Below are 288,358 nucleotides of genomic sequence, written 5' to 3' on the forward strand. Positions count from 1 at the left end.
CGAAGGTCTAAGGATATCCTTCGACGTTGAGCCTCGACGTCGTTTCGTCTCCGACGACGGGGAACAGACCGCAGTCATTCCTCTCGACGCCGTAGTGGGCGCAATGGACCCAGGCGGAGAATGGTGACGCTTGCTGATTTTCCTGCCCCTGGGGAGCCCCCCAGGGGCCTCAGCATGGGCAGAAGAAGCCCCCTCAGACCCACCTTGAGCGTTCAGTCTTCTTTCTTCGAGACCCTGAAGTCTGATCTTCTTCCTTTGCCTCAGGGTCCTTCCAGAGAAGCCTTGGCAGATAACACACTCCTCTGGAACATGAGAAGCTGGAAGGCAGAGGATACACACCTCATGGTGGTCCGACCTGGCCTTTTTCCTGGAGCACTCCGGGCATTTGTCGAATAATGCAGGCATATTCGACAAAAAAACAGAGTGAGAAACCAAGAAGAAAAGCCCCACAGCACAATAAAGTACTAAAACTTCGAGAATTAGTGAAAAAACACCAAATAAGTCCCAAAAAGGGAGAGCTCAATGCTCCAGGGTCCTGCTAGCAGGAGCCGGAAAAAAAAACTGAAAGTAAGAGTGACCTGCAGGGCATTCTGGGATACTGTGAAGTTCTGGAAAGTTCTCTTAAAGGCACAGTATCCTGTTCTGAGCCACATAATGGCAGCCTATGGGGCTTGTCTGTCCATGTCTTCCTCTCTATCATTCCAGAGGGATTTTTGCTGAAGGCAAGGGAAATCTGGACAGGCTTTGCTGTTTTGTGGATTTTTGGTGGAAATTCTAGTTGAAATACTGGACAGTGTAGCCTGTTTATAGGCTGCATTATATGTCTTTAAATTCTCTCTTCAGTGTCTGTGCAGTTCTGCATTTTTTCGACACTTTAAGAGATTATTTTTGATTGCTCCGGGGTCCACGCACATGGGCGGGACTATTCACTAGATTATGACTATAACAGAGATCCCCTACTACAGAATCAAAAATTTTCTAGCATTTGTGAACACAAATTTTCAGTTCTATTAAGGACACAGAGGCAAAGATTATTTCACCCTGTGCTTTATTTTGCGAATATCGTTGCGATTCGCATTCTGCATTGCAGGTTTGATTACGCGTTTAATTTCCACACGTTTTTTAAATGGGACAATAGGACATTTCAGTAATTTGTACTCTTTTTAGCCACAGTTCAGAAGCAATAATGAAAATCTTGCAGGATACAGCATGATGACTTTGCAGCATGTAACAGGAGGTGCTACAGTTGTCAAGAAAGACTATATACTACACTGGACTATGATTGGTAGATAAGCGCACACCTAGGGAGCAGTAGTATTTTCCTGTAAAAAGTAGTTCGCGTTTGCTGTATTTAATGTTCCAATATGGCTGCTGTTTAAACAAATCAAGGAGGGAAATACGTAATCCTCGCCTTTGTATCCTTAATAAAATTTTAATTTCTTGATCATGAATGCTAGAAAATGTTTGATTCCTCATCAGCTTAGATACGTTTTGGGAGAAATTAGCATTATTTCCTTGAGCATATTTACGTGAAAATTCAGAAAAATTCTACTAGATTAAGTTAAAGGCAATCTGGCATTCTACGGTATATTTTAGTGCAGAGTGCATCCTCGAGCACATGTTGGTACTAAAAATGTTTTTGGTTTTTTTTAAACACAAGTACTGCGAACAAGAGCTGCATGTGTTCTACCATGCATTTCTGTGGAATTTTGCACGAAAAAAAAAAACACACCACCACGAAATTCAGGAGAAGATGCGAATTATGCTGGTGTCATTGAAATTTCATATGGACCTAGTCTCCTTGACCACTTTTTCAATGCTCAATGGTTTTGCCGCCGCCTTTCTACATTTAGTTTCTGCTGGCTTCTATAATTGGTCCTCCCATGCTTTGTCCTGTCTCTGGCCATTTGCTTCTCTTGCCCCAGCAGGTATCTCTTCAAAATCCACTGGAGCTTTGTCAGGTAGAATCTCCTAAAATGTTCTGCCCTTGCTACTACCCTCCACTTCCACATTAAAAAAATGTTCTTCCTCCAAGTAGAGGATGGCCTTGGATTTGAGCCGAATTACGTTAAAATAAATTTGCATCTACGATCAGAAAATAGGGTTCTAACAAATAAACTGTACTTGTTTAAATGTTCTCAGATCTTCCTTAACATTGTGATTGTTGGATACAAGGTTAGCGAAATAAAATCTAAAGTCCTATTCCACTGAATCCGTAAAATGTACTAAAGTAGTAGCATCAGGAAAATGTCATGAAATTGTTGGTGTGTTATATAATATACAACGCGTCTGTTTCTTCTACTGTAAGGGAGAGAGGGCTTTCGGGGGCTGGCAGAAACCCCCATGGCTGGTTGGTCACAATAAATCTGATTGCAACTTTATCAAACTGCAGAAAGACCATCTCGTACAGGATTTGCAGCACCGGAGGGTACAGTGTGGTAGCCAACTAAAATCAGAGTATAGAAATCAGAGTAAGATGGAATGATGGGGAGGGGATGAAGGGACGTACTGGGATACAGCCAAATCACCCCCTCCCTGTTTTTACTTCACATATGAATATATTTCTTTTTTACAGTACACAATTTTATGCAACCTAAGACACATTTACAAATTGAAGCACATGCAAGCAAAGCAATTTGACAATCACACATATTCTCTCTGTTATGACTTTCTTAAATTTAAACATTAACTTACTTCCCCTGGTATACTATACCTAATGTGACTGATTATTAACGATACCCATCAATGTAGATGGTTATATTTTTCCTTATTGTTCCAGCAACGCTCACACTGAAAAACATTTAATTCCTCATCTCATTAATTGGATTAATAATGTTGAGCCTGTTGGCAGCCAATACTTTTTTCGTTCAGTTGGAATCTGGTCAGGCCTTTACAAATAAGCTGATTTGTGGCTCTCCCTGGGGCCCTGCAATAAGGTCTTACCGCTAAGGGCTGAGAAATGGTCAATTCATTGGAGTGGCCTGAACTAGAGTTACAGCCCCCCAAATACTAGAAGAACAAATTTACCATATGCCCCTCCACAAAACCTTCACTGCACAGAAGGGGTTCCTCTAGCGGCTATATCTTTCCGCAGGTGACTTACGACCTGCCCTCTCTAATACATTATCCCAGTCACTGACGACCTGCCCGCTCTAATACACCACCCCCAGTCACTGACAACCTGGCCGCTGTAATACACCACCCCAGTCACTGACAACCTGCCCGCTCTAATACACCACTCCCAGTCACTGACGACCTGCCCGCTCTAATACACCACCCCCAGTCACTGACAACCTGGCCGCTGTAATACACCACCCTAGTCACTGACAACCTGCCCGCTCTAATACACCGCCCCCAGTCACCCACTGGCATTTCATACGGGAATTAATGCTCACCCAGAGGCACAATGCAAGCTCCTTCAAGGGCTCTCAACTGTTCAACAAGACCCCATTTTGCCAAAAGGACATTGAACATCTGTGAGACATGGGAGACTCCGGGGTCCCACAACATTCTGCAGGAAGACACCCCTCATTTTACGTTACGCCACTGGGATCACCTGCCCCGCCATTTAAGCAACCGCCATTTTGTTTCTCATGTTAACTGCCGATATACACTCCTGTCATGCTGTACAAATTATAATTTCCATATTTAATGTACGCCTCCCCTTTTTGATGTTGTTTACGCCTTGCAACTAGCTCCTGGTCCAAGTCACAGTAGCCTCGGCCTATCACACATAATTCTGCACCTCTGAACGATTCAAACTATATGTTTAAAATATGCCAACTTTGTGCCATAACTGTTTTTGCCTGTAAACTAGTCTACTATATGTTGACATGTAGTCCGATTCAGTGCCTTCGCACATAGAATGAAAAACTCCCCTCTAATGCCTTGATACTGGAGAAGAAATCCACTACAACCTTTATCAACTCACTTCGAAATACCTTGCTAGACCGGTCCTTTCCTCCAACAAGAAACATTGCCTTGGCACCCTCACTTAAGTAAATCCTTCCAACCTTGTCTTTTGTGGTCCCCTCTGGCAGGCTGCCAGTGCAGGGATGAGCCTGGCCTGCAAAGCACAGCAGACCTCCCTGCATATGCTTTCCGAAATGGGAAACATGTTTTAAAGCAGCCTGTATCCATTAAAACCACAGGTGCTGCTCTAAAAAAATAATAAAAAAATAATTAAAAAAAAGGTTTCCGTTTGGGGAAGGAGTGACTGCTCCCCCGAGGCTGCAGACATGATTCACAAAGAAGGTGTCCTGAGAAGAACCCTTCCACGTTTGAAATCAGTTACCACCGCCACTCGGGGGCGAGAACTCATCAACCGTTTGCAACCACCATTGCATTAACTAAACATTGATACATTCCTGTCAAAATTATTAACAGGAAAGGAACGCCCCTTTCAGATCCCCACATGTTTGCAATTCGAAAATTACTGCGGACACCATTTTACGATTTGGAAATAATTTTCCAACTTGTACGAGGGATTTTGTACAATAAAAAAATCAATTTTGATGTCACAAGCTGTGATTTTGCGACTACAAAAAGGCTTTATAAATCTGGGCTAAAAATTTACAAAAAGGGGTGGTGAGGGACAGAGTCTCTGAATTAAGCAGAAAGCTCTCACCCAGTCAAAAGATCAGGGCTAGATCCAACACCGTTTTTTAGCTCACTGCACCATCCCAGTTTCAGAACCTGGCTGTATGCAAATTAGTCTGTTCCTGTCCCAGTGCATGATGGGAACAGGACAAACCAAACTACAGAAGCCAATTCTTACACTGGGAAGGAAACAAGCTCCCGGGGACCGGTTTCTGGCATTACAGCCGTCTTCGGCCCGGTTTGCTTGAATCCTGATGGTGCAATGAGCAAGGGTCTCACATCTGAGAATACCCTTCCACGCTTAGGGTGGTCCCCGGTAGCTTGTCTCCTTTCTGGTAAAGAATTGGCTTGGTAGTTTAGTGTGCCCTGTTCCCATGATGCACTGGGCCAGGGACAGACTGATTTGCATATAGCCAGGTTCTGAGCTGGGATGGGGCAGTGAGATAAATAACGGTGATGGATCAAGCCCTGATCTTTGGACTGGGTAAGAGTGGTCTGCTCAATTCAGACACTCTGTTCATCACCACCCCCTTTTGTAAATCGATTTTGGCCACTATAGGTGTGGCAGGGTATACTCAGACATGAGTCCCTTTCTCACTGCTCCATCAGGATTCAAGCAAGCCGGGCCGAAGAGGCTGAAATGCCAGAAACCGGTCCCCGGTAGCTTGTCTCCTTTCTGGTAAAGAATTGGCTTGGTAGTTTAGTCTGCCCTGTTCCCATGATGCACTGGGCCAGGGACAGACTGATTTGCATATAGCCAGGTTCTGAGCTGGGATGGGGCAGTGAGATAAATAACGGTGATGATCAAGCCCTGATCTTTGGACTGGGTAAGAGTGGTCTGCTCAATTCAGACACTCTGTTCATCACCACCCCCTTTTGTAAATTTATAAATCTGGGGCCAGGTGTAGAATAAGGATTTCCTAATTGCAATTAACTCAGAATAGCAATTAGGAATTTGCTATTGCTAATGTATGAAACAGTTCATTTTAAAATAGGAGATCCTTGTGGCTCACAAATTGACCTATCATGAAAATTAATGAGGTAGGTCGCAATTTGCAACCCACTAGGAATCGCAGTAATCACAGAGATAGTGGACTGATGGGGTCAACAGACCACTAGGTCTGTGATTGCTTTTTACTAAAGCAACCCCCCACCACCTTCCCAATGGAGCCCATTTTTCTTAAAGAAAAAGGGATGTGTTAAAAAAAAAAATTACGTTTCATTTATTAAGAGTAGGCAATCTGCTTTTCAGAAATATTTAGATTAACATTCTCAAATGGGAAGGGGTCCCAAGAGGGCCCCTTCCTATTTACAAATGAGTTACCTCTACAAGTTTGTAATCAGTAAAAGATTAATGTTTTGCAACCAGAGTTCACTCGCAAAACATTAATACATTCGGTATGCCCCTTCTAAACACCAAATCATCGAGATTTTGTAAAAAACGCAAATTGCAATTTGGTAACAAGTTAACAAATCACAATTTACCTTTTGTACACTGGCAAAAAAGTTTTTTAGTCACAAAACAGCCAGGTTCTGCAAAACGGGCTTTTTGCAACCTCAAAACGCTTTGTACATCTGGCCTCTGGGTTAGTTTCTAAATCACATGAGAACTCAACCTAGAACAAGCATTGGCAAAGCCAATAGGTCTCGCCTGTGCAAGAGCTATTGTCTTTGGCAAGGTGTTTTAGTCATGTTGTTCACCAGTGTAGCTGCTGTTCAGCATGGCTGAAAGTTACTGATGTGTTGTACGACAGTATAGTGACGTCGACTAAAATAGAGGGAAGAAGAGTTCAGTAGCTCAGTGGCAGAGACTGGATTGCACTGAGGTACTGGGATGGATTTGATTGGAGTAGAGTGGGGTGAATTGCACTGGGGTAGAGTGGGATGGTATTGGAGAGGGGTGCTGTTGGATGGACTGGAGTGGGGTGGATTGGAGTAGAGTGGGGTGGATTGGAGTAGTGGCGATTGAACTGGGGTGGGGTAAATTAGATTGGGGTGAATTAGATTGGATTGGGGTGAGTGGATTGGATTATTGTGGGTGGATTGGACTGGAGTGATTGACTGGGGTGGGGTGGATTAGATTGAATTGGTGTGGGTGGATAGGATTGTAGTGGGCGGACTGGATTGGAGTGATTGAGTTGGGTGGGGTGGTTTGGAGCGGGTGGGGTGGGTTGGTTTTGAGTGGATTGTAGTGTGGAGAATTGTGGTAGATATATTGGAATATAGTGAGATGGCTTGGAGTGGAGTGAGGTGGATTGGAGTGAGGTGGATTGGACTGAATTGGGTGGAGAGGGGTGGATTAGATTGGAGCAGACTGGTTTTGAGTGGAGTAGATTGAAGTGGGGCAGATTGGGATGGGCTGACCTGACCTGGGGTGGGGAGGATTGGACTGGGGTGGATTGTAATGGAGTTGGGCGGACTGCAGTAGGGTGGATTGGAGTGGGGTGGATGTATTGTGGTTGGGTGGATTGGGGTGGACTGGACTGGTTTGGAGTGATGTGAATTAGAGTGGGGTGGATTGGACCGCAGTGTATTGTATTGGGGTGGACTTGATTAGAGTGGGGTGGGATGGACTGGATTACAGTGGGTGGTGTGTATTGGATTAGAGTGGGTTGAGGTGGATGGACTCGAGTGGGGTGTACTGGACTGGAGTTGATCGATTGGGGTGCATTGGATTGAAGTGGTGTGGACTGGGTGGAGTGCGTTGGACTTGGGTTGAGTGGGGTTGAATCGATTGGGGATTGGATAGAGGTGGATTGTTTGAAAAGGGTAAACGGGACAGGAGTGTGTTGGAGTGGGGTGGGTGGATTACATTAGTTGGGTGGATTGGACTGGATGGACTGGATTGGGGTGGATTAAGGTGGATTGGGGTGAATTAAGCTGAATTAGAGTGGGGTGGAGAGGGTGGATTGGAGTGGCTTGGGTTGCGTGGACTGGATTGAAGTGGATTGAATTGTATAGGAGTGGGGTGGATTGTATTGGAATGCTGTGGAATGGATTGGAGGTGATGGATTGGAGTGGATTGAGTGAGTTAAAGTGGGATGGGTTGGAATGGGGAGGATTGGAGTGGATTAGATTGGAGTGTGGTGGATTGGATTGAGTTGGATTGGGGTGAGGTTGAATAAATTGGATAGGCGGATCTAAGTAGTTCAAATTGGAGCGGGGTGGATTGGTGTGAGGTGGGTGGATTGGGAAGAATAGTGCAGGGAGTATTAGGGTGAGGTGGACTGGATTGGATTGGGGTGAGTCGTTTGGATTGAACCTTAGTGGGATGGAATGGAGTGCAGCGGATTGGAGTGGGATGGACTGAAGTGCGGTGGATTGGGTGGGGTGGATTGGATTGGGGTGAATTGGAGAGGGACCGATTGAAGTGGGGCGGATTGGACTACAGTGGACTGGAGTGGGGAGTTTGTGCAGGCAGGTTGGGGAGGGATGGACTGGGATGAGTAGTTTAAATTGACCTAGAGTGGAATGGGTTGGATTGCATTGGATTAGTCTGGGGTGGATTGCATTGGTCCTGGGTGGATTGGTCTGGGATGGGTGGAATGGAGTGAGTGTGGTAGACTGGATTGGAGTGGGGCAGATTGTGACATCATTACTTCGAAAATTACACATAAGAATGAAACAATGTAGTTTTGCAATATTTAGAACAAGATAATCCTCATCTTTAATCCAGCACTCATGAGCAAAAACAACAAAAACACATGAGTCCATGCTTCTTTAATTTACATTTTTAACTGGCAGAGTCAAAACATTTTAGAGGCCAGTCAGGTACAAATTAAACGTTCAGGTGTCAACACTATGTGTGAAATCACCAAAGTCTTACAAATTTTCAATGGAATTGTTCTCACACTGGCACGTTTGCACCAGTTCTCCCAAATACATTATGGTATATGCAGTCCATAAAGTTGATTCTACTCAAATTTGCCGTCCAATGCATAATAGTGCACAAACAATGTACACTCCCCATAAAGATCGGGTGTCAAACTGAAAATATCTCCTTGTATTATGCAACAAAACATCTCCTGCAGGCCGCCTCGACCAGATTGATGCATACTTTGCTTAGAATCACACAGCATGCTGCTTTTGGGCTTTTCACAAGGGAGAGGGTTGAGCTAGTCTCCATAAATCAGTAATTTCAGCGCTTTTCTTTCTAACTTTATTAGTTGGAAATACGAGCAAGCAACAAGAAACAAAAAAAGGAGCTCAATCTGTGGGAGAGTAGTGGAAGGAGACTAACAGAACAATAAACTAGACTTGGACCATGCTCCATCCAAAGGAAAAGGCACAGTGAAGAGGAGAGTAGAACTGAGGGACTGACCAATGACAAGCAAGGAAATGAGAGTGACCATTGAGTCAACCACAGGTAATTAGAACATTGGAATGTGAAGTAACAAGGACAGGCAGAACAACCTGTGATGTAAGTTTACTCACCAACAGCCCCCAGCAGCGAAGCAGCATTTAATGAGACAACAGAAGATCAAGAAGATAGAGCCGGAATCAGGCAGAATTACCTCTGCAAAAACGTAGGAGTCTTGATCGATCTGTACAGACCTCAACTGATGAGCAGTGACAGCCTGAGCAAGAGTAGATGCCCAAGCAAAAGCAAGCATTCAAAAGGATATTAATACAGAATGCTGAGTGCTCCACTGAAGACAACTGAGCAGCAGCGGCCTATAGGAACTAGTACAGGCCCGCTGCTCCCAGCATTTCAGTGTCCTAATACACAGTCTCTGGCCTTTCTCTTTTTCCTGCCTCTCGAAAATATACTAATTACGCAGAGGAAAAAGAAAGGCAGAGGCCATGCAGGACACAAAGAGCCTTCACCCTTCCCTCCTCCTGTAGCTCATTCGTACTGGGGCTTCATATGGAGGGAGGGGTGGATGCTGCTCAGCTCCTGGGTCTCCCTCGCTCGGCTAAACTACAAAAAACAGTTCAGCCAAGCCGGGGAGAACCAGGGGCTGACTTCAGCCCCTTTTCACAGCTCTTGCTGTGAATGTTGGGAAGCTAACAGCCGTGACCCTGCACGTGGCTGTTAGATGTAGAACATTCACTACAACAGCTGTGAACGAATGCTTCGGAACGGATGGATTTGAACCCCCCTTGGGCTCAAGTGAGCTCTTTGTTTTACAAATGAGAACATTCTGCCCTGATGCAACAGAATGTTCTAAAAGCTTTATAGCCCACCATAGCTGGGCTATACCGGCCATTAAAGGCCCGCCGAACCCTGGAGAGGGCCTTTAATGGGTAGTATAGCCTGCTACAGCGGGCTATAAATCTATAGTAACAGAAGGACTAAAAGCCTGTTTACAGAGGTTTTTCTTTTTTTTTAAAGAAACAGTAGCGTTGCAGCGACAGTGCATGCAATGTCTCAGGCGAGACCTAAAAAGATTAGCAAAAGGATTCAACATCCGTTAAACTCCCGTATAAGTTTAAAAAGTCACTGCCTCTACCTAATCAAGAATCTCCGGGGTACTTTTTAACAGCTGGACTGACTCCTCCCACCTTTTTAGGTGGTTAATGCAGAATATCTGCTCCTTTTTGATTTTCTCTGACAACTTGAGCGTGTACATAATTATTCATTCTTTCCAAAATCAAATACGATCTCGCCCACCTCGCTAACATTTTATGTTCACTTCTAGACAATCAAAGCAATACAATCTCCAGGTTGGAAATCACAAAACTGACTTATTCTGTCATAATAAGCTTGCTCTATTTCCTGTACTTTTTCTAGATTTTGCCTAATTCTCGACATTTCCCATGTCACGCCTTATTTGTGTTATATTCTTTAGTAGTGGTTATGCTCCATTAGGATGGGTCTCCCAGACTTCTAGTCATTTCCAAAAGCGTTTTTGGATTCCTGCCAGACTACAGCTCAAGTGGAGAAAACCTAAGTCTTGCCTGAACATGGCATCAGGTGGGAAAAACATCCAAAGGTAGCATTTTATCCCAATTATGCTACCAAATGATCCAAGCTTCTTCAGGGGTAGTTTCGGGGCGGTATGATGTTTCACTAGCCCATCAATCTGCAAATGGTATGCAAAAGTATGCATCTGGTTGACCTTCTCGGCTATGCTCAACATCTCTGACGATATTTACCAGGTTTTAGATGAAGGTGATGCCTGCCCACACATCCTTATTGACCTATCTGCGGCATTCGACAAAGTAAACCATCCAGCTCTTCTGGAGACCTTGTTGAAGCGCTCCAGCATTAATGGCACAGTACCAAAATGGTTCTCCTCCTTCCTTCAAGACCGCTTGCAACAAAGACTCAGTTAAGTCTCTAGGCATCACTATTGACAAGAACTTATCAATGGAGGCCCACATCAAAAACTCTGCAAAAAGTGCTCTTTTCTCACTAAAACACCTCAAGAAATGTAAACCTTTTCTTCCCCATGATGACCTCAAGACAGTAGTTCAATCCCTAGTTCTCTCTAAAATGTACTATGGGAACGCCATCCTAACAGGAACTCCAAAAGCTCACCTAGCCCCACTAAGGGCAGTGCTGAACATGGCTGCTCGACTCATATCTGGAGTAAAAAAAATGAACACATCACTCCAGCTCTCAACTCCCTCAACTGGCTTACCATGGAAGGGAGGTGTATTTACAAGCTGGCCTGCATCACACACAAAACCCTTCGCTCTCCGACCCAAACTACCTGAACAACAAACTGGTAAGAGCAGGTCAATCCAGAACTCTGAGAAGCTCCAACTCACTCCTTCTGCTCCCTCCGAAACTGAAAAAGAAAACCACCCAGTGTCTATCGTTTTCTGGCAATGCTCCCAGGATGTGGAACGCTCTCCCTAGAGTCCTCAGATGCAACCCCTCCTTCTCCTGTTTCAAAAGGGGCCTGAAACTCCATCTCCTTAATAAATACTTTCCTGACCAACGTCAACTAACATAGACTTCAATATCCGAGTTGACTTCTCTCTCTCTTGACATTCAAGGATAGTTGGTGAACGGACTGTGTTAGCCACCTTCGTTTGTTTTCTCTCCCTCCCCTGCACTGTTAACCTATTTTTCATGTTGTATTTTTTTATCTCTGTTTTGCTTCCTTACTGCCTTCCCACTATGTAATGCAATTTTCTGTTTTTTACAGTGTGTATGTAAACCGCTCTGATACCTATGGGTCAAGCTAGCGCTATATAAAAATTTTGAAAATAAATAAATTCTCAAGGGTATAGCCAGAAAATTAAAATACCTTCCACTTTGAAATAAAAGCTCTGATGGCTCAAACCAAGCAAAATGAGCCGGCCCCACCCTAGAAGATTTTTTCTGTCTTTTTCATACAGATATCTATCCATTCATGCTTTCACTCTTCCATCAGCCACTGATATCCACGAATTAACCTTTACATTCTTACATCCATTTGTTTTTTGATGCAATCTTTCCTCACTCCATCAATCCATTCACCCTGCCATCCAGCGATTCATCCATTCACTCATTCGCTCTGTCCCCATCCATCCTGTCATTCACTCTGCCATCTATTTACCCAATCAATATGCTTTTATCCACTCTGCCATCTATCCATCCACTGTGTCATCCTTTTACTCATTCGTATCATATCTATTCGCTCACCCTTTCATCCATCCATCCATCCCTTTTCTCTACCATACTTTCACCTATGCATCCACCTGTCCATCTACTGGGACATTATTTTGCATGTCTTTCCACCTCTCTATTCACTCATTCCTTCACCCATCTACCGAAGCATTCATCCACCAGGTCATTCATCCACCTGCTCATCCAGCCACTCTTCTCTTCACCCTTCCTTCCAATCAATGGTCCTTCCTTATTTCCCTTTTCTATTTACCCATCTCTTGCGTTTCATTGCTCCTGCTTGCTCTTCTGTTGACGCTGCATTCCTTCATGGTGTTATTTATGAGATTTTGTCAGCCGAGTTATGGAGAGAAAAGAGCCCCACCCCCGCTGTTGGGGCCCAAGATGGGGGTTCCAGACCCCCTGGACCATCCTGAACCTTTTGCAGACCCAAGCAATCATCTTAGAAACAAAGTGCATTCCCCGATCAGTGTGGATTATTTTTGGAAACCTAATAAGGGAAAAAACTTTAATCATGGTTGTAGCTATTTGAGGGGTTCCAATCTGCTACAGGGGTGTGGCATTTGGGTAAGGAGTAGTGTAATCTACGTAGCGAAACCTACACCGACATTGATCTGTTTTGGACATTTATTAGAAGGCACAAGGGGTCCTATCAGATCCCTACCAATAAGTTGAAAGTGAACCCGCTGTGATAGGCTTGTTCTGCGCCAGGGCATTTGGAGTCGTATATGGACTAGTAAGAGGCTGGTGGGACATTACATACATTATTTACTATTTAGTCCATACATTTGAAATCTGAATAAATATATTCAAATAAGAGAAGCCCATTCAGAAAAAATGAAATATGGGCCTACCTCTAAATTGTCCTCAGTAGGCTGGGTTAATTAGCGGAGATGTTGGAGGATTAAATTCTCCTTTCGAGGGGGAGGAGCTTCGCGCGCGACCAAGATGGCCGCATGAGCACAGGGCTCCCGAGACCCTCGTAGCCTCCCACATCTATCCTGTCGTTTATCCTGTCCTTCATTGACATATCCGTGAAGATGAACCACGGGTGAGGCGAGATCTGCTTTCAGATTCCGAATCGGACCCAGGAGACCAGAGTTGTGGTGCTCTGAAGATTGCAGCCTACGCCTCCGTGATGCCCGGCTGTTGAGTTGGCACGGTGCCCGAGCTGCAGTTGAACAACATCGGCCAGAGGTGGTGAAGTCGACCGGTCTGGTTGACTTTCACTTTCGATTTGGTCTTTCCCCGAGGGAGATTCGACGGCAAGCGGCCCCTTAGTGCCGAGATCGGCTATTCTATGCTACATCCGAGTGTACCTCCTCACCGCTTTGAGAATCTTGATTGGATACCTGCCGTGTGCCCCCCTGAGTGAAGCTGAGCCGCGGCCCTGAGGTCCTGGAACCGCCATCTTCCTACCTAGTCTATCTGCTTCACGTCGGTCTGTACTCCGCAATAGCGGGGAAATCAGAGGGTGAAAAGCAGAAGCTCAAGACAACCCAGCAGGGTGGCTATACCCAGACTAACCATATGGACCGTTATGCCCAAACTAGGGGATCTCCTAGCGGACCGGGCAGATCGCTGGAGGACACTAGAGATGTTCCGACTTCGGCAACCGAACCGACCTTACAAGACGTTATGGCCGCCATAGATGGGATCAAGTCCTACCTTGGGCAACAAATGGAGACCCTTGCCCATAAACTTGACACTGTGGCGATCGATGTTAATCTGATCCGTACGGACCTGACAAAAACTAACGAGAAAGTCAAGTCGTTGGACATTAAGACCTCCAGTTTGACGAGCGACGTTGCTAACCTGCAGACGGAGGTCCGCAATTTGAGGGCCTCCAATGATCTCTTCGTTCGTCGTTTGGAGGATTTTAAAGGGAGGGCTCGGAGGAACAACGTTCACATTATCGGTGTCCCGGAGAAGGCGGAAGATGCTACAGCTGACCTCTTCGTCGAAAACTTGGTTGTTAACCATCTTGCACCCAAGGGACTAAGTAAATTTTTCATAGTCGAGCGGGCCCATAGAGTTCCCGGTGGTAAGCCAAAGGTGGGGCCCCACCGCGGCCTATGATCACAAAGGATTTTCAATTTTCGTGACAGAGACGCTATCCTGCAGGCTTCGCGGATGAGTGGACCTATGAAGTTCGAGAACACTACTATCAACATCTACCCGGACTTTACCCAATCTGTTCAAAGGCAGAGACTTGGTTTCCTGGGGGTAAAGAGGAGACTGCGTGATATGGGCCTCAAGTACGCTATGCGTTTTGGACCTATTTGAGAATCGAACACGCTGAGTGCACTTATTTTTTTGATCGCCTACTGGCTTGACACTCTACCGAACCATCCTGCGCCAGAGGAACAATCCGGAGGGGCAGAAGGCGGACCGATGGAACAGGAATAGACACCTTTGTCTGGTTTCTGGGGTCCCCAGTTGGCTCGAAATGTGGTTCGCTAATCCTGTAATGTGAATGTTTGTGAAAGGCCGATTTCTCTTTTGAACGCCGAACCTAAGATCCTTGTAAAATTGCTGGCTAACTGCTTGATCACCGTTATCAGTGATTCGGCAGAGTATTGTGCCCGAGGGGTGTCCGACCACTCGCCGTTGATATTAGAGGTGGGCAGGAGGAGACGAGACGGACCCAGAATTCTTAGGCTTTCGGCTTGGGACTTACAGAACCCGGAGATCCTGAAGGGACTGAGAGCCGATGTTGAGGTATACTTGGCAGAAAACGTGGAGTCTGTGGACTCCAAGGTTGTCCTATGGGAAGCGCTTAAAGTAGTGCTTAGAGACAGGGCACACTGTAGATTGGCAGACGCTAGGAGATCCAAGCCTTGGAGGCACGGATTTTACGGTTGGAGGCCGAACACCGCTGAACTAAAGACCCGGGGACACTAAGACAACTGGCTGATGTACAAGCCCAGTACAGACAATTAGTGTCGGGGTAGGCCAAGACACAGGCACTGGCGACCTTACACCGCATCTATGATGTAGGTGACAAGTCCGGAAAACTTCTGGCGTGGTTAAGCAAGAAAGAGATGGATGAGAGATGGGTGGAAAGAATAAGGGTTGGTCCTGGTGAGTGGGCCTGCACTGACGTTAGGATAGCGGACACATTTGCTGACTACTATGGGACCTTCTCTGAGGCCCGTGATCTGGGGTCCAAAGAGGAAGCACTGAAATACATAGCAACCATTGAAATCCCGAAGCTCGAGGAGGCAGATCGTGAGGACTTAGAGGCTGACGCTACTGAAGAAGAGGTTAGGGTAGCACTGACCAAACTCCGTGCGGGTAAGGCCCCTGGCCCCAATGGATTCCCTGCGGAGTTCTTCAAAAAGATGGCAGATCTTCTGACCGGTCATCTTTTGGGCCTATTTCGAGATGCTGAGGAGGAGGGTCAATTTCCTTCGGACCTCAGACAGGCCACGATCGTTCCAATATACAAGACAGGAAAGCCAGCGGAGGACTGCGCGTCCTACCGCCCCATATCCCTGTTAAATGTGGAAGCAAAGCTTTATGCAACTGTCCTAGCTCTCCGCTTGAGACGAGTCATATCGAGACTGGTACATATGGACCTGACAGGATTCATCCCGGAAAGGGCGACTAGATGCAATCTCCGCAGGACACATAACTGGCTCCGTGAAGTGGAAGGTAGGACGGAGCCCCATTGGTTCCTGTCTCTGGATGCTGAAAAAGCGTTTGACGCAGTCCACTGGCCCTACTTGGAGGGAGTCTTGGAGCATCTGGGTTTTGGGCCCAAATTTAGACGCAAAATTAGCCTACTCTATTCAGGCCCTAGTGCTCGAGTCAGGGTAAATGGAACGATGTCCAAGGCCTTTCCCATACAGAGGGGAACCCGGCAAGGTTGTCCCCTGTCGCCCCTTCTGTTTGCCTTATCTATCAAGGTCGAGGCGTGCGCGATTAGGCAGAATATAAGGGTGACGGGATTCCAGGTGGGGCAGGCAGGGTTACAGGAGGAGAAACGGTACCTCTATGCAGATGATGTGTTGCTATACGTGACGCAGCCAGAGACTACCATACCGGCGCTCTTCAGTGAACTGGACCAGTACGGTGCCAGATCTGGATATCAGATCAACTGGCACAAGTCGACACTTTACGATCCCCGAGGGCGGACAGAGTGGCCTCAGCTCCCAGAACAACTGCAGACGACCAGTGAGGGATTTCTGTATCTGGGGATATTTATAACAACAGATAGGGATGTCTTGTACGAGCGTAATATTAATCGTATCATTAATAACTTTAAAATGGACGCAGGCAGATGGCAATCGCTCCCCCTGACAATTCTTGGAAGGACGGCTATGTTCAAAATGATCTCGCTACCGAGATTTCTATACGCATTCCAAAATGAATACTTCCCGGTGCAGCCCAAGACCTTCCGAGAAGTTCATGCGGAATTGAGGTCCTATCTGTGGTTAGGGAGGCACCCCAGAGTTGCGCTGGCGACCCTACAGAGACACCAGTATGTTGGAGGGATCTCGCTTCCCGACCTGGAGGCCTATTACTGGGCGGAACACTTGGCTCCCATTAATGAATTGGTGCACGTACCTGCGACCCACCCCACTTATGCACTAGAAAGACATGTTATGGGCACGCACAACTGCCTTTACTACATATACGAGGGGAAGGGACAGGCCAGACTGCTGCCGGCCACTAAACTCACATTGGGAGCATGGAAGAGGGCTTCGGGAGCTACAGGATGGACACATAGACCCACGAGACAGACCCCGATATGGGACTGCTCCTGGCTGAAAGAACTTAGTAAGTTGAGAGGCTTCCGGGATTGGGATGACATAGGTATTTCCTTCCTAGGAGATGTAGTCAAGAACGGGAATTTGAAATCATTTCAATCACTACAGGAAGAATTTGGACTACATTCCTTCCAGTTTTTCAAATATATACAATTCAGGCATGCATGGCGAGCGGAAAGGGCACTGCAGGAGGCACTCCCTGAATATGCTCCACTGGAAGGCCGCTTGCTGCAGGAAAAGATCCCTGAAAAGTCTGTATCCTTGACATATAAGTCGATCATGAATAATAAGCCGAACAGACTGGAGGGCCTCCGGGCCGTTTGGGAGAGAAAAGTAGGGGAGATGGATGATGTAGATTGGGGGTTAGTACTGATGCACCCGAGGGAGGTAGCGATTAAGTCGCGACTCCGCTTAATACAATTTAAGATCCTACACAGGGTGTACTTTGACAGAGTACGGCTCTTTAAGATGGGGAGAGTTCCTGATCCTAGTTGCCTGCGCTGCGGAATTGAAAGTGGGGATTTCTTACATATAGTATTGTCGTGCCCACATATACAGGCCTACTGGGGCGAGGTCACCGCTGAACTGGGTGAGGTGCTAGAGGTAGCAATCCCGCTGGACCGGAAGCTCATTCTTCTGGGGATGTCCAACGATGTGGACCTGGCTCGTCCAATACTGATATTTTTAGTTCTAGCACTGGTGGCAGCCAAAAGGGACATAGCCAGGAAATGAGGGGCGCCAGATACAACCCCGGTTAGGGGAATGGAGGAGGGGCATGGATATGTATATGGCGGCCGAAAGGGTCACGTATAAGGCAAGAGGGTGTCCGAAGAAATTCCATAAAGTGTGGGGCAAATGGAGACACTATCATGGGCTGGATGGAGGACTGTGAGGGATGTCGTATGTCCATAATTATGATGGATCTGCAGGAAAGGGCTGCTCGTGATCAAGGGACTGTACCCCACGGAACCGCTGAACTGCTATCAATGTATGAGTATTTGAATAATATTATGGGGGACTTGAATTTTGATGGAATGAAGGGGGAGGTGGGGTGGGGGCGCGAGGACATGGCTTGACAGTGACATGCTTGTTCTGTACTTTTCTTTGCGGAAAAATAATAAAAATGTTTTTTTTTTAAAAGAAACAATCTTCAGCTAACCATGGGTTTTGCTAGATACTCTCCCTCAACAAGACATCAAAATGAGTGTTGTCCGTGCAGAGGATTAATACCTCCATTCATTCAGGAGCTACCCGACTTGGACGGACAATACTGGGGTCTTTCTCAACCCGTATTTGTGCCAAAGTGCCCACATTAGTGTATCCATAAATGGATTTGAATAACTTCTTGGAAGATCAATGTGATGAGGTTTAACCAACTTAGGCTGTCAACAATCCATTATTCGGCACAAATTGAGAAATGCGTGTACCTGCCACTGATTTACTTTCAAGGGACAACAGTAGGGACATGAAGATGCTCCCATACAACAGTCTTTGTACCGAGCCGAATTTCATGGGCCCTTTTTCGTACCACTAATCCTGGCAAGGTGGCCCAATTCTCACTACTCTACGCACTGCAGACCTTGGTTTATTGAACAGGGTACATTAGAGCTAGCATTAAGGAGCTCAGTTTTGGGACTTGCCGGCCTCTTCCTACTTTTAAACAAGAATATCTACCCTCTAGCTGACCCAGTGTATTCTGGTTTTCAATGATATCCTTTGCGGTAAGTGGTAGCATTTTCTATAGTCTGGGTAAGTGTGAGGTCATTATGGTGCTTTACTCAGAGCGTAATATGGATGGGCAGAGCTTCTCAAAAATGCTTGAGATATATTGTCCATTATTTTAAACTTCACGGCTTACCTATGGGTTCAGGCATTTGTCTGCTTGATTATTCATTTAAAAAATATGGCACAGGGAGGGTGCTTCGAAACTCCCCTCTCTAACCAAATCCAATAGCTCTCAGAATAAACACCCAGATGCACCAAAATGATTTGTTTGATCTCAGAAGAGGAAGTAATCCCCATAGGGTTCACAGCCTGATACGCTCCCTGGACAGTCCCTGTTAAAAACAGGTCTAGATAGCATCTTCAACTATCAGATGGCCCATGAGCTGCTTGAGCAATTCGCTAAAAATTAACAAAAACAAATAAGCGTCCTTGTCCAGGGTACGTCTTTGTAGCACAACCAAGAGAATTTAAGGGCTACCCCTTTGATGGGTTAACGCCTCAGCTAACTCTCCCAGGGTGACATTCTGGGCTGCATTAACTTGATCCAACTGCTCAGTGTAAGCTTTCAGTTTGCTGAAGGGTCGATCCTGCTGATCTGAGCCGAGCCAGTATATCTGAGCAAATATCTGTTTGTTTTGTTGATGATGTAGCTGGGCCTCCATTTTAGGGTGAAATACCACAAAGAGATCCCACTTCTAAAATCCTGTGTTGCAAGGGTGCCACTCGATACTACAAAATGCACTCTAGATTCAAAAGTTAATCAGTACAGGTGTTTACTATAGAACTTTTCTTTTCCTAGTATAGTCTTAAAGTTCACTCAAGGTTTCTCTTAATTCCTCTTAAGGTCCTTTAAGAATGTCCTTTTACTATCACGGTTCAGAATTTCATTGATTTTCTCAAGTTCCTGTATACTCAAGTACTTATCCCTGAAAGAGTATCGGTGATTAAGAAGGGGAGAGAGCTTTTTCAAAGATATAGGATATGGTATTTCCTAACCAAAATCGTCTACACAAAACAGAGTATCCGATAACTTTGGAAAACCAACGGCAGGTAACCCCTAGATAAACATCCTTCTTGTTGAAGATCCTCACCCACTCCATTAGTGGCATGCTTCATCATCGGGCTCACCCTGGTTGCTAAAGACCAGAATGGGCTCGACCATATTCCAAGGAGCACTTATATTATCCTAATGGAGTCTTATCATAAATTAAAAGTATCTAGAGGACGCCCTGGTATCCCTTTAATTGCAGATGACCATAGTATCAATTAAACTAGTGTTAGCAGAATATGATGTCCTTACACACCCTTATCAGTGTTGACATGTTTGATCCTCTTATAAGGCCAGTAAGGATCTCAGGCTTTGATCACCACTAAAAAGTCTGCCCCAGAAAGCGCATATGTAGCTTAACTGTCCTTTCCCAATTAAGTCCAGACTAAGGACATACAACAAATAACGTCGAGGGGGACAACTTTGTCCCAATTATTTTCGCATCTATAACTGTTCCTGTAAAAAAAATTCAAAAAAATAAAAGACAGAGGTACATGGTAATGTTGTTAATTGACAGGAAGTCACACTGCACTGGCAGTGCACTTACACAGCACATCGACAATGCACTGTAATACTCACTAGGGAAACAAATGCATTTCATATGTAACAACATATGTACATACAGTCAACAAATTAATTGAGGGAAACATACATTTAAGCAACCACTGCACTGCAATAGGTACAAGCAGACACATGGTCTCTCACCCAACTGTGGGAATAATCTGCGTGTGTGACCTAGTAAAGAGTGGGACATACCCCTGTAGAACCACAAGGGGGGTTGGGGCAATAATAGTTAAACAATTAGGCGATGACGAGCAATTACCTGGACGGGTTTGATCTCATTACTATGCTATGAGAGGCACACAAAGTTTGTGGAATAGTTAGAGCTCATGCTGAAAGCAAAGATAATCCAGACTGAACATCTATGAATAATCATGTCGTCAAGGGTGCCATGTCACCTTTAACACCTAAATGCGCCCCAATCGCTTCTTGTTCCATAGAAGTTGAGGGCTGGCAGGCGTATTTTCATGGTCCATCATGGCGCATGGCATCTCTTTGGCTGAATACGACATGACATTATCCATTCGCTATGACTACCTTGCCTCATGGAAAATGTAGATCTCAAATCAGAAGACAGCTGGAGGTTCACTAATGAGTAAAGACAGTCCAACTGGGCCTGTGTAGGACTGAAGCCACTGTTTTCTAAGACTGACTCATCAATTATGTTTTAAAAAAATATAAAAGGCCTTGTGCAGAGCATGCTGCACAAGCACATCCACTTGTAGTGGAAACACAAGCTGCTCCTTGACAGTCCATTTATTGTGATTACTTGACTTGCCCCCGGATAGTGGTATCCTAGGAATGCGCAACAATAAGTGTATGTCATGATCAATGTTCCTGCGGCATAAACGCGGCCATAAAGCAAGCTGTGATCTTTTATATTTGTAAATGCACAAGATTGTACTTCTCAATGTGCTTTATCAGGGAAGCAGATCAGATCATTTCAGGACACTAACTTGATTCCATGGAATTTCATCATTTAATCCTCCAATGTGAGTTTCCAGTTTATACACCCAGTGTGGCTCACATTCAAGTAAGGTTTTGCAGATCTGGGCTTGTGACGCTTTTCTCAGAAAAAAAGAAAAGACTTACCAAACTCTTTACGCTGGTAGTATGTTCCTTTCTTCTATACAGGTCTCTCAGCGACACAATTTCTTAATTTCAAGAACTCCTGTTACCTGAATAATGCAAATTAGTTATTAGTAAGTTACCTCCACAAAAAGAAGAAATGGCAGGTTTTATATAGATGACAATATTCACCAGAGAAAGAGGCACATTGCATATGATTGGCAAGGAAGCACTGGGTACAGGAGAGCACTCATTAGGTGAACATTTCCCACTGAAGAATAACAGAATACTACGAAACAGAAACATTAGCGTATAAAAACAAGTAATTATAGCTATGCATCTCTTAGTTGAAATGTTGGTCAGCCTTCATTCGATAATTACAGTGCACTTACAAGTCTCGAAAATAACTGGGGAAGCACTTGCCACTTTAAAATAAGCATTGGCAAAGTCAATAAATCACTTTTTGTTTTAAAGGAACGAAGGCAAATATATCCGGGAGCTTTTTAAAGGCTTGGCACTTTGCCATAGGCCTTTGCTAGCGGTCCACTGAGTCAGGCACAAGTCCTTAGCATACCGAGACTACACAGCCTGATCAATATTCTTACATCTCTGCTGCAACCATGGGTATGCAGCTAAGTGGATGTTAATGAGAAAGAAATCTCTAAAACTCTGAAATGTAGATAAAGAAAAGCTGTTAGCAGTATCACATTGCTCCATGAATGTTTATCAAGGCAAAGCTGTTGTTAATCACAGGGTAGACTCCCTCGATGTCATGAGAATCAGATCTCTACCAGGTCCCCCTCTCCTCGAGCTGCAGATTCCCAGCTTTACAGATACGCCTTCATTTCACAGACACCCCTCCCATCTCATCCACCCCCTTTTACTTTGCTTAAACTAGTGAGCCAACAAAATGACACGAAAGCTAGAGGCTCACTCCAGCTGCCTAACACAACACCCCAACTTAGGTTGCGGTCATCTAAAGTGTTTATTTAGCAAATCATGGGTGACATCAGAAAACATTAGGTTGTTAAAAGAAAAACAGACTGGGGTACATTGCCCTTGGTGACAGGGAGTCATCTGGTAATCTTAAACCTAACACACAGAAATTTGATAGGGAGGGACATAACTAATTTGTGATCATTTCCCCTCTGTTGGCAAGCAGAGCGTGCACGCTTCCCAGATCAATGCAAGAGTAGCGAATCCAGTTTAAGTTTTTTTTTAATGCATTCCGGGAGCTTGCAGTTCTGATTTGATAAAAAACGACGCGCAGTTCTACAACTACCGGAACGCAAAATAAGCCAGGTCTCCATGACCTACTCAAGCTTGGACTTGGAAAGCGTGAGAGTGCTGAACAAGATCCAGCACGAGGTGGAAGAGCAGATCCTGCTAGCACTGTTGGAGGAGGTTGACCTGGAGAGGAGACAAGAACAGCAGCAGCTGTCTGGCCAGGAGAGAGGGTGTAACACAAGGAGGGATGGGGTGGAGCACACACTCCACATTCCGAGAAGAGAACAACTGAAAACTTGCCATAGTAAATATTTCTCTCTCTTTCTAGGTAAAACAAATATTACACAAGAGGAAGCCTGGAAAAAGCAAGCCCCCCCCCCCGCACCCCGCCTTCAACAACACCCACTACATCACAAGAGGCACTGTGAAAAGCCACAAAATACTATGAAAATCAAGGAAGCGAGACTACAGGCCAAATTGGCGAGAGTGCATTAATCTAAATTAGTTGCAATTCGAGGTGGATAAGCAACAGAATTAATGAGAAGAGCATAGATAGAGCCAAGCTAGGGCTTCGGCTTGTCTCTAAGAGCCAAGTCATCAAAAATCGGCATGAGGGTAGTGTCAAGTTTACTCACATTCTGCGGCAACCTTGTTATGTTATGTTATGTTATGGGCATTTATTACGCGCACAGCTGCTCCAGCAAAGGAGCGTCCTGGCGCCTGACAAGGTAACAACATAACACAGCTAAAAGAGGTGGCAGACTAAAAAGTAAAGAAATTTAAGGATATAGGAAGGTCTTAATGGCCCTACGAAATGAGAAAAGATCATCAAGGGCGCGAATCTTTAAAGGAAGGGAGTTCCACAGAGCCGCAGCACGTACTCGAAATGAACGGCCACCAGCACGGCTACGCTTGAACCGGGGGACTACTGCAAGTTCAAGGTCCAACGAACGCAGAGGGCGGGCCGGAACATAAGGAGACAAGAGATTCAAAAGAATCTGGGCAGGGGAGCTCTTAAAGATCTTATGGGAAAGACAGAGCACTTTAAATTGATTCCTCTGCTTAACCGGCAGCCAATGAAGAGAACGCAGAGTGTTGGCAGCGGAACAGAACCTGGGTAGGCCCACCACTGCTCTAGTAGCCGCGTTTTGCACACGTTGTAGACGAGTGATTTCGGCCTGGTTTATCCCTACCAAGAGGGAGCTGGCATAGTCAAGCCGAGAAATCACTGTCGCCTGCACCACAAGCTGCCTGGTCGAGGCGTCAAAGAATTTTAACACAGGTCTTAAGCCACGCAGGATACTGAAACAGCATGCAGCAGTTCTCTTTGTGTGGCAGACAAAGCTAAGGGCAGGATCTAACCACACCCCGAGGTTTTTTATCTCCGAAACCGGAGTCGGGGTGGGACCAAGCTCTGGAGGCCACCACATATCGCCCCAGAGTTCCACTTGCTTGCCAATAATCATGATCTCTGTTTTTTTTGCGTTCAACTGGAGACAGTTGGAGTTCATCCAGCTGGCAACCGCCCGAAGTCCATTCTGGAACCTTGGGGCATCCAAACACGAATCCCCGCTGAGCGTGACCGCCAGCTGAGTGTCGTCAGCGTATGACACCATAGTCATACCCCACTGCTTGACGACATCAGCCAGCGGCCTCACGTAGAGATTGAACAACGTGGGGCTCAGCGAAGATCCCTGAGGGACCCCAAGATCCAGAGGGTAAGATTTAGACTGGTGGGGCGGAATGGCCACGCAAAAAGATCGATCGGCAAGAAAAGAGCGGAACCACTGAAGAGCAGGACCAACGACGCCAGCTTCCTCCAGGCGCTGCAGAAGAATCCTGTGCGAGACGGTGTCAAAGGCGGCGCTAAGATCTAATAAAACAAGCGCCGCCGTTTGACCCGAATCTAGCACAGTGCGCAGGTGTTTCACCATGAAGAGGAGGGCTGTCTCCGTGCTGTGCCCAGCTCGGAATCCTATCTGCTATTTAATTTCTTTCAATCTCTTCCAATCACCCTCTCTCTTCCCTGTGTTTCTACTGGTTTCTTTTTCTTTTTTACGGTTTGGACGGGAAGTGTGGCTCAATGGTTAGAGCGGCAGACCCTGATGCAGTAGTCTGGCCGGGACCAGGGTTCAATTCCCGCCTACGCGGGTCTCGGGCTCAATTTCCTCGGACCTGATAATTCTCGCCTCTGTGCCTATTCTGATCATGAGCCCCACTCTGCACAATAGCTTGCTTAATCTCTACAACGGCTCCAACAACGTTGAGGATGCCTGACTTCACCATGGGGGTGCCCAGGAGTGGGCTCCTCACAGGGAAAGGCCAGGAAGGGTTCCTCGGCGGTATTCGTACAAGCGCCGAGATGCCTACGGGTAGTCGTGCGCTATATAAGTGCGTAATTATCCTTTATGTCTCTAAAGAGAGTGCTTCTTCTGCCTTATGCTAATGTCCAGGCAAGTCACTCATAAGCTACTGCATGGTTTTTAGAGCCCTACCTCAGTGAGCATGACAGTCATACATGTCCACTGAGGGTCTCTCTGTTTATATGGATTGAACCCCTAGAGCTTGGCTCCCTTCTTTAGCCAGGCTGTGGTAGACTGAAAGTGGTGGCAAAAAAAATCTAAAGTCATGAGGGGTGAGTCACTAGCCACCCTCCTGATCAAGTCTGTGCAGTCTATGCCTTGCCTGGGGTCCTGGTGCCTTTGTCTACCTAACGTGTGTTTGAGAACCAGTGGGTGTACTGGGGAGGGATGGTGAGTTGAGTCATTGTGGGGAATGCACAATAGCTCAACTCACCATCCCTCCCCAGTACACCCACTGGTACCTGGTTCCTTGGAGAGGCTTGGTGGGCTGAGGTAGCTCTTATCTGGGTTTAGCTGCACTAACTCTGCTAGGAGCATCCCCCCTAGCCCCCCCCTCCAGGTCAGTCCTCCTGGTCTGGAGTCAATAAAAAGTCCTCTTTAGGGAATAGCACAGGCTGGTACCAGCAATGTCAGTAGGTCATTCTGTGCATGCTTTGGTTACACATTGAACGTGCTATGAATGGTTTGTTATTAGAGGTGTAATCAGGATGCAAAAGTAGCAGACCTTCTGATTGGATAAGCCTATCAATCAGAGGTGATAAAAGTCTGGCCTGAGTGGTAAGCTGAGGTTCAAGACTGGCCTATGACTGAAGAGGCGGCCACACCAGGTCCGTCCAAAGGAAGCCAGACGCGACCTGCAGTGTGAAGGCAAGATAAGACACATGCTTACTGCGTCTGGACCTTGAGAACGTTTTCTCTATGACTGATGGATTCTGCTGCCAAGAGTTTGATGAGGAGCCAGGGCATCAGCAGCATGGGATAAGACCACTGTTTCTGTGAGACTTGTTTAGTGGAATAAATTGCAGCAGACAGCTGTGCAAGGAGAAAATGAAGCTTGCAGCACTTCAAGGGAGCCAGAGAAGGGGAAGCTTGATCCCAGTCCTTGAAGGTGAGATTGCTTTCCATAACCGCATCCTCTGCACTGTGGGAGCCTGTACAAGCAGTAGCTGTGTAATAGAGGCCAGTGAAACAGGCCCCCACCTTTCTTTTTCTGTTGCTTTGGGTGGGGGTTATGGGGCTGATCAAGAACCTTTGACTTCACACCATATGGTGAAACTATATTCTTTCAAACTAAAGATTGGCATTGAAGCTCTAGTGAATGAGAGCAACACTGTGCAACATGGTCTATAAGATGCAATGCTTATTGTGTGTCTTCATGCTAACTGTGTTTTTATAGTGCTTGGCGTCTAGGCACTAAAATACTGCTTGGGGTCAGAACTCTGGCCAGGAGGGTTGTAGAGATATCTGGTTTTTACTGTTTATCCTAGCTTTATGTGTAATATCATTCTCTTGTATGTATTAAAATACTTTTCTTTTATAAAAAAAAGTAAAGCCCTGACTGGACATTGATTTTATCAGCTGGTAGTACGTGTGCACTGTATTCTGAATGTCTAACCCCACCGTAGCTCCTTGAGTAAGCCTTAGACTGCTCTGTCTCGCTACCCCGAGAGAGTCAAGTGCTAGAGAGGAGTACTTGGTTATCCAGTTTTGGGCAACTAATACTGAGGCCCAGGACACCAGTGGGGAACACTCCAGTTGATGCGATTGGAGGGCAGTAACCCCTGAGTGCCATGGTGCCTAGGAAGCTGGGTATAATATTTACTCACTCTCGTTTCTGCCTGCCACTGATTTTCCCATTCACCATCTCTCCCTTTAGCTCTTTCTTTTCCACCATGACATTTTCTTTCACCATTGCTCGCTGTAGTCCACTACCTCTCTATTTCTCATTCTGTATTCTTGCTCTTTACTTTCTACCAACCCGGTTATAACTCACCTTGCTCCAAGTCCTTTCACCCTGCCTCTATCCTTTTGCTCACTATCGCATCCTTCACCAAGCCCCTGGGTACAGCAAAGGCCTGGCCAATCTTAAGGACTTTTTACATTTTAATTGTGGAAATGCAAACAGCCAGCTGCACTGACCTGCTTCTCCTCTGGTGCCTCCAGGCAGGCCTGTGAATTAAGTGATACTGTACACATGTGTGCAGAGGAAACAGGTATGGCTCCTCGGCTCGCATTTGGCTCGAGACGCCAATCAAACCTCGGGCTGAGGCCGAGCTGGGCACCTGCCTAGAGCCTTCAATCACCATGCCACCTCCAGCAGCAGTTCAACAAGATTGTCCATGCTACTGAAGGCATCCTCATATGATGGGGTACCTTGGCACCATACCTGGTTAGGAAGGACTCACAGCATGCGCCTTCCACCGCTCTCTGCCCCATTTCATGACCATCACCCCGCACAGCTCCAGGCCAACTGCGGAAGCAGGAGCTTTTCCTCTCGCACCCAGTGAGTGCATTAGACTGTCTGAAAGAGTTAAAGTGGCTCATTCACCAGTGTGATTTTCTGCCCCAGGAGAGATGTGCAGGATGAGACCGGAGAGCGGGAGCAGCAAGGAGATACTGGATGAAGAGTGTGCACTGAAAGGGCGAACTGATCAGTGAGGTGAATGAGCACACAGAGTGAAAGAGGTGAAAGAGGAGGAGATTGGACGGAGGGATTGAGCTTGGGGGTGTTAGAGAGGCAGGGAGAATGATGTTACCGCCATGAGACGTGGTCGAGTAACAGAGCGAGCAGTCAAATGGTAAGCTTTATGTATGTATTGAGGGTAAACGAGGAAAGTGTGGAACAGAAAAAAACAGAGTACGGAAGGAAGTAACAGTGGCGGCTGGGTGGAGCGGGCATCAAGAGAAGGTAGAGAGCAGGGGCGGGTGATTGGATATTAAATGGATGTGGACATAACAGTGAGAGAGAACCTGAGCACCTGCAAGGGATTAAAAACAATGGCTGGATATTACAGGGCTGAGTTATTTGGGGGTGCACGGTTATTCCCAGGGTGCTGAACAGTGGTGGGGATACATGGATCAAGGAACCCTACAAGGCCATTCACACAATTGGGATTAACTGGAGCTACTCGTATGAAAGGGACCACCACAATTACTTTACGAGTATGGTCCCTTGACTAGTAGTCCAACATGGAAGCACGGCCCGCACAGGAAGCCTCCCGCCTGACGTTAAATTATTCTTTGAGTAGATTCCATGCTGTGGGGGTCACGCTGGCAACTCACACCTCAGAGGAGGGGTCACTGTGCTTGCAGCAGCCACTGAAAAGCCGGGCCTTGGCATGTGGTCGGAGACTGGAATGCTGCAGTGGGGCCTTGTCAAACGTAACAAACACGTTTAAATGGTAGTAGTCAGGGCCTAAACATGTATAAGAAAAAGAATATAAAATGAACTGTAAAAGGATGAAACTGAAGCAGGATTTGACAGCACTGTGGCGTTTACAGTGGCTGAGATTCGCCAGTATCTACTGCCACCGTCTGGCAAAGGGTGGAATATCACCCCTTGCTTTTGCTGCAGTCTGAAACTAAATGCTCACATAGCTTTTCTGAATGTTTAACTGGGAGCACAAACTCAAAATAATTATGCAGTAACAAACCTCTTACAAAAGTTGGGACGGGGAATACACCTTGTATGCGAAACGGATGGAGCATGTGGGAGAACGTTTCCTCTTTCTACTGAGACCACCGGCAGAGTTTAAAGCAGATGCTTGTGACCGACCTTGCCCCAAGGTACCTTTGCAAACGCTATAGTGGCTATGAGTTGAACACGCCCATGAAGTAATCACGCAACTACACGTGTGGACATGCACGAAGAAAGAAATTAAAATTCGGAATATTTCACTCTTCATCCAGCCCCACTCAGATGGTGAACATGTTTAGTGTCAAAAATGTTTTGAAAACAGTACCCCTAAAATTATGACGGCCTGGTCCAAAAACATTTTTAGACCCAAGAATAGCCAAGGATTTTCCAATTATAAGCTCTTAAATTGGATATTCGACTTGAAATTGACAGCTGGATTAGACGGCTGTATGGACCTGACATTTCGAGGCACCAGAGAACAATCTGGAAGAACTGAGGTCCACAGACATCAGAACACACATGGCCAAAATTGTGAAGAAATAATTTTGATATAGTCAACGTACCTATCCCATCACAACAGAGAAGGTAAAAAGACGTTGTAGAAAAGGCAATGTACAAAGTAGGCGATATGACCACCTGTAGGAGATTGACAGGAGAGTGAGATTGTCCCAAAGGTGTCAACCTGACCCGGCCATAAGAGGAAGCGCAGGATTCCATCCCATGACACTGGAGCAAGGAGAATGGATCTGTGCAGGCTGTTTAGGAGCGAAGGTGGATTACCCGAGAAAGAAAAGGAGAGTAAACTTGAGAGCGAGTACACTGCCAGTAAGAGGCTCTCTTTGATCTTAACCTAACATCAGTCATTCAAGCTGAGTTTCTCAACAAAATGTTTGGCAGTGTTCTGGCGGACTGCATGGATAGCCACCTGTGATCTATTTGGACTGGGGAGATGTGATTATAATTGTGGGTACCAGAGATGAGGCAAGCTGACACAGAGTGTGGCTTTAAGGGGAAAACTCTAGACTGTGTGTAAGGTAATTAGGAGGCCCCGAGAGTAGTCAATTAGTGAACTTACAAGTGCTAGTAAAGCAAGTTTGAAATCTTCTTCATTGACTTAGGACTTGATGCTACAAAGGAGTCTGCGCTAGTGTTGGGTTCTCTTCCTAATGCGATTACTGTTCAAGTCGAGGCTCAGCCGGTCATCCCAGGGAAATAAAAGGAACTTGGTGTTAGTGACCAGTTGTGTCGGAAAATCCCCAGAGCCCTCAGATGTTATGCTCAGGAGAACTTCAGACAGCTTGAGAAGATCATCCACAAACTTCCATGCGACTTGGAGTCACCCTTGGTTGGGAGATACAGACCCGATACCAACCCCAACATATGATGGGAAGAGAGCAGGGAAGTCAAACCCAGGAGGAGTACTGGGGCTTCACAGCGAGGAGGGCACCCTTAAGGCGTGGGTACACTATCAGAACTGTACATGGAGAAGAATAAAAGGATACCACGCCGGAGCACAAGACAGCCAAAGTACATAAGGCTACCAACAGTGTTAGCAGGTTCACTTACCGGTTTCACTAGCGGGAGGAACTGAAGAAAGAGCCTAATAGTAAAACGGGACTTCAGAAAGAAGGGCGCCTGTAAGGAAGCAGCCTGAAGGAGGAGGACACCAGAGTCCTCCCAAGGAAACTAAAGAGGAAGAAAAATATCAACAAGCATTTACAATGCAACGGTTTCGCCTTTGCAAAAGTTAGAGCGATTGGCATTGTAAATGACATAATTGTTATTTATGTGTTGGTTTTGAAAACAGATAAATAAATGGCATTGTCATTTACAATGCCAATAGCTTAATCTCTCGCAAATGCCACACACAAAGACACAGCACTACACACACACAGAGCCCCCCCCCCACACACAGAGGCCCACACACTCACACAGAGCCCCCCACACACAGAGCCCCACCACACACAGAGCCCAACACACACACACACACACACACAGAGCCCAACACACACACACACACACACACACACACACACAGCCCAACACACACACACACACAGCCCAACACACACACACACACAGAGCCCAACACACACACACACACAGAGCCCAACACACACACACACACACAGAGCCCAACACACACACACACACACAGAGCCCAACACACACACACACACACAGAGCCAAACACACACACACACACACACACACACACACACAGAGCCAAACACACACACACACACACACACGCCCAACACACACACACACACACACAGAGGTCAACACACACACAGAGGCCCACACACACAGAGGCCCACACACACAGAGGCCAACACACACAGAGGCCAACACACACACACACACACACACACACACACACACAGCCCAACACACACACACACACACACACAGAGCCAAACACACACACACACACACACAGAGCCCAACACACACACACACACACACACACAGAGGTCAACACACACACACAGAGGCCCACACACACAGAGGCCAACACACACAGAGGCCAACACACACAGAGGCCAACACACACACACACACACACACACAAACACACACAGAGCCCAACACACACACACACACACACACACACACACACACACACAGAGCCCAACACACACACACACAGAGCCCAACACACACACACACACACACAGAGCCCAACACACACAGAGCCCAGGCAGAGATCTTTGTGCACACAGCCAGTCACTGGACTGCACAGTCATATGCAAAAAACATAATTTACCTCAAAGATGCAAGTTCTCAAAAGTGCAGGCAGTATTTACATATATATGGTCACTCCAGGTGTGAAAATCACAAGGCCAAGAGAGTAACCCTTGGGCTTAACCAAATATTTTATGGAAAACACGAAGTGCATCTCAAGTGCAAGTCACGATGAAGTTATAAATAGAAAATATTCCTTTCTAGATTGCACCTTTGCCAGATCCAATAGAACTCCAGTGATTACATCTGACCTTGGCAAGCTGGTGCTATGGTTATTTTTTAAATCTTATTTTTTTACTGCCATGATGGTCCAGAAAAATAAAAAGATGGAAAAAAAGAAAATATACCACAAGCTAAACATGGTGACCGTACACTTGCAATTAAAAAATTATATTAAACAAATGTACCCTTGCATATAATTCTGATAGAACAGTGTCGTCCAAGTGCTCTCTAGCAGGCAAAGGTACTCTGAATAGGTAGAGAATTTTATTTTTAGTTTTAATGCAGATCACAGAAAATATGATTCTTATTTGCGCAAAAGAGGGCACTATCTACTTTGAATCTTTAGACAGGTTTAAACAACAAGGAGGAAATGCCGCAACTCATAGTGCCGACCTGTCCCCTACACCATGCTTTATGATGTAGTGTGAAGACGCACAACCTGAATGGTAGGGCTACAGCCCAATAAAAGAAGAGGGGAAACACAAGGCATATATGTATAAATGTATGTATTTTTTAAGATGTTCTTTTATTACATTAGGCTTGTGTTGTGAACAATTTAAGCTGCCTCTATGCACTACCTAAAAAAGAAAATCTTTGTCAGGCACACACAAAGCGGACTACAACAGGCGCACACAACAGACAGCAGCTGAACTAAGACACTGGGCTGAGTCCCAAAATACCCGGGGCTGCAGTATAGTGGGTAAGGGAGAGAATGGGCAGATGAAGGGCGCGGGTGTTCCCAATACTGGTTAAGTGACCTGAGGCAGCCCCAGCCTTGAGAGAGGAGGATGGCTCCTTCCTTCAGCAGCAGAGGTTCCCTCAGCATGGACCGTGCAGCGGTGGACCCCCAGCTGCTGACTCACCCCCAAGCTCTCGGGGGGGGGGATGGCTCTCCCGACCCAAGAGCTGCACCCCTCAGCCCTTTACCCCAAATGAGCCGTTTACTGCAAACTCACCCCAGCTGCTTTCTTCACCCCCAATGCTGCCCCTCACCCCTGGTGTCTGCACCAGTCTCCAGACCCAGGGGAGAAGCCCCCTTCCCACGGGCGTCCCTGTCCTCCCTCCTGAGCTGCCCCTACCCCCCTCCGAACCCACCATCTGCGTGGGTATGGTGCTCAGGAGGCTTCTCATGGTCGCGTCTCCTCCGCACTCTCCTCGCTGCTTTACCGGCGGCTGCTCTAGTTCACCCCCAATGCTGCCCCTCACCCCTGGTGTCTGCACCAGTCTCCAGACCCAGGGGAGAAGCCCCCCCTTCCCACGGGCGCCCCTGTCCTCCCTCCTGAGCTGCCCCACCCCTCTCCGCACCCACCATCTTAGATACTAGATACTTAGATATTAGTGCTTATGTGCGAGAAGATGGAGACCTTGTAGCACTTAAAAAAAAAAAAGACACTCTTCCCCACTGCACTAACCTGAATTCAATTCCGTGTCTCTCTGTTCACACACAGACACCTTCAGTAATAACATTAACAAATAGAAGTTTTATGGTCACACACAAACACCTGCAGTAATAAAAGAAGTTTTATGACTGAAAAGAGTGCATCTTTCTTAGATTAGTTTAACTTGCATTTATTGCGTTATTTTATATGCCATTACCTGGAAGTAAAGGACCAACAAAATAGTTTCTGAATATTTTGGTAGTTCTAGCCACACCTCTGACCCCTCACCCTTTGCAGCAGTCTCACAGTCCCCATACATTTTTAAATGCACTTCGACCGCTGGTTCTAGCTCATACATGTAGCAGCCTTAAGACTCACTCCCCGATGATCTGTGCTAAAAGGGACAGCAAGCATCCCTTTTTTCTGCTTTAATTTCGTCCAAGCACATATGCAGGGGGATTCTATATCGCTTAATAGGAGATTACAAAACAAGAATGAGGGAGGGCGGTAGAGAGCCAGTATGGTATACATTGAGAGCTCTCACTTTTGCCAGGTCCAAGCTTAAATGGTTCCTCCAAGCCAGGTTTATTCTATGCATTTTAGATTTACAACACTAATGTTATAATTGGATACAAGGGACACCAAATCACAGAATGCAAACAAAAAAAAAATCCTGTATGTGCTTTCCACAAATGGACATGGAAAACTTAAGAACTGAGGGGCATATGAACCAGCCCCTATCGCCACCACACGTCACCTACAGTGACGTTGTGGTGGCGATAGGTACTGTGCCTTATGTAGAAGGCAATGTTAAGCCACTTAACGTAGCTTAATGCTGCCTCGTACATAAGGCACCCTTTCAAGCTATGGTTAGCGTGAAAGGGGTGGGCAGTTGGTGCTGCGGTGGGCGTTCCACCGCAACACACATTCATTTTGACGCTGCCCTCTTTGTTCAAGGGTGGCGTACATAGGAGGCAGTGCCAAAATTAAGACCAGGTAAAAACTGGTCTTAAGATGGCGAAACGTGGAGAAATGCATTGTGCTGCCTTGTGCAGCACACATGGAAAAAGCGTTGTTTGTTTATGTGTAGGAAGGTGTCCCTTCCTGTACATAAACAAACTTTTTAAAAAATGTCATTTATTCACTTTCATGTGCTGATGAGGCAGCACACATGAAAGTGACAGAAGGGACACCTTCCTACACATAAACAATCCTCCCTGCACGCAGACACCCTTGCACAGGTGATTGGTTGGCCTAGGCAGCTGCAATTAGCGCCAGCACAGGGGGAACGCAAGGCTGCACCGTATTCTTGTAAATATGGTGCAGCCTTGCGTTTCAGAAGTGGCGGAGAGCGGCGTTAAGCCAAGGAGGCTAACGACACGTACTCCGCCACTTCCTAGTACACATCCCCCTGAGTAACTTCATCGTGAGGTCCATGGCAGGACGCCTATTTATTTCTGAGTGAGGGATGCAGCTATGCCTTGTCCCAATGTATGCGGGTTGTGTGTGGATGAATGTATGGAGAGTACCTGAGATTCTTTTGCAACCCATCATTGTCCACCCTCGTGTGCTTGCACAGTGCGAAAAGGAATACGTTAATGTTACTCACAGGGAGTAGTGAGTCACTACCTCAGCTTTCGGACTTGTGTTCTACTGTGCAGTATTACATAACGGGATTTTCTTTTAGTCAAGCTATTTACAGAGTCAAAGCCCCTTTCAACACCCTCACAACATATGGCCATAGTTTTTGCCGAAGATTCCCTGATCTGAAGAGTCATCTGTTCCGAGTCAGGCCGCTCTGAGCACGGAGCAGCGCCAGGTCAAAGCCCAAGCATCCATTCGCAGCCCGTGCGCTGCAGAGCGGAGGGAGCGCGGCCGGGTTCACGGCCAGTCTAAGGAGACGGCTGCACTCAGACCTCGGATCACGTGACTCGGTCCCTGCTTATAAGACACCGAGAGCTGCGCCGGGTGTTGGAATAAAGGCATAAAAGAGACGCTTGGAATTATTAAACTATAGAACTGATGGGGACGTCTGTATAGCATGCCATGCAAATAATGGTTTTTCTTCAGTTTTAAACAGCGCGATCATGGCCCTATGGAATCAGAGTGCTTTACATGAGCACAAGATTATTATATTACACAAGGATAGATTTTATTTTGTTAGGCACGGCCGATTAAGTCATTTGCTAGAATCATAGGTGGGAGAGATGACGCTGGAACTCAAACCCGGTACCCAACTTCCGAAGTCGGCTGCTCAGGCAGATAGAACTACTCTACAGTCCGTTTACCTTAAACATGCCCGAAACTCTTCCTTCGCCTATTCATCAATTTTTTGGTCACCAATAATCATTCTATAATGTTTATGGGACCTGTAGTTTCGTTTTTTCGAGTCTTTATAAACGCCTACAATTCCCAGCATGCAAAGTACTGTTGGCGATAAAGTCAATACTGACTGAAGGTATCACACATAACCTGTGGAACTTGGCAAAAATGTAATTTTCTTTACAAAAAAGTTAAGGAGGGATCTATCGATCGAACACACTAGATTAGTCTAGACAGAGAAAATAATGTGGACACACATCCCTCGTTTGTTTTAAGTTAATTGCTATGAGGGTTGCTGCTGCTCCGCAGGGTGACTTCAAATAGCACAATTAGACATGTTCACACAAGTTTTGTGGTGGCAGGGCACATTTTCAGTTTCTCAGACCAGGCCAGGCAGCAGCGTTGTGTCCGACCTGCTCATTCCTAACTCGTAACCCAACTGACGGTTCTTGCAGTACCAAACTCGTGCAGGTTTAGAACATTCAAATACAGACGTGCTCTGCATCGAGGACAGTATTCCTGAAAACGCTAGGCTTTTTTACAAGCCCCTTGCGCCGCCACTTTTAACTTGGGCAAAAGTGGCGCACCCGCGGCCGAAGAGGCGTGTAAATAATTCCCTCTGTTTTCTAACGTCAATCATGTTAACGTACTGCTATGTCTCTTTAAACAGAACCAGGAAACCTCTATTGCCACACCTGCGGTGCTCACATGAAAGATAGGGGCCACGGGCTGAAACACAGTTTAATGTAGAATAAGTGATAACATCAAATAAAAAGTGTCCCAAAACACCGTGAATGGTGTAGAAAAGAAGTTCGAAAACTTTGTATCATCTTGTCTCGTCATTGAGATGACCGACAGTATGCCTTCGATTACAGAAAACTGTAATCACGTTAGCGCTGCGAGGCCACCCTAATAAGAGAATGCGTGATACATCTACCTTTAATTATCATATCAGAAATCTCTGATGTCACGAGAACAATGAAACTCCAATCATGAGTACTGTTATGGATCAAGATTAACGAGAGCATAACCGGGGGTCCCTCAGAAGCAGCTGGGAGCTGGGTGGGCGCAGCCGGGGCTCAGCAGGCGGCCGGCAGGAGGGAGCGCCGCCGGAGGGTCTGCACAGCAGCAGTACTGAGAGCAGCAGCTGGGAGAGACTCACTCTGCTTAACTCTGATCTCCGCCAGATCCCCGACTCAAGTGCTGTTCTGTTTCAGAGGATGCGATTAGCAGCTCCCAATGTTTGCTTTGCCGAGCAGAATTCAAAGGGTTTGGTGAAATAACAGAGCAGAGCGGGGGCACAGGACAGTCTCCAAGACAGCCAGAAAAGATGCGGGCTGCATGGGCTGAGCTAACAGACTCGAAATGAATCCGCCACATTCCCTGCCAAAGTCTATAAGTTACCACAGTGGTGGGGGGCACGAGGAAAGCCCCAGTCTTAAGTCCGCGGCAGACACTGCAAACATACGTTTGTGCTGATGTGCAGGTGGCGAGGCAGCGTCCGTAACGCGCACGGAGGCCAAGTGCAGACTCTGCACAGTGACTTAATGAGTCCACCACTTTAAGACAAGCCCGCCCTTAAATGTATGTCACTGAGAAACAAGCGGCACTTCAAACGATCGGGAAAGCGATCATATTGTAAAACGAGACGAGAGCGCGACGGAGGAGAGCTCGGGGGCGTGTTTTTCGTGGTCTCCCCTTCCCATTGGCTGGAAGGTAAAATTCCAGCCAATGGGAAGAGGAGAGGGCGGGACTTAAAAAAGACACGGAAACGCCCCCGAATCGCGTCGGGAAAGGGAAAAGAGTAACGGACACCCATCTCTTCCTATGGCTAGCCTCCATTTATAGAGCTAGCCAATGGAAGAGAAGGCGGGACCAAAGCCCCAACTGTAGGATCATAAGATTTCGCCCTGCGCGAGCACTGCTGCGCAGTGCTACGGCCAGGGCGAAACCTAAAAATGGAAGACGGGGGAGGTCATGTGAACGAATTGAGCAGCAGCTGGAAAATCCACACAAAACTATAGATGTTGCCAGGCAAGTGGTTACTGTAGATGGCCTCCTAAATGCACCACCTGTTTGCCCGGAAGTAGAACTGCCTTCAAGGCAAATGTTCGTCGCCCAGCTGTGAGACTGGTATGCCAAAAAGCCTTGTGTAGTGCACATCTAAAAAGGGATCACCACATTGGAGCTGCTACTCTACATCTCAAATATGTGGTATAACTTATTACGTCATTCGGAGAGTAGGTAAGTGGGATATGTCCTTGTGTGTGTACCCCTACACGGTCTCCTTATACTGAACCAACTCAGCATTGTCAACATCTGAGGTTTAAAGCTGAACTTATATCTTGTCCAAATTCAAAGTGAAGTGACACAGCGTCACCTACGAATTGATCTAGAGGAAGCCTTTAGGCAAGTTTGTCAATGAGAAGACATCTAGGGAAAGCGGCGTGTCATTTCCATAGTGGTAATATGAGGAGCCGAGTCCACCAAGGGGACCTACTAAAGCATCCATGTTAGAGCGGACAGTGATGGGACTTAAGGAATGCCTGAAGGGCAGGTCTAGGAAAAGAAAACAGAATTGCTGATTCTCTCTTGTTGAAAATAGTCGAGAGATACAAAAAGTCACATTTGAGAACTGGACCACCTACACTGGAATGGATGGTATCAAGGAAGGTGTCTTAGAGGGTGAAAAGAATTAACAGACGTGGCAGTCTTATTTATTTATTTATTTATTATAGAGTTTTGTATAGCGCGAACAAGACCCGTGGGTATCAGAGCGCTTAACATAAGAGAGGAAAGAGTGATAACATATATATAAACAGTTAGCGAGCAACCGCTGTGAGGTAGATGATATATATAGTCGTAACACCTGTGAACGTTGGCGTACATAACTAAGCTATGACAAAATTACTAACAGAAGCATGTGTATATAACAGATATGACAAAAATTACTAACAAGAGCATGTATATATAACAGATATGAGGTAGCTCGGTATATGTTCATGAGAGAAGCTGTTCTCCTGTTCACTCAAAGTAACCATTACTAATGGCCTTTCAGTTGTTCTCATATCATATCATAGGATACGTATTCCATTATAGAATTGCCTATGTCTCCCTTCCTAATGACGTACATGATCAATACTAGGCAGTAGTAAATCCGAACCAAGAACAGTGTTCTAGGTAATGTATCTCTTCATCAGCAGGCTCTTCACTTCCCGCTTGAATGTTACCAGATTCTGGATCTTCCTGATGTTTGGAGGGAGTGAGTTCCAAATTCTGGGGGCAGCTCCAGAGAACGCTCTGTCATAGGTTTTTTTCTTTCGGAAGAAGGCTGGCCGTAGAAGCAACTCCTTGGCACTCCTAGCTGGTCTGTTGCCCCCGGACAACTGAATTTTCTTGGCTAGATATCTTGGGGTGTTCTTATGTAGTGCTTTGTGTGTGATGCAAGCTATCTTCATTTGGATTCTTGCTTCATACGGTAGCCAGTTTAATACTTTCAGGTGCGGGGATATATGATCATATTTCCTGGTTCCGGTGATAAGTCTTGCCGCAGCGTTAAGGCAGGCTTACAGTGGTGCAGTGGACGCTTTAGGTAATCCCGCCAAGGTAGTGCAACCATATTCAATCCTTGAGATAACTAAGGATTGGATTGCCACTTTGAGGTCAGACTCTGTGATGTATGGTTTCAATTTTCTTAAGTAGTTCAAGTGAAAGCGGGCACTTTTCGCCATTGAGTTAATGTGGGCTTTCATCACTAGATTCTCGTCTAGGGTGATTCCTAGAGATTTAGCTGAGTTGACAAGGGTTGGGGTGCAGTTTAGTGCAGTCACGACTTTCGTCCAATCCTTTATTTCTGTATGGCTCTTTGGTGGAGAAATTAGTAAGAACTCTGTTTTATGTGCATTCAGCTTCAGGTGGTTTGTGGTTAGCCATTGAAGTGCCATTTTTAGTGTCTCATTCATTAATTCCAAATCTTTTAGGGATGCGATCTTTAAGTATATTTGCGTGTCGTCAGCATACATGTGATAGGATATTTGAGATTTTTGGAGAATTTCTGTGAGTGGTTCGACGTATAGGTTAAACAGATCAGGGGATAGTGTCGAACCTTGAGGGACTCCAATTGAGATAGGGCACGGAGGTGAAGTAGATTGGTTAACCAGGAAGCGCTGCGTTCTGTTCTGTAAAAAGGACTCGAACCAATTCAGCACAATTCCCGATAGTCCCATCCTATCCCGTAGTCTGGCCAGTAATGCCTCATGATTTACCGTATCAAATGCCGATGACAGGTCTAGGAGAATCAGTAAGCATGCTTGATTTTGGTCAAGGGCCTGCAGCGCGTCATCAATGATATGGAGAATCGCTGTTTCCGTGCTGTGCCCTGCTCTGAATCCCGATTGACATTCGTCTAGCAAGGAGAATTTGGAGATGTGTTGGCTCAGTTGGTTCTGCACACATTTCTCAGTCAGCTTGGCCAGTAAAGGGATGTTGGTCACAGGGCGAAAGTTATTTGGATCTGATGCATCCGCTGTGGGTTTTTTGATTATGGGAACGACTTGACCAGTTTTTAGGCAGTCGGGAAGGATCCCTTGTGAAAGGGACGCATTTATTATTTCGGTCCATATTGGAATCAGGATGTGATTAATTTCTTTTACGCATTTTGCAGGCAGAGGGTCTTGGTAGTGGTTGTTAGGTTTGATTCCTGCGAGCGTCTTAGCAATCGTATGTTGGTCATATAGTTCGAATGATTCCCAGCTCGCCCTGTTTTTTGCGATGGTGCAGTCCGTTGCGCAATCCGTTGTAGAGTCAGCATCGTTAGTAAACGGAGGTTCGTTGGGAAGGTTCGACGCCGAGTTTCTAAGCTCTACTTCGAGCGTTTTGGCCTTTTCCGTGAAGAATGTGGAAAATTCATCACAGCTTAGAGGTGATTTTGAATTTTCTAGCACTGATTTGGCTAGTTTGTTTGATTGCTCCTTTAGGATTTCAAATAGTTTTCGTGGTCTGTTTTTGGCATTATCCAGTTCTGCTCTTATAAATTCCTTTTTTGAGTTGATGATCTTTTTATTATATTGGTTCCTTATTTTTCTGAGGGCTTCCAGTTCAGGAGATGATGGGTGTTGCCTCCATTTTCTTTCGGCCATTCTCAGTTTGCGTCTATCTTCGTTTAGTGCTTCGTTGAACCATGGGTTTTTTGTCTTCTCTGAGATTCTTTTCAATTTTAATGGCATGGTGTTATTAACGATATTTTCAACAGCTGCTATGTAGTGATCCGTCAGCTCGTTAACTTTTTCCAGGTTGTTGGGTGGCTTTAGGTCTCTTTCGCAGCTTTCGACCAGTAGTTCCATATTTGCTTCTTTTGTGTCCCGGGTCCATTTTTTGGCTTTGAAAGGTTGCCTGGTCCTACCTTTTCTCAATGTGGGTATCGTGAAAGTTATGGCATGATGATCCGACCAGTCACATGGTGTTATGGAAAGGATTGTTGCAGCATTGTTTCTTGCGATTATCCAGTCTAACGTCGCGCCTTTAGAGTGTGTGGGTAGTGTGCACGCTTGGGTGAGGTTTAGTTCAGTGAGGAAGCCTTTCAGCATGTTGACCTGTTTGTCATTGCAATTCTCCCAGTGAAGGTTGAAGTCGCCTAGAAATATGTTATTGGCCGCGTTGTTAGAGTTGGCTGTTATGATCTCCATTAACTCTACTATAAACTTTTCATTATCTCCTGGTGGGTGGTAAAATGTATGCAAGTTGTATTGTTGAATGTTGGTTGATCTTATGTTAAGACCAAGATACTCACAGGATTCTAGCGGGTCGGCCTGAATTTGTTTAACCTCTATGTCAGATCGATGAATACAGGCTATCCCTCCCCCTAGCTTTATGGGTCTATCAAGTCTCAAAATGTTGAATTGCGGTGGTACTAACAGATCCATGGTTGGGGATGAAGATTCCGTAAGCCAAGTTTCTGTAAGGATTGCCAGGTCAATGTCCTTGTTGAGGATGAGGTCCGCTATGTCCGATGCATGTTTGGTTGCTGATCGACAGTTGAGTAGTAGACAGGTCAGATGTTTTCCTTTTGTACTAGTGTTCACATTTTCGGCTTCGTTTGGAGTTAGCTGTATATGCTGTAGGTTGTGGGGGTTGGATGTTCTATTGCTTTTTCTCGATGTTCTGTTAGCGTCAGGTGGTACTGTTTTGATTCTCTCCCCTTCGACGTGGTTCGATCGATCATATGTTCGGATTAAGGCCAGCGTTTCCTCTTTCGATAGTGGTTTAGTCCTGTCTGGTCTGTTATCTCTCTGTTTTAAACGCATGTTCGCCTCGTTACGCTCTCTATGTGAGGAATGAGCAAGGTTTTGGATATCCGTGATTTTAGAATGAATGTTCACCGTCATCTCTCCAATTTTTTCAATCGTCTGTACGGTATTAATAGTGGCTTTTGCTAGCTTGCTCACTAGTTTCTGAAGCTTATTAAAGTCCTTCTTGTTCTGATGAGATTTCTTAAGGGCGGGCGATCTGTACCTCCCTTCTACTCTTCTCCTTTTTGGCTCTGTTCTTGGTTGCGCTGTCCTTTCCTTTATCTTCTCTTTTTGATTGTCGATTCCAATTCTATTAGGTGTGTCGTTGGTGCTGGATATGTTCCGAGTTACTAGGAGCATGTTTGTGGGTGAAGGTCTGCATGTCGCTGGTGTAATAGCGAGCGGTATCGGGAGGTTGATGGAGTTAGATAAATCCTGTGTAGTTGGTAGTTCGTTTGATGGTGGAGGTGTGAACAACGTTGGAATTGTGCTGGAGAGGGAGTGGGATGTGGGAAGGCTGGTGACTTCTGTCTCGCCCAGTGTAAGCTCTACGTGAGGGGCCTCGTGGTTCAGGAGTAGGGGCGACTCTACTCTTTGGCATTGGTAGTATTCTTTGTTTGTCTGATAGGTAGACTTCTCAGTTCTTACAGTCGTGATCTCCGTTACTGGCATTACTAGACCAGTAGTCTCTACCTGGTTAGGGTTTTGAGCATGATCGTTCCTGGTTCTATTTGCGCCTCTGATGGTGACATCGTGAATATCTAGAGTGTCTACTGGTGGGGTTAGGAGACGTAGATTACTCAGGTCGTCCATTGAGTCTTTTACCGATTGGAAGGTCTTGGCAAATCTCTCTAGATCTCGATTTGCTGCTTGTATCAGCACCATTCCCGATTTATATATCGTGATGCTGAGTTCGGCTCTACATCTTTCTGACGGTGAGGTTGACATTTTTAAGCCATGAGGGATGTTTTTCGTAGTTTTTATGGTAAGCATCCTGGTGAAGGCAGTGCGCCATTTAGCTGTTCTGTATGTGTAGAATATGAGGTCATTCATTTTCGTACCATTAGTTATATTGAAGTATAGGTCTGCGAATAATATGTCTGGGTTTTTTCTCAGGGAGTCATGTTTAAACTTCTTAGCTGCATTTTTAGATAAATTATGAGGGTATTTTATACTCTGGACACTTAGGCCAGCAGACTCAAGGTATCTTTCAGTCATTTTTGCTTCGATCTGCACGTATTGAGGTGATTCTTGCTCCGTTTTATTCCAGGTAGTTCCACTGCTGGTGTTATTTGTTGCTGGATTTATTCCCCGAATCTAGGAGTGTGTGGTTATAGCTTTGCAGTGCACAGCATGATGGGCCACCATTAATGTAGCAGTTTTCAAGCTATGCCCGGTTCTGAAACCGGCTTGAAAGCCTCCCTGTAGGATTTTGTCAAAGATTACATTTATTAGCTGTAAAGCAACATTTTCCAGACTCTTGGGGAGAAAAGGGAGGGAGTAATAGGAGGATTTTAATCAGTTAATAGGTTGCCGAAAAAGAGACAGTGAGTGCCTAAACTATTTGATTAACGGCAAAAGTGTTAGTCTATTGCTGATTATCTCAACATCGTACCCTGCCACCGAGTTTGGTTGTGAAATGTCAATTTCTTTCCTCATCATTCTAGCTTTGTCAACAAGACGTCTACATTTTTTTTTTTTTACGAGTGCCCACTGGAGAAGTGAAGTAGAAGGAGAGGTAGAGAACAGACTTCGTTGCTAAAAACACTCCCTGGATGAGTTTGTCGCAACACTGATTTAGACGAAGAAGATGGCCGCTTTATGCTGGTGTACGCTTCACAAGGAACAGAGCTGCGACCTAATGAATTCAGTAGGGTGAAGAGCACCAATTCTACAAAGAGGAGGGATGGACGCATTGGAATCATCACATCAATGTGTACAAGTAGGGGGTGCAGGACCTTGACCATCGATGTGGAAGAAGGACCAATGACCACATCACAACACTCTGCTCAGAGAGCGTGGTGCAGACGATCTTACAATGTGGAGAGCGAGGGCTCTGCTGGATGTAGAAGCAGAGATGCTACATGCACTTTAGAGCATTACAAACACCAGCAGCCCGCAAAAGCGTGGGAAAGCTTGGCGATAAGTACAGACTACATGGACAATCAGGGCGCTTAATAAGATTGCCTGACAAATTAAGACGAAGCCTCCATTCTCTAATTTTTTAACAGTGGAGTTTGTGGTAAGACTAACTTACTTTTATCTGGTTTGGATTTTCTATATTATCCGTTTTCTGGCAAGCAAGTTAAAAAATAAAAACACAGAGCATGTTGATAAATAAGACAGAGAACCCTAAATGGCTCGATTAGTCCTGGAATATTGATACTGTGAACCTAACCTTTATTTTCCAGTACAAAGTGGGTTATTTATGAAAAATTTAGCAATGCATTCGAATACATGCCTACAGTACAATGCTTCCACAGATGTGCTACAGGAATGTATTTGAATTCATTAATACAAAATTTGAGATTTTTATGTGAACAAATTTGAGGAACCATTATTGATAAGGATCACAGCATAAAAACATTACCAAACAGACAAATAATTTAGATGAGGCTGGGGCTACCTGTAAAAGCAGATTTCACAATAAAAGAAAATCGTCTAGAGATGCGGGCACCAAACAAGGTGGCCAAAGACTTAAGGCGCTCCACCTGATCCCATACTGTGGCATGGCTCTGTGGCCCACAGCCTGCAACAAAACTCTACCCATCAAAATGTGCCGGGCTGATGATGGATCATGCCAGGGACCATCGGCACAAAGAGTGCTGCTGATGATGAGTGGCACCAAGCAGCCCAACTCCTTGGCGAGACGGATCTTGGGGTCCGGGAGTGGTTGGGACAGCAACAGATTTTTAGGTTGAGCCTGGGCAGTGCTTGCGCTGCTCTGCAAGGCATGCTGCATTAGAGTATGATTCAGAAAAGAGGGTGGTGATGGACAGAGTATCTGAATTAAACAGAACACTCGTACCCAGTCAACAGATCAGGGCTTGATGCATCACCGTTTTTTAGCTCACTGCACCATCCCAGCTCAGAACCTGGCTACATGCAAATTAGTCTGTCCCTGGCCCAGTGCATCATGGGAACAGGGCAGACCAAACTACCAAGCCAATTCTTATACTGGGAAGGAAACAAGCTTCCGGGGACCGGTTTCTGGCATTACAGCTGTCTTCGGCCCGGCTTGCTTGAAACCTGATGGTGCAATGAGCAAGGGACTCACATCTGAGTATACCCTTCCACGCTTATGGTGGACAAAACGATTCAGAAAAGGGGGTGGTGATGGACAGAGTATCTGAATTAAACAGAACACTCTTACCCAGTCTGGGAAGGAAACAAGCTTCCGGGGACCGGTTTCTGGCATTACAGCGGTCTTCGGCCCGGCTTGCTTGAATCCTGATGGTGCAATGAGCAAGGGATGGTGTAGTGAGCTAAAAAACGGTGATGGATCAAGCCCTGATCTTTGGACTGGGTAAGAGTGGTCTGCTTAATTCAGACACTCTGTTCATCACCACCCCCTTTTCTGAATCGTTTTTGGCCACTATAGGTGTGGCAGGGTATACTCAGACATGAGTCCCTTGCTCACTGCACCATCAGGATTCAAGCAAGCCGGGCCGACGACGGCTGAAATGCCAGAAACCGGTCCCCGGAAGCTTGTCTCCTTTCCGGTGAAGAATTGGCTTGGTAGTTTGGTCTGCCCTGTTCCCATGATGCACTGGGCCAGGGACAGACTAATTTGCATATAGCCAGGTTCTGAGCTGGGATGGTGCAGTGAGCTAAAAAACGGTGATGGATCAAGCCCTGATCTTTGGACTGGGTAAGAGTGGTCTGCTTAATTCAGAAACTCTGTTCATCACCACCCCCTTTTCTGAATCGCATTAGAGTATGGCCATGAAGCTCTGCCCATGTGTGTCATTGGCTTGTGTCATTGTCCTTTGTAAACGCTGGCATCTTATTCCTTAATAGGCTTGTTAGTCCCGCCTTTGTACCACCTTGTCTTCATTTGTGACCTCCCATGAGAACACTCACTTTTACATGTGTTGTTGCTTGGTAGGCTTTAATTACAGCCTCCGAGCACTATTTCATTTAATGGTTTTCACATGCATGCTGTTGCAGGCAGGACACGCTCTCTCGTAAGGCTTTAATATTTTTTATTACATAGCACGGCACCCTGATAGTGTCCGCTGTGCCTTTGCTTTACTTGCTGCGCCAAACGCTGCCGTAAGTTTTTTTTTTCACGAATTCTTTTTTTTATTGCCCCATGCCGCACTTACACTATAATGCCGGCCGCACCCCTTTCCTTAAATAAGCTGAGACTAGGAAAAGGGTCGCAGATTCCAGAAAAGTGAAGTGGAATCGAGGTCTAGCTAGGGTGCTATTACAAAAAAACACTATGTCAACTTAACAAACAAATGCTTATTTTTGTAAAAGCGCTCCATGCCGCGGTTTTACTTTAATGAGGCCATGCCCCTTAGTCACATCAGGGCCACAAGAACCCCCCCGCCCCACAATGCCCAAACCCGCAAATAACACACAGACACAAGTGTTAAGTTTGGGAAAAAATGCTGCAGGTTTATTACATACAACATATATAATGATGGTGGGTTATCTTACGGGCGATCCAAGGGCAGGCCGCATTCAGCGCAACGTCCGGAGCGGCAAAGAGGCCTCCACAATGGTGCAATGAGAGTAATGTACCCCCTGAGGCTCCTCCCAGCCGCCCCGGACGTGCGTCAGCGACCCACCTACCTCCTACCGGGCGATGCCTGCCGTGGTGAGGAGTGGCTGGCCACAAGGTGGGCGGGGGCAGCCCTCTGCGACTAGGGGCCCGCCCTCCTTATGGCCACTGCGTGGCCTTGGGCAAGCACATTCTTTAGACACGGCTCGTCTAAAGAAAGGGGCGCGGCCAATGTTAAAGCGCTGCACGGGAGTGCATACTAACTAGCATTTATAATGCAATAGGTATCCCATTTAAGACACTCTGACAAATGCGAACCCTATTGCATTCCAAATGCTTGTTTAGATATAGCCTCGCCACTGCAGACCGGGGGCTCAGGACCTGTAACATCATCTGTGAACGCACCTAGTGGCCCAATGCTACAGACTGTGATAGGCAACTCTATACCTAAAGGCTTCAATTTAGAGCTAAAATTGTGCACCTTCAGCCTAGTTAGACAGGTTCTCCTCTCAGACTCGCCCACTATTTTTATAACAAGTCTTTCCAAAATAATATGGGCAGCAGTCTGCACACTGCGAAAATAGTTTTTGGCGCCTAAGCATCGCTGTGCTTCTATTTATGCAGCAGCCCACTTACTTTTTAAATTATTTTTGGCGTCCAACAATCACTGCACTGTCAAATACTAACTTGATCTGCATTGGCTGCACTAAAAGTTATAAACACGTTTCCTTCCATTGAATGTAACCTTACAGCCAATGTGTATACTTGACCATCCATATATGTTAATGTGTATATAGATTGCTGGCATGTCACAAAATAAAATATCGTAATGCCAAGGAGATATGCTTTGGTTTCTACTAAACATTATTCGCTGTAGATTATAGAATAAATAATAGAGTGGAAGTGCCAACTGGCGCACCCGCTGACGCCCTTTAGACAATATAAACTCGAAATGGGATTAAGGATACATTCACATATTTTTGGCATTTGTCTTTGTGTGCAGAACTCTCCAAGTGTGTGTGTTTTCAGAGTAGTAGTAGTGAGAGGCAACGTCTGAGGGCAGTAAGATCTAAAGTCTGGAGGAACTCTAGAAATGTGACAATATTACACCAAACAGAACCAAGGTAAACATTTCGTTTTTCATTGAAATATCAGCCTTTATTTAGAAAGAGAGAGTCGCGAGTGCTCTGCCCAGAGCTGCAATCAGCAGCCTTACTGTATGAACAAACCAGATCATGGCATACTGGCATTACTATTTCATCAATCAATCAATAAGGATTTTATGTAGCGCGGCTACTCACCCCTGAGGGTCTCAAGGCGCTGTGAGGATTTCATAGGATGGAAACAAAATATCTACCCTATTTACAAGGTATATACCCATGTATACACTCTAAACAGGGCAATCATGTCATGTCCTGCATCCTGCAAAACCGAGAGTACTTCATACACCTTTCTCTTAAATTATTACTGGCAACTCCACAAATAATTTGAAAAGCACATGCGTGGTCCCTAAACAAGAAGCGTGGAAAGGACAGGCATGTTTAACAAGAGAGGGCTACCTAAAGCTTCAATGATGGCAATCTCTGAAGCACAAGGAACCACATTCAGTGCATTTGATCACGAGTACCTGGAAAAAGCAGATTAAATGAACAGCTAAAGACGAGAAAACGTGAAAGGGACCAGTCTCCTGGCGCAAATTCACGATTTTTAGGTATTCTTTACAAGACTTCACGAGATGTAAGTGATCTTGCGTACACTGCTGCCTTCGTGGTAGCAGCATCATATTAAATTAAACCTCAAAGAAACCATCATATTATTTACTAAGCACTACTTCGATTCGAGCCAAGTGAAGAGTACCAACCGCTACAGAAAGTACTCACTTTATTTACTCTGTTAATGGTGAAATTCAAAAGCATGGAGGCGGATTCTGCCCGGGGTGACTCATTAGATACCCACATCCTCTAGAGTTTTTTGTTCTGATTAAAATAGTGAAATAATCAATCTGGAAAGTTCATCAATGTCCACTTTGCCATGCAACTTCGCCACTGGTGCAACAGAAACACCTTAGCCTTTAGGTATTTTTGTAATAATTGAATTAACATTACATAATAACAGAACTGAATTCGTGAATTTTACCAGAATAAAGGAAATAGAGGGTCTGAGATTACCCAAGCATGTACTTTGATATTCACAACTTCCACTGATGATCAGTTTACATTTTCACTGCAGAGTCCTCAAACTAAGATTATTTGGGTTTCCCCAGTCCACGAAATGTGTTTAAACACTTCTCAGCATAGGTTCAAAAGTAAGATATGGTATATTCCAAAATAAGTTTCGGTGGGGTTTATTTTGTTACTGCGGAGTTCAGAGTTGCTCACGAGCAGACAATGTTTCCAGGCTAGTTTTACACAATACGCTTTGGCAGCATTAAGCCTCTGGAAACAGTTGTCAGTCACCACTTGAGCGCATTTTTGGTTGATTTTGGCATTTACTCGTGTGTATTATTTATATCCACTCTCATTACTGGTTTCTGTAATCACGCACAGCGTTTCTTATCCTTTTCACATGCATTTGTCTCTTATCAGTTCAGATTTCTTTTTAACTGAATATTGGATGGTGACTTTGCTGCCGAACGTTACTTTATCTAAGGTTGCTCTCTAAATCTTGTGAAAATGCATTGTGCTTAACCCAGCTGCCAAAAAGAAAGTACCTTTGCGACTTTCAAAATGTACAGTGTGGCCAACTAGGTTTAATAGAAAATTATATGGATTTTGATCTTGGCAGAAAGAGACTCAATGCTTCCGAGGTTGGCCTGTCACAAGATTTTATTGGACCTGGATGAGCAATTTCAAGTGGGGCACCGACCCAGAGTCTCATCCAACTAACATTTGGGAAAATAAATGGAAAATTATGAATTTAGTAATCTGAACAGGATATAAAACTAAATTTAGTGCAGGTTCAGCAGTTACACAACTAGGTTTTTCTGAAATAAGTAGAGGTTAATGGTAACATCTGACTCAAGTGGACAGATATTAAAGACCACTTTACAAGATACTTTCCAGCTTCTAACTGAAAGGTTTAGTGCTGTGGATCATAATCTAGGATTCACGGCGGACCACCATCAGGATGTCCGTGAATCTTTAGACAATGTAACATTTACTAATTTTTTTTATATAACTTTTTATTAAACAGTAGCTCAGATCACTTTTGCATTTAGCATACAAGGGATAAACATATGTCAACACTTTATACCCTACCCTTTCCAGAGTACCCTCATCTCTGATGGTTCGCAGTACACAATGGCCCTTATACTTACATGCATATACTGTCCCTTCCCTATATCCCCCTCCCCTCCCTTTTAGTGACCTCTATACTCCACTTACCTCAAACTTTTTTCCATTTCTGTGGACATCCTCTACCTTTACAGATTACTTTTTCTGCCCCGAAAAACCAATCCAAGTCGGCCTCCCATCCCCTTAGGTCCGGTATCTGGCGCACCCCCCATTTTTAGGTCTCGCCTGTCGATGCGCATGCGCATCGAGCTTGCGAGACTATGGGGGCTTAAACACTCTTTAACAAACTTGCAAGGAATCGTGGCGATTCCTTGCAGTGCCCGTGAAATTTAAGCCCAATGCGCATGCGCATTGAGCTTAAAAGCGCGTGCACATGCCCCCAGCCGCCTGCCTTGCCCACTCTCTCTCTCTCACAGCCTCCCCCAGCTCCGCCCCCTCACTTCTTGGTTGCACGGCCGCTAGACCGTGCCTCCCCTACTCTCCTCCCCCCTCCTCCTCCTACTCTCCTCCCCACTCTCTCTCCTATGACTTCACGGGAACTGGGTAATTCCCTTGTGCAGCACCTCCTCCTTTCTTTCCCCCGCACCCTACACATGGGTGAAAGGTCGTGCCGCGCTTCTGCTTCCGGTATGCTTTACTCCAACCGGATCCAGCTTCCTTCTTCCTCCTTCTCAAAACTCATCGCGGCTAAGGTGGAACTCTAGCCTTGCCGCCACCGCTTGAGTCTCCTCGTTCCCCGCCAGCGCCGCCATGGGAGTCCCGGCCTTCTTCCGCTGGATCAGTCGCAAATACGCAATACTCGTTACGCACGCTGTGGAGGAGAAGGTGGGTCTGACCGCCATGGGGAAGCCGCACGCTTTTGTTTTGCAAAAAAGGGAAAACGTGTGCTCATTGTCGACTGGTATTAATATTTCTTCAGTTGTAGGAGTTTTTCATCGTGTTCTTCTCTGAGGCTTGCTTATCTGTGCCTTTCTCCGAATTTTCAATGGTAGACTGCTTTCGCTTGAGTTTGCACAGCTTCATGCCTGTGCTTAGTGCTCTGAGCCTGGTTATGTTTTGAACGCTAACGGGTCGGTTGGTGGACGACCTGGGGGTTTAAAATAAACAGTTTAAGAGATTCCTATCTTCCTAGATTTATTTCTTCAGAGTGCATGTAGGAGATCACAAAACGTGCACCACGAGGGACATTGGTCAGTTCTTGAACTTTGCGATGTTAGTTGTGTCGCACACTCCTGGTCTCGGGATGTTTTTTTGGCACAGCAGTGTTAGTGTAAATGACAAAGACGGCTTTGCCATTTGATTACTGCTATCGGTGAATCGACATTTGGTTAAAATAAAGGGCACGCTAAGTGTATATTTTTACGCATTTAACTGCAAAAGGGTTCAAACCCATTTGGCCATGACCATGCTGACCTACATCGATATACCCACCGCATTTATGGAATTTGATCCGACAGCTGTGCAGCCACACGTGTGCCATGCAGTCACATGCCTGCGTATGAAACAGTTGTATGTGCAAGGCAAGATTCGGGCTACGTTTCATCCCAGAGCTTGAAATAGGCTGTAGAGTCGATCATGATGTAGATGGCTCATACTACTGTTAAGCTTGTCTGCCGCAGTGTCTCTGTGCTTTCCGTACAGGCTAGCTTCTGCCTCTTGCAGTGCTTACCAGCCAGAAGGCTGTGCTGAGCAGCCCCTTGTAGGGACGGGACAGAGATACCAATGCAGGTTCACAGAAGACGGTTTACCTATGTAATCTCACAGATGAGCTAAAAACGACCGAATGTGACAGCGGTGGGCTGACTACCGAGGCCTGACCCCAGACCTCAGTTGTCGATTGCTAACCCCATAGAGTGGCCGTGCAGTCCTATAGTCCAGTTGCGTGATGTACTTTGTGGGATGTCATTCAGGTTCATCTGCCATTGTCTCGGACAGTTCAGCGGGATGCAGACTAGTTATAGCTCAGCGTGTTGTACTCGTTTTGTTATCACCAATATGCAACGTTATGTCACTGTATGTAAGAATACGTACATATGTATGTGGCCCCTCGGCCTGTAAGATGGCTAGAAATGCAATAACATTTGTTTTGAAAAAGAAACGACAGAATGGAATGCTATCTAGAGGAGTTCACAATGGTTGCAGTTCCCTGAGGTTAATTAAGAGTCAAGAGATATTTAGGACAGACTCCTCCTACATTAACCCCTAGTTCCCCAGCCTGCCAAGAGCAGCTCTTCACGCTCAGCCCTCTACCTACTCTCTCTCCCCTCACGACGCTCTTCCCGCCCCGCCCCCCTCCCCACTCCCTCTCCCAGCACACCTCCCCCTCGCTCCGCCCCTTGTTTAAACTTGAAAATACCTCCCGCCTCTCCTCCCCTTCCTTCCCTCCCCCCCGGCTTCTTCCCACCCTCCTCCCTTTGCCCCGAGGACATCACGAGAGCCGCTAACCCTCCTCCAGGAGCCAGCTGCTGGCACACGGACAACGCCACCTTCTTCACTCTTCAGCACACCAGCCATATTTTTGGGGGACTAGCCAGAGTTGTTAAAGTTGAGCTATATGTACTCTGAAGCCAATGCAGACAGCGGCAAAGTGGCAAAGTGGCTTTGAACGAAACTCAAAACAAGTAACTCTCACTAGGGTCCGCAAGGCTTTAATGTCGAGAAAGAGTGCACGCTCTAAGAGCTGAAAAAATGGGACAATGTTTGCGTTTACTCAAATTCTGCGATGCTTCTATCCACAGCTCGAAAAGTTATTTATAAAGAAAGAGACATCTCTCACTTTCCTCTCGTTCCTGCCAGCTGTCACCTCCACATTCCATATCCTCCGTACTTTTAATTTTGAATCATTATGTTGCCCTCCTTCTCCGTAACTCATTCTTTCTCCCGACTTTTCTTCCCTTTACTCCTTTGTTATCTACTCCCAACGTACTTCTCTCTTCTAATTTCATTTAATAGGTCGAGCCTGGTCAGCCCATGCACTGCTATGCAAGGTGTGCTGTATTGGAGTATGGACTTGAAGCCCTGCCCACTCTCTCCCCACCACCACATCCACCACCACATCCACCACATCCACCACCACCACCACATCCACCACATCCACCACCACCACCACATCCACCACCACCACCACATCCACCACCACCACCACATCCCATCCACCACATCCACCACCACCACCACATCCCATCCACCACATCCACCACCACCACCACCACATCCACCACCACCATATCCACCACCACCATATCCACCACCACATCCACATCCACCACCACATCCACATCCACCACCACCACCACCACATCCACCTCCACCACATCCACCACCACCACATCCACCACCACCACATCCACCACCACCACATCCACCACCTCCACATCCACCACCTCCACATCCACCACATCCACCACCTCCACATCCACCACCTCCACATCCACCACCTCCACATCCACCACAACATCCACATCCACCACAACATCCACATCCACCACCACCACCACCACCACCACCACATCCACCACAACATCCACATCCACCACAACATCCACATCCACCACCACCACCACCACCACCACCACCACCACCACCACCACATCCACCACATCCACCACCACCACATCCACCACCACCACCACATTCACCACCACCACATTCACCACCATCTACACATCCACCACCATCTACACATCCACCACCATCACCACCACATCCACAATCACCACCACATCCACATCCACCACCACATCCACCACCACATCCACCATCACCACATCTATATGTGTGGCTCTGTGTGTGTGTAGGTGCAAATGCAATGTTCTTGGATTTTCGTCACAATAAAATACACTGGACATAATCTTCACAAAAGTTATTTACAAACGTTTACGCTATTGCCATTATAAATTACAATAACTTTTAAGTATTAATTATTTACAAAATTAAAAGCCATTGTTATTTGTAATATCAATACATCTAAGTCACGTAAATACAACACACATTGCATTACAAATGCTATAGGTGTCACATTTGCGAAAGTTAAAACTATTGACATTGTAACTGACAAAGCTATTAATTTTGCTATTTTTAAAACCAACACAAATAAAAAAAAGTGTCATTTACAATACCAATCGCTCAAACTTTCCTAATGCGAGACCTATTGCATTTCCAATGCTTGTTTAGCTATGTTGCTCTTTGCCACCATTGCTGCTACTTTCAACCACATTAATGTATACTTTGGCCAGTTTTCTTCTCCTGTGAGACATAGTTTTAGCCATCTTGGGTCTGTTGGGGTAACATTTACAAATTAATCAAGTATACATGTATTAACAAGAAAAATGTTACATTTTAAAACACTCTCTAAATATGAAGGAATTTGAAACTGGAGAGTAAAAATGGAGCTGGAAGCCTTGGCTTGATTCTAGGTTGCAGTGCAAGTACAACAAACAGAATCTAGTATGATAGACTGACTGCTGGCACTGGAACGCGCCAGCAAAAAGAGCATGAAATAGGAGCAAAAAAGGCAGTGATATGCTGGAGTTGAATATTTTGATTTGGCTTTTAGAAATGAAACCAAATGTTAAAAAGCTCCATCCTGCCCATTGCAATTAACATTTACGCATTTGTTTTCTTAAATAAAATATTTCAGAATTTGTACATCTGCTTTTGGTACAATTGTTTTATCCACTTTTGTGTATTTCTACGCATTCAAATTGTGGGAATTGCTTGGGCAGGAAGTGCCGGCTTCAAGCAGTGATTCAGGGAGTCCATAGCAATAAAAAAAATTAAGAACCACTGGCTTTGGGACATCTAAAACAAGCATTTACAATGCAATGGTTTCGCCTTTGGAAAAGTTAGATCTATTGCCATTGTAAATGACAACATTTGTATTTATGTGTTGGTTTTGAAAACAGATAAATAAATGGCATTGTCATTTACATTGCCATTAGCTTAATCTCTCGCAAATGTGAGACCTATTGTACCCTACGGACGAGCTCAGCAGACAGCAATTACTACCACACACACACACCCAGAGCCAGCCACACACACACACCCAGAGCCAGCCACACACACCCAGAGCCAGCCACACACACACACACCCAGAGCCAGCCACACACACACACCCAGAGCCACACACACACACCCAGAGACACACCCACCCAGAGCCACAAACACACTCAGAGCCACCCACACACCCAGAGCCACACACACACACACACACACCCACCCACCCAGAGCCCCCCACACACACACACACACACACACCCAGAGCCACACACACACACACACCCACACACACCCACAGCCACACACACCCACAGCCACACACCCACACCCAGAGCCACACACACACACCCAGAGCCACACACACACACCCAGAGCCACACACACCCAGAGACTGCCATAGTGTACAAGCAATTACACCTGCAGAACGCAATGGGGTCTACCTGTATCTTGCTGCCTATATCTTGTCTGACTTTTTTTAACCTTCACATATTTTGTGTGCTATGAAAATCGAGAATTTAGCTGAGCAATTGGCATTTCGGTCACTTTAAGGTGGCAACAGGGCACCGGTCTCGAGAAATGGGCCCATCTCAACGAGTGAAAATAGGAGCTAATAAAGGAACAGAGAGGAAATGTTGGTTACCAAACACAAGGTCGCCTTCTCTGCTCATGTCACCAAAATACATGTTTTTAGGTCTGGGCTTTTCCGGAAACAAGTGATCAGGTGCTGAAATCTAATAGACTTAGACTATGATGAGCTCAACTTCCACAAGACTGAGGTTGTCAAATTACTTGTAAGGGCTAAGAACGCGGAGTCCAAACCAAATGGACCAATGTGTCCACCCTGTCTGTGCCTCTTTGGGTAGTCCATTCTACCTAAAGTTAAGGGCTGTTACCCTTAACACTCTCGGGCTAAAACAACGCTGCATTGTTTGGTACATAGCTTCCCGAAGTGTCAGCACAACTTCACCCGAGAGCCTCGACCAGCCACCAAATAGTGCACAGGGGCGATTTAAGAATATCTGGAGTCCATGAAAAGATAGGTCCATATGGCAGCGCTTGATTTATTTTGTAAAGCGCTTAAATGCGTAGTTATATGAATATGTTAACCCCTCTGTAGAACTGCATGACTTGCTGAATTCAGGAAATCTTGATATGCAACACTGGCGCTCTGAGACCCAGAGTGGCAGAGAGTCCTCTGCTGAAACATCCGGTGCCAAATTATCGCTTAAGCAGAAATAAAACAGACGCTCACCAGAGAGCGCGCACGGAGTCAGGCATCCCACACATATAAACACAACCTCCCCCATCACACTGCTGGGCCCGAGTGAAGACCAGCCATCTGAACACACCCCTCACGCTTTACCAATGCTTGTTGGTTCTTCTCTCTTACCTTCTCGTGCTCTGCTTGCCCAGGAACCGCCGAAGCCAGCCAGGAAGGCGCTGTCACTTCTTGGAGATAATTCTCTTGACGGCCGAGAATACGTGCGTCTTCAAAGGTTTCTCTTGGAAGACAAGGGCGTCAGCATAAAGGAAAGACACGGCATGATGCCGATACGAGAGGGTGCAGCGGGGAGAGACGGGCCCTGCCCGACCCACTCCTTACACTGCACCGGTCATGGTGAGGTAATGGTACAGAACATTGCTATGCAGCCCTAACGCCTCTATGCCCCCTGTCCATCCCCAGTCACTCTATGCTTACCTCTGTGCCCTGATACCGCGGAGGCCAATGTGATCGCCAAAAAGACCACTAAAAGCGGGAGATACAGCAAGGGAGACGGGAGCGGCGTCCCGGAGAGGTGAGGCTCCCATGGCCGAGGCGGGATCTGGCCCTCAATGAGTGGCAGCCCCACAGAACGAGCGCCTCAGAAATCACGAGTCACTGTGATTACCAAGTGAACAAATTACAAAAGCAGACGTTATGTTACATGAGGCAAAAGTGACAATTGTGAGCAAACAAAATACACGAGGTGCAAAAGGTACATTACATATACGAACTCGAAAGTTTCAAGACTGAGCTTCGCAAGTAAGCTACTGCCCGGCCGCCATCTTCGGCGGAATGACAAAAACACAACTTTGCTGAAAAAAAAAAAGCAACCGCCCACCGCCGCAATGACGTTCGCAAAGGCGCGGAGAGGAAAAAAAAATTGCCGGAACGCCCACGAATCGCCTCGGACAATGACGGACGCCTCTCTCTTCCAATGGCTAGCCTCCATTTATGGAGCTAGCCAATGGAAGAGAGAGGTGGGACAAAGCCAACAACTGTTCTAACATAAGATGTCGCCTGTGCGAACGCTGCTGCGCAGCGGACGCCAGGCGAAACCTAAAAATTATGCAAGCGGTGCCTGTGCCTTTTAAAGCATTCTGGGAAAGTACATAATATTAATAATTAATAATATAGGAAAATGGTGCACTTTAAAGCGTTCCAAGGAGATTACATATCTCAAAACTGGTTAGGAGATAAAGACATCTTAACAAGATAGCTGTTCGATGCCCATTAACATAACTCGTCAAGCCATTTTCACAGAAAATTGTTAAATGGGACATTTTAAATCATGCTACCATATCAACAGTCAAAACAGAGCAGGATTTAAAGATAGCTTAAGGTGGATCATTTTTAAGTACCCATTGTCAGAACCATCAATGTGGTGACCAGCAGTATTATGCTACAACCCTATCAACTTATCAGGTTATCAATGCGATTTACCCAGTGTAAACACAACCGTGATCAAAATAATCTGTGTTGAGCATAATGTTCTGTTCAGATTAAAGTAAATTAGTTCGAAGTGCTATAGACCAACCAGACCTAGACAAAAAGTCAACAAAATTATGGAATGATAGAGAGTAGTCAAACCCTTCTATTTATAGGACATTCAAATTCAAGGTGATGAAGATCTTCAAGGTTGACAGTAATCAAAAAACACACTTATCTAATTCATGGAGATGGAACACTGAGGGGTCAAACCGCCACAATTGGAAGTACATATAATATCATACATTGTACGCAAATACAAGAGATAATGATGATGGGCGGATTGCTGAAACTTTTCAGAGACTCACCCCGTCACTATTCGATCTGGGTTGAATCCATCATCGTTCTTTACCTCTCTTCTCCACCTCAGTTCAGACCCAGTCATATGCAAATCAGTCTTGACCCTATTCCTCATGGGAACAGTCCAGCCCCAACTGCCAAGCCAGGTCTTCACTGGACTGGAAACAAGCATCCTGGGAACGGGAACAGGGTCAAGTATGATTTGCACAAGGCTGGGTCTGAACTGGGGTGGTGAAGTGAGCTAAAGAACTGGATTCAACCCAGATCTGTGACTGGAGGCGGGTGTCTGAAATGTTTCAGCCTTCAGTCCATCATCTCCTTGTGTTTGCTTTGTTTGCCCTTAGTTGGCAGTGTGTGTCCAGATGTGGGTCCCTTGCTCACTTTGCCACTGGATTCAAACTAGCCTGGCTGATCAGGGGTGTTACCTCAAAAGCGGTCCCAGGATGCTTGTTTCCGGTCCAGGGAAGACTTGGCTTGGCAGTTTGGGTTAGACTGTTCCTATGAGGAACAGCATCAAGACTGATTTGCATATAGCTGGGTCTGAACTGGGGTGGAGAAGTGAGCTAAAGAACCATGATGGGTTCAACCCAGATCTGTGACTGGGGGTGAGTGTCTGAAAAGTTTCAGTGCTCCGTCCATCATCTCCTTGTGTATACACTGTACGCAATTAAATTGATGGTACTCCAACCTCAGTTCATTCGCTTTTCTTCAGTGTCCTCTAGGAGGCTACAAGGGTCACACAAAACGAAACATTAAAGACTCATCCCAAGTTGGCACTTAACCCTATAAGCACTTACTATCCGTTAGTTCAGCATATACTTAAATTTTTCCCAAGTCACTAGCGCAATGACGGATCCAATATTAGGACATATATGTCCTATCCAGCACAAAACCATACCACATACTAACCCCAATGAATGAACATATCATTAAATAACTGTCCAATAGTCATAAAAAAGCCAGCAAACCAACACTGAAAGTTTCCACAATGCCCAAGAAACACTTGGCCAATTTCCACAACGCCCACTAAAACATATGTTAGCCACTTACCATAATGTTCTATGGATACACAACACCTGTTTTAACAATGCCATAGTACATCAAGTTTCCTAAAGTAGACATTTGGACTTCACAAAAGGCCTCAATGAGCACAGTGTCATTTGTGAAAATTTGCAGAGATAAACATATAGGCAGGAATGCAGACACACACCTGGCCTTCCATTACAACCACAAAGTAGTACAGACGAACAAAGGCACCCACAACACACACACAAACTTCAGTGCACCAAATAATACACTGTAGTGAGAAACTAAGCAAAGAAACCAATGAGACAATTAAGTGAACTCTTGCAATAGACTCACCAGGAGTTTGAGCACGCTGCAGAAATGTGTGACGTTCAAGAACAACGTTCCTTTTAGGGCTGAATAGTTTGTCTAAAGTTTTGATAAGAGAAGCATAATCGTCAACAATAAGAGAATCTCCACTGTCCCCACCACTCACAAGAGTCCTTACTACTTCCAGAGGTTATGTTTTTAAGATGTTCCTGCCCTCTGAACCAAGTTTGTAGATTAAAAGAGCTTTCTTCTTTTTAGAAGTGAAAGTTTCACCATCAATGGCTTCTAAATACGCCTCAAAAGTATCCTTCCATTCTTCCCATTTCACAGGTGGTGTGCCAGCCGACTGCAGGAAAGGTGGAGGTGCCAAAACACGATCCATTACTGAGCGTGGGTGAGTTGCTGCCCCACTCCAAAATGAATAGCACCATTACAAAATTGAGGGAAGAAATTGGTATAATGCACAATAATAAGGAATGGTGTGCGCATCACCAAATGGGCAATGATGAATACAAGTAATGATGTGCAATACCGGAAAAAAATGCTGTGCACATCAGCGAAGAAAACACTTAAAAAAATATAACACTAACTCAACACATTGAAAATCGCAACTGTGCACATCAGCATGGAACTCAAATTGTTGCAGAATACATGTTGAAACAAAGTTGGTGAGTATAAGCGGTGAATACAACAAGTTGTTTACAATAAGTGTGGAAATTAATGGCTGTGCGCATCAGCGGTGAGTTTGGCAAAATGCGCGTTGAATTTAATGGCTGTGCTCATCAGCGGTGAACTTAACTGAATGCGCAATGAAAATTAATAGCTGTGCGCATCAGTGGTGAATTTAGAAAGGTGTGCATTGAAATTGATGGCTGCGCGCATCAGCGATGAATTTAACAATATGCGCGCTGAGATTAACAGCTGTGCGCATCAGTGATATATATGGGAAACAATAATTACTGCATGCATGAAATTGACAGCTGTGCGCGTCAGTGAAGACTCGGCAATACGTTGCCATGAGGAAGATACAAATATGGGAAATCCAAGATGGCCGCCCGCAACGTTGATACCTTGCGTGGGCGTCGTAAAGGAAGTCAGGCAGAAACGTAGAAGACATGGCACACAGCGCGTGAAGAGGAGAAGATGTCACATGAAGCATGAGTTAATGAAGTCGCGCGCAGGCACCCAAAATCCCCAAAAGTAGCTTAAAATTGCAGGGAAGCTTGCGGAACGCAAGGATGATCAGGAGATTGCGGCAGACTTCCAAACGAATAAATGAAGAAAGGCGGCAACACCCAAACGAAACACCAGAGAAGTAGGATGATGCTGTTGTAACCTAGTTCTGGTTTCCCCCCTGCAACCCTTGGCAAGTGGTGCCTACCAGCTCTCCTGCGCGAGAGCATCCTCTGTCCCCTGCCCTCCTGATTGGTTCCCCTACATTCCGGACTGTCCTGGTTCCGTCCCCTTGCCCTCAACTGTCATAATGATTCTAACTAACTGACCTACGCACCGCCTTAAGGTGTGGGGCTGATCTAATAAACTTCTACTTCTTCATCTTACCTTGACTCTGACTTTGATTGCAACAGTGGCGACGAGGACCCCAGCCCCTCACCGTGAACCCACTGCCTTCCAGTTTGAATGCGGAAGCAACCTCTTCTAAAGGCACGGTGCTGCAGCCGGTTCAAGGAACAACTGGCTTGAGATTAACAGGTCAAGGGCTAAGAACAGCTCCGTGATTTCGGCAAGTCGGCTTTTGAGTGAGTCGAGCGTGAAATGAGCCATCGACTTGTGAGTAAGTCGAATGTGAAATGAACCATGGACGCTTAGCAGAGTGATTCGACCAGTGAATACTATTCAAACTCGAGCGTTCTTGTGAAACTGACGGAGTAAGACTCGAGTTAAGAATAACTGGATCCTGCGCAAGTCAATATGGTGAGCCGTGAAGTACAGTGAGGAAACTGAGCAACCTCCTTGATTCTCGGCGAGTATTTGAAAAGTGATAGTGATAAGTGAACTTTGGACTTTCTAAAGATTGACAGTGACCGGTGAATGCTAATGAAACTTCGAGCGTTTTTATGGTAACAGTGAAAGAAAAGTAAAACGCAAGACCACTGGAATCTGAACGAGTCCATGAGGTGAGCCGGGTAGCCGGGTGGAGGTGAAGTGAGCGGAGCAGGAACCCATACTAAAATAACGCCTGCAGCCGCTTTTAACGATGTTTAAGCGTGTTAGGTAATAACCTCCCCACTTTCAGCGTAAACCCAGGGCCAAACGAGTTAACGCTCTGAGGAAAACAAAGAATCACCTACTAAAAGAACATAGACATTGAAAGGATTTAGCGTGTCAAATTCCTCACATTGTTGAAGTTAAGTGCAGCGCATGACAAATAAGCTGTGTCCTGAGTGAGAGTGAGGTGCATTTAGAGCGGCGCAAACCCTTGATTGTCTAACAATCCGAAAGAAGAAGGGCGACTTTCCTCAGCGCGAGGCGAAGAGGCTCATTTAAATGTTAAAAGTGAATCGGCATCGGCGAGTGTCATCAGTATATTCTATGGAGTGATTAGCTTACCTTGAAGCTGCACGTTTGGGAGCTTGAGGGAGGTTGTGGCTGGCAGACCTTGGCGGCGCTCGGCTATCGTAGAGTTTTCCTCAGCACATTGGCGCGAAGGTGAGAACTACGCACTTCACGCTGCAGCGCCACCTGGTTGTCATAGGCCATAACTGCTTATGCACATCTCTATGACCAAACGAGCACATAAGCATTTAAAGGATCTTAATACATAGAGTTCTCCACAGTGTCAAAGATTAGTGCCACGCATGACTGACAACGCGATGAGTAGCCTACTTTGAAGTCATAGATTCGAGAACCTGAAAGTGTATGCGGCTGACATACCCCAGCGGCGCTCGGCGATCGTGAGTTTTCCTCAACACTTTGGGCGCGAAGGAGAGAACGACACACCTCTCGCAGCAGCGCCACCTTGCCGTTTAAGACCGCAACTGCATACACACACATATCCCGAGAAATAATGAAAGCGAGTGGTACTGCACATAAGTGAATAAGAATAGTACCCCTCAGTGGAACTTTCTAGCAACTTATCAAGGAAAAGTTTTTAGAAATAAAATGTACGTCATGCGCTAAATGGGCAGATAAATGGAAACGTAAGAAAATAAGTAGGCCCAGTTAAGTGACAAAGTCTTAACACACACCCCCCTTAAAATCCATTAAAATATAAACTCAATGAGCTACGGGAGATGAATCCGAACTGAACTTCTAGTGTGAAGAAGACCAACTGAACAAAGCGCATCATCCACAACATATAGGTAGAAACCACGGTACGGTCAACACATAAAAGGGAAATAATACAAGTCGAATTTGTTTGCAGCAGCAATATGGATAAAAACATAATGTGCATCTTACCCCCACCAGGAAAAGAAGCCAAGAAGGAAGCGAACAGTAACGTATTTAAGGAGGTGAAGGATGACTTAAGTGAACTTTACAAACAAAAACTGTTTGCCAACGCACAAAGTGACAAAATTCACCGGGAAAATGGTGATTGCAAAAATGAATTTAACATGAGTGAAACCAAACCTGAGAGTACCGTAGATATAAGTGGAGTTGGGATTGACGTTATCGCTGATTCAGGTTCGAACTGCACATTGATAAACATGGGTATATGGAAAAGCAAATTGGTTGTGACACAAGGGAATGAATTGAAGGAAACTGAAACGTCCCCGATAACATACACAGGAGAAAACATTAACCTAACGGGGTGTAGAGAAGCAAAATTGAGCTATATGAAGAGAAGCACATGGAGTACGGTTTATATTTCAGAAGAAGGACCCTCGGTACTGGGGTGGGAAGAACAGAAGAAATGTAACATAATGATAGATTCCAACCGTACTGAACCTTTGAATAGGCAGGCACAAATCAACAACAAACTCAGTACAAGCTCCAAGATGTTGAGTGAGAAGAAGCCATCGTCCACGACCAAAAGTGGATGGACAAAGGCTGCATGGAGTAAGAAATGGAAAAATGAAGCAGCCATTGACAAATTCAAAACAAAACAAAATGCATTCATGAGTTATGATGTAGAGGACAATATTAGTGAAGAAGTTCTGGCAGATAAAAGTGAACCGGCCTATGGAGGAACATGTATGGTATCTCTGTCCACGGTGCCAGTGGAGCACTTTTGTAAATCTACCTGCCACAAAGACGAGGAAGTGTGGCACTCTACTGCACTGATTAAGTCAAAACCCATCACAAGAAAGAATGATGCTGACGACGGTCACCAAGAAGAAAATGATGGTCAGTGTCTGGTGGAGTCGAAGTGTAACATGCAAGGAGAGTACTATGACTGGTTATATAATGTAGAGCCAGAGAATGAAAGTAAAGATGCACACAAACACGTACTAGATCCTCACCCCAAAGTTCAGTTAAGGAATAACAAGAGGCTGGATGGAGAACAGGTCCTTGCGGATGCAAGTATTGAAGGAATGAGAGTTGTTGGAAAAGAAAGTACAAGTGACACTGGTACAGAGTACTACAAGAGATGTGATGTCAGACCTATCCCCGAGAGTGACAACGTGAGGGATACCTGTTGTATGAGTAAGTGTAGGCGCAGACGCAGTACATTATGGTCCTGGAAACATCCCAAGAAAAAGGATTCCAAAGCCGTGGCCACTCACCAGGGTGGAGAAGTCAGTACAAGTAACAGCAGACAGGAGCACAATACTATAAGGGAGTGCCATGGCGGAGAGAACGATGAGGAATCAGAGAAAGGGAACAAGAAGGCACTCAGACCAGTACCATGCCCACACCATGTGGTAAACATAGGAACTGACTAGATGCATACAGGTCTTGCGGGCCAGCATAAGATCTGCGGACCACAAGACCCAGCGAGCCCTTACGGGAGCTCACCATTCACGTTAGGGATGTAACTGAACTGTGTGCGGGCCTGCACGAAACATCGTCAAGTTTAATGATGTAGTGTCTGATGATGAGGAAATGGTCACACCCAAACACCTACAATGTTCCCACCCTGAAGGTTCCATGCTAAGATATGTGAGTTGAGGATGATAGAACCAAGCTGGACACTGTCCCACATCCAGAAACACAGTTCACACCATCTCCCACCTGCCACTGACTCAGCTGACTGTCAATCACTCAGACCAGTCCCTGGGGGTCACTCCACGCACTCCGATTACCAAACGGAGCTGTACGGTAACTCCCACTCTGTCTCTGAAGCCTAGCTTGGCGGTCACTGCTTCAGCGGTAGGTTTGGCAGAACCTACATGGAATCCCAGCCTGACACACAGAGTGTTCCTCATGCCCTTGTGGCCTAGGGAACATCAGGGAGAGCCGACCACATTCCAAATGTTTTTAAAACTGTGTTTGTGACTAATGTTTACCAGTTCACTTATCACCAAAGTTCTCTTTGCCACACGTTGGGCCTACCTGTCAAAACCCTCTAGAGAGGAAGATGTGTTGTAACCTAGTTCTGGTTTCCCCCCTGCAACCCTTGGCAAGTGGTGCCTACCAGCTCTCCTGCGCGAGAGCATCCTCTGTCCCCTGCCCTCCTGATTGGTTCCCCTACATTCCGGACTGTCCTGGTTCCGTCCCCTTGCCCTCAACTGTCATAATGATTCTAACTAACTGACCTACGCACCGCCTTAAGGTGTGGGGCTGATCTAATAAACTTCTACTTCTTCATCTTACCTTGACTCTGACTTTGATTGCAACAGATGCAAACGTTGGTCTAAGCTGAGAGCAGGACACACGTAGAATGGGGGGACCGGAGACTGGACCCTTTTCGTCAATGAAAAGAAGTAAACACGCCGTCAGGTAGGAGATCTATTTAATTGATCCAGTCGTAGGAGCTCCCCGGCAGCAACTGCCGCAGTTAGAACATTAACATTTAATGTTCCACGCAGGGAACACACAGCACGAGCACCCCACAGTAGATCCAGATCCCAACACATGCTAAGTAGCAGAAGCAGCACTCCTACATAAAAAGGTACAGAAGGCGATAGGAGTTTACGAGTCTCCCTAACACAGTGACTCCTAACCTGTGGTCTGATGAACCCCTGAGAGTCCACAAAGCCTACTCAGGGGCACCCTGACTGATTAGAAAATCAAAATGTAAATGTATTTTACATCATTAACAAGCATTTGCAATGCAATAGGTCTCGCCTTTAGGACCTTATAAGTATTTAGCCATATAGCACAGGCCGGCAGAGCTGCCGTGGAAGAGTCAGTCATATGTCAGGCTTAGCTATGAAAGGCTGACTGAGTTGGGGATGTATCAGTCACACATCAGGCCTCACTGACACTGTGCAGTAATACGTTGTTACCCACGCACGGTACTCACCCCCAACTGAAGTCAGCAGTTACAATGTGCTTTGCCATGTATCTGACAATGGAGTCTTAGAGAATGGGCCGGGAAGGGGGGCGCCCCCCCACACGGCCGCCGGGTTTAAGTGGTGTCTACTGGTGCATCCAGTAGACACCACGCAACAGCCGCAGAATGTAGGCAGTGCCTGTCGAGGTCGGTACCTAAGCATCCTAGTGAAGGTGGTGTCATACCGGTGTGTGGTTTGTGTCAGCTGAAGAGTCCCAAAACTCAATCTGCGAAGCTAGAACGGAATAAGCATACGCCAGTCAGGCTGCAGTCATTTTTTTCGATTTATTTTATGAACCTTTATAACAGGCTCAAGGCTCCCAAGAGCGATAACAAGGGGAGCGACAGAATAAAAATATTCTGAATAATGAGGTTTATCCAATTTTCATTGGGAGAGTGGAAGGAAAGTTAAAAGTGCAGCATGTCCATACACAATATTCTAAATGTACAGATAGCATTTATAAAACAAGCACATGCCCTGGGGTCTGCTCTGGAAGGGTTTGCATGTAAACGTGGAAGATGGACGCATGTTTAGCAACAAAACTAGTACAACTATACTACATATGAGGTGGCAGCGTTTTCACCGTTACAGTTAGGTTGACTAACTGGCATGGGTGAAAATTCAGGAAGGTGAGTGTAAAAATTGAGGATAAAGGGTCAAAGTTCAGGACAAAAATTTAGGACAGGAGGTCAAAATTCAGGATAAAAACTTGGGACAAAAGGTAGGTTTTACGGGCACGTCAGAGAAGGTCGCGCAATAGTATAAAACTAAGTAAATAGACAACCATTTAAGTACAAGTCAAAGTAAGTTTCTATTAGGTTGAGACAATCGTGCACTTCATGGTTTTTCAGTATGCCTGCAGCTTGCTAATTTAGATGATTCAAAACTCTCATCTTGCTCCAGTAGGTATTAGACACCAGACAGCGGTGAACCATACCTGAATACAAGTGGGGCCGCTTTTATTGTTGATTGAAAACTACTGGATATACAAGGAACTTTGCAGTCCCGCCCCCCCCCCCCTCCCCCTTTCCAGCCTCTCAGGGAAACACTCGATGCCTGGTCCAACCAGTCAAGCCTTGTTACCACCCTCCAATGGTGCCCCTCATCTTCACATAGACCATCTCTCATGTGTATTTAATTTCTTTTATAGTGCTACTCATCCCAAGTATGTAGGGCCGGGTGTTGCAGTACATTACAACACACACACATCATATAGAGACAATGACTCATATAAACGTGAAAGTCAATGTATAGGAAAGGTTACTTAAGATAAAGGGTGCTACAAAGTGTACTCTTATCTATCATTCAGTCTTCACCATTCATTCTGTCCTTCCATCTATGTGCCCATCTATATCCAAATATATTCAACCATTTGCAAACCTACCCACCATGTATCCTTCCATCCATCATTTCACTCATCCATCCCTCCATTCACCCTTTCACTTATCCATCTATTATTCATCCATCCACCCTTTCACCCCGGTCATCCATAAACTCATCCTTCCACTCTTCCACCCATCCATCTATTTACTCATCCATCCAGCCATTTACCCTTTCAACCATCCAGCCATCCTTTCACTTACTCATACATCCACTCAGTCACTTATCTTTCCACCCATTCACCATTTCCGTCATTCATCCTCCCTTTCTCTCTCCATCCCCTTTTCACATATCCATCCATCCATCCATCCTTCCACCAACCCACCCATCTACTCATCCATTCATGAATCCATCCATTGAACCTATTACTCATCCATCCTTTCAGTCATCCATCCATCTGAGGAAAATTAAATTCTATGGTCAAGTAATGTTCCCTAACGTGTACCCCACCGTCTCCATGTACCAGCTTAAAGTGCATGTAACTTCCCTCCTGTGCCAGCTATGAAGACGCAAATACATTTGCGTCCAACGTTAATATGTCCTCTTTCAGACCCGCCATGAACGGGTTGAATATTCAGTTTCTAAGTATGCTATGCCAACGTCTTTTTGTGGTGTACTTTACACGTTTTCCAGCCCAGGCGAAGTAGGCCCTGAATTCTGCCATCAAGCCTTTTCTGCCTTCCGACTCTGAGATGCCTCAGCCTGGGCCGGCCTCTGTACCCGTGACCTCTGCCTTACTCCCTGCGCGGCTCACGGCGCTTAGCTCAGCCTGCTGCCTGCCAAGACTGTACTCAACCTTCGAATTATCTGTTCCGCTCCTCGAAAATGCATTCCTGCCTACTAGTTTAAGTAAACATCCCCCCAGCTGCAGAGCAAAGGGCCCGGCCTCACTGTCTCCGTGCAAGTAATTCATAGCCTCTGTTACCATGGAAGGCCCATGCCCCCTCGCTTCTCATGCAGACACTTAGACGCTTATACACGCACTCACAGTCAGTATAGAATAGCTTCTGCCCCAGAGACCTTTTCCGTCTAGATAATATAGTTCCTAAACATCAGATATCAGATATGGTAAAGGCACGAGTTGATCTGACATGCCAGACTTCTGTCTCTTTCCGCCAGTGTAAATGTCAAGTCCCCTGCACCCTCCAGCTTCACGTCAATCACACGTCAAGCAGCTGCGCGCGCATCTAGGCCTCCGATTTCTGCTGACATTACAAGATTCTGCTTTGTTGCCACCCACTTATGACACCTACCTGTGACTTTTCTAGCACACACCTCTATGTTCACGCCTAGTTCACGCCTTCTAATTACGTATCACTACCACGTGTGTGTTTTATCTTGTTTCTCTCAGCTGTTACGCCTACTGTATTGGTTTCTATAATGTGATTTAAGTATATAAGCTATGTATTGTCAATAAAATATGGCTCTATCCCTTCCTACACCCCAGTGGTGGTAGGAACATGATATCCGGTCTGGTACCATTCCTTTTTAAGGAATAAAACCCCTAAGAACTCTAACACCACGGACTCTGCCTCTTTCTTTCCGATTGAGTTATTATTGATTAAGTACTTACCTGCATAGAAATTAGGACGGTAAATCAAATATTTACCACATTATTTTGGCGCCCGAACAGGGACCCCTCCCCCACCCCACGCGCCGGTTGGTGCGTTGCAAGCTCTGTCCCCTGCCATCAGTTAGACGGAACTACGCGTACTGGCAGGATTTCCTGTATCTCCCTCTGGCCCACGGAGGTGACGAAGACTGCGATCAGCACCCAGACGAGGCGGTGAGGAGTGCGGAGGATCCCGACCAGAGCCTAGCCGAAAGAAGCAAGGTCCGAGGTGTCAAGAGGCCCACCAGTTTCCGAAGTATCCACGTGTCGAGTCGAGTCGAGTCCGGTCCAGTCCAGTCGAGTTTTCCGAGGCCTTCTGTTTCCGTGCTTCCCGGTGAGTACCATTGCTGGGACGAATCTAGACGGGTGCATTATTATGTATCCGGTAAAGACGGGTTTGGGTACACAAATTCGGTCTGCACTGTTTTAGACAGTGTATCTGTACTGTTTAGCAATATATCCGTTATTCCAGTTTTTGCACTGTTCTTAGCAGTGTATCTGTGCTGTTTAGCAGTACATCCAGTATAGGGGGGTAGTCATATATGTCTCAAATGTTTTTCATGTGATTAATGTCGTGGTATGAGTGACTGTTTTTAATGTGCATTATTGTGTTCTTGTGTAACTAGCTGTGTTCAGAGTTAAGTAGTAAGGATTGAGCATTCAGTACTAAGTAAACAAGATGCCGTTTTTCAATAAGTTAAAGCAGATAGGAACTAGGAAAGGGATACTAGAGGAAGAAATTCCTATCCCCCCTAGGGACACGCCTGGAAATTTCATGTACCATAAGCATGGATTAGACGCCATATTGTATCTAGATTTATGGGCCGATTATACTAAGCACCTAGAAGAAAGACACAGATGGCCCGTTACAGGAACGTGGGATGCTGAGTGCATCCTGAAAGTAGAAGAAGCTCTATGGAGAAAGAAAGCCAGACAATCTCAGAAAGATGCCATAGAACTGTGGCGTAAAGAATCACATAAACGTGCCGAAAAAGAACTCCGTAGAGAAGACAGACTTAGAGAGGCGCCGGATAAAGTCAGAGAAAATGAATTAGTTATTGAAGGGATTCGAGTAAAAGCAGAACAAGTAGACCGCGCACGAAATAATCTTGTAAATGGCATGTACTTAGTGGCCGAGGGTTCGCCTGAAGCCACTTCAGAAATACCGAAAGATCTGCCGCCACCATTGGTTCCAACTAAAGTAACTCACAGGACCACTAAAGACATATTTCTGAATTCCTATCCAGATGATGTAGCACCCGCTTACACCAATTCACGCGCCCCGCCTACTGACGGTGACGGGGACGGAGGTGGCAACCCGCCTCCAGACCATATCCCGCCATTACCGCAACAAAGTTCCCCCGTCCGACAGCCTGTCGTCCCTCCACCCCCACCACTTCCCACACCTAAGGTTAAGATACCAAATCCGTTTCTGCCTGATCCTACTAAGAGACAAGTTCAAGTACATATACAGACTCCACAGAGGGATAATGCCCAAGCCTCTGCCTCAGGAGGTGCGACCGGGGGTTACCAGACCCCGCCAGCAACACACAGATTACACCTTAGGGACATGCAGAAGCACCCTACACTCCAATCACCCCGTCTCGACATACTCAAAGAACCGCTTCCAGTTTGCAGATACGATCCAGTACCCGGTAAAGAAGATAGGATGTTGATAGCATCACTACGCTTACGACAAGCTACAGATTACCTAGTGTTATTCTCAGGGATGACTGATCACCTAGATAGAATATATCATTTTGTCCAGACTGGGGAAAATCCTGAAAGTATTAAGGAGGCCCTGGCACATCAGAAAGTTGACACTCAAGCATATATACTACGTTTTTTCATAAATTGCTTAATAAGAGACCGAGACAGGCCAGAGACAGACCAGGATGAAATGGAAGCCCTAAACAAGTGGGGCCAAAATATATCCGAAGGAAAACATGATAAAGTGAATTGTATAGCTAGTATGTACAAGAAAATAAGAAAAACAGTAATAGAAATGCACGAAAAAGAAAAAGAAAATGCCTCCTCTGAAGAGGAGGAAGGACCTGAAGAACCAGAAAAGACTACAGATACGATAGCGTATGTAGGTAAGGGAACTTACCTTAGGAAAGGCATTCGCCCAGAAAGCAAGAGAGTTGTTCTCTCTGGCATATCAAAACCGAATTCTCCTGAACATCAGTTTCAAGACACTGATAAAATGCTTCGAGAACGAATGGGGTACCATGTACTCAATTCTATGGATGAACAAGAACTAGCCCGGTCAGCAGTACTATGGGCTGACAATCCTAATATATACAATGATGACACAGTAGCGCAGACATTTCTGAACCTTTCCCTAGACGAGCAGAAATTAGCAGGTGTATACATGATTCAGCACCTCTTCACGTTATACAGAAATCAACATTCTGATCCAGGTCCCTTACACGATACATTAGAAGCACTACTCATGGATAGATGGAGAGGCCTAAGTACCAAGTTAATACAAATAATTCTAGAACAACGGCACAGATATAACACTTTCTTAAGCCCACAATATGTTTCCGCTCCGCCCCCAGAAAGAAAAATGTATCATATGGAGCGTCTTGAAAGACAGAACCCATTACGAGAAGTACATCCAGTTATGGGTACCGATAATACCTTGAAACGTGTGTATGTATACGCACCTCTGACCAAGTTAGAACTATTGGAGATGAAGAAACTATTACCCTGTCACGATAAAGACCCTGCAGGTTTTCATAGAGAACTTAAAGACATGTTACTGATGGGAGATTACACATATACTGATGTTATGAAATTGTTAAAGGTATTGCTGCCCACAGGCATCTACGAGAAACTCAAGGAAAGAGAATGGGAGGTGGGAGACAAAAAGATTATATGGACAGAAATAGAAGACGAGGAAAAACTTCGTACCCCAGGGCTAGGCCTTGGGGAGAAAGCTAAAGCATTACCAGGTTTAATAGTACAGGTCTTGCCAAGATTATTGACAACTAAAAAGTAAGACTGGGACGCAATCTCAGCCTGTAAACAGAAACACGATGAAGATACTAGTGATTTCTATTCCAGATTCGAGAAATGTTTCATTATTAATAGTGGCCTGAAACCAGGTAGCGAGTCTTACCCACATCTTTTTGTAACGAAATTAGTCGAGAATTCCCTGCCATTAGTTAAGAACCGTGTATACAAAGTTGAAAGCACATGGCAAGCAAATACGCCATCCCAGATGTTACAAATGTTACAGTATCACCAGAACAGAATTAGAGAAGAACAGGATCATGAACAGAGACGCATGAAAGACACGAAAATGAAAATGTTAGTGGCCCAGTCGGTTCCAGCCGACGGCCAGAAAAAAGGTACGACCCAGACCCAGAATTCAGCAGCTCCCGTTAAAGGGACATGCAACTATTGCAAGCAGCCAGGTCACTACGTACATGAATGTCCAGTTCTGAAACACAATATATTAACAGGTAAAACTAAAGAAAGACCGCGTCCGCCTAGACAAGATCAGGTCCAGCAACAGACTTCACAGAATATACAGCCCATGCAGAATACACAGCCTATGCATGTTTCACCACATACAGCACAGACAGTAGCGGTACCACAGTCACAGCCACAGCCCATTGCCGCGACTCAGCAAGTTTCACAACAGATGTACCAGTATGCCCAATCTGATTACCCCGATTATCCACGATACACATGAAACAGCCTAGAGAGGGAGGGTGGCTTGCCTCTTATTGAGATTCCTGTAGATCAAGAGGGTCCTTATGTACACAGTCAAGTATTGGGAAAAGACAGAAAGTTTTTAATTGACACAGGGGCAAGTCGCACAACAATCAGCCATGATGAAGTCCCAGGGGCACCCCTCTCAGGCTCACAGAATGTTTCCCTTGGTTTTTCAGGACAACCTATTGTAAATGAGGTATCGAAACCCGCCCCCCTGGCTGTGGGTCCATTATCACGTGTTACAGACCTGTTACTTACGAAATCATGTCCAGAAAACTTGTTAGGAATAAAGACATTGAAGGCTCTAGGAGCTGTGATATGTTGTTCTCCGGAAGGAGTTAGACTTTTCTTGCGAGATTTCAAGGGTCACTATGTATTACGAGAGTTTGATGTCAGATTGAAAAATGTACCAGAACACCTGTGGGCACAAGGCCCAACCGATGTAGGCTGCATGCACATTACACCATACCGTGTTACACTCAAACCAGGTGTTGTTCTACCCCGAATCAGACAATACAAGTTACCACCCGATGCTGTAGTGGCTTTACTGGAAATCATTGAAGAGCTCATTGCCCAAGGAGTGGTCGTAGAGACCGACTCCAATATCTGTAATTCCCCTATCATTCCGATTCTTAAACGTACTGATCCTAATGCACCGCCAGTATATCGGCTGGTGATTGATTTACGAGAACTGAATAAATGCATCGTTCCACAGTACCCTGTGGTTCCCGACATTTCATCCCTATTGACTGCTATTGATTCAGAAGCAACGTTCTTTACTGTAATTGACCTCAAGAACGCTTTCTTTAGTGTGCCTATTGACCCAGAGAGCCAATATCTCTTCGGATTCAGTTTAAATGGACGAAGTTTCAAATTTTCACGCGCACCTCAAGGATTCACAGAAAGCCCCAGCATCTATAGCCAAGCACTGAAAAGACAACTTGATTGTATCATAATGCCAGTTAATACTGCCTTACTGCAATACGTCGATCTGCTGATCACCGCACGAAGTGAACCCGAATGTGAACAAGCATCACTGACAGTTTTACATTTTCTGGCCGACAAGGGACACAAGGTGTCTCCTTCGAAGCTGCAATTCTGTGTTCAGCAAGTTGTGTACTTGGGTCACTTGCTGTCCAAAGTGGGGAGACAGCTCACTCCTGATCACATTCAGTTAATTGTAGATATGCCACAACCCCAGACACAAAAGGAAGTGCGGGCCTTTATAGGCCTCACCTCGTACTGCAGACAATGGATTCCTCAGTATGCATTTCTAGCTAAACCACTCATTCAGTTGACAACACAGGAGGCAGCGACTTCGACTGTCCTTCCTTGGACTCAGGAACATACACAGGCTTTTGAAGAATTAAAGAAAGCTTTATGCCAAGCACCAGTTCTAGCGACACCATGTTACAGCAAACCTTTTACACTTTTTGTTACAGAACGTGATGGTACAGCGTTGTCTGTCCTCACTCAAGACCAAGCAGGTTCACATAAGCCTTGCGCTTATTTTTCAAGTACATTGGATTCAGTAGCCCAGGCACTCCCTGCGTGCTTAAAGTCAGTGGCAGCGACAGCCTTAGCAATCAGACAGAGCGACTCAATTGTTTTAGGACATCCATTAACAGTTCAAGTTCCACATTCTGTAGAGGTTCTTTTAAACAGAACCCAGACTCAGCACTTGACTATAGCACGACTGACAGGTTATGAATTGACGCTATTCCAGCCACACATAGAAATCAGGCGCTGCAGCATTCTAAATCCCGCAACATTGTTACCTTCGAGTATGACAGATCCAGCCTCGCATGATTGTATAGAGATCATTAATGCAGTAACCAAGCCTCGACGAGACTTAACAGATGTCCCACTGACAAATCCAGACCTGACACTTTATGTGGATGGTTCATGCATGAGAACAAGTACAGGAGAATTAGTGGCCGCGTATGCAGTGACCACTGAAACTTAAGTAAAAGAAACATATCGTATTGATATACTGTCTGCTCAAGCAGCAGAGCTCAATGCTCTGACCCGAGCCTGTATACTAGCCAAGAACAGAAATGTTAACATATACACTGATTCCCGTTATGCGTTCGGAGTCGTACACGACTTCGGAATGTTATGGCAAGAACGAGGTTTCTTGACCTCTCATGGTGCCAAGATCCAACACGGTCCCCTCATTCAAGCACTATTAGAAGCAATACATCTGCCCTCGGGCATATCCGTCATGAAGTGTAAAGCACATACTAAAGCTACGGATTCCGTTTCCCAGGGTAACGACCTGGCAGACCAGACAGCAAAACATACAGCATTGACTCACACCCAGACTACTGACGTGACAAAGACAATAGTACCGACACATTGTATGACAGTTAGGGATCCCACACTAGATGTAATCGATATTCAGACACATGCTACTCCAGATGAAATAAAGAAATGGACTGAACTAGGAGGGATCCAGACAGATCAAGGTTGGATGACGAAGGGAAAATCTACATGGTTTCTCCCCGACTCTATGGTTCAAGTCATAATAAATACAGCACATAGTCCAGCACATCTAGGAGAGAAAGCGATGTTAGACAGTTTACAGAATCTCTGGTACAACAAACACTTACGAGCAGCAGCAAAACAGAAAGTGCGTACTTACATGATCTGTTGTCAGTTCAATCCAGGTAAAAGCGTCCCTGTAGAGCAAGGTGGATTTCATCCTCCCGATCACCCTTTTGAAGTCCTCCAGATGGATTATATCCAGATGGACCGTTGTCGAGGATTCAAATATGTCCTCGTAGTTGTTTGTGCACTTTCCCGTTGGACCGAAGCATACCCAGTCTCAGATTACACTGCCCCGACCACTGCCAGGCAGCTGGTTCGAGAATTTTTCCCACGATACGGCTTGCCTTGTGTCGTGTACTCAGATAACGGACAGCCATTCTCATCCGAGCTCATGAAACAGGTTTCCCTGCTGCTAGGATATCAGTGGAGATTCCATTGTGTCCGACATCCCGAAGCCGCTGGCCTTGTAGAAAGGCATAACCAGACACTGAAAACACGCCTTGCTAAAGTTTGTAAAGAGAAAGGGGTCGACTGGATAGTCGCCCTGCCAGTTGCATTGTTCTATATGAGAATGGTCGCCCATTCGAGATCAGGACTATCGCCGTATGAAGTGGTCTTTGGCAGACCACCGAATATGTGGGGGACGCCCATCCCTAAGAAAATAACAGATGTGGATTGTAATATGCTGACAGGTTACCTTGCCTCCTTGATGTCTGCACTCCAATCATGTCGTTCACAGGTTGCCGCAGCCTTCCCTGACAACACTGATGTAAAGCCACATGATGTCCGTCCCGGAGATACAGTGCTAATTAGGAACTTCGACAGGAAAAGTCCGCTGGAGCCCCGCTGGAAAGAGCCGAAGACCGTCCTTCTTACCACGCGGACCGCTATCAAGGTGGAAGGCCGAAAGGGGTGGATCCACACTAGTCATATTAAAAAATGTAATGAACTGTTGCCAGAAACAGACTCGTCCACCCCCTCCAAAGACTGCATCGAACATAGTGACTTTAAAGTTCCCAAACAAGAGAAAACTCCCCAAGAGGAGTATCGAATTAAACTTCGATCTAGCAAGTCAGATAGTTTAATTGTTTAAGTCCTCCCCTAGGTGAATCGGTTAAATAGTTTCTGACATGTATCCCCTAGATCGAGATAGAGAGAGAGAGAGACAACTCAAGAAACGTACATATTGTAAATCACTCCGCAGTCACTGTATAGTGACATTATTGATTATGTTTTTTCTAAGTCTTCTGATTATTGTTGCCAGTATATTGCTTCCCATATATTACCCTATCTTCAAGCGTGAACAATCTGCTTACAATATTTCTGCCGAACATTCTTTTAGTGAATTACCGCCTCACGAACTATCTTACAGACTCGCGCTGCGCAACAACACATTCATTAATATGTTACATCACTCCCATCAGACTAACAACGCTACAAACTGTTGGATATGTGGCCGACTCCCTCCCTATCAGAAATACAAGGGAGTTCTGCCTCTCTTTCCGTACCCGTTCACTCACAATGGCTCCTGTGGTGCATGGATTAGATTGTTAAATTCTTTAGATCCTGATATTGCTGTTTTCGAGGGGGGTTGGATTTGGGGAAACCTGAACCTAGTCCTGCTCGATGCCTGTTACCCTGACAAAAATGGACAACCCGTTAGGACAGGAACTGATCTAGAAAACGAAGTATATGGATTAGGTAATTATACAGTTAACCTCATGATTCTTACTATTGAATCCGAAGCTGCACCAGTTCTCCCCGCTATGTCAGTATTACCAGTCACTGGTCATTTTTGTGTCAGAAAGAAGGGTTCAGTACACTTAGGTCATAGTAAATGTACTACTGTGGTCGAATTCAGTGATGAGGGTAGGTCCTCATTCAGAGCTACACGTCATTCCTACTTTGTTTGTGGTCATACCGCATACATACGCTTACCTCCAGATTGGGATGGTACCTGTTACATTGCCTTCCTTCTGCCCCCTGTTTTCCTAGCTCCTCCTGATTATCATAGAAATACAAATCTAGTAAAGAGTAGATTCCGAAGAGACCTCCCGATTGTCGACTATACTGAAACGGCATGGGAGCAATACACAGATTTCAATAAAGGATTCTTTTTCTTCACAGGTCCCGTCCAAAACAGTAAACTAATACGCCGATTAACTAGAACACTCGAAGCTGTAGTGAATGAAACTGCCTCCGCCCTAGGTAACTTAACAGAGGAGCAGTCTGCCATGCGGATTGTTGTCCTTCAAAATCGTCTTGTTATTGACGTCATCTTGGCAGATAGAGGTGGAGCTTGTAAGGTCATCGGGTCAAGTTGCTGTGTTTTCATTCCAGAAAACGCGCCCACTGTATATAAAGCTATTACACGTCTTCATAAAATTGCAAGTTTGATACATCAGAATCCAGGCACCTGGACTTGGTCCGGTTGGTTCTGGACAACGTTGACCGCTTGGGGATGGAAGATCCTATCCTTCCTGGGCATTGCCCTTGTCATAGTATTCAGTTGCTGCCTGTGCCTACAGTGTGGGCCAGCGATTTGTGGACTGTGTGCCACATCGTGCATTGAACATTCCAGTTTTCTCTCAAAACGTGAAAGGAAGAAAGAAGAGCAAATGATGTTACAAGAACAGACTGATCGATTCATGAGGATTGATATATCATGAAGGGTCCGTAGGGAACAAGGAGGGAATGAGGAAAATTAAATTCTATGGTCAAGTAATGTTCCCTAACGTGTACCCCACCGTCTCCATGTACCAGCTTAAAGTGCATGTAACTTCCCTCCTGTGCCAGCTATGAAGACGCAAATACATTTGCGTCCAACGTTAATATGTCCTCTTTCAGACCCGCCATGAACGGGTTGAATATTCAGTTTCTAAGTATGCTATGCCAACGTCTTTTTGTGGTGTACTTTACACGTTTTCCAGCCCAGGCGAAGTAGGCCCTGAATTCTGCCATCAAGCCTTTTCTGCCTTCCGACTCTGAGATGCCTCAGCCTGGGCCGGCCTCTGTACCCGTGACCTCTGCCTTACTCCCTGCGCGGCTCACGGCGCTTAGCTCAGCCTGCTGCCTGCCAAGACTGTACTCAACCTTCGAATTATCTGTTCCGCTCCTCGAAAATGCATTCCTGCCTACTAGTTTAAGTAAACATCCCCCCAGCTGCAGAGCAAAGGGCCCGGCCTCACTGTCTCCGTGCAAGTAATTCATAGCCTCTGTTACCATGGAAGGCCCATGCCCCCTCGCTTCTCATGCAGACACTTAGACGCTTATACACGCACTCACAGTCAGTGTAGAATAGCTTCTGCCCCAGAGACCTTTTCCGTCTAGATAATCTAGTTCCTAAACATCAGATATCAGATATGGTAAAGGCACGAGTTGATCTGACATGCCAGACTTCTGTCTCTTTCCGCCAGTGTAAATGTCAAGTCCCCTGCACCCTCCAGCTTCACGTCAATCACACGTCATGCAGCTGCGCGCGCATCTAGGCCTCAGATTTCTGCTGACATTACAAGATTCTGCTTTGTTGCCACCCACTTATGACACCTACCTGTGACGTTTCTAGCACACACCTCTATGTTCACGCCTAGTTCACGCCTTCTAATTACGTATCACTACCACATGTGTGTTTTATCTTGTTTCTCTCAGCTGTTACGCCTACTGTATTGGTTTCTATAATGTGATTTAAGTATATAAGCTATGTATTGTCAATAAAATATGGCTCTATCCCTTCCTACACCCCAGTGGTGGTAGGAACATGATATCCGGTCTGGTACCATTCCTTTTTAAGGAATAAAACCCCTAAGAACTCTAACACCACGGACTCTGCCTCTTTCTTTCCGATTGAGTTATTATTGATTAAGTACTTACCTGCATAGAAATTAGGACGGTAAATCAAATATTTACCACACATCCGTTCGCTCATCTATCCACCCTTACACTTTTTCACTCATCTATCCATCCTTTTGCCCATCTACCCTCTTTCACTCACTCATCAATCCTTACATCCACCCTTTCACTCATCCATTCAATCACCCTTTCACTTATCAATTAATTAATCAATCCATCCATCCACCAATTCACTCGCCCATCAGCTACCCTTTCACTCATCCATCCATCCTTTCACTCACCCATCCACCCTTTTACCCATCCATCCTCCCTACCAAACATCCATCTATTTACCTTTCCTCTCATCCATCCTTCCACTCACTCATCCATCCTTTCTTTCATTATCTATCCATTCATCCTTTCATTCTTCCTTTCACTAATCCATCCAGCCAATCCTTCATTTATTTACTCACCCACCTTTTCACATTATGAGCTGAGCCTTTGTCTGCAGAGTCGCAGATAGAGGAGGCCCATGAAGAACTTCATCTTTCTGTACTTCCTAAAGCAAGGGGTGGACAGTGACATGGTGTTGTTTGCAGGGCCTTAAGTGGGTTAAAAAAACTGGGGGGTCTCTTCAAAGGGGGTCTTCAATGTAATTAAGGGTGTGGCTTAAAACACCTAGGCTAAAAATATGTGCTTAGCATAGTGTTCTGTCCGAGTGGCATTATGTTGTTTCTGTCATTGCATCCAGATATATAGTGCATTGCACCTACGACAAGCCAGGACTATTGGCTTTGTCAATGGTTGTTAGTTGCTTAAAATGAAAAAGCAGCAATCATGGTGGTTGAATATAATATTGAAAACAGGTCAGTTCTAAAATGATGCGACACTGAAAGACCTATAACCCGTTATTTTTAACTGGTTTCTCAAGCTTTATATAAACTGTTTTCTCACGTTGCAGCATGGGCGTTTTACCTTTCATCCATCAAACAGAATGCCATGCTGTACAGTGAGGCAGGAGGAGGCCGCCACATAACTCATATTACCGTCCTTAGCAGGATGATAGGCTGAGTCAGCTTTGTTGGGATTCGGATTTGTGACCTTCAGACCATCTCAAGTGCCAGCAGTGAGCATGGGACTCCTTGAGCCATCTTGCATTCTCTAAGGCTGAACAAATAGAGCAGGGCACCATCTGGCCCCCTTTGAAGACGCTAGTGGCTGGCAGCTATCCTCCAGCATCTTGGTATGGTATCAATAAAGTCGCCCGTTTAAGTTGAGAGCACTCGTTGCCATCTAAAATGCACAGTTCTCGTGAACTGGAGTCAGCAATGACGATACTTGAGTGAGTTACAACCGCTCCATACTCAAAAGGGACACGTTTAGATTCAGAAAGAGGAACCAAATCCCACATGGCTGTGCCAAATGTCCATTAAGTGGGGAGTTTTCCACCCCCTCCCACGGGTCGCCCCACTATACTGGTAACATTCTGTGCAGAATAGGAACCATTTCAATGAATTCAGCAATTCTAACTTTGTGCAACAAAATACATGTGTGTACAGGCCGAGCTGAGATTTTATCTGCTTATAGCGCAAAACAAGCAAAAATTCGCCCATTAGAATACATCCCCCACCAATTTGAATATTTCAGAATTTTCTGGAAGTCCTTAGAGGAGCCCAGACTGCCCCATTGTCATTCTGTATGTGGCAATTAGCCGGAATACAGAATGACAACGGGCGGGGTGGGGATGCACTTGAGCTCGGGGAGGAGTGCGAGGCGCTAGCATCAAGGAGCTAAGGCCTCTCACAGGGGAGCAGCGCTGCTCCCTGAAACGGCTAAAATTACGGACAAAGGCGTCCGTAAAAGAGATCCTCACGGACAACTGACGTGAGGTCCCAATTACGGACGGTTGGTCACCCTAGTTACAGTAACTCAGGGACTACACTTTCCAGGCAAGGTTTACTGGAAAGAACTGCATTATACAACTTTGCAGGTCTTACTAATAACATAAAAATAAACCAAGTAAGTTTGGAATTTAAAGTTTAAAGAAGTCAGATCGGATGACTGATGTAGAGAGCGCCAGGCTGTGGCACGCCTGCACCAGAGACACCGGGGCCTCGGTGTCTGTCTTCCGTGTTGGTGTCTGGGGGCGGGGCTAGCTGTTGCATGGCTGTGTGCTTTTCCAAAAGAAGGCCCCCTGCCCCGATTAAGAGCGAGGAAAACACGGAGGTGAGGGGTGCACGTCCTCTCTTACTTGTTTATGATGCTTTTGAAATACATCAAAACAAGCAGCCATGAGGGGCAAATTGGTAACGGGCAAGTAGCGACCTGTGAGTGGTGGTGGGGGTAGGTAGGGGAGATGGGTGAAGGTACCACGCTGGGGCAAGCGCAACGGAGTGGGACTGAAAACACAAATGCCACAAACAAAACAAGCAACATGAATGGTATGGATGGAGAGGAAGCGAAAACAACGGCACGTGGGAGTAAGCCGCGTTGGACATGAAGGGGGTGCTGTGCTGAACCAAGAAGACCATGCGCAGTGAGGAGTTATGAAAACTGAATACAATACAGAAATAAACAAGCATTTACAATGCAATGGTTTCGCCTTTGGAAAAGTTAGAGCTATTGGCATTGCTCATGACATTTCTTTTTTTTTTTACTTATATATAAATGGCATTGTTATTTACATTGCAATAGGTCTCACATTTGTTGGAGTTGGAGCTACTGGCATTGTAAATGGCAATGTTTTTTATTCATGCTATTTTGTTTCCAGTGGAGTGATTTTTTTTTTAAAGTGCACACTATACCATATTATAAGCTTTTATGGCAACTATACAGTAAAGCTATAGCTATTTTAACGTAAAAGGGTGTAAATGGATGAATACAAATACAAAAAAGAATCTGAAACTGTATGGTGGAATGTATAGCAGGTGACAGACTACCGATCACAACATACGTACTTGAAGTGATTGTGGGTACCATATGTAATAAAAAAAAAAAATCGGTAGTATGGGGTGTCAATGACGCTTGTGCAAATGATGCTCAGCTGGTGAAGTGGTCAGCTCTGTTTGCAGATGCAAAGTGGTGAAAGGTGAAGTATTCAGCTCTGTCTGCAGGCACAAAGGGATGAATGGTGAAGTGGTCACTCTCTTCAGCGGTGAACATGCTCTTTACTGTTGCTCATGGGCATCAAGAGAATCTGCCAAGTCTGAGTCATTTCAGACACCTTATGTGAGGGCTGGGGTTTGTAAATGCACCTACATTAAACACCACTAAGAGATGAAGCGATTTCTGTGACATCACGTGATTTTTCTCCAAAATGTTTTTTTCACTTTCACTTTTTGGTTGTGTATGTGTGAGCGTTTGTCGGTGCGTGCAGTGAGTGTACGCCGGTGTTTGTGTGAGACTGTGTGTGTGTGTGTGTGTGTGTGTGTGTGTGTGTGTGTGTGGGTGTGTGTGTGTGTGTATCTATCACGGATGTGTTGGTGGGAGTGTTCCTGTGTTTGTGTATGTGTCGTGCATGTGCTTCATCGCGCTTGAGTTTGTGGGGGCATGAGTTTTTCTGCGTGTCTCTGCGTTCGCAAGTGTGTGTCTTTATATCTCTCTTGTGGTGTCTGTCTGTCAGTGGCTGTGTGTGTGCCTGTATGTGCGTCCCTCGTCCTCGGTGTGGGCTGCAGAGGAGTCTTCCTACAGTGAGGACGCGCCTGCCCCCATCAGCCCCGCAGACAGCCGCATGTGTGCCGCCTCGCAGTGCAAGCCTTCTGCCCCTTTATTGAAACCCAGTCCGGGTGCAGGAACGGACACCATGTTGAAATCGAGGAAACGTGTCCGCGGCTACATGGCGAGCGTTAGTTCAGCAGATTTTCGGCAGCCGATCATTCTTTCCCTGTCGCATCACTATTGACAGTAGCCATCCTGCATTTTGCATGCCCGTCTGCTCCAGTCGCCCCCTCCCTTCGCAGCCCACTACTTTGTCTGAGTAAGGTAGCCATCGATCCCATAGTGATAGATAGGGCCTTTAAAAGTTGCTCCAAAAAACAACAGTAGGGCAAAAAAAATCTGTCATCTGCCAGGGGATCGAATTGCCACTTTGCTCTCCCGCTGCAGACAGCAGCAACTGCTGCTGTGAGCTCGGGGAGTGAATGATGCCTGCGACCTGGGAACTTACTCCGCAGAGCTGGGACGTCTCCTAGGCTGCAGCCCTACAGACAACGTACTCACCTCAGTTTCCTCGCCTGAGAGCCGAGAGAGCCCCACCTCCTGTCCTTACTCACAACTCCTTCTCCCGTATACATCCGACCCCCCCTCACACACACACACAGACGCAGAGTCCTCTACCCGCATTTCACAATGAACACACAAACATGGAGGGTGTCATGCTGCGGTATACAACCCCATTCCGCCCCAACAAAGGCGAATCGCTGCCCTGCATTTTCGTTGCTGCTTGCACCTTCCAGACTCCGACGCCCCTCCCACTTCCACCCACAAACACACCCCGTAATATTAAACAGCACTGAAACACGAGATACAGTATGGCAGACCAAGGAACACTCACCTTTAAAGACTGCAACCGTGAGCTGAAAAAAACCCTACGTTGATACCTTACGTCACGACGCTGCGCCTCACAGGATCCCCAGGCTGGCGGCGGTGATCTTCATGGCGGGAAAAAGAGACGGCAGGGAACAAGATGCGGGAGTGGGGCGGAGCCCAGAAAGACATGATGACAAAAGGGGCAGGACTTAAAAAAGACCGAGAAACGCCCCCGAATCGCGTTTTCACGGGGAAAGCGTGATTGACAGCCAATCTCTTCCAATGGCTAGCCTCCATTTATGGAGCTAGTCAATGGAAGACAGAGGCGGGAAGAAGCCCCATACTGGAGATCATAAGATTTCGCCCTGGGCGGAGCACCTGCGTCGCAGGTGCTACGGCCAGGGCGAAACCTAAAAATAAACAAGCAACACTAAGTGTATGGATGCAGGGGATGAAGTAAGCATCGGCATTGATGAAGGGGGCGCTGCACTGAGCAACGAAAACCTATGCACTCTGTCACAAAACTAAAAGAGTGCGTGAACACAAAGGGAACAAGTGCGGCAGATTGTTATTTCAACACATTACACGAATGGGGGAAAAAGTGCTTAGATGATAATTAAAGGAGTAGGTGTACTGCCACCAGTAAAAGATCCTGGTGGGCGGGGCCAAAAGTAGACAGGGCGGCAACAAGGAGGGACTAAAAAGCCTCCTTAACAATAGAACGCCAGTGCTTAGCTAAGCTATGACGCGAGCCAATGGGAAGAGGGTTCAGAAAAGGGGGTGGTGATGAACAGAGTGTCTGAATTAAGCAGACCACTCTTACCCAGTCCAAAGATCAGGGCTTGATCCATCACCGTTTTTTAGCTCACTGCACCATCCCAGCTCAGAACCTGACTATATGCAAATTAGTCTGTCCCTGGCCCAGTGCATCATGGGAACAGGGCAGACCAAACCAAACTACCAAGCCAATTCTTATACTGGGAAGGAAACAAGCTTCCGGGGACCGGTTTCTGACATTACAGCCGTCTTCGGCCTGGCTTGCTTGAATCCTGATGGTGCAGTGAGCAAGGGACTCCATGTCTGAGTATACCCTTCCACGCTTATGGTGGACAAAACGATTCAGAAAAGGGGTGGTGATGAACAGAGTGTCTGAATTAAGCAGACCACTCTCACCCAATCCAAAGATCAGGGCTTGATCCATCACCGTTTTTTAGCTCACTGCACCATCCCAGCTCAGAACCTGGCTATATGCAAATTAGTCTGTCCCTGGCCCAGTGCATCATGGGAACAGGGCAGACTACTAAGCCAATTCTTATACTGAGAAGGAAACAAGCTTCCGGGGACCGGTTTCTGGCATTACAGCCGTCTTCGGCCCGGCTTGCTTGAATCCTGATGGTGCAGTGAGCAAGGGACTCATGTCTGAGTATACCCTTCCACGCTTATGGTGGACAAAACGATTCAGAAAAGGGGGTCTGGGTAGGAGTGTTCTGCTTAATTCAGATACTCTGTCCATCACCACCCCCTTTTCTTTAAAAAATAGTTATGCTAAAAGTGATTGTAAATATGTTATTACGGAAAAAATGCTACATCCAAAAGTACACAAGGTTAGTTATGTGTCTGTGCATACAAGTCTTGAAATGGTTGATTTATTTTGTGTTGGACAGGACACCCAGTGGTGTACATAGATGTGCATGGGTCTTGGAGATCTCAAAGCATGCAATTTAGTGTTCCTCCATCCTCTACCAGAATCCCTGAAATCACCTAGACCAAAATAAGATAAGAGCCCCTTCAACTTTATGATAAAGGCATTATGTCTGCTCTTGCACTTCGTGCTCATTTGTTATCTTCCTGCAGTCAAGGACAGAAGCGTTCAATTTTAAAATATAATTTTATATGATGTATATTTATAAGATCTTTTAAATAAAATACATTATTATCTTTGCAGCCTTGAGGAAGTCACATGACGTGACGAAACACGTGTCGGCTGTTGTCTTTTGTGGATCAGGAAAAGGAGGACATACAAAATACCAACTGTCCTGCATACTTTGTTTACCATCTTTTCCTGACCAGCTTTTGTATTATCCTTTGTCTGATGTACATATATCTTTTTAATTATGCTCACCAATGTGTGTTAATAAATTCGGATTACTAAAAAGAACCAAAATTGTCACTTGTGGATGAAATACTTAAGATTTATGCATAGAACAAGTCTTAATTCTTAACACATAAGGAACTACAATTGTTACAACTGAGTGCCGGGATATTGGATCATATAATTACCTAGAATCAGCCCATATGGACATTTTTAGGCCTGCCCTATATCCTCCAAGCACTAAGCAGAATTCTGTTCACAATCCAGAACCTTTAATACAAACATCTTACTTCAAGTTCTCATCCTCTCCTGCTAAGAGAAGGGTGGCGATACACTGGGGTAGGAAACGAGTGCCCACGATCAAGGGCTGGCTGGCTGATGTAGCATATGGGCACACACAATTGGGAATATTCTGGGAGCTAATGCTGCCTACTTCCCGACCTCGTGACATTTGGGAACCCTATATACAATTGGCCAACACACAAACGGAAAGTGCCGAAGATGTAGGGACTGAGGCTGTGCTACCTACGGAGTGAACGGGTGGGTAATTAGTTGTCTCGTAATAAGGGATAGGTGATAGTATTCTTATTAGTGTGCTGGGGCAAATAGTTGTATCTATGAAAGATTGTATGTTTTTTGTGGTGAACGGCTTCCATGCATAAGCATGTTCTACTCTTTGTTTGATGCCAGAGATCCCTCGAACTTGTACAGAAATTAAAGATGTCTACATTTTTAATTTGCAGACATACCGTGACCAACTTTTGTATGCTTGTATTATTATATGACATGTGCATATACCATGACTACTGACTGCTGTACCTGCATACTGGCGAGTTTTGGTGGTTTTATTATGTTGTAACTAATGAAAATGCTAATCAAAAAAAATTAAATAAAAAGTTCACATCCTCTCTTTGTTGCAGACTCCTTTCTCAATCAAGTTTTACCGCAATTTAAGCTTGCACACTCTTAAAATGTGTAGTGCAGTATATACAACTTCCTGTAAATTTAAATGACAGATGGACATGACCCATCAGTAGCTACATCGGCTTTTAAAATTTGTATTTTCACTCTTTGCGCCCATGTTTTCAAATTTGATTTCACTTGCCACAAACACTTCCTGTATCCCTTTTGATCTCTCTTCTGTCCCGTCTGAGAGCTCAATAGCCCTTTCCCAAATCAAATTTGCTAAAATGAATTTCGTTTCGACTTTGACGGTTCTCTACTGAAACCTAACCCCTATTACCGGATCATGGAATTCCACGAAACTGCACATGGTAGCAAGGGCTAGCAGAGCTACCACCTGACATCCTACAGAACTCATGGCAATAGCCGCTCTCTAGGGATGTGGTGCCTAGACACCACATCCCTTTGGTTACTACAATCCTCATCTATCATTCACATAGTCATCCGTTACCAGCCTTTTGCTAGGTAGGTTAGTGAAGGTAAATCTCAGACTGTTCCTCTTCTCAGCATCTAAGCAATGTTTAAACATCACCAGATTTATTTTTCTTGCATAAAGTTCCCAACAACCACCTCTAAATATATGAGAATCCTCCTTTCATTGGTCTCACTCCAGTCGTGACTCCCCAGGAACGTATTCAACCTGATGACCAAGCGTCCCCCTATGCATCTTTCACTGACCCAAATTTACTCTTTGTAGTAGTATAGATAGTCTTACACAATTGTTCATAGCACAGGTTGGTCAGACATATCCTCATAGGTATACTAGAAGTGACCTGTTGCTCGGGATGCATGCAGAAACAGTTCAAAGAGACAATGCACGGTCTATAACAACTTACTCCTTTCAATGGCTGTAGCATCCAAAGACTTAAATATATTAAGGCACCACTGGGCGGTCATCCTATTTCATAGTAGAGTACTGTCCAATAAATAAAGAGTTTATTCTGGAAACAAAGAAAGAAGTATGCTGCTTACTATGCTCGTTAAAATACAGATGCCAAGCTAGTATACTGGTTCAACTACCTAATACCAGTATTTCATCTAACAAAATACTGACTGTTCTTACCAGTGGTGAAAACCTAGTCAGCACTGGGAGCTACGACTTCTCGCTGTTTAAAGAAGGAGCTCAGAGATGTTTTATTGGAAGTTTTACTGCCTAGAGTAGATACACTAACATTCTATTTATTATGGTGTTCTACCTGACAGGATCAGGTGGTAGAACACCATAATAAATGAATGTTAGTGTATCTACTCTAGGCAGTTTTAATGTCACTTTACCTTCATTTTTCCACACAGCGCTGCTTCCTCACGACACCCACCATTCTCACATATGGGAATTAGTTCTCATCCTTCCAATAAAACATCTCTGAGCTCCTTCCTTAAACAGCGAGAGGTCGTAGCTCCCAGTGCTGACTAGGTTTTCAACACTGGTAAGGAGGACCCATATGATGAAGCATGTCACCCTTGGGTGAGTGAGGGTTCTAATCCTTAAGGGATAATTCCCCCTATCGATTGTTAATTTGTAGTTTGTTGAGAGGTCACAACCATTCAGTATCAATAGTCACATAAAAGCTCTAGATAGACTTGAGGTGACTCATGTGTTTGTAGTATTCAGAACAGGGGAATTCTCACTTCGTGGTCTTTAAACGTATTCCCTTGACCCCTAATCCACGGTAGTTTTGTATAGAGCCACAATGGATGCCTAAGAAGTTCTACATGTGCACTGCTAATATATACTCAGAGTCAAAACTGCATGCAGAACTGCTGATTCATAACGGTGTGTGGTAGCAAGATACCTGAATGTTATAAAAAGAAAAACATGGAAGGACCCTTACTGGGCTAGGTAAAGGAATGCTGTCAGTAGAAGCAAAGCAAATACAAATTCTATCTTCTAAGCTGGTGCCGAAGTGTCAAAATTCATAAAAATATGTTCACCAACAGAGAGAACCATTATTTCCTCACTAAATCTATACGTCGAATGAGATAGTAGCATTTACAATATAGGATGAAGGATGTCCCTTATAATTAAGGTTCCCCGTTTTCTGTTTTTTACAGATTTTGTTTCTTATAAATACAGACAGAAAACATGTTTGTTCTTGCCAGCATTTATTTTTAAATGTAGATAAAAACGGCTATTGGGTTGGTTTTTGATTGATTCTAAGAGGTTGCAGTCTAATTTACAACATTCTACCAGTGGAGTCTATGCATAATTAGTTTTCTGTTTAAAATACAGTATATTACCCAACTACACAGATGCAGCACATTGCTTTCACACATGATTGTCATAGAGAAACTATATGATCCTAGCCAAGAACTAATAAGCACCAGAAAGAAAACAGTCTATGAATGTAAAACAGTTTCAACATAAACGCCCTCAAATACACATTGCACATCAACCAGCTATACTGATGCCAAATTTCTCATTACCAACATATTCTATGTTCTTTTAACTATGATCTGTGAGAGACTAAGGTAAGAATTGGTCATCCTGTTTGCCCCCAATTTTATGCATTTTTATATATGTATATTTTCATATTCTTTCTTTAACCAGATATTTCAAGAATGAACCACAAGAAGATATTCAAACCCCATCTCCACTGGCTATATGACAGTTTGGCTAATAGATTAAAAATGTATCTATATAGTCTAATTTGCTCCTTCATATTGTGCTCCCAAATATGCATAAAAAGTGAGATTGAGACCCAGATCATGGCTTGATATTGCAGAAAGATGATAGACGTTTCCTACCTACCAGAACTGTGGAAATGTACCCCCGTGAGGGCACACTGGTGCAGGGTCACCCTCTCATCCACAGGTCTGAAGACTAACAAAAGAGAGATTGGCACTGAAGTGAAGTAAAACAAACCAAGTTTATTAAATGCTCATGAGCAGGACTTCATCCGAACAACACCCTCAAGTGTTGTGGGAGGAAGCTCACCTAATGCAAACATCATTGTCCTTATATTCTGTTTGTTAGAATGCAATCTCATGAGAAAGAAAACTGGAGGGAACAGGTTTAAGCACATAAATAGCTATAGGCAAACAAAAACAAAGCCTGGCCAGATGGTCAGGAGATGAGGAGGGAGAGGAAGAAGGAATGTTATGGCGGTAATAAGCTATCAATCGATAACCTCTGAGACCAGGTGCACCGACTGCTGCAACCCACCAGCACATACACCAGATTGACCATGTCGGAGAGGTCAGCTAAAGTTAGAGGACACAGGCTGGGTGAAAAGACGAACAGCAGAGAGTAAAATTAACTCGACAGAAATGAAAGGGACGTGACAGTCAAAATGGCTGCCACTTATGGCAACGTAAAATTTACTCTTTTTCACAGAACAACAACCAGGTTACACTACATCCTTAGTATTTATCTTGATGACCTACTATTGTACACATTTTTCAGTTTTAAAGTTTGATGACATAATCAAGAGTTATGAGGCAAATAAATTTTTCTCAAGCACATAAAAGCAATGGTGAACCTTGCATAAGTGGGGGAGGGCGAGCACTTTAAAATGGCTTTTGACAAATAATAGAATTTGAACGAGATTTGTTTGTGCATTTTAATTAACGTGATTGTGATTATCTACCTGCTGTTGGCTATTTAACATAATAATCTAATGTAAGGGAACTGTAGGAGTGTGGTCCAGGTGATATGAAATACTACCAGATGTTTAGAAAGTAATCTGTAAGCGACAACAAGCTATACATTTTGATATTGAGTATTTATGAAAGCTCAATATTGATTCAGCACTGAAAAAAGTTTAGTTTTGACCTTGAGGAATACATCAGATTAAAGCAGTAAAGTTAAATGATACAGAATGGACTCTATACAATCTTCATCTCTACTTAAGTACCTGTTATGTTCATTCAAGACCACCTTCAGGTCTCAAATGTCATTTATGACTGGCTTAAGTATTCACATTGACAGGAAGCAACACCAGTGCTATTTACCCAATGAAATAATAATATTTAGTTAGTTTAGTCAAATAAAGGAACAGATCATAAAACTTACTTTGACAAAATGGGGTTTAAACCTCAACATCTGTAGCATTAATCTTTACCACCTATGGATGCTACAATTTTCAGTCTGTTTAGCTCGATCCACAGCATGGGAATAATGCAAAAGGCTTCATGACCAGGTTGCTGTGTACCTATATCTGCATTATGGGTCTTCTGACACATGATAGAGGGATCTTACCAAACAATAAGGAGTGTAACTGCAGTAATACTAATCCTACACTCTACAACACTGGACTTTCACTGGTCTGCCTATCGAAGATATTTTCCATCCTCAATTATTTGAGGGGAGTGGGGGGCCTTCTGCTATTAACAGAGATTCTGTTGGAAACTGACATCTGAAACACTGAAAGAGAGGGCCTAGACTGGGGCTAAAGGAGGTGAGGCCAGTGCCAGTAGCTCTTTACATGCCTATGCATTTTTGCAGGAGTGTGATTTATGTCCTGCATAGCTAATGACCTTAGATTCCTTTAGTACCTCAAACCATCTGCCCAACCTAAACTGGATAAGCTTTAGCCTTCATCAGTGTCTTTAGTCCCAAAGGACAAGTCAGTTACCCCTCGGTTTACTTAGGCTATGCCTATCCCTCAGGAAATTCACAGGTTTTATCCAAATCTGAGCAAACTCTAGTTGTTAAGGACAAGCTGTGATTCCCAGTACTAACCAGAGATTACACCTTTAAATTGTCTCGTGTCTTTCTACTAATTAGACGCCTTGGAACAAACATATTTATGATGTTTGATGAACTCCGAGCAAGCGCAAGTACTCTTAGGTCACATCTGTTCTCCAGGGGAGGTCCTGGGAAAGGTTATTAATATCCTGGTGCAAAAGCATTGAGTAGATCCCTGATCAAGGCAGCTGCTTCAAATGCAAACAATCTGTCAAGTCTTTTTCACCTTTGTAGGTTCGTGAAAAGTCCTGAAAATGATATAAAGTGGGGAAAATTAAGACAATCTGCCTCCTTATTAGCCTATGCATTAAGGCCAGCACACAACACACAATTAAGAGTGCATGTAAAGCTGTGGGCTTGAGCAACTTAAGTAACCCATGTGGAGCAGACTGGAGCTTGGTATTAGGCTATCTTGAGTTGCCTGAAGTCAGTAACCTGCAAAATGCTGGAGTGTAAGGAAGTGAAAAAGGAAATGGGTAGACATTGCACCTTTTTTGTACTACGGGGGGAGGCAACACCGAGGGAGGTGGTGGGAGGCACCATGGAGAGATGATGGTTTGCAACATGGAGGGGTGAGAAATACATGAGGGCGACATCAGAAGAACACACACTCTCATAATGTCCTTAAACACAAATAAAACAATAGTTGGTGGGAGTATGCAACAACACGGACAGTGGGTGGGGATAAGTAACATCATGGACAGAGGGTAGGGGCAGGCAACAGAGAACTGGAGGAGGCAAACAACAACATGGACAGCAGATAGAGGGTGGAAGGGGACACAAAATAAGTCCAGTGAGTAGGAGCAATCAACAACACTGACAGCAGGAGGGGCCAAGCAACAACACTGACAGCAGAAGGGAATAATCAACAACACAGGACAGTGGGAGGAGGTGAGAAAGAAGAATACAAGGGAACCACTCGCCCTCCTGCAGATAATGACACCTACTCTAGATCTCAACCTAGATGGAGATGCAAACCCAATCTAGACCAATCCACCCGACCCAACAGACTAGTTAAACACCTTTCAACCAATGATATCGTCTCCCTTCTCACTTTTTATGGTCTCGCCCAAACCCACCATGTCACTCTTTCTAGAAGGATTCAAACCATCGTCACCTAGCCGCCAAGGAAACCTCTTGCCAAGCCTGGGCTCATTAATATATCTAACCTGGTCCCCTTTGTACATTTTCCTACTATTGTTACCAAAAACTACCTAAAATGCTCATTACTGAACTGTCGATCACCAATAAAACAGTTGCAGACATAGCGGACCTCTTACTCAACTTGGACCTGGATGTCCTTATTCTCACTGAAACCTGGCTAAATGACTCCTCTTCTACTAATCTAGACATCCTACTTCCACCCAACTACAATGTCATCTGTCAAGATCGTGCCGAATGTCATGGGGGCAGCATTGCCTTATATATCGATCTAACCTCTCTGTTAAACAATCACATTCTGCACCAACATCTGCCTGCGACTCTATGATGATCAAACAAAGACAATGCTACCTGCACTCTGCAAACGTTCTACCACCCCCAGGTGATAATCGTATTTTCATCCAACAAATCATGTAGTTCATCTTCTCCAACAATGCCCCACACAAAAAACAGAGTTTCCTAGGTAAATTCAAGATTCATTGAAATGACAAAAATGATGATCCACTAGTAAACTCTTTGAAGGACTTTCTCCATGACCTCAAACTGACCCTAGCCTGTGACACCCCATCTCAAATCAAAGGGGTACCAAGAAGGAAAAAAAGAAGGGCCTACAAAACATTCATTAGAAGTGGCAATTCATCGTATTTCCTTCAGCAACTGGACACAGCCATCAAATTCCAAAAAACTTTGAATTGGTTAAACAAACTAATTGGAAAGGCAATTCCTCAACCTTAGTCACTATCACACTACCTAATTGTCAAACGTTTCGCTCCTTTTTTGAGAAAACCAGTTCAATTGACACCGATTTCTGCATTGCTGCGAATCTCTGAGCAACTGAACCCCCACTCCCGCACCCCCATCTCGCAGGAAGTTTGTTCTGCCAACAATCTCCTTAAAACCAAAATGAATGCCTCATGGTCCATCTTCCAGATATTCGATGACTCTGACATGTTAAAACTTCTAACTTGCACAACATTTTCAAACCACTTCAACAACCCTCTCACCTCCAAATACCTCAATGAGACATCACACCTCCTGATACCCTTATGGACCAGACTGGTCAACGCCTCTCTTATGCAAGGCTCTATGTCCGATTGTCTAAAAAGTGGTCAAGTCACCCCCATTTAAAAAAAAGTCTGACGCTGACTTTTCTGATCCCAACAATTTCCGCCTATTTCTAGCTTCCCAACCTTAGCCAAACTCCGGGGAAAAAGTTATTTATCAGCAACTGTGCAATTTCATTGCCCAGCACCAACTCCTCGACTACAGTCAATCTGGTTTCAGACCATGTTACATACAGCATTTAAACTGCATTGGTCCACATTGTCGACGACGCGCTTTGCTTTCATGATTGAGGTTCTTTAATTTCGACTCCATCTTACATTCCATTTTGTGTTGCCTTTACACAGGCTGCTCGATGAATGAAGTGTCTCTGCCCTTTGGACTGAAATGTGTCAAAAACCCCCTCCGTCCTTCTTTTGAAACTAATCTCAGACACCAGCCGGCCTAACTAATCCTTGTCTGGACTACCTAATCCCTGTATCAACTATCTGTTAGCCTTTGGTATTCTTCTCTTGCCGTATCTTATCTTTTGGCCTTCGCTATTCTCTCCCTGTGTTTTCCTATTTCACAACCTTTCTTTTGAAGCATACAGACATGTCCTGCCATTACAGCACTGAACCATGGGTACAGGTATTGATTAACTTTGGGGGCTGGATAACACACAACATGTAAGCAGAGAGCATTCTGGTTGCACAACACCTTGTTTTCAAACTCTTATGATTTGCTAAAACTTAGTGCATTGGGTGTATGTTTGCACAGATGTATTTTGCCTGTAAAAATCTTGTGAGCCACGGAGTAAAGTGGCAGTCTCCTGAGAACCTACTTGGTGTACTTCTTGGACAACTGTGCTTAGCTGCAGCTAATAAACTTGGTTTTCTATGCCAACAGGGTATTCAGTGTCTCTGTGCAACAAGGCAGGTGAAGTCGAAGATTTCAGGCGTACCCTGCGCCACCAGGCCCAAAGGCCCGGTTCTTCATGATCAAAATGAATCCTGTCTTTTAATCCTACTTAACCTATCAGCAGAGTTTGACACGGTCAAACATGAGGCTATCTTGAACCTCTTAGAACATAGGATGGGTTTTTTCTGGTACTGTCTTACAATGGTTCTATTCATTTCTACAAAACAGATCACCAAGAGTCCAAATCAATCACGCTTTATCCCATCAGATGCCTCTCACGATCACCGTACCCTAAGGTTTCTCACTTTTCCCCCACCCTGTTCAATCTTTACATGGGACCCCTAACAGAAATCCTCAAACTCTAACATGTCCTACCATATGTATGCTGATGATAGGCAACTTTACATGAAAATTGCCTCTCTTGATAACACCAGCTCCTACCCTCAATGGATTAAAGAAAATGAAACTACCGCATCTGAGGGCTACCCTCAATGCGGCTGCACGGCTCATCACAGACGCAAAGAAAAATTATCACATCACTCCTGCCCTCCATTCTCTGAACTGGCTACTTTATGATTAGAGGATCCATCTAAAAATAGCCTGCATGACGTACAAAGCCAACCACCACAACACTCCTAACTACCTGGTACAAAAACTGCTTCCATCTGGAGAGAACAGATCTTCTTGTAGCACAAGCTCCCTACTACTGAAACCTCAAACATTTTATAAAAAGAAAACTTACAAGAGAGCTTTCTCTGGAATTGCCCCCAAAATGTGCAAATCTCTTCCTCCAGAGACCAGTACCAACCCCTCATTCACTCTTTAAAAACATATTAAAATGAGATTACTGAATAGTCTCCTTCCACTTTGATTTCATTGTTTGAGTTATTACCCTCGGAGTCTTTGTATCATTTATGCACGCTATATGTTTTCCGCCCTGTATACCGCTTTGGCTTCACACTGGAATTCTATATCTTACTCCTTGTACATTCTATTCTATTGATATATTGTACAGCGCTCCAATACCAATATTTGGCCTTGTTCCAGCTATATAAAACTTCATAAATAAATAAAAAACAGCTCTCAAACACATGCACTCACATGAAGAGCTGAAACTAAAAGAATGGAGCTCCCAGAACATGAGCAGTGAAAGGACACAAGAACAGAGGAGGGCCAAGGGGACATGATGGCTGCATGCATTAACAAATGAGATGGAAGCAAATGAGACAGACAATGAAGCCAATCAATGGTAAACAATGGGTGGGCTCTAAACCCACTGCAAGCTAAAACAATGTCATGCAAGCAACAATATATGCGCTGGCTCACTCGAGACCTGAAAATACCACATGATCACATGCTAAGAAGAAGACAATGAAGGGCATTTTTCCAGCAAAGGAGCATGAGAATCTAGGAGTGTACATAAAAACATGTTTCAAATATTTTATTAGAACAGATTTTACTTTCCAAGTAACAAAAATGTTTCTTTAAGTTTCTGTGGTCATAATGACATAATTCTCAAGAGGGTCACCTGACACTTTCCTCAAAATATTTAACGTGCCATATTTTACCAATATTTTCACCATAAAATGTTTTGCTTGGTTTTTCTCAAAATTTTTACTCAGGTTGGCAATATTTCAAGTCAGTTGGCCCTTGATCTACTTAGGATACCTAACCATCAGGAAAATCACAAGTTCGAGCCACATCTGAACACGCTCTAGTTGGTTCAGGACAAGCTGTGATTCCCATTGCTAGGCAAAGATGAACCCCTGAGTTGTCTTGTGTCTTTCTACTAATTAGAAGCCTAGGAAAAAAACCTGAGTATATTTATGCAGTTTTATGTGAAATTAATATGTTTCTGAGAGGCAGAAGTATGTGGTGTGGCAAATGCATGCTGGTGGGATGGTCGGATAGATTTTCCTGCAGCATGATATGCAAGCACTGGTCTTTCACACATGCCATGTCTCAGCGAGGTCTATTGCCTTTGCTTGTTTTTCTGCCAAGTCAGCATGGTTGGGGGGGGGGGCAAGCAACAATGGGGGAAGTGGGAGGGTGGAAGCAACAATGGGACGGAGGATGGGAGAGGGCAAGCAACACAGCGGGAGGGACAGACAACAACACTGACAGGGAGGTGGGTAGCCTGGGCAAGTAACAACACGGACGAGAAGGGTGGAAGGGACAAGCAACAGCATGGAGAGGGAGGGATTGGAGGAAGCAACTACATGGCGGGAGAAGAGGGTGGAAGTGGGCAAAGGAGTACAAAGGGGTAGAAGAACTGTAGGGAGATGGCAACAGGGTCGAAAGCACGAGCAGCGGAAGGACACTCACTGAACAGGAAAGTAGTACTTGGGACATGCTCTCGGGGAGGAACAAACATAGGAAGCATGCTCCGACCAAAGAGAAGCAAGGAAATGACAGTGACGACTAAGCCACGTAAATGATTTTTGCAGGAAAATTAATCCATGGAAGCAACTGTTCAGCAAAGGATAGCTTCTCAGAAACAAGAGTATTTTGTAACGAGACCTTCAGAGTCTATTAGACAATAAGAAAACTCTCATGTTAGTCAGACACACAATGAACCACAGTGTACGCGCTCCCAATGTCTTTAAAACAATCCCTTTGTAGAAGCCGGAAGAGGTGGACAGCAGCAAACATGTATTTGGTTCAAATTGCATTTCCGCCTATTCCCCCTAACCGATTTCCCCAATGGTGGTGGTCTACGGTGACAGGCATGCAACAAGGGGAGGGAGTGAAGGCGAGGAGGGAAGGCGGCACAGGGGTAGCCTAAAACATTTCTCTTTCTTGCCAAGTTGATCGTCCTCCAACTTCCTTTCCACAATTTTTAATATGAACGTGAAGTAGCCTGGAGCCACGACAAAGAAATACTGAGGATACAAATGGCTAGCAAATTAGAGGCCCCAAACTGCTGAGAAAAGAGGGGGGATTCGCATATTGATACAGTAAAAATGTTAACCGTGAAGATCGTTCATTTCTTTATAAATCTGGAACGGCGAGACCATAACATCAGTTTCCATACCTTCCTAGGTTCCCATAACAACCAGGAGTTTAAGTAATCACAAACAAACGGATGCATCTTGCAAACTCAAACCCAGTCATTCCCCTTTTCGGCATCTTAAACCATAAGTATAAAGCCAACTCTTTTCCCTGTTAATCCACAATCAAACAATTCAGAGACAAGGGAAAAATTCACACGTTCGGATGAACCATAAATGGCAAGCAGCTGCTGTTGAAATCTTCATCTTTTTGCAAAAATTCTCAGTCGCATTTTTTTTCCAAAACAGCAACCATGCCATCTGCTCCTAATTTTGACACCAAAGAGCTGTAAATATCTTCACTTGCTGGGATAAAATGGCTTTGAATCAAAGGCAAGAATCTCTCCGGGACTGGAAAAAAGGTATCATTAGCATCTGTAGGAATTCGCTTTCATGACAGTAAACAGGTTATGTAAAAGCTCCTCCTTGGCATGAGGCCAGAAGACAAAGAGAACCAAGACATGACCTGACTACGCCTTGCAATAAATTACCAAAGAAGTTCTACTAAGCTTGCCAGCGAGACTACAACTATCATGCACTTGACAAGCCAGATAACGAATTCTCTGTAACCTCTGGATTGTGTGCCCTTTACCCCAGCACTCAGTGTCTGTCTGTTTCTCCTCGTGAAACGTTTTCGGGCTGCTGGAGGAATCTTGAAATTGAGAGAAGAAAGGGATTAACCATTCGTATAGCGCTGTTAATACACCTGGCGATGCTAAAGTGCTTTCTGTGTAGTTCAGTAAATAGTTTCTCCGTATGCATCATTTATATAGCGCATATTAGCCCTCACAAGGTCAAGGAAACTGATTTTCATTAGGTTCCTGGGTGCCCTTCGGATGATTGGTTTAAAGAGTGTTGTTATAGTTTGGCCTGTACGGGAAAAGTTGGGTGCAGTGTGTGAGGTTTGTAGGCGCACACAGGGCTTCACAGAGCATAAGCATGGCTGTTGCAGGGCAAGAGACTGGATGCAGTGAAACGTGTACTTACCTGCTATCTTGTTATAATACAGTTAATTGCATATATGCAGTACATAAAGTATATAATCCCATCCTGTGGATGGAGCATGCACTGATCACAGGTCAGAACACTATTGGGTAGTGCACAGCTGTCCAAAAAAATAATAGAATCCTTCTTCAATTTCCAGTACACCCAATAGGGCTGTGAGCTTAATCCACTAACACACGCAGACCTTTCTGGCAGCATTCTGATGTAGAAGGAGTCATGGCCGATTGGAGCAGTAGCCAATTTATATATGGTATGTACAATAAAGGATGGAATCTGAATACACACACCCTGAGTGGATTGGAGGCGAGCTCCCATCCATATGACACTACACTGCTGCTCATTTGGGATCCACCCTACACACTTCCTCCTCCAACACTTCATCTGACACACACTCCTCAAAGAGATCCATATCTCTTCCACCATTCCACTCACGCCACTCCTGCACAACACAATACTACCCAAACATTATCTATAGGAACTTACTGAAACTTTCTTCCATTGTCTTGAACTATATAGATATCTACTTCAGAAGTGGTCACAGCACAAACAGCGGTGTTACTCTTCAGAGTCCGAATATAAACTATGAAAGAGTTATGGTCTACATGCTGCATCAGTATATATGGATATCAGTCCAAATGCTATGTCATTGCAACTAAGGCATGTGGTCCAAGTCAGCAACATTTACCTGCTTTTTCAGAATGTTGACAAATTTGTGAAATAGGATTTTATGGGTGGGGCACGAGGATCCTTGTGCGAAGAGACTTGTTTCTCCGTCACTCTGGCTGAGCTCCACGTTCAGGACAGTAGTTGACAGTCAGGCACTGGAGCCCGGAGACGGTGATCCTAGGCTTTGGACACTGTGGTCACCCAAGGGAAGTATTTCTGTAGACCAGATTGCCTAACCAGCAGTGGAATCAGAGATGACCAAAGTAGCTCATGTCCTCACAGAGAAAGAAAATGGCACCACCAAGGACTGCAGAAGGAATGGTCGCCCTGAGCGAACCCACCAATATCTAGAGGAGTCTGGTGCTTATCTAACCTCACAGTGTTTTTGAGTGTAGGGGGCGATTGAAAGCGCTTAGATCTTCCCCTGACCTTGAGAGAATGTAGGGCAGAGTTGGAAGGTGAATGTGGTGTTGCTGACCTGGTGCATAACTAAACATGTGCCACTAAAAGGGTAGATACGCCAGTTCTTGGGAGGGACTCATTGGCTGTGACCTGCATGCTGCTGCAGGTTTAGTTCCTCCCACCATGGAGGAACCTTGACCCCCAAGGATCTAGTGAACAGACAGCAGCCTCTTTTGCAAGAGTCCAGATTGTCACAAGAGATAAAGAAGTGTACACCAGCAACTGGTAGCTTACTCAGGCCTCGGATTTAATCATGAAATCTTAAGAACCCAGAGTGCTTCAGTGGCCACTGTTGACTAATGGATGGACAAAGTAGAGCCATGTTTGGAAGACCTGTCCTCATAACTCTAGGGGACGGTCAGAGAACTGTAACACAAACAAAACCGGTCTGGACTTGAGAACCACAAACAGGAGTGGGGAGTGATAGAAATGTAACAATTCAGTCTAGAAAAGAGCCAGAGATAGTTTGCCTTGAAAACTGAAAGAGAGCCGGTCACAGTGGAGGACTGGTTATTCCCTCCACTCTCTGAAGAAACAGACATGGTAGCTCCAATATTGTGTTTTCTGAAAAGAAACATACTACAAAGGGCAGCGGAACCTGAGGTACCAATTAAAAGAGGGGAAAGGCTATCTACAAGAGGAACAGGAAAGACTGGCCAGTAGGACAAGGGAGAGAAAAGATGGGTTGGGTTGGGTAGTTCTGCTCAAAGATGCGCAGTCACTGGGGCCACCAAAGCAAACAAATCTTCAATTCCGAAGCAATAAAATATGCATGTTCGTTAACTTGTGGAGGGCAAAAATGCAAAAACAGCTGGATATGAAGGTGCTTAAGAAGGGATCTTAAACAATTTGTTCTGCTGGGTTCTCACTGGTCACCAGCCAAGCCAAAGAATTGTACGAAATATTTATATTGCACTTACAACCCCCAACGAGGTATTGGCGAGCTTTGCGAAGAGTAGAACACAACTTCAGAACCCATGATCTTGAGTTAAGTAGTTAGTAGATTAGCAATATGTGCCTATTTCCTTGTAGATTAATTGTGGTAAGTTGGTTAAATTTGTGCTCACAATTTCTCAAGCGTTTAGCACTCTTGAGTAGGTATACAATAACTGAGGATTATTAAAAAAGGGAAAGTGGGGAGAAAGCTCAGCAAAGACAATAAGTCTCGTCTTTATAAAGAGTGCCAAGCTAAAAGCTTTGCCAAGGCTTGGTTGTAAAGCAATGTTAAAAACGTCAAATAAAGAAAAAATTACATTAATGGAGGGACAAAAACGCATATCTTAAGGTATTCCAAAACTGAACACTGAATTTCAAAATGTTAAATCTTTATAAATTACCTGGTTATTTTCAAATACTTTGACTCAAGAAACTCTGAAATTAATTCAAAAAGAAAAAGGAAGTGTCTGAAATTAAAGGAAAAAGATTGCCAAGAGTCAATTTACTTTGCACAGGACTCCGAACGGAAACGTGATGCTCCAGCCATTTAGTCCTCTGCAGTAGTCGATCTACGGGCCTCCAGGAGAAGGGGCAGCTCCTTCTCAGTCATACTAAGCACATCTTCTACCTCAAATGCCAGCTGAATGAGCACAGTCAGCTAGCTCCCCCCCCCCCCAACCACCAGTACCATAAAAGCCTTCGAATGCCAAAGTCTATGCTTCCATGCAATATGTGGAATACAGGAGATAAAATAAAAACAAACCATTAAGGCTTGTTCTTTAGTCATGCACTGTCAAAAATATACCTTTGACAGTCAAGATCAGGGGTTGGGAAGTAACACTGGAAGCACAGAGAGGGTATTTGGGTGGGTGAAAGCAACACAAAGGACAAACAGAAAACACAAACTCTTATGAAGTGCAGGATAAAAAAAAGTAGTTTCCTAAATGAGAGTGGAAAGATATAACTCATCCATTCAAAGGGAGGGTAAAGAGGATTTTCTCCCTAGGAGTAGCAAACATAAGAAGAAGAAGGAAAGCCATTGAATAAGAAGCAAGAAAAGGACAGGGACAAGAAAGCCAACCAATGGTAAGCAATAGGCAGACTCCAAGCACAGTACGTTTTTAGTATGGTCTGCAAAAGGTCTTTAGCCAACAGATGCTAAAAGCTGTAGACAAGACCTAAAAAGCAACATTTTTGCATGCAACCAAAGTAACGTGCATTTGTGAAAGTTTGTATTTGCAAGTTATGGCTACATATATTAGCTTTACCAATATGTGCTTATTTTGAAACTGTATTGGTAGTTGTACTTGAGTTCATAATAAACCCTTCATGTGCTCTTGCAATCCACACACAAGTCTAAAAGCATGGCACACTCACCTACACACTCCTTTAATCTGTAACTTTATACTTGCATTCCGTGCACAATGCGCTCACAATCTACCCACTCACCAACGTCTGCAGCAATGGGATACTGCTGCCACCCTCAGAAGAAGCAACACAGGGAACTCTCTCAATCACAGGCAAATCTTTGTGGCAAAGTCACCTAGAAGTCACATACACTTGTTAATAACTCTGGCAGCATTACAAAAGGTAGTGTTCTGCAGGTCAAACAATGGCAGGAGACTGGATGTTAGAGTACATGAGTGAGCTTGTTTGCAAGAGAACAAAAGTGTCCATAACTGAGAAACGTGGCAGAAGAAAAGTGCGAGGCAGAGTATGTGAGGGGGAGACTGCAAGAGCGTGCATCAGAGTCTATGTGTAAGTCTGTGCATGAATCGGTCTACAGAAGTGTGTGTGAGAGAAGGTTTTTGTGAGAGTGGGTTCATGTGAAAGTCTGGTTACCATTTATCATGCATGCCTGCGGTTTGGTTTATTTGAATGCATGCAGCAGTATGGTTTAAGAAGCCCTCTAACAGACCGCTTCTAATCCAACATTTATAACGCCACCAATGTTTCTTTGATGTTATGCGATCTCTGAGATACAGATGATCATTGGTGTCTCCTGCTTAGTAGGTGTATTTATGTGAGTATGTATGCTTGCACATTTGTCTGTTTCAGTGGAGGTGGAGAGTTATCACTGAAAAATGTCACTCATTCTGGGCGCTGTTGTCACAGTCTGTACCAAATTATCAAACTCTCATGTAAATTACCCTCTCTAGAGTTTGTCATGTGACAAGCCATTCAGAGAACCTGGCAAATTACAAGGGTCTCCACCCAATTCTGAGAACACAGCTGGTGTTTGCTCCTGGGAAGCATTTCACACCTATTCAAATGATAATCCCTGGCCAGGAGAAGTTTGACAGCAAATGCAAATGATCCTCCAGGAACTATGGGCAGGGAAAAGGCAACTCTCTAAAACGGACTTTTCCTTAATATTTATAAAAAATCAGGCTTCATTATGAAATGGATTTTTAATAACTATGAACATAGTTGTTTAATTATTGTTGTAACTAGTCCCATTCCAGAGACAGTGTTTTAATTTTTAACCTGTACTCTGGTTTTCTACATTAAACAGCAAAGCCTGCCATAGCTTTTGTGTACTAGTCACTGTAAGGATAAGTTATTATTAGATTTCTACACACTTTTAAATTCCATGTACCCTGCCTAGTGGACTACAAGGCCTACACTGGTGTGACTCAATGTTTAGAAAGGAGGTTTTGAGCGGTCAAAAAGGTTTATTTTGACAAGTCAAAGTAATTTTTTTAAAACTGATACAGTCAGGCCACACAGGTAGGTCTAAACCCATGTTTTACACTGCCACTGTGGTGCATGGCACAATAGGTGCTGCAGTCTACCGGTGACATTGAACTTACAGGTCCTGGATACACTTTGTACCATATACTAAGGACCTCTAGGTAAGGTAAATATACCAATTAGAAATATGCCTATTCAACCATGTTTAGAAGTGAGCACCGAAATGTACTACTAGTTAGCAGGGATAAAGTGGATAGAGTTCTAAAACAAGCAAAAATATAGGGTCCAGCAAAAGGCAGTTTTTCATACAAGCACCCATGGATTCCTTCCACTCATTACCTCAAAAGGAGTTTCTCCTGTTTTGCTGTATGGTTTGGTCAGATATGACCACACCAATTAATTCGCAGCAGTTCTTCAATGTGATGCGTTACATAAAGCCAGATGCAATCCTCCTCTGAGGATCCTATTCTATCTTTTAACCAGACCATTTGCTTGGGGATAATACACCAATGAACTGTTATGCTCAATTCCCTTCAAGTCAAGAAATCCTGCATGATACTTGACACAGACTGTTATCCATCACAATAATCTCTGCCATCCCCTTTCTGTTCTACAAATCCTCAAGAATTGAAACCCACTAATGAAAGTCATGCACGTCAGTTAACCATTCCATTCATCTACCTATTGCCTTCCATTGTGCTCCCCCAATACACACATACCAGGTCTCCTCCTCATCTTTGATACCAGAGCCTAGTCACTCCTGTTCGTGTCAACTCATATGATAAACAATTGAAACTAGATTAAATAAATCTGCTTACTAAAATCAATAATAATGTGTTTTAGCAATGCATACCACATTTGTGTCACCTGTAAGCATTGCAACAGACCATGGAATGATGGGACCTGGGTTGAAACTGCCAACCTACCTGCAGCCACCGTAGTTTCATCAGTGCGTGTTTAACTAATGTTCCTTTGCACTGCAACTTCACAGACCATGAACATTATTTGTACAAGGTAGAGGTAGGGCAATTCCAGCTAGGAACTTAATAGGCTATAAAAGGATAAACACATCTGTGCTTCTAGTAAAGAAAATGGGCACCAATTGTCTTAGATGTTTGAATGAGAGATTCTTTAGCAAAACTAATCTGATGTACTGCCAATGGCTTCTTTAGCATAACCAATTATATGCTGATCACTGAAGAAAAATGAAGATGGTTCAGCACTTCCTTTTAGGGCAGTGTTTGAGCATTAGACCCACTGTTTCAAACTTGGTCTTAAGTGGATAAAAACCAGAACGGAAACAGTTAGTAATAATCAGAAGAGTCTAGTGAGAAAGTATAAATACAACAGTTCCAGCATATAAAATAATTAAATGTTCTATTCAAGTGTGCTAGTGCTAATATTATACAGTTCTTTGAGGCCCAAATAATGGAGATAAAAAATGTAAGCTCTGAATCCACTGGTCCCTGTCGGGCAAACCAGGGCACGCCTTTGCTGAAAGTACTAAATCAAGAAATTAACCGTTTATTCCGAAAACAACATTTACAATTTTCCACGGGCAACCAGCAGGAAATTAATTGCCTTAAGCGAGTAAGAAGTTGTTATAAACTCAAAGAAAAGAGAAGGAAGTTAGATGCTAAACGGATTGGGTTGAGGGAAGCCGCGAGAGCTAAAGATTAAAAAAAGTATTGGCATCGGATTGCAGAATATTGGGACTCAAGACAGAGGGCTCTCCCTATTCCGATCCCAGAAAGGAAGTGGGTGGATTATATTTCACTATTATATAAATACAACAGTTCAGTGCTTTTTCTGACGCCTCTAACAGAGGAGTCTTCCTTTATTGAATATGGTCCCCCGTCAAGGGATAAAGTAGTTGGTCACATAAAGAATGCCAGGATCTCCGGCGCACAAGGACCGGATGGTATCCCGATTATGTTAATCAAAAAGGAGTCAGCTACATGGGGAGCCTTTTTGGCACCATTGTTTAATTTTTGCTTTCAATCTATTAATATTCCCACATCTTGGAAGGGGAGTATTACAGTTCCTTTGTTAAAAAAGGGCCAGAAAAGTTTACCTACTAGTTTCAGACAGATTGCGCTGTTGGACGCATCTGGAAAATTATTTGCAAAAAGTATACTTTATCACCTGCAGCAATTTTCCTCTGACCAAAACATATTACCATCTGAACAGGCAGGTTTCAGAAAGAACCATGGATCCCTGGACAATATTGCGGCTGTCCAGACCATTGTAGAGAAATATGTTTTCTCGCTAAGTAGGCCAGTTTATACGGCATTCATTGATTTCTCCACAGCGTTTGATAAAGTGGATCGTCAGGCGCTGTGGAGAAAGCTCTCCCATCTTGGTATGCCTCACCATCTCCTGGGTCTTATAATAGAATTACATACAGACACTTGGTGTCAAGTGATAATGGGAGGCTTGCAGGGGTTATCCTGTAGGATTAAGGCTTTTAACCGGCTTAAGCAGGGTTGCCTGTTGGCCCCTCTTTTGTTTTCTCTCTATATAAATGATCTTCGGGCAAGTAAAACTCAGTGAGGGGAGACGCCCCTAGAAATGGTACAATGTCCATTGGTTCTCTATTATATGCAGTTGACATTGCAATTTCTGATTTAACTCATATCGGCTTGCAACGTCATCTGGACGCCCTAACCAAATATGCAGAGGACCATTTTCTGGAAATCAATATTGCTAAAAGCTAAATTTTAGTCTTCCGCAAGAATGGTCTTAGAATAAAGAAAGGGTATAAGTGGTCATTGGGGCATGAAGAAATGTATTTGGTCGTCTCGTATCTGTATCTGGGGAAGGTTTATTCAAAAACGGGCGAGATTCAGAGCATATTAAACACTGTGTTGTTAAGGCTGCCACCCAGGCTGGAGCTTCAAACAGATTTTACAAAATCTGTGGGAGACGCCATTTTAATCACGTTCTGTCAGTATTTAAGGTTAAAATTCCTCCTTCATTAACATATGCTGCAGAAGTACTGGTTAGGAACTATTGGCTCGCTTTTGATAAGGCTATAGGCCGTTTTTTCCGCCACATTTGTAATTTAAACTCTTTGGCTACGCTTGGAATTTCATCTAGTCTTCTCATACACTTCATCCTTGTCAGCAGTCCGGAGGTGGGGGAATTCCTTCTTTTGGGGGGATTAGGGAACCCTTAGGGAGGCTCTGAGAATGGAAATCTTTGATAAACTAAAGGATAAGTCCGCTTTCTTCAGATCATTTGCTTACGCAAATGATTTATTTGGGCTCAGTTGAAATAGTGATTCACCAATGCCAAAGCCTGCATTAAATTCATTCCTAAAGAAGTCCGCAAGCTCGATTAGCACGGCAAGAGACACAGTTTTAAGTCAATCTAAAGCCCGCAATGAGGTGGTCTGTGGGAGTGCCGTGGGGAACATGGGATTAGAAGGTTGATACTACTTTTGAGAACCAACCTGTTGCCTCTGAGAGAATTGACTGGCATATGGGAAAAAATTCCAAGAGGGGAGAGAATTTGTGAAGTGTGTTTTTTACAACTTCAGGATCTTAATCACATGCTATTTGTGTGCCCGGAACTTCAAAGGGACAAGCGTATGTTTTTAAGATCATCATTTATTAATTTTATTATGCTCAGGAGGCCCGATCTTTTGTCTTGTCCCCAACAAATGAAATGGTCTACCATTGGATATTTCAATTTTTTTTAAAACATTTCCGGATATTTATCAGGAACTTTTTAAAAGTTTAGTTTGTATGTTGTATGTCTGATGGTTGGACATTGTAGAATTTTGCACTAAATACAAAGCATGTCTTTCCCTCTTTCCTCCTTTTTAGGTCTTGTGCATAGCGTCGCAGTGCGCAGCACTGCCCGCGCAGCGCGAGACCTCTTGTACGGGGTTTAGAAAGCTACCCACATGCTCATGCGTGTGGTTTTGCTTTCCCCGTGTGGCATTGGCTTGCGTGTTCTTTTTTTAAAAAAGGAGGGCACGGGATTGGGCACTTTGAAACGCCCATTCCCGACAGTGGCTAGAACGTGCAGCAGCGCGCATTCGCCTTGTTGCCACACTCCCCCCCCAACCCCCCCCACTGTGGTGCATGCTCACCACTAGTGGTTTACAATAGCGATCGCTTAATTGCGGAACCCGCGCTTTACTTATAACTAGGGCTCCCGGTTTTCCGTTTTTATGGATTTATACATGTAAATACAGACGGAATGCAAATGCTACTTACCAGTATGCATCTGTTCTTGGCATGTAGGGCTGCTGACATTCATATCTGTGCATAGATCGCCGCCTAGTGTTGGGTCCGGATGATTGCACATTGTTGTCCTGGAAGAGTCTTCGAAGTATCACGAGATAGGTGGCTCCTCCCCTGGACTACAGTGCGCATGGGCATCGCCTCCATCCCCAGATTGTTTTTAGCCATTGGCAGAGATGGAGTGAAGTATGTGAGTGATGACCATGCTATGAGCATATATATATACACATATGAATGAACACTGCAGCTGCTACAGGCGCCGGGGAGGAGGGTGGGCGATATGAATGTCAGCAGCCCTACATGCCAAGAACAGATGCATACTGGTAAGTAGCATTTGCAGTTCGAGGCATGTGGGCTGCTGAATTCATATCTGTGCATAGAATACATAGCAGTCCCTCCATTAGCGGCGGCCGCCCGTGCCAGCTGCAGCAGTCTGAAAAAGTGTCTTGAGAACAGCCTGACCAACAGCTGCCTGCTGTTTGGAGTGCACGTCTACACAGTAGTGTTTAGTGAAAGTATGTGTGGTAGACCATGTGGCTGCTCTACAGATATCTTCTAAGGGAATGTTACCTAGGAAAGCCATAGAGGCCCCCAACTTCCTGGTGGAGTGGGCCCTTGGTGGGATAGTGAGAGTGCGCTTAGCTTTAGCGTAGCAGATTTGAATGCATTTCACGATCCACCTAGCGATCCCCGCTTTGGAGATAGCGTTTCCCTTGTGGTGTGTGGCAAAAGCAACGAAAAGCTGCTTGGTTTTGCGAAAATCTTTTGTCCTGTCTACATAGTACATCAAGGCTCTCTTAACGTCAAGGGTGTGGAGCATCCGCTCCGCCAGCGTCTCTGGATTCTGGAAAAACACCGGCAACTAAATTGTCTGGTTTATATGGAATTGAGATACAACCTTGGGTAGGAATTTAGGGTTAGTGCGGAGCACAACCCTGTTAGCATGTACTTGGAAGAAAGGTTCTTGGATGGTGAGCGCCTGCAGCTCGCTAACCCTCCGTAGCGATGTGATTGCTACTAAGAACGCAACCTTCCAAGTTAGAAACTGAAGCTCACAAGAGTGCAGTGGCTCGAAGGGAGGACCCATCAGCCTTGTAAGAACCACATTGAGGTTCCATTCTGGAGCTGGTGGGGTCCTTGGCGGAATGACTCTGAGTCCTTCCAAAAAGGCCTTGATAGCAGGGACCTTAAAGAGCGACAGGTGTTGCCTATTCTGGAGGTATGCTGCCATAGCAGACAGGTGAATGCGGATGGAAGAGTACGCCAAATTGCATTGATACAGGTGGAACAGGTAACAAATGATGTTTTGAATGGAAGCATCTAGCGGGTCAATATTGTGGTTAACACAGTAGATGACAAACCTCTTCCATTTAGCCGCATAACAAGCTCTAGTGGTGGGCTTCCTTGCCTCTCGAATGATGTTCATGCAATCGGGAGGAAGATTGAGGTAGCCAAACTCTAGGACTTCAGGAGCCAGATCGCCAGGTTGAGCTGTTGCGGATCTGGGAGCTGAATGTCGCCATGGCTCTGCGTCAGAAGGCCGGGAGTGAGATGAAGCCTCTGATGCGGTACCACGGAGAGTTCCAGAAACGTGGTGTACCACGGTTGGCGAGCCCACGTCGGAGCAACCAGCATGAGAGTCATCGAGTGCTGCCGGAGCTTGCGTGCCACCAGCGGTATCAGAGGCGCTGGGGGAAAAGCGTACGCAAATCTGCCTGACCAGTTCATCCACATCGCATTGCCCTGTGATTGCGGGTGTGGGAACCTGGCGGCGAAGCTTTGGCATTTTGCGTTCTCCTTTGTGGCGAACAGGTCTATCTCTGGATGACCCCACTTCTGGAAGTACGGTTGGAGTACTGATGGATGTATCTCCCACTCGTGCATTTGATGGCTGTGCCTGCTGAGCAGATCCGCCATCTGGTTGTCCTTGCCCGGGAGATGCTCTGCCATGAGGAAGATGTTCCTCTGAATGGCCCACTTCCACATGCTCTGAGCCAGATGAGACAGCTGTGGAGAGTGTGTGCCTCCCTGCTTCTGAATGTAGTACATGGCCGTCATGTTGTCCGTCCGGATCAACACGACTTTGTTGCACAGATGTACTTTGAACGCCTTCAAGGCCATGAAGATTGCCATCAGTTCCAACACATTGATGTGCATCTTCCTTTGCTGTAGTGTCCATAGTCCCTGCACAGTGTAATGGAGTACATGCGCTCCCCATCCCTGGAGAGAGGCGTCCGTTGTCAGGATAATCTGTGGGACAGGCTCTTGGAATGGTCGGCCCTTGCAAAGGTTTTGTGGATTCCACCAATGCAGAGAGTTGTATGCCCGACCGCTCACCAACACTAGGTCTGTCAGTTGCCCATGAGCCTGAGTCCACTGACGTGCTAGGCACTCCTGAAGCGGACGCATATGTAGTCTCGCGTGCGGGACAATGGAGATGCAGGAGGCCATCATGCCTATCAACTGCATGAACACCTTCGCTGGAAGCGAGTGTTGGGGTCTGAATCGTTGGATCAGCGCCTGGATACTGGCGAATCTCACTGAACTTGGCTGCGCAGTGGCTGCCAGAGTGTTGATTGTCGCGCCCAGATACTGTCGCACGTGGGCGGGCTGGAGATGGGACTTCGGGTAGTTCAGAGAGAATCCCAGATCGTGCAGGAGATGAATGGTGCGTGACACATGGTCTACGCACTGTTGTTCTGTCTTTGCTTGAATGAGCCAGTCGTCCAGGTAGGGGTAGACGTGGACGTTCTGGTGTCGTAGGTGCGCCGCCACAGTCGCTAGGCACTTTGTAAATACCCTTGGCGCCGTGGTGACCCCGAACGGCAGAACCCTGAACTGGTAATGCTGGTCTTGAATCGTGAATCTGAGATACTTCCTGTGGGAAGGATGCAGGGGGATATGAAAATATGCATCTTTCAGATCCAGCGTAGCCAGGAAGTCCCCCTGCTGAAGCAGAGGGAGTACTTGCTGTAACGTGAGCATATGGAAGTGCTCCAAGAGAATGTACCAGTTGAGGGGCCTGAGGTCCAGGATGGGCCTGAGGGATCCGTCCTTTTTTGGGATTAGAAAATACAGGGAGTAAACCCCTGTTCCCCTTTCCTGCAATGGAACGAGCTCTATTGCCCCTTTTTGCAGCATGACTAGAACTTCCTGCTGCAACAAGGTCAAGTGCTCGCCGGACATAGGACGGCTTCTTGGGGGTATGTTTGGTGGAATGGAAGTAAGTTCCAGACAGTAACCGTACTGGATAAGAGACTTGACCCACCTGTCCGTGGTGATGGATTTCCACGCGGGCAGGAACTGCTGGAGTCTCCCCCCGACCGGTGTTGTATGGTCGGGGGGCAGTGACAAGACGTCACTGCTTGTTGGCGGTGGTGGACCTGGAGCTGTTGTTTCCACGTCCCCTGCCCTTGACGTTATTGCCTCTGTAGCCACCTCTACCCTTGTTGTTATATGAGGTTTGGGTGCTACCTTTGTAATACTGTGTGGACTGCGATGCCTGACCCCTTGAGGTGCCTCTGGAATTGGAGCGGCGAAAGGAACCACTCCGAAACTGCTGACTTTGGAGGGCCCAAATAGATTTGGCAGTTTCCGTATCTTTTTTCATCTTTTCCAGCGTCGCATCCACCTCTGGGCCAAACAAGTGGTCAGGATTAACTGTTTGATTCAGTATTGTTGTCTGAATATCGGGTTTGAACCCTGAAATTCTAAGCCAAGCATGCCGTCTAAGCAACACACTGGTGTTGATTGCCCTGGAGGCTGTCTCTGCCACATCTAGAGCACATTTTATGGATGCATTCGTGATGAGCTTTCCCTCCTGAATCAGCATCTCCCCTGCCTCCTTGTACTGGTCAGGCAAGTGTTGCAGTAGTGATTCTAAGGTGTCATAATGCGCCCTATCATAGCGTGCAAGTAGGGCCTGTGTGTTAGAGATCCTCCAAATATTAGCTGCCTGTGCAGCGATTCGTTTCCCTGAGGCCTCGAAGATCTTGGACTCTTTGTCTGGGGGAGGAGCGTCACCAGTGGTCTGCGAGTTCGCCCTCTTCCGAGCGTTGGAAACAACCAGCGAGTCCAGTGGCAAGCGTCCCTTGATGTATGTTGGATCCGAGGGCGCTGCCTTATATTTCTTGTCAATGCGAGGGTTGACGACACGCGCTCTGGTGGGCTCCCTGAAGACCTCCGTTGCGTATTTGAGCACCCCCTTAAGCATCGGCAGTGTTTTGACCGACTTTTCAGCCACTGAGAAAGTGTCAAATAAAAAGTCCGCATCCACAGGGTCCGAGTGCAGCTCGACATCGTGGTTAGCCGCAGCTCTTTCGATCAGAGCGTTGAAGGCCGCCGAGTCCTCTGTCGTGACGTCTTGGCCGCAAAAAGTTGCGTGTCCTGGCCCGCCTGCGGGTCCTCCGGGTCGCCTCCGGCCGACCACGGTACGTGCTCCTCCTCCGGATCCGAGTACGCCGGATAGCCGTACTCGGCGTCTTCCTCGTCCGCATCGCCTGCGGCGGAATGCGACGGCGAGTGTCCTAGGGCATGTGGAGACACAGGTTCCATCAGGGCCGAAGATTCTGCCGAGTCCCTCTTATTTTTAAGCGGGATCCGAAAATGCTCCAACGCCGGCTCGGTGGTGATTTTCCTCTTGAGGAGAGACAGCTTCCCAGTATTCGCGTCGATGATAACCTCTCGACGTTCCTCTGCAGCAAGCGGCTGGAGCCGAAGCTTTGACACCACCAAGGCAGCCTTCGGCGTCAATACCTCCTTCGAGGGCCCACCAGACTTCGGCGCGAAAGCCTTCGGCGTCGACTTTGGCGGAAGGGTAAAACGGATAGGAGTTTGCGTCTTCGCCGGCTTCGGCGTGAGCTTAGGTGCTACAGTGTCCTGACTGGGAACCACACTGTCCTTCCGTATCCGCTGCAGGGATTCCGCCACCTTCTTTGCGGGGGCAGGAGAGGGCTTGACCGGCTCGAGCGATCCTCCCGCGTCTAGAGTCGGATCGATGACAGGCATCGTTTTCGGGGCCGACACGTCATGCGCCTTGTTCCCAAGGGCCGGCGCCGGCCGAGCCCTGTGCGCGTCGTCGGCCTGGCGCTTCCTCGGAGCCGTCTTCGGGTCCCCGACCCCTTTCGGCGCCGACGCAGCCGCGTCGGTCGACTTCGCCTTCGGTGCCGACCCCGAGGGCTTCGGGTTGGCCATCTTGGCGTGGCTCTTCAAGTCGGCCATCTTGACTTTTTTGGAAGTTGACGCCTCCAGACCTTTAAGCTTCAGCGCAACTTTCACTTTCGGTTTCGCATCCGAGGGTGCGTGGCCAGTTGGCTTCACTTTCGTTTTCTTCAACGTGAGTGGCGCCTCATAAATGTCCGTGACCGGGCCCGGAGGCGGGGACGTAGGACTTATAAGTAGATCTTGGGTAAGGCCCGAAGGCGATCCCTCGACCTGGGCCGTATAAAGGGGATTGACCCCCGAGTCTGGCTGGGGATGCTCATCCTCCGAGCTATCCCCTACGGTGGCAAAAGCCCGTTCGTCGTCCCCTACCTCGTCGGCGACTTCGTCAAAGTCCTCATCGCCCGCGTCGTAGGCATCTCCGTCGGACGCGGGACCCGATTCCGAACCTTGTTCGTCGTCCTCGTCTCCAACAGATTCTTGGAATATGTCGTCTGGTGGGGGCGCCGCGGTAGCCGAAAACTTAGCCTGGAGCCGATTGGCCCGACGAATCTTCAGAGTTTTCTTGCACCGGAATTTCGAACACGCCATGCAGCTGTCTTCGTCATGATCCGGTGACAAGCATGTATTGCACACGGGGTGCACGTCGAGGTGTGAATATTTGGAGTTACACACCGGGCACTTCTTGAACGGAGTTCGCTCCATAGCCGAAGTGTAGTGTAGGCCCGTCCGCGCCGAGAGCACGCGGAAGGGTAGCAAGAGTTCGGAGCTGAGAGTCAGACCAGAAACCCGAACGCAACTATACCGACGCTCAGCCTAAAGACCTTTTGGTCTCGAGTAGAAGTTGAACAACTATCGGTTCCGACAGAGGGAACCGAAACACATCCGAACCCAATGGCGGAAAAAAACAACCTCTCCTTCAGGAAGAAGCTGAAGACCTGGCTGTTCGAGCAGTAGCGGCACCCCCCCCCCCCCCCCCCACCCCCCAGCGCTTTGAGACCATACGGGTATGTAGCGCGCTTTATAAGTGTCACTGATTGATTGATTGATTGATCTGGGGATGGAGGCGATGCCCATGCGCACTGTAGTCCAGGGGAGGAGCCACCTATCTCGTGATACTTCGAAGACTCTTCCAGGACAACAATGTGCAATAATCCGGACCCAACACTAGGCGGCGATCTATGCACAGATATGAATTCAGCAGCACACATGCCTCGAACCACAATATTTCCTTTGTCTGTATTTACATTTAAAAACGGCAAAATACTAGCAAATTTTGCCGTGCTCCAGTGCACAAGACCATTTGCATCACGCATGACGCCATACACTGAGCATGAGCGCAATGCTGCAATTCCGGTCTTTCACAGAGCGCCGCTAGTGCCGTGCCCAGCCCAGCCCAGCAGCGCACAAGATCTCACACCAGCCTGTCAGAGAGCTACAGGCTCTGCAAACTTAGTGATGCCGCAGCTGAGTGCTCTGCACTGAAAGTAATAATAAAAGTAGATATTGGACCGGCACCACAGCTGCTCACCTGACTGGACCCAAAACGAGTTAATGTGGCAAACTAATGCGCTTGTCACTGAACACTCCAGTGAGGTCAGCACAGAACTGACTCTGACTGCAATGTGAGGCTGCAGAATTCAGCTGTTAAACAGGGCACGCACAGGCAGCTGAAGATGAATGATCATCATGACCGCAGGGCACTGAAAAAGCTATTTCTTTGAGAAGCAGTAAATACTTCACTCCACCAGGCACTTACTCTTTGCGAGGCGAGTGGCAATTCGGTACAGACTGCCTAGTGGCCTCAATCACCTGCGGCAACACCTGGAGTGATTCTGAGGGCGGCTCAGCTGCAGAGTGGACCAGGGTGTGTTGTGGGCTGCTTAGTGAGGAACAACTTCAGCAGTCCGTGCACTCAGCTGCTGGCACACAGTGGGGTGATGCGTCAGGTCCGGTCACAGGATCAGTTAAAATGATTAGCAACCCATGGTGCGAGCAGGGCTGAGCTGCGCTGCCACTGCCAGCAGCCAAAACTAACTTTATTGAACTGCCGCCCGCTCGGCTAGTGCCGTGGGCGGCAGGACGTCCCAACAATTAAAGTGTGCATAACAAAAGGCAGCTCTTTACGTGTCAGTGATTAGGCCACTGAGCACAGGGAGGCCTGTAGACACTGCCCGCAGTCTGGTAAGAAGAGGTGAAAAAAAACGAACAAAGACTCGTTAACAAGTGATTGGCCTTTTTTAAAGACCTGTGAAGTACTCGTCAGGTGCGGCTGGCAGCTCAAAAACTGTGTGGGGGTGCCCACGAAGGTGTCTCTGCCCGGGCTGACACACAGGACGAATGAAGGGGGAAGGGGGAGCTTTGAACGCCCACTGGGTGTTGCGCGCCTGGTGGGAGAGATGGCCCCACTGTGCAACTGGGGAACCTGTACAATCCAAGATATGATGTCTGATCACTTGGAAACTAGTCAGCCTAATTTGAGAGCTTGGCATCGTTGTTTTCACTGGTTTGGGAAACAATGCAGGGGAGACAGCTACCTACAGAATCAAGCAATCGATTGAAATTCCTCAAAATGGATTACCTCATCCTTGCAAGCAGTGCCCTCACATAACCAAGTGCATATGTGCATTGTCAATTAATATAATTAATGTGGAAAAATACTAGCTGTAGCTTCGTCTTTGGCTTGTGGCAAAAATAAATGTGGATAAATACAGAAAAAATGCCCAAAAAAGAAATATGGATAAATACAGACGGAAATGGCAAAAAAATAAATACCATAAAACCGGGAGCCCTACTTATAACATTAAAAGTAAAGCGCGGGTTGTGCTATTATTTTTTGCTACCAAGGTGCTGTTGTTTGGAAATCTATTCCATTTCAACTACGACTAATTCCATCCTTGCAGAAATTCAGGAAAGGTTTAAAGATGCGGCGGTTCCCTAAGTAACCACTCCCTCCCTTTTATTCTCACCGTCAAGGCTCTGTGAACTCTGCCAAGAAACTCCTTTTGAGTGTATGTTTGCACTTAACAAATAAACTTAAATAAATAAGGTTATGGAGAATGAGAACGTCTTTGAAGAGATGTGACATTACATAATAAATCAGTGACTCGAAGGGAATCCTCAGTGAAAATAATGGTAGTATGTTACATGGCGCCAGATATAATACATAAGACGTTCCCAGGAGCGCACATGATTGCAGGAGGAGCAGGTAGGGAGGGGGACTGCCAGATGTTATTGGAGGAAGTACTGCAGCCATAGAGTGCATCACTGCATCACTGACGCTCGCTGGCCTGTTGAAGGCAGTGCTAGCCCTAAGGCCACTATCAAGGAAGAGAATAGAAATGTATATTCCATCTGTTTGTGAGTGGCAAGATAGTTATTGTGTTTTCGGAAACAACCCTAGGAGTCTATTGTATACACATGGTACGTCTAACACTGGGAAACAATGACAGGGGAGCAGCTCTTGAACCATGTGTGACAGTGTGGTAGCCAATGCTAGATGTTATGGGATAATATTGTAAAGGGATTAGCTACCCGCCCATGCTGTGTGCACTGAAATATTTTGATTGATGTTATAACCACTCAGAAACATCCTTGCATAATAAGATGGCCCCCAAAAGAGACCGATCACTTTGCTGGAATTACCTATCTTGAGATAAGGTATTGAACAAATGGCTGCTCTCCAGAGGGTGGGAGAGGGGGTTAACGACACAGTTTACTAGCTTCGTACGTTAGTTAACATAATACTAAATTTGATACATTGGAAAAGTACTGTGGGGAAAGACATATCATAATTGTGTCTGAAGTAGATTGTAAAGACTGTTGAATTGTAAATGTCAATAAATATTATTTACAAGAAAAATAACGTGTGTCCTGCCACCATCTCCTATCTCCCTTAGTATCTCACAGCCACATTGGCTTTGCAAGTGCTTGTTCTAGTTCTTTCCTCTCCAGCTCTCCTAGACTCCATACCATTTCCACAGTAATACTTCACGTGTCCTCTACTGGCTTCTTTTCTGAATCTTTCTTTCGAGTGCCCATGCGTCTGTCTCATGTGTCTGACTCTTGTCTGCATCTCCCCATTCATTCTTCTTTCGCTTTTCTGGTCGCTCCTCTCTTCTTCTTTTACTTTCCCTCTTTCCCGCCGACCTAAGCTCGGTCTCCCGTCCTCCCCGAATCTTCCCCAGTAATCCTCGTTTTCTAGCTAGTGTTACACCAAGTTGCTTATTGCTGCACAAATAGGTGTGTAACCCGCAAGTGAAAAATGTAAATCCTGTATGTGTAGACTCAGCCATTCATCCTTCTGCTGTTGAGAACATGAATGTCACCAGATAACAGTATGACCTGTTATTGCCAATTATTACAACTGTACCAATAGCACAAACTTTAATAATGTGAGACCTATTGCATTGCAAATGCTTGTTTAATTTACTGGTGTATTTAAAAAAAAAATTGCATTGTATTCAAAGTAGGTCTTTTTATTGTATTGGTGTATTTTTGTGGACCTCCGTTGGAGTTCCATAACATATAAAAAAACTGAATTGAATTGAATTGTATACTTTTTATTGTTTAATGTCATATAATAACCCTGTTTTCCTCCTCAATGCATCAGGTGAATTACCACAACAGATATCTAAGCTTCGAGATCTCATTTGCGTCCATGATGCCCTCTAGATGTGGCTGACTTAATGATTATTGCAAGGCTGCTAACAAGCATTTGCTAGCTATGATGCATGATAGAGGCCCCACTAAACAGTGGCAAAGACAGGTGCACCAAATGCAAATGTGTTCTGGAAGACAGGGTGCACGGCATTCGAAACAGCGTGGTTGGGACTGGAGCAGACAAGTAAAGAGTATCACCTAATTGCTTTGGAAATTGGTGACCAGTACCGTCGAGTATGTTATGTTAATTTCGATTTATATAGCGCCAAATCACCGACAGGTCTCTTAGCGCTTGCTTTGGGAACCCATCCTGGCTTTCCCTGCGAGATAACCCCTACTGGGCATCCCCAAGGTGAAGACCAGGCATCCCATCGCGGTAGGGCCATAGTGGAGATTAAGCAAGCTATTGGCCAGAGTTGCAGAGTGTGAACCCATGATTCGAGTAGGCATGGAGGCGAGAATTATCGAGTCCGTGGACATTTTGAGCTCAAGACCCTCCCGCGTCGGGAATTGAACCCTGGTCCCGGGTCTGATCTCTGCATCAGGGTCTGCCTCTTCTAACCAGTGAGCCACACTTCCCTAGGGATCGAACTCTAAACTCAAAAATAAACAGGATCACTGGAATTATGTGAATTATCCACCATCTCCTCTGCTGCATCATTCACAGATTTCACAAAGAATGCATTTACAGAAAAAATGTTACAAAAAAAACAGAAAGCCCTACAATGGCAGAGATTTTTTAAATGTTTCAATGGCTAATTGCTGTATTCAGGTGTTAAATTAGTATTAATGAGGCACAACAATGCCTAGACAATATTAATAAATGTTAAATTGCCAACATTTCGAAATATTATTGTCCTATATTGTGCTGCATAATTTTTCTTAGCTTGGTGCATAATTTTGTTAACCTGGAAGCATAATATGACCCTCCATTGCTGCATAATTTTGATGGCCCTTAAATAAGTATTGAAAGCTCTGTGATGCATTTCCTAAAATGTATAGTAGCAATGCTTGGCAGAACTAGAGCTGCAGTTTGTTGATTATCCAGATATTCCTGAAATATACTGTACAGTCAGGAAAATTTAAAATGCAATGCAAAAAAGTCCAGATACTGATGATGTACTTCTTATTTTATTTTAAACTCCAGATTGTGTGGCTTTCAGAACATTATTAAAGGTGGGCTTTTATTGGTTTTGATCAACAGTCTTCTGAAAACCAATGCCACTATTGATTATAATACGATTTTTTTCAAAATGGACTAGTCTGAGAAATTATCTTCCGATTTCAATACTCTAGGCTTCGGTTAAAAGAATGGGAAAAGTGAAACTAACACAGCTCTAGAAAAGGTTCAAAGAAAAGTGCATCTTGGTGGACATCCTTTAGGGATTCAAGTCAGTACTGGTGGCCTATGAGCAATGTTCAAATTTATCTTTCTTGGTTCCCAGGGACACCGTAGCTCAGAAACGATAATCTATTTAGCTTTTGTAGATCCATCATCATTGTGATGCTAGAAAGGAGATTTGTAATAGTATTGTTAGGAGGTTTTCAGTTACAGTCAAATTATACCGGTGGGAGTATGCAAAAAAGGGTGTACCTTGACAACTTTCTAATTAAGTTCTACATTAATTAAACTAGGATAATTACAGGGATATAAGGGAGTATTTCCACGGATAGGATCCTTCTGCGGATATATATGCGGATGAGTCATTCTGCAGACATGAATGTCGAGCAGTCTGCAGTAGCTGACTGGAATGTACACTGAATGAAATAAGTGCAATACAAGGCATACACCTTAAAATCTTAAGTTGTGTCAGTGCAAGGAAATAACAAAAAAGTGAAACACTAGGTACATTCATTCCTAGAAGTTGTAAAAAAGTCATGACTAACACATTTGGGTATTACATTTTATAAGATTTATGAATTTGCCCACATAACAAATGGAAGTTCTTGAATGGAAAAGCAAGAGGTGCCAATTTCAAATTCCACCATAAACTTCAGGCAAACCCTTCATGCAAATGTTTGAGATGTATAAGACAAAACCAATACCTACAATACAAATTGTACTGTACAATCTGCTAAATATGGAAGCTGCATTTCAAGATATGTTCGCCCTTCTACTAACAGAAAAATAGCTTCTGAGAAAGCTATTGCGCTTACAGTATTGACAATACAGAAGACCATCCGGTGAATGTCAGGACAGATCCCGAAACTGAAGCCAAGGTCTTAAAACAAATCAACATCTAAAATGCCTATTGTTGGTGACCAGATAGGTTAAGAATTGTTTTTTCTTTACCCTGTATGACCCACTCTAACTATCTTTTATATAGAGTAATCTTTCTTGATTTTATCATTCATTTTAATATGTTGCTCTAACCTTACACAACATAGATGAGGTACTGGATCATAAGAAGTGCACCTAAGCAAGATCATGCCACTGAAATTTCCAGGATTTCCTACTCAAAAAAGTCTTATTATGTTGGCTCTCCACACATTACAATAGTCAAATTATTTAGCCGACGCTTAATATTTGTAAAACCTTCTAGTGTGTTTAAAATGTTCGGGAGAAACATTTCGATCTCAAAAAGCTGTATATACCAATAAACAATACCACAGGATCTGACAATGTATAAAAGATTTAGGGCTACGTTTATCAAGGCTGTGTGTTTAGTCTGTGCCATTCACGAGTAGGGAGATAACCTTTCTGAAATACCTCAGGTTAGGCACGTCTGTGACGCTTTTTGGCCTGAGTTCCTGGTTACGACTTGAACTTACTGCTGGGCTAAAAGCATTGAAGATGTTCATTTACCCAAATATTATAACTTTTCAAATTTCTAACTATGTTTTTTTTTTATATGTGATTTTTATTAAGAGTAGTGAACAAATGTTTATGAGTTTTTGATATTTCGTGAAATATCAAAATCTATCAGCAGCTACCCAATCTGCCATCTTTGCACAATGAAGAATGCACAGGTTGAAGGACTAATATGACAAACTATCTTGAGCACGTTTATGTGTTTGATTTGAGCTCCAGTGATTTTTTTTTCTACTTGGAATACAAATAAACATTTCTGGCAGATGCCACTTTACAATGTGGCAGTTTACCACACATATTTTACAACAGTAGATGTTACCATGCAATTTAGTATAGCTTCATGAAATGTACAAATACATTGTAAAACTTTATAGCTTGTTTTATTTTTATCCAGGCGCTTCGTTGCTGGGCTCAGTCGAAAAGACAGGTATTGAGTCTTATCCTGACGTCTGCCATGGAGAATGATGTTAGGAGGTAGAAGAGGAGGCCATACCAGGACTTGGCAAGGTAGGAGAAGGAACGGCCCCTGATGTGGCGGTGCAACATCTGTGCGCGGGAGGCAGAGCGAAGGTCTCTGGATGGTTGGTGGAAGTTCAGGCGGTTAGTCGCTGGTCCTGGAGGGCTTTGTAGGGGTGAGTCAGTATCTTGAATTAGCATCTTTTTTTGGAAATGGAGCCAGTGGAGGTACCCGAGGTGTGAGGTGATGTGGGTCCTTTTGGGCAGGTTAAGGATATAAGGATAAGTCTGGCGACCAAGTTCTGTATAGTTTAGAGAGTCCTCTCAGGAGTTCGGCGGTGGTTCCTACGTACACTGCGTTGCTGTAGTCCAGCAGGCTAGTGATTAGGTCTTGTATAACTGTTGTTCTTGTGCCGAGGTTGAGCCATTTGAAGATTCTTTAGAGCATGCAGAGAACATGGAAGTAGGCGTAGGAGACTGCGTTGAGCTGTTTCATGGGGAGTTTGCTATCCAGAATGATGCAGATGTTAAGGGTGTGGTCTGTCCATGTGGGAGTGGGTCCAAGTTTGGGGGCCACCAGATATCGTTTCAGGGGGTGGGGGGGAGTTTTGGTTGCCACAGATCAGCACTTCAGTGTTGAGCTTTAGACAGATGGCCTTCATCCAGTTGGCCTTAGTGATGGTTGGGTCTACTGAGAGTGAGAGGATGAGCTGGGTATCGTCAGCGTAGTATATGTTGTTGAGATTGTGGGTTCTGACTATGTTGGCTACAGTAGTCATGTAGTTGTTGAAGAGGGTGGGGATGAAGGATGAACCTTGAGGATGTCCCAGGGGACCCATTCCCCTTTGTGAGTATGTTGGAAAATATTTTCTAGGAGCAGGCAGTGGTCCCAGAGACCACTGCCGGCGCTTAAAAAAATGAAACTGAAATTTAGTGTGCCTGAAGACTTTTACCATCTTGAAAATGCCCGTAGTGGATAGGTTTACCCCAGGAACTTTAACCCCATTCGTTAGAATATGCCCAAGAGTTATTCACACTCACTAGCTCGTACTAGGCATAAACATGGCATCTCCAGGCACCCACTTTATCACACTCCCGGATACGAGCAGAAACAGAAGAGGATTGGACCGGCTGTCAGTGACCAGAGATGGCCCCTGAAGGACTGGACCTGCTCTGGCTTGTACCCAGGACAAAGAAGTGGACTTCAATGGTCCTGTTCAAGCTACAGGCATACAAAAAGATACAAGAGGCCTTTTCTGCAACTGCCCAGCTGATCAGTGGAAATTGGACTTAGACTGGACCCTGTTGTTGACGTCTGATGAACACCCTGTGAGTCTAAGTGCCTCCTTTAAGTCCTGAGGGCATTAGACGCATACTGCTGTGATGGATTGTGACTTAAAGGACTAAAGTCAGAAAGTAAAATCTTTGACCAGGATGAACCTGGTTAATGTAGCTGACATGCCTGCCATCCCAGTAAAATTGAGCATAGGTCATAGTCTAACACGACCACTGTCTATCATTGGCACTTTGTGCGTTATGCCTACTTAAAACTTTGAAATGTCACACCTCAAGGTTCCCTTATTGGATTTTTGCCATTTTGTTTATTAAATTGTACTCTATTTTTCTAATTCGGCTTGTGATTTTTATTGTTTTGCAATTTGACTTTATGACGGTTTGGGTACTGTATAAATATTTTACACATTGCCCTAGTTAAGCCGGTCTGCTCTTTGCCATTGCTACCAGGAGATTGAGCTTAGGTTTATTTCGTGACTTTAGTGGTTCTGCCTGACAAGGACTAATTATTCCTTGAGGTGAGTAGTCACTCACCATACTTAATAATCACATTTCTTACATTGGAGATATAACCATCATACGAAATTTAAAAAGAATAATAAGGTAAAGAAGACCGACAAGCAACGTTTTTCTCCTCAACCTAAAACAATTAGTGACATAGAAATACTCCAACCTCTAAAGAAAACATCCTTGAACCCTCTCATTAGATGTCATAATCACAAGCCTCTAAACACCCCAGCCATTTCCCCACATTTACAGTATTTATTCTAAAATAAATACTATTGCTACAGCACTACTGTATGTTTACTTAAAAGATAATGTAGAAAGATGGCTCTGTATATACTATAACAAAATAAGTTATAAGTGCACAGAGTCCAGTGGATTCCCAGAGGTATAGCAGAGGCTAAAGTAGGTAATACCTTACTCTCTTTTGTGGTAGTGCGGTTGAGTAGTCCGGCTGATCAGAGGGTAGTGTTAAGCCTTTGTTGTACACACTCGGGCAAAAAATAGATCACAAACTCAGACTGAATCCAGACCAGTTGTTTGTATAAAATGCAGTTGCTTTGCTCTTTTTTCTACTAGAGCCAAGGATCACTTAGTGCAGGTAAGTTACAAAGTTTGTCAATGGCAATACTTTTTAAGAATGCAGTAGGATTTTGTAAATGCAGTAAATACTTTACAGTTTTGAACATGCTCTTTGTAAAGGTAAAAAAGTTACAGTTCTCAGATTTTGGAATGATAAAGATAGGCAATGCAAGGTAAAGTTTCAGTTCTATGTATTCCTATGGAGGAAAACAAGGTTAGTGACTTACAGGTAAGTACGGGGTTTTGTAGTTCAGTCTCTGGCTGGTATATCTTACACAGGGCAGGGGTCATGTAAGTAAGGAGAGTGCATCCTCAGCAGCACAGGGGCGGCCAGGTGGAGAGGTCAAAGGAGAGGTTGGGTCCCAATGTAGTGCTATGGAGAGAGCGGTACTCTGAAGAGCACTGGTCACAGGTAGGTGCCTGCGGTTTCTGGGTCAGGACCCAGGGATCAAAGGTAAGCACAAAGTGTGACGACAAGTTGGCACCAAAAGCTCACCTTCAGCGGCACTAAGGCGGCAGGGTGCAAAGTAGGCGGCAGGCTCCCAATGCAAACCAATGGAGAAAGTCGGACGGAAAGAAACGCTGCAGGCTTGGACCAGGAAGCTGGACAAGGGCGACGAACGGCTGGGACGGTAAGTTGGATAGCTGGGGGACACCTGGGCACCATCAGCTGAGGTCTCCAAAGTCAGGGGCCAGAGGATGCAGTGTTCCTTTTGGCGTCTGGTTTTCTTAGCTGGTCCGGTCGTGGTGATACTTCGAACAGCAGCTGCAGGCATCAAGGAGGAGTCTTGGAGAGGTCAGCCACGCGTGCAGACAAGGTCAGTATCGCCGGGAAGACATTTCAGGGTAAGTAGTTCACTCAAACTCGGGCCATGGGTGTCTGGTGCAGAGTGAAGCAGTGTCATGGATCCGCCTGGATCTGGAGACTGGGGATGGTTTTGTTTGCTGGACAAATCTGGTGTCCACGGGAGACAGGAGTCTTTGTCGAAGACAGCAGAGGTTCTACGGGGTTCTTGAGGTTCCTGGCTGAGGGTCACGCTGGTTTCTGGCAGCAGGGTCGCTGGACGAAGAGACAGGACGGTAGGGCTGGGGCCAAGTCAGTTGTCATCTTCTCCACTGCTGCACGGCTGTTCGGTCCTTCTTCTTAGGTCGTCGTATCTGAAATACTGAGTACAGGGATGCCCCCTAAAAACTGTATGTGGGGGTATTTTAGAGGTTTCAAGGTAGTAGCACTGGGCTACTGAACGTAGGGTGGCTACGCCCTTGGTGTACTCACCCCACATGAGGGAGTGAGCACATTCCCTAACCCTGATTTGGGAATGCCCCTCATTTGCAAGGGTTGTGTGCCATGTCGACTCTTAACTTTTAACTGCACCAAATCAGGCAGACTGCAATGGCAGTGGCACACGTTTGTTGCAAGAGGTCTCTTAGAGTGGCATAATACATGCTGCCCTTTCCCTGGCTGCCATGCCCTTGGTACCATAGGTACCGCTTACAAGGGGCGGACAGGTAGGCCAGAATTGTGCCAATTGTGGAAACAATGGTACAGGCTAGAGAAACACAGGCCCTGGGAACCTGATCTGCAGGAACCCAGGGCACACTCAGCCAAAGTGCATCTGAAATCTGGCACAAAGTGGGGGGTTACTGCAACAGAAACCCACTTTTCCTACAAATAATTAGCCACCTTAAGTGAATTTTTAACAATTAAAGAAAAAAATTAAAAGTCTTGAGAAAATAGTTGAGTTTGAATTTGCAATGATATACAGAGAAACACAAATTCAAGGATTTGTTATTTCACTTTTCTCAGGCAATATGGAGAACATTTTTTATTTAAATCCTTATTGGGCGACTACTTACCAGATAGGAAATTACAGTTTTCAATAAAAAAAACTTTGAAAAATATTGGATTGGCCGTCTAAACATTTCAGGTTACAGAAGGGTTCCAAAATTCCAAACTGAATGTTGGAACTACTGCCTGTATTGCTTAAAGTGAAGTGTGAAAATTTATAACGCCATAGATGGTTGGCATAACTAGTTTTGTAGCTCTACTGACAACACACACCCAAGCCAAATTGCAACAATTTCCAGGAAATTTTGAAAAAGGAGTAAAGTTTCTGGGAAATGACAGGTTGGCAACATTTTGCAAGTAGTCTGCAAGCTAGAGTCCGCAAAAAAAAGAAAATGAATTAATTACTTCTTTTGATGGTTCAGCAATGTGGCTTGTTTGGTGGTACAGATTATTCAGAAAACATGACCTACATTTTACACTAACAAGAAATTAACAGAGGATAACAAAAACAAATAGCTTTACTTTCCGGTCTTAAATTACACATAATTACAATTGATTAATATACAGATCTTTAAATGTATTCTATATAGAGCAGTGTTCTTTTTCATGCAACAGTAGTGTTTTAAAATCAAATCGTACAGAATGTCATTAGCTTTCTGGCTTTCATGAAGGGGCTGGATTCGGAAACCAATTTCTCGAAGACATTTATAATGGTCGGTGGTGCAAGAAATACTAAAACTTCTACCTCACGTTTTGGAGGAAGAAAACTGGATAGGGTGAGTTCCTTTCCATATCTTAGGTTGGGCTTTTGACAATGCCGGTTCCTGGTCCCCTTGTCTTAAAAATAGGTTGACTCATTTTTTGTGTGCTGTGGGAACCACTTTTTTATTTGCAGCTTGCATTGGGGATAAAACCTGTTGCACCGATTCTGTAAATTTACAAAAGGAAATGTCTTTTGATTGTTATTAACAGCATAGGGGTATGGGGCTGTAGAGACGTAGAGGCTATCCAAGTGGAGGAAAATAGATTTGGTCACGCTTGTTGGGGGTTTGTTCGTCCCTCGACTCCTCATTTTCCTTTGCATCTGAAATCAGGCTTAGAATAGATCTTATAAACATAGCCCCATTGGTACGTAGGGTCCTCTTTTTGGGGGAACAAGGAAGCAGAACTCAACCAGGCAGTCATAAGAGACTGCCTTTCCTGCAATTATGGGTTGAACATCCCTTGGCTAAAATTTACAAAAGGAACAATGTTAGCCTTGGCTGGTGCATATCTTCTTGAAACAAGCATTGGAAATGCAATAGGTCTCGCACCATTAGAGTTAGTGCTTTTAGAATTGTTTATGGGGTTTTTTTGTAAATGTTTAGCATTTTTGTTTCCTGTAGCCAATGCTAAAGTATTACAAATAAAAAAGCCATAAACATTTCTAAAAGCTCTAACTGAAATGGTCTGAGAACTATTGCACTGTGTGAGGGTGAGTGTGAGTGAGGGTGAGTGAGGGTGAGGGTGAGTGAGGGTGAGGGGTTGAGGGTGAGGGTAAGTGAGGGTGAGTGAGGGTGAGTGAGGGTGAGTGAGGGTGAGTGAGGGTGAGGGGTTGAGGGTGAGGTGTTGAGGGTGAGGTGTTGAGGGTGAGTGAGGGTGAGGGTGAGTGAGGTGTTGAGGGTGAGTGAGGGTGAGGGGTTTTGGGTGAGTGAGGGTGAGGGGGAGTAGTTGAGGCTGAGTGAGGGTGAGTGAGAGTGAGGGTGAGTGAGGGGTTGAGGGTGAGGGGTTGAGGGTGAGTGAGTGAGGGTGAGGGTTTGAGGGTGAGTGAGGGTGAGGGGTTGAGGGTGAGTGAGGATGAGTGAGAGTGAGGGTGAGTGAGGGGTTGAGGGTGAGGGGTTGAGGGTGAGGGGTTGAAGAATCATTTCAGACAAGATGGCTGGCTACTTAGTTATACCAGGATGAAACTTTTTTTAATTGCTGTTTGTTCAGGAGCCCAAGTGTCCATAAGGCAAGGTAAGTCAGCAAGTTTCACGCAATACCACTATTTTTTGTGAAGGTAAATATATAAAAAAATATAGGGACAAAATTCCTGTCATGCTGGTGCAAAGTTGCTATTGTTGGACAATTTTTTTAAAAGCTTGCCTAAGTTACACCCGATTTGCAGCAATAAACAGATGCGTGCATTAGAAAGTATTATCATCAATTAAATGCAAGTAAACAAATAATGTTTTTGTTGATTTGAACGTGCAAAGCAATCTTGCGCATACCAAGCATTCGCCAAATTTGCAAGGTGCAGAACAGAGCATGAGGCTCACTTCAAGAGGGCACCATGGCAATGTGAATTTACCTTCAGATAATGCGTCATTGAAAACCACCCCCCTTGGCGCCGTAGCCAATAACATGCGGGCTAAACCTGAGTACAGCAAGAACATTGTTAAGGCCGTAGCAGCAGATGGATGCAGAGAAGCATTTCAATGGATCGCCCAAGCTCACACAAGCCGCTGGCGTTGTTTTACTTGCGTCCATTTACTGGCCTTTAGCAGCTTTTAAAACTGTGTCACGTGATTAACACAAAAATACTTTGTTTTTTTTCCTGGTCTCTCACTATCCGTTCAGCAAATGTATCACATTTTAGTTTTCAGAGAGGGCTGGCTGATAGTAGGAGATATGTTTTCATGTTTTCGAGTTTAGATCTACAAATCAGGCTCTAGCAGAAATCAATTTAGTTTAAACAGATGATACTGTGAGTAAAAGTTACATTTAAACCATTCACTGTATCATTGTCTGTGTTTTCGTGCGTGAAATTAATTAAATTGTTCGGTCCGTCGGTCAATTTAAAATTGCAGTCTATTTTTGAAGCATTTCTCAGCTTGGAGTTTTTAAAATATGGTCACCCTAGTTCAGGCTCCTACCCTACGCTAGTTTAAAGCACTCCGACTAACCCTCAATAGCCCTCCTTATACAGGCCCCTTCCGTTGCAATCTTTGAAAAGCCCCCATCTCCCTGCTGTGGGAGCCGGAGGATAAAGACTGGAAAGGCCGCTCCTCCCAGAGCTCTGAGATTGCTGACATGGCCGGGCTGCACGCTCTGTTCCTGCTGTTGGTGAGTGTTTATTTCACCAGTGTTAAAAGGCTGCCTCAATTCCGGTGTACTCTCTTCCCTGGTTAGAGGTTGGTGTCTTGTTTCAAGAGAGGAGTTTTCGGACGTGGAATAAAAACATTTTTTTCCTGCACTAGTTGGAAGCGCTAAAGCAGATCCCTCCAGCAGGAAAAGAGGCGTGCCACAGGCTGCTAAAGGCCAGTAAATGGAGGGAGAGCGGGCTTTAGCACGGCGTCAGTGTTGGCATTGATGGGGGGTAGGGGGGAAGTGGGGATTTTAAAAAAAATGCGACACGGCGGGCAGGGGAGGGGGCGGAGCGGGTAAAATAAACAAACGAGACGGAGGGAAGAGAGGGGAGGGGGAGGAGAAATGCGACACGGCGGGAAGGGGAGGGGGCGGAGCGGGTTAAATTAAACAAACAAGACGGACGGAGGAGAGGGGAGGGGGGAGGAGAAATGCGACACGGCGGGAAGGGGAGGGGGCGGAGCGGGTAAAACAAGACGGACGTGCACGCGCTTTTAAGCTCAATGCGCATGCGCATTGAGCTTAAAAGTCACGGGCACTGCAAGGAATCGCCACGATTCCTTGCAGTGGATAAAGAGTGGATAAGCCCCCATAGTCTCGCTTGCTCGATGCGCATGCGCATCGACAGGCGAGACCTAAAAACAGAGACCATTACAAACAAGCATTAAAAATGCAAAAGGTCTCGCTTTTCATTAAGTTAAAGCCATTTACGGGGGCGCTAGAGGGCGCACGGCAAGATGGCCACACTTATGTGAGGCTCTGCCAGACCGAGCCAACATCCGATTAAAATCCGCAACATACAACGTCTACCTGCTATCATCGAGACGATTTATGTCCCGTTACCTACAGCATTTATTTGAGCCGCTTTCGGGTGGCGGCGTCCTCCCAGAACGGTGACCGGTAGCCTGCTCTTCTGTCCGTGGTCCCGGCGCATGCCGGCCTGCGCTGGCCTGTCTCTGCTGAGAAAGCTCTGGCGGCTGGAGTGGCGATCGGTGCGGGGTATCGGACAGCACAGAGACCCGGTGGTGTACGGTGACTGCCGGGATCGTCTGAGCAAAGACTGAGGAGGCATCTGCTGGGATCTGCGGACATCGGACCCGGAGTTGCGTCTGCCGGCTGTGGCGGGCCTGCTGATCTGCCCGAGCTGACTGCGGTGAGTGCGGCTGGGGCCTGGCTGAAGCCGGGGCTGCGGAGGCGGCGCGCGGCTGAGCCTGGGCCGCGGTCGTGCGAGTTGTGGTTGGCGAGGGTGGGGGCGGGCTGCGGCGGTCCGGGGCATGGCGGCCGGGGGGGGGGGTCAACGCCACTGAAGAGGCCCGGGAGGGGAAGGGCTGACCGAGGGATCGCACGCGGTCCCTGGGGCGCAGGCCGCGGATCCCAGACGTCTACTGATAGGGACCGCGGGGTCGAGAGGCAGTGCATCGGCAGGCTGGGGCTACCATTCCGCCCGAGAACAACGCTGGGCCTGATCACCATCTTCACTTAGCGACGCAGGATTGGCCCCTCAGTGTTCGCCACAGACTAGTTCTACATCTGGGTTATTAGTGGTGCCGGGTGGTGGGTGTCCGCCATTGCTCTACAGTGCGTTGCTTCCTGAGTCGCGCTGCTGCATGGTTCGCCATTTGGCCTACTGACTGGTATTAGCGGCCTACTTAATTTACTTCGCCATATCGACGGTCTCTCACAACTACCTTTGTCATTAGCATCATGGGCAGGCCAGAACGTAATCAACCAAAATTGTCATTTGACTCGTGCAAATAAACGATGTCCTCCTCGCAGGCCCCGTCTGATGCTGGAAATGCGGGAGCTTCAGGGGGTTCACCAAATTTGTAGGCCACGCTCATAGCCATGCAGAACACCTTACAGTCGATCGAAGGTACTATGGAGGCGGTGAACCACAGACTTGACCACATGTCCATGCAACTGGAGAGACAGAATGAGAGAATGGATGAGGTGGAACAAAGGGTCTCTGAAACGGAGGATGGTCTTACAACAGTTACTGGCAAGACTCTTAACATGGAAAGGGTCCTTGCGCTTATTCAAGCCAAGAATGAGGATTTGGAGGCACGGTCCCGGCGCAACAACATCCGCGTTAGGGGCTGCCAGAATCTACAAATGTGAGCAAAATGGAGGATTTTATGGAGCGCGTGTTTGTCGAAATATTTGGGGATGAACATCTTTCTCGAATGTTTATTGTGGAACGTGAGCACCGTTCCCTAGCGAAGAGGCCGGTGCCGGGCGCGCCACCGCACCCTATTATAGCTTGCATACTGAACTAAAGGGACAGAGATGTTCTTCTGAGACTGGCACGCGAGAAAGGCTCTGTGGTATATCAAGGTAATAAGCTGGATTTTTTTCCGGACTTTACTGTAGCTGTTCAGGTGGCGAGGAAAGAGTTTTGCAATGTGAAGCAATTTCTCCGGAAGGAGGACGTACAGTACGCCATGTTGTACCCTGCCCGGCTGCGAATAGGAGCACCTGCCGACAATAAGATCTTCAACTCACCGAAGGCCGCGATGGAATACCCCAAGAAACTGATAAAGCGCAGGCGGGACTCGGCTGCAGCACGGGAGGGTGGAGATGAAATGGACGAGGATAGTGGAGTACAGCTCTGTCTATAATGTTTTGGATGCAACCCTGATGTGCTGCATTGTAATACATGGGGTTTCTGGTGCCTTATTATAATTGGCCGCCATTTTGTCTATTGTGATGATGACTTTGATTAGTTTGATCTATTACAGTGAGCACATAATGATGTGAACACGGGTGTTGTGCTGCACTGATTCTGAATGTTATATTGCTACTATACTGTATTGTTGTCAGGGATGGGCTCTGGTCATATAAGATATGAGGATAGGAGATTACATAGGTAACGGGGTACAGTTCTCCAATTGTAGACAAAGGGTTCTAGCTCTTGTAGCTTGGTCACCTCCTGTTTTACTTCTTACAGGAGTTTTTTGCCTCTAAGCCCTCTCATATGGGTGTACCCCACAGTTTGACGGCAGTTGGTGCGGGGGGGGGGGGCTTGGGAGGGAAGGGGATGGCTTTGGCAGGTTGGGGGCGCTGAAGTGGGTGGGGGGACAGGGGGGTGGAATTCGGGATTGGGATTTGTTTGTTGACATGCTGTTTGGGCCGGGGGGGGGGGGTGGGGGGGGTTCCGGATGCAGCTATCTGGTTTGTACTTATGAGCTCATTCTTTGGTTATTGAAGGCAGGTGACCCGATTTTTTGTCATTGGACAAGATGGAGTTTGTTAGCTATGTATCAGGCAATACCCACTGGTGAGCCCCATGGATAAGGGAGGCAGGGTTACTTGGCTCACCTGGAATGTGCGGGGATTAAATAGACCACAAAAGACCAGACAGGTGCCTGCGTATTTAAATAGACATGATGTGCAGGTAGTCTTTCTGCAAGAGACGCATCTAAGGGGGCATGCAGCGGAGACAGTGGCTAAACTGTGGGCAGGGACAAGGCTGGCAACTGCATATTCCTCATATGCCCGGGGAGTCATGGTGCTGATTAGGAGGAACATACCTTTTGTGAGTCTTTATGAGGAGTTTGATAAAGAGGGTCGATATATTATTCTGCATGGCAAATTGTGTGGTACGCTAATAACAATGGTTAACATCTACAGACCGAATATTGATGATCCTGATTTTTATGTCACTTTATGGAACAAGGTGTATGCCCTAACTCCATCTGCAATTATCTGTGGTGGTGATTTGAATGTGACGCTGGATTGGGAATTGAATAGAAAGGATGACCGGCTGTGCCCGACTAAAAGAGCGATTGGTGCAGTGTGGGATGGTATCCATGAACTTGGCCTAGTGGATGTGTCGTGCCTTGGACATCCTGGCGTGAAAGAAGGTACCTGGTACATGTCTGCGCATGATACCTGGTCACGTCTAGATTATTGGCTGGTGACGAAAGATGTTAGCGGTTGGGTGATGAAGGTGAAACATCTGCCTCGCAGGCTGTCTGATCATGCACCTGTGCTTATGGAGGTATGGTTACCATTGCATGCACCTGCGCCATTTTCGTGGCGACTAAAGCCTGGGGCTTTATCGGATCAAGTGTTGCGTGAGAGCTTGCATGAAGTAATTGAAGACTATTTTACCAGGAATGTTGGCTCTGTAGATGACATGTGCACTGTTGGGAGGCATTCAAAGTTACTGTGCGTGGGGCATGTATTAGCTTGCAGGCTGGTGTGCTTAAATCATTGAGGGACTCAATGGACAGATTAGAATGCGATCTACTAAGCCTGGAACGGCATTATGAACGACAACCAGGGGAATCTCTTTTAGCTGACATTCGTTTGAAAGTTAGCGAATATAATGAGCTCGTGGAACAAGAGGTGAAATATTTGTCCAAACGCACTCAGGCACGATATTACGGGGAGGGCGGTCGCCCGGGACGTGGACTGGCAGATAGATTTAAGGAACCGTGGGCTAAACATTGCGGAGTGCAAGAAATTAAGGATGGGAATAGTTCTGTGACAGATGCGGATGGTATCCTACACTGTTTTGCGCAATACTACACATATGTATGATCATAGGGAGACGGCTGGTGAAGACGAAGTAGCGCAATATTTGGAGGATGTAGCTTTGATCTGGCTGTCGAAGGGGCAACAGGAATTTTTAATGCACCACATAACGGAGGGAGAATTCAGGGACGCGATTGCGGCTTTGCCGAGCGGTAAGGCAGCAGGCACTGACGGCCTGCCGTCTGAATTTTATAAAGGATATATAGACTTGCTCTTGCCTCATCTGGCAACAGTATTTGAAGAGGCTCTAGATCTGTGGCAACTTCCGGCAACGATGCGCGAGGCCGTACTTGTGACCCTTCCGAAGCCAGGCAAGCCATTGGATCAATAGGAGTCTTATCGACCACTGTCCTCGATGAATACAGACGTAAAGATACTTGCCAAGGTGTTGGAGACTCGCCTGCTGTTACCCGTTATGGTATCGCCGGACCAGTCTGGCTTTGTACCTATGCGCTCCACGACACGCAATTTGAGAGCTTTATTTGCGGTTCTGCATCTACTCAAGCCGGAACTTGCTGCAGTGGCGGTTCTGTTAGACGCTGCCAAAGCGTTTGATTCAATAGCTTGGCGATATATGATAGCAGTGCTACATCGGATGGGAGTGCCTTACGTGTTCACATCTTGGATCATCTTACTTTACACTAATCCGGTTGCCCGGGTGCGAGTGAATGGTCGTGTGTCGGCGCCTTTTTCTATTCAGAGAGGTACGAGGCAGGGGTGCCCACTCTCGCCCTTGCTATTTGCCATCGTTATAGAACCCCTGGCGTGTATACTGCGGCAACGACACGCAGCCTCGGCGTTACGTTTCCATCTCAGGCCACTTGCGATCATCCATGTATGCTGTAGACATGGTTTTGTATGTGCGGGAGCCGGACAGGTATCTGGAGGGGGTGATTCGGGAGTATATCCGGTTCGAACGCTTTTCGGGATTATCTGTTAATTGGGACAAATTTGTGTTGTTGCCGTTGACGGACGCTACAACTCCCTTTCAGATGGAGTTCCCCTTGGCGTGGCCCACGGATACAGTTCGGTACTTGGGGATCTGGGTGCACATAGAGCCCAGGAAATAATTCGAGCCAATTATGGGGTGGCGATTTGGGAGCTGGCGGATCAGGTGACCCGCTGGACACGCCTACCCCTATCGGTTGCTGACTGGGTTGCCCTAATCAAAATGGTGGTATTATCTAAATTCTTGTATTTTTTTGTTAACATTCCTCTCGCCCTGACGTCCCACTTTTTTGCTACACTTCAAACATTGTTAGTCACTTTGGCTTGGGGGGGAAAGAAGCCGCGAGTGAGGTGGGACACTCTGACCAAGCCTTATGAGCTGGGCGGGTTTGCTGTGCCAGATATGCGTTTGTATTATTTAGGTGTCCAAGCACATTTTGCTTCCTACTGGGTTTCGGCTCCGCCATATACTCCTCACGTGGCAATTGAGGCAGGAGTGGTATACCCGTTGCCCTTAAAGGCGATGATAATGAACCCGCATTCAGTATATGAGAAAGGCGAAGTGGACACGGTGCAGTGTACTGCTAAAGCTTGGTGGGAACTTGGGAAACGTGCGGACCGTCTGCTGCTGTATGCCCCTGCCGTGCTTGATTGCACCATGCAGAAATCTCAGTGTCGAGAGAGGTAGGAGCCCTTCAGATATTACAAGGTGCCGGGTTGCAGACTATGGGGGATGTCTTTCCGGCGGGCCGATTTCTTCCACTACAAAACTTACTGCACCATGGGAGTAACGGAACCATGGCTACCTTTACCTATGTCAGGCTACGTGCTGCGGTGCATGCTCTGTATCCAACTTTTCCTGAAGAACCACCTGTGTTGGGCGCATTACAGTTGATGTATACTGCGACTAGTCATGTGAAGTTGGTTTCGCAGCTGTATCGTGCCTCGCAGGTGAATGAGGGGGGGTATGAATGTGGCCGCGAGAGGTCGATGGGATGCCTGTCTGATGGAACCGCTGACGGACGAAGAATGGTCTGAATGCTGTGCTATGACTGGCAGTTTCGCCGCTAACGGTAATTTTAGGCTTATTCATTATAAGTTCTTACAGCAGTGGTACTACACACCTGCGCAACTTACTAAATATGGGCTGCGTGAATCTGCTGTCTGTTTGCGTTGTGGGATGGATGATGCTGATTTTATGCACTTGGCCTAGGAGTGTCTCCAGGTCTTTGAGTTTTGGAAGGGTGTGACTACGGCGTTGTCTGAAATGAAAAGGGTGATGGTTGCTTGTGACCCACGCATAGGTTTGCTTGGCATTGTGTCTGGTGTACCGGCGGGAATGAGACGCTTGGTGATTTTGGCATTACAGCTTGCCAAGCGCAGAGTGGCGGTTTGCTGGGGAGGATGGCATGCGCCTGATGTTAAAGCTGGTTGCAAGACTTCGCATACTGCCGTGATCAGTTGACATGTTATTACGAGGAACTCCCAACTACCTCACGTCCAAGGGACATTTGGGGCCCTTACACTGCATATATGCTGTCCAGAGACACTGATGAATGATAATATATACTTATTGTTTCGGCCTCAATCATCCGCTGCTATTACGTTGCTGCTTGCTTCGGGCGCTGCCCTCTGCCTGGTTGTTGGCATGGAGTTGCTTATATAGATGCTGGTATATGTCATTGGACAGGTTGCTTGCACTCCACCGCACATGGACTCCCTCTTTCTGTTATCTATTATTGGCGCCTTCATGGACTGTTTTTTTTTTCTTTCGGTATGCTTTCTCATATATGCACAATTATGAGAAACACCCTGGCTGCACTCGGGACTGAGGGTTGTTTGTTTTGCTGTTTTTTGAACTCTTCTCTTATTGATGTTGGGTACTGCACTAACAGGATCCTGGGGGTAGATGCGGAGGGGGGGGAACTGTTTGTTCATTTGTTTATTTAGAATATATGTAAAATGACAGGCCGATAGATTGTCCTGAATAAGAACTGCAGGGTCTGTGTACACCATTTTTTTTTATTGACCCGCCACCGGACCTTTGGTTGTCGGCTGAAGGGCTGTGTTAATATGACTGGACTGATATGCAATTGATGCATTTGTGATCAACGCGGCCGGCCCCTTAGGGTTGTAGGCCAGACGCTGTGTTCTTGTAGAATTGTACAATACAGGTCTTCAAAAAAAAAAAAAGTTAAAGCCATTTACTTTGCTAATGGTATTGTATAGCTAAGCAAATGTCTTTAACTTAATAAAAGGCAGGACCTTTTGCATTTTCAATGCTTTTTTCAGAATGTTAGGAGTGAACTGAAAGGTTGTATTTTTCTCAAGCAAAGTGAAGAAGTGAAGGAAGAGAGCGGGGTGGGGGAGGAGCCGGAAACAAGGCAGAGGGGGAGAGTGACACACAGGAGTGTCAGGCGTCGATCCAGAGAGCGATGGGAGACGGAAACATGGCAGAGGAAGAGAGTGACACCTGGGGGTCAAGCGTCGAGTGAGGGGAGGCGGAATCTAGAGGAGATAGATGTACACACACATAGAAGTGGAGCGGAATAGAAGGTGAGATGGAAACCAGGGCAGCAAGGGGTCAGAAGTGGAACGAGATCGAGAGGGGGTGAAGGAAACAAGGGCAGAGGGAAAGAGACACTGCTGGAGGTCAGAAGGGGGGGCGAGAGAGACGGGGGGAGATGGATACAAGGGCAGCGAGAGACACACACAAGGATTAGAAGGGGAGCGAGAGAGAGAAGGAAACAAGGGCAGAGACAGAAACGCAGGGAGGTCAGAAAGGGGAGAGAGACAGTGGAGGTGGAAACAAGGGCAGAGGGAGACACATGGGGAAGTAGAGCGAGATATTGAGTGTGAGGGGCACAAGGGCAGAGGGGGAGACACGCATACAGGTCATAAGGGGAGAGAGAGACAGGGCAGAGAGAGATAAACAGGTGTTCAGAATTGGGGGAAGAAAGTCAAGTCAAGTCAAGTCAGAGAATTTATATAGCGCACTACATACCCAGAGGGTCTCAAGGCGCTTAGAAAGGGGAGGAGGATTACTTGTCAAATATCCACGTTTTAAGTTGCTTTCTGAATGCTAGGTGGTTCTGGGTAAGGCGAAGGTAAGCGGGGAGTGAGTTCCATGTTTTAGCAGCCAGGTATGAGAAGGATCTGCCTCCCATGGTGGTCTTGTTGATGCGAGGTACAGTGGCGAGGGCTTGGCTGGAAGAGCGTAGTTGGCGGGAAGGGGTGTAGAAGGACAGTCGCGAGTTGAAGCATTCTGGTCCGATGTCGTACAGTGATTTGTGTGCGTGGGTTAGCAGTCGGAAAGTGATCCTCTTATTGACGGGTAGCCAGTGGAGGTCTTTAAGGTGACCAGAGATGTGTTCGTTGCGTGGGATGTCTAATATGATCCTGGCTGAGGCGTTTTGGATTCGTTGGAGTTTCTTCTGGAGTTTGGCGGTAGTGCCTGCGTAGAGGGTGTTTCCGTAGTCCAGTCGGCTCGTGACCAGAGCATGGGTGACTGTTTTCCTTGTTTCGGTGGGGATCCAGCGAAATGTTTTTCTGAGCATGCAAAGAATGTTGAAGCAGGAAGAGGATACGGCGCTGACTTGTCTGTTCATTGAGAGTGAAGAATCCAGGATGATGCCTAGGTTCCGTGCGTGGTCTGTCGGGATGGGTGCTTTTCCGAGGGCTTCCGGCCACCAGGAGTCGTCCCATGCAGAGGGGGATGTACCTAAGATGAGGACTTCTGTTTTGTCTGAGTTCAGTTTCAGACGGCTTTGTTTCATCCATTCGGCAACTTCTTTCATTCCTTCGTGTAGGTTAGTTTTGGCGGTGCTGGCGTCATTGGTGAGAGAAAGGATTAGTTGAGTGTCATCCGCGTAAGAGATGATGTTGAGGTTGTGTTGGCGGGCGATGGCCGCGAGGGGGCTCATGTAAACGTTGAAGAGGGTGGGGCTGAGTGAGGATCCTTGTGGTACGCCACAGATGACTTCAGTGGCCTCGGACTTGAATGGTGGGAGGCGGACTCTCTGGGTTCTTCCGGTGAGGAACGAGGTGATCCATTCAAGTGCTTTTCCTTGGATTCCGATGTTATTGAGGCGTTGTAAAAGGGTGCTGTGGCAGACTGTGTCGAATGCTGCAGAGAGGTCGAGGAGGATGAGGGCGACTGTGTCTCCATTGTCCAGTAGAGTTTGAATGTCGTCTGTTGCTGCGATGAGGGCGGTCTCAGTGCTGTGTTTTGCTCGGAAGCCAGATTGTGAGGAGTCGAGGGATTTGTTGGCTTCGAGGAAGGCGGCGAGCTGGTTGTTGACAGCTTTCTCGATGACTTTGGCCGGGAATGGAAGGAGCGAGATGGGGCGGTAATTTTTGAGTTCGGTGGGGTCCTCTGTGGGTTTTTTCAGAAGGGCGGTGAGTTCAGCGTGTTTCCAGTCTTCCGGGAAGGTGGCGGAGTTGAAGGAGCAGTTGATGACGTCTCGGAGGTGCGGTGCTATGACGGAGTCTGCTTTGTTGAAGATGTGGTGAGGACATGGGTCTGTGGGGGATCCTGAGTGGATGGAATTCATCAGGCGGATTGTGTCCTCAGTGGAGATTGGGTTCCAGTCGTTAAGGGTGTTCACGGGGGGAGAATGTTCAGCAAATGGTAGGGTGGGTTGGTTTCCGGGTTGGTTGTCGAAGCTGTTGTGGATGTCTGCAATCTTGTTGTGGAAGAATGAGGCTAGGGAGTCGCAGAGGGCTTGAGAGGGGGTGATGTCGTTGGAGTTGGCCGAGGGATTGGAAAATTCCTTGACGATGTTGAATAATTCCTTGCTGTTGTGGGCGTTGTCGTCAAGTCGATCCTTGAATGCTGTTTTCTTGGCCTTACGGATTAGTTGGTGGTGAGTGCGGGTGGCGTTTTTGAAGGCGTCCTTGGTGCTAGTGGTTGGGTCTTTTTTCCAGGCCTTTTCAAGGGAGCGGCAGAGTTTCTTGGACTTCTTAAGATCATCGTTGAACCATGAGGCCTTTTTGCTGCAAGGTTTGCTTTGACGTTTTTTCAGTGGTGCTAAGGTGTCGGCGGTGTTGGATAACCATAGGGTGAGGTTGGCGGCGGCTTCGTTTGCGTTCGAAGAGTGGGCTGGGGTGTTTAGAAGGAGCGATGCGGAGATCTGGTCCGTGGTGATTTTGTTCCAGTTTCTTTGCAGAGTTGGTTGGAGGTGGTTGGTGGGTTTCGGCTTGTTGTAGGTGAAGTGAACGCAGCTGTGGTCAGTCCAGAGGAGATCCGTAGTGTGGCTGAAGGAGACATGATTGCTGGAGGTGAAGATGGGGTCGAGTGTGTGACCTGCGATGTGGGTGGGGGAAGTGACCAGTTGTTTAAGTCCGAGGTTGGCGAGGTTGTCCAAGAGGGTGGTGGTGTTGCGGTCGTTGTTCTTTTCAAGGTGAAAGTTGAGGTCTCCCAGAAGGATGTAGTCTTTGGAGGGGAGCGCGTGTGGGGTGATGAAGTCTGTGATGTCTTCACTGAATTTTGCGCGGGGTCCTGGTGGTCTGTAGAGGAGGGTGCCTCTGAGTGTGGTCTTGGGGTCGATGTGGATCTGGAAGTGAAGGTGTTCAGAGTTAGCGAGGTTGGCGTCAGAGCTGGTTGAGATGCGGATTGATTTCTTATGGACGATAGCGATGCCTCCTCCTGTGTGGCTGGTTCGGTCCTTGCGAGTGATCTTATATTCTTCAGGGATGGCAATAGTGATGTCTGGGGCGGAGGAAGCGTTCATCCATGTTTCTGTTAGGAAGGCGACGTCTGGAGAGATGGTGTCTAGTAGATTCCATAGGTCAATGGCGTGTCTGTGGACCGAACGAGTGTTGAGAAGGATGCACTGTAGGTGGTTGGGGTCGGGAATCTGTGTTGTGGTCATAGCGGAGATGTTGTCAGTGCCGATGAATTTGCAGGAGTAGCAGGAGAAAGGTCCATGGTGTGTCCAGGGGCGGCTTGGACGCAGTTGGGGGCGCGACCGGGGTTAAGGGCTAGGAGGGTGGCGGCATCGTAGGTAATGCGGGAGGGCTGGGCAGCGCGAGGGGCAGGGGGTATGGCGCTGGGCGCGGTCCAGGCGCGGACGGGCATAGACGGGCTTACCTTTGGCGCACCTTCGGCGAGGCCGTAGCGCGTGGACGCTGCGCGGGGGGACATTGGCCATAAATGGATGTTGGAGGGGGCGGAGCGTGGGAGGGGCAGCAGCTGGGAGGCGGTGGCGGGAGGAGGGGCGGACCAGGGGAAAACAAGCAACAAAATGGAGGGTCAAAGGCTAATGGAGGCAGGGGCAGCAAATACACTACAGCGCCAAGTGTGCAGGACAATTGCGAGTAAATACACAAGCCTCAATGTAGCAAAATCAATCAATTCAGCCAGCCTCAGCAAGGTCGCGCTAGCAATTAATTATTTAAATAGAGAAATGCGGCGCTGCGCGAGCAAAGCGCTTCTAGGCTGCGAGGGTCAGACAAATATGCAAATACAGCTGGAAATGCTAGTTCACACAACGATACCACCAGGAGATAGAGCGAGGCAGCTGCAGTTCAGCTGGAGCGTGGGGGAGCAACCGGTCTGGAGGAAGGTCCAGGCGAGAGTACACGCATGGGGGTCAGGCGTGGAGCGAGATAGCGAGGGAGAGACAGAACCTAGGGGAGGGAGACATACACACACACAGGGTCAGAAGTGAAGCGGAATAGAGGGTGAGATGGAAACCATGGCAGTGGCAGGGAGATGTGCACACGGGGTCAGATGTGGAATGAGAGGGATGAAAGAAGCAAGGGGAGAGAGATACACATACAGGAGGCTCAAAAGGGGAGCAAAAGAGGCATGGTAAACTAGGGCAGAGAGAGCGAGAAGCCGGCAGGAAGGGCAGATATGGCTAGCGAGATGGGCAAGGTGGCGCAGGGGGTGCATACTAGTGGGAGAGGGTCCAGAAGGAAAGGCCATGGCGGGTGACCTTCGCCGCAGTGGCATTGATGCCTCCCCTCTGGCAGGGGTGCCCTCATTAACAACCTTCCCTCCAGCTGCCAAGAGCGTTGACGCACGCGATGTTAGCATGTCCGATTAACAACCACAGTACACGTGATGGCTGTATGTAATTGTACCCAAACACCACATACACAAACGTACATGTCTGCGGTGGGCACTTATGTGGACAACCACCCTCGCCATGCCAGGGATGGTAGTGTTAAAAAGGAGGTGCTTCCGAGATCCTGCATGAAAAAGATATTTTTGCGTCGGCGGGCATAGTTTACCTGCTTCCCCCGGTAGAAGAGCCTCTGCCGGTCTGGATTTATGTTTAAGATCTCTTGGATCTGGAGCCTCAGACTCTCGATCTTGGTGAGACGGGACAAGTCGTCTATAGTATGCGTCTCTTTGCCATCAATGGTTCGCACCTGTATCCACATCCTGCAAATATTCCAGTTTTTGCCTTTTGTGAATCCAGAACTCCAAATGCGCTCCTCCTTTGAATGTGCAACAAGCTGTGCCACTCGCACTCAGGCTGCAGCCAGAGGAACGCCTTACGGAGGTTGGGCATGGCCATCGATGATCGTCCAACGAAACCTGGAAGGCAGGAAGAACAGGGATGCCAGCCCGCTTTGCCGCCGCTTACAACCAGGAACCTATGGCTGAGCTGCAGGGAGTGTTTACTAGGAGCTTCTCTCACATGGGGGTCACGGTGCCAAGCAAGTCTTGCGAATCATACAGCCAGCAGAGGGTTGGATCTCGCTCAGATTAAAGAGCCTGCGGGGGGGCTGCGCACTGCCTCCTTTCCATTCCCCCACTTAAAGCTGCTGCCTGGTTATGAGGTCTGTCCAGAAGGAATGGCACTCATTAACATTTATGAATGGCATAAAAGATACAATTGTCGCTCGCTAGATCTGATCAGCATGATCGCGCAATAAACAGCAGAAGTTTAGTTAGCTGAGACTAAGCCTTCTTTAGCAGAGTTACGAAAACGATACTTAACTTGAGAGTGAAAAGTGGTTCAGTCAGCAGTACCGCAAAGGCAGCCACGTGTTTATTCTCACATTGTGCTTTCACTTAAACTGACGGCTGACTTTGCCAAAGCCGAATGTGAAGAAAAAAGTGCAGACTGACTAATGAAGGAGAGAGTGTTACGTCACCAGTAAACGATCCAATCCCAGTAGGCGGGGCCAAAAGGAGACAAGGTGGCAACCATGAGGGACTAAGAAGCCTCCTTTACAATCAGAAGCCAGCATTTTGCATGGAAGATGATGCTACCCAATTAAAAAGATGGGCGGGCTTCAACCTTGCCTCCGAGAGCTTCGGAATCTGTATTGATTCCAAGAAGCTCTCGAATGCCGAGAGCATGCATGCGTGCTGCTATCGCCAGCCGAGACCTAAAAAGACAAAGATCGGGTTCAGCATTGCTCTATTAAGCACAGACAAGCTACAAGCTAGGTTGTAGAAGACGTTCAGCCAACTGTGAGAGAATAATGTACGATTCAGATGTCCGAGGGGGCTGCTTGCTCCTTATTTGTTTTTTGTGCAGAATGTTTATGAACCAACACTTCTGACTCAATTCAGATTAAGGTCTATTGGCTGGATTCTATGTTTTCCACAAGGGCAATATTTTTGCAGATGTATGCATTTGACCATTTAATGAGCAATCAACCCAATCCTTACTGCACTTTGTTTTTTTCTGCAAATATTACCTTTCCGCCACAAGGGGATTTTTACTGCCCCTGTTGTAAAGATACAAGTTTACCAAGCGTAGTGCTGCTTTGCTCTTTCTCCAACTTCTTCTAGAATATGACATCAGTTATTCAGTTGGTGTTTTCCTGATAAATATCTTAGGACAGAAGAAGATTATGTTGTTCTAAATGACGGCCCATCATATGTACCATTGTATATTTACTGGTGATATTTTTAAATAGTTTTATACTGTGGCATGTTTTTAACAAATTTAGTCAACACTGTAGCATTGTTTTACATTTTTCTTTGCTAAATTTACAGATTGTCTTTTTAACCAACTTATGATCAACGTTGGTATGATCATGTAAAGATTATTGAATTCAATCCTATTTCTCCATCGTTGGTATCCTCACTAATCATATTAATAATATTTCCACCAGGGTCTGATGAACCTGTAACACTTTTTCAATCAATGTAGAATGAATCTAATGTGATTGCAAAACATATCATACCATGATTAAAATGTTGATGTCATGAATGATGCAAAAAAAGCCAGAAAAATAAACATGAAATTTAAGCTGCAACTATTTGTCTGGGTAGTATATGGGTTTATGTGCACTCCAGGCCACTATAGAATGGAATATAAGGATTCCACCATAGTCTCGATGCTGAGAGATATCAGTATGTTAAATGTAAAGAGGAGAAGTGCTTATAGTTATAACCAGATGTACTTTTTTCCACAGCAAACATGGTGTAGTAAAGACTCACCACCCGGATACAGGTAAGCACTTTATTTAGCAACTAGGTAGACTCTCCACACCAACGCCTTTGGTGTGTCTAGACATCCTACCTACGACATATTTCAAAATCTATTCTATGGAGTCCTGACGTGACCATAAACTCTTACACAAAAGTTAGCACCTTAGATTTGAAATCTAGCATTTACTCGTGGATACTGATAAATCCTGCAGCACAAGAGATGGAAATAGAAGACACACCAATCAACTCAAAAACTACTTGTTACTGCTTAACTGGGATCTGGAACAGATACTCGGTCTATTACTCCTACTTGGATCTAATGGGATAGTGCAATCTCTTAACTACCTTTAGCTTTGTAGATTTACACAGACTGTGCTGTTGGAAAATACACTGCTAACTTTGTAGCAGATGATGGAATCGCTCCCGAAGAGGAAATTAAAAAAATTAAAACTTAAAATAGAAAATACTAACATACTGGAATTTAGAGAAAATAAAAACTAGAAAGGTACTTCAAGAGACCCATGGTGAAACTAGTACAGTCTGACATCTAATTCCGTATAAAAATTGTAGTTCTTGCTTAAAGTTTCTGTAAGATTACATTAGGTAGCATCTGCCAAAGGCATACCCACTTGCTGCTGTGGGCAGCCAACACTGATGTATGGCAAAACTATTTCCCCTTGCTTAAGTGAAACTTATTGAATCGACTAGAAGTAAATGTGGCTAGGGGGTGGGGGGAGTTGATTTTTCTAAAGAATTTGAAGGTCTATGATGCTGACACTTCTTCGCTAACAAATGGAGCTTCAATCTGACGAATTGAAGACTGTAAAAAACTCCTCTAGCAGACCTCTAAAGTGCGGAGTTCCTCAGGACTCCTCTCTGAGCCCCGCACTCTTCAACCTGTATATGAGGCCACTGGCTGATGTCGTCCGCCCATTCGGAGTTAAGATCATCTCCTATGCGGACGACACGCAGCTGGTGGTCTCACTGGCGCAGGAGACTACCCGGCCTGCGTCAGGTGGGCTTAGAGAATGCCTAGAGGAGGTGAAGACCTGGATGTCTTCATCATCCCTCAAGTTGAATGGGGATAAAACAGAGCTGATGCTCTTAGGCACCCCAGATCTTGGCCTCCCCCCCTCCTTGTGGCCTCCTTGTCTGGGCCCCCCCCAGCCCCCAAGAACAATATTAAGAGCCTCGGAGTGTGGCTAGACAGATCTCTGTCCTTCAACGCTCAAGCCACAAAACTATCAGCCACCTGTTTTGGCATCATGAGGATGCTAAATAAAATCTTCCCCCTCCTCCCCCTGGAAGCCAAACAGGTGGCCATACAAGGCCTCATACACTCACGCCTTGATTTCAACAATGTGCTCTATCTAGGCGCCCCAGATTACACTCTGCGCAGGCTGCAGATAGTGCAGAACTGCGCAGCGCGCTTACTGCTCAAGATCCCTTGGAGACAATCAGTGAGGGCCGGTCTGGTCAGCCTTCACTGGCTACCGATTCGGCAGAGAGTCCTTTTTAAAGCTATGTGCATAGCCCACCAAGCATTCTGGGACACAGGCCCCAGCATTTCACGTGACCTAGTTACTCACTACAACCCCAACCGAAGCCTTCGCTCCAGCCAGACCTTTTTAGCAGTGGCGCCAAGAATAAAAAGATCCAGGTCAGGCGGAAGGACATTCGCCTACAATGCGTCCAGAACCTGGAACACTCTGCCACTACATCTCAGAGCCAATCCCAATCTCACTGTGTTTCGTAAACAATTAAAGACTTTCCTGTTTAATTCCCCCCACTAATCCCTAGCTTCCTCCTCATCTGCTCTTCGGTAGGTTCTGGTTACCCTAGCGCTTGGACGCCTCCGGGCAGCAATCGCGCTCTACAAGTCTACAGGTTTACAGGTTTACAGGTTTAAAATGTCTAATAAATTTGTATACAAAGTTCACTTTAAAGCTACTGCAGCAATGGTGAGAGCCAGAAGAAACCAGCAGATATTTTAGGGAACACACGATATGGCCATGCACCTGTGTGTTTACAAATCTATGTGCGAAGTTTAATACATTTAAAACATTATGATTTTATAGCAATGGTACAATTAATCTGAATGTAACGATCAATGTTTCAGTGTTTGAAGACGCAAAAATGAGATGCAGTTTTTTGCCAAACATCAATACTAGGTTATTGCTCTGATATTTATTTTTTTACCACATTTCTGAAATAGTGTTGCCCGAATTAAGCACACACAACAAAAAACGTGATTTAACACGACATACCAAACTCCTCTTGCTTTCGTTAATTGGAATATTATTGTAAACTTTAACTGAACCCTCACTACCATGCTGATAACCAGAGGAAATGATGAAAACTACATTTAAGCAAAGATTAAAAAATACGTAAGTGTTCCCGAGTAGTCCCTGCATGCTCAGTTATGTCAGCATTTATATACAACTACGCATGCTTTTACTATGTCACAAGCTGAACAATTGGTAGGAAATGACTGCGCTTCATGAGACTACGGGTGCAAAAAGTATAGATGGAAACTTTATAAAGAGTCAAATAGTTAGATAACCCACATATGTAGAACAATATATTTCAAACTGTGTGGATTAAATAAATTAATTTATGATAATTTAATTTTAGGTTTAATCAACTATGACTGGGCATGCTTATTGAAAGCTTTTATTAACGTCAAAGATTCCCACTCTTGTTATTTAACAAGTGGCCACATGCCAAATAATAGGAAAAAAATAAGTCATTATTTCAACAGAGTCACTTTGCCGCTCAACATACATTATTTCCTTTTTTCCAACTGTTTTTATTAATACAAATTCAGCAAATACATTCCGATACACAAATTGCACAAGAAATGTATGACATTGTGAAATCAAAAGACAGCAAGCTAGGATAGCAGTGATGCAGGTATAAATTACGTCCGGCTTAGCCATCACTAAACAATACTCTATATTACACAAACCCATATGATACGAGCCAGGGGGGCCCCTTGGCGCTTTCCATTCCATAGGTCTTGGCGTGCAGGGGGGGTGCATCTACCTCCCCCTCCATTTCCAACCCGGGGGTCCAGATCTTAGTGAATTTCTTAGGACACCCTCTAGCTCTGTATTTCACCTTTTCTGTGACCAAGGTTCATGCTAGTCTTCCACTCACTAATTGTAGGGAGGTTCGGGGCTCCCCCCAGTGTCAGGCTATATCCCTTTTTGCAACCACCAACCGTAAGTTACATCATACAGTTTGCTGCGGGGGGGTCTACTTTGGTGAGAACACCCAACAGGATATGTGTGGCGTCCATAGACAGCCGTGCCTCTAGTACTTCATTCAACTCCCCTATTTTCTGAGACCAGGATATTTTATGTAGTGGCATTCCCAGAGTGAATGGATATATATTCCACACGCCGTCTTACAAAGTAGGCAGTTAGCTGTCTCCGCCCTCCCCATGGTGTGTAGGGGTGCCCTGTCAAAGTATACTCTATGTAGAATCTTAAATTGCATCAAGCGCAATTGTAGCCTAATAGCTACCACCCTTGGGTGCATTAAGACTGCTTCCAAGTCAATGTCTTCTAGTGGTCCGGTGGCGTTTTCTAATTTGATCCTAAGGGTTTTCAGCCTGTCAGGAATGTTATTAATTAAGGTTTTGTACGCCCACGAGATAGCGGTTAGGTATTTCTTCCTGCAGTAGCTTATCCTCTAAGGGCGCGAACTCTTGGATATCAGAGGTATCTATCTTCTCTGCCCAACATGCTTGCTTCAGTTAGAGATATTTATATCTGTGGGTGTAGTTCAACTGGTATTCAGATTGGAGTGTGTTGAAAGAAATCAGGGGGCCCACTTCTAGAATGTCGCTCAGCCTAGAGATCACAACAGTGCCCCAGGGTTTAAAGCTCCGGAGTTTACTGATCTCTGGCTGTCTCGTACCCTCGCATAGCAGAGTCTCTATTGAGTGTCTCTTGTCTCATTGCATTTGTCGTTCTGCCCCCTTCCAGGCCTCTACAGTCCTCTGGGTGGCCGGCAGTAGCCGTCGGACTATCCTGGCCCCATAGATGTAGTGAAGATATGTGTGTTTTTTGAATTGGAGCCTTTCCAGGGCATAGGTGGAGTATTCTCCTGGCATGTGTCCCCATTCGTTGATTAAGAATAGGTGGGTAGCCCTGTAGTATAATCGTATATCCAGTAGCGCGATTCTCCCATTATACTGATTGTGCTGTGGCGCCAATCTCGGATGGCCCCCATTCCATAGAAGTATGTGCAGTTTCTAAACAATTGTTTTAAAAATCGCTTTGGGTAGCCTACAATATGTATTTTGTAATATATAGAGTAGTTAGAGGAGTGTAATCCTTTTGTACATAGCGGCTCTGCCAATAACGTCAACAGAAGTCGCCTCCACCTTTCCACATCTTTGCAGAATTCTGCTAAAACCCGCCTGATGTTGTGGTTATGGCTTGCCGTGTATTTAATGGTGAGATAAAGACCTAGATAACGGAACCCTTCTTGGACCACATGGAGTTGTCCCAGAAGTTCTTGGGTATGCAGGATTCCACCCACCAAATAGAGGCTTGATTTTCCCCAACAATGTTGTGTCCTGCATTTCTACCCTATTCTTCGAATGTTTGCAGAATCACAGGAAGTGTCTTGTTAGGGTCAGTGACATACATAAGGATGTCATCGGCATAGAGTGCGACCCGCTCATCATTGAGGAGCCCCATGTCATCTGTGATGCCTCTCTTGTCTTGAGGTGTTCTGATCAAGCATGCCAGAAGTTCCAAAACAAGAGCAAAAAGTAAGGGAGACAGGGGACCACCCTGTCTAGTACCCTTGTGCACTGGGCAGTCCGCCGATGTCACACCATTGACTCGAATCTGGCCCTAGTATTGGTGTATAATAAATCTACCCAAGCCTCAAAATAGGGACCGAATCCAAACCTTAACAGGACTTGTCAAATGAATGGCTAGTGGAAGTTGTCAAATACCTTTTCGGCATCTAGTGTGAGAAATACATATGGGCTGGACCTATTTTTCACCATATCTAACCAGTTGGCCAAGCGGCAGATTGAATTCCGCTGCTTGTTTTGGCAAAAAGCCGGATTGGTCACAGTGGATGAGGGATGTGATCACCTACAGAATTCGTGTAACCAGGATAGTGGCCAGAATCTTTGTTTCTACATATAGTTGCGATATAGGTCGATAAGTCCATTATCCATGGAGGGCTTCCCTGGCTTGTGAATCACTACTACTGTAGAGTTACAGAGGTCAGACAGGAGCGCCCCTCTCTCTGTGCCACCAGGTACATATTCAAGGGGTGTGGACCCAGTAAGCTAGCGCCTGTTTAAAGAATTCTGAGGGTAGTCCATTTGGACCCAGGGTTTTCCACGATTTCTGCCTACTAATAGTGTTCATAACTTCTGCCAGGGTAAGGTTCTTCTCAAGGTTGCTCAGTTGTCTCAGGAGAGAGTGGGGGTGTCGATTGCGCAAAGATAACTACAAATGTGGGCGTCATCTGCTAGCAACCAGGCTGTGTAGAGGTCTGCAAAGTTGCGCTTGAAGGAATCTGCTATAGTTGGGCCAGTTGTGTGATTTACCTAATTTTCACATATGGCGGCTACCCACCTCATTTCCCTCTCCTTCCTAACCAACCAAACCAGCAATTTCCCGGCTCGGTCTCCTGTCTCATTTAGACAGTGTTGTGTGGCCCTGTGCTGGGCTTTCACTTCTTGGTTCGCAATGCCAGATAGTCCCTGCATGTTACTGCAATCTGGAGAAGCATTAGAGGGTCAGCACTTGAAACTAGGTGCCCCTCCAGTGCAACAAGCTTATACCCAAGGCCTCAATCTCACAGGTCTCCAACCTCCTCTTGTGGGCTATTATATTTTGTGACCTATCTCCTAGCACAGTCTTGTGGGCCTCCAATAAGGTGACCGCTGAGGGCACCGAGCCCTCATTTTAGCAGAAATACAACTCTGAGTCTGACCAAATCTCGCAGGAAATCGCAGGGTGTTTTCCCTCCCACTGTTAGCCTGAGGGGTGAATAGTCCGATATGCCCTTCGCCAAGTATTCTGCCTTTTCATTGTCTCTACCTCTTCCACTGGAGCAAAGAGGTAGTCTGAAAATTACTTTATGAGTGCCCGAGAAGAATGAGTAGGTGCAGTCAGTAGGGTGGTGTTGGCGCCAAAGGTCAGTCAGTGTGTGCAAAAACTCAACCAAGGGGGTAGGCCTACGTGTCCCCAGACTTGTGTGTGTGCGGTCTATATGTGGGTCTATCAAGTCATTAAAGTTGCCTCACCACTATGGGTGTTAAAGGTCCAGGCTCTAGGAGTATCCGAGCTACCTTATTCAGCGACAGGTTTTGTAACCACGGGGGTGCCTAGACGCTAATCAAAGTAAGTTGTCTCAGGCCCCACGCCCCCTGTACCGCAACCAAAGTGCCATTAGGATCTAGTGCTGAAGGAGGGTGCTTTTTTTAATTAAATATTGTGACCCCTACATCCAATGAAGAATCCAGTGTGTGCAAGTGTACTATACGCACACCTCCCTAAAAAGGTGCATTGTGTACCCATCAGGTGTGTTTCCTACAGGACAATGAGGTCAGGCTTAAGTCTTCTGAAATATCTGGCTACCAGCCCCCTCTTAATTGTGTTTCCTAGTCAACTGACTTGGAATGCCAGCACTATCTCCCCTCACCCATCGTGTATGTCTAAGTTCCCTGCAATGGCTCAAGTGACTCCTGCTTCTACTCCGGCTGCTCGTCTCTCTGCCTTTGATCTTGGTATACCCCGACCAGCTTCTGGTAAGAATGAAACTCCCCTATGTGTTTCCTTATGTCACCTGTCTCCCAACAAGTCCCCCCTCCCACTCTCTCCCACTACACACACACATCCCCAAATGGTCAACATGACAACAGTGGCGTAGGTAAAGCCTGAGTGGTCTGGATCCCCTCCCTCCCCTAGATCAATACCCTATAAACAAAGAAGTGTAAATTCAATACTAGTCTAGTCACTCACTGGGCATAGCATACAAATGTCAAGGGGCACTTAGTGCCGTCATATTGTCTCCTTAGCATCCGGGAAGCCCCAGAATTTCAACCTTCTTCGCCTCTCTGTAGCAGCTGTTGTTGTGGAAGCTCTTGGATGGCGTCCTCTGAACTTGGCTCTTCCATAAAGTTAATATTTCTGCGAAGCGGGTGATCGATATCTGCTGAGTATTCCTTATCGAACGGGTCAGATGTTATTGGTCTCTGAGCTGTTACTTACTGGTTTTTGCATGTGGTACTTTTTCATTTGAGTCTGTGATTTGGACCCTCACTTCCGAAAGTGGCTCAATGCGAAAAGGTATCCCCACATTCTTCCTGCATGACTGGTCAAGTCGGCGTACCCTTTTCTCCTTCTGTTTGGGACCCGAACCCTTAGGGGGGTACCAAGGTGGGAAGTCCCAGTTGAATCCAACTAGCGTGTCAGGGGAGGGTGCTCTTCGATCCATGTTCATGCCTCTTCCGGCACCTGGAAGAAAAGAGAGTTACCCTGGAAGATGACCTTGAGCTTCGCCAGGAAGAGTAGCATATACTGGATATGAAGAGTTCTCAACTTCGCCTTGACGGAAGCAAAACTTCGCTGTTTTTGCATGTCCCGGGAGTAGTCAGGGAACACCATTATCTTGGCATTGGAATGATTGATTTCCCCACTTTGCCTCAACTCCCGGAGTATTATGTCATGGTACTGAAAGTTAAGGAATTGAGCAATCAAAGGCCGCGGTGTGGCTCCAGGCAGCGGAAGAAAGCTGGGCATTTTGCGGGCTTGTTCAATTATGAAGCAGGGTGAGAACTGCACATCCGGGAGGGAATCTCTAAGCCATGTGGTCAGGAAGAGTCCTGGATCCACTCCCTCCGTTCCTTCCGGAAACCCAAGGAAGCGTAGGTTGTTTCTGCGTGCTCTGTTTTTGGCGTCATCAACCCTCCAAGTTACCTCTTTCAGGAAGGCAGTAAGACCAGTGACTTTGTGTGGGATGTGTTTTCTATCTCAGAAATATGATATTCAGCCTGAGTCAATCTCTCTGAAACATTGTGTATGTCTTGCTGCAACAGGGTTACAATCGGTGCGTATTTCCGCCATTTTCCCCTGCAGGGCGCCTCCCTGGATGCATGCATCGCCTGCAGGAAGGCCGGGTTATCAGGCAAATCAGTGGCTTCCCCCTCTGCTTCAGATGGTGGGGGCACAACTTTTGCCTATCTGTCCATCTTCCCCCATTTCGACGGTCTAGGGTCTTTGTTTCTGTCAGTGAAAATAAGGCCACCAAACGGGGTTGATGAACCCGTCCCTCGTGAGTCTGTCTCTAAGTGGCTGTTTGTCTCTCAGAGTATTTCCGTGGGCCAATGTGCAGCAATCTGTCACTCTGGCGGCTGTTAGGGTGGATCCTGTCAACTTCAAGGTAGCCAGTATTGTTGGGTGTCTTTCAGGGTGTACTCTCCTACCCTGGTCTCACTTAGGTCTGCTGTCATACAGGAGAGGGCCCACGTAAAAGGGGAGCCTTGTATAGTTGCCTCAGGGACAAGGGGGTCCCTCTTCACATCAGAGGAAGGGAGGGATTCTCGCCACCAGAAGTCTGCTTCTGGGTGTACTACACCTCCTAATGCTCCGAGTCGTGTGCCCCTCCCAGGCACACCTTAGGCTCTTGCACCATCTTGTCTGGTTACTCCAGAAAAGGGGGGTGAGCGTGGAGGGGAGTGAAGCAGGATGTCGTGCAGCGACGCAGCAGCTCTGCATGGCTCTCCACCAGGAGCAGGCCTTGGTCAAGGGGCCACCAACTGAGTCAGAAGGCAGACCCCCCAGGATATAGCGGCATGGATTAGCAAATTTAGCGGCACAAAAATGGAAATTTAGCGGTACAAATATGGAAATTTAGCGGCAATTTTGCGGCATTTTATTTGCCCATTCTTCCTACAACAAACACAGATATCTTAGTTTTTTTAGTTATTTAACAACATGAAGCTATGTATATTTGATTTATTTACAAAGTAGACACAGTGAATTAATTATTATGGTCTGTGGAAGAAAAAGTCATCTCTGGAGGGTCTCCGACACTCCCACTCTCACTTCCCCCCCATTATCCGCTGCAATATCTCACTGTTAGACACCTATTTCTCCCCACACTTTTCTGAATTCCTCCATCTGCAAATCCCATGTCATAAAGCACCATCTTCACTTTCTCATGCTTTCTCGACTTCCTTTTATCGCCACTCCCATCCATTCCCACAAGCATAAAACTCACCCACTCATCTACAAGCATTGAACTTTCATTTTTTGGCACTGAATATATTTTGACAGCTGTGAAACTCGCTGACACTTACCAACAATTACAACTGACAGATATGAAACTACTGCTCCGTGCTTGCTCTGCAGAGGTCAAGGACTGGTTGTGAATGTGGCCTTCACAACTGTATGCCCCGCTGATAGGCACTATGAGAAACTTGCTTCATTTAAAGCAACAGTGTATCTGATCAGTGTGGGAGATGCTGGGCAAGTCTTCAGTCTAGGCAGTTCACTATTAAGTAATGACCTCGTGCTGATAGCGAGACAAAGAAATCTCACTCATAGCACACAACGTTAATTCACAGTTTGGCATATCCAGGCAACTGCAAGACAGATATCATGTGTCACTAATAAAATCAATACTGCGATTTTGGCACGGTCAACTGTCGATCCTACATAGAGTCTTAGGACTTTTGGCTGCATTGTGGTTAGAATACTGCTTTAGCTCGAGGAAAAGTGGTAGGATAAACACAATACCTACAATGTTTAAATCCCACCCACAGTGTCACTACTGATGATGCTTTCATCCAAGGAGAGCCTTAAATGCCATCCAGCCAAACCTGATGGGCCTCAAGTCCGCTTCCCTTAAAGGTTACAGTTGGATGCTAGCAGTCGAGGCAAGGGATTTCTAACAGTTGACAGGTCGGTTAAGGGCTAGTTTGTTAAGTAGCAGCTGGGGTTAAGCACGGTACTAAATGAAGGGACGGTGCAATGAGCGTAATGAAGAAAGCAATGACACTGGACAGCTGACCCCAGCAGGGTATGAACTATCCGACCCACCCTCCACCTTGCGATCACATCATACGACTCCATGGTGCTACCTCAGGCAGTAGGATCTGGCTGGGCGCAGCTGCGCATGTGCACACTGTCCAGGAATCGTGGATTGTGACAATCTACGCATGCTCGAAGAAACTGCTTCAACTGGAGCTTCACAGCTGACATCGGGAGAGTTCAACGTGGATGTGCAGTGACGTCGCATCTATCCTGCTGGTTCGAGCTTACACGGTGTCCACTGTTGAGCTGCGGGGACCCTTAGGGTTAGTCAGGGACGCAACTAGACGCAAACATTCCGGGGCGTGGGCCTAGCACCTTGAACTGTGGAGGAGAAGCCATCTTCAGAGACGATAACAGACGTCAGTGGCTGCTGAAGGTGGCGCAAGGATCTTCATTTCCGGCTTCCTCGAGCCAGGTGTACACAGCAAACCATGAGGGCTTCGCAGGAGCAGAAAACAAATCATGGTGCACCGAGAGGGGCAAGAAGGATAATCAGTCAGACCCCCCAGGATATCGCGGCTTTGGTAAAAATGCCGCGATTTCAACAAAAGTGCCGATTTCGCGGGCACTTTTGTAAAAATCGCGGCATTTTTAAAAAAGTGCCGATTTCGCGGCAAATCGCGAAATCGCGATATCCTGGAGGGTCTGAGAAGGGCACGGGGGCGAGACGGCATTGTGGCAGCCCGGTGTCTCCAGTTATTCCTCTATGGCAGGTGGCCTTCAGGAGTTTCCCACCTCTCCCATTACCAGGGGGGGCAGAGGTTCTCTGGTTCTTCTCGCAGCGTACCCCCCCTCTACACCCCCCCCCTCCGCCCCCCGGTAACGGCACCTCCACAGGAATGCTGGAAGGCCCCCGGAGCCACCAGCGATCGCACAGCCCTTCTCACCTGTGCATCTGTCCGGGCGCTCAGCAACTCCCTCTGGGGAGGAGACAGCGGGGCAGACAAACTTATGATGTTTCATAGCTGGTCCAGTCAGAAAGACTGGCTTTCCCCCGTACTGCGGCAAGATAGGGGGTTGGGGTCCTCACGCGGATGTCTGCTTTGCTAGTTTCCCTTGTTCCCCTCTGGTTCACAGGTATCGACAATCCTGGGGCGCCGCCATCTTGAGCAGTTGCGCTCAATCACCGCCTCGTACTGTTGTGGGAGTGATAGAAAGAAAACAAATCTTTTATGTGAGACCACCCCAGATCAACCGAACTGTTGTCCCAGAGCTCCTCAGAACAGCATACCGATCACTAGTAGTAACTTCTACCTTTGTTAAACACTCACATTTAGTGCCCAGTTACACTTTGAGCCCCCGCCCCCACTTCTCCTACCTCTGCATTGAGGGGGTAGGTGTGGAGCAGCAGCCAGAGCAGTTGACTCCAAAGTGCGTGGCTCATAGTTTGATCGCCCGCGGCAGCGTAGCATCATATGACTGAGCAATAGCTCACTTAATCTCTCCGCGACCGCACATCGCTTGGATACCCTTAGGGGCGATACGTTTGCGCTTTACACAATTACACATTTCCGAAATCAGTGACACCCTTAATGGCACACCTATGGACTCCATGCACAATAAATAATATTAAACAAAGACTCCATTCTGCGTTTCTCTGAACACTCATCCCATTAAATGTATTGCTCATATGAAACAATAGGTCAGACTGTAAACCATACACCCGCCACTTTAAAAGTGAATCTAGGTCAAAATGCTAGTAAAAGAGACAATTAGGACGAGTTGCAATACGATAATGTGTATCCTAAATGGTTCTGAACGTTATCCATGCATATCAATCATTCACAGTCAGTCAAGGCATACATTATCCCAAACATCTATTTATCAGCAAGAAATATCAAGGCCCGCCACTGAAAAGAAACCAACTCTGAAATCTCAAGTTAAGCCACGGCCATTAAACATCTTGAAAATAACAAGTCAGCAGTTATCAAGCATCAAAAATGTCACAGTAAACCATGATGACCACAATTAATCCAAAAAAGTATGGGGATCCTGCTTGAAACAAAGATGTGCTGTACTCATCACTACCTGCAACTCAAAATTAATCCTGAATTATTCAAAAATTTGAAAACATCTGCACCCCAAGCTACCCGATGTCAACATGCTGTCTCCATGCACTCTTCAACTGGTCTAATCAAAATTCACACCAATGCATATGAAGCTCAATCACACAAGCCATGAAACGCACATGTATGAGATCCTCATCCAGTCAGACACTCATGCCAGTCAAAGAACGAGAAGTTGTGTTCAGGTTTGATCCACAAAATTCCATCAGACATCCTATGTGCAGACAATACCGAAACTCAAACTCTACTTAAAATCTACTAAGATTTTTCCTCCTTGGGAAGTTACAAACTAGATGTGCACGGAACAGAAAGGACAAAGAAAACCACACCTACAGAGTTCATGCAATGTTAATATTGCACACCAGAAGGCATAATAATAGAGGAAACGCAAGTCTAAGTAGAAACAAGTTAGAAATAGTAGAAATAGTTAAAAGTCTGTAGAATAGCCAAGTGAGGGGGGGGTCGAGGTGCATCCCAAAATTATTGCATTATTTTTGCACTTCCAAATTTGACCCCCAGTTTTCCACTTGTTTTAGCTTCAAAGTATGCAGGGGCTTGGCTGATGTACCAGGAGAAAGAGTTTAGAGACTGAAGTGGGCACTGGAATGGATTCTCGACACCTACATATGACCTGCTATAGTTCCTATGTATTCGCTTAGCTGCTGTCGGTGTCAAATATAGGCATTAGCGGTTTTAAGCCTAGATAGGATCCTTCAAGGTAGTGATGAAGGATGAGCAATTTAATAAATGTTCCCAAAGTTGACAGACTGTGAGTCAGCAGATGCTGGAGGCACATGAGGACAAAGTGCTCGTCTGAAAATCACATTACAAATTAGGGATTTGCCCACCTTCAAGCAGTGCTCAGTTAAAGCAATGGAGAAACTAAAAGAAGAAGTTGAATACATTATTATTTAAGCGTAAAGGCCCACCAAAGATTCTAGTTGACAAAATGGAGAAGATGCTAAAGGGCGTCTCAAGTCAGCAAGATGGGATTGAATGTGGCACAACTTTAAAAAGTGTATCCAATCAGCTTTGAAAAACTAAAGAAGAAACCTATCCACTGGTGGAAGTCATCATCGTGATGGCAAGAACAGGATGGAAAAATCATATTTTGCCCAAGGTGATCTGAGTACTGTAGCAATGATGGATAAATCTACCTATTGCATTTTCTTGACACAACGCCTGGTATTTTAGCCAGGAAGAGATTGTTGATGGAAGTCAAGGAAGACATGGTGGCACAAAGTTTCGTAGCCTTAGATGGCGTCCCTGTTAAACTCAGAAAGGCGTTTCAGAAGAAATTGTGTGAATTATGTGGTACCTGCTGCAGCTTGCAATTGCAGCCCGTTTGTTTTTAGGTCGAGGACCGTAGGCTGCGCTTGCACAGTCTCGGTCAGAGATTTAATGTTTTCTAGAGTGGCTAGAGTACCCCGCCCCTCTTCTTCATTGGCTGGCTTCCTAAACGGAGGCCAGCCATTGGAGGAGAGGGGCGTCACTCTGTTCAAGCCCCGTCTTTTTCCGATTCAGGGGCGTCTTTTTTAGCTTCTTTCTTGTTTTCTTTCTCTCCTCTTCCCATTGGCTGGAATTTTACCTTCCAGCCAATGGGAAGAGGAGAGAAAGAAAACCACGCCGCCGAATCTGAAAATTACGCTGGTTTCTCAGAGGCATTCTTGCTTCACCTTGGAGAAACGTGGTGGCGCTTATCAAGCCTTCCGTGGCTTCTTTATTTAAATATTTAGCAGCGCATTGGCTCTACTGCCTATTTCACTCCCCTGCCCACCTCCATGATTTGTTAAGCCTTTCGTGGCTTCTTTGTTGGTACTCGGGGCCCTGAAGCATGCAGCCCTTTTATAAAAGAGAAAAAAAGTTTTAAAGCCCGAGAGATCACTTTCCACGTCCATTTGACCCGCTGCCTGTCGGGCAATTTGTCTATTAATGCCTTACTTTATTTACAGTGAAAAAAAGCTTCTTTTCTCCCTCCTGGCTGAGGGGGAGGGAGAGGCGTGCGGGGAGGGCTGGTGCCATGGAGTCTGTCTCTTCACAATCGAAAGTGTTCTCGCGGCCCTCCCCTGCAGCCCCCCTCCCCTCCTCGTGACGAGACCCACGCGCAGGGGCCGGTGGCGCGAGCCACCTGCGGTCAACCCCTGGCGCGGGCACCGGGCCGCCGGCGACAGCTTTCTGGAGCGGGGGCCTCTTGGTGGCCTCACGGGGTGCCCGGAGCCTGGCCCCCGCCACCAGGCCTGCTACAATCAGGGAATCCTTCAGCAGGGCGTGCGGCAGATGCTTGGGGAAGCAGGGTTTCCTATGAAGAAAAGGACAGAACCTGAAGGGAATGCATTGAGTAAAGACAGCTGGAAAGCTGAGCGGCGCAAGGCCCTGCTGGCGGCCCGCTGATGAAATGTCATTTTATTTTGATGGAAAAAGGTCTGAAGCCGGTAAGTTTGCTCTGTTACTTGCCTGCGCTTGTTTTGTTTCGGTGACCGGGGCCGCCCTGCGGAGCGGATTACACGTAGGCTCTTTCTGCAGCTGCTCGGCTCAGCTCGCCTCTCCCCCCTTCCCTCTGCCCGCAGCCCTCCTCCGTCCCGCTCTCGCCTCCCCCTTCCCTCTGCCCGCAGCCCTCCTCCGTCCCGCTCTCGCCTCCCCCCCTTCCCTCTGCCCACAGCCCTCCTCCGTCCTCAGCACAAACATCTCAGAAGGCGCCAAGGGCCTTCCAGGCAGGCCCTGTTGCCCTCCCAGAGCCCCCGTACCTGCCGGGCTCGGTACCAGGCCCCACTCTGCCAGGGCCCTCTCACCAGGCTCAGCTTGGGCTTTTTGTTGAATGCCAAATCAAACTCCCTCCTAATTGAAGTTGGAGCTGAAAGCGAGCTAATGTTCAAAGAAAGTGACCGCCAGACGCACATAAAAATCTAATTATTTTGTGCTCGGTGAAGGGGGCAGAGCTCATGAAAGAACGAGAGGGAGGGGGTTTGGGGGGGTTTAGAGGAGACTTCTGTAGTCCACAAAAAGTCATCCCCACGGGCACTTTCCCCATACTCCTACAAAAAAAAAAAGGCACGTAAGTAAGCTCATTCACAAAAAATGGGGAACAAAAACCACAAACAGCACTTTGAAATCGTGGCCCAAAATAATTATTTTGGAACATGTTCTTCGGTCCGCAAAAAAAAAAAAAAAAAGGCAAATGGAACGGTCTGGTCCCCCAGGGAAGCCAAAAGTTCAGGGCGGGGACTTCCGGATGCCCGCACCCCTGGAACACATGTACCCTAAGGTGCTCTGAAGCCCGCCAGGAAGGCTGCCGTGCTGAGCTCGTGTGCTCTGCCCCTGGCTGAAGCTCTGGAGGTATCGAGTAACACTAACCCCCTTTATGTAATAAGAGTATTTTGTCTAATCCCAAATTGCAGGCGAATTCTCTTAATGCTAGAGTCCATAAAACCCAGGATTAAGGGAAAGCAGAGGAGGGGGAGAGGAGAGCTGAGTCAGGAGCAGGCGAGAGGGAGACAGCCGGAAAGAAAAGTTTAGTCTGGAGGGGGCAGCGGGGACCTATGCAGCGAGGGGCTGCGGGGGAGGCAGTATAGGAGCAGGACAGCGATGGCTGAAGGGGGGCCACAGGGACAGAAGTGGATCAGAACCAGAGAGAGATGCAGGACCAGGGGAGGCAACGCAGTACTAGGAGAAGGGATGCTGCAGGACCAGGAGAGGCGATGCCGAAATGGGACTGCAGGGACAGGAAAAGTGCTCAGGACCGCGAGAGATGCTGCGGGGACATAAACGCGCCAGTGACTGGAGTGCAGCAGGAAAAGCACCCTGTGGATGGGAAACTTATTCTAGGGAATGGGCCGCGTGAACACTCCTGCAGGAACGTGGGCACTGCTGGGACAAGGAAAGTGCTAGCCCACCAAGAGAGATGCTGCAGGAGCAGAAGTTGAGCTGTTCACAGGACTGAAATAGTAGAGACACTGCGGAGACAAGAACAGTGCTGCATAAGGGAGACAAGTTACATGGGTGTGTGTGTGGCTCTGTCTGTGTGTGTGTGGCTCTGTCTGTGTGTGTGTGGCTCTGTCTGTGTGTGTGTGTGGCTCTGTCTGTGTGTGTGTGTGTGTGTGTGGCTCTGTCTGTGTGTGTGTGGCTCTGTCTGTGTGTGTGTGTGGCTCTGTCTGTGTGTGTGTGTGTGGCTCTGTCTGTGTGTGTGGCTCGGTGTGTGTGTGTGGCTCTGTGTGTGTGTGTGTGGCTCTGTGTGTGTGTGTGGCTCTGTGTGTGTGTGTGGCTCTGTGTGTGTGTGGCTCTGTGTCTGTGGCTCTGTCTGTGGCTCTGTCTGTGTGTGTGTGTGTGTGTGTGTGTGTGTGTGTGTGTGTGGCTCTGTCTGTGTGTGTGGCTCTGTCTGTGTGTGTGGCTCTGTCTGTGTGTGTGTGTGTGTGTGGCTCTGTCAGTGTGTGTGTGTGGCTCGGTCTGTGTGTGTGGCTCGGTGTGTGTGTGTGGCTCTGTGTGTGTGTGTTTGGCTCTGTGTGTGTGTGTGGCTCTGTGTGTGTGTGGCTCTGTGTCTGTGGCTCTGTCTGTGGCTCTGTCTGTGTGTGTGTGTGTGTGTGTGTGTGGGGGGGGGCTCTGTCTGTGTGTGTGGCTCTGTCTGTGTGTGTGGCTCTGTCAGTGTGTGTGTGGCTCGGTCTGTGTGTGTGTGTGGCTCTGTCTGTGTGTGTGTGTGGCTCTGTCTGTGTGTGTGTGTGTGTGGCTCTGTCTGTGTGTGTGGCTCGGTGTGTGTGTGTGGCTCTGTCTGTGTGTGTGTGTGTGTGGCTCTGTGTGTGTGTGTGGCTCTGTGTGTGTGCGTGTGTGTGTATGTGTGGCTGTGTGTGTGTGTGTCTGTGTGTGTGTGTGTGGCTCTGTGTGTGTGTGTGTGTGTGTGGCTCTGTGTGTGTGTGTGGCTCTGTGTGTGTGTGTTTGGCTCTGTGTGTGTGTGTGGCTCTGTGTGTGTGTGGCTCTGTGTCTGTGGCTCTGTCTGTGGCTCTGTCTGTGGCTCTGTCTGTGTGTGAGTGTGTGTGTGTGTGTGTGTGTGTGTGGGGCTCGGTCTGTGTGTGTGGCTGTCTGTGTGTGTGTGTGTGGCTCGGTCTGTGTGGGTGTCGCTCTGTCTGTGTGGGTGTGGCTCTGTCTGTGTGGGTGTGGCTCTGTCTGTGTGGGTGTGGCTCTGTCTGTGTGTGTGGCTCTGTCTGTGTGTGTGGCTCTGTGTGTGTGTGTGGCTCTGTCTGTGTGTGTGTGTGGCTCTGTCTGTGTGTGTGTGTGTGTGGCTCTGTCTGTGTGTGTGTGGCTCTGTCTGTGTGTGTGTGGCTCTGTGTGTGTGTGTGGCTCTGTGTGTGTGTGTGGCTCTATGTGTGTGTGTGTGGCTCTGTGTGTGTGTGGCTCTGTGTGTGTGTGGCTCTGTGTGTGTGTGTGTGGCTCTGTGTGTGTATTTGGCTCTGTGTGTGTGTGTGGCTCTGTGTGTAGTTCTGTGTGTGTGTGGCTCTGTGTGTGTGGCTCCGTGTTAGTGTGTGTGACTGTGTGTGTGGGTGGGGCTCTCTGTGTGTGGGTGTGTGGCTCTGTGTCCGCTAATACGCTCTACTACTCTCTAATGCTCACCTATTGCCATTGTAAATGAAAATACCATTTATTTATGTTTTAAAAAAATCAAAAAATGAAAATAAATGCCATTTGCAATGCCAATAGCTCTAACTTTAACAAAGCCGAGACCACTGCATTGTAAATGCTTCTTTGGAGTAGTTTTAGGGTGCATGCGCACGTCTGCACATGCACACTGATAACAGCTAACTTGGCGCCTGCCCGCATTAACAGAGCGAGCACAGGAAACAGTAGAAAAGAAGACAAAAAGTGTATAGTTAAAATAGCCCGACTCGTGTACTCCCAAATCACTTTGCATAAGTTAGGCCAATTACTGCAGCATATAGGCAGGCCTTGGTGCGAGGCAGACTCCTGGATGGGGCCAACTCAGGGCTTGGAGAGTAGCTCAGTGCAAGTCTGAGTGCGAGTTCCAGTACAGGGATGAATACATGGTTTGAGTGCACGTCCCTGGCATTTTCACCAAGTGCTATGAGCGCAAGTCTTGTTGGATGAGGCACATTTGTGCAGCCTCCCACCCTCTTGAATGAAAGAGCATCTCCACACTGGCCCTAGAATGGAAACAGGCCTCTCATCTGTGCCGAGGGGATCTGAGCAGACCTTGGACCTTTCTTCTGTTCCCTTGAGCAGTACTGGCCTTTGCCCTAATGCCTGGTATGCATGGGCCACACCAGAAGTCCAGGCAAAGAAGAGTTACCACAGAAAACAAAACACCATTGTCTTAATTTTTTAATTGGTACTTTCGTCTGACGCAGAGGCAACACATGGGGCCTGCCTTGTGGGCGCCTCCCCTGATGTGCCAGGTTGGGTGCCTTGAGACTGGATTGATCCATCTCTGAGTTGGATTGTGTGTTGGAACAGCATAAACAGAGTGGGGCAGATAAAATCGAAATTCAGACATGTGGAGATCAAAGTTGGGGTCTGCAGCTCTGTGTTCATTCTGAACCCTGGTACTCAAACTAACTAACTAAAGCAATAAGAAATGCATTACATGTGAAGTTCTATCTGGCCAGTTTTCTTTTCTTTAACAGAGTTTTATATAGTGCAAACTTGACCCGAATCGGGTATCAGATTGCCTTACATAGCACCAGTTGCATGACAAAAGGACACATTCATTTTTGTTAGGCACGGGGAGATTAAGTGATTTGCCCAGAATCACAGGATGTTTAGCTTCACCGTAGAGACTCAAACCCAGTTCCCCAGATTCTAGGTCAACCGCCCTAGCCGTTGGGCCAACTCCTCCACCCTGTTCTGGGACACTGCTGGCAATAACTAAAAGGAAAAAAAAGCCTTCTCTTCCAGAATGCCATTTTAGAGAGTGGTCTCATCTTAAAAACACTTGCATAATGTCTAACATTTACCAGAAAGGATACTATATCGTTTTTACATGTTTATACTGAAATTGTACAATAGTGGCCCCAAGAAGACCCCCGTCGATCGGGTCAGCATCCTGTATCCCCTGCAGCTGGACCGCTCCATTGAAGACTATTGAGGTTTGCCCATAGAGCCTGGAACTGGACTGGAGACTGCTGTGACAGCAAGGTAGCTGTCCTGCTAAACCTTATTGGCTCCTCTGACTAGCTCTCAGTCATAGTTGGTCAACCAAAGCCAGTCAGAATACCCAAACACAAACTTTTCAAAAAGTTTTCATAAGTTTTCAAAGGAACTGCTAATAGCTGTAGTAGCCAAAGCTTGTTTGCATTTTGAGGGAAAAGCTGTTATTTATTGTTAACTTAAGAATTTATATCTCTGGAATCCTCCAGTAAACTTTGCTCATTTTGGTGATAAAAATTAATTTAAAAAAATCTTTTTTTGTAAATTCGATTTGGCTTTCTTTTGTGTTGTGTTGTGTTTCTTTCTTATTGCACTGCTTTGGTACTTCTAAATGCTTTGCACTAGTTCCTCTGTTAAAGCTGGCCTGTTCGAAACCACAGCTACCCAGGGCTGGGCTAAAGTTTTACAAATGATCGTGACTGGACCCATGACAGGTTTGTGGGTTTATTATTACATGTTGAGGTCACACATCCACACCATGTGATAAAGAGCATTTCCTCCCAGCGATTGAATAGCAGCTGTGGAAAGAAGAGGGATTTTATCAGTAGAATACCACCAAAAACGCATCTGAATGATGAACTGATGCAAACACAGGTTTGTGCCGTATACATCCCGATGTAGTCACACCCAGGGCCAGGCAGAGTTTGAGCTAAAGACACATGGCAAGACCTGGCGATGCTGGAAATTCCGGAGTTTTCAGATCCAGCCCGGGACTTGGTAGATATAAGTAAGTAAGGAAGTTAGAATGTGAGTGGGTTTGTAACAAGCTAAAGAAAACAAAGGCAGCGTTTCCCAAACTGTGGGTTGTGGCCCACTGGTGGGTCATGAGCCAAATTTGGGTTCATTGCATTAGTCCAAGAAATAAATAAAGATGCTTTTAAATTCCGTACTGATCTGGTCACATTTGCTGCAATTCAAAGACAGAGTTCAAATGTCAAGCTATGTGTTCTGTCAAATTGCTGCCTATATATATATTTTTTTAAACATGGGGATTGCTGTTTGGAAACTCCTCTCACTTTGTGATCAGAGAAAGAAGTAAAGTAAAACGTGTGACAATCTTAATGGGGGACAGGGAGTGTGAGATCAAAGGCTGCAGGAGGTCTTTTTTTCGATTTTACACACAAGATGTAAACACCTGTAATTTAACTATACACATTCAGCAGCCAGGAAAGCAACAATGCAGCACTTTTTTGTAATTCTGAAGTGTGATCGAAACAAAGATTTTAATAGGATTAAAACAAAATCAAGACACTTTATTTGGTGATTCATAAACGATATTTACTGAAACCCAATTTCCACACAGGATCATTTGTGTGGAATATAGTTTTATCAGTATAACTGTCTGTCTGGGTACATTTAGTAGCCGAAAATGCGCTGTCAGTAAAGGACAGTGCGCTACCACACGATCTTTTAGCTACAATTTTTTTAAAAAAAAACCTGCTTCATGTCCAATAAAACTAGGTGGGTCGCAAAACTTTGTCATTCTAAAAATTGGGTTGTGGTTCTTAAAGGTTTGGGAAGCACTGATCTAGGGGCTAAGCCATGGATAGCTTTGAATACTAATTACAAAATCTGTACTGGAATCCTAATTTTGTCCAAAAGCCAGCCAGTCTTAGTCCAGTAACATGAGATGAGATGGTGTGCTTTGGCAGATTAGATAGAGTTCTGGTGGTGATGTTTAAGACTTCGTCCTAGAATCTTCAATCCGTTTCTTTGCAGTTTCAATGCATAGTTGATAGAATGAGAGGTTGAAATGTTTTGTAAATAGAAAATAAGTTGTATAGGCTACCCTTATCAGTTTTGAAGACTCTGCCAACTTGAATGGTCATGCATCAAATATTATGTGGGTATAATTGAGTGTTTATATAAGCCTGGGGGAGATTTAATTATAGTGGTGAAATGTCATTAAAATTGACATTATGCAATCTTGCATAATTTTCGCTTCCAAAAGTCTGGCTCATGCATAAAATGCCTCGCTAAGCGACCTTTTCTACTCAAGCGCTCTTTTACAGGCATTTCACAAGATTTATTACGCTAAGTGTACACTTGAGGGAAACGAGTGACACGAGATACCAACAAACCACATTTCACTCTGAAAGTACATTTGAAGAACTTCCTAAAGTTTTAATGGGATTTCGTAAAATGTAATGAGACTGATTACGTAATATCGCAAACCCTTAGCTTTATGTTGCTAGACATACCATTTTCAGATAGAAGTTACTGGATAGTGTGTGAATTGATTACCCTGGCTTTGTTGACATAAAGAGAATGTTTAGAAATGCTTTCAATTAAATTTTTCAGCTTAAAAGACCATTTGGAGGAGATACGTTATCCTAATTGCTTATTTGACTAATGCAACCCAGTTCCCCAAGTATTAGCGAATTGTCTAGTGCTTGCTGTTTGAAAGATCTTCCAGATCTTAATTTTTCAAATATTTAGTAATCAATAGTTTGCTGCAGTGGCCGTTGTAGGAAAAAAAGACTCCATTCGCAAAGGTGAATGGGTAAAATTGATCGATAGAATATTAACGTTTAAAGCGCATGAGATGGGAGTTGAGCACACCGGGTAAGAAGATAGCGCTACGTGAGGTGCTGGACGCAATTTTAAAAAAGCAAGCATTTGCAAAGCTAATAGGTCTCACCTATGCAAGAGCTATTGGCTTTGCTAATGTGTTTTAGTAATTATTTTACACCAGCGTGGATACTGTTCTGCATGGATAAAAGTTAGCTGCATAAAGGAGAGTGGCTTGGAATGTTGTAAAGTGGAATGGCATAGAGCAGAGTGAAGTGGCGTAAAGTAACATGGCAGAGAGAGTTGCATAGTTTAGAGTGGCATAGAGTGGAGTAGATTACCATTGAGTGGCGTGGCATAAAGTGTCATAGTGGAGTGGCACAGAGTGGAGCCCAGTTCTCTCTACTGGAAGTGCATGTTTGACATTGTTCGGCATTCCATCCGCCGATTGTTCTTTCTGCATTGCCACCTCGAGTGGGATGGGTATGCCCAGACGTGGGCCCTGTGCGTGCAATGTCACTGGCATCAAGCTAGCCTTGCTAATGAGGGGTGATACCACTAAAGTGGTTCAAGGATGCTGGTTTCCATTCCAGGGAGGACCTGGCCTGTCAGTTTGGGCTTGACTGTTCTCATGGGAGCAGGGTCAAGAACGATTTGCATATGGCTGAGTCCAAACTGGATTGGCATGGAGAGCGAACAAATTATGGATTTAGGCAAAGATCTCTGTACTTGGGGTGAATGCTTGGCATTGTTCTGCATGTCATCCATCAATTGTTCATTTTGCAAAGAGTGGAGTAGTGGCATGGAGTGGCGTGGAGGGAATAGAGTTGAGAAGAGTGTCATAGAGAGGAGGGGCATAGGGTGGAGGAGCAAGGGAGGAGGGGCGCAGAGTGGCGTAAAGTGTTATGGATTGGAGTGGCGTAGAGTGGAGTGGAGTGGTATAGGGTAGATTAGAGTAGAGTGGAGTGGCATAGAGTAGATTATAGCGGAGTGGAGTGACCTGGAGTAGAGACTGGCCTAGTGTAGAGGGGAGGGACATTGAGCAGAGGGACATAGAGTAGAGTGCCAGAGCAGGGTACAGAGCCAGAGTAGAGTGTTCGAGTGGAGTATCATAAAGTGAAGTAGTGTAGAGTGAACTGGCGAAGAGTGCAGTGGTGCAGAGTAGCCTGGTGCAGAGTAGAGTGGTGCAGAGTGCAGTGGCATAGAGTGATTCAGAGTTGAGTGGTGTAGAGAGCAGTGGCGTAGAGTACAGTGATGCAGAGTACAGTATAGTGGCATGGAGTGCAGTGGTGAAGAGTAGACTGACATAGTGTGCAATGGTGTAGAGTGCACTGATTTTGAGTAAAGTGGTTTAGAGAGAAGTGGCATAGAGCCCATTGGCATAGTGCAGTGGTGTGGAGTGGTGCAGAGTAGAGCAGAATGGCGTGGAGTGGTGCACTGAAATATGCAGTGGGGTAGAGTGCAGAGGCGCAGAGTGGAGTGGAGTAGACTGAGGTGACAGAGTGCAATGGCATAGGGTAGATTGTTTTTAGCAGAGTGAAGTGGCACAGAGTGGAGTGGCGTGCAGTGGCTTAGCGTAGAGTGGCATAGAACAAAGTGGTGCAGAGTAGATTAAGGTGGTGGAGAGAAGACTGCCAGAGTGCAGTGGGGCAGAGTGGAGTGCAGTGGGGCAGAGTGGAGTGCAGTGGGGCAGAGTGGAGGGTCAGAGTGGAGTGGCAGAGCGCAGTGTTGCAGAGTGGAGCAGAAAACCGTGGTGCAGAGTGGAGTGCCCTAGACTGGGGTGATGTAGAGTGCAGTGGAAAAAGTAGAGGCCTAGACTGTACTGGCATAGAGTAGAGGGGCTTAGAGTAGCGAGGCTTAGAGTAGCGGGGCTTAGAGTTGAGTGGGACAGAGTAGAGTGGGAAGGAGTAGAGTGGGACAGAGTAGAGTGGGACAGAGTAGAGTGGGAAGGAGTAGAGTGGGAAGGAGTAGAGTGGGAAGGAGTAGAGTGCAGGGACACAGTAGAGTGGTGTAGAATCAAATGGTGCAGAGCAGAGTGCAGTGGTGCAGAGTAGAATACAGTGGCACAAAGAGGAGTATGAATGGTGAAGTAGCACACTGCAATTGCAGACAACACATTTTCAATTCAACTGGCCATTACATTTGCACAGACATACAGTTTTACTGATCAAACTGTACAGCACACTACGATAATGTGTGGAAATGCAGTCACCTAGTAACTGATTTGTTTTGAGCATATTAAAATATGTTTCCACTGCACTGCAGAATTCCCAAAAAGTGTGCTTCATTTGCTTTCCTAATTCTGATAGATTTTGAAATATCTACACAGTTCATTTACATACATTTTTAATTTTGTTGAGTGCTAGAAAAAAAAGAACCTCATACACATTTCCCAGCACACCCTCAGTACCCAGCATGATTGTCACATAATTCATCTCACTTTTTCGTCGAAGAAAGAAAAGTAAATAGCAAGCTCCATTGGAAGACAGAGCCTGACGTTTGACCTCATTCTCGGAATGCACAGCAAATGTGACAAGAACAAGATTTAAAGGCCTTTATCAAATGGAACATTGGTGGAAGAATACAAGTTGCCTCTGTGAACAGGTTATGCACCATGGAAGGGACGAACCGAAGTTGCACAGCTTAACACAAATAAAGCCACCACATAGGAAGCAAGCAAACGTGCTGTGCGAACCACAAAGCCAATGGTAAGCAATGGGCGTAATACATTCCCAAGGAAGCTTTCTAAATGTCTCCAAGATGTCTTTATCAAACCGAACCGAACTGGTAGGCTTGGATCTAAAAAGGAAAGCAGAGACCCTCCAATTGTTAATGATTGCACTTTGGAGCTGTTGCTGTACAAGTTACTGGCTGTCACAGACCAAAGTTCAAACTTCAAACCGCACCCACTGGAGCTAAAGAACCGAGAACGATCATTAGATAATTGGTTTAAAATAAGATTAAAACTTCTGCATTAATGGGGTAGTGAGAAATATTTGCACTCGTACAAAGCATATGGTTCAGTGTACCGTAACGATGTGCACTGTGGCTGAGCCATTACAAATTGGTGCATGATGTTAGTCACACTTCTGTCATGCTCATCAATCTCGTGACAGGCATATCCAACCATGAGATTTTATGTGAAACCAAGTCCTCAGGCAGCATGCTGACCTATACCCATGCAATACAAAAAGATTATAGGGAAGGGAATGTGTGTCTGGTTCTGCTTTTGCTGGTTTGCAGCATAATCAACAAAAGAACTATAGGTGAAAACTTGATCTACGATTCGCTTTACACGTCTACAGTAAACCTACAGAATAGTTTTTTAAAATAATTTCTTCTTCCGCCATGCTTCAGTGCTTGCCTGGTTGGAAGAGCCTCTGGAATGTAATGAAGAAATGCAAGAGTGTCATCCTGGCAGTGAACCCAGAGAACAAACACGTCAGACACCATGGGGAGCCTTCAGACAGTGGGAAGCTGCAGCTCACAAATCAAACCTGCCTGACTACCACTCAAGGAAGAAAATTGGTAGCTTGGTGTCTACCTTCATCTCTCAATAAATCAAACTAAGCGTGTCACGTTGGGGATAGATTTCCGAAGCAACATGTGCTCTTCTTTAGAGGAGAAAGCCACGTGTTTAAATTCATAGAAACGCATAGTCACAAGTTCATTTCCTGGTCAGACACCGCAAAGAATGATATGGTATTATGAGAGACATAAGCTGGGTGTCACAACAGTGAAGAGAGATCTTGTTTTCTGCTTGATCTGCATCCAGACAAATGCGGTTAACTTCATGGTGGAGAGCTGCCCTTGAATGCAGTTCCTACAAAGGGAGAGTTTATGTTTAGAATTAAAATGTGCGGGTGTTTCTGAAAAGAATGTCACTATTGTTTAAGACAGGCTAATATCTAGAAAGAAGTTACATTTAGTAATGCGTGTGGATAAACTCTGCCATGGCTGGCCCGACTGCTCCTGCGATTTCAAACATTCCATTTCTATCTCTACTTAAAGCATTGGCAAAGGCAATAGCTCTCGCCTTTGCCTATTTTTTTTTCTGTTGTAAAACATGCCTTAAGTTTTTTTTTTTTACAAACACATTCACAAAGTCAGTTAGTAGAGATGTCCAGCATGGTTGAGTGTTAAAAAAAAGTGCTATGACGTGGCCAGCATTGACCATGTTATAGCACTTTTCTTTATCTTCAACTGCACAACATTGCTAAAAAAGCATGGACAAAGCCAACAGAGCTTATATAGGCAAGACCTATTTGGCTACACCAACGCTTGTTTTTCCTGGTGGATGGAACAGGGCAACCAACAAACAGGAGGGGCGGCAGGGCAAGCAACAGAGGTGCAAGAACACACTGGAGGAGGGCAGAGATTACAGCGCAAACAACAAGGGGGGAGTAGTGGGGATGGGGGACAACGGGGCAAGAAACGACTGGACAAGCAGCAACAAGGCAGCAAACATCAACAGGGCAGCCAATATGAAGCAGTAAGCAGTACTTGGGCCATGATCCAAGGGAGTAACAAGCACATGAAGAGGCAATTAAGCTGGCATGTGCAGAAGTGAAGCAAGGAAATGAGTGACAAAGCCAACCAATGGTAAGCAATGGGGAGACCTTTAAGCCCCCTGCAAGCTAACAAAATGTCTCTCAAGTGACAGCGCATGCCCAGCTGAATTTTGATTCCCTAAATTATCATAGATACCAGCCATGTTACAATTGCGCCCAGAATCCTCTCAATGGTCCTGGCAGCTATAGTGACTGTAAGGGACCTTAGCGTTCCTAACATTTGGGGCTGTAAATAAAGGTGACCAAATTCGGATACTCTCAGCTTTTATAAATGGTCTTGTGTTGTAGAACATTACAAGGAACAGCAGCAACTGACTCACCAGGACTCGGAATAAGCATTTTTTAGGTCTCGACTATTATATCCCGCAGGGATTAATAGGAGAGTGTATAGTAGTTGAAACAAACTCTTGACCAAGCGCGGATAACATGCAGTTCATGTGATGCACTCGTGTGAGATGCGCGTGCACGTCAAACCCATCAGCCTCGCACCAGACTACAATGGAATGCCTCCCAAGCTGCTCCCCCAACATCAGCCTTCAAAGCAATGCCTCCCAAGCTGCTCGCCCCGCCCCCATCATCAGCCTTCAAAGCAATGTGCTCCCGCCCCCCCCCGCCCCCCAGCAATGCCAAGAGCTTGTTTACTATAGCGATCACGAAAGCTGCTTGTATTTTTTTGGATCCATTTCACGGCGAAACAACTTGGTGTGAGCTGAGCCGCGATTTCATAACCCAAGCTCTGCTTCTTTTTTTGCTTTTGTCAACTGCATTTTTTGTGATTATTTGCTACCGTCCCCGCCTCCCTTTTCTTTTTGCCGTTACGCATTTCCTGTGCCTGCCTCTGTGTTGCTCGAGCGTCAAAGGCCCCTGGATTGGAGCCGTCACTGTTAATCCTTTGAGTCATCTATTCAAGGTGGCTCTTTTTTAAAAGAAGCCAATACAATCTCTACTTTACTAGCACATTCTGGTGCTGGTTTCACACACAGAAGGTGAAAGGGTTATGTTTTGGTTGACTTAATCAGAGCAGCACATGCATTACGGACGCTGTGCTTTATCTCTCAGCATTTCACCCACTTTGGAAGCTACACAGAAACAAAATTCCTTATTTTAAAAATACCCTGGAACCTATTTTGAGTCAACACCATGAGGGGTTTTGCAAACTCAGGACTCAACCACAGTTTACTTACAAGCTGGGCATCCACACATTGCTTTAAGGCCTCATTTATAGGTGGACAGTAACTGTAAATCCCCCCAAAAGAATCATAAGATTTCCAAAGGGCTAACCTCTTTGTTGCGATTTCTTATTTTGAAGTAGGGAAACCGCTTTGTTCCAGACACTGGAGCCTCACCACAGTGCCCACAAGAAACACCATGCAGACTGGCTAGCCACCAAAGACCGACCAAAGCCTTGGTGCCAGAATACCCATCCTATTTAGATCTGACCTTAAACACAGCAGGGTATGTCTTTTTTTCCAAAAACAAACTCCTGCTTTGAACGGCAGGCGGGGTTCTTTCTGAAAAATTAAAGGATATTGCCGACCGGCCAGTAGCAACATTGTGCCAAAGGTGCTCTTGCCCTATGACCAGAAGCATTCCAGCAAATATGCCTCACCCTTTCAGGAGGAAATTTTGAAGTGGGGAATACTGCTGCTGCTGAGGCCCAGAAGAGACAGAGCATCCACCACCACAGTACCATTGCGGCCAGCCAGCTCTCCAATACCCAAGGTACTTAGTTTTGTGGACAATTAGGAAGAATAAACAGGACCAAAGTAATTTGTTTTTCTTTATAAATCTGTGTTGTTCTAGTGTTAAGTATTGACATTGTCAGTCCAGTCTAAGAAAAGCCAGTTAGAAAGGTTAATTTTGCCTCCCCCTCCCTTACAACAAACCCTATAATTCTGCAGCGGGAAGATACCACCATCATCCAGATTCATCGTGAAGTACCATAGAAAAGGTGAAGGTAGGTCTGAAACAGGAGAACCGACTGTGCTGGTGGTATCGTCCGCATTAATCTGAACATTGCTAACTGAAGCGAAAGGAAGAAATGACTTCATGGCAAGGTGGACACTTGTAGTTTGAGCATATTTTTCAGCAGGCGCTGCTCCAATGAGGACAAAAGGCCCATGTCATCAGGTCAGCCAGATAGGCATGCCAGCCCAACAATGAAGCGTCCTTGACTATTCGGTCTAAAATAATGACCCATCAAAAGGATGGCAGGGTTAATCCACTAATTTAGAACGGAAAGAATAATGTAGGATATTTGCACTTGAGCCGTGAGGCTTCCATAATGCTCGAGCCTCTTTGGCTTCAGGCACCACTAAAGGGCCTCATCCATCAATCATGTGGTGTTTGGCACCATTGGGTGTATGAGGCAAAGAGACCAAGAAGATGCAAGACCTGCTGAACTGGAACCAAAGACTGATTCAGAAACCTCGGATTCTTTTTCCAAATATCTGTAACCCTACACGGATGAAGAGAAAGGGTGTTCATGTGGGTCATGTCCAGTATTGCCCATATGAAGATTAGCCTCTACATTGGAGAATAGTGAACATTTTGGATGTCCGTGGAAAAGACTAAGTCCTGGAGGGGAGACATCATCCCTTGGAGGTGTTCCGTGATCAGCACCAGGGACTTTGGTTTCATGAGCCAGTTGTCCAAGTATGGAAATATATGGACAAAGCTATGCCGCAGCGACCACTGGTACTTTTGTAAAGGAACGTGGACCTGTAGTTAGTCTTAATGGCAGAACCATGAACTGATAGAGCTGACGTGTACCTCAGGAAATGTCTATGGGGAAGGAAAGATTGGAGGACGAGGAAATAGATATCTTGAGGATACTGGGATACCAACTAATATCCTATCTTCTGGACCAAATGAACAAGCTCAGAAGGCGAAGTTCGAGGATGGTGCACAAATCTCTGTCCTTCACGGGGAGAAAGTAAATTAAAGAAAGGGAATATAATACAATGCCCTTTCAGAAGCCAAAATGTATGGCCCCGTTACTCAGTAGGGCAAGGACAACTGCCTCAAAAATACCGATGAGTGTATCCTGGTGGAAGTATGGTGATCTGGAGGAAGGAACAGAAAAGGGAGGGCGTGGTTCTGTGTATTATATATGCAGGTTTCCAGCACAAATATGAACAATGCATTACAGCCAAAACGTGAAGCATATGTCTGCTGTTTGTCAAGCAGCTGTTGCAGGAGCGTCCCAATGGGGATGGATGCACTTTCTGCAGCATTTTCAGCTGGCAGATGCTGCTCTAAACTTAGCAAAGATCAGGAAAAAGTCAAATTTGGAGTTCTAACCCTCCTCACCGGTTACAAGATTAAGCTGGGTGCGAGTGTGTCTTACTCACGAGTTGTTCGACTTGAGGTCTTCAGAGGAGAGCTGCCAATGACAAAGGACTCAGCAACATGAAGTGTGTTTTTTTCAAAAGCAAAATTGTTACGCTCAATAATGCACCTGAAGTAGACTCACATAAGACTAACAGTTTAGATGAAGTTAAAGAAATAGATCATCTGACCACCGACCAGTCAAAAGAAGGCCAAATACCAAATGACAAAAACTCTTGGCTGTGCATCGCAGGTAAGACTCAAAGATTTCAGGGACCTACATAATGAACACATCACATTCTAAAGGAAGCATAAAGGCCTGAGACAGCCGTAACACACCTGCTACCTTTGGAAGAGCAACTAAAGAAAATTAAGAAAAACATTTGAAGACCATCGTAGGGAAAGTACAGGGAATAAGGAAAATAGAAAATTATACCTATCACTTGATGGAACAACTAAATTCAAGCAACAACAAACAAAAATCTTGTGGACTACACAACTCACAGATATGCCAATACATAGGGCCACTGGAACTATGTGGCAGGGGAGCTCTAAATTATGCAGGAGGATGACTAAATTATGCAGCACATAAAGGCAAATTATGCGGCAAAATTTCTGCTCATTAGTACCAGTTTAACAACCAAGTACATAAATAAGCAACTGTAAGATGCCCTTTGCAAAGGGACTTTCAGTGCGTTCAAACATATATTGTCACCTTTTTAGTAACTTTTTATGTTTGAGCTAGAAACATTTTTTTGTTAAAATCTGCAGATTGTGCAGCAGATTATGGATTGTGTAGCAAATTCAGCAAATCCTTAATTATGCACAAAAAAGCGGCGATGGCAGATTTGTTTAATTTCAGTGCCCATGCTTTTTAAAAAAAACACATTTTCATTGAGTTTATTATAAGCTTGCAAATAGTACAATTATAACATTCTTTGCTGTCCCCCAACCGGTCTCCTTTAATGTGCTAATCCTGGTACAGTCAAGCAGTAGGGAATGGGAGATGGCTTAGATCATGTAATTAATAATGTACGAGACACCACCGAGTCACATAGGCATATATAGGTGGATCAGTAGGTAAGTATTATTCAAAGTGAATGATATATCCTTGTGTTAACAACAATTTGTAACAACTTAGGAAAGCATATCGACCTGCTGAAGTCAGGGTGTGGCGTTTCTATGGAGTGTTTATGGGCCAGTACACATGCTGGTCTCTATACATGGCGTTAATTGGTGGAGCTGGGGCACACGGGATCTGTCTGACTAGACCATTCCACAGTCTGGGAGAGCACCGGTCTCATCTATATTTGGGCACTCCCACAAAATGGTGTCTGGTGGCCAATGGGGTTTGTTTAGGTCCCTAGGCGACTTCCAAACCATTGCCAGCTGGCAGCACACCAGACTCAATGCTAGAGCTAAGAATATGAAGGGAATCAATTTCCACATACGTTTAGGATACAGGCCCAGGAGGCAAAATGCTGGGGTTTTCAGGATATGTTGTTCTGTGTCCTTATCCATGTACTTTGTGACGGAATCCAAGTAGAAATTGAGAGATGGTCGTTCACAACATGTGGTTAAAGTCTGCTCCCTCTTCACTGCATCAGGGTAAATCACACACACGTGTCTCTGGGAACATTGTGTAATCCTCTTTTTATGGTGATATAGGCTCTGTGACAGTAGTAAAATTGTATGAGCTTGAATCTAACCTTTCTAGAAACCCTTGACATGGCCTCCAGGATATTGTCCCAATGTTTATTCGAGATGGGGGTGGCAATATCCTCCGGGGCCCAGAAGACCCGAAGGTGTGTTTTGGCCGGTTGCGTCAGTGTTCTAAAACATTTGATCCCTTTGAGCCTTCCCATGGTCATATGCACTAATTGTAATAAAACCTACAAACCCACATCAGTACCGAGTCTGCAGTGGGTCCGCAGTGTGGCCCTGCCTGTGCCGTAAAATAAGAACTTTGACCGATGCCCGGTGGAGCTACCTTGATAGCTACAGAGGAGATGGGCTATGGACTTCCCACTCAGCCATCACCTACCCAGCCGGACATTGGGCAGACATTTTCCTTCATCTCCCAGTTGTATCTCCCTCCTCGCTTTCCCTTTTACCTTACCCCCCTTACCTTTCCTCACGCCATTAACCTCGTCTTATATGCTATTTAAATGTTTCGAGCAACCAATGTAACCTGTAACTGATGTAACCTAGAGACCAAGCTATCTGACAGATGCCCGATGGAGCTACCTTGAGAGACTGGCTGTGGTTTCCCTCCTCGGTCGTCACCTACCCAGTCGGTTATTGGGCAGATTTTCCATTCGTCTCTCCTTCTGTCTACCTCTCCTCTCCCTTCTCACTCCTCTCCCCCTTTCCGCTCTATTTGTCTCCCCTTCTCGCTCTTTAACCCCTTCGCTGAGGCGGCTATTCCGCCGCAACGCTAAGGGGGGGGGCACCCGCGCGGCGGCTCCATACTAGTGACGGAACCGCTCCGTCACGGTTCGCAGGCGAGCTGTGCTTGTGACGGAACGGTTCCGTCACGAACCCGCCCGCCCATCAAAGCGTCAGCGCAAGCGCGAAATCAGCACCACGCAGGCGCGGCGAGCGGGCCGTGACGGAACCGTTCCGTCACAAGCACAGCTCACCCGTGGCTTGTGACGGAGCGGTTCCGTCACAAGCATGGGAGGGGTTAATGTGTCGCATATATTTATCTATACCCCCTTACCCTTCCAATCTCCATTTATTTAGTCTTCTACTCTCTTGAAAACATTTTTCTAGTAACTGATGTAACGTGTAACTGATATACTTTTGTAATTTCTGTGGAACCTTATGTAAAGCGCTCTGATACCTCCGGGTCTAGCCAGCGCTATATAAAACTCTAAAAATAAATAAATAAATAAAATAGTGAGGAGAAATACCAAACGTGTCCAGAAGGGTTAGTAACTTTGAGTGTGTAGTACACTTATAGGTCCCCATGTGCGGGGATTCTTGCCTCTCACAACTCCTGCATCGCCCCCAGACCCATTGGTGGTCAATGGTCTTTAATGCTGCCAGCGGAAGATCGAGGGAGTAGAGGAATTTAAAAAGGGTCCAGCGTAGGCCCCAGCTCCAGCTGTATTATAGAGTCCTGAGTAGAATGCTTTCTGTCTTTTACGGTCTCATCCTGCCGATCTCTCAGGGGGCCCAGGAGCAGTTAAAGCAGGGCACCCCTGGCTCAGAAGCTTCGCTGATTCTGCCCACAGAGCACCTTCAGGTGATTCCCGCCCGCATGCCTCCCAAACCAGTTGCGGGGTCAGGTAATAGAGTTCGAAGTCGAGGACCGCTAGCATGCCCTCTGCAGCTGGGAGGCAGAGTTTGGCCAAGGAAACCCTAGTAACCCGTCAATTTCCAGAAAGATGACCCTGGGAATTCAGACGGGCAGTGTAGCAAAATAAATATAGTAACAGTAGGAGAACCACCATTTTCAGCAGAGCTACGCGGCTCACTACGGACATTGGTAATGTGTGCCAAAAGGCGAAAGACTGTCTGATACGAGCGCCAGCCGTATATTGCCCTCAACCAGTTGAGTTTCAGAAGGTAGATTTACACACCTAGTCAGCGAAAGGTGTGTGGCTCACAGTGGAACTTCACTCCGACTTCAGGCGGCTTATCGCCTGGTACCAGCGTGGTCACTTGGTTTCCAGTGGCCCTACTAATAAGTCATAACAGACAGCACCCATCATAATGTGGGGAGATTAATACACAATAAAGTCCTTACTCTAAAAGGGATTCTTCTTCATTTGCAGTCTGGCCTTCAATTGGAGCAACCATGTCCGTAATTAAGTACCTCAACATAGTCGGCGGGTCGGTTAGGTAAAAAGGTGGGCATAGCAGTATCTTTTGGAGGCTCGGATATCAATAACCTGGACATGCTCCAGACTTCCAGAGTGTGTAACACTACTATATTCCTCGTTGCTTACTATAATGTCAAAAGAGTCAACCTCACTTGCTTTACTATGCCCAGTCCCCCAATTTCCAGAGAAGAAGCTTCACAGTTTCTAGGGTCATAGTGCATACTCTATAGCGGTCAATAGACCACAAAAGTGAAAGTGCAATGAACTAACAATAAATTAAAGCATCCTCTGATGCATGAACTCTAAGCCCCAGAGTCGGAGGGTATCATTACAAATTTTCACTGTAAGCCTTCACCCTAATATATGGACAAAATGCATAGCAGTGCATACAAAGAACCAGATTAATACAAAATATGCAGTTATTGGGCAAAATAAAGCGGATACATTTCATAATAATAAAATACTAAAAAAAGCACTCTATAAAATAAAAAAAGTTGTTTATAAATGGAACCAGCCCAGTTAAAATATAAAAAGGTTTGCTTGTTTTGCCCTATATAATAATTTTCAAAAGTAGCCTGCACACACACCACATGGAAAGTAGGAAGGGTGACACCTCAAATACAATTGGGGATGAAGTATTGTATTTCAGCAGCCTAAATGCCCCTATAAAGTGTTTTGTCCCCAAATTTCTACACAGTTAGATCAACCAGCAGCGTCTAGATTTTCTATAGCCAACTAAGCATGGTTACAGGCAGGACAGCCTAGAGAGCGCGTACCTGCCCATTTGTTGGAGAAAGCGTGCAGCGGGAGAGCCCCAGGCCTAAATTGAATATACAATTTCCTTGCAAACGCAGGTTGTATCTCATCCATGGCAGACTCTAGGCTGTACTGATCTTTTATTCTCTAAAACGCAACTGTTAATGAACCGGTTGCTGAACACCCCTGTATACGGGCAAATTTGTCCTCCCTGTAGTGCTGAACCAGTTCCTTTCTGGAAACTGTGGTGTAAGCTTCCTCAGGATATTGCCATAGACTCGCTGTGCACATGTCCAGAAATGAGTCCCTAACATGTGCCAGCAACTCTAGCTTCCTGGCACCATGCAGGCCCAAGATCTCTTTTCGCTCGTCCCTATACACAGCCAATTTTGGGGTTACCCACAGTTGGTGCCAGAAGATTAAGGGTCTAAGAACAAATTCGTCAGCAATTGGCCTTATCCCCAGATCCAGGCGAAGCTGTGTGTGGGTAGAGCTAAGGCGGAAACTAAATAGCTGCCTGACAAAAGAGTTCTCAGACTAGGTAATGTTTCTTAGAGAACTATACCCCCAAAGTTCAGCCCCGTACATTGCAAACCCCCTTGTTTGCATTTTATACATTTTCACTATTGGTCCAATGGGTTTATAAGGGGAGTTCCTAAATAGCTTGATCAACCCTCCTGTGTTCTGCGCTAACTTCATACTAGTTTTATTAATTTGGGCCCCCCACTTTCGTTTAAAGTAATTTCAAGATTCTCAAATATAGATACCCTCTCCAATGGAATGCCTTGCAGGCTGGGATTGGTGCGGGTAGAGTGCACTGGGATAAAGACCATGCAATGGTCTTTAAACAATTAATCTCAAGTCTCCTATTGTCATAGAAGGTTTTGAAGTTGTGAAGGATTCTCTGTCTGTCCATCAATGACTTTGAGAGCAACATAGTATCGTCAGCAACCATCATTGGCGGTATTTTTCTACTTGCTAGCTTGGGGGCATCATTATCCTTCCTCGCATTCAATGTGTCTACGAGTGCATTTATAAATAGGCAAAAGAGGGTAGCCGCAAGCACACAACCCTGCCATAACCCTCTATCTATAGCTATAGGTGTGGTAAGATCACCATGTTTGCCAAACCTGATTTGGGAATAGTTGCCTTCATGCAAACAACCAAGTATATGACAGAGATAGAATGGCACCCCCAGATCGCTTAGAATAGCCCACAGTTTATCTCTTGGTACTAGATCGAACGTAGATTTTAAATCCACGAAGATCAAATAGAGGCTGCCACCCTCAATAGTCACTGTTTTCCAGTACAAGAGTAGAAAGCCTTAATATTTGGTCTGTGGTGGACGTATTTTTTTTCTCAAGCCAGCACGTAATGGGCTAAATATTTTACATTTGTCCATCCAGGTTTAAAGACGGGCCAACAAAACCCTGGCAAAAATGTTCTGGCTAACATAAATTAAGCTTATGGGCCAGTAATTGGAGGGGAGAAGCGGTGAACCCTTTTTATGGACTGGCAGAATTTCCACGACGGCCCACATTACTGGGATAGCCATTCCCTGCAGTTTAGCATTAAACAGGATCCACAAATAAGGGGCTCAAACGGTGGGCTCAGTGCAGAAGAGGTCCCCTGGGATATTGTCAAATCAAAATGACTGAGGTGGGCATGCTACTAATCTCACGCTTAACAGACTCCAAAGCTTGCATTCCACTTAAAATGTGCCCATATTTCAGTAGCAGTCTTAAAGGCTGAACTGCACTAGCAAAGTTATTCATGAATTTGCAGTAAACCTCAGTTTATGTTTAGGCGATTTTTATAGCGCACAAATACCCAGGGGTGTCTCGGCGCTTAACTGATCAGATGAAAACTATAACAGATCAGCGAGACCAAGAAATTACATAACTGGGTTTTTATAACAGGGCATGGTGGCCTTCACAAAGTTCTCAGCTAATTTTAATTCAGGTTTAATGCCGTTACATTAAATAGTGTGGCCCATATAGAATATAATATTAAAATACGGAATTTTCACTTCTTCAGGGGTTGACTGATTCCAACAATTTCATTATCAGTCTTCTCAAAAACGCATTGTAGCCCTCCTTATCCCTCCTGTAGACATTTAGGGCCACATGTACGACAGTCAGGGTTTGCAACTTGCAAATTGCGATTTTTAGCGAGTTGCAAAACCTGATGTACAACAGTGTCTGGGATTCCAAAATGGGTCACAAGGGACCAGACTCATTAATGTTCATGAGGCAGGTCGCAATTTGTGATATATTGGGAATGGCCAGCAGTCACAGGGATGCTAGCCTGTTGGGGTCAGCAGACCACAATGTCTCGGACTGCTTTTTAAATAAAGCATTTTTTTTTCTTAAAGGCAGCCCATTTTTTTTAAAGGTAAATGGGATGCATTTCTGAAATTAAAATAAAAAGCTTTCATTTTTTTTTTTTTTTTAATAAGTGGAGAGTGGCCAGTGGTGCCTGCTCTGAAAACATTTTAGTGCCCCCATTGACAAAGGGGAAGGGGTCCCTTGTGTACCCTTTTCCTTTTGTGAATGGCTTACCACCAATTCGAAATTGGTGGTAATCTGCAAATGTTTTGCAACCGCAAACATTCACACATACCAGTAAGACTCGCTTTTAGGAAGGGACGCCCTTTACACCCCGCTTCCTAATAGGGAATCGCAAACCCTATTTTGTGAGACAGTAATAGGTTACAGACTCGCAAAATAGGGTTGATGCATAGGAAAATGCCTTTTACTGGTCGCGACCGGTAAAATGCGTCATACATCTGGCCCTTAATCTTGAAAGAAACAATATTTTGAAGTATCCATTCTAGCATAACTCATCACCCTTTGGAAGCATGCAGCGTCCTATGCCAACCTGACAGAAATTCAGATAAATCTGTCTACTCCAAAGGAAAGATGTTTAATGTCTGGATTCCTCTTGTAATAAAACCTGTTACTCTGTGTTGGATAAATGCTTGATGCTAACACCCTGGCATCACTAAGCACTGAAAGGAATTCAGAAATGTTAGAAGAGGCTGTCAGTCCACCCATATACACTTTTTTAAATCTCAGATGTCGACACAGGAGGTATACATTTTCCTCGATTTTCGCCTTCAACATGACAGGTGCAAGTCATTCGGATGGGCTTGATCTTCTAAGTCACTACTAGCCTCAACAGCTTCAAAGTTTCATTTTTAAGTTGGCTAGTACTAGGTCTCATACCTTTTCTGAATTTGTGGACTCATGGTATGGAAATGGTTTAGTACAATCTTGTGTTCAAAATTCTTTAATAAATCATATTCCTTTCTGAACACACAAGGGGATTTGTTACAAATATCGTTTTTTCTACCTTCATTTGCTCAAACTTGACTTGCTCTGGAGCACTGGAAAAAGGGTTACAACCACGTATCCTGATGACGTCACCCTAACATGTTACCATGCTATGCTACTTACACTTTCAAAACAGTTTTCCTGGTCGCAAAACTGTATCCTCATCATAGCAAAGCCTAGAACCCAGTGGGGGCTCCTCCGGTATGGCAGAGGAGTGTCACCCCACTCTCCTACGAGCAGTAGTTAAAAGAAAACTAAAATGATTTTAGTTTTGCGTTTCCTGGTGCGGGGCAGGTCAAGACTGGAAGAACAGGGGCCAGAAGGAGGAGTGGTGCTCCACTTTAAAGTGCACATAACTGTTTGGTCAGCCTTCTTGGGCCGACCATAACAGTCATGCGCATTTTTGCATGCTCTGCACCCAGAACATGCCCAGGCCCCCATTCCCCGACTGAGCTCCGATCCGCAGTGCTCAGACCAATCACAATGCTGCGGTGCAGCTTTGTGATTCGCTAGGGTAGTCAGGAGCCGGGGTGCTTCCTGCTTCGGATTAGCGAGAGGCCAGATGGCCGCCCTGAAGGAAAGTGTTTTCTTTTCTCTCCAATTTATAATCCCCTCCTCTCCCAACTCACCACCTCCGTAAATAGCGGCTGCCACTGGTCTTACCTTAATTTACGGGACTGATATCAGTTGGTTACAATATTCTTACTGTCAAACCGTTTCTGCCAATTATCGGCCCCAGCCATAGTGTATGGTCAGCCCAGGCCAGATAGAACCATAATCTTTTCCAGACCTCACACTTACACATATTCACAGTATCAAACCCACACATCTGCTCTAACACTTAGAGCTACTTTTCTCACTGCTCTGATAACCACTTAACATTCTAGAGTAAGGACCCTTCTTCTCACATCTTCAGCAATTGGAGTTTTTTGTAAAAAATCCTAGGCTGTTAATACATTTGCTGGTTTGCCACATCGGTTCTCTGTATTGTTGTTCTCTATATTGGTTACCCCTATTTTCAATCTTTTTACCCAACAACCCCTTTCACTTTCACTATGTATTCTAGCGCAAACACTTCTTTCACTACATTACTTTCATCCTCAGAGCCCTCACCCATTTCCTGCATCCAGCCTGTCATGTTTTCCATTCCTTCATGTATCTTCATTGCTTCCTTGAGATGTTTTTTTTTTAGCAATTTTTTTTTGTGAACGCTTAGCTATTGGTACATTTCACCAATTGATCTCTAAATTAAAGAATCTGTGAGGTTGTCAAATTCGAAAGTATGTGTTAAAGTTTTCAAACATGCCATCGAGCTCCTAACTTACTCCATTTTACCTTGCATCATACCAAACAAATTTACAGTGTTCGTCGACAACATTTTTGAGAGTGCCAAAGTACCCCTCCGTCATTTTCTCAACAGGTAGTTCATCTTTGCTCTTGTAAATGTTTCTTCCTTCAACACACAAGTAGGTCTGTGTCCTGGATGGGGAGAATTTCTTCATCCAATAGCAATAAGACAGGAATTAATCATTTTTGCCACTGTTTCTAAAGTAGAATTGTATCTCCTTTCTATGAAAAAGGGTGTTTGGGACAGGTCAGCTGCTGCCATCATGAACTTCAGTTAAAGCAGACCAGGACTTGAAAACATAGTGATTAGACATCAGCAAGTTATTCTTTCAAATCAAGTGATTAAATACTTCTGAAATAATCCAGTCAAAAAGAGGTAAAACTACATAGTTAAAGAAGTAATCCAGTGAGGGTAGTAAAAAGACAATAATTGAAGTTGAAGTTAAAATTGAAGTTAAAATATTTATTAAGCGCACATTTACCAAGCGGTTCCTTGGCGCTGTGGATGCAGACCCACGTGGGCAACGGGTGGGTGCTTACGACGGGAAGGCTTGCGAGAAGAGTAGAGTCTTCAGGGCTTTGCGGAAGTCGAGGTAGGAGGGTGTGGATCTGATAGTGTAGGGGAGGGTGTTCCAGAAGGTGGGGGCGAGGACGGAATACTTCACGCCCCCAGATTTTTTCTTCCTAAAGCGGGGTATGGTCAGGAGGGACTGGGTAGAAGAGCGCAACTCTCTACTGGGAGTATAAATATTGATTGCCGAATTGATGAAGGCTGGAGCAGTTCCAGCACGAGCTTGGAAAGTCGTGCAACCCATTTTAAATAGGGCGCGTTCCCGGATAGGGAGCCAGAGCAAGGATTTAAGTAGGGGAGTGACATGGTAGAATTTCGGGAGGCCAAAAATAAGACGGGCCGCCTGGTTTTGAACCATTTGAAGGCGTCGCAGGTCATAGGCGGGGATGCCGTTGTACAGAATGTTGCCGTAGTCGAGGCGTGACAAAACCATAGCCAGTAAAATCAGTTTGAGAGCAGAAAAGGAGAAGAACCGAGAGATCTTACGAATAGTGCGGAGGACTAAAAAATAAGATAACACCACTGAGCTGATCTGAGAGTGGAGAGTGAGGTGATTGTTGAGAGTGATCCCTAGTGTCTTAACTGAGGAAGAAGGTGAAGGAGGGGCACCCAGGGAAGAAGGCCAAAATAATGGGGTCCAGGGACTGGAGCTGCCACCTGTAAGAAGTAGTTCAATAGGGGAATAGAGTCGTACGCATCATCTGCTTATTCCTAGAAACTCAATGTTTGATAATCTTTCAATACACTACAATCTTACTCACATCAAGTGTTTGGAAAGCTCATGAAGGAATTGCCCATTACACAAACGTTGTCCAGAGCCACTGGGTTCGTTATACTGTCATGGTCCTGTGTTAACTTTGGCATTTATTTGTTTTTTAATGGTTTGGGACACCTGCAAGTGAACATTGGCATTGCGCTGCTCCAACCCAAAATAGTCATTGTACAGCATGGGTATGTACACAACTGTGCCTGACATCACAAGTGCACTGGAGGAAGGAACAACCAGCCCCAAGCTGCGCATCTGCCTTAACTGTCGGCCTTGCACCAGTGTGGAGTATATAGCATGTACCCATGCACAGCTATGGGGTCACGCAGCTGCCCGGTCTGAATCAGCTGCCTCACACCAAGGCAGCAATCAAACAGGTCACTGAACCCCAGTCATTAACATTGGAAAACAAATGGCTACCATAATGTCTCCATACAGAGAAATACCACTCGAGAGACAGATTCAGTTACACTTCAGCCGACAAATACAGTAACAATCCAGCCAACGCCTGCGGTAATCATCCCACCTTGTGGTAGTAATTCAGAACCATTTTCAGCTTTTTCAAAATTTCACCGGTTCATAAAGATCTCAAGGTCCCTCCAGGATCAAGACGGTGAGATTAGGCCAGCAACTCAGCAAACCTTACTTGTGGGATCAACTGCAGCACCAGAAAGGGGGCTTGGTGGTCATAGCCTCCCCCCCCCCCCACCCCCTCACAAAAGGCATAGTTGTCACTTGTTGCTAGTGTTATGGTCAATAATGAGGGAGAAGTAGACAACTAGTAAGTGTCTAAGAGTTTTAATGAAGTTAGAGGCGAAGTTAATCAGACCACAAACCAGTCACTTACATAAATGCAATTATTGGCAGTGCATCATATGTGCTGCTCGAGGATTCCAGTGACGTACTTGGTGACTACATCAAGTTCTAAAGGAAGCATAAAGGTCTGATACTGGCATAACAACTGGGCTATAGGTAACGATCTGCTTTTCAAACTGAGTTTATAAGTAGCATTTGCAACACAATTGCTTTCACAATAGGTTTTGGTAATGCTGCAGTTAAAAAGGGATGGCAATGCGGCATACAATATAAAGTGTACTTAACCCGTTTACCGTGGCGGACATTTCGCCGTGATGCTGGCCTTCGACGCAGTGGGCGGGCCTGTGTCGGCCGTTGGTCGAGCGCGGCACCCTGAAGGTAGTGCTTGCGTTGGCCGTTGGCCGACGTGAGCACGGAATTGGTTAAGACATGAAAGCAAGTAACAATACGGAATAACATAGGAAAGGTTGTTTCTTCTGCCACCCCAATAAGTGGGAAGCACAGTGAGCAAATGGAGGACCGAGCCTTATGACTTCTAGCTGTATGGATATTTAGATACTGTAAACATTCACTCAAGGAAGTCTACCACTCGTTTGAGGTGCTGCTGCACATTTCCTTCACCGGATGCTTAAGGAAGTTGGTCGCTATTAATGTAGTACCTGTGCTGTGAATTCTGCTGATTGGGCTATAGTTAACCAGGTGTCTATAAGGAAGTTTGCACTTATTGCACATGAAGGGTACGTCTGTGGTGTAATGGAAGCTTACACACCAGTGGCACATTGTGTGATTGTGTGTGCACATGTGTGTAGCATGCATTACTGCTGCAGTGTTCTGTGTGTCAGAGAAGCTGGTTTTGCAGCAGCCAACGTTCCGCCTTTACAATGTGTACGAAAGCCCCACAGTGGCCCTGGCATAAGCCAAAGGGATGCGAATGCTGCTGCCAATAATTTTAATGTTCTCTTTGCAATAGTGAGGCTGGAGAAACCTTTTTCACTATACCAAGGACAAAACTATTGTCTTTGTAAACATTCACCAAGTAAGGCATTGAAAACATTGCTTCCAAGCCCCAGAGAAAGACGAGCATTATTGAAAAGTTGAGCTATTGGCGTTGTAAATAATGTTCCTTGGATTTTTATTTTTTGCCAACAAATATCCCAACAGTAGCATTAGTAATAAAAGAAAATCCACGAAAAAGGCAAGGGTGTAGTACTATAGGCTGTTACTAGGTGTCCCTGTGGAGTCGTAAAAGGACCTCTATTAGCCATATAAAGTACTGCATCCATAATGCAAATATAAAGAGAAAGATTGCAGCTGAGCATACGTTTCCATTTGTTTTTCTTGAAAGTGAGATTTTTGTTACCTTGCGTTTAAAAAGTGCTCTATTAAAATAAACAATGGTGCTTTTTTTAAATTCAAGCTAACAAATATCTCCCTTTTAATAAAAACAAATGGAAACATATGCTCAGCTACAATATTTCTCTTTAGTATTGCATTACGGATGCAGATACCTTGTTTGGCTAATAGTGGTCATTTTACAACTCCACAGGGACACCTAGTAACAGCCTGTGGTACTGCAATTTTTTCTTCTTTCGTGGATTTCTTTTTTTTTTTTTACTTATGCTACTGCTGGGATATTTCTTGAGAAAAAAATGGTAAACATAATTAGCAACGCAAATATCTCGGAGGGGCAAGATGGCGGACTGTAAGTCCGAGTGAGGAGACGCTGGTCTGATCTCTCGTGTGGTTCGCTGAGGCATGTCGACTCTCTACTCAAACTAGCAGAAGAAACGAGCTACTACTTTTGGGAGATCATAATTCCCGTATAACTACTTACATTTGCTGCCCGCGGTTGGAGGAGTGCTGGAAATACACGGTGACGGTAACGGCGTGTAGGTACAATTGCTTGGCTCGGCTATGCGCTTCGATCTTTGGAGAAGCTATACTCTAACTCTCCGCTCGGCATGGATACGCCCAACTCCTCTGTCTTCACCGTTTTCACCTTCTTCTAGAAACACGGCGGGAGCTTAATCACAGTACTCTGGAACACGCCGACATCAATCACGGAAGGAGCGCTCACGGCGGAAAAAGGAACAAAACGGATACATTGTATCAGCTCCTCAGAGCTCAGAGATCTTACCTATTTTCCCGGCTTTAATGGCGCCGAAGAACCCGACTGGATTACAGCGGCAGCAAAAGCCGAAAACGAGAGCTGATACTGCAGCAGCGCAGGAGACAGCTCAGCCTACAGGGGATGTATTGATAGACGACCCTCCTCATGCTACTACTACTGTGAGTACGAATGTTCCCCTGAATTTAAATATAGAGACTATGCCAACCACTCTAACTCTGGCTGAGGGGGTACTGCAAACTATGCCACATCCCAGTAATTCTAATTTATCAATAACAGCTCCTGGTGGTAATGTTGAAGACACAAACGTGATAAATTCTGGGAGTTGTAGGCTAGGTGCCATACCGAAAATTCCAGTTATGTTCAGGAAAAAAACGTCTAACCCTGATATTAATCAGAAGACCTCAGACAAACAACTGGGTACTACCGAGGGGTCTGCTAAGGAGGGAGTAACCAGTGGAAAAAGTTGTGATCCAATACAAAAGACACTGGCCGCTGCAGAGACCCGAGGGGAAGATACAGAGTCTTTAGATTCAGCTGGCAATTTTTATTCTATGACTGACCTTTCACAAGCGCTAGACTTTGACAGCACAGATGAGATGGTACAGGACATTGGGCTATTGCAGGAGCAAGAAAAATCTTATTCTGATCTAGGGCAAGACGAGCTTAGCAAACCTGAAGATTCAGATCCAGAGGAGTCCCCGAATAGACCTGAATGGGGGGAGGAAGAAGAAGTGGAGAACTCTAACTCTACATTGCGGGGACCAAATAGGTCCATTTCACCGACATCCCTAACCCCTGAATCTCATAACCCATCTGATGATTTACCTGAAATAACATTGGAAGTCCTATATCGTGTAATGCTACATCATAGAGAAGAAACTAAAACTGAAAACCTCCGAACCCAGGGAGCTGTAAAAAAATTACAGAACAACTTGAGAAAAGTAATTAAAATTTCTAATGACACAATTGTCAGAGTAACTGAGACAGAAAATAGAATTTCACAAATTGAAGATTCTATGGTACAGCAGAGCACACAACTAAAATCAATGGAGGGTTTGAAAGAGGAGATTAATTGGAAGCTCGTGGATTTGGAAAATAGATCACGCCGCAATAATCTCCGAGTCCTGGGTGTGTCAGAAGGGAAAGAAGATTCAAACCCACGTCGGTTCATGATAGAACTTTTTTCTGCTGCCTTCCCAGAGCTAAGTCAATGGAAATGGGAGACGGAAATTCAAAGGGCGCACAGATTTCCGTTCCAGGCAAGACAAGATTTGGACTCTAAACCACGAGCTATTCTGATCTCACTGAATAATTTCTTAGCTAGAGAAGCACTATACGATTTGGCAAGACCTAATAAAAAGCGTACGGTTCAAGATGTTGAATTCTTTGTGCGACCGGATTACTGTCATGCTACTGTGCAATTAAGATGGCAGCTAAGACAGCTTATCACCTTATTCCAGGCAAAAGGAGTACAGGCATTTATTTTAAATCCAGCCAAACTTAAAGTGATACATAAAGAACGCTCTGTTTTCTTTACCTCTGAGGTAGCAGCCAAAGAATTTCTGACGTCTATTTGAGAGGATTACGAACCATGAACTATGAACAATTATGGCTCTCAGTTCAAATCTGTTCCCTTCTCTTTCTTTCCGTTAGGAGTGCAATAAGAAATGAATGTAGCTCATGTTAACTTCTTTTTTTTGCTTTTGCTCCTATTTTTTTTTTTTTTTGTGTGTCTATAGTCTGTTAGAGAGATAATGACGAGGAGAAGGAGCGGGGGAAAGGGAAATATAAGGAAAAAAGAAAAAAAGGGGAAAGCAGGTTTAGTAAAGGTGTAGTAAAGGGTTTAGCAAATGAATGGTAACATTTGCCTAGACTTTCTTTGATATCCTTAGATATGCTTAGGTACTTATTATACACTGAATGATAATCTGTGATTAGCTGGATCTAAAATGATTATGAAGAGGGTATATTAATCATGAAAAGAACCACACGATGAGAACCACCTAGCGCTCATCACATCATCAATACGAGGGACTACTATGTCCCTTTGCCCTGATAGCACTGAGGGGTGGGGGGTTGGGGTGGGCTCAGGGTGAGCCCAGAGGGGGGTGTGGGGAGGGTTGGGGAGAAAAACGAAGTTGCAAGTAAAAACAGAATGTCTATTATTTTGCTATATGTGTCTATCTTGTTATGTTTTGTTAAGTTTTCAGTTAGGGGGAAATACTCGAAAATTCATCTGATTGAATACATGTATTTTTTGCATAATCTGGTACCTCATCTGCGAAGTAAAGGTTGTTATAAATGGGAAAATTTTGTGTTTGTTATTGGAATATATGTGGCTTGAATAATAAAAAGAAGAGGGGGATTGCGGCACAAATCTTACAGTCTATGAAAACTGACATATTGTGTATTCAGGAATCACACATAATGTGGAAGGATAGACATCTATATAAAGATTTAGGCATGCAGTTAGCTGTATGTACGTCTCAAAGGGCGTCGCTATTCTATTCAGGAAGGGCCTGGGCACTCTGATTCGGCATAAAGCAGATAAATATGGTAGATGGGCAATATCAGAGTTCAAAATTAATAATATAGTATGGACTGTATGTGCCGTCTATGCTCCAAATGTAGATGATCCAGCTATCCTGGACCTCTTAAATCTGGAACTAGCCAACTGGTCTTCATCATTAATACTTTGTGGTGACTTTAATATTCAACTAGAATCTAATAAGGATATCTGTGATATATCTTGCTATCAGGGAGTTAAAAAGAAGTCATTTATGGCCTTACGGGCATTGGTCCTGGACCATGGCTTAGCTGATGTAGTCTACGAAAAAAAAAACATAATTTCCCGGGTTTACATTCTTTTCCCATCCACATAAAAAGCTTGACGTTTGGATTATTTTCTTATTAAAAAATCGTTTATTTATGACACAAACTTTGAGTTATTTCCACGCATAATTTCTGACCATAACCCAATATTGATTGAAATCAAAACTGATAAATCAATTATTCAACCGAAGCCCTGGACTTTTGATCGTAAACTACTATTTGATTCAGTATACTTAGATATGTTGGCTATATGGATAAAAGAATTCTTTGATATTAATAGAGGAACTGCCTCTGTTCAAATTGTCTGGGATACGTTTAAATCAGGGATAAGGGGAGAGACGCTCTCTTATACTATTAAAAAACAGAAAATTATGCGTGAAAAGAATGAAAAAGTATTTGAGAAAGTATTATTTTGGGAAAAGGAATTAATAACAGCAATCACACGTCAACAACCAATATCAGATATAGAATTGAGTCTAGCGATCAGCAAAGCTAACTGTTATGAACTTTTTGCAGATAAATCAGCACAACAGATGGCAAGCTATAAAACCCAGATATATGAGATAGGTGAAAATACAGGGAAAATATTGGCAAAGAGAATTAGACAAAAAGAAGCTTATAAGACCATTAATATAATTCAAGACGAAACAGGTCAAATGCATAATAAACCAGAGGCAATTCTGGAAGTTTTTCGCAAATTTTATCTTAAACTTTATACACAAGAGAATGATCACTATTCGTCAGACGCATGTTTGAACTTTGCCATGGAAAATCTCCTGCCATCCCTTTCTTATGAGCAAAAGCTAGAGTTGGATGCTGAGATCACATGGGAAGAAATTGAAAATGCATTAAACTCACTAGCAACAGGCAAAGCAACTGGTCCGGACCTTATTCCACTAGAACACTATAAGACTTTTAGAAGTTATATAAAACGTGATATACTTATTACTTTTCTAGAGGCTCAAAAAGGCATACCACCAGAATCTTGGGCTACATCAGTAATCATGACGTTTTTAAAAAAAGATAAAGATCCAGTTAATCCAGCCTCTTATAGGCCAATATCTCTAATAAATGCCGACAGCAAAATATATTCGAAAATACTTGCCACAAGACTATCAAAGATAAAATCGCTAATTGTTTCTCACTGGCAACACGGATTCATTCCTAACAGAGATACGGCTGACCATATTCGTAGAATCATAGCCATGATGGACTGGGCAGAAGCCTCTAATACACCAATAGGGATTACCCTGTTAGATGCTGAAAAAGCATTTGATAGAGTGGCATGGCCCTATCTCTGGGATTTGCTATCCATGAAAGGTTTCGGATCAGGAATAATAAATGCACTTAAGGCACTATATAAAAACCCAGTATCAGCAATAAAAATAGGCTCTACTAAGTCCGCATTATTCCCTATTCAGCGAGGAACACGTCAGGGATGTCCATCCTCTCCTCTTCTTTTTGCCATATACATAGATATTTTTCTTAATCAGTTAAATCGGGATGAGAATATAGTACCGGTACAGCTAGGAGGTACTGCATATAGAGCCCTTGCCTATGCAGATGACCTGGTAGTGGTTACCAAAGATATCGAAACAGCTTTTTTGAGGATCGAAGAACTAGCGGATTTATTTGGATCTTTTTCAGGATATAAATTAAATCTGTCCAAAACTCAAGTTCTTTTTATAGGTCCACATCCACCGCCTATTAGATATATAGTATCTGAAGCAGTCTATCTAGGAATTAGATTAACTACACCTATTTCAAAAATACCTAGTTTAAATTATACCCCGATTCTCAAAAAAGTTAATTCAACCCTGGAAAGAATAAATCACCTACATCTGTCTCTCGATGGCAGAAATAATGTCTTAAAGATGCTTATACTGCCGAAATGTATCTACTTGTTCAGAACAATCCCTCTGGAATTCCCTTTAAGCTTTTTTCAAGAAATTGAAAGAAGCTCAGTTAGATTTTTGTGGGGCTATAGAGGCATTAGGAGAGCATATAAAAAGATGATTATACCGAAAGATAGAGGGGGATGGGCAGCACCACATTTTTTATTCTATTACTTAGCAGCTGTACTTCAATACATGTCTCCGTTGATTGTCGGTAATAAAATCCCTACTTCTTTGGCACAATACCCAAATATATATGAACTTGTATTAGGCACTGAAGCTAATCATCATTTACTAAAAATAATAGAACCAAGCTACTATAAAAAAACTAAATTTAAGATTTTAGCAGCAGCATATAAAGCATGGCGAATTATCAAAAAACTGGTCGGTATCAGAAAAGTTACAAGATACACCCCATTAAATTCAGTCCATTGTTTCCCTTCTATATTTAGAGATCAGGTGATGAAAAAATGGAACACTAAGGGGATCTTTTTTCTCTCTGACTTATACACAAATAATTATGATTCGTTACTTTCTTTTGGTGAACTTCAAAATAATTTCAAAATTCCTTCTCATGATTATTTTAAATATTTACAGATTCATAGCTTCTTACACTCACCCTCTAATGTAGAAAGGCAGGATTTATTGCCAATTTTGCTTATAGATAGTTTAACAAATAAAAGGAAAATAGGCTATTATTATAATATGCTAATGACCTATCTTCCGGATGACTTTAATAACCTGTGCGACAAATGGGAAGAGAAATTAGGTACAAAGGATTTATTTTTAAAAGACTCAATTAAAATGGCTACCTCTATTCTATTTTCTGGGCGTACTCGAACTCAACATTATATGATTCTGTGTGATCTTTATTATACACCTGCCAAAGTTTTGAAATGGGGGTCTACTGCTGGAATAAATTGTAATCGGTGTAATATGAGAGGGGCTGACACAATACATATGTTTTACTCCTGTGTAAAGCTTGCAAGGTTAACCTCTGATATTCAAAAATGCATTGAAAATATCTTCTGTAAAACTATTGATGTATCACCTAAATTAATATTATTTGGTGTATCCAAAGACTCAATTGACCTAGAACAAACCAATTTATTATGATGTCTGAATTGCGCGCATGCATCACACAGGATTGGATCAGCCCAGAACCACCGTCGTTTTCCACATGGAGGGGCCGATTATTAGCCAGATACAAACTTGAATTGGCAATATATGCAACCAAGGGAAGAAAAAGGAAACTACTTGGCATAAAAATTTGGACACCAATTCAAAAATGGATTGATGGAGTAATGACTTAATAAGATCTCCTTTTTTTCCTTTCTCCATTTTTTGTACTCTGTATTTTTTTTTTTAATCGATTTTACAAAATGTATATGTATACTTTGAATATTTGAAGGATATGTCATAATCTGTTTAAACTTGCAACTCAAACCTCAATAAAATAAAAATAAAAAAAAGCAACGCAAATATCTCAAACTTTCAGTAATGCAAGACCTATTGGATTGCAAATGCTTGTTTAGTAATTCTTTCAATGCTTAGTTTTAAATCCAGGGGCCAACATCCACAAAGAGGGTGCTCACGGAACTCTTGGAGAGGTTTGTTCAGAAACCAATATACCCCAGGGTTTCGACAGACTCGCAACAGTTACTACGAGTGGTAGATACTACATCTGTAGTTACACTGACAAACACTAACATCTTAAATATGGAAATTGTTCCAATTTTCAATTTATCCTCATATGAACTTAGTTGCAAAGAATTCGAGGTATTAAACCATAGACTATCTTTTCTCCCCACAAATAGGAACGATGTTTTTACAACAATCGTTGAGATGTATACATTTTTTACAACCTTGCGTTTGAGACATTTCTTTTCCAAGGTACCATTGAGCAACCCTAATAACAATATTAGTGGCCTTAGGTGCCCATCTACCTTCTTTCCAGCCACCAACTTAATGCCAAAGGAACTCATCACATTTGAAAATGTGGTCCTTATGGAAACAGAACAGATGTTCCAAGATAGGAAATATGTAAAATTTAACTTTACTAAATATGAACTCGGTATTCTCAAGTCCCTTTCCAAACCCGATGATTTAATTGTAAAACCAGCGGATAAAGGGGGAGGTATAATTTTACAGAACAGGAGTGATTATGATCAGGAAGTGTTACGATAATTGAGCAATCCCACACATTACACCAAACTTTTGACTGACCCCACGGCCAGAATTCGAAAGGAGATCCAATCACTGACAACACTAGGTTTGGGAGGGCTGTGGCTAAGTAAAAAGTAATTTGAATATTTGAATAAAAAGGACTATACCCTTCCAGCGCTTTACACGCTACCTAAAAGTCAAAATCCTCCGGGAAGGCCGATTGTGGCAGGTTGTCAGTCAGTGTTACAACCCCTAGCCGAATATGTGGACTACTTTCTCAAACCTTTTGTTCCTAAAACTCTATCCTACACAAAAGATAGTAGAGATGTCATCACCAAATTGGAAGGGAGAGAGTATAATCCACATCGGAATATTCTGGCCACAATGAACATAGAGAGCTTGTATACAAGCATCCCGCAAGCTCAATCTCTTAAAGTCATTGAGGACGTGTTAGAAAATCATACTCGTCCACATCAAGTCCCCACTAATTTCATTTTAGACTGTGCAAGGATAGCTCTTGAAGAAAACTATTTTTTGTTTAACAGTTTAACGCCGATTTCTATGGTCAAGTGAAAGGTGTGGCCATGGGTGCGCTTTTTGCACCAGATATAGCCAATCGGTTTGTAGCCGCCTTTGAAGAAAGGGTAATTTATAATAACAACCCCTTCAGTTCCAACCTGAATCACTACTGGAGATACCTCGATGATGTATGTATTGTATGGGAGGGTTCACAAGAAGAGCTTAAAAGTTTCCATCTCTGGCTCAACCAACAAGATCAGAATCTACAATTTACATTAGAAAGTAAAAAAAACTCAATCAGTTTTTTGGATCTTATTATAAAAAAACGACGAAGGTTGCCTGTCTATGAGCCTATACACCAAACCGACGGCCAGGAACACTTTGCTAAAGCACAATAGCCACCACCCACGAAATTTGCGAGACAGTCTCCCTTTTGGTCAGTTTTTATGGATAAGACTTAACTGTACCAAAAGGGAGGATTATTTCAAGGAAGCAAAGGTCCTATTGTCTAAATTGAGGGTATATCCATACAGATTGGTGAAACATGCCATGAAGCGAGCGTGGTATTAGGATAGGCAGGCATTGTTGCATAAAGAACGTAAACCATTTGAGAATATGCAAGATACATAACCAATAACATGTGTGACGACATTTGGAACAGAGTCCAACCATATCAGTAAGATTATTAAACAGAACTGGCAACTCATCAGAAAGGGTGAGCCACAGTTTGAAATACCTCTCTTCGCCTTTAAAAGGGCGAGACATTTACGTGATCATTTAGAGAGGGCTTACAATGGCCCAGTACCTACCACAATACAAAATCTCAGGGGTTCATCTCCAATCACAGGACACTACCCTTGTGGTAATTGTACAGCCTGTGCTACTACTAGCATGGTCAAGAGTTGTAATCAGAATTCCAATTGTTTAACAAAGAATATAATTTACTGAGTACAGTGTCCCTATTCTCTAACTTACATTGGAAAAACAACACAAGAAGTTAGGAAACGTATTTTGCAACACCAGTCGCGTATTCGATGCAATGTGATTACTGCTCCTCTGGTTGAACATTACCAACAGATGTCTCATATGCCTTCACACATGAAATGGTTTGTGTTGGAAGTTGTTAAGAATACGAAAAGGCACCTTAATGTGGATCGTCTGCTCACACAAAAAGAGAATAAATGGATCTGGACCTGTAATACAGTTGATAATGGATTGAATTAGCTGATTGAGTGGCATACTTTGGCTACACTGAAAACATTTTCATATACCCTGTATGGGTTGCGGTGCATTATTATTCTGAAGTTTTGTTTCAGAAATACTGGGTTTATGCGCATTTTGCTATGGACTCAAAAAGTGTTTGGAAGGTTCCCCTATACGACTGGAACCCCGGAACAGCAGCAGCAGGGAGGCCTGATTCGTGATAAAAGGCTCACAAATACGGAGAGGTCAGCCCTCCATGATTCCAACGAAGTAAGAAGCAGCTTTTTTGAATTCATCAAAACTACTGCCAATCCGCAATTTGAAATCAAAGGGGCATTAATTTAAGATTGCCTGTCTATGAGAAATAAACAGCCAAAACAAACAACATTAAGGTGGCTCCCCGTGTCCATTGTGAATGACCCTGAGTCAAATTAAGAAACAACAGACCATTATGGAAAGCAGCATTGAGACCTGCATGACATCTTGAGGATTGATACTTAAGGTGCCTAAAGACTCCATCAAGATTTGAAACAATTGCGTAAAGTCAATTTGTCCTGAAGAAGGTGACTCCATTTCAAATCACCGAAACGCCACGTCGACTGTTTTTGACTTCTTTGTATTATCACTTGATTGTTTTTTAAATGTCTGTATACATTAGAGTATTATGATACTTTTTAATATATTTTAGATTGTAACCCTAAAGGGGGGTACCTAATAAATTTTGTTATATATTTTTAACACATTTCCAATTTTTATTCACGAGTTTCCCTGTCCTGTACATTAATCGATGATCTTTTTCTGAGTTAGATTCTTCACACACAAACCCATGTATTTATGTGGTCTATCACTGGACCCCCGTCTATTTCCACACTAAAATGGAAACGGAGGGACTTGAAACGTACCAATACTATTTTGTGTTAAACTGAAGGACCCGTGGTGAGGTTGTTTTTATATGTCCCACTTGGGTAAACTATATCCTTGTGCCGAGTAAGGCCTCGTGTACGGAAAAAGCGAATGTTCTCTTTTATAACATAGGATGAAGAAAGTGAGAAAGGTAGATAACTCTAACATACAAATATAATGGTTAACAACGACAATACTTGTGGAAAGAATAGAACTGTTGAGTAAGATCATTTGATCATGTTATTATATCATGAACTACCCAAAAATAGTTACACCTTGCTTTTCCCCATATATCTGCAGATAGGGTGTCAAGCAATATCTACGGAAGCCGGTGACCCCAAAAGAAACGGCAGTCCTGAGGAAGGTGCTACAGTATCCTGTGTTCCTCGCACCGAAACGCGTCAACGCATTTTTTTAAGTAGAATCCAAACAGGGTCTAGTGAGCAACTGATACGCACACATATGTGGTACTGTTGGATGTCACTCTTTGATCAATTTATGACCTTTGGATCCAACAATTAGGAGTGGTAAAGATATCAGTTAGCCACACCACACACCATAGGGGGTTGTCAATGTTTTTTTTACTGTGATCTAATGTTATTCTTGCCTATAAAAACCGTTTTTACTTTATGTAAATGTGATGTCTAATATATGTTTTTTTTTATTTGTGTATATATGTAATGAACTGTAGTAAACTGCTGTGATTACTTGTGTGTTTTAGAAAACCTTTTCAAAGATTGTTCTTTGAAATTTTAATTTGCGAATTGATGTTTAATTTTTCATTTTTTAATTAAAAAGACTGTGAACGTTCGAATTTTAGTGTGGAAATTTAAATTCTTTTTGTGTAGTTCTCTAATTGAGACGATTGTAAGCCTAGATAGACAGATATGGTAATAGAGTAAGTCTATACTCAAGTGTGCACCCAGGGAATTCCCTTTGACTGACTATCCCTTTTGTACACCTTGTTTTATTAATTATCTTGGGATTCTGCCCATACAAAAGCACTGGGTTTAACTTTATGCATTTTGCTATGGACTGCATGACATGTTTCTCTAGCAATGGACATGGGCAGTATAACCATGTGCGAGTCTGGCACTTGGTATCCTATTGGAACTCCCTTCATGTCGTTCGTGACATTGATGTAGTCTTTATAGCACATAACCTAGGCTGTGAATGGACAGTAATGTCAGCTTTGTCCATTTGTAGAAACTATAGTGTTTCTATTTAGTAATTTTTGTTAATAAAAAGTTTTATTTGTTTGTATTACTTGACCTCTAGAACATGATAACAAGCTAGTAACTGGCAAGTTTGTGTTCTGTCTTTATTTTGTATTCTGACAATCGACAGTATATGCGGTATTTGTGGCCCATTATGAAGATTACACAACTTTGATCAGTAGTTTTATTTTGATATCTAAGATGCTTTGCAACATTGCTGATGACACTTAGGCACATAATAAATGGGCCAGTACAGATTCCGATAATATGTATAGCATCCCCGACACTTGTGCTCCATTCCAAGATAGCCGCTATAGTTGCACCCGATATCATGTCATTATGGGGAGGGAATTTCCGGTTCCTTTTTTAAGCCGCTGCTTGACAGCGTGTTGTACTCGGTCTTGTGAAGGCCATTCTAGTGCCCTTGTTGAAGAAACCAGGTGCGGATCCTGTTGATCCCTCCAATTATCGTCCCATCTCCTTCCTGCCCTACCTGTCCAAGCTCCTTGAGGCTCATGTTACCCGATGCCTCTCAAATTTCATCAAGAGCTCCCGCTTTCTTGAACCGAATCAAGCCGGCTTTAGGCCGGCCCATTCAACTGAGGCCGTCATCTTGGCAGTATTGGACGCCTTGAGGGGGAATGCTGACAAATGAACACCTCAGGCCCTCGTGCTACTGGACTTGTCGGCTGCCTTCGACACGGTGGACCATAACATCCTACTCCACCGTGTCGGACAGGCCAGCATCCAGGGCCCTGCCTTTAATTGGATCGAGTCTTTCCTCGCTGGCAGAGCACAAGCTGTTCCTTTGGGCCCTTTCACGGCAGCCAGGGCACCCACGACCCGCGAAGTCCCTCAGGGCTCCTCTCTCTCCCCCCTTTTATTTAAATTATACCTCCGGCCACTGATCCACTCGCTCAAGAGGTGGGATATCACAGTGTTTAACTATACTGACAATTTGCAGATCATCTCGATTCCCCCGATGCTGCTAATAGCTTTCAAGCGGCGATGATCCACATACAGCTGTGGATGAGCCATAACCAATTAAAATTAAACCCAGGGAAAACGGAGCTTATCCTTCCTGGAAATAGCCCAGCATACTGGGTCCCCAGTTCTGGCCCAAGGAGATGCCCCCCCCCCCTGCCCCTGCAAGCTCAGTGAAGAGCCTGGGGGTGGTCATTGATGCGGAGCTCTCTCTCAAGGCTCAAGTAGGGGCTGTGATCTCCTCCAGTATGTTCCAACTGCGTAAAATACGCAAAATAGCCCATCTACTACCGCATGCGGCATTGGTCCAGGTTGTGATCTCCTTGGTACTATCCCGCCTCGATTTCTCGAATTCCCTATACCATGGACTCCCACAGTCACTGCTCCGCCGTCTTCAAATTGTACAAAACCAGGCTGCCAGACTTATCCATAAAACTCCAAAGTGGCAATCAGCGAAACCACAACTGTGCAAACTGCACTGGTTGCCAGTTGAACAAAGGGTGGCCTTCAAGATCGGCTGCCTGACCTTAAAGGCTCTCCACTGCACTAGTCCTGATTTCCTCAAAACATTGATCACGCAGCACCGCCCGGTGCGCAATCTACGGTCAGCTCACCTTCACCTGCTGGTCGCCCCTACAGTAAAACTTAAAAAGTTTGGCGGCCGCAGGTTTGCCCACCTGGCCCCTAAACTTTGGAATCCTCTTACCCTGTCAGTCAAGTCAAGTTGCTCCCTACTGAATTTTAGGAAACTTCCGAAAACCCGGCTTTTCACTCAAACCGGTTAGCCTGCCACTTGCAATCTCTACAGCGCCAGGAAACTTATGGTGTCAGTGCACTCTACAAATTTCGCCTTAGATAAGATAAGAAGTCGGGCACACAGACTTAGCGGTGCAGGTCCTGGTTCTAAAGTAAGTGGGGAGAGCCGTCGCAAAGTCTACCAACACTGTTTTAAGAATTTTTGGTTATGATAGCCAGAGGCTGGTAGTCTAAACTGATTAGGATATGGTTTGTTTTGTTTCAGGTTAAGAGACGCTTGTGTTTTTATTACCTTGTGAGTATTTCACTGTATCATCACACTCGGGGTGTTATTGGGTTGTTTTTAAGGTTTTTCACTTGATTGAAGGTATAGTTAGAAATGACTCAGTATTCTGTATTATTTTTTAGGCGATAAGTCATTTGTGAAGAATATATAAGTACTGGTTTTTACTCTGGTTAATGTTTTGAAAGGCATCCCGAGCTCCTACAGGAGTATTGATAAAGGGACACTTTTCTTAATATTCTTAATATTTTCCGGATTAGATCCTTTTGGATTGAGAGCCTGGAGAGGATATTCCCCCGTTCACACTTCTTTTTAAGTGTTTTGATCAAGTAAGTGTGGATTTAATAGTCTTGGGTAACTTAGTTTTGTCACATGGATTTGGCATATATATATATATATATATATATATATATATATATATATATATATATATATATAGTGGCATGTTTTTACACTTGGTTTGACACTTGGATTTTGAATTCCTTGTGGTGGTTGTTGTCTTTTTGTGTGGAGCAAGACGATACCCTATTGATACAGGGGAAAGGAGTGTATTCTTTTCATATTAGATTTACATGTGCAACTTCTTCATCCTGATGATGGTCCTTTGGATCTATTAGACCAACGGAGGACCGAAACGTCGACGCCCAACACCGTTTTGCTCATATGTCTATTATTTAGACTGTAAATTTGATAAAATGCTATGTTTGATTTTCATTTAATATGGTATTTTGGTTGTCCAGAACCTTAGCAAAAGGTGTTAATAAGTCTGCGAATTGCAGTATTGTGTCCGTTGCCTAGTATCAAATGATATATAATGAGTGCATGTGAATAAAATACATATCACTTTTTGATACATTCTGGTATATGTACATGTATATATACACACTCTTCTCTTGTATATGTTGAAATAATGATCATGAATGTGACATTATACTCAAATTATAATTAAGCTGAAATGGTTCCTTTAGGGACAATTGTATTTTGTTATTGATCATACCCAGTCCCTAGGGGATTATTGAGTGTCTCCTTCCGACAACGCGCTCCAGTTGCAAGCTGACTATTGATGATTACAATCGCTTTGGTTGAAACAATAGCAAGAAAAACTCACTCCTGGAGTATTAAGCTATGCTCAGGTCCCTCGGCAGCTGGTATAAGTGAAGTGGGTTGCCAGAGGTCGACATAGAACAAGAGTGTCCAACAGTGGTGTGGCAACAAGGTGTGTAGCCCTGACGAATATGCCGAAACCATTGAAGCAGAGAAACATGTTGGCGATAGGTAATGGTATGCGATGGTAGCTACCAGCCTTTTTAATTCAACAGTTCACGCCTAATATTTAGGAATAAAATTGCGAAGAGGTGTGCCTGTTGATTGTAATCACTTCTTTTTGTCACGAGCAGAGTTATAGGTTCTGCTACCCCGTTCTTTTTCACTTCTTGTTTTTTTTGTTTGGACACATTTTTCTTTTCTTTTTGAACTGAATGACTACCAATGATGAGAAAAGGGGCCCAGTCTGGTGAGTACTTGCCAGTTACCCAGAGGGTGGTGTTCCCGTGAGGTGTCATTCTGTTCTCTACACATTTTTTGCAGAAATCTGTCTGCTTTCAAACTCATGTGGTGGATGCACTGTATAGACTAAGGTTTCAGACATCCTGTGTTGTTGTTCTGTGCGACTGTCAAGAGTTGTTGGCCAATATGTTTCCTTTTTAACTCTCTAAAAATACTCGACGTATTGCAGTAAATACCCTCGAAGATATGATAGTGGACAGGGGAGTGTAACAGAGATTATGAACATGAGACTTGTCTGTAGCAAGATATACTGACATCACTTACGCCCAAAGGACAGGGTTTATTGGTTGTTGATGTTTTCTGAGTGGAGGACAACCCTGTTCTTCCTTTTCCCTCTGAGCTCCTTTTTTTGATTACAAAATTACAAAAGTAAACAGATTAATTTAGGAACAAAGACGCAGCCCAACCCAAAAAAATAAAAAGAGTACTCTCAAGTATAAATAACCTGAACAGTAAGACAGTATTGGCCAGTCCTCATGGGAGGGTAAAAAATTTCAAAAAGGAGGGACTACTAAGTGTATTCAGCAAAGAAAAAAAGACAGCAACGGGGACCAATGAAAAAGATGGGCCTTTTTTTTCAAGCCCATATCCTAGATACAACATGTCTCGAAGAGACAGCACAAGAGCAGCACAGACGAAACCTAAAAAAAAAAAAAACAATGGGACTTAACAGATACCCAGCTTATTGAAAGATAGGTAATGCGAGCAGTGTCTAAGCAGCACCCACTGTAGCACATAACGGATCTAAATCACAGCTTGACAGCGATCTATAAAATGAAATAATCCGGTGAAGCAGGGATCAGTAAGCAGTTTTCTTTGAACCTCCTTCGAAGATTTAAAAGCCAGCCAACAGTTTCCTTGCAATATGGCAAAGTGAGAAATTAGAATGATGTGGCTTAGAGAGCTTGGCTCTGCATGCCTTATTTCTCTACCTCCATCCTTTCACCAGTCTCCGATCTGCTCGCACTGGAGGTACACAAGGCCCATTCCTGAGAAGAGAGACTCTCAGACCACACAAAGTCAGCTATTTTGGTGGCCCAGAAAGAGGTTTTAAGGACAAACGTAAAAAGTGGTTATAGAGGGCGATGGTCATGGCAATGTTATCCTGTGAAGTAAAGGACTGTCTAAAATATGGTCTCTTGGCGCTAGTAGCAGCGGTGGCTCCCTGACCACAGTACTGCTCTCATTTTCTCCCACCTTCAGAAATCACACTACGAGACCTTAATAAAGAAGGTCTGTGGGTGTACGTAAAGCAGCATATATGTCATACCAGCTGCAAGGGCGAGACAGAAATATCATTTAGGATTATCAACTTCAGGATGGCCGAGTTAACACGCCATGGGGTCAGGAAAAAAAGAAATAAAACTGGCATAGATCCATAGTAAAAACCCAGAACAGATCTCTGCCTGCTGGGTTCAGAATCTGCAGTCGATTCTCTGCCAGTAATATGGAAAATTCCAACATACCTCACCTTTTAACTTGAAGACAACACATTCCTCCAATAATGTTCACATAGCACATCAGCACAGAGTATACATAAAGAAACTACTAAGGTAGTGCGTTATTATTTCATAATTTTAAGGTTACAATAAATGTTCGGTTTTCTCAACGGCACATGAAACAGGAGAGAAACTCTGCCCAGGCAAAGATGCGAAAATAACAGCCCCATGTAGACGACAAGCAAGAGAAATAAGGAGCTAGGTTTCACAGGAAACTCCATTCAGCGGTTTTGTATTTCAAGCAAAGGCATTTGCAAAGCAATCGATCTCGCATTTAAGAGAGTTTAAGCTATTGACACAATGGCTTAAATTCTTGCAAATGCAAGACCTTTTGCATTCCAAATATTTTTTGTGTCAAAGAGCCCCATGCCGCGCTTTCACATTAATGGGTTTCACATGACAAAAAAAAGCATCCGCGTGTCAAGTTGACAAACGGCTGCTTTTTCTTGTAAATCGCCCCATGCTGCACTTTCACTTTAAACGCGGCTGCACACCTTTCTTTAGAAGTGGCTTGTCTAAAGAAAGGGGCGCAGCCTCCTTTAATGTGAAAGCGCTGCATGGGTGCTAGTAAACAAAAAAATAAATAAGAGCAGCTGCTATATTTAAAGCAGACTGCGCTCCTAAAATGAATGAATAAAGAAACGCGGCCGCTATAGGTAAAGCAGACCGCCATTAATAATTAAAATAAAAGCGGGTGGCGTGCTGCGATGTAGTGGGTGGGTTGCTGCGCAAGGCTTATCATCGAATATTGCTGGGGCTTAAAAAAAAAAAAAAAAAAAAAAATTGGACTGGTGTGTTCGTGGCAGTGTCTACAAGTGTGAAGAAAAACCCATTAAGACAAAAAGGGTTACTTACTCTGCTATTGGCAAATAGGACATGACGTGGGCACGATCCTAAAAAAAAAAAAAAAAAAAAAAAAAGGGAAAAAACATAGTTCTTCTCGTAGTCTCTCTTGTTGGAGTAATAGAGGCTGTTTCAGACGTTGTGGCTCATCAAGAATACTGGCTTTGATGTATTTTCGTACTGACTCTTGGGATTGCTACTGTTAACCACTAATAAGTAGGAACAATAAATATATATATATTTCCTCATTCTCACTTTGGGAAAAAACTTTATATGATGCAGTCTATTCTTCCTCCACCTCCTTTCCTGGACACACCTGGTGAACCTCCTGTGCCTTGGAGAAAGTGGTTCGATGCGTTTGAAAATTACCTGGGTGCAATAGGAGCACATAGGTTCAGGGCAGAAAGGAAAAAGTTTCTACTACTTAATTCTCTGGGGTTTGAAGGAAGAGAAACCCTTAAACATTTACCTGATGCAGTGGGTGAAGGAGAAGAAAATACGGATGAATACAAAGACACAGTGAAGAAATTAAAAGTCAGATTTGATAAGCAACCCAGTGTGGTGGTGTCTAGGCATAAATTCTTCAAAAGAGTGCAGAAAACCGAAGAAGATGTAGACACATACATTACTGCTTTGAGGAAGTTGGTGGCAGAATGTGATTTTGAAAATTTCAGTGAACAATTGATTCGTGACCAGTTCATAGGAAAATGTCTGGACAAAACCATAAGACAAAAGCTCTTATCCTTGGAAAATCCCTCCCTTGATGAATCTATTCGCATAGCGAAAAGTATTGAAACTTCACAATCTTCTATCAAGGAACTGGAAAGTAAAAGTGTTGAAGTGGTTACCCCTGTCCGTTTTAAAAAGTATGAGAGGAAAAAAGATTATCAGCCAAGTAATTTTTTCAAAAGGACTGATATCTGTTACAGATGTGGATATCCCTCCCATGTGAAAAGTGGTAGACCGTGTCCTGCGAGAAATGCAACCTGTCGCAAATGTGGAAAATTGGGACATTTTGACAAAGTATGCCAAAGCCAAAAATATAAAAAAGAACAGGTAGCATGTGCCATGGATGCAAGTGGTAGTGACAGCGACGACACTCTTTGCGAACTCAAGGACTTGGTTGTAGTTGTCAGCGAAGGGAACATAAGAAGTGGTAATCCTGACGACTGTATTGATCCCTATGCCATCATTGGAGTAGGTGAAGAAAGTTTGAGACTGCTTGTAGACTCTGGTGCAAGGATCACAATGATCAGTGAATCTTTGTTCAGGAAAAAATGGGGTAACAGACCTCTGCAACCGCCTGACCGTGAACCTGTATCCTATGAAGGGAGAAGTATAGAACTGATGGGGTACTTTGAGGACATCTTGATTTTCAAGAACAGACACATCTATGGAAAAGTATACGTCGCTGTCAATGGACTAGACATATTGGGATGGTTCCACCAAGGTTTGTTCAGTATGATGCTGTGCCCTGGAGCAAAGGAACAGATTCTGGTTGTTCGGGACCAAACACATGTTGAGGAACTACTCAATAAATATCCTAGAGTGTTTTCAGGCGAATTGGGGAAAATCAAGGGATTCAAACACAAGATCAAGATAAAGAGTGATGCGGAACCAGTAAAACACAAAATAAGGAGTATTCCTTTCAGCATCAGAGAAGACTTGGAAAAAGAACTTTTGTCCATGCAAAAAAGAGGGGTTATTGAACCCATAGAATCGTCTGATTGGTCTTCAGCTTTGGTCGTGGCAAGGAAGAAAAATAATGATCTCAGAATTTGCATTGATTTGCGCAATCTAAACAAGGTCATCTGGGTGGATTCGCATCCTCTACCGAATATATCAGAAATGCTGGGTGTAGTCGAAGGTGCCAAGGTCTTCACCAAATTAGATCTGGCCTCGGCATATCACCAAATTGAACTGGACAAGGATTCACGCCATTTCACTGCGTTCAACTCTCCTGCAGGTTTGTTCCAATTTTGTCGAATGCCTTTCGGGTTGGCCTCAGCAGCCTCTGTCTTTCAGAGAGTCATGGTCAATTTACTGAAAGGGATAAAAAACGTGGCCATATTCCAAGATGACATTCTGCTGTTCGCAAAAGACCAACAAGAACACGACATAGTGCTGAACAAGATCTTGTCTGTATTCCAGGAACATGGGGTGGTCCTAAAAAGGGACAAGTGTGAATTCTCTAAAGACAAGATGGATTATCTGGGTCACACGATCTCAAGTGAAGGAGTCACGCCCAAACCGAGTTTGGTTCAAGCCATTGTTGATGCCTCCGCTCCCAAAGACAAAGCAGGAGTTAAATCACTGTTAGGTCTCACAGAATTTTATGCCCGCTTTATTCAAGACTATGCTACAAAGATTCGTCCCATTTCCAAGCTGCTCCAAGACAGAAGTGAATTTGTATGGGATGAGGAATGCAAAACCGCCTTCGATTGGATCAAGGAGCAACTTAGCACTGTCAAGGCCTTGAAGCCATTTGTACAAGGGGTCCAGTGTACCTTGACTGTTGATGCTAGCAGTTATGGACTGGGCGCTGTTTTGACACAGATTGTTGACCAAAAGGAACACACGGTAGGATTTGCATCCAGAGTACTAAGAGAAGCAGAGACTCACTATTCTGTCATTGAGAAGGAGCTTCTAGCGTGTTGGTGGGGCATTGAAAAATTTAAAAATTATTTGTGGGGACAAAAATTTATTCTTCAAACGGACCACAAACCATTGGTGGCGATTTTAGGATGTACCAACAGCCGCGGGGCCACTCCCCGCATCGCACGCCTAGCTTCCAAACTCTTACAATTCAACTTTGATATTGTACATATTGCTGGGGGAAAAAATGTAAGAGCGGATGCACTGTCACGTTTACCTGCTAACACCAGTCAGGACATACAAGGTACTGATGAATGTTGTTTTGATGATAAGGAGGATTATATTATAGCAAGTGTTGAACTTAATAACGTTTGTACTATTGATCAGCAAAGATGGAGGGAGGCGTTGGCTGGTGATGAAGTTTCCAAAAAAGTGATGAAATATATTTCCCAAGGGTGGCCCAGGGAAAGGAATGTGGATGTTAATTTGCAACCCTATGTCAAGGTGTGTGATGAACTTTCGATTGAGGATGGTCTCGTTTTCAGGTTAGAAAAACTTGTTCCACCGGTGGACATCAGATCCACTCTTCTGACCAAAGCACATGATGGGCACCTAGGTGCCACATTAACCAAGCGTAGAGTAAGAGAGTACTTTTGGTGGCCTAAAATGGATAGAGATATTGAGGAAATGGTGCAAGAGTGCACTGTTTGTTCGTCTAGTGACAAAAGTCTTCACACTAGTAGTCCCCCTCTTACACCAATTCCCCTCCCGGGTGGACCGTGGGAAAAACATGGCATAGATGTTCTAGGACCCTTTCACAGTTTACCCCAACAATGCAGATTCGCAATTGTCATGGTGGACTATTACACAAAATGGCCCGAGGCCAAGTTTGTCTCTAAGGTCGATTCCCAAGAAATCATCGACTTCTTAAGGGAAACATTTATGAGAGAAGGGTTCCCCCAATCTATAATATCAGACAACGGAGTACAATTTGTATCATCCGAAGTGGAAGAGTTTCTTAGAGCATCTGCCATTACTCATCACCGAAGTTCTCTCTATCATCCTCAAACTAACGGCTTGGTAGAGAGACTTAATAGAGTCATAGGTGATTGTGTTAAGTGGGCTCTTGCCCACCACAAAGCTGTTCCCCAAAGTGTCAGGACTATGTTGTGGTTTTATAGAACCACTCCCCATTCTTCCACTGGTGTGTCCCCCTTTGAACTACTGAGAGGTAGGAAACCATGTACCGAGTTTAGGCCGGCTTGGATGTCTAAATGGAATAAATCCAATTCTACTCCCCAAGAAATGGATGAGAAAGTGAGGTCCAAGTCTGCTGAGGTCCAGGTCAAACAAAAAGAGTACTTTGATGAAAGGAAGCGTGTTAAGATCAGAGAATTTGCGGTGGGAGACAGGATCAGAATTAAGAAACCAGGTTTTGTAAGAAAAGGAGAAGCTAAGTATGGGGAAATTGTGGTGGTGGATAAAGTGTGTGGAAATGCGGTTCGAGTCAATGGAAAAGACTGGTGGAATAGTAACAAGGTGGTGAAAGTCAAAAATTTGCTCAATGACGTCAAGTGTCCCATGTTGAAAAGTAAGGTCTCTCATAGGATCTCTCAAGGTAAACTTGATGTCCAGAGTTCTCCTCCCAGCCACACCGCTGTCAGGAGGAGTACCAGAACAGTTAATATTCCTGTTAGGTACCGCCAATGATTTTCTGTGTTTCTTTATGCCACTGTTGTGTTTCGCCTGCACATGCTTTCTTTTTCTCTCTCTCTCTCTCTCTTTCTCTCTCTCGTTTGTTCGTTCTTTCTTCCTTCCTTTTCCCTTGCTCTCTCCTTCGCTGCTTTCTCTATTTCTCTGTTCTCTAAGAAAGGGAGATATGTAGTGGCTTGACCTGCCTCGCGCTGCCTGAGCGCGAGGCGGACATTCAGTGTCTCGCGCTGCCTGCGATGACGTAGAGGTTAATGACAGTTGGAGATAACGTGCGTTGTTGATAGCCACAGGCAAGAGAGTCGTGCCCGTGGGAGTTCGTGAATAAAGACTTGCTGTTCTACTCATCTGACTCCGTCCAGTCATTACAAAATCATTGAAGAAAATAGTGCTCGACTATATAAAGCAGACAGAGTAACAAGACAAGTAAAAAGTCCAGTCTTCATGGGAGATTACAAATGCAGACAAGGCGGTACCAAGGAGTGACTAACAAGCCTATTGAGAAACGAAAAGCAACGATTTCGAAAGGACAATAACAGGAGCCAATTGAAGGGATAGGCGGGACATGGACGGAGCTTCAAGCCTCTACTTGAATACAACATGCGTCGCAGCGCATGCGCTGCCCAGGCTCGACCTAACCAGCAGGGTTGGAGCTTTGTTACCAATCTTTTGGCTTTGGTAAAGCTTGCTTTGCTTCATCGATGCTGTTGCTAAACTTCATTCTTGTCGGAGATGCAGATCTTCACCAACATTTAAAAAAATGCCTGAAATCAAATTAAAAAGCACATATTTCCACAGTAGCCTCTAGCTTTGAGGAAACCACTTTATGTGCGCATTTGTTCCAAGTGAAACAGCCGAATGGCATCATTCACAATGAAGTTAACAAATTGTTGAAGTGGGCAGACTAACTGTTCTCTGATGTATTGGGCTGAAGAAAAGTGTAAATGACAACAGTCCAATAGAGGAGGAGAGCTTGCTGAAACCCCCTGTCAATAGCTAATAGACCGAGATTTAGCTGTAAATTCTTTGAACCCAATGTTAGAAAGCATACATTTACCATACCAATATATATTCAAATGATACACTATCAGCAAAGAATGCTATGTTATAAAGGTATTGTCAAAGTCAATACGTCTGGCTTGCATTCTGTGTCCTGAATAAAATAATAGAAGAATACTTCTGCAGTAAAAAATTAAAATCCTGTCTCTTTACAATGTATTTACGAAATAAAGGATGTAATGTTTTTGGATTCGTAGCCCATTAAATCCAGACCTACTACCTTTGGTAAAGATTTTTTTTGCAAGTTTTAAAAACGAAAACAATGGAGAAAGAACAATGGAAATGAGATGTTTAGAAAATAATGGGAAAAATCAAAAATGGGGGAAAAACAACAGCAAATAAATTTATGTTAAGTAAAGAGTAGCAGATATATGAAAAAACACGTACAGGAGACCAGACTTACACGTTAAATACAATTTGGTTTGGAATAAAGAAAAACGTACTGCTTTCAGTACACAATGCATCTAGGAGATATATAATTTAATATACGATGATTCAGTGCACGTTTGAGAGTCCCTTATGCATTAAAATGCTAGCACTCCATGCAAGGAGAAATGATATACCAAACAACCAATATCATGAGGTGAGAGAAAATATAAATGCTGAGTGTGAAGCCAAAAGCTCACCTTATGTATAATTTGAAGACTTGGCATCAACAGGTCAGCTGCTTTGTCAAGTCAGACCTAATAATTAGCTATTTGTGTGAGAATGAAAAACATTAATTGATTAGGAGCTTGGTTCACTCTGATACAGGGTACATCTCAGCTTAAAAAGGAACTGGGGGGGCGTGGCCAAGATGGCGGGGTGAGCGGACGCTTCTTCCCGCGGCTCCTCCGGCCCGACTAGGCCCGGACCCTTTTTCGGCAGCTTCTCTCCCCCCGCTGAAGCTCAGCGGCCGGGGGAAAGGTGGCGGAGACCCTGGGGCACATGTTGGTGCAACTTTGGTCCAGAAGCTCCGACGGAGGCACGTTCAGAGACCGATGTACTACCTGCGGAGCGCCACGGAGGCGGAGTGGAACGGAGCGCTGACCGGGAGGCCTGAGTAGACCCTGCTGGCCTGGCACAGAGTTCGCTAGCATACCCGCATCAGATTGCGCCCGGTATGGTACGCCGGATGGGTAGCTGCCACGAGATGTCAAGAAGGGGGATGCCTATTGTCTGACCGTGGAGGCACTTGGATCTGCAGCGGTGGCTTGATACATTGCGTGAGCCAGTTCGGGACAGTGCTCAGGATCTGGGGACAAGTCATTTGTCACCTTTTCGGCTCGGCGATCTTGGAAGGGGCTCAATTCAGGGGCACTGACTCTTGGCATAGCCTTGGCGGTGCCTTCGGGCTCAGAGGGTCTGCCCGGCTACGCCCAGCCGCCATCTTATCTTCACGGCAACGGTGACGAGGCCCTCCTACAGTGTCGCCCGGGGACAGTTCCTACACCCCTGGCCCTGCATAGCTCTTTCGTCTTGGGGGACGCTGCGGTCTGGGTCCCCCCTGTAGTGGACGGCGCCTGAACTTTGGTTGGAGTGCGAGCCGGCCTCTGCGACAGAGCTGGCTCGCCATTTTGTCCTCTGTGGCGCAGGACTCGCGGTGTCCCTGCTACGACGGGCGTTCCCCCCGGCGGTGCCTTGCCCGCCGTTGGTGACTCATCGAAGCCGATACCTGCTGCCAGCGACCTGAGATCGCACATCTAATTGAGCGGAGTCTGGCAGTCTACAGAACCCGAATGTCGGGGAACCGAGGATCGAGGAAGGGGGACCGCACCCTGCCGGACATGCTCAGCAGGGCCCAGCAACAACGAGACAGGGCGCAATAGTCCCCGAGCTCTTCTAGAACTGCAGCGGACCAGGCCGGGGGTGAGCCCCCAGTCACAAGGTCCTTCATGGAAGACCTGTTCAATTCGCTTAAGGCTGACTTTCAGACCCTGAAGCAGGAGGTGGCCAGCGAAGTGCGCGAGGTCCGCAGGGAGGTGGAAGGCCTTGGTGAGCGGATGGAGACGGTGGAGGCAGCGGCTCAACGGAGGGACGAGGAGATTGTCCATTTACAGCAAGACGTTCTCCGTCTCAGGGAGCAGCATGTGGAACTCCAGGCACATAATGAGGACCTGGAGAACAGGTCGAGAAGAAACAACATCCGAGTCCGAGGCGTAGCGTCCGAAGATGAAGGGACAGATTTGCCAGGCTACCTGAAGGACTTGTTCAGGGAGATTCTGGGAGAGCCCGCGGACTTCCTGATTCGAATCGACAGGGCCCACAGGGTCGGTCGACAGCGACAGTCGACGGCACCTCCACCGGACATTTTGGCCTACCTCCCGGATTTCCCATTGAAGGAACGCATAATGGCTGAGGCCCGCAGGAAACAGCCGCTGACCTTTCGTGAACAGCCTGTGGCGCTGTTTCAGGACCTGTCTGCCATCACGCTACAGAAGCGCAGGTCCTTCAAAATCGCAACGGATTTCCTGAGAGAGAATGAGACGCAGTACTCTTGGGGGCACCCCTTTCGCCTAATATTCCGCTGGAATGGCGTGCTGCACCAGCTGCACTCCTTGCAAGATGTCTGTGGTGTCCTGGGTCTCACGGCCACGGAAGAGGATGAGGCGACGCCGGGCTGGAGTCGTTCTGATCGAAGAGGGCGAAGGCGGTCGGCGAGGAGGAGATCGACGGCGAGTGCTGGACGGCCGGACTCACCTACCATCAGGGCAGAAATGGCCAACGCCCTGAGAGAAGCAGCCAGGGACTCGGCCGCCACGAACGGAGTCGCCATGACGGCGTAGATTCACTCCGGGGGGAGATGGACATAGCTTCTGCAATCCCAGGTTTGGGGGTTGGAGGGTGGGCCGGGGGAGAGGCGGGAAGAACGAGTGGCCGGACGTCCACTTTTTGTACTTTCCACAGACTTGTCCGTTTTGGGACATGACTGGGACAATGGGTTGTTTGAGCGTGGGTGGGGAGTTGGCTAGTTGCCATGGGTCTGTTTTGGAGGGGGTTGGGAGTTGTTTAGGGGTAAATGGGGTTCTGTCCAATATCCCGAATGTTACTGCTTGGTTTTACTTTGCTTGTCCTGCACTGCTGTCCCGTGCCCCCCCCCGCTCATTGACTGCCCGCGGCTTGGCACTTATGGTCCCTTGGGGATATGTCGACACTGAAGGTAGTGACCCTTAATGTTAAGGGTCTGAACAACCCGGTGAAGCGTAGGGCGATCTTATCTCTGCTGGAGGGGACACAGGCAGATATCTGCCTCCTGCAGGAGACCCATTTAGTGTCGCGGGATTGTCATAGGATGCGCTCCAATAAATTCCCAACTCAGTTTTTCTCCTCCGCTGCATCTAAGACCGCATGGGTGGCCATTTTGCTAGCGAGTTCCTTCAGGGGGGAGGTGTTGTACAAATATGCAGAACAGAAGGGGAGGCTTTTGGCATACCGCCTCCGGCTAGGGGATACAACGTTCACTATTGGTTCCTTATATAGCCCAAATGACCACCAAGAGCGCTTCCTAGACTCGGTGCTGGTAGATGTGACTGCCTCCCCTGATCGACATATCATTCTAGGGGGTGATTTGAATATAGTCTTTGACTCTACACTCGATAGGTCGGCGCAGCGGCACCTGCAGACTGGGGAACTTTCACAGGCTGGGAAGGCTCGAATCACTGATATGGATCTGCATGACCTTTGGCGCACCCTCCACCCCACGGATAGGGACTATTCTTATTATTCACATGCGCACCGGACCTACGCACGGCTAGACTACTTATTGGTTAGCGGACCGATGCGTGCCGCTGCTACGGCGGCGGACATTGGGGTCCTGTCGTTGTCTGATCACACGCCAGTCGTGGGCACATTTGCGCTTCCGACGGCCTCCCCCTCTCGGGGGGTGTGGCGTCTTAGGGACACCCTCCTGCATAAAAAAACTGTTGTGAAGCACATTGAGGAGGCGATCCGGGAATACCAGGCACACAACGATAACTCGGACACCTCGCCAGCGACACAGTGGGAGGCGCTGAAGGCGGTTCTTAGGGGGGAGTTCATTTCCATCTCCTCAGCGGAAAACAGGGAGAGACAGCGCAAGAGGGAGGAGCTGACTTCCCAGGTTCGGGAATTGGAACAGGTCCATCGCCGTACTGGAGCTCCTAGGGTGTGGAGGCAGTTGAAGGCTGCTAGGAAGCTCCTGTCGTCGTTGGACATGGATAGGGCAGAATACGCGGCGCTGCGTCTACAACATGCGTTTTACACGGGTGGGGATAGGTGTGGCAAACTTTTGGCAAATAGGCTCCGAATCGCGCACCAGCGTAACGTGGTGAAGGAAATGAATGAAGCTTATATAGCGCACGACTTACCCTGGGGCATCTCCGCGCTTGCTTAGGGAACCCGTCCTGGTATTCCCCTGTGAGATAACCCTGGCAGGGTATCCACAAGGTGAAAGCCAGGCATCCCACCGCGAGGGGCCGTTGTGGAGATTAAGCAAGCTATTGCCCAGAGTCGCAGAGTGTGAACCCGTGAGTCGAGAAGGCACCGGAGCAAGAATTATCGAGTCCGTGGAATTTTGAGCCCAAGACCCGCCGAGGCGGGGAATTGAACCCTGGTCCCGGGCTGAACTCAAGTTCCAGGTCTGCCGCCTCTAACCCCTGAGCCACACTTCTCCTGGAACTGCTCGACGCTGATGGGGTGGCGGTCTCTGATGACACCGCGGTGGCAGAAACGTTCTGTAGCTTCTATGAGGCGCTTTACACGGGGGAACCCCCCTCGTCGCAAGATGCCGCGGATTATTTGGAGTCTGTAGCCCTTCCGGCGCTGGATTCAGAGCAGGCGGAACATCTCAAGCGCAGCATCCATGTAGGGGAGGTGATATCCGCGATAGCCAGGCTCAAACGCGGGAAAGCTCCGGGCCCGGACGGTTACACGTCCTTGTTTTATAAAACCTTTTGCCCGGTCGTTGCCCCTATTCTCACCCGCCTGTTTAACTCCTTTTCCGAGCTGGGAGCCATTCCACCAGACCTGTTAAGGGCAACGGTCTCAGTGATCCCGAAACCTGGGAAAGACCGGGCCCTCTGCGGCTCATACAGGCCTATCTCCCTCCTGAATGTCGACCTTAAATTATACTCAGGGATTCTAGCATCCAGATTGGCCCTGCATCTGCCGGGCCTGGTTGAGGCTGATCAAGCTGGCTTTGTCCCTGGCAGACAAACAGTTGATAACACCAAGAGAGTAGCACACATTTTGGAGAAGGCCTCGCGGATCCCGGGTGAAAGGATGCTGCTGGCGGTAGATGCCGAGAAGGCATTTGATCGCGTCCACTGGCCCTATCTCGAGCAGGTGCTCCGGAAACTGGGTATTGGAGACAAATTCTGTTCGATGGTCTTCAATTGCTACAAATCCCCTTCGGCGACAGTGAGAGTTAATGGGTGCAGCTCCGGTAGCTTTGCGATCGAAAGGGGGTCTAGGCAGGGATGCCCGCTTTCCCCGCTCCTCTTTGCTCTCTATATGGAGCCATCAAGATGGGGCAGTATGTCCACACGATTAGTCTTTATGCGGACGACGTCCTGTTGACCTTGGACGACCCTAGACGGGCCCTCCCCGCTTGTATCCAGGACGCTTTTTCGAAAGTGGCTGGTTTTAAAATGAACATGGGCAAGTCGGTGGCTCTGGATGTGTCCCTGGCCGCGGATACCAGACGAGATCTGCAGCGGCTTTTCCCCATGCAGTGGTCATCATCCCTGGTGCCGTATCTGGGGATTCTGCTAGCACCAACGTTGCCTGCGATGGTGACGGCCAACTATGCCTCTCTTAGCAGGAAAATCAAGGAAGAGCTGGGTCGCTGGGGTAAAAGCTTGCTGTCCTGGCTCGGCAGGATTGCAGCGATCAAGATGACGGTCCTGCCCCAGATCCTGTACCTCTTTCGAGCCTTGCCGCTTCAGCCTCCTGTGGGCTGGATTAGACAGACACAAGCCGACATTGCACGCTTCGTCTGGCAAGGCCGCAAGCTGAGGATGAAGAGAGTTCTTTCCACGCTGGCCCCGGAGGTGGGGGGCTGTGGTATCCCGGACCTCCGGAAATAATTCCAGGCGGCGCAGTTGCGCTACCTAGTGGAGTGGAGCAGGTGGGAATCCGACAAGCACTGGCTCTTTCAAGACCAGGCGGTGGCGGGGCGCACCCTTCAGGAGGTTCCATTCTTGCGTCGGGTTCATCGCCCCCCCAACCTCTATGCTTCCTTCGTCACGCGAGTCCCCTTGAGGGTGTGGGATACGGTCAATGAAGTTCGTGAACTCACCACGTTCCCTTCGCTCTTCACGCCGATAGCGGATAACCCTGATTTCTCCCCCTGGATGGAACCGGGCGCTTTCTCCCACTGGAGGGCTGAGGGCTGCGGGTTGCCGAGCGCTCTTCCAGATCTATGGACCGGAGGGAGTGGTCCCTTTTCAGCAATTGCAACAGGAGTTCCAACTGCCTGAGTCGGATAGATTACGATATATGCAGGTTAGGCACTGGGCGCTTCAATCTCAGGTGCGGGGCACTGCTGATCGCCAGATAACACCATACGAGCGGTGGTTAGTGACCCACGCCTCTGATGCTAAACTAATTACCGACCTTTACAAATTCCTGCAGCCCCCTCCGTTTCATTTCTACAACCCGGGTAGGGAGCGCTGGAATAGGGAATTGGGAAGGACGCTTAGTCATAAAGAATGGGATCAAATTGCGCACCGGGCGAGACACTCTGCATATCATACAGGTCTTACGGAAACACTCACCAAGGTGTCCACGTATTGGTATTATACCCCGGAGAGGCTACACGAAATGAATAGGCATATTGAGAAGGAGTGCTGGAGGGGTTGTGGTCGGGTGGGGACCCTTACGCATATACTTTGGGACTGTCCCTTGTTGGAGGCTTACTGGAAGGAGGTTCTCGACGAGATTGATGTTCACTTTGAAACTGAATTGCCACGCTTCCCGGCGTATGTATTGCTGGGCCTCCCGAATGGCCTGATGTACCCGCTGAAGTCCCGCTGGGGCAGGCAAATTGCGATAGCGCTGGGTTCAGCGATTCAGAACATCTTGATTCACTGGCGTACCGCCACGGTCCCCTCCATCACAGGCTGGCTGCACAGGCTATGGCATGTGCTGGGTATGGAGAAACTATTGCTTATGGTGGCGGGGGACGTGGACCAATTTGATGAGCTATGGCAACCCTTTCATGCGCTTTTAACTGCAGAATTTAGGGAACTCACCTGTCCGAGGTACCTCAGACTTCTGAGACTAACACCACTGGTGATCTCAACTGACTAAGGGGACACAAGATCTGGGCTCACGGGGTGGGGGGGCGTGGCGGGAGGGCAAGATGCGTTATGGCCGAGTACTTGACGGTGGGGGGGGGGAGGTGGGAGGGTGTTGGGGTGAGTTGGGAAGTTTGGAGGGGGGGTTCTGAGGGTTGGTTTCTTGCATCATTGCCTTTCATTTTCTAAACTGCTTGATGGTGTCGACTGAATGCAGCCTTATCATTTTGACATTTGATTTTCTTTGGCAGTAGCCTTGTCCACCATCGCACTCCTAGATTTATGCTCAGCTCTTTTTTTTTCACCTGAATGTATGTAACCCTACCCCTCATGTTCCCCTACCTCCTATGTTTTTCTTTTTGTCTTAATAAAATGCTTTAAACCTAAAAAGCAACTGGGGAACAACTGTCCGGACAGAAAAAAACATGTGAAATTGTACAACTATTTTGAAATGCTACGTCTTGATAGAAGGCTAGGAAGAGCATCACAAAGCTGATGGGTCCTCTGCAATTCTCTTCCAGCTTCATGGAATTAAGGCAACCAAAATAGAAGTCTTTCAGCGCCCCCATAATCCACCATGTTGTAGCCAACGATGGCTGTTGATAGATACCATGATGCTATACAGCACAGCCAATAAGACCAATGCACTCACTCCTCCCTCAAGCACGTTCCTCTTCTACTGTCGACAGGTGGGCTCTGGACAACTATTCATATTGATATTCTTCTAGTCACCTTTTGGGGATGTGCACACAAAGCTTTGACTTTAGGACATTCAACCATTAAGTTAATAGAAATGATGGCCACCTCCTCCTTGCAGCCAAGACATATTGTGCTGTAACTTCATTTAATTAGTGCCTCTGCCTCATAGTCCTGATTATGTGCCAATGCACATTAATAGACTGGTAGCACGATTGTATGTGGTTTCATAGAAAAACAAATTCATGGAATACAATTACTGACAAACAATTTCACCAAAACAGTTTAATGGAAATGTTCAGAATGAATAACATTTACCATTTCATAGAAATCAATTCATAGAATGTCTTTTTTCGAGATTGGCTTTTGCATGTTTACTTTTTAAGATGTAAATACAGTGGTTACAAGTCTTACTTTCAAACAATTTTGTTGGATGTATTTATTTTAGTGCTTTACTTCCAGGGGCGACTTTTTAGATTTATATATTTTAGATTGTCAAGCATTTGGTTTGGATGCTTTTAATTCTCCGATCCCTCAACACCTCTAAAAGTAATCCACCGACATCCCCTAAATACCGTCCGTCCCTGGCCCCTAAACACCCTTCACCATGCCAAAACTATATCCAATCCTGAGCTCTGAAAGAGTTTTCTCCCCCTAAACTCAACACATCCCAGAAACCTAAAAATCCTTCTAATACACCTAAAGTATACTCTACTCTGACCCCCTACACTCCACTCATCCCTGAACCCTAAAACCCCTCACTAGCTCTACACTTCACCCATTCCTGAATCCTAAAAACCCCTTTCTATGCCTAACCCCACCTATCCAACCAGGACCCCTTAAATTCCCCACCACCCCTAAACTCCACCCATCCATGAGCCCTAAAAACCACTCACCAGGCTAAACTTCATCCAATCCTGAACCCTAAAAACTCTTCCACAACCCCCACACGCCACCCATCCTTGAACCCTAAAAACCACTTTCTATGCCTAAACTTCACCCATTCCTGGCCCCAAAAAATCCCTCATCACTCCTAAACTTTACCCATTGCTGAACCCAAAAACCTCTCACTAGTCCTAAACTCTACTCAAGTTCAACAATTTTGGATTTTTCCTTGAAACAATCATTCCTTTAAAATGTTTCCTTTGATGTTCGATTTATTTGTATTTCCTTAAACTTGTCTTTCCTTAAAATTGGTGGTCCATGATTTGGTTTCCCCCAATATGGGTTCTCAGTTTTCGTTTTTCCATTACTTCACATATATCATGGTAGCACATTGTAAGATAAAAGTCTTTGGTTGGAAAAGTGTTGGATTGGTCTGTGGCCTAAGAATAACCAGGAGCTACTCACAGGCCTCCACCGGTTACAGGCAGTCAGACTAAAAGATATCTAGATCCTAACCAGGAGCGACAGCAGAGAAACATACAGAAACGTTATTAAACCCGACCTTTTCTGCAGAATAACCCCTATATTTTTGTCATCCATTGCTGGACCACTTTTTGTTGTCTTTTAGTCTTCTGTGCTCTTTTTCCGTGTTAATCAGTGGTATAGTGCCTGTGCTCTCTCTCTTAAACATGGGAAATTTGGTCTACACCCGATACATATATTTAATTTACTTGTACGTCCCTAGTATAGGATAAGCCATGTACCAAGGGCCTGTAAATTAAAATCTACTGGTGAGCTGCAGCACTTATTGCGCCACCCATAAAAGTAGAGTATAAAACGGTCTCAGACTGGCCAAAGCAGCCTGAAGTGCAGTTTTAAGCTGCCATTTCGATCTCCCAAAACAAACCTTTGACCAAGCCTAAACCTTCCTAATAAATACCTACAAGTAACCACTAAGGGTGGCCCTTAAGGCTCACAAGGCAGGGAGCATGGTATTTAAAAAGCATGACATATGCACTTTAGTTTTACATGCCCTGACAGGAAAAATGTCATTTTTCAGTGCTATAAGGCTGTCGATTAACACAATGCTGCCTTATTACACTTACTAAGTGACAACTTCAGGTTGGGACCAGATAGAGATATGGGGTTTACGCTCAAATTAATTTAATGTAAAGCATTGTTTAATGGTAAAGTCAGATTTTAAATTACAATTTTGAAAATGCCACTTTTATATAGGTGCCATACTTCCGCCTAAACCAAATGAGCTTAATGGCAGGGTCACATGACCGTGAATTGTTCTTCTGTGGTGTTTGTAGTATTCCTTCTAGACAAGGAGACAAAAGGGCCTTGGGTGTGGGGCAGAGTGTTGCTCTCCTGAGCAGATGTCATGGGGGGCAGTTATACTTAGAATTCCTGAGCTTTAAAGGTATAGCCTCAGGGTTCGCCCACCCCCTTCCTGACTTCTAAGGACTGCCTGTCCTGCTACTGACACATGCAGTTCACGTCTAGGCCTGCCTGCCTGCCCTTTGTTACCCTAGAAAATTTGGAGCCAAACCCAGTAATGAGGAAAGGATAAGCAAAAAGGGTAACGTCCCAAAACCACAGGCTGGCACCAGGAATGAAATGGCACCTTCGGAAACTCTCATTCATTCAATAACTTTATTCGATCTAATTAAAAGGCATAGATCATAAAAGTACAATACAGGTTAATAATACATAAAATCTTTGTAGAAAATACATGATAAAAATGTGATTGAAGGGGGCCTGGCTTGGGCAGCCATCATGGCAGCGTGAACGAGCCCAGTGTGTCCGCCTCTCTAATCCGACATAATCCTCCTGATACTGACTCAATGCACCCATCCGACGGTTAAGGAACTTTCCCTGCCTTTGGGGTGTCCGGAGTGAGGCAGAACTTTGGTCTCTGGTGGCCGATTGTGCACGGCCGCGGAGGCTGTCTGGGAAATGGCTTGGATTGGGCCTGGTGCTGTAGGCCGCCACAGGCCCTCCATGAGACACTGCAGGGACATGGACTGGGCCCTGCCCTGAGGTGAGGAGCGGGGGTCAAGGAGAGCGCTGCGGGTGTGTCCGCTGCCCCCCCCTTCAGGGACCCGCTACAGCGGGACGCTTCTTCCTGCTGCCAGGTACTGGTTGGGGGAGGGACCTTGCAGGTCGGCCCGATTGTGGCTGGGGCCACGGGGTTGGTCCGGACTAGAGCTCTGTTAGCGGGAGGCATCCGCTCCGGTCTCCGGCACGGGGGTGGGGTAAGAGGGTGGAACTCCACGTAGTGGGGCCTCCCCGTGGCATATCTGACTCTCCTGGGATGTGGTGCCCGGGAGCTGGTGCAAGGCTGGCGGTGTTCCTGATGTCGGAGGGCGGCGCCGTGGGTGTCTGAGGCCTGGAACACCGTGCCTCGCCCATGGCAGATTGCAGAAGCATATACGCGGCCTGTATACGGATCCCTGTCGAGGCACCGGCGGAACGTGCAAAATTCTCTTGGGACCCCCAGGGGGCATTTTAATATTGCCAACTGGAATAGAGAGCGCGATCAGCACCGCCTGGCTGGTGAGGGGCAGAGGCCGTACAGCATGACCTTCGGTCAATCGGTGGACCCACGGGTTTGGAGTTTCGTAGTTTTCAATTCCTTCACAGACCAGACACATGTCCCACTCTCCACTAGGCAGACCAGTCTATTTGGTTCCAATACCTTACATATTGCTGCCCAGCCAGTAATTTCTCACATGACTGAGTTAACCGTAGTAACATGGAATGTCCGAGGGCTGCTAAATAAAATAAAGCGAGGGGCCATTCTAAAACAGACCAAGCGCTATGGAGCTGACATCCTTCTCCTGCAGGAGACTCACTTATAGGGTAATAAGGCCCCATGCCTAACCAGGTGTATCATGCAGGGTTTACCAGGGGTTCTCGGGGAACAGCCATTTTGATTCACCGCTGTGTTCTGTACTTTCACATCAAACAATGGGTAGATCCTGGGGGCTGATATGTCCTTTTGTCGGGTACACTCTATGGGGAACCACTTAATTTGGGTAGTATTTACGCACCCCCACCTCTGGGAAGCACAATTGTAGGCAACATTACTCGCCAGTGGGGGGAGCTTTCGGAGGGCCTTTCTCTTCTGGGAGGGGACTGTAACGACACTATGGCACCATCCAATAGGAGCTGTGTAGCCGGTGTGGGTTCTTCAGCCTTGACCTCTAAACTGTTGTTGCTTGCTGGTACGTTGGGATGGGAAAATATATGGAGAGAATACCACCCCGCTGAGACAGGCTACACATATATGTCCATGGTCCACTGCTCCATGGCTCCATGTTTCGCCTACATGACTTTTTTGTGCCACAAACTTATATCCATAGGTTTTTCCAGGTCTCCCATCTCCCCAGAGGGTTGTCAGTTAATTCCATGGTCAGGGCGACACTCTAATTCCACGTACAGAAGCCCCCCTTTCGGTCGCGAAGTCCACTTGGCACCTTCAACACCCCGATTATCAAGAATGCCTGTCCGACGCACTTCAAGAGAATCTTACCCTGAATACTGACTCCGCTCCAACCAAAGAGACCCTCTGAGAGGCATGCAGGGCTACACAGCGGGCGGTAGACATTAGTTACCCCCACTCTGCCGAAAGGATGGAGCTAGAAGATCAATGTGCATTGCTCGAGGCGCAATACACATCGGACCCTAGTCCTACCCTTTATCGTAATCTCTCTCTCATGAACCTACGGTTACACCAACACATTATAGACGAGGCGAAGGATATATATATTTGGCCTCTCACCACAGAATATACGAATGGGGGTACAAATCAAGCAAAATGTTACATCGACTCTGTCAGACAGGGAACACCCCAGCCATGGTTATTCCCCCCAGAGATTGATCAAATGCAGCATCACTTGGATTCCCTCATTACGGTGGAGGACTTCACGGCGGCGATATCTGCGAGATGCGGTCTGGCCGGGCCTCCGGTCCCAATGGGTTCCCCATGGAATTCCTTCACTCTCATATGTCTACATTAGGTCCGCGTATGTTGGACACAATACATGAGCCCCTCGACCAGCAAATATTGCCCCGGAACTGGCGTCAGGAGGAGATAGTTTTCTTTCTAAAACCGGGTCGTCCTCTAGAAGAGCCATCCTCATACCGCCCAATTGCCCTAATTAATTTTGAACCTAATTTCTGGGGGAAGGTTTTAGCAGATCGTCTGCAGACCTGCATTCAAGAGCTGGTCCACTTGGACCAATCTGTCTTTATGCCACATCGAGCCACCTGCCATAATATTCGCCTGGTCCATAACGCTATGGCGCTGGCCACTGAGCTGGGACGTCCCACTGCCATACACCTTGCCGATATAGAGACAACCTTTGATTCCTCGAGCTGGCAGTATCTATTCCAGCTTCTGGAGGCAAGTAATTTTGTCCCACAGTTTCGGGCATACGTATGCCTGCTGTATACTAAACCTATGGCTTCGGTCCGTGTCACCGGTCAATGTTCTCCCCCTATCCCCATTGGCTGCGGCACACGTCAGGGTTGCCCATGGTGATATGGATGCACCGTGATCCAGTTTTTCGACTGGCCTAATTCACAACCGGATCATATAGCATTATATGCCGACGATGTTCTATTTTTCATCACGGACCCATGGATATTGGGCACGTGCATCTTACACAATCTTCGAGTCTTTGGCCAGACCGCCGGACTGCATACCAACCCTTCTGAATCAGTATTATTCCCAGTCTGTGGGCAGCAGGGTAGAGGTACCTGGGCATCTTAGCTTAGACATGCTACGGATGGCTTCCAATGTCTGGGGGTAAATGTTTCTCCCTGCCCCACGACATCCTGGTTGAGAAATATCAATCACCTTTATGTTCAGCTTCGTGAAGAGACCTCCATATGGTCCTCTCTACCTCTTTCGCTGTATGGGTGTTCGGCGATTTTCAAAATGGTTTCTCTCCCCAGGGTGCTTAAAGACTCCAACTTTTCCGTATTATATTCTGCAATGCTAGTTCGCGCAAATTAATACTATACTTAATACCTTCCTCTGGGGAGGGGGTGCGGCAATAGTGGCCCTGCAGACCTGTGTAAAATCTACATACTGTGGTGGTATCGCTGCTGCCAATGTATGCCAATATTATGCAACTTCTCATCTCCTGGTCATAAATGACTGTGGTACAATACGCCCATAGACCCGGCGTATGCCCTAGAACATGCAGCAATGGCAGGGACCCCTCTCTTCCAGTTGCAGCACACAGAAACTCGTTTCTCTGCCCCACGCCAGTAGAATGGCGATTTGGTTGTGGAGATATGTGCTCCGGCGGATGGGATGGCTGGGGTGCCTGACCCAGGCCACGCCATTGTGACAGGGTACTTACTTGCGCCAGGCGACAACTTTGAAGGGGTTCCGCCAGTGGGACCTCATCGGCATCCCCACTCTAGGTGATGTCATGCAAGGCACAATGTTAAAATCTTTCCAGCAACTACAGGAAGAGTTCCAACTTAATAAAACCCAATTCTATAAATATCACCAATTTCGCCATGCGCTCACCCTAGCGATCCGACATATGGATAATCTCCCAGAATTTCACCCACTAGAAGGCTGCCTACTTATGGGGGATTCGGGTGCTCACAAAATAAGAGAGGTTTACCAAACACTGACTACGCATGGTACCACGACCCTTCATAAGACTAGGAAGGCATGGCAGGATGATATCCTAGAACTGACTGATGACGATTGGGCAGAAGCTATCTCCAGTCCTAGGGATGCTGCGGTGTCCTCTAGATACCGGCTTATTCAATTTAAATATGCCCATAGGGTGTACTATATACACCTGGGAGTTATTACTTCCCCACAGTGCTTACGCTGTGAACGGGAGGAGGGGTCATATTTTCATACGGTGTGGGGCTGCCCTGCCATACAGCGCTTCTGGCGCAAGGTTCAGACCGGTCTTAAGGAGGTACTTTCATGGTACCTCCCACTGGATCCCAGATTGTTCCTTCTCCATAGTACTGAAGATATAGGGGGGAACCGGTATAAGTAACACTTACTTTTCCTAGCCCTCACGATTTCCAAGAGCGATATTGCTCAGCTTTGGAAAGGATCTTCCCTGCCGACGATGGGGAAATGGCGTGGGGCTCTTGACACTTGGATGGGGGCAGAAATTGCAGTCTTCCAAGCACAGGGATGCCCACAAAAGCACAGGAAAATTCGGTCTAGATGGGCTACCTACAGGGGTATAGATCTTCCCCCTCTTCCCTCACAAACCCCTTAAGAATCTGCTTTTATTGGGTGTTAATGGCTATCTCCTATGATATTATGTCCGGCTTTTATCTTCATCGTGTATATGTTGTCAATGATATTTGCCAATACTGGGGGGGGGGGGGCTTGGGGGGTGTGGTAAGGAAGGACAGTCAGCGTGAAGCTTTGGTTGTGACAAACGTTTTGTTTACCAAATGTAGCTTGCAGGTGTCCCAAATTGCGTAATATGCTATCCTTCTGTGTGCAACTGATGCATGTCGGATACTTACTGGTAAGGTACATTGAAAATGCAATTAAACATGTTTTCAAAAAAATAAATTTGATTGAGGAGTCTGTGTTAACAACACTTCAAGCCTAACATTATCCAGAAGGCGAATTAAATAATTAATGCCACAGGTAGATGGAATAAACACTAAAAACGTCACCCTAAGTCCGCCAAGTAGGCAACTACCTACTTATTTATTCACAGTGAGATTAACACGTCCGAGTTCGAAATTCCTATCTACCAACATCTTATAGAACCTAAGATGCCTAAGAATTAATTTATACACAATGCAGCCATCACATTTAAAAACCCCTAAATAACAAGTACTGATTCCTGTATAAAAACATTTTTAAAAAATGTATAACACTTTCCCCCTCAAGGTTCCCTCTTACTAGCTCCATAAAGTGCTGAGTGTTAAATAATATCGGTCAGATAGCCTCTTACAGTTTCTGTGGGTTCTCAGATAAACACAGTTTCCTCCTTCTCATACAGACCCAAAGAAATATAGCTAAAGAGAAACAAACAAATGAATCGTTGAGTTTTTAAAAGAACATACAAATCAGAGCAGCATGGAGTAAAATTAAAACATCGTATAAGAGGTAAACTAGATCTTCATCTTTGTTCCTTATAGAAGCCACAGAAGAAAAATAAATGAAGGTCAGATTTTTCAGAGGTATTATTGCATGGGCAAGTTGTCAATTTATTAAAGCTGTACCTCTTCGCAGGGAAACCCAGCATCAAAGGAATTAAATTCATATGAAGCCTCATCAGGATGAATCTATTCTGATTATTTCTTACATTTTCTAAATACAAGTACCCTCCGTTAGAGGCGGGGTCATTTGGTATAACATTACAAAGGATTTTGCATAATTTTGTTCCTTTTTTCATAATCTGCTTTGGATAAAAAGAAAGCCTTCAATTTCTTTTCAGAAATTTAGTGTAGTTTTCATGAATAAATCCCTAATCCTAATAAAGTCAGTGTGGTCCTTACATACTGCAACCAAGTAATTTTGTGTAAATTATCAACTGACAAGCAGTTTTTTTTATTATAATTTGAGTTAGGTTGACCGTGTCCTTTCTCCAAATTGAGTGCCATAGCAAAATAGGTGCAAATCTTATGATATCAGTCACATATAGTAAACCAAGTTCTAAATGGCAAACATAATTAGAGCAAGAAACAGGAAGGGACACTACCCTTTTAAAGAAACCATCCTCTAACTTTTGTAGAGAGTCTATTGACGCCGTTCCAGAGACCCCTGCCCCATACGTCGCGGCGTAGATGGTCTTAGCACTATAAACCATTATATGGGCGCAATTGGTTTTGATCTCAATTTTTTAATAAAACTAAAAACGGCTATCATGCTTCCCTCCATTACTAGGACCCTGCTTTCCACCATATGTGACCAGGATTGTTTTTTTTATCAAATTATACCCCTAAATAGGGAAAGGTGTCCACCTCATCCAATTTTCGGCTTCCTATATGAAAAGACGGAATTCTTTTGGAGGGCGCTACCCCTGCAAGTAATACAAAGGATTTAGACTTGTTTACCCTCAAGTCCAGTGGTGTCATAAAGCTCACAAAGGCATCTATAAGATGTTGTAAAGCCACCCCAGTGCTAGCTATCGAGACAGCGTCGTCAGCGTAAGCCAAAATAGGGAGTGTGTGACAAAAGAGGGGACATCCAGTATAGAACCTGCAAGTGCTGTCTCAACCCCATTTGTATAGATCAAAAATAAGGGGGCAAGGACACAACCTTGTCTAACGCCTCCCATAACCAGGAAGGATTGTGTGCATTCCCCATTTTTCCCATAACGCACAAGTGCCGTGGCTTGGGAATACGGCTGGCAAATAAAATTTATTAATGCTGCGTCAATATCCATCACTTCCACTATACATCAAAGTTTAGAATGGCTCACACAGTCAAAAGTGTCAGTTAAATCCATAAAGGCCATGTAGGTCTGACCACACTTAGCTGTGGTGTATTTAGCAATGATCAAGCACAAGTTCAGAAACTGGTCTATCGTCCCTCTATCCCTTTAGAAGCCACACTGGGCAGGAATCAGGATGCTTTACTCCTTAGCGGTCGCTCCCCTCGCTCCCTGGCTCCAGCTGGTATCGAAGCGCTCTCACTGCAAACATTGTCTTGTGCTCCCATTAGTGACTGCGCTCCGTCTTGATCACCTAATATTGCAGCATTGCCTTACTTTTAGCGTAACGCTATTTTTGAACAGCCCACATCGTGCTAATCAAATTGTGTTGCATATTGTAGCGCTTGTGTGCCATCGTAGCGCTTTTGCAGGCTCGCATTGTATTCTCTGCTTATCTGTGCCTGATTGTGCCTGCGCCTCTGCCCACCCCAATCTCGTCCTGTTTCCTTTCGTTTTGCTGCCATCTTGTTGTTGTGCCTTCCTGCCTTCCAGCCCGCCTCTCCACCCCGCTCCCGCCTCCCAGCTGACCCTCCATCCCACAGGAAAGGTAAAGAGGATCTCGTACACCACAGCATCGTGACCGTCCTGACTCCGTCAGATGCGGTCGCTCCCCTCGCTCCCTGGCTCCAGCTGGTATCGTAGCGCTCTCACTGCAAACATTGTCTTGTGCTTTAATATTGCTCCCATTAGTGACTGCGCTCCGTCTTGATCACCTAATATTGTCGGATTGCCTAATTATAGCGTAACACTATTTTTGAACAGTCCACATCGTGCTAATCAAATTGTGTTGCATATTGTAGCGCTTGTGTGCCATCGTAGCGCTTTTGCAGGCTCGCATTGTATTCTCTGCTTATCTGTGCCTGATTGTGCCTGCGCCTCTGCCCACCCCAATCTCGTCCTGTTTCCTTTCGCTGCCATCTTGTTGTTGTGCCTTCCTGCCTGCCTCTCCACCCCGCTCACGCCTCCCAGTTGACCCTTCCTCGCCCCTCCCCCTCCACTTCCCACTTATGTCAGATGCTTTTGCGCGCAGCATTCACGCGAAGCGGTCGCGCCCCATGCGCGCCGAAGGTGCGTCAAAGGTAAGCCCGTCTACGCCCATCCGCGCCTGGATCGCACCCAGCGCCAGACCCCCTGGCCCCCGCAATTCCCATTCCACCCGCATTACTTATGACGCTGCAACCCTCTCAGCCCTTAACCCCAGCCGACTCCCAAACTGCTACCAAGACACCCCAGGACACACCCATGGACCCTTCACCTGCCTCTCCTGCAAATTCGACTGCATCAAGAGCCACACCAAATCCACAAACCCCAAACAGAGCTTCGACACTAACCACCTAAAGTGCATCCTGATCAACACCCGCTCAGTCCACAGACACTCCATTGAACTTTAGAACCTACTCGACACTACATCGCCGGATGTCGCCTTCCTCACAGAAACATGGATGAACGCCTCATCAGCGCCCGACATCGCCATAGCCATCCCGGACGGCTGCAAGATCATCCGAAAGGACCGCATCAACCAAATAGGAGGAGGCATCGCCATCGTCCATAAGAACACCATCCGCATCACAACCAGTTCCGATGACAACCTCGCTTCCGCCGAACACCTCCACTTCCAGATTCACACAAAACACAAAACCACACTCAGAGGCACCCTCATATACAGACCACCAGGACCCCGCACACAATTCAGCAAAGACATCGCTGACTTCATCAGCCCACATGCCCTCCCTTCCGAGAATTACATTCTATTGGGAGACCTCAACTTCCACCTTGAAAAGAAAAACGACAACAACACCACCACCCTTCTGGATAACCTGGGCAATCTAGGGCTCAAACAACTTGTAGACACCCCCACCCACTACGCCGGACACACGCTCGACCCTATCTTCACCTCCAGCAAGCACATCTCCTTCGATCACACCACAGCTCTCCATTGGACATCCTCAGCTGCGTTCACTTCAACTATAAAAAGTCCACGACCCACAACCCCCCACAACCTATTCTGCGAAGAAATTGGAACAAAATCACCACTGAACACCACTTCACGTCGCTTCAACAAAAACCCCCTGCCAAATCATCGGACCCAAACCAAGCAGCCACTAACCTCACCCAATGGATCACCCATAGCGCCGACGAACTTGCACCCTTGAAAAACCATCTAATCAAGCAAGGTAGCAAAAAAGCCCCCTGGTTCAACGATGACCTCAAGAAATCCAAGAAGTCCTGCCGTACTCTCGAGAAAACCTGGAGAAAAAACCCAACCTCTGATAACCTAGCGACCTTCAAGAACGCCACCCGCAAACACCACCAACTAATCCGATCCACCAAGAAATCAACATTCAAGGATCGATTGCAGAACAATCCCCAAAACAGCAAGGAACTATTCAACATCGCCAAAGAATTTACTAACCCCACCGCCGGCACCAACGACATTTCTCCCTCCCAAGACCTCTGCGATTCTGTATCCTCATTCTTCTACAACAAAATCGCCGAAATACATAACAGCTTTGAAAACCAGTCTGAAAACTTGTCCACTCCACCCATTTCCGAACCAACACCGCCCTCTAACAAAGTTTACGCCTGGAACCCAATCACCACCGAAGACACCATCCGCCTGATTAACTCCATCCACTCAGGATCGCCAACCGACCCATGTCCCCACCACATTTTCAACAAAGCAGGCTCCATCATCGCACCCCATCTCCGAGACGTCATCACTGCTCCCTCAACTCCGCTACCTTCCGGGAAATCTGGAAACATGCCGAACTCCGCGCCCTTCTGAAGAAACCCACTGCAGACCCCTCCGAACTTAAGAACTACCGCCCCATCTCGCTCCTCCCTTTCCCCGCCAAAGTCATCGAGAAAGCCGTCAATAGTCAGCTCGCAGCCTTCCTCGAATCCAACAAATCCCTCGATCCTTCACAATCCGGCTTCCGAGCCAAACACAGCACCGAGACCGCCCTCATCGCAGCAACAGACGACATCCGAACACTACTGGACAACGGAGAAACAGTTGCCCTCATCTTACTTGACCTCTCCGCAGCCTTCGACACAGTCTGCCATAGCACCCTCATACAACGACTCAGCAACGTCGGAATACAAGAAAAGCATTGGAATGGATCATATCGTTCCTTGCCGGAAGAACCCAGAGAGTCCGCCTCCCCCCCTTCAAATCAGAGGCCACCAAAGTCATCTGCCGCGTACCTCAAGTATCATCACTCAGTCCCACCCTCTTCAACATATACATGAGTCCACTTGCATCCAACGCGCACCAACACAACCTCAACATCATCTCCTACGCAGACGACACCCAGCTGATCCTCTCCCTCACCAAAGACCCGAACACCGCCAAAACCAACCTACACGAAGGAATGAAAGAAGTAGGCGAGTGGATGAAGAACAGCCGCTTAAAACTGAACTCGGACAAAACGGAAGTCCTCATCTTAGGCTCATCCCCCTCGGCCTGGGATGACTCTTGGTGGCCACCAGCCCTGGGAACCGAACCCACACCAACGGATCACACACGCAACATGGGCTTCATCCTGGACTCCTCCCTCTCGATGACCAGACAAGCCAATGCCGTCTCATCATCCTGCTTCAACATCCTACGCATGCTCAAAAAAGTCTTCCGCTGGATCCCCACTGAAACAAGAAAGACGTCACCCACGCACTGGTCACCAGCCGACTGGATTACGGAAACACCCTCTACGCCGGAACCACAGCCAAACTACAGAAAAAACTTCAACGCATCCAAAACGCATCAGCCAGACTCATACTGGACATCCCTCGCCATGCTCACATTTCCGACCACCTGAAGGATCTCCACTGGATCCCCGTCAACAAGAGAATAACGCTCCGTCTCCTCACCCACGCACACAAAGCCCTCTATGACCTAGGACCCGAATGCCTCAACACGAGAGTGTCCTTCTACACCCCCACCCGCCAACTACGATCATCCAATCAAGCCCTCGCCACAATTCCGCGCATCCACAGATCCACCATGGGAGGAAGATCCTTCTCCTACTTAGCGGCCAAGACCTGGAATTCTCTCCCCACTCACCTCCGCCTTACTCAGAACCACCTCTCCTTCAGAAAGCAACTAAAAACCTGGATATTCGATAAGTAAATGCACCCGCCTCCCCAAGCGCCTTGAGACCCTCTGGGTGAGTAGTGCGCTATATAAATTTCTGGACTTGAACTTGAACTCTTACAACCTATTGAGCAAAAGACGGCCCATCAATTTCATGGTGCTATCCAAAAGGGAGATGGGTCTGTAGTTCTGGGGTTTTGCTTTGTCTCCCTTTTTATAAATTAAAAAAATTATGCTAGTTTTCCAAGAGGGTAAGGGACCCAACTTAGAAATGGCATTAACTACATTGGTTAGGAGTGGGGCTCACAGATCAATAGGCACCCCATCTGGGGCTGGGGTTTTAGCTCTGCTGCACTTACCCAACCCATTTCTTACTTCTTCCAGATTGAATAAGAAGTACTCCATTGGGGCTGCCCTAGTTGGGTCTTTCGGGGATTCGTTGTGGTTCCAAAGATCTGTTGAAAGTGAGCCACCCAAGCATCCTCGCTGACATGAGTGTCCATTGTTATCTTGGTGTTATTTTTTTAAAAGGGAGCGTTTATCACTTTCTAGAATTCCATACAGTTCTTAGTAAGTGTTGTCTGTGCCAGATTTTCCCAGGCGGCTTCCCTCAAAGCCCTTTCCCTAGTTTTCTGGGCTGACATATACACTATGCACAGTGCCTTAATCTGGACCTAGTCTCTAGGTAGCGCTTTGAGAGCCCTGTGCAATTCTTTTAGGGATTTTGTATAGGCCTCAAACCATTGGTTTACTGAGGCCTCATTAGAAGGTTTAAACTGAGTCAAGGCAAGTTTGATGTCCCCAAGTAATTCCAGGAACAGTAATGGCAATGAATGGGATTGCTTCGGTTTGAAACGAACGTTACTAGTCTACAAAAATGGGACCTATTGCCCAAGTCTCTTGTAAACATAATATATCCTATTCCTGCCAAATAGAAGTCCACTGTGAGTTACTCATCTTAAGGCCAAGGGCCTCAAAATTCCAGGTTGCTAGTTTTATCCCTGGTTTACATTCCCTTATAGACACCTCCAAAGCCATTGCCCCTCTTTGCTTTTTTGCTTCATTACCATAGACTAAATTATGATTCAGCACACCAGGGAGCAGTAAGTCGCAAAACTCTTGGTCTGTTAAAGGGGCGAAGCGATTCTCTGCCCTTGTCCCTTTTCTAACAGTTCTACCGGGGTCTAAATTAGCAAAGGGGTAGGACGGGCTATACTAGTAAGGCCTCTCACAGGTCAAAGAATGGTGGTAAAATTGATCTATAAAAGTAGTCCTATTGGGACACAGTTCTAAGTACCGGATAAAAAAACATTTTAAAGTGCCCATAGCAAATTCCTTGCCACATATTGGTCATTAAAATTAACGACTACACAATTCCCAGCTACCTCTTTTGGGGAGTAGCCCACCCACTCTACCCTCTTTGCCATATTGTTGTGTCTATCCAAACCGCCGCCCCTTATGAGATGGCTTCTTACATGGGTAGACAACCAATAGAGTACTTTAGCCATAAGCTGTTTGGTCGCTTACATTTGACCCTCTCTCAGCTCCGGAACATTTACCAGAACCAAGACGAATGGGGAGACAGCTGGGGGATATCTAATGTTTGAAACTGTTTCCTACTTTGCCCTGCAGCTCCCATAGCGGTCATTGATACCACTTCCCTTTCTCTTTCCCCCCTGATTTCATTACCATTTGAATTGACAAGTGTTCTTGATGACTCAGTTAAATTACCCCTATAGTAGTTTTTTCAGAGCATTCAAGGGTTAAGGAGGGATGGAGGTTAGGATAGAAGAATCTGGTACCAGCTGTGTGCGGGGTAGATTAGTTAAGTAGGGCATAATTTCCCCCTTATGGTGTACTCTTGTACATGCAAGAATCTACCTGGTGCTAGATGTGCTGGTATACTCAGGCCTCTTTTACATGTGATCCCACCTTTAATGAGGCGGTCTAATCTTTCTTTAATCCTCACCAATCTATGGATTAACATCTGGAGCAACAAAGAAACCATGTTTTCTAGTCTAATATACAAGTCATCGTTTTTCGTTGAAAAGAGTTTTTAACAGGGGACGAGGAATCCATGGTATTTGCCTCTTTGGTGGTTCTAATCGTTCTCGGGGCCTTCAGATTCTTTAGCTTTGGTTTTCCACCACCTCTTCTCCTCTTGCTCAATTATTGAGACGGATGATAAAAGGAACCCAGCTTAATGCAAACTTTGAGGGGCCATTGGAGAGTGCTCAGGAATCCTCCCTCACATCCATTAAAGGCTAAACCTCAGGGATGGCTACTAACAAGTCTGTACCCTTCCTACCTTCCTCCGATGAAAGGTGGCACTCAGTCAACTTGGTTTCTTGTGACAGAACGTTTGCTGCCCTTGTCAGGGAGGAATCAGAGGTATTAACTATTTCCCCCCTGACTGTTAGTTTGTCACTTTACCCTTACCCACTGTAGGTAATCACCTTCTTTGATGGTCCACGTGGTGAACTCTCCCAAGAAACACAGCTTAGAGGGAGGCCCAGCTCAGCCTCTTGCGGGCATGGACAGGTGTGCCCTTGGCTTGGGCTTCGCCCGGGCGCATCCTGAGCCACGGGACCATGGTGTGCTTTTATGCGCAGTAGCAGGAGTTGATGGGAGCTGTAGTCTCTCCAACGGTGCAGAACTCCAGTGAGCAGGCTTCATCCCCCATGAGCAGAAACAGGCAGCAGGGGGGTACAGACTCCCACGGAACTGTGGCAAGCTTTTATGCGCGGTAGCAGGAGCAGGAGTTGAGGGGAGTTGTAGTCTCCCCAGAGGTGCAGAACGCCAGTAAACAGGCGTCACCCCCTATTCCATCCACCCCCCTCCCCCGGTGAGCAGAAATAGGTGGCAGGCGAGTATAAACCTCCCAAGACCATGGCGCACTTTTATGCGCTGTAGCAGGGGTTGATGGGAGCTGTAGTGTCCCCAGCGGTGCAGAACTCCGGTGCACAGGCTTCACCCCCCGGTAAGTAGAAGCAGATGGGAAACTCTCATCGGAATACTCCTGGACCTGTGAAAGAACTACACTGCTAACTGAAGAAGGGAAATTGGGCCTGCTTATCTTTAACACAGGTTTCTCAGAAGTGACTCCAAGGGTCAGTTTGCTGACTGCCTGTTTGGGGTTTAGGGACACAATAAGCTTCCAGGTCTGCCCAGCAACTACTAGACCTGTCTGAAACCCTGCTGCTGGTTTTCACTGGAGTAAATCCTGATCCACAAGAGGTGCCCACAAGTCATGGATCCTTGGCTGGCATCAGACTGTACTCCTACTGAATAAAAAATGAAGATACAGACGTTTTGGGATCCTCGTGACTGCAAAGTGACCCTTTGAATCCAAGTATCTACCACCAAGCTCAAGTGGGTACTGCTCTTTGAACCGACTGCTACCATCAGTGATAACCACCAACGCTTGTCCTGCACTTCGCATTGACAGCTGGCTATGATGGCCAACATGAAGCTCCAGCGATGGCCAGCTCTTTGCGCTACAAAGCAAACATCTGTAATGCAGGACCAGTTCCTTGTGCCGGCGACATCCTTATAGCCTCCTCCAATGCAAACAGCAGCACTCTCTGCAAATTTGAGAAGGTAACTCTTCAGGGGGATGAATGTGGTCCCTGTATCCAGCCTGAACTTTCCCATGGTCCAGCACAACCAAATAACCGTGAGTGGCGCATTGTGGCTTTTAGAGCTATTTTCACCCACAAATTTAAAGGTTCATATTTCCGGTTCCAATGATTGGATTTTTGTCGTTTTTGTATCAATTTATTAATTACATTTTACTTAACTGGTTTGGGATTTTTATTGTTTTGTCTACTTTATTACTGTTGAGTACTGCATATTGCCTCCAAGTTAACCCTGACTGCTTTTGTGCCAAGCTACCACAGGGTTAAATTTAGTGACTTTTGTGGTTCACTTTGACAAGCATTATTATTATTATTTCAGTGGAGCTTTCACCCCTCTCAACTAATAACCCAATTTCTTACAAATGCCCTTTTTGTAGACAGCCCAGAATACACTTGACAGTCTAATCAGTAGCAACAGAGAGGCAAGTCAGTGGTAGGCACTAGAATGAGGCCCCGTCATCACAATTGGCAAAGCAAGGTGAGAAACAAACGGTACAAACACAACCCGCAGAGGTTATGGCCTAAAGCCTAGCTCCACGTAATCACATTCAGCAATGTATCACTCACTTTACAGTGAACATCAGAGTTCAGGGTTTACTGAGTAGGATACATGTTCTACAGGTTCAAGAAGCACAACACCCAAATAAAGCTCTCATACACAGCAGCTTCTTAAAACACATTCTTTCATGGATAGGCTGGTTTGCAGCAGCACTACAACAAAGTCCAATCATCACAGGGGTGCAATACAGGGGTGCAATATTATATAAGTGACAGGAGTACAAACCTTGGGTGGAGCATGCTAGCTACTCACTTTATTTATTTTATTTTGAAAGTTTTATATAGCGCGAACATGACCACAGAGGGTATCAAAGCGCTTTACAGATTATGCAAAAGTACGAGTACATGGAACATATAAATAAAAATATTTATGTCCCAACAGTCTCAAGAACATAGCATCTAGGGCACAGAGCAGCGTCAAATAGCGCGAGAGTCAAGTGGGGAAACACGACTACTCTGAGAGGGAACTACAACATGTCCTCTGTAACATGAAAACCCCAAATGATAAACCGAGCGGCTTGAAGGGCTTCGTGGAGAAATGTACTGGTGTCATGTTTTGGGAATCTCAGCATAATGGACTACATGCATTATTAAAGGGCCTAGATTAAACAAGAGTTTAGCGTGTTGCAATTATCATTAGAAAACAAAACATCTTCCCACGAAAGAGAGATTGGGTCTTATACCTGCACCGAAGTGAACACATTGCTGATCATAACTCAAAGTATGAATTCGCGAAGTCAGGCTAGTGAAAAAAAATACACGATCATCTACCGCCCTCTTGTGGTACATTTGAAAAAAACACCCAATATGCACTGACGAAGAGAAAAAGATGCTGTTAGCCGAGTCAGTCAAATAAATAAAGATTAGATGTAGGTAGCAAGCTCTTTGTTGGCAGGCAGTGTACACAGACAAAAAAACATTTGGCTTTGGGCGAAATGGGATATAAATGAAGAGACATGTTAAGACCAGAGATGGGTCATGTGAGCAACAGATCAGAGTAATAAATAGCATATTGTTATGGCTCTCATGGAGAGCCGCTACCCTTTATTTCGGTTTCTTAAAGTCATAGCTCCTTGCTATGACATCACAACAGTTGATAACACAACTGGTTATCAACGGTTACTATGTCGTGAAGGTCTTCCAGGCCAGGAGACAGGGCTCCTCTGCTTTGCGACCCTTGACCCCACCAGGTAGGTCGCTCCCCCTACGCACAGCACCGCCTGTGTGTCCCTATCCCAGCTGCCGCTGCTGAGGAAGTTCGAGGCCCTCCACAACCCGCAGGCTACCACCTGCGCCTCATCCCTGGTGGCCAGCGGTAGGCCGTAGGTTTGTTCATCTTCCGCTTTATTGTATTGCCTGTATTTCATTGTTGTGTCTGTGACTTCTGTTGTTCTGTCTTCCCCCGCTGCCTGTTCATGGTCCGTGCCCATTTTCCTCCCTCTGTTCCCCTCGCTGTCCCAGTGTCTCTCAGCCCGGTTTTTCCTTCTGTACCCCTCTCTGCCCCCGTGTCTCTGCCCGGTTTTTCCTTCTCTACCCCACGCTACCCGCGTGTCTCTCAGCCCGGTTTTCCCCTTCTGTTTCCCTCGCTGTCCCTGTGCCTCTCTGCCCGTTTTTGCCTTCTGTTTCTCAGCTGCCCCAGTATTCTTGTGCCCTTTTTGCCTTCTGTACCACTCGTTTTTTCCCTGTATGCCTGTGCCCTCTTGCCTCTGTGACACTAGTTTTTCCTGTGTTTCTGTGCCCTCTTGCCTTCTGTGCCACTCGTTTTCCCTTTTTTTGTGCCCTTTTGCGTTCTGTTCACTTCATCGTCCCTCACCGCCACGCGTCCCCGCCCCCTGGCTGTCCACTTGCTGCCCCCGCCTCCCAGCTGCTCCTCCCTCCCACCTCCCCATATATGCCGGTCGCTGCGCGGCCGTGCCGAAGGTGCGCATAAGGGAAGCCCGTCTGCGCCTGGATCGCGCCCAGCGCCAGAACCTCTGGCCCGCACTCGCCACGACGACCGCCACCACTACGACGCCAGCATTCTGCACGCTCTCAATTCCGGACGGCTCCATACCTGCTGCAAGGCCGCCCCGAAACGCGCACACAGTCCCTTCACCTGCCGGAATTGCTGCTACACCAGCCTCAGAGCCGAAGAATCACCCGCCAAGAAAGACCTCAACCACCTCCAATGCATACTACTGAACACCCCTCCGCACGCAAACACGCCATCGAGCTCTGGGACCTGCTCAACACAGCATCCCCCGGACGTCCCCTTCCTGACAGAGACCTGGTTGAACGACTCCTCCGCACCAGACATCGCCATAGCCATCCCTAGAGGACACAATCCTACAAGGGTTTGACAGGGTCAGGAGCTACATAGGAACAAATGCCTTAACGCCATGACATCCGCTAATGTTTGCTGTTAAGACCAGAATAATCTATCTCAGAGGTCTTTTGCTGCTGTTGTGGGGTCAAAATCTCTCTAGGTCTAATTGTTTTTTCATCAAAACCAGTGTTGTGGGGCGTTAGAACTCTAGAGTAGTCACAACCCTGTGGATTGAGGAAAATAAATGTGCCTTAGACATCGGAAATTAAACAATTGCTGAAGATCTGTGGTGACTACCTGGAAAACTCCAAATGCTATGGTTATTGCTTTTACCAGCGCTCCCATAATGTGAAGTTGCCAGTTTAATAAATAGTGCCCAGACGAAGGAAATGTTAAACAAACCACATAACATTTAAAAAAAAAAAATTCTGACCATCATGCATTCTTCACTGAACTGACTGGTGCATATAAAAAAAGCAAAATCGTGAAGAGAAAATTGAAATCTGGAGACTACTTACCATTTTACATGGGTCCGATATACCAATGCACATAAAAATTAATTTTGTCGGAAAAAACACATGTACTAAAGGATATAAAATATATTCATAAATCCAGCCGCAGTGTTACAAATTAAAATTGAATTTAGGGTTCACATCGTATCTTTGACTAAACAACGGCAACCACTGTTGCTAGTCACATGTAGTCAAATATTTTACATTGATGTATTTATGAAGGTTTACACCTAGAGACAGCTGTTGCTGCACTAAGCTGCTTAAGCACAGTGCAAGGTATGCAAAGGATTGCGCCCCCGGGGTAATTAATATGCTGACGTGTATGCACGTGGAGAGAAATATGTGAGCAATCTAAAGAGGATGTAATAACTCATTTCGGTTTGGCAAGTCACAAGCATATTCGAGCTGCTTATGACCACATGGAGAAAGTTTGAAACCTCTTTGTCTTGATGCACAGTATTTAAGGCACGGAATTGAAGGGTAAAACAAAGGTATTTTATATATATATATATATATATATATATATATATATATATATATATATATATATATATATATATATATATATATATATATATATATATATATATATATATATATATATATATATATATATATATATATTCAGTGGTCGATGTGTATATAAAAAAAAGTATATGAACTGTGATGCTGTGCAGATGTGGTAAGTGAGCGTAGGGGCAGTGCCAAGGGCATGGTTAAATAAATCATATATATATATATACATACACACATACACACCCAGTAATGTTTTTCAACTACATATAAAATGAGGCACAGCTTAAATAAAAATAAATGCAATGTAAGTTAATCAGTGCGAAATGCATCACAGTACATTATGAAACCTCTATTAGTTAACGCACTGCAGAGAGCAACATGATTAAATCCTGGTTGGTGCAGTTAATAATAGTGACTTGTGTGTGTTTAGTGCTACGAGGTCCCAGTCTGTGACAGAAAGCACTGTGAATATGTAAGTCATTGTTTTAAAATTGCATTACTCACAGTATAAGATAGGCAGCTGCTACAAAATGTGCAGAAAGGTTTAAGATAAAAAAAATCAAAAATAAAGATTTAAGTAATACCCAGACTGTACATAGCGCACTTTTTTCATAGTTGTCCTTTAAATTCACACCCACCTAAGCTGAGCTGGTAACTCCCTTGCAATACTACTCAAAAAGAATACATCTGTGTCATCAGGAAGTTTCAAGTGATTTCATCAATTAAAGTCAATACCAACTTCCAAGCACTTTTTCCAATCGCAGAATAACCAGTTGCGCAGATTGACATGTCTTTCAGGTAAGCTTGCACCCTGGCAAGGCGGCTTGTTTAGCTGTCTGCGCCTGCCTCTGTTTCACCGCGCAAGACACACCCTGCTTTACACTGTAGCTGAAGCATTTCAGCTCGCTGAATTAACCGTCCCAGGACAGTTGTCTTTACGCAAAAGGGAGGAAGGACTGTTTTTCTGAAAATAAAAAAGTATGGGCACGTCATGCGCCTCAGATCCCGCCCACTCCAACCACTATATAAATCAGCAATATCCTACAACATTTCTCATACTTGTTAAGCATTTCCTTTTTCGAAATACTTTATTGAACTGCTATTTTCACTTTTGGTAAGCGCTGGTAAGAGCGCTAGTCCTAGCGTTTTGAGTTTTCTACAATTGAACACAACAGAACTTCAGCAATCATTTAACATGTGCCTTAGATATTTGGAATTAATTTCTTTTCATCTGACCTGCCTCAGAGGGAATTCTTGTTCTATATGGGTTCGCCATAACCTTTCCTAGCACGGGTTTCACGGACAAGACAAAAATGAATGGCGAAGGCAACCAGACCGTCTTCTTCCCCTCATTGCCACAATAGGGTCTGAAACATGTCATATTAGCTTTGACCTCACTTAAGTACTATTAAAATTGCCCACATTTGGGGACACCGGCTGTTCTAGATGCGGGGTGCAAGATGCTGATTTTTTTCCACCTGCGGTGGTCCTGTCAACCTATACATCAATATTGGTTGGAAATCACTGATGCACCGACTGATCTGACAATGGAAACCATACCACGCCACCCAAATACATGCCTTCTTGGTATGGTTAAAAATGTACAGCCAGCGATGTGGAAACTCACCATGGTGGCATTACTGCTGGCTAAGAAAAGGGTGGCACTCTGCTGGGGTAGACTTGTGATGCCCTCAAAAGAGCAATGGCCATCAGAAGTGACCTACTGTAAAGAGCAATTAGAATTATATGTCGAGGAATTGCCGGCACCTTCACGATCCAAGAACACATGGGGTCCCCTAATCACCAATCTGCTTACCACTACAACTCCCCCCCCTTAGAGTGGGGGCATGCATGTCTACAATTACATTGTCATGTAGTAACCCATTGTGTATTTTGTTGCTATATAGTATTACAGCTTGTATATTCTAGCTCGCTGATGTGGCATTGAAGAATTTGCAATGATTGTGCTTTCACTGTCCGTATTAAAAAGCTAATATACATAGTTTTTTAAAGTTGGCCACAATCAAGCAATGGATCACCAGGCCCATATCAGTTGTGATCAGGGTATTTTTTAGCTTTTTCAGTGAACCTTGTCAAATGCCTTGTTAGAGTCCAGCAAGAGAAAGAGTAGCTGAATATTGTTCTCTGTGGCCTTGTCAATGACATAAACAGCTGTCTCCAGTCTGTATGTAGCAAACACAAGGATGTCCCTAATAACAGTAGCCTGGTAAGGTGAGATGAGAATAGGCAATACATTTCTGATCCTCAAGGCCAGACTAAGTATGTATTTTGATGCCCCTATTTTAAAGAGCAATTGGTGTGTATGAACTCAAGACTCTGGGTCATTTCCAGGCTTCAATATTAGCATGAGAGTGGACTCCATCATACTTGGTGTAATTGTTTCATTACTACAAAGAAATTGAAAACCGTCATCAAGAGGTGATAGAATGTCATCAAAGGATTTATAAAAAATTAGTTCAGAAAGCCTTCTGGGTGTTTATTATTCTGCAGTGATTTGATGGCCTGTCGTCCTCCTTAATCAATATTGCTTGTATTATTTAGTCGTTCAGTTCGAGTGATGTAGGGGAGCCTCATCCTTTCCAGATACTATTCCTGAAATACGTGGCCACTCTGTTCATCCCCTTATAGGATAGTGTAAAACTGCATAGTTGTATCTAGGAAATCTAGACTTGTGATGAGAGGCCCCGCATCACTATCCCTAATCACCATTATGAAATACCTGGACGTATGCTGTTGAATTTATTTAATGCCAATAATCGGTCTGCTTCATCGCACTTCTCAGAATAGGTTTGTCTAGTTACCACCAAGTGGGCCAACCTCCTTAGTCACCATAACCTCCAGTTAACCTCTAGATATATGCAGCTCTCTATAGATCTGTCTTGTACCTCAGGATCTCTATTTTATATCCAGTGATTCTACTTCAATCTCCAGGTCCATGCATTTAGCCCTAACCATTCAAACAAAGGTTTGTGACTAATAAATACTTCCCTTACCACGGTATTAGCCATATCCCATATTATTAACCAGGACATTTCTTCAGTTTTATTCTCTTTCAAGTAGTTCTCTACTGCTTCCCTTATGCTTGCCCTATAGGATGAGTCACAAAAAGCTATTTTGTTCATTTTCCACATTCGGGGAAAGCAAGGCATAAGAGGCATACTATCCAATAACACTGGCACAGGTGCATGGTTGGAAAGCACTTGAGTGCCCATGGTTGTGGAACTCACCGGGAGCAGTAATATGGATAAGAATAGCTAATAATCAACTCTAGAATTGGATCTGTTAATTCTGGAATAAAAGGATATCCGATTGCTTATAATCCTTTTATCCAGCGTGTTGTAAGCTCCAGATATCCATGAGATTCAGATCCCAAATTCAATTAGTCAATGAAGAAAGTGGGGAGTCCTTGTGTGGTTCCACATGAAACCATATCTATCTAGGATCAGGGTCAAATGCAATGTTTAAGTCACCCCCAACTTTAAAAGCATTTACAGCAAAATGTGATATAGCTGAAAACAATCAGGAATAGCAAGCGTCCCTTTTGCTGTTGGGCCCGTAAACTGATACCGCTTGGCAAAGAAAATCCTTATCTCATCCATTTTCCTATCTTTAGTGCTGTAGATTGCTTCTATGTAGAAGGGAACACTAACCTCCAGAAGTATGGCTATTTGAGTAAAATTGTATCAGATAGTAGTGTGACTTAAGCCTTTCGGCATTAGGTATTATGGAGCGTGTGCCCTGTAGGAGCACAATGTCAGCACCCTTCACTTGCAACCAGCTGAGAAGACCTCTTCATTTTGCTGGGGAATTTAAAATCTGAATATTCGGGTCATTCAGAGTTCAATCATTATTTTGTCTCATTTGTATTTTCATATTTCTCCTGTACTCCCTTTTCAAGAATGATCTCTCATCTACATTCATCCTTCCTTAATATCCTCAGGCAGTGAATTGCTTCTGAGTGTAGTTTATCTCTAGCTCCTCCCAGGTCAAAATTACAACTGAATAAAAACAAACTTTGTTCAACTGCAACAAAAACATTAACATCAAACATCCCTCCTCTTAAATTGGAACCAGGCAAACCCCTGCCCCCGCCAAAATGCCATGTAAATAAAAACAAACTTTTTGAACAGCAACAAGAAAATTATTCTTCAAATATACCTCCTCGGAGGTTGCAACCGGGCAAGTTCGATGTTAAACAGCGCAAAAACAAAATGGGATTTGTGAACTTCAGGTGAGTTCGATCAATCTAATCCCTCTGGGCACGGAAAACCCCTTAACAACCAAAAACATCTGAGAATCTCCTGGTTGGCTGGTTACCTGTGTGCGAGTCAACAAAAATATGTTTCAGGTCAAAATTTGAGTGACTCCTCTAACCAGGCCAGCATACTTCACCCCTAACCTCAGTGTAGCTCAAAACTGTAGGTTTGCGAGTATTTGAATCAGAATGTTTGAATTGCCTATGCTATCATGCAGAGAATGTTTCTCCACATGGGTGAAATGTCCATCAGGGTGGGTGCATACTGGAGTGACGTGGCCGCATTACTGCATGCTTGTACTGGTCAGAAGCTGCCGTTTGATTGGCCCACATATTTATTGCATATGTTTCGCAGGACACCCAACACGAAAGTCACGTCCAGATTTTTAGATCTGGGACTGATAGTGGCCAAGAGACTGATCAATAAAAGGTGGAAAGCATCAGATCTTCCCCATATACACGCTTAGCGTAATTCCATGCTCACGTGGACCAAACCGGAAAGTCTCGCCATCAAACGCGAAGAAACCCAGGGGCTGCGTAAGGTCCCTAGCGCCACATACTGGGACGCCATCTACACCGAATTACAATGCAATACAGACACACCGCCCGCGGACCCCTCCGATGCACAAGCCATAGGTCACTACTAGCATGTATACCGACTGAAGCAGCGTATACATCACGCCACACTCTTACTGGCAGGCATATGCTGGCTGTAACACAATACAAATACACATCTTGGAAATAGGGTGGCAGCTAGTAGCTATGAACTGTATGAACGACATGTAACACTGTACATGAAAGCGCGGGGTTGGGGGCTGTACGTTTTGTTGCACACGTTTTTGCATTTCTCTTCCTTTTCCCTTCTTTCTTTTTTCAGTTAATGTATGCAAAGTTCTACTTTCCTTCCTTTTTATTTACCTGTGAATCTATTATTGACGCCTAACTGTATAGGAGTGCCAGTGCAACAACTCGATCTGCAAGGCTGCACATCCAAGAAAGTGCAGAGGTGGACATGTACCAGCATTCATGCTTCAGTGGACATTCAAGACTGTAAGATATGGTGTAGCTGTCATGCCTTTTTATCCCCTCTTCTCCTCCCTCTTTCCTTCCCTCATCTACCTATTGGAAACAAGCGGCAAATGCACTTACAAGTCTTGTTCTCTACAGCTTTTTATACTGCCTTGTGAATGTTATGAGAATGAACAAGACTACATGTGTTGTGCGTTATGTAACAGCTGAAACGCCCAAAAGTGCTTGCATATGTAAGTGGCATGTTGTGCTAATATGAAAAATCAATAAAACAGATTCACAAAAAAAAAAATATGGGTGAAATGTCCATGGCTTCCCATAGGCGGCTACAGAATTCCCAGGTCCTCGTTGCAAATAGGCCATCTCTTCCATTGTATTTAGTTTGCCTTTCACCTCTTTGCCCTGCGAGGCTGATGCTAGACAGACCATGCTGGTCGTTGCTTATGTTACTAATAGTATTTCCTTGTTCACCTTCTAAATTCAGGAGTTTATCTGCTTCTTTTTTGGTGGAAATGGAGACTGGCTTAGCGTTGATTTTAAGCAGAAGACTAAATGGTTATCATTTGTAGGGTTTCCATTCTGCAAGTTGTAGGAAATCCACCTTTTCTGCGTGACCAGCATTCATCTTTCATCTTTTGCTGTACCCTTATACTTTTGCTGGTTTTAGCACTCTGTGCACTTTAACCCTGCTATCCAGTGGTAAAGTGCTGGTGCTCCTCCTTTCAACATAATGAAACGTAGCTGTTTGTCCCCAGTATATGGTACAAGTGTATCCAGAGCCTGCAAGTTAAAGGTCACTTGTTCTGTCAAGTTAAAAACCCCCTTTTAAATATTAAAAGGACACCACTATGTAGCCCTTTTAGCCTACAAGGCAAGGTGTATGGTACCTAAAAATAGAAACAAGAAATGCCATCTGTATTTTGTGTATTAACTCCCCACAGGACAGGGTGAGAATACTCTAGGCTTTCTTGTGTAACCCTTACCCACCGGGGTTACACCTTGGTGGCATGCTCCATCATCTTGTTCTCCCCATTCCGCTGCGGAACGGGGCATGCTGCAACCTGTAAAATATGTGGGAGCACTAGGTGATACACTCTACATGATGAGAAAATAAGGGTGGGAGGCTTCTTTTCTTTTTCCGTAGAATGTAAAAAATACCTGCCTGGTAGGTTAGTCACTGCTTTTAATCTGTCCTCCGGGCGGTATGGTTAAAAAATGAGGAGAAAATAGAAAGTGAAGATAATTATGAGCCTACCCTTCAAATGGTCTACATGTTTCAAGCCAATTCCCAGGGCTTTCCTTCAGGACCAAGGATCTAACGCCCAAAGCTGTGTTGACGCTAAAGGACATATTCTGCATGCTAATAGTGAATGATTTTTGCAACTACTTGGTGTTGATGCTTAATAACATATACGAAGCAAACCTTGTGCCTCATGGCTCCTCCGGTGGCTAGGACAATCTGTAGTCACACTTCCTCTAAGGCATCCCTCAGGCCCATTCACATATAGACTCGCACTGGGGCCCGAACATTTAGGATCCTGCTGCCAGAGACATTAGAGAAGCACTGAAGGACTGGACCTGTTAAAGGTCAGGCTGAAAACGTCAACATTATCGGCGCCATCTTGCCCTTTTTGAGCCCATTCATGCGCGTAAGCGGCAGCCATTTCGAGCACCATGGCCTCCCTGCCCCTCGCTGATAGCCAGCGCGTCTCTCTCTCTCTCTTAACCTCGCAGGCATCCCCCGCATGCTGACAACCCCCCCCCCCGCTCTCACATGCCTTGGGTCATAAACCCCTCTTCAGCGCAGCTCTGCCTCGGAATCCCATCCTGTTCCCAGCGCGACACCTCCCTTCATCCCTTCCATGGTCCCAGGTCCTTTGATACAAACCCCCCTTTTCCTGTGTGCCCGTTTGTCTTCCTCGTTCCCAGGCCGCCACCTGGCCCTGCGGATACTGTTTATTGCCCCCCCCCGTACAGTAGGAAGCTTCCCCCATTAAAGGACCCTCGAATTGATCAAAGCCCCCACCCTATGTGATCCGATCAACCCCACACCTTCCGTGAATCGGCGGAATGTCCAGCTGCGCGATAATCATCACCTGTTGTGACCGGGGTGGGGACTTCAACTGTAAATATGTGTGGGAACGGGCCTGAAGGGGAGATTCCGAGGATGTCCTTTCATACTTCAAAGCATTGCAAGAATGTGTTACATGCAATAAAGATCATAAACTTGTGTATAAGAGGCCAGGCCTCAGAGATGCGGTTAGAGCACCTCGAGAAGATACCCTGTTGTCTGATTTTGACGTGTTCTGCTCCGTCGGAATAAAAACTTCTGTTTCCTGCCTTCCAGTCTCCAGCGCCTGCCTCTTTGTTTGGTAAACTTGAGTGGGTATAGAGGCGGCTAACGCCGGGCAACTCTGAAAAGGTCCTCTGCCTGTACCTTTTTCAACAATTGGCGTCCCAAACGTGGGGCCCCATCAGCGACTCGTGGATCCAGTGGGAGAGGTCCTGACGACAGAGTGAACGACTGCAACGATCGGGAGTGCACCTGTCCGATAGACCCTCGTCTGACAGCCGATCATCCGAACTTCACTGGTTCCGAACAGACCTCTCTCGAGTGATCTACGGTCCTGACTGGGAACCATCAGGAGTGCCGCGAGGAATATGAAGAAAAGAGGACGATCGGGCGCTGGATTCGGAAGACAAGAAACTGTCCATGCGGTCCGGGTAAGGTCGTGCAAACACGACGAATTGCGAAATGATTGTTTGATTGTTTGGAAAATACTAATATTACTCTTTGTTGCTTTGTTTGGAGATTCGCTGTCTGCAAACGGAGAAACAACAGGCCCTCTCTTTGCAAGCAGTGAAGGATAGGTAACGCAGCCGTCGTGCCTATCTTTCTCCCCCACTGATTGATTGTCTGAACCCGAACTACGGTTCGTGGATCGTTTCCTGGACATTCTCTGTCTGCAAACAGGAAAGAACAGGTTCCCTCTTTGCAGATAGTGAAAGGGTAGGTAACGCAGACCTTTGCGGGCCCACTTATTCTCCCCACTGATTGTTTGATTGACCGGACATTGACTGTTTGATATTGGTTTATGAGGTATTCACTGCCTGCAAACAACGTAGAATAGAAATATTCTGTCTAGTCTTTGCACGCAGTGATAAGATAGGTAGTGCTGACTTTTGTCCCCATTGTGATCCGTCATGCCTGTCTTCTCCCCACTGATTGGTAGCCTGTTTAGCCCGGACCGCTTATTAGAGATGAACCATACGGCTCCACTGGAAGGCACCCCTAATAAGGACATGTTCATGAAGCATGGATTGATCGCCATAGCCTATAGCAAGCTGTGGCATAAATATACGAAAAAGGATCGAGAAAGTCAGTGGCCACTGATAGGATCCTTCGATGATGATAAAATAAACGCGCTAGAAACAGCCCTTGGTAAAAACAAGACAACGCCCACTATGCTTGATAGTTTCGGCATGTGGCGCAAAGAAACTGAACAACGTAAAAAGAGAACTGAGAGTAGGTTGGGAAAAGAGCTGCGAAAAGCAGCCCACCTAGCTGCTCAGAAACTAGAAGAAGAGATAAAGGAAAGAGAGGAAGCCAAACAGAAACTAGAAATAGAAACATCAAGCCAGTGTCCGGTTAGAACGTCCTCCACACTCTACCCTGAATTACCCCCGAAACAACGAGCCAACGATGATCTGCTGTTAGGTCCTCCGATCATCTACATGCCCCCTCCATATGCCCCTTCCCAACCCTTAGCACAGCACCCACCACCCCCAGGTACAAACGAGAGTAGCGCCACAGCTTCGGCCCCCATGGCCTCTGTGCCGGCCAAACTCCTTGTATTAGATACTACGCAAACGACAACGTTAGGCGACCCTGAGACCCGAAGGGTTGGTTCTGCAAGAACAAGCAGACTAAGCAAAGATGAGCGAGCAGGGATTGACAAGATAGCAGGGACACTGGTAGAAAGGAAGGAAGATGAGGAGTACATCACGGATATGTTTAACTCATATACAGGAAGTCACAGATGACATTTCTCCGTACGACTGTGTTACCATGTCTTGAACGCATACGAGGACCGATATCGGGACAAAGGTCCCGAGAGCCTAACGACTCTGTACCGGAAGGTCGATATCGGGGATGAGGGCGAGTGTGATGTGACGGACCTCCTTACGCGCACGCTTGAGGTTTTCCGCCACCTCACTGAACAAGAATCGGGAGCTAAACCCACGACATCCGTAGCGACCGAACCACAAACTAAGCAATCTGACGCTATGATGCCGATACGAGAGGCTGCTCCTTACTGGGTTCCTCCACTAGGTGAAGGGACTAACGATGATGCAAACCACAAAGATGCAAAAGGAAGGGTAGTGTACAACTGGGTCTACCAGCCATGGGACCGGCAAGAGATTCTGACATTCCGGAAATCTCTGCCTGACCTACGTAAAAACCCCACTGCCTTCTATACTGAATTAGGTACAGCCCTAGGTTCAACGATTATGACCCTGGCCGACATCGACTTGTTTTTCGGGTTATGTCTACCAGCTGATGTGTGGAAGCAAATCCGGAAAGTCGACCACCTTGAGCTGTTTGGACATACCTGGTCACAACTCGACGGCATTGATAAACAACGGGAACCTGGACAAAAGCCTTTGAAATCCATTTTAGACCTCCCAGATAAAATCGTACAGAAATTAAAAACCCTGATTCCAGAAAAGAAAGTGGACTGGTCGATAGTAACGGCCTGTCGCCAGAAACCCCAGGAGGATGTATCAGAATACTTCTCCCGGTTTGAAACGGTGTTCTCCGATTACAGCGGCCAGGACATGACCACTGCAACCGGACACCATCTGTTTGTCCAGAATTATGTTAAGGGTCTGTCACCAGAGGTCTCCCAGAAACTGCAGGCCAGCGAGAGTAGTTGGGCAGCTCCAAACCTACGGCTATCCTCCAGATGGCCCAATATTATGAACATCAGAAAAATGAAAACGATAGAGCAACAGAGAAAAAGAAGAAAGACTTGAAAGAGAGGGTGATGATTGCACAACTGCAAGGGGTGACTATAGGACGAGACCAATACAGGGGAAACTATCAGACGAACGTCCCTAAGACTGCACCTCCCAAGGACCGCACTTTGACTCCCCACCTTGGACGTACAGACATTAGAGAGGACCAGTGTGCTTTCTGTAAAGGAACTGGCCATTGGAAATCTCAGTGCCCGGTTCTTTTGGAGATAATCAGAAATAAAGACCCCAAGGACATAGCAAGTGGACCGAGAAATAGGGGACAGCTGCGAGGGCCCCCAAATGACACGACTAACGACAGATCAGGCAGACCAAATACATTTGATCGACCCAGACAGAACCAATGCCAGCAATCTGACTACGTTGACGCCCACGACTTTGCATAGGACTGCCAAGGGCAAGGGAGGGATCCAGTCGAGCTCTATGTTGACCAGCAAGGCCCTTACGTCACTGATAAGGTCTTGGGTACAAAGTCTCCATTTCTGGTAGACACTGGCGCAACACATAGTGCGTTATCTAAACGACTGATTCCAAGGGCACCCTTGTCTGGCTCACTTATAACATCGACAGGTTTCGATGGAACGCCCTCCACTAACCCTTTGTCCGCCCCGATCCTCTTCGACTTAGAAAACAACACCACTGACACCACGTTTTTGCTTTCCTCCAATAGTCCTGACGCCATTATGGGACTTGACTTATTGAAACACTTCTGAGCGACAATTTGATGTTCTCAAGACGGAGTTCGAGTTTTCCTTTACGACAACCCCGTTCTGCTTAGACATTGCCCTCCCCGACGCATGTTTTCCATCACCGACGCTGACACATCCCTGCTTGACACTCTGCCTCCGCATCTGTGGGCCAAGACGGATTTGGACGTAGGACGCATGATGATTGACCCAGTGCACATTACTGTCCGACCAGATGCAACACTCCCAAAACTTCCACAATATCGGATATCGCCCGAGGGCGAGAAGGCATTGGTAAAGATTATTCAGTCACTGATAGACGCAGGAGTGGTAGAGGAAGTGGTTAGCAACGTTTGCAACAGCCCTATCTTGCCCATCATCAAGAAACAGGGAGAGGGAGATGAGAAAGCATACCGCTTTATCATTGACCTTCGAGAGATCAACAAAGTGGTGGTACCCCAGTACCCCGTGGTCTCAGACATCACCACCATCCTGACTTTGATTCCTTCTACTGCCACCACCTTCACTGTCATTGACCTCAAAAACGCATTCTTTTCCATCCCCATCCACCCAGACAGCCGATATCTCTTCGGCTTCACCCTAAAAGCCCGCTCATATAGGTTCTGCCGAGCACCCCAGGGCTACACAGAAAGCCCTAGCATCTACAGCCAGGCCCTCAAGAGACAACTGGATCAAGTCCAGTTACCCGATGGAGTGGTGTTAGTGCAATATGTCGATGACATCCTTTTGGCAGCCGACACCACTCCATTAGTAGTTACAGCCACCATTCAACTCCTGCACTTCCTTGAGGAAAATGGCCACAAGGTCTCCAAGAAGAAGTTGCAATTCTGCCAACCCCAGGTCACTTACTTAGGCCACCTTTTGTCCAAAGACGGAAGGAAACTCACTCCCCACCGGATCCAAACCATTCTCGAAACTCCTGTCCCTAAGACTCAGAAACAGGTTCGCTCCCTACTAGGCCTCACCTCCTTCTGCCGACAGTGGTTACCAAACTTTAGCCTCATTGTGAAACCGCTGCTTTCTCTGCTAGCTAAAGACGTCCCCTTCCCACTCCCTTGGACCCCTGAGTGTCAAACCTCCTTCACGGAACTACGAGATGCCCTTTGTTCGGCCCCTGTCCTAGGTACCCCTGATTACACAAAGCCCTTCTCCCTTTACACTCACGAAAGGGAGGGGTGCGCTTTATCTGTCCTGACCTAGTCCATTGGCCCAAAACAACGACCGTGCGCTTACTTCTCTGCCACTCTTGACCCTGTAGCCAGAGCCTTGCCTGCCTGTCTTCGAGCTGTAGCTGCCGCTGCAATCTCTATCCGACAGAGTGAGGGGATCGTGCTCTCGAATTCCCTCACGGTACTGGTACCCCATGCAGTTGACACCCTCCTGAACCAAACCAAGACGCAACATCTGACGAGTGCACGACTGACTGGATACGAACTGACTTTGCTTGCACCCCATATCACCCTGAAAAGATGCACCACACTGAACCCGGCAACTCTGTTACCCTTACCAGAGAACGATCCCAATGTGCACCCTGTACATGACTGCGTGACTCTTACGGACGAACAGACTAGAAGTAGGGTTGACCTCAGAGACACGGCTTTTCCTGACCCTGACGGAGAGCTGTGGGTGGACGGTTCTTGCATCAAACTCCCCGATGGCACCACTTCAGCTGCCTATGCAGTCACCACGGCTCGAACTGTAGTCGAGACAGCCCGCATCACGCAACGATCTGCCCAGGCAGCGGAACTGATTGCCCTGACACGAGCCTGCATTCTAGCAGCAGGAACCACAGCGAACATTTACACCGACAGCCAGTACGCCTTCAGGGTGGTTCACCATTTTGGGCTCCTTTGGAGGGAAAGGGGATTCTTGACCTCACACGGCACCCCCATTTTGCACGGGGATCTAGTCTCCGCCTTGATCGAAGCTGTCCTTCTCCCCAAAAAGCTTGCAGTCATCAAATGCCAGGCACACAAGAAGGTAACGGACATTATTGGACAGGGAAATGCACTAGCCGACATCACTGCTCGAACAACAGCTGAAAATAGGACGACAACACGTATGTACGTGACTAGATCACAAGCAGAAAAATGGACTGACGCTAGGGACACTATTAAAGACATTCAACTGGCTAGCACACAACACGAATTGACCGAATGGGCACGGGTGGGATTAAAAGATGACGAAGGCTGCTGGCGGACAAAAGACAAACAAATGGTTGCTACCTGACTCGTACCTGATTCCCATACTGACTATGGCACACTCCCCTGCCCACATAGGATCAGCCCCCATGATTGAACTTGTCTCCAGAGTTTGGCACAATGATAAAATCACAGACTCCGCCAAACGTCTGGTCCAACAATGCTTGATATGCCTGCAACACAACCCCGGGAAAGGAACTGTGGGGCCCCGGGGAGGGTTTGGGGTCCCAAATCACCCGTTTGAAGTCCTGCAGATGGACTACATCCAGCTAGACAGATGCCAAGGCCTGAAATACGTACTTGTAGTAGTATGCGCATTTAGCAAGTGGGTGGAAGCATACCCAACCCGTGACAACACTGCCATGGCCACTGCAAAAGTACTATTAAAGGAATTTTTCCCCCGCTACGGCCTTTGTCGAATTTTATGGAGCGACAATGGCCCCCACTTCATAGCCGAAGTCATCCAGCTCATCATAAAGGGGCTGGGCATCAAGCAGAAGTTCTACGCAGTTTTCCACCCCCAGTCTGCGGGTCTCGTTGAGCGACACAATGCCACCCTAAAGCTCAAATTAGCCAAGATAGTGGCTACCACGGGTCTGAAATGGCCAGACGCCCTCCCACTGGCATTGCTATCGATGCGTTCCACCCCCACCAAACATCACTTGACACCTTACGAGGTTGTTTTTGGTCGACCCATGAGTGTCTGGTCTGCACCGAAACCAACTTCCATTCATGACGTCCCGGACGTCCTAATGTCTGATTATCTGTATAAGTTGACTGAAACTCTGTCTGTCATTCATCAGCAGGTGCAGCAGGCCATCCCCGATGCTTCCAGGAGTCCGGGTCACGCCATCCAACCTGGAGATTTCGTGCTGATCCGAAATTTTCAGCGAACGAAAAGTCTGGAACCCAGGTGGACGGGCCCCTGGCAAGTGCTGCTCACCACCCGGACGGCTCTTCGTGTGGAGGGGAAACGGCACTGGCTGCACGCGCATCACTGCAAGAAGGTCTCCTCAACCTTGACCACAACAGAAAGCATCGACAACCAAGAAGAACTCCTGAACAAGGACCGACCGTCACTAGCCTGTTATCCTGATTCCGAAGCCCTTGAACTTGCAAAATTCTCTGATCTTACTGTGCCATCCAGAGAAGGGTATTTCCTGCGACGAAAGGAGGGAGCTTCGGCTAAGTAGACCACGGACTAAGTTAAATCTCAGAACGGTGACCTAAACACCACCAAGGGTCACCCGGAGAGACGCTAAACGAAGTCTGTGGTTCTGCCCGCTACCGAGCACCTTGAAGATGATGGAAGCGCCAAATAAGAAGATGATGGAAGCAACAGGAAATACCCACTACAGAAACCCGAAAGCAGACAGACTCCACAGTTCAAAGACAATTGCACTTTTCATCACGATCCTTTCCTGCTTTCTCCTCATGACCACACTCTGGATTATGGAAGAAAATGCACCTGCTCACGAAACGTTCCTGACCACTGCTCAGCCTACCACCATGAAGGAACATTATCTGATTTCGCTCTCTCCTCAACTCAGAGAAAGGCGAAAGGAGTTCTGGAATAACTCTTTCGTACAGCTACTTCACCAGCACAATCTCGCCACCAATGCCACCAACTGTTGGATCTGTGGGTTGCTACCCCACGCCACTGGACACTCGATACCATTCATCCCTTCACCCTTTTCAGTTCATGGCTCCTGCCTTGCTTGGCTGATCCTCCTGCAAGAAAGCTATAAGGACAATGCCACCTCCAGCAAAACCGTAACGCATTTCTTCCACGAGGTCTGGCGAAACAAAACAAAGACACACTTCTGCCCTCAGACCTCCAACGACTCAATCCACATGGACATCCCTGCTAAAGAACGAATTGAAATGCAAGTGTTCAACAATCCAACCAGACCCACCTTCTCCTACCTGCGGAAACGAACGGCTGCCACTCTGACTGTGGCCCTGTCAGTCATCAACGTCACAGGCCACATGTGCATAGAAGGGCTTGGGACACAGCTGGTAGGCCGCAGTGCCTGCCGTTTTACCAGTACTTTGGACTCCACCGATCCACCTTCCTTTGTGTCGTCCCCAAATATGTACTCCGTCTGCGGCACAAAGGCTTACACCTGGCTCCCCAAAGGCTGGGGGGGCACTTGTTTCATCTCCTTCATCCTTCCTCCGACTTATGTGGCTCCAGCGAACCATCATAGACAAAAACGAGCCAAGGACATTGAACAAGCCGACTCACCAGGAGCACAGTTCCTCGATGCTATGAAGGGACTTGTTCCGCTCTGGGGCCCGATGGCAAACAGCCGTGCCATCCGACATCTGACTCAGGCAGTTGAGACAACAATGAACATCACAGCTGGTATCCTTGCTAACAACACCGCCGAGCTTCAAGCGGTCCGTTTGGTGGCCCTCCAGAACCGCCTTGTCCTAGATGTGGTTCTTGCGGACCGTGGTGGAGCATGCCGCATTATTGGGTCCAGCTGCTGTACATACATACCGGACAACTCACCCTCAGTGTACAAAGCCATCGAACATTTTTACAGACTCTCTTCAGAAGTCCACCAGGAACAGGAAGAATGGTCGCTTGGTGGTTGGTTCTGGAACACCGTTAAGAACTGGGGCTGGAGACTATTCACCATTATCCTGATTCCTGTAGTTGTAATATGCGGTCTATGCTTAGGAATTCAATGTCTGCCACCTCTGTGTTCATTATGTACAAATTGTATTTGCCCTAAAACTGTGGACTTTGGAAACGAACGCATGGGAGCATTATATGATGTCGAGGTTAGGAATTTAATGAAGATTGACATTGAGTAGGCAAGTTGGCTAGATATGTTGAAAAGGGAGGACTGTTAAAGGTTAGGCTGAAAACGTCAACATTATCGGCGCCATCTTGCCCTTTTTGAGCCCATTCATGCGCGTAAGCGGCAGCCATTTCGAGCACCATGGCCTCCCTGCCCCTCGCTGATAGCCAGCGCGTCTCTCTCTCTCTCTTAACCTCGCAGGCATCCCCCGCATGCTGACAACCCCCCCCCCCGCTCTCACATGCCTTGGGTCATAAACCCCTCTTCAGCGCAGCTGTGCCTCGGAATCCCATCCTGTTCCCAGCGCGACACCTCCCTTCATCCCTTCCATGGTCCCAGGTCCTTTGATACAAACCCCCCTTTTCCTGTGTGCCCGTTTGTCTTCCTCGTTCCCAGGCCGCCACCTGGCCCTGCGGATACTGTTTATTGCCCCCCCCCCCGTACAGTAGGAAGCTTCCCCCATTAAAGGACCCTCGAATTGATCAAAGCCCCCACCCTATGAGATCCGATCAACCCCACACATTCCGTGAATCGGCGGAATGTCCAGCTGCGCGATAATCATCACCTGTTGTGACCGGGGTGGGGACTTCAACTGTAAATATGTGTGGGAACGGGCCTGAAGGGGAGATTCCGAGGATGTCCTTTCATACTTCAAAGCATTGCAAGAATGTGTTACATGCAATAAAGATCATAAACTTGTGTATAAGAGGCCAGGCCTCAGAGATGCGGTTAGAGCACCTCGAGAAGATACCCTGTTGTCTGATTTTGACGTGTTCTGCTCCGTCGGAATAAAAACTTCTGTTTCCTGCCTTCCAGTCTCCAGCGCCTGCCTCTTTGTTTGGTAAACTTGAGTGGGTATAGAGGCGGCTAACGCCGGGCAACTCGGAAAAGGTCCTCTGTCTGTACCTTTTTCAACAGACCTGTCCCCCTCTTGTGCTCTCAGACAACCCCGATCGCAGCTTTCTCTATCAGCACGAGGCCGCAACCATTTTAACGTGGTTCTGCTGGGTCCGAGGGAGCGACTCACCAGGTTGGGCTGAGTCCTGCCACCTTGCTTCAGCCCCAGCAAGAATCAGCTCTAGAATTTTCTCCTCCATCTTCCCCCCCCCCTCTCTGCTCCAATTCTTGAGGACTCAGACTCCCTCAGGTATTTGCTTGACCCCAGGGAATTGCTGCATGGTGGTTGTCAAGGACATGTGTACATTGTACCTTGTAGTAGCCAGGTCCCAACTACATATAGTTTTTGTCACTTTTCCGGATGCCTCACATCAACTCCCATTGCTTCAAGAAAGTATGTAAATAATGAAGTCACAGCTACTACTAGCCTGCTACATGAATCCTACATTTACACTGACACTAAATATAATCTCTGCTTAGGACACCCCAGGGTAATAGTGCACTTTACGAGTCTCAATAAAATTAACATTATCATATCCCTCATATTAAATAGTTAAGTACTGCAGTTAAAAAGTAGGCTCGATTTTACCATATCGAAACCCTAAATTAAATTAATTAAATCTGATTCAATTAAACTATATTGATTTGAAACAATAAACCTAAAGTTATCCTAATGCTAACTCTAAACATAATTAAATCAAAAGAAAATTAATTATTTTCTTAACCTTCAATGCCATCCCTAGCTCTAAATTAATTTTAATTAAATATAATTTAAAAGAAGACAGAAGTAAATCGTAATCTAACTGTTATACTAAGCCCATCCTAACCCTAAACTAAAATCAATATATTTCCTTAAAAAAAGCAAAACCCTAAATTACATTAATTTAAAATAAATTAGTTGACCTCTACTATAAACATGGAATCTTACTTTTTGTGTGGTGTCTTGTGGTGTCTAAAGCTCTGGTTAATTGCAGCATATTCTGCTTTAGCCGTGTCTACTTCTTCTATGGTACCATGCATCAGTGGTGGCGGTACAGGGCTGCCGCCCAGGAAGTAGGGGAGAGGCACTTGGGCCAAGGGAAGCTCCTAATCCCTTTAGATGCGCCCCGACACCACTGCTACTGTGCCAATGATATTCTTAGCACCCAAAGGCTAGCCCTACACCACTGCAATTGGACCACTCAGATATTTGTGTTTCACCAGTAAAAGTTATACATTTCTTGGTCTACTGTGAGTCTGCGATCATTGCATCCCTTATTTACGACACATCGCAACACATTTTAATAGGCATTTCAACAAGGGTGTGCAAGGCTAAGATTTCCAGTCCGGTGAAATTTCTAAGCTCTGGAGTGCCTACAGTCCTGCGTTTGTCATGAAAATACCTAACCTTACATGAGACTAACGGATACTTTAAAAATGCTCCTCACAAGATCCACCTAAACCAAGCCAATACATTGGCCAGTGCAGCTGACAGAAGAATTAACAGGATGAATTAGAGGGCACTGCCTCTTGGCGAAAGTGCTACGACACAGGATGTCTTCTTCTTTCAAGACAAGGTGGTTTTCTTAACCCCAAGTTGGGTGCTATTCCTTTTAGTCCCAAAGTAAGTCAATTTCTTATCTTATCCGGTATGAACACCTAATGTTTAGATTAGGGGCCCCCATTCCCCTGATGAAAGCTGCTGACTCTTTTTGGGTTCTTTTGAGGCGTAAACATGTCAACACAACTCAGGAAGATTGAGACATAAAACAACATTTATCAGCCATTTTTTAAAAATTCTACCCAGTGTATCCACTAATAAAGGAATTCCCTTTGGATTCATAGTGGTAATTTTCTGACACAATCTGAATCACTTACTATATAGTCCCTCATATTAAAAAAACTCCCTCACACCGAGGTTCTGTCCACCCTGGTAGTATAATGCTCATCAGGGTGGGGTGAGGTCGACTATAATGAAGCATGCCACAAAAGTGTGGGCGAGGCTTTCTTGTCCAAAATACAAAAAAAATAATCTTTCTTCCATGCACAAGTCATTGTAGTTGAAATTTGTGTGATGTAGCTTTGCCAGATTCTACCTACTGTGGTATTTGTGACTTAGATATTTTCTTTTGCTTGGAACAGTGAAAAAGTATTTTTCAACTATTTGTTTGAAGCGGACATAAATCTTTATAAGCAGGTGTAAAATATCCCATCCAGTCAAGTTTTAACCTTGCAACATGCTTGCAGTTCTGTTTCCTACTAGACACACAGAACTTCAAATACTAGAATGCTAAACATAACCAAAACACAAGAATCTACTTGCGGGGGGCGTGGCTTGCAGGCGCGGAAGATGGCCGCAGGTTGCTAGAGCTCCGCTCGCGGTCAGCGCACAGACCTGCCATCCGTCATTATCTGAGGGTATACACACAAGAATACTTGGCAATCTGCAACTGCTGAGTCAGGAGACCCGTTGGAGACGTCAAGAGCGGCAGTCCCGGACCTCCAGAGGTGATAACACCGAGCGGCCTGACTCCTCGCTGCCGGCGATAAAATGTTGCCTGGCCGCCGCGGGGATTGAAGGAGGCCAGATTCACTGTGCGGGAGGTCTTTCTTGGTGCCGTCCTGCTTTCCCTGAGCTGTCGGCGGACCATGGCTGATGCGCGGAGAGCTGCGGGAGGCGGACCGCCGAATTTCCCCCTGTGAGTGTAGAGGACTGGAGCAGGGGGGCAGCGGAGATGGTCGCGAGCTGCGGCGGCCGGAGTCAGTGCGCCCAGCTGAGAAGGCGGAACCTGCTCAATTGACAGCGTGGATCGGGCCTAGCCTGCGACCGGACATCAGGCGGCTCTCCCAGCTGGGGATCGAGCTCCGGCGCGGGAAGGGGACTGTTGGGAGGCCTGCATCCCTCAGAAGTGGTGTGCCGTGTGAGCTGAGGGTCCGGCCTGGTGATCCCTTGGACGCGGGGTGTGAGGAGGCCAACGCCACTTGCGGAGGCTGCGCCTAGGTTCGTGCCTGGCCCCGCGCCGGCTGCTGCCTCCGCCAACATTATTCGGGAGCGGCCACTGGACAGTGGGGAGCGGTGAAAACCAGGCCCCTTCCTACACTGCTATTGACTTGCTGATCCACGAGGCCCGGAGGTGTGGGCAAGTGCGCACAAGGCCTGTACTCGATTCCCTAGGGGCCCGGGGAAGCGCCTATACAGCCGGGGACGGGGTCCCGACTGGAAGGGGCTGCCTGCCACGCCAACGTTGTCCTCTGATGTGGACCAGACCAGAGAAGTGGTGGGTGACCTGGTTCTGCCTCCAGAGTCTGATTGCCGGGGAGTTCCCACCCCACCGTCGACACATTGGACCTAGGGCCAGCCAGAGACATGGGCCGTAACATGCTACCGGGCCAGGGGCAGACCAACCAGATTGACCGGTATACCTTGGCTGTGGGCAAAGACGACGCGGCTCTAGGAGGGAGCCAAACTGAGAGTCCTGATGTCACCAGCCCTGACCCATCTCTGCAGGACATAATGGCGGCCATCCGCGACTTTAGGGGCACGATGGAGCCCAAACTGGATTCAGCCACGGAGGAAGTCAACCTCCTCAGGGCGGACTTCAGGAAAATGGCTGACAAGATAGCGGTGGTGGAGTCAGGAATTGGGAGCCTCCAGTCCAAAACCCAGAAGCTCGAGGAAAAGGTGGCGGCGCTCACCAGGAACCAGGCTGACATCTGCGCCAGACTCGAGGATCAAGAACAGCGGGCCCGGCGTAACAACATCCGTGTGGTGGGGGTGCCGGAGGGCCTGGAGGGACCTGCCGCGGACTGGTTCATAGAAGAACTGATGTTGAACCAACTGAAACCTAAACGCTTGTCAATTTTTTTTCCTCAGTTGAACGCGCTCATCCCACGCCAGGAGGGAGGACCAAGCCAGGGGCTCCACCACGAACCATCATTGCCCGCATCCTGAAATTTCGGGACCTGGATGCCACTCTGCAGGCGGCAAGGTTGACAGGGGACCTTAGGTTGGAGAATGCCACTGTCAGATTCTTCCCAGACTTCACCCTGCATGTCCGGCGCCAGCGTCGATCCTTCAAGTGGGTGAAGAGAGCCCTCAGGGAGCAGGGGGTGAAATATATGATTCTCTTTCCGGCGCAACTGAAGATCATGGACGGTCCCAAAGCCTATTTCTTCGACTCACCGGAGGAGGCGAGTGACTAGTTGGAGGGCTGGTGCGCTGTCGAAAAAGAAAGGAAATCTGCCGATGTTGAATCAGCGAGCGAAGGAGCAGGTACAGACGGACGCCGCGGGACCCCGGGAGGGCGCTAAAGGCCCTGAGCGGAGAGGCACGCAACACTCCGCGGGTGCGACGCCACTGTGACTCACTGACTTTCCCCCTCAAGCTACGTGTTCTTACTGTGAGTGTTGGGGTAGGTGGGAGGGGGTGGCGGTTCACAAGTGGTGCCCCTACAGGTTTGATCTGCTGGGCCCCCAAAGTCCTTCCTCGGGGCCTGGAAGCCATGGGAGGGACGCGACCCTAGCAGGGGCTGTCCTCCATTGGGCACTTTTTACTTTACGAACTCACTGAACTGCCCGAACACTACATTGTTCATAGGTATGGGACATTCGTCAGTTTTGCATCCTTCTTCAGGCTGACTGCAAGTTCACGTTTCCTCTTGCATGTTGTGCGGGCAGTTTTAGGGAGACAGGCCCTCTGCATGTTTACAAGGTGGGAGGTTGGGGACCCATCTGGCAGGGAGGGGGAGTTGTTTGGGGGGTTGGTATGTTATGCTCAAGTCCACTATACTAATAACACCACTGGGTTTAGGCTCCCAACAGTAAGGCCAAGCCTTGAATCAATAAAGAACTAAACACATGCCAATACTGCTACCTTGTTCATACTCACTTGCTTTAGAAACGCCATATTGAGAATCCAACAAAATGTGTCATTGACCACTTTTTCAGTCTGAAATCAATCTTTCTTTATTTGCTTTTTTCACATATCAAAATTATACATTACTACAAATCATTGAACCTTTACACATTGCACCTTAACAAAATCTTACTTCATAAAATCTTCCTCATACATTCAACATTCTTCCGTTTCCAATCTCACATTCTCCTCATACTATATACCCATTCGCTCCCTACACCACCAGCATTCACCCTATATCCTTGAATTTCCTTTTTAGAAACTTCTTTTAAAACTTTTTTACATTCTATCGTGCACCGATCCAGAGAACGGGAAATCGCTAAGCGTCACGGAATTATTGAAGATTTTCTCAGCAAAGAAAGAGGTCCGTCCCGAAAGAATTGTTTCTAAACCAAATAAACCAAGACGAGTGGAGGCGATGCGACTCCTTCGCCCATGAGCATTTGTAGGACAATTGGCAGTCCAAGAGAGACATGTTGAAGAAACATTAATATGCCAATGTTGGTACTCGCTAAATGGGAAGAGCTAGATTAAGTGAAGCTGTGTGGTCCTGATGAGAACTCTACAATTGGAAGGAGTTCGAAACGCGTAGACAGGTTTGTGTTGTGCCATAAGAGTTTCAAACAAAGTCTAAGTTGTTGGGCCTAGAACATTTGTGTTAGAAAGATGTATTCTATGGCTTGCATTGTAAAAAAGTTTAAAAGAAGTTTCTAAAAAGGAAATTCAAGTATTATGGAAATGTTTTAATTAAAGCAACATTTTAATAATGTTAATATTCCTTGTGTTCCACAATAGAAATGTATGAATTTCCCTGTCTGTATTTTTATACATGGCAACAAAAAAACTGAAAAAAACGTACTTTTGTGGGAGTGATGTTCAACGTTGTCAGTCATGACTGCCATGACACTTAAACTACGTACTAACGTGTAGGGGAGTTTAAATAAACAAGCCTTTGCAATGCAATAGGTCTAGCTTTTTTTAAAGTTAGAGCTATTGATGCTGTAAACGACAAAGTTTTTTAGTTATGATTTTGGTTTCTAAGCATTATACCTTGCTGCTCGGTAACAGAAGCACTGGCAAAGCCAGAAAGGAACAATGCACTTTATGCTTGTAGTTTTAATACAACTACTCCAGTGACAGAAAACCAAGCCGGACGGCTGTCTAGATTATTAAAATGCTGTGTTGCAGCATTCACATGTTTCTGAAGTTAATCTTATTATGCATGTTATAAAATGACAAAGTTCAAAATAAAAAGCAAACAAAATGTCAGAGTGATATTCTGGTTAAAATGAGCAAATAACGTGCCCGATTTGGCTCGAAAGCACTGATCCCTGCAAGTTATTCCGTATCGATGTCCCCAACCAGGATTAGCTTCATTGAAGTCCTACTCCCTCTGACGCCCAGACAGCATCTAAATTGCCCCATCTCTTAGCCAGCTGTCCTCGTTTTCTGCACAACCACAAGTCCCGATCTCATATCACGGCTTTCGCTTAGTATAGCGCTAACAGGTATGATTCAAATGATGTGCCTCCAACGATAGCTTTACAAAGACTAGATTAACCCTATCCATGCTGATGACGGAACCGCTCCGTCATCAGCCGCGGTGGCGCTGTGCTGATGACAGAGCGGTTCCGTCATGGCCCGGCCGCCGCGCCTGCGCGGCGCTTTCTATTGAGCGGGCGGGGCCATGACGGAACCGCTCCGTCATGAGCACAGCTCAACCGCGGCTGGTGACGGAGCGGTTCCGTCACCAGCATGCGCCCGCCGCGCGGATGCCCCGCCCCCTTAGCACTGCGGCGGAATAGCCGCCGCAGTGAAGGGGTTAAGACAACGGACAAACTTCTTTAAACACCTCTTCTCATTGCGGAGTTAGATCTTATACTGCCTGGGTTTGGCTGACTATGCAATGAAGTGCGCATCACATACGTCAACGTGCTCACGCTTCACCACAGAAATGGAAATTTGCATGTGAACAAGCGATACAGTCTCTCTTTTATGTTAATGCAGCCCAACTAATTACGACTGACTTCTTGTACTACTGAACGAGGCGGTAAGGCAGGTGTTACCAGCAGTGGAAATGCAAATATTTAAATCAAAGGGGCATATCTCTAGTACATGAGAGAAACAATTGTACAAATATAGGGAAAACGATACACATTCCTGAAGCCTGCTGAGTTTCGCCTAACTCAGTCATGGCCGCGCATGGGACTCGGCTCCGCCTAATGGTATAATATTACTAACAGTGACAGCACATCTCCTGGGCTGCCTGTCTTACAGCTGCAGATGGCTGACTCCTCATGGCTTCAAGTAGTAGTGCACGCAAATCACACCGAATTCAGGGAAAGGGCATGATCGCGCCAGACAGTGAAGTCCGACATCCAGAAGTCAACCCGGTCTCCATTGTCCAGCGAGTGCGGACTATTGGCTAATATTAAAGTAAAAGCGCGCAATGCACGCTTCGCTCCGCTTGCAAGTAGCGCCCGCCGTTATCCCGCAAGTGCTGTGTGGGCGCGCTGCAAATTTAAGCGCCGCCATTGTCCCACATTATTTATTCAAGAAAATAGTTCTCCCTGATTACCTAAAGCATCCAGTGTAACGCCGCAAGTTAACGATCCAGTCCGGATGGGTGGGGCCAAAAGGAGACAGGGCGGTAACAAAGAAGCGTCATTTTCAATGGGAAGCCAGCGTTTACCATAAACAATGACGTCTGCCAATCGGAATGATGGACGGTCTTCAAATCCACTTCTGAAATATTCCGATTTCAAGAAGCCTCGCAGAGCGAGCAGTGCATGCGTGCTGTAACGCAGATATGCAAGACTTAAAAAGGGACACGGATTCCGAATATAGTTGAGACAGCTGCTCATGTGTACGTTTGCAGTGCAATGAACATGCTTTTCAAGAGTGTACTAAAATCTAGGAACAGGGCTAAAACCAACGAGGCATCTAAGTGTTAGTTTATATTTATTCGTTAAATAAATCTGTCAACATAATAGCTGTACCTTTACTTGTTTACAACAATCAAAATAAAAATACATATCGCAGAAAACGTTAGCAAAACATATGGATAAATACAAATGTAAAACATATCCATCACAAAACAGGGAGCCTTAAAGAGCACTATTGCGGACCGAGATTTCAGCCTGTAAAACTGGTGTAACATGTTTGCATCCATTCATAAGCTCACTCATTATTTTATTCACTCACCCTGCCATACATCTGTCTAAGAACGTATTCAATAACTCATTCATGCATCGACTCACCCAGTAGTAATCCGTGCAGCTATAATTCAGTTATTCGTCCATGTAAATCATCTAATGCAGCTATTGACTCATTCTTAGATTCAACCTTTAACCATGCACAAAAACAGACACAAACAAGGAATCGCCACGATTCCTTGCAAGTTAGATAAAGAGTCGATGAGCCCCTATAGTCTCGCTTGCTCGATGCGCATGCGCATCGACAGGCGAGACCTAAAAAGGATAATCAATGTTTAAGCTCTTTCAATTATAAACTAGCAAGACCTTTTGGCGATGCCAATGCTTTTTACATTTTAATATTTGTTTAAGAAAGAGCTCTTCAAAGTATGGAGCATGCCCCCTGGGGGTTCGCAAATTGATCCCCAAGAGGGCGCCATTGCCTGCCTCAGACAAATTTGAGGACAACTGCACTAATGGGGGGGGTTGGAGGGCAGTGAATTACCACAGCTTACTAGCGCAAACTTATTTCGCACATTAAAAAGATACTGGAGAGGATTAAGAGCCTGGGGGAGAGCCTCCATTAAGTGAGGCAATGGAGCTTGTATACAGAGCTAGCCAGTGCCCTGACTCCGGTAGGCCTCTACTCTAAGCAGAATCTGGCATTCCCACTAGAGCTGACAGTTTTGGTACTGGGGAACCAGAGGCATCGGCTCACATCTTGTGATTTTGGGCAAATCACTTACTCGCCCATGCCTAAAGAAATTATGTGAACTTGTGTAATGTAACTGATGTTCCTAAAAAGCGCTTCAGTACCTTCGGGTCCAGTTCACGATATATAAAACTGAAAAAAATTAAGTAATGTACAGAGCTGATTCCTTAACTTAAAAACTCACAGGGGACCGATGGCTGGTTGGAGGCCTTTCTCCTATTGCCCGTAGGAGGGAGGTGAGGTTCAGGACTAATTTTTTCAATATAAGCCCAGCGGGGGCAGACAGCTGGAGCAGCTCTCATATTTTACCAGGTCCATGCGAGAGGAACTCATCCAGTACATGTTTTTTAGGTCTTGCTTAGGCAGCGCTTGCGCTGTCCTCTTTGAGACGTGCTGTAATCAGAATATGGCAAACACAAGGAGATGCTGGATGGAGTTCTGAAACTTTTCAGACACTCATCCCCAGTCACACATCTGGGTTGAATCCATCATCGTTCTTTAGCTCACTGTGCCACCCAGTTTGGAATATGCAAATCAGTCTTGACCCTGTACCTCATGGGAACAGTCCAGCCTGAACTGCCAGGCCAGGTCCTCCCTGGACAAGAAACAAGCATCGTGGGACCGGTTTCGGGGTAACACCCCTTATCAGCCAGACAAGCTTGAATCAAGTGGCAAAGTGAGAAAGGGCATACCCTGCCCACTTAGGGTGAATAAAGCATACACAAGGAGATGATGGACGGAGTGCCAAAACTTTTCAGATACTCACCCCCAGTCGCAGATCTACGTTGAATCCATCATCGTTCTTTAGCTCACTTCGCCACCGAGTTTGGACCCAGCCATATGCAAATCAGCCTTGACCCTGTGCCTTGTGGTAACAGTCCAGCCCGAACTAGCAGGCCAGGTGCTCCCTGGACCAGAAACAAGCATCCTGGGACCGATTTCGGGGTAATACCCCTCATCAGCCCGGGTAGCTTGAATCCAGTGGCAAAGTGAGCAAGGGTCCCACGTCTGGGCATACCCTTCCAACTTGGGGCTAACAAAACAAACACCAGGAGATGATGGACGGAGTGTTGAACTTTTCAGGCTGGACTGTTCCCATGAGGCACAGGGTCAAGACTGATTTGCATATAGCTGGGTCTGAACTGAGGTGGCAAAGTGAGCTAAAGAACGATGATGATTCAAACCAGATCTGTGACTGGGGGGCGAGGGTCTGAAAAGCTTCAGCACTCCGTCCATCATTTCCTTGTGTTTGCTGTATTCAGCCCATTTTCCAGTTATGCACTTCTTTGGCTCCTTTGAGTGTCTTTTTTAATTGCTTTCTTTCCATTGATGTAGACCAGCAGTGTTAATCCTATATCGCTATAGCATTGCGTTGAGTGTAATTTACATTAGTTTGATTTCAAACTTGTAGTCTAGTTGTCCAAATCCTGGTCCTCAGTGGATGACTTTTGGACCCCTTTATGTCCACCCCCTCTCGGTGCACAGCTGAGCTGTCGGAGGACCAAGAGATCTATAAACTGTGAAGTGATCATTTTTAGGGCTCGCCTGTTGTGCGCAGCACGCTGGCAAGCTCTATAGGGGCTTATCCAGTCTTTAACCACACCACCACTGGCTGGCGATTCCTTGCAGTGCATGAAGCGCGTGCACAATGCCACCAGCCGCCTGCCTGCCTGCCTCGCATTACCACATCAAAGGCAGCCCTCCCAGCGCATTTGTCACCCCCTAATTATTCACGGCCTGCCGGCCGTACTTTCACTTTAGTCTCCTTTTAACTTGTTTTTTAAAGGTGGAGGGTAGGGGTGACTGTACTCAGTCAGTCAAGAAGTCTTTATTCGATTAATTCATCATAAAAGACATAAATACAAAAAGACACAATAGCATAGATAAAATCAGTATTAAATCATTGGCATCGAATGACTTCTTGCAGAAGAATACAAAAATTTAAAAAAGATACAGATACTGATTACCACAGTAATATGAGATTAAACAAAGCAGTCTCAGCTAATTTAGATTAATACACCTAATTCTAATAATCCAGGCCCAGCCTAGGAACTTGGCTACCCCCACCACAATGATCGGATCCAGATTAGTTTTTAACAGTCTCAGGGCCTCGGCTGACGAACGTGTGCCTAGTTGGCTACAGACTTGTTTGAGCCACTTAGATCTGGGGGCAGAGTATTGGGGGCACACAAACAGAATATGAGATAAACTCTCCCCGGACCCCTGACATTTTGCACAAAACCCCTGACTAGCTTTACCCCACTTAGTGGTGAAGTCCCCAATAGGTAGTGTGCCACATCTGAATTGAAAAAAAAGTTTTCGGTCTAGGGGTTTGGTAATGATCTCCCAGTAATTCTCTAACCTGGGCAGATCTTTATGGACCAAAAATAAACCTGTGAGACTACTTGGGCTTGTTTTTGAAAAGGTATTATGCATCACCCAGGCCCAATAACACTTCTTGAGCTCACTTTTAGATGGAAATGTGGCTGTCTCAGGCGACAGCCACAACTCAGGGAGGCCCAAAGATAGAAGAGTAGCCTTAAGAACTCTGAACCATCCTATTTTTAGGGCTCCCGGAGAGTTTTTTAACTCCAGACAGGCTTCAGCATAGTAGTGTAGGTCAGGGGTAGTCCACAGACGCCGCCAGAAGGAGATCGGTCGAAATCGAGCACAATCGACCACCGAGTGGCACCCCAGGTCGTATAGTAGGGGAATTAAAGGTGTCGATTGTGGCAGACCAATTGCCAACCTTAGGAATTTGTTTTGGGCAAGTTTCAAGGAGTCCAGGTTACTACCTCCCCATAACTCTGCACCATATAACACTGCTGACAAAACCTTCCCACCATAGATCTTCATCAGCGGGGACATGGGTTTGGTAAAAGAGCTTTTATGTTCTTTGATCAAAGCTCCACCCAACTGTTGATGTTTCAGGGACAGGAGCTCGATCTGATGAGACCAATTAAGTGTGTCGCTAAATGAAACACCCAAATAGGTAAAATGGTTGGTCTGCTCTAAGGGTGTATTCCCCATAATTACCCTAGCCTTGACCTGCTTGTGACCCCTCATGACCATAAATTTGGTCTTGGCAATATTCACCTCCAGCTCATGCTCGCTACAGAAACTCTCAAACCTAGACAGTGCAAGCTGTAATCCCTGTCTGGTTCTTGAAATCAAAAGAGTGTCGTCAGCGAACATGAGCAGAGGGATTTTCTTGCCAGCCAAACTTGGCGCATCTGTGGGGCATCCCTCAAAGTACTTGGTGACTCTGTTTATATATAGGGAGAACAGAGTTGGAGCCAAAACACATCCCTGTCTGACACCTTTCAGCACAGGAAACTTTTTGGTCACCTCACCAGGTTTGCCCCATCGTACATAGGCGTAGGTCTCCGCATGAAGGTTAACAATGACACGAACTAGGGAGGGAGGCATACCCATTTCCAAAAGACTGTTCCAAAGCCCAACCCTTGGTACGAGATCAAACGCAGACCTAAGATCTACGAAGGCCGCATAGAGGTTACCTTTGCCCAAAGTGACCGTCTTCCAGTGTAGTAACATAAACCGAAAGGCCTGATCCAGGGTACTAACATGGGGTCTAAACCCAGCTTGGAGAGAGGTAAGAATATTATATTCCTCAATCCAGGCCTGAACCCTGGTTAGGACAAGACGTGACACTATCTTTTGAACAGCGTCAATAAGGCTGATCGGCCGGTAATTAGAAGGAACCGACCGATCACCCTTCTTGAAGATGGGCAAAATCTCAGCTCCCGCCCAAGAAACAGGCACCTGTGCACCACTGGCCAGCGTGTTAGCCAGGAACAGTAGATAGGGTACCCATAGGTCTTGGTCCTGTTGGAAAATATCCGCAGGAATACAATCCGGGCCAGGGGCTTTGCCCCTGGGGATGGAATTCAGAACGTTTTCAACCTCCTTGGCTGAAAACACAAGCGTGTCAAAGGACAGCGGCCAACCAATGGGAGTTTCCCTTTCACTGAGGCACCTGAACTGATCCTCAAAATAGGACACCCATTTTTCTTGATCGACAGAAGCAGGGCTAGGTCGATCGTCCAGGGACTTACCCCATTTAAGGAGGTGCCAAAAGTGCGTAAGATTCCTAGAGCCGCATGCCTCAACTAGGAGAGCCCAGCGTTCTTCATCCCAGGCGGCTTTGGCCCGCCTCTTGGCTATATTGTAGGCCTTCCTGGAGGATTTAATAAGAGCTGTATTTCTAGATTTTAGGGCTTTAAACAGGTTTGAATGAGATGTACCACACATCATTAAACCAGTTCGCTGGCTTCCTCGGTTTTCCAATGCCCTTATTGGCAACTATTTTAATAAATAGGGTCTTAAGGGAAGTGAACAAGCTGGCATGAATATCGGGGATTTTGAGGGATATTTGGATCGGGTCATCACATTGCTCTATTAATCTTAGGGAGTCAGATACCAGGGATCTTATTTTAGAGCGAGCATCCATGTCTACAGCAACCTTTGGCCACCGGACCCTCCTCAAGTCGTTAGTTAATACCATGGCCTCCTGTACAACATTGGGGAGGTGCACAGTGGGCCTGGAAAAACTAAGATCCTTGAGTTCCGCTAGGAGAGGTTCGTGGTCACTTTCAGGCCGAGGTCTAATTTCCATATCCGAAACTAGGGGCCACATAGTTACATCGACTAAAATGTAGTCGATGCGACTACTAAATCTTCCATTAAAGAATGTTGGATTGCCCAATCTGTCCGATCTAGTCCGACCGTTTAGGGCACGCAGTCCCCAGTTCAGGCATAGGCCTTTAATGAAAGTGGCATTTTGGGACCATTTGGCGATCGGAGTTAGCTCTAGTTGTGGGATACCCCAAGTTGAGTCCTCAGCCACTGTTAGCATCCCATCATCCACACCTAGCGGTTCAAAACAGGTATTGAAGTCACCCATAACCACCACATGACCCTTCTGTTGTGCGGAGCCAAGGAATTCGTCTAAGAGTGTTAGGGTGGTTGAAACACGACCACCCGGGGTACCTCTGGCATACACATTAAACAATAGTATAACCAGTCCACTATTAAGCGTCAGGCTAACAATGAGGATATCAGGGCAGTCAATGTGGATTTCTTTAACAGAGACTCCTGCTGATTGGCGCACCCAAACAGTAAGACCCCCCATAGCCCTGCCTCTTTGCCCTCTAACTGCGGGTTTGTTAAAACTCAGATAACCTGGGAAATATACCGGATGAGTTGACCAGGTCTCCTGAAAGGACCAGACATCACCTTGTCTGATGAAGTCAGCCCAGTCAGGTATACATATACTGGAGTCTATACCCGCAACATTCCAGCAACCCAGTGAGGTACCCTTAGGAGGGGCTTGGGCACCCAAAGCAGTAACAACAGCGGGAGAGGATATGCAGGATTGTTGGGAACCTACAATGGAAACGGAGACCACAGCAGGAACCCCAACAGTAGGCAACCTACAAACCGCATCCCGTGGTGCCTGTGCAGGGAGTGGACCAGTAGCTGAAGCCACACAGAAGGGCAGAATGTCATGGGGCGGTGGGGAAGTAGCCCACCTAGTTGGTAGGGCAGGGTCACCTTCCTCACAACCAACAACAGGAACTTTAACACTTACAGCCTTACAAGGGAGGAAGCACGAAACCAATCCTACGGGAGATATAAACTGGGCGTCATTGCTATTCCCCCTAGTTTGTCAATCGTTCGACGACAGCCCAGAAAGTGGATCGTATAAGTTTCTTAGTGGAATATGCCACAGATCCTTGGGGTGGGGGGGCCTGTAGGGATTAGAAAAGGATGGAAATAAGCTGGAAGGCTGCGGAGCCTGTCTAAGGGCTGGTGTAGAAGGGATCAGGGGATACGGAGGATTGTTAAAAAAAGGCATTCCCATGGATATAGGAGGACCATTGGGCTGAATATATGGCTTCGCCCAGCCCGGTGTTTGGGGGGGGCAGTTGTATGTGGATTGGGTATATGAGCGATATAAAGCTTCCGGGTTGAAGTGAGGAACATGGAAGCTTGACGTGAAGTTGGACCATTTGGGTGGGTTTTTGGATTTGCTACCACCACCTAGCTGGCTTTTGTGTGGATTAGTCAGTGTTTCGGGGTAAAAATAACCTAAATTCCTTGTGGAAATTCCACCCTCATTGTTCCCCACATACCAGTCTGTGAGGTGGGATACTACCCTATGATCTCTAAAGTTAATGATGATAATATCCCCCTCAATGTCCTTAGGCCGCACCCCAACCCACTGACATCTCCTAACCGTGACGATGTCCCCGTTGAGGTTCGGAGGAAGGGGTCTATTTGTTTTTAACCAGAAGATGACTTTATTTTTTAAACTATCGTCATTTTCCCTGTCCCCTTCCTGTAAAGGTGGCACACCTGTCATGACAATAACAAAATTTAGGGAATCAGGTGGTAGGTCAACAAATCTTTTCGAGGGGAGAGATTTCTTCTGTTTACAATTTGTGTCAACAGATTTACCCAGCCCGTTCTTTTTTGCTGGGACTGCCCTCTTGGCCAATGATTTGGTCATTGCAACACTGGGGGTAGCTGCCGCTGGAGGTTTTAGTGATGTAGAGTTAGCAACCACTAACGGTGCTTTACAAGATATGGAAACTGATTTAGTGGATTTAGAAGTGAGTGTTTTAGTGGAAATGGAAGAGGACAGACTTGTGGCTTTGGTTGATACACCTGCAGTATGAGATAGACTTGCAGGGATACTGGGGGGATTTATGATCTTAACCAAGCCTGAGGACTGAGATAATTCAAAGGACGCCACGAGGCGGTCCAGTTTTTCCCCTATAACCCTTACACGTTCCAGCAGGGGAAGCATGTATGATTTAATGAGCTTCCCCATGATGTCAACAGTCGCTTCATTCACCCCTGTAGACACTGACTCAGAAGGTACTACGACGGGGGCTGCATGCTCAGTGGTAGTAGTGGGGTGGGACTCTGCTGTGGGGGGAGGACCCAGCGCACTATTTGTGGTAGATTTCGGTGGGGGTGGAATGTGGTGACTGCGACCTTTCCTTTTTACCCCCCCTTTACGCCTCTTCTTCCTTGGAGGAGAGTGAACCACCCCTACAGCTATGGTGGGCGATCGACCTGGAGATAGGCCATTCACCTCCGGCATAGACTCTCCTGGGACTGAACAACCCAAAGACAAGGTGGACCGCATAGGGGTAGGATCTACATCCCTACTGTGTGACTCAGGGATATTGATTTCTATTATGCTGGAGTGATTTATAGGGGGACAGATCAGCTGGCCTGCACTGGTAACACCACTACACGGCGGAGAAATATCAGGGAACCTGAATATGCTAGGGGTGAGATTAATATCAGTCGTGTCAGCGTCAATAATACTCAGACCATGGGCTGGGAGGTCCTTAGTAGAATTAAGGACAGACAGTGGAATACTCTTTAGCTGCTCAATTGAGCGTCTACGCTCAGCTCTCCTTTCGGCCAAGAGCAGGTCCATATCGACCTCCTTGGCAGATTTCTTGAAGAATTTGTCAAGGGGGCCCAAGACAGAGACACTTACACCTGGTGGAGCGGAGTGGCTCATGTTAACAATAGAATAACAAAGTTAGGGGATTAGAAAACAACACAAATACAATGCAACAGTCCCGAACAACAAAGTGCAGAGACACTGCTTACTGCAGATGAAAAGGAAAAGTCCTGGCCCAGCCCGGCCTCCTGCGGCCCCGGACGGCCACAGACGGTCCCGCCCTTGTCCCGGGCTTCTCCCGGCGCCCTCCCGCGCAGCGGGAGTTGTAGTTCCTTTTAGAGGTTGTGCCGAGGGGGCGTGGCCGGCAGGGAGAGGAGCCCAGCTGGAGACGGGCGCGCGGAGACTCCTGGACAATGGAGTCCTCCGCTCTGCCTCGCAGCCCTGCCGGTGTCGGTGTTGATGGAAAAGATGCCCCAAGATGTGAACAGCCTCTAACCACGATGCGGGACCCGCGAAGCGGGTCCGGCGAGGCGTGGGAGGCTGAAGGAAGGCTAATACCAGGAAATGGGCAGGTAAATGCGCGGAGCGCGGCGTCAAGATCAACAATCCACTGATGGAGCCTGGAAGTGCTCGTTAAGTCCTGCTGTGATGGGGGCGCGGCCGGCAGGGAGAGGAGCCCAGCTGGAGACGGGCGCGCGGAGACTCCTGGACAATGGAGTCCTCCGCTCTGCCTCGCAGCCCTGCCGGTGTCGGTGTTGATGGAAAAGATGCCCCAAGATGTGAACAGCCTCTAACCACGATGCGGGACCCGCGAAGCGGGTCCGGCGAGGCGTGGGAGGCTGAAGGAAGGCTAATACCAGGAAATGGGCAGGTAAATGCGCGGAGCGCGGCGTCAAGATCAACAATCCTCAGCAAGATGACTGTACTCCTCAGCAGGATGCTTCCAATGGGAGCGGACCTTTTCCGGAGCAAACAGCCCGGTACTCGGATATTATGAGTGCCAGAACTTCATTATTTCTATTTCAAACACGGGTTTTGAAAGGCAGCAATCTTAGCATGGCCTTCACTCTCTAGAGCAATTTGATGATGCTAGGGTCTCCACGGGCCACTCTGCAGATGCCCAGGGTACACCAAGTCAGCTGCGTTTTAGAGCCAACTTGCTTAAAATGAAAAAGATCAAACTTGAAGCCTTTTTATGCAAAGTGAATTAGTAATATATATATTACGTCTGGATCAAAAAAACGAAAGCACATGGCATCAGCTGCTAAGTGACATGCAGATTTCCCCTCTTCGAAATCGCCTATGGGGAGGCAACTCCCGTTCTACCCTCTCTGTAACTCACCCCCAAACCCCGTACCTCACACAATTACAGGTCTTCCCGGGGTGGTGATTGATACCCTCTAGCGCCCTTTTATGAAAATCACACAACAATGCTACCCTCGACGCCTTACCACCCCATCCCAATGTCCAGAAGCCGCAGATCCCTCTGTCTTATGTGCAGAGACACCACCAAATCAAAGCAACTAGACAGTATCATTTAATCGGTCTGCTACTCATCCGAGACATATTTTGCAGCCCCCTAATGAGAGCACCATAATGTGATTCTAGTCTTTATTGCCCTTTGCCCATACAAGTTCCCAGTTGCTCACATTCTGAGGCAGACTCCTTCTGTGCGCGGCCATCCTTCGCCAAAGGTAACTTCAGCCTCTCCCTGGGGGTGATCTGCTCTCTCAAAATATAATTAAAGTTCATTGAACTTGACCAGGTAGACGCTTTCGCACCCACCACTGTCAACAAAATGCGTCTGTCTTCTATTTCTGCAAATCGCAATGCCGAGAGCATTTCCCAGCCGGCCGACTTACTGCTTCCTTCCTTTCCATTTCTTTTCACGGTTTCTTTCATTCGCCCATCTCTCACTTTTTAATTAGTGCTCTGTTTTCTTCATTATTTTTCTTTATTTTAATATTTCCCTTTAAATTACCTTTCTTCTCTCTGATCCTCATTGTAACCTCTATTCGCTCTGTGTGTCGTCCCTTTCGCAGGCATCCCACCCCCTCCCTCTCCAGCGCCTGCCTTCTCTCTGCCCACGCATCACTCTCTCACGTTCCATTATTCTCCAGCTGCCTCAGTCTGCCTCGTCTTCCTCATCCTCCCTATGACAGTCCTTCTCTCACTTCAGGGCTTACTTCTTCTTTCCCTGTACTCCACAGTTTCCTTCTCTCAATGCGTAATTCTTTTTCTTCCTTCTTTTTTCCCTTTAAATTACCTTTCTTCTCTCCGATCCTCATTGTAACCACTATTCGCTGTCGTCCCTTTCTCCTATCTTTTTCTCTCACTTTTTCTCATCTACCCACAGTTTTCTTTCTTTCCATCTTATGTCCTTCCCTCCCTTGTCACACACCCCGTCCTTCCTCAGCATCTTTCTTTCACTATTTAATTCATTCACTTTTTCCTCTCTTTTTAAAGTCATCAGACCCATCTTCCTATTCGATGTTCCTTTCTTTGCAATTTCATTCTATCGCTGTAAATCACAGAACTCACTACCCAGGGGGAGCACCGACTCTGAAACAACGCACAAGGAACAGTCGCACGGGCAATTGTTTAACTCACAATCACCACAAGAAGCCTTCCATCCGTTTCTAAAAAACACGAAAGACCCAAAACTGTAGCAAATGCAGACATACCGAATTTGTGTACTAAACTCACCAACAAACATTGACATGCGTATAAAACAATACAAGACAACACTGAAGGATTAAAGAAGAAAGTTAATCCACCCGAAAACTAACTGACAATCAGAAACATTATAACTAAACGTGCGACACTGGTTATAGCAGTGTATATTGAACTAAATGCAGAAAAACAGCCTACACTTTAACTGTAATAATACTAAGAAAATAGAGACTAATTTATTTTATATGTGCACATAAACCCAGCTGCTCATTTTATCGACCGCAGAAACATGAGAGGCTGCGCCGGCCCTAAGGGTCTCCAGCGTGTTAACTGCATATCACAGGTAGATCAGTCGTCAGCGCTTTAACCCTCTGAGCTAGCTTTATTAATCCAGCTATCAGCAAACAACAAATTGCACATTCATGAACTGTACATATATTGTGGGAGTAACCCAACATCATTTCTTGGCCTTTCATCATGTATAATTTACGTGTAATCTGGGGTCATTTGAGCACGAACACTAGTACAGATGAGTGGAAATAAATAACAAAAGCCCTCTGCTTGCATGCTACTTTCGCGGCTCCTTTGATGTGCGTCCATTTGCCACCAGCCTTTTAGCCAATTTGTGTGCAGGCGCCGCCTCTGCTGGCGCGCGCCGCCTCTGCTGCCAGGCTTCAGCACACCAGGCTGCACACCCCTCACCCCCCAGTCACTTCATCCGCTCCCACTTCACACGCGCTCTGCAGGTCATAAACAGGACCATCTGCTCCACTCCCAGCACTGCATGACCATCTTCAAAGCAACCTTGTAACACGAGCTGCCCTCAGACGTTCCAAGACACACACTTTTAATGCTTCTGAGGTCGATAACATGAGCCCTGTTGCATTGACACACACTGCCCTCACACACACAAGTTACTGTCACACACACAATGCTCTCAGACACACAGGCTGCTCACACACACAGGCACTGTTCCCACACAAGCACTGTTCACACACCGGCACTGTTCACACACACACAGACACAGACACTGCTCACACACACAGATGCAGCTCACACACACAGGCACTTCACACACACACACCGGCACTTCACACACACACCGGCACTGCGCACACAACAAACCGGCACTGCGCACACACACCGGCACTGCGCGCACACACACAGCCAAGGGTGCCAGGTAAAATGTATAAATAGGGATGGTTTTAAAAGAAATTTGCACTTGTTGTGCCTTTCTGCCCTCTACATCACTACATCATCACTCAGCGCCACCACATTATCACTCCGCGCCACCACATTATCACTCAGCACCACCACATTATCACTCAGCACCACCAGATTATCACTCAGCACCACCACATTATCACTCAGCACCACCACATTATCACTCAGCACCACCACATTATCACTCAGCACCACCACATTATCACTCAGCACAACCACAGCACCACTCAGCACCACCACATTATCACTCAGCACCACCACATTATCACTCGGCACCACCACAGCACCACTCAGCACCACCGCAGCACCAACCAGCACCACCACATTATCACTTAGCACCACTACATTATCACTCAGCACCACCACAGCACCACGCACCACCACTCAGCACCACCACTCAGCACCACCACAGCACCACTCAGCACCACTGCAGCACCACTGCAGCACCACTCAGCACCACCACAGCACCACTCAGCACCACCACAGCACCACTCAGCACCACCACAGCACCAACCAGCACCACCACATTATCACTTAGCACCACCACATTATCACTCAGCACCACCACAGCACCACTCAGCACCACCACAGCACCACTCTGCACCACTCAGCACCACCACTCAGCACCACCACAGCACCACCACAGCATCACTCAGCACCACCGCAGCATCACTCAGCACCACCGCAGCATCACTCAGCACCACCACAGCATCACTCAGCACCACCACAGCATCACTCAGCACCACCACAGCACCACTCAGCACCACCACAGCACCAACCAGCACCACCACAGCACCAACCAGCACCACCACAGTATCACTTAGCACCACCACATTACCACTCAGCACCACCACAGCACCACTCAGCACCACCACTCAGCACCACTCAGCACCACCACTCAGCACCACCACAGCACCACCGCAGCATCACTCAGCACCACCGCAGCATCACTCAGCACCACCACAGCATCACTCAGCACCACTACAGCATCACTCAGCACCACCACAGCATCACTCAGCACCACCACAGCATCACTCAGCATCATTCAGCACCACCACAGCACCACTCAGCACCACCACAGCATCACTCAGCGCAACCCCAGGTTATAGGTGTGCCATTTGCGAAAGTTATAACTATTGGCATTGTAAAGGACAAAGCTATTAATTTACCTATTTTCAAAACCAACACATAAATAAAAAAATTGTCATTTACAAGACCAATAGCTCAAACTTTCCTAATGCGAGACCTATTGCATTGCAAATGCTTGTTATGTTGGGGCCCCGTAAACACAACAGCAGCACTTGGCAGCTGTGAGGTCACTGAAAAAAAAGAAATTGCATTTCCAGGCCACTACGCTGGTAGTCATCTGTTAAACCAAAATCTGTTGGCTTTGTCAATGCTGTATAACATCACTTTACCAGGTTTGCAGATCAGAAAAATTGTTTTCTGCCCTTATATGCAAATGTAAATGTCAGAAGATGCACATTTACGATTGTTTTGATTTTATTTGTCTTTAGATCTATTAATTAGTGCAAACTCACCGTTTGTGAATATGAAACCACGGTTACATTAGAAAAAAGCATCTATTTTTAAATATGAATTAAGCGTGAAGGGGGAAATAGCTTTCAGAATCAGCCCCTTCCGCCACCATAGGACACCAGTTGAGAATTACAGAGCGTTTGCGGCAAAATAAGTTGGAAATGTAATTTTCAAATTCCCTTGCACTGGAAATTTATGTTTAAGAACAACATAAAATAAATATATATGAAAATCCCCTGCTTAAGTAGTACACTAAAAACAGTCCCTTGGAGGGGGATAAAGCGGTGAAGATTTAGTCCACCTGGTGTATATATGCAGGGAACACCGATGGCGCAGGCTTTCATACAAGCCGGTATTGCTGTTCGGGAAGTGTCTTATCTTCAATCAGAAGAATGCATCTGTGGCCCCCTGTGATGCTAAATACATTCACTGGAGCCCACAGAAACAAAGACCATTGAAAGTTAAATTCCACACATTCTTCTTTTTCCTAGATTAAAAATTGTAATTTGATTGTTCCTCCCAATAAATGTTGAAAGGTTAGACTTGTTAAAATTGTGCCCCTTATATAAGAAAAGGAAATGCTTTATGAGGAAAGATATGCCGCCAAGGCTTGGAACTGTCGCATGAAATACCAATTCACAATGTATTCTTATGTGTCTGCAATAGATATTAAAGTAAAGAGTGAAAGAGAAATCACTTTTACTGTTTTTGGATAATTTATGTTCTTATGAGAAGGAAAGAGGATAAGGCAGAGGGGAAAAATAGCTGCCCCAAAGTGTGCGGGCAGGAACATAAACAAAAGGTGAGTAGTGTACGCCAGTCCAAAGGGCTCGTTATTAATGGCAGCAGCAGCGCCATTGTATGTTGGAAAGCGGCAACGGGTTTCAGCAATTTCAGACTGTCAATTTAATATAATAATGCATTCAGGGTGCCTTGCTCACCATACAGACGAATAGGCTAAACAAAGCAGACAGAGTGCAGTGCTGCTCGAAGAATTCACAACAGATTCCTCCCAAGTAAAAAGAAAATGGTAGTTATTTACTTTAAGAGCGGTCTTTGTAACAGGCACAAATTCCAACATAAGCCAAAGGGACAAAATGTAGACCAAAAATAAAGCTGGAATACCTTGAAAGCGGTTTCTGTAACGAAATGCGGTAAAGGTATGAAAGTTTAACACAAGCCAAAGGGACAAAATGCAAAAAAAGCCACAAAACCTTAATGATACACGTTTTAAGCATTTCTCCAATATAACACAATTAATAATCGTCTGGCATACACTGAAGCGCGCTGACCGTGAATCGGGTGCAGAGCTAAGTTGGAAATGTTCAGTGTTAATGTCAAAAAAAAAATCCAAAGACCGGACAAACAATAGCACAAGTGGAAGATGACACACCTTGGGAGCGATCCCGGGGACTCAACAATTGAGAAAAAAAAGTGGGACAAGCAGGAACCATTATCCAATTAGAAGCAACGCTTTTTAAAGGACACTGGCAAAAGCCAATCAGAAGCTGGAGGCAGGCTGCAAGCCTACAGAGTAAATACAACATGTGGGAGAGGAGTTGGCCTAAGGGCTAGATCTGAGGAACGGGGTTCGAGTCTCGGCAATGACGCTGAACATCCTGTGATTCTGGGCAAATCACTTAATCTCCCTGTCACTTAATCTCCCTGTGAGATCATGTGTCCTCATGTAACGCAACTGGTGCTATGTAACGCGCTCCGATACCCGGTACCGGGTCAAGTTCGCGCTATATAAAACGGTGGGAAGAAAAATGTCGAGAGATAGCGTGTGCGGTGCCTAGGCTTGCCCTAAACAGCAAGGACTAGAGGAACTGCTCATGCATGTTTCTGGAAAACCTGATACTCCAGGGGAGTATTTTAACAAAAATAAACTGCTGATTTTATCAATTCTGCCCACACCTGCCACTCACGCGCTCCCTTTTCTGGACCCTAAACTTTTGAAGGGGGCCTAAATCGAAATAATTTTGCTCAACGGGTCTCGGCACAAAACCGGTTTTAAGACCTCTAGTTTAAGGAATACATTTTGCTGCGATGTGTTTGAACGGGGAAGTGAATGGAAATGAGGAGATACAATTGGTCAGTCACTGCCATCTTGTGGCAGCAATTCAAACACGATGAAAATTAAGTCAACCTTCATTGCCTAACTACTTTCACAACAAATATTTTCAAGTTTTAGCATGAAGGAGGTTCAGTGTATAATAGACTGTTGTCTGATAGGAAGCCTTTGAAGAAACATAAATGGGCGTCTTATCTTTTTCCAAGTGGGTGATGAAAACTCAGAGGAAGATATAATCACAAGACATAAATTGGCCAGTGTTAAAATGACAGAAATCAATTAAACTCGGTTAGCTGCCAACTATGTGGCATAAGATGCTCTGCATCAGAAATGTAGGTATCTCATTTGAAATCTTAACAGTGAGGTGAGAAGTTAAATTAATCAGTTTATATATAAAGGGCTCTTTGTGAACACATTTTTAAGCAATTTTTAAAACATGGCAATTCCTTCCATGATCCTTTTTTTAAGAGCAAACCCCTGATGACTGTCATCTGTTTTTTTTTTCTGGGTCTCCTGAGCATGGGGTACCAGACATGGTAAGGGTTTTCTATGGTTTCAAGGTGCCCACAGGCTATTAACTGGGTGTAGTACATTCAGGAAATCCAGAAAGTAATTAAAAGCAAAACGCAGCTTTAGTGTACTAGTGGTTTACCGCTAAGCTGTATGGAAACATATCACAACCATATATTTTCAACATTTACACATCCTAAGGTTTCGAATGCCTGGTACTAAATGCCACTCACCCAGATTGCTTGACTTGGACAAAGCTTTCAAAAGGATGTTTGATAGGCTTTCGGCAAATGTTCATCCAAACATAGCCATTTCATCAATTCTTCCTCAAGCAGTAGCATATCCATTTCAAGGCTCGACACATATCTATGTTCCCTTGCATCTTGTGAGGTTAAGGGTACCATTTACGTGTGGGTTTTCCATGGGTTTGAGCAAGGATCACAATTTGTGTCAGTGTGGAGCGATTCGGGGCCTATGAGTGCTGCACCCAGCTGACGCTTGCCTACACAGTCTTCTAAGCAATTTAGGAACTGCTCAAATGGGAGGCCTGTGGCGAGTAGTAGTAGTAATTGCTATAGCAGACTGCTGTGAAATTTCTCTTTTGGTGGCACGCTTTGAGGGCATGAGTAGTAAGCAGCCAGAAGCTTTTGAATACCTGCTGTAAGGGACCTCACGCTGAAAGGGTCTCTGTGTGTGACTGTCTCTGTCAAAGTCTCTCTCCCACTTTGTCTATCTAAATATTTTAAGCGCTGAAAATGAATTAAATCAGCTGTGGAAATGCAAGGGGCAGAGAAGTCATCTCTGCTGAAATTTGGTAATCAGTGTTTACTTAGACAATATTTATCTCACTGATAATAACTTCTATTTAATGGCATGTACAACTTGCTCTTCCTAAAGTGTCTCTTAAAGGCTGGGAAGTAGTCGGTCATAACTGCTAAGTGACCTGATAGCAAGTGAAATTGTTTGACCTTTTAATTGAAAAAACTGAAGTCTCAGTAGGGAGAATGCTGCTGGTTATAAAGTCCAGATTTTAAGTTCTTCTATTTTACATGAGCGACTGTGAAGCACTGTCGCATCAGAAAGGCAGTCACACTTCGAGAAGAGTCAAATATCAGCATTACATCTAGAAGACTTCCAGGGCTGAGGAACAGTCAGCTACATTTATATAGTGATCATTTTTATATAGTGATCAGTTTTATATAGTGATCAGTTTTATATAGCGCTACACATTACTTTTATATTACTTCTGTGCACAAGAGGCGCTAACATTGCACATTTTGGTAGAGAGAAAGGAGAAGTTAAGAGTTCACTCGTCAGACAGTTAATTACTTTTTGGTCGTCACTATTGATCTATCACAAGTTCGTTTTAAAAAGAAATAGTTATGTTATGTTATCTTGTATTTATAGAGCGCGTGGCTACTCCCGAGAGTGTCCCGGAGCTAAGAGCAAAAGATCACATAACAGCCAAACAGAAAACAATAGTTTCGTTTGCATAAGTCTCTTGTTTGGAAAGTGCCTAAGGACATTGCAATCTAAGGACCTGCAATGCCAGGGATGGGCCTACTTCTCTGCCTGTTTCATCCTCTTGAATAATCATTGATGGATCAGTTGGGTCGCCCAAGAGTACAGCTTTTAAAGTCGGATGTAGTGTAGAGCCAGAGTCTGTGGACTGCAGATATTCTGTTCTGTTGTCCGATAAGCTTTATAAACGGTGTAATACCGGATTTGAACCTGGCTTCTACTGGCAGTTCAGAGCTTTTTGAGGGTCCCTGTGACCAGGAATGAGACCAAGAGTTGAGATCTAGGCTTTGGAGGGGCACACCATGTGCACCCTTTTTTCTGAAAATGACCAGTGTGCTGTGTAACATAAATTGTAGTAGCTGCAACAGATACTAGTGGCAGGGCAGCATATTTTACCTGTCGCCTGCCAAGAAAAGGGACTGACCGGCCACTGCTATACTTTAAATAGATCTGTCAGTAACCCAAAAACAGGTAATTCTCTCAATCCACGTGGGACATGAATGGCAGGTGTAGGATTTTTTACAAAATAGCTCAGTATAAAAAAAATAGCATTTTTTGACTAAGAGCGCTGAATCATTTTCACTTGGGTAACAATTCCAACAATTGAAAAATTACAACATAACCTTTAGGGAACTATTTGTACTGCAGCGTGGGACACCCAACATTCCAGTTTGGTTCATAATTAGTCCTTTGTTTAGTGGGACAGACTAAAGAGGTTGGCGACAAAAGACAATGTCTCTTGCAAGTATAGGGAAAATCTCTCCTCCTTCGTACCTCATTGCTCCTTAGAAGCGTTCCCCCAAACATGTGGAGGGGCAGTTATATGTGGAAGCCTCCTCCCTTTTTTGTGCTTTTGTTTTGGGTGTGCCCTAACAGGAGACTCCCAACTCTATCTCACCCTCAGACGGACCCTACAACAAAAAGGCTAAGGCTAAAGGAGCCTTGGAGGAATATGTAAAACGCAGTTTCAGCCCAACACCAGTGCCAGAGCTGGATCTAAGGCATACTCGATCTGTCTGCAAACTTGGTATAATAATGAGGCAGAAACTGTCAGTATATCACGATTGCTCTACCAGAACTGGAGATCCAATAGCAGGAAAGACTGAGAAACTCTTCTGTGTGCCATTGTTGGGGGTGGAGTGGTGTTCGCTGACTACCAACTCACACTCACCAGATTCAAGACACGCAACCTAGAAAAAGTTTCTCAAGTTGCCGGGAGAATAACTGCTATGAGCCAGGCTTGTAATGGAATGCGGCTCAGAGTAATCATCAGTTGTCAAAACTATTTAAAAAATTCCGACCTTTACTTTTTTTTTGTTTTTCCCAAATGGGGTGTGAGCTGAGTGACTATCGATGCTACTCACTGACAGACCGGAGACAAGATGTCTGCTTCAAAGTTGCACTCAAAATGACCCAGTGCAGCATCAGCCTCTCTTAAGTCAGCTAGCACTTACCTCATTTCCACCTAACCTGTGGCACGTCCCTGCAGTCTCTTGCCTGATGTGAGATCAAATTATAAGACTTTCGGAAACAATAGTGAAATGATGTCCACAACACAATCTTCAGGTAGGCAGGACTTGGAACAAATTAAAAAAAAAAAAATGTTTTTAAATTACTAGACCTGCAGGTCTAGTGACTTAAATAATCTACTTGACCTATTTGTAATGCCCTTGACCCATACACTGGTTTCAAATGATGTGACCGTGGGAAAATATTTAAATTCTTTGAGCCGCCATTTTCTTCATTATCACATATGAGAGCACCTTCAAATGTGCAAGTTTAGCAATTCTGCTGCACAAAAAACTCTGTTTGATTTATTAGACTAAACTTTTTTCCCCATATACAATTTAAATCTAGCCCCATATAGGATACACATGACCCCTGACTTGCCTCGTAGTTCATTAACAGCAATGCCATTAGGGCGGGGGCAGGAATGTTTCTCAAATCATGTTTGAAAACTATCACTTTAAATAAATTCATCACGGGGGGCGTGGCCAAGATGGCGGGCTGAGCGGTCGCACTTGCCGAGGGCTCCCAGACCCCTGAATTCCTGCATCGCTCGGAACCGCTGATTCCCCCCCGGATCACGCGGCCACTGAGCCTGGTGCTGGCGGCGGAGGTGTGGAGAGCCTGCCGAGCCTGGTTTGCGCCGTCGGGGACGAGATTTTGGCCGGAATAGCCCAGGTCGGACCCCGCTGTACGACCCGAGTGGGAGCTGGAAGCCGCGAGTCTCCAGACCCTCGGTGCGCGACGGGGCGACCGGCCTCTGAGGTGTGAAGCCCGCTGTGGTGCTTGTACTGTTGGAGTGGGATTCGGCGACGGCTCCGCGTGCGGCTTGGAGCTGTCCAGCAGCGGCTGTACGGAGCGGAGCGGAGCGGAGGTGCAGAACGGTGGCGAAGTCGGCGCCACCTTGCTACGCCAGCCCGTGGCTTGACGAGGCCTGCTGGAGGAGGTCGCTGCGGCTGGTTATCTGTGCGGAATTGGGGACCGAGTCTCCCGAGGCTGATCTCTCCCTGAAGTGGCGGACACTGGTGACTGTTGCATTGTGACTTAGCCCCCTAACCGGATTTCTGGTTCTCGGATCGGAGAAGGAGAGGGTCTCCATCTTGGGCGCTGTCCCTAAGACACTATTGAGCGGCCATTTTGTGGAGTTCGGCCGGGCAGCCCTTCCCTCCTGGTGCTCTTTGTGTGGATCACTCCCGGCTGGCATATAGCTGCTTTCTCTGCTGTTCAGTGAGCCTCAGGGTCCGTTATTGCTCTACAATGTCGAATGCCAGGGGACAGCGGAGAGGAGACCGGACCTTGCCGGAAATGCTGGGAAGGGGCGCCCTGCGCAGCGGAGGCGCTCAACCGGCCGCGACTTCCCCGGCACCGACCAGGGGGGCAGAAGGTGGAGAGCCCCCGGTGACGAGGTCCTTTCTCGAGTCCCTGTTTAGCTCCCTGCGGGAAGACTTCCAAGCACTCAAGAATGAAGTGGCCGGGGAGGTCCGCGAAGTGAGGAGAGAGATGGACTCCCTGGGGGATCGGGTGAACACAGTGGAGGAAGCGGGCCACTCCAGGGATGAGGAGATCACCCATCTGCAGCAGGAGGTCCTACGGCTCCGGGAGCAACAGATTGAGCTACAGGCCCACGCCGAGGACCTTGAAAATCGGTCCAGGCGGAACAACATACGGGTCCGCGGAGTGCCGTCTGGTGAGGAGGGTGAAGACGTGACGGCATATCTGGTGGCCCTCTTCCGAGCGATCCTGGGTGAGCCGGAGGACTTTCGGATTCGCATCGACCGGGCGCACCGGGTGGGTCGCCCCCGCAGAGCCACGGCGCCCGCTCCGGACATTCTGGCCTTCCTCCCGGACTTTCCTTTGAAGGAGCGGATCCTCCGCGAGGCACGAGGACAGCAGCCTTATCGATTCCGGGACCATCCTGTGACACTGTTTCAGGACTTATCCACAGTCACGTTACAGAAGAGGAAATCCTTCAAGATCGCTACGGACTTCCTTCGCGAGCATGAAACGCAGTACTCCTGGGGGCACCCCTTCCGCCTGATTTTCAGGTGGAACGGTGTCTTACATCAACTCCGGTCCCTTCAAGATGTCTGCGCGGTGCTGGGCCTCACTGCAACGGACACGGATACCCCGGCCCCGCGACGGAGGCGCGGCACTCGTAACGGCTGGCAACGAGCTGAGGGGGGGGCCTCTCCCTCGGCGGAGCGCCCGGGCTCGCCTGCAATTCGGGCTGAAATGGCGGCTGCCATCCAGGAGGCCTCCAGAGTGACGGCGAATGGCGAAGTGGCCTTGACGGCCTGAACTCACTCCGGGGGGAGTCTACTTTAGCTTATTCTTATTGCAGGTGCGGGGTTTCGGGGGGTGGCACGGGAGGAAGGGCGAGTGCAGAAGGTGGTGGCTGGACGTCCACTAGGTTGACTTTCCACGGCCTTGCCCGTTTTGGGCCGGACTGGGACAATGTCTTTTTTGAAAAGTTTGAGAAGCGGGGGAAGGGGTCGGGGCGGACGGGCAGTTGTTTTGATTTTGGGACCTAGAGGGGGGGCTAGTAGCGGGGGGTGGTGTGGATTCGTTGGGGTAAGGGCGGGGGGGGGGGGGTTTTGGTCGTGGGGTGTTGGGGTTCGGGGACTGTACTGTGCCACTGGTTGATTCAACGTCGCTCTGTTTTGAGGTCTCGAAGGGTGCCTTCCGTGTTTGCTGACGGGGCTTTGCCTTTTGATATGTGCTCCTTGAACTCTCTCTTTGATGGCTCTTAAGGTGCTTACTCTCAATGTGAAAGGGCTGAATAACCCGGTTAAGCGGCGGGCAGTGTTATCCCTGCTGGAAAACTCACAAGCGGATATCTGCCTGTTGCAGGAGACCCACTTGCTGGCTACGGATTGCTCGCGGATGCGAACCCTCAAGTTCCCCACACAGTTATTCTCCTCTAGCACTTCCAAGACGGCAGGGGTGGCCATTTTGTTTTCTAGAAGGTTCAGGGGCGAGGTTGTGAGCAAGGTGGCGGAACAGAAAGGAAGACTCCTGGTGTATAGAATCAAGGTGGGGGGCTTAGCCCTGACTGTAGGCTCCGTTTACTGCCCCAATGATCGTCAGGACCAATTCTTACACAGGGCCTTGGACGACGTTGCATTCACCTCTGATAGGCACATAGTGTTGGGGGGTGACTTGAATCGGGTTTTTGACGCGGCGCTGGATAGGTCTGTGCAGCGGCGCCAGCAGTTGGGTGAGCTTTCGGGCTCGATTCGAACTCGACTTGCGGAGCTGGACCTGCATGACATGTGGCGCTGCCTCCACCCCACCACTCGCGCATACTCTTATTTCCCACACGCCCATAGATCTTATGCGCGCTTAGACCACCTTCTAGTGTCAGGCCCGCTGCTCCGTTTGGCTTCGAATGCGGACATGGGGGTCCTCTCTCTTTCTGACCACGCCCCAGTTGAGGGCGCCTTCGCTCTCCCGCCGGTGGCTCGGTCGAGGGGGGTTTGGAGGCTCCGAGATACGCTTTTGCACAGGCGGTCGGTAGTGGATCAGATCAGGGCGGCCATTTTGGCTTTCCAGACCGTGAACGATAATGGGGATACCTCCCGCGCGACACAGTGGGCGGCCCTTAAGGCTGTGCTCCGAGGCGAGTTTATCGCGATTTCCGCCGCCGAGAATAGGGACCGGCAACTTAAGAGAGATGAGCTCACCCAGCAGGTGAGGGAGCTGGAGCAGGTTCATCACAGGACAGGGGCCCCCAGGGTGTGGAGGCAGCTGAAGGCGGCGCGGAAGCTCCTGGCAGCCCTAGATACGGATCGGGCGGAGTACGCGGTGCTCCGCCTGAAGCACAAATATTACACAGGAGGCGATCGGTGTGGGCGGCTCCTGGCTAACAAACTCAGGGTGCAGCACCAGCAGCACCGAGTGAAGGAACTGCTAGACCCGGCCGGAGGCAGAGTCACGACCGATGAACGCATAGCGGATGTCTTCCGCGGCTTTTATGCGGACCTCTATTCCGGGGAACCCCCTTCGGCCCAGGCTGAGGGGGACTACCTGGACTCGGTTCCGCTCCCGTCGCTGACACAGGACCAGGCTCAGTATTTGGAACGTGACATACGTATCGAGGAGGTGGTCACGGCGATATCCCGGCTCAAATTGGGCAAGGCCCCGGGTCCGGACGGCTTCATCCCGCTGTTTTACAAAACCTTCTGTCAGGAACTGGCACCTCTGCTGACTCACCTCTTTAACTCCTTCGCGGAACCCGGAGCCATCCCCTCCGAATTTCTCCAAGCCACGGTCTCAGTGATCCCGAAGCCGGGCAAGGACAGGACCGCCTGTGGGTCCTATCGTCCCATTTCGCTGCTGAACACTGATTTGAAGGTGTTCACCAGTATCTTAGCGGCACGCCTGGCGTTGCATCTCCCCGGCATGGTTGACTCGGACCAAGCGGGATTCGTGCCCGGTAGGCAAACGGTAGATAACACAAAGAGGGTGACGCACATTCTCGAGAAGGCTTCTAGGATCCCTGGTGAGAGGATGCTCCTGTCCATAGACGCGGAGAAGGCTTTTGACAGGGTGCACTGGCCCTACCTTGAGAAAGTCCTGAGCAAATTTGGGATAGGGGAGAAGTTTCGTCACCTGATCTTTAACTGCTACAGGTTCCCATCTGCGGTGGTCCGGGTGAACGGCGGCAGCTCTCGACCCTTCCCCATTGAACGGGGCACGAGACAGGGATGCCCACTCTCCCCTCTGCTCTTTGCCTTGTACATGGAGCCATTTGCCCAGAGGGTTAGGCAGAACCCTGACATTATCGGTGTCCAGATGGGCGGGTTTCGCCACGCGATTAGTCTGTACGCGGACGATGTCATTCTGACGCTGGATGACCCGCGGAGGTCACTACCGGCCTGTGTGGAGGAACTGAACTTATTCGCTGACGTGGCGGGCTTTAAGGTGAACCTGAGTAAGTCGGCCGCCCTGGACATCTCGCTATCTGCTGCCACTAGAGTGGAACTGCAGAGGCTTTACCCTCTGAGCTGGTCCAAGGACCGGATCCCGTATTTGGGGATCCTGCTGGCACCCTCCCTCCCGGAGATGGTTAAGGCCAATTACGCAGCTCTAGGCACGAAAATCAAGGAGGAACTGGGCCGGTGGGATAAGGGCACGCTGTCGCTACTGGGTAGGGTGGCCGCAGTGAAGATGACCCTTCTACCTCAGGTGCTTTACCTCTTCAGAGCATTGCCGCTCCACCCTCCTGCGGGGTGGCTCGCGGAAACTCAGACTGCCATTGCACGATTTGTGTGGCAGGGCCGTAGGCCGAGGATCAAGAGGGGCATCGCTATGCTCTCACCGGAATCCGGAGGGCTGGGGATACCGGATCTACGGAAATATTTTCAGGCCGCTCAGCTCCGATACCTCGTGGAATGGAGCCGGTGGGAATCTGATAAACACTGGTTGTTCCAAGATCAGGCGGTGGCGGGTAGGACGCTGCAGGAAGTACCATTCTTGAGGCGAGCCCATCGGCCCCCCAATCTTTACGCGTCTTTGGTGACGCGGGTCCCGCTCCAGACGTGGGACTCGGTGGCTGCCAGATGCGAGTTAACTACTTTCCCCTCTCCCTTCACGCCGCTCATTGGCAACCCGGACTTCGGCCCGGGGCTGGAACAGGGAGCCTATGAGCGCTGGCGGGTGGCCCGCTGCTGCACTCTGTACCACTTGTACTCCCCCGAGGGAGTTGTCTCCTTCCAGGACTTGCAGAGCGATTATGGCCTCCCCGAGACGGAACGCATGCGATACCTGCAGGCGCGCCACTGGGCGTTACAACCACAAGTGCGCGACGAGGCACACAGGGAAATCACGGAGTATGAGCGTTGGTTGATTACTCGCACGTCGGACGCCAAACCGATCTCGGACCTGTATAGAATGCTGCAACCCCCCTCATTTCACATTCACAACCCTGGTCGGGAACGATGGGAGCGAGAGCTTGGGCGCGAGCTGAGTCATAAAGAATGGGACCACATCTCCTTCCGCGCGCGCCACTCGGCCTACCACACGGGTCTCACAGAGACCTTCACTAAAATCTCGACCTACTGGTACCGCACTCCGGAGAAACTGCACGAGATGGACAGGGCGATACCAGGGACGTGCTGGCGCAACTGTGGCCACACTGGTACACTAACACACATACTGTGGGATTGCCCCCTGCTGGCTCCGTACTGGGAAGAGGTCCTGAGCGAGGTGGACAAATGCTTTGGGATAGAACTGCCTAGGTTCCCGGCCTATGTCCTGTTGGGGTTGCCGAATGGGTTGATGTACCCCCTTAGGTCCAAAAGGGGTAGGCAGATCGCAATTGCGCTGGGATCAGCGGTACAGAATATTCTCATACACTGGCGCACTACAACACTTCCCTCTGTAGTTGGTTGGTTGCACAGATTATGGCATGTCCTTGGAATGGAAAAGATGTCCTTAGTGGCCCTGGGGGATACTGATACCTTTGAGGAGTTGTGGGAGCCCTTTCACAGCCTGTTATGTTTCGAGAGATTACCTGCCCTAGATATCTTCGGTTGTTGAGGCTGACGCCGCCGCCGGACCCGCCTGCCTAAGTGGGTGGGGTTGGTGTTACATGATGGAGATTCATGGAAAGTTCGCAGTGGCGGAGACTGTAGATGCTGGCACAGTACAGGGGGTGGGTCGGGGTATGATAGTTGGGGGTTTAGTTTGGCTAGGTAGGTTTTTTGGAGCGGGGTTGTTTCTCCTCCCTTCACCCCCCCCCCCCTTCCCCCCTTTTTTTTTTTTCTTTTTTTCTTTTTTTCCTTCCCCATTCGTTCTGTCTTTTGTTCCCTCCCTCCTGGTTTTTTCTTTTTCCTCTCCTCATCCCTCCCCTCCCCTTCCCCCCGCCCCCCCCCCCCCTCGCTGTTTGTCCGTGCCCACAGGTGCTGAAGCTAGGCTCCCGAGTCGGACGGAGCCTCTTACAAAATCGTAACTGTACTGTTGTATTGGCTGTATGATGCGCACTGATGCGTGGATCTTGTGGGTCACTTGTTTTTGCCCCTTTGTGTCCTACCCCACCCTGCTTCAATAAAATACTTTAAACCTAAATAAATTCATCACTAAGAAAATGAAGTAGGAGCACAGTGGCATTTGTAGTCAGAAGATTATACATTGAAATGGCCAAAAACTTTCCCACTGACATGCTGCTTTACTGATAAAACTATATAGTGTACTAACAAGGATTGGAAATAGAGTTTCTGCACATATGTATCATTTGCACATCGCCAAGTAAAGTGTTCTCTTTTTTATTTGCTCAGATTTAAATCTTTGTTTGCATCACACTTCTTAATTACAAAAAAAATGTGCTTTTGTAATTCCTGATATATTTTGAAATATTGGTAATATTAATTTACAGGCTATTTATATAAACGTAATGTGTTAGAGGAAAATAACTCATATCTTCAGGCAGCTCACTTGACAAAAACCTCTAACTCTAGTAAGAGAGATAAAAATAAACCTCATTTTCCAAGCAGTAATTAGATAAAAGTCAAACTGACATTTGACTTCTTTCCTTGAACAGACAGCTAATGTGTCAAGATAAAAACAAGATTTATTGGCATCTTTATTGCTCATTCACTTTCTGAATGAATAGAACACCTGTTCCTTTCGAGCCTAAGTTTCCAATTGGGACTAGTAGGTGCTAAAGATAGCTCGACCTGATAAACTTGTACTCGCATTTGCAAGTGGGCGAGTAGATTTTTCAAGTCCAGGTACGACATACTTTATTCATCTGTCAGGTCTCCA

The sequence above is a fragment of the Lissotriton vulgaris genome, chromosome 7 (genome assembly GCF_964263255.1).
Source record: "Lissotriton vulgaris chromosome 7, aLisVul1.2, whole genome shotgun sequence".
NCBI lineage: Eukaryota > Metazoa > Chordata > Amphibia > Caudata > Salamandridae > Lissotriton > Lissotriton vulgaris.